Here is a 265,268-nt window from a genome sequence, read left to right as displayed (position 1 = left end):
TCTCTCACCCACCGATGTAGGAGCAGTGCTGAGCAGGATCAATGTCCACAAGGCTGCAGGTCCTGATGGCATCCCCGGGCGTGTTCTCAGAGCGTGTTCTGGGGAGCTTGCAGGAGTGCTCACAGACATATTCAATCTGTCCTTGGCCCACGCTGTGGTACCGGCCTGCTTCAAATCCACCTCCATCGTCTCAATACCCAAAAACTCCAACCCATCTAGCCTCAATGACTACCGCTCAGTAGCACTCACCCCCATCATCACTAAGTGCTTAGAGCAGCTGGTCCTAACACACTTCAAATCCTGCCCCCCCCCCCCCCCCCACCCTTGACCCCCACCAATTCGCATACCGCCAGAACAGGAGCACAGAGGATGCAGTCTCCATCGCACTGCACTCTGTCCTCTCACACCTGGACAACAACAACACATATGCCAGAATGCTGTTTATAGGCTTCAGTTCAGCATTCAATACAATCCACCCTCACAACTCATCAGGAAACTGACAGACCTGGGCATCAGTTCCCTCATCTGCAAATGGTTACTGGACTTCCTGACCAACCGCCCCCAACATGTCCGGCTGGATAACCGCTGCTCATCTACAATCACAATGAACACCGGTGTACCACAAGGCTGTGTGGTACACCGCCTTGTGGTACACCGGCGGTGTAACTCCCTCTTCACCCATGACTGCAGACCTGCCGGTGGTTCTAACACCATCATTAAGTTTGCAGATGACACCACGGTGATTGGCCTCATCAGTGACAACGATGAGGCCGCCTACAGGGAGGAGGTGGATCGTCTGGCTGAGTGGTGCGACAGAAACAACCTGCGGCTTAACACTGAGAAGACCAAGGAGCTCATCGTGGACTACAGGAGGAATGCTGACACACATCCACCCATCCACATTAAGGGGACGGCTGTGGAGCATGTGAGCAGCTTCAAGTTCCTGGGAATTCACATGTCCGAGGATCTCATCTGGACGACCAACTGCTCCAAGCTGGTCAAGAAGGCTCACCAGCGCCTCTTCTTCTTGAGGACTCTGAGGAAGAACCATCTGTCCTCAGACATCCTGGTGAACTTCTATCGCTGCACCATCGAGAGCATCCTGACCAACTGTATAACAGTCTGGTACGGGAACTGCTCTGCCTTGGACCGGAAGGCGTTGCAGAGGGTCGTGAAAACTGCCCAGCGCATCGCCGGAGCACCACTTCCTGCCATAAAGGACATCTACAGGAAGCGGTGTCTGAAAAGGGCTGGGAAAATCATCAAAGACCCCAGTCACCCATCACATAGACTCTTCACCCTCCTGCCCTCAGGGAGGCGCTACAGGAGCCTCCAGACTAAGACCACCAGGTACCGGAACAGCTTCTTCCCCACAACTGTCAGACTCCTGAACTCTGCCTCCTGACATCTGACCCACGTTAAACTCATGGACTGAACATACACACACCCTCAACCACCTACACACTATAAAGACACATCTCCTGGATGCACTGGTACGCATCTTCAGTGATGTATCCTGAGGTCATCAGGTGTTTCGGGTCTCACAACATCATACACGCTCGCCCAGGCGACCCAGCCGGGGGTGATCAGGCCCCGACTTGCGTACCAGTAGTTACCCACGGATCAGCTCTCTTGATCCACAGCCACCTTGTGGCTTTCTCTGCTTCTTCACGATACCGACCATCGGCCAGGGCCCTTGTGCAGCTGCTACGGAGGTGTTCTAGGGTCCCTCTTCCAGAGCACAGGGGACAGGCAAGTGTCTCACTCTTTCCCCACAGATGGAGGTTTGCTGGGCTTGGCAGAGTGTCGTATACTGCCTGCACTAGGAATCGGATCCGGTGGAAGTCTGCCTGCATGATGTTTGCCCAGGTGACCTTGCGCTGCAAGGTGCTCTCCCACTTGTCCATGCTCCCTGCCGCTTAAGGCCTACAGCTCTACTTACTCGCTCCTCCTCCACACCTGCTCGGACCTCTTCCTGGAGTAGCTGGTGTCTCTCCTTTCCCTGTGCACTGCTGACCTGGGCCTTTGGGAAGTACCCCAAGCCTGCTCCCCCTGTTGCTAAGACCCCCACCAGTGTTTTCTGCCTTAGGCCTGACTCCGCCACCTCAACTGACACACAATGGACAACTGTACCCTCAAACACACAATAATAACATGGACTGAACCAACACTCACAATCACTAGCACTTTATATAGCCTCTGTAGAAATTATCCACATATCTCACTTATCTTAACTGCACTACTGTATAGTTCTGTGTAAATAATCATTCTGTACATACGATAATTTTTAATTCTACAACTGTTAATAACTTGCATAGTTCACATTTCTGTATAGCTGTATATCTCAGATTTCTGTATAGTTTTTTATTTCATATTTATATCCTGTTCATAGCCTGTACATAGCTTGTACTCACTACAGCCTGTACATACTTATAGTTATAGAATATTCATAACATACTTCATACCGTGTACATTATAACATACCATAATAGACCCATTTCTGTAATATACTTACATATCTATATTATTGCTAATATATATTGTAATATATCTATATCATGGCTAAAGCACTTCTGGATGGATGCAAACTGCATTTCGTTGCCCTGTACCTGTGCATGTGCAATGACAATAAAGTTGAATTCTATTCTATTCTATTCTATTCTATTCTATGTAGCGGAGATGACAATAACGTTTACTTTGACTTCAGCAGCGAGCAGGCGCACCGAGGGCTCTCGCGCTCTCTTTCCGCGTATAGAATTTCAAAAAAACATCGGTGCAAATTATAAGTCTGTATCATGATGTCTGGTGTTTTTGTGTTTGTTTGTTTGTTTTTATTTTGTTTTATTTTGCGAGTTGGTTATTAGATGCTGCTCCAGCCAGAGAATTCCCCGCCGCCCCGCCCTCTCCTCCGTGTGCCGTAAGCAGCAGGCGCACCTTGCAAACGGAGGGCGCCCTTACTCCCAGCAAATGGGCGATAGAAAACCGATCGGTGCCTATGCCATCACCAGTATGCGCTGGCTGATGTCGAGGCAGCATGAGTACGAGAATTTTTTTTTTAATATTTTTTTGCCGATGCCCGTGATGCCGCCCCCCACCACGATGCCGCCCCGGGCAACCGCCCGTGTCGCCCGTATCAAAAACCGCTACTGGCCGTATTGGTCCACTTGATCGAACTTTGTTGTTATTATTTATTTTATTTTATTTTCAGTTGTTACACATGGGACAAACATGGCTGAGGGATAGGAAAGGGAGGAAAAGAAAAAAAGAGGGGAACAGGGACAGTGAGAAAGGGCACTTAAAAAGAAAAAAATCTCCCGGATCACCTGTCGAGAAAAAAAAAGAAAACAAGATATAACAAGAGAAAACAAGCAAAAAAAAGAAAGCAACATAATAAACACAGCACCATCGCATTAATCTAGCTAAGTGTAAATAACAGTAAATATTAAATATTGAATGTTGTTGTGCAGCACCCAGGACCGACAGCGCACAATGTGCTTTGAGGTGGCAGCCAAGAAAGATGTAGTTTGTGTCTGTGAACAGTGAACACCTGTGTGGATCAGCGCTGGTGTCAGTCTCACAGCCATTTAAAAGATACAGTTGGATTCGGAAAAGGGAGGTTCTCATAGGGCTATGAAATCTTACACTGCACCTACAGGTTGTAGACCCACCTTTAGCAGCAATAACTCAAAATAATGTTTTCCTGTGGACTTTTTCAATCTCTCACATTCCTGTGGAGCAATTTTGGTTCCTTCTCTTTTCAGCATTGCTTCAGTTCATTGAGGTTTGCAGGTATTTGTTCATACAGAGCTCTGCTAAGATCCTGCCGCAGTGTTTTAATTGAGCTGATGTCTGGAGTTTGGACCACTGCAACACCAGACTCTTCTTTTTTGGCCATTCTGGTCCAAGCTTTAACTGTTGGCCAGAAAGATGGTTTCATATCTTACTCTTGAATACGTTGGCATACAGAGGAGTTTGATTGACTCTGACTGCAAGGTGCCCGGGTCCTGTAGCTGGAAAACGAGCCCAAATTGTAACCTCTCCACCACCAGGCTTGACAATTGTCATGAGGTGGTTGTATTGAAGTGCTATGTAAAACTTTTGCAAAATGTGGCGGTGAAGGACAATGGTCATGTCGTCTTGTGGTTTGTTCAGATTCCACTTTGTGAGCCTGAACCATGCTGCCATGTTCATTTTTATGAAAAAGAGAGCCTGAGGAGTAGCTCTTGGATTTCTTTTCTTCTTTAAGGTCATTGCTGATGTTCTTCCTCCTTAGAATTGTGTAAAACACATACCTCACTGCTCCAGACTTGCACATTGAATCTGCATTGTGGATTAGTTTTTGTCAGACATAAAATGATGCAGTATGTGTGTCAGATGTCGTTCATCTGATGTTGCATTTTATTAATTTTAAGATACATTAAGCACTAGATTATTTTTTGCTGCTCTAATATGTAAAACCATACCATTAAAGAGGGTGTCATTTCTTTTCACCATTACTGTAGCTTTCAGAGTTTCTTGGCATTTGGGTTAATAAACCAAAGCTAAAAAAGCTTTATGACTCAGTAATAAATAGCATCATCATGTATTCATCACCTAAACTGTTTGTGTGGATTGTATCCTGTGGATGTTTCAGCATCTCTGGCTGGTACATGAAGTGAGCAAAGTCTGCTTTGCCCTCCTGGTCAGAGGAGGGCAACTTTTTACGGAATCACTGGAAAAATAAAAACATTATTGTCTCGCTGGCAACTCAGTTCCTTTGGTCTCATTTCTTATGAAGTCAGATGATTACAATCCTGGATTTGAGCTTTGCAGCAGCTCTGTCATGAAATTCTTCAGCTGTATCGGTTGTTAAAAAGATGAGACACGGGTATCGTTGTCAATTTCCCCATGTGTAGGTTTATTGATTCCATCCTCCTTGTTTGGCTGACCAACATTGTATGTTCCTCCCACGACCTAAGGAAGGTAAAGTACAAGGCAGAATTGAGCACCTGTCTTCAGTCTGTTGCTTTTGATACCTTTGCTCTTCAGCACGTACCCCGTCTTTGACACGTTTGAACAGCTGATAAGAAAGAGTGTCTTCTTTCATTAGCATAAGTCTCGGGTCCACCGTCTCCCTCAATCCCCCTGAAATGATAAGTGGAAGAAACAATAAGAAAATGATATCACAGTTCCAATGGCAAAATCTTTTCTTTTTTTCTTACCTGTCAAAAGACTGATGATTATTCCAACAATAATAGATGTTAAACCTCCAATGACAGCGAAATAAAGGTAGGATGGAGAGTGCCACTGAACCGCATGTCTGGTGGTGAGAGAGATTAGTTTTTTCTCATATGGCCTTTATTTATATTATAGGAAAGCTCGGTCATCCCATCTCACCAGGCAATATTATATTAATTGATCTAACACACACTGAACCACACTTACATGTCATCAGTATTCTGTCCTGGGGTTGTGGTAAAAAGACTTGGTTCTGTTGGCAGTGGGGTAGTCCAGTTGAGACTGCCACCAGTAGTAAAGTTACAACCCTCAGTGCTCAGCGAGAGAGGTCGGGTCATCTCAGGAGGAGAAGGGGATATCAATGCTCCAATGGTCACAGACACACCTGCAGCCAAACCTGCCACGAGGCCCCATAGGCCTCCCTGTGGACAAATATAAGGAGCTTCATGAAATATATATTACATAGACCAATAGTCAAAAATGTTTGTTAGAGTCAAGTGTTACTCAACGCTCAGGCTCATTTTTCAATATTATTTTCAGTTTGACAGCAGAACTATGTAAGCGAAAACGGATGATTTCTGAGTTCATTTATACAGTTCCAAATCACAACAAAACTTGGTTGGAGGCACTTTCTATTGTAAGGTAAAGACCCTACAATCCAGAGAGATGGATTATAACTAGATGATGAATAATAACTAATGATTTGTTACAAAGTGGTGTGTAACCACAGAGAGTGGAAAAAGGTGAGTGAAGAAGAAATGCTCAACCAGCAAGCCCCCATCAACGCCGCGCAACCAAGAGACGGCTCAGCACCTGATCCAATCCTAACAATAAGCTCAATAAACTCAATCTCAACAAATTATAAAATCCTGCGAGTTGGTTCCACTGAACAGGGTCAGTTGATGGGGTTTTACAGCTATGCAGTAAAAACAAACAAACAAAAAAAATAAATAAAAAAAATATGAAGATTATAGTTGGTTTTTAAAGTTATTTGGTAATTGTTATTTTTTTTCATGCCGTTAACATTTTTTAAACATTGAACATTAATAAGGGTGACTTTTTATACTGTAAATACCGTATTAGAAAAAATACTCCCTGCACTATGTTATACGATGACAGGTTGATGCAATACAGTTGAAACAATGATACAAATGTCGATTCTTTCATGCTACCAAGGGCTGATTTTGGCCAGATTTTGAGATCCCTGGAGGTAGAAATTTTCAAATGAAAATACCAAAATGAGAATGGACTTACTTTGGAGTTGACAAATGGACAGAGGACACCCAAACTGAACAGACCGAGTAAAGGACCTCCACAGACCCCACCAATGATGGACACTGCCTGTTTGAAGAGACCTGCAGCTCAAAAAACACTTTAAAAATGGTCGTATTTACTGAGGTGAAAAATGTACTTATTTATGTAACTAACATGCTTTCTAATAAACAACAACAACGTTCCTGAATGTGTTTGCCTGAAAACATTGACAGCTCTGCATTAACAGATCCCTCTACCTGCATCATATGTCCCATGAGTGATGCCAGTCCAGCCATGGCAACGCATACAATTCCAAAAAACACACCTGCAAAAACATCACATCACAAAATGACATTTTTATCAACTACCAGCCACATCCACAAAACAGAGATTAGTTTAATCTAACATAACATGCAGCTTACACTGGGGCAAAAAAAGCATTTAGTCAGCCACCAATTTTGCAAGTTCTCCCACTTAAAAACATGAGAGGACTGTAATTTTCATCATAGATTTTTAAAGAATTTATTTGCAAATTATGGTGGAAAATAAGTATTTGGTCAACAACAAAAGTTCATCTCAGTACTTTGTTATATACCCTTGTTGGCAATGACAGGGGTCAAACGTTTTCTGTAAATCTTCACAAGGTTTTCTCATTTTGTCTCTCATAGTTGAGATATACCTATGATGAAAATTACAGGCCTCTCTTGCACAATTGGTGGCTGACTAAATACTCTTTTGCCCCACTGTATATTATAAACAAACAACAGATAACTTATTATTTACTCAGCCCTTTGGAGATTAAGAGAAGCTTTTTCTCAGACAGTTCAATGCGTGGTTTGATCAGGTCCTCCATGGTCACTGCAGCCATTGCATTGATTGAAGTAGAAACTGTGCTGAACATGAACAAATGAACCATGTTTACTTTGGAGTAATGGACATTACTGAGACTTTAAATGTGGCACAACTTTAAATGTTACAGGCATCATTCATCAGATGAATAAAAATATAACAAATTATGTTGTATGAACCTCAGAGAGGCACTGTATACTGCAGCAAAAAATAGTCCTGGAAGACCTTGGTGATCTGCCAAGATATCCATCACCAAATAAGGCAACAGCTGTAAAGAAAAAAAAACTTTATTGAAAGATCACAAAAACACTTGAATAAAAACAGTGGCACTGTTGGTACATCCTTCGTTTTCTTTGTTTATGTGTAGGGCTGCCACGATTAGTCGACTAGTCACGATTACGTCGACTATCAAAATTGTCGACGACTGATTTAATAGTCGACGCGTCGTTTGAAGCTTTGTAAGATCACAAAAGACGCAGGAATAAGTAGTAGGATTTAAGAGTGTAATAACGGACTGAAACAGAAGATGGCAGCACTGCATGTACAAGGATGTCAGCTGCCATTAAACTCCGAAGAAGAAGTAGCTCTGTCCCAGAATTCATAGCGCAGCCCAGCTCAGTTTCCAACAATGGCGGCAGCTAGTTAGTTTTAATATTACTCTTATTATTCTTTCTGGGTCACAAAATAAACGTTTAACATATTTTCAGGCGAGAATGTAGCTGTGTAAACCTCAAATATCTGCTCAGTTTATCAAGACACCACATACTTTCTAAAGCACTCTGACGTTTTCGGAGACGTCTGTTACCCACTAGCTCGATAGCTAACCGGGGGCAAGGCTCACTAGAGCCGCTGAGAACACCGGACTCCGGCAAATCGTTTTCAAACCCACCACCGTCTTTCGCTACTCAGGTTAAACATGATATATGAGTCATTTAGATAACTTAAAAATGTTATTGTTGGGCTTTTTTAGTATTTTATTTGTTCCTGAGTAAATCGGTTTGGCTGAAATTAAAGTTATAGTTTTTACACAGCTGAATAAACGTCAAGCAGACAGCTGATTATCAGAAGTGTGAGATGCTCGACAATATACTCGGGTGTCCCGTTATCTTTTAGATAGAAAGGAGTTTATTAAACTTCACCGAAACAATCTGCAAATTTCATTAAAATTGAACAAACTATCATCTTGTCTTTATTTTTAGTTAGCACATACCTTAAACACTTAAAGCTGTAAGCTAATGATAGTTATATTAGAGCAGATGCTGCTGGTGCAATAAGCTGTACGTTTTACGTCCAATGGATGATGATCTGATTAGTCGACTAATCGCAAAAATAATCGGTGACTAGTCGATTATCAAAATAATCGTTTGTGGCAGCCCTATTTATGTGTATGTACCTGATCAGGTGATGAAACTTGTCCAGCTTTCCATGGGTCACAGTTCTTATAGAACGAATAAAGACACAGCCCTGAAATCACTGACGATGTCAGGGTGCAAGCTAGGCCTAACACGTTGATGAACAGAGCTCTGAAAAAACACAACACGAAGAAGTGAAGTATGCATACAAAAATCAGTGCAGCATAGCAAACGAGATTATATTTCCTATCACTGTATGCTGATGATGTCATCATTTATCATAGCTATCTTTTCCGAGTTTATGATAAGAACGTGTCATTTGCCAGCAAACCCCACCAATGTAGTGCCTTTGGCTGAATCAGAATTTACATAGATGTGGAAATAGACGTGTCATATATCGTTGTTTTCTTAATTTATTACTATGAGGAACCTTGTACAATGTATTTGCATTAATTCTCTATTAAAACAGTTTGATGGTTATCACTGTGGCCTCACCGCAACAAGATTCTTGGTTTTAGCTTGCTGGTCATCTGTGCCCTGCCTGATTAGTTTGTGTTTTGCAAGCTAAACAGGAAGGAAGGAATATATTCCTTTGAATCACTCACAATCTGGCATGTTTAATGCTCTTGCAGGAGTTGTATCTCTGAACTTGAGGTTGGTAGGTCCCATAAACTGCACTCCAACCAAATGCCCCTCCGATGACTAGTGTCCAAAATGTGTGTCTTCTCAGAGGGTTTATGTCAAAGCTGGGATTACACAATGAAAGGATGATTTAAGTATAAAAGACACACACACACACACACACACACACACACACACACACATATACTCACTCCACAAAGTTAATTCTTCCTCCTTCTTGGGCATCTGACAAGATAGTGGAGATTCCTCCTTTTAAGATCACACATTTGATTATAACAGACATGTAGCCTGCAAACATTATTCCAATCTAGAAGAAAAATCAGAGATTTGTTTGGTTGGCAGATCTGTATTCTGTAACTATGTTGATAGATTTTGGTCCCAGTTATCAAATTCTTGCTAATTTACATGAATACTGCAAAGAATCAAGACATGACTCAAATGTGGTTGTGGTGTCGATAAAATTAGACCAAAACCTGATTGTAATTTAATTCAGTTTTACTTACATAGCATATGGAATATATTTATATGGTTCCAAATCATAACAAAAGGACATTATACTGTAAGATAAAGACCCTACAATCCAGAGAAAACGCCAGTAATCAAATGGCAGTGTGAACAAAAAAACTCCCTTTTAACAGGAAGAAACAACAACGTCAGGGAGGGGCAGCCATCTACCACAACTATTTGGAGGGCATTTGTGTATTTTTTTCATTTTATTTGATCCAGAACCCTACCTGAACAACATCTGTCCACACCACAGCTTTCAGGCCACCCTGTAACAAACGCCACAAAGCAGGAAAAATCTCTGTCAAAAAGGTTAGGAAGCTGTATTTATGAACAGAATGCATAACTTGGAAATATGTGACCGTATTCTGTAGTAGAACATTTTCAGAAAGCACCAGTGATGGGAATAACGGCGTTACAAGTAACGGTGTCACTAACGACATTACTTTTTTCAGTAACAAGTACACTAATGGGGGGTGGGGGGGGCACCGGGCCCTCTGAAAGGACAAGCTATGGAAAAGTGCCAGAGATTAATAACAACTAATGGTTCCACAGACAGCTGTATACCTCTGTTTAATCTGCAGTGGAGCAAAGTGAAAATTTGTTCTGTCTGAAGAGTCACATTTTTTGTGAAGACTGTTGAAAAGCTGAAGTCCTAGATTACCCATGAAAGAGAAAACATTGTGCTCTGTAAACTACAGCAACTGGTTTCTAAGCTTTCAAATGTTTGCAGACTTTTAGAAAAAAAAAAACCAGGTGACGCAACACATTATGCAATCACGGTTTCAACTTTTGACCCTTAGTGATTGCAGGTGAAAACATCAAATTTTAAAAATGGGCACATATTTTTCATGAAACAAAACAAATGATTTGAATTAAATCATCCAAATGAAAACGTCAAGAAATCAGAGGTGATGTTAAATGAGAGATATTTTGTTTTAAAGGGTCAATGGGAAGGGGACCTCATGAATTTTAGGAAAATGTAAAAATTCTCATTTAATCTCTGCTGAATGTGAAAGTGGGGGTCTCTTAAGGTTCCTGGCTTAGTGATGCTCGATGAGGTTCGACTGACAATGTGATGCACTGCAGTGTGTGTGTCGTATGTAATAAATGTTTTACTAACCAGTGCACAATACAAAGTACAAACAGTGGCTGTCGAAATAATCCCACCCCACAGGTTCATACCAGTCACTGCAAAAAGAAGGGAAATTCATTAACAGGAAAACACTCTTGTTCAAGATCCCTTCATGAACTTAACTGCTGTGAACTGGAGCTGACATACCTTGGTTCAAAGCCAGAGCTGGAGCATAAATTACAAGTCCAGTGTAGAGCAACTGTGGCAAAGAGTTAGAAAGTCACAACAACATGTCTCTGCTGATACCAACATAGTTTTATGTGCAGAAGTCAAAGCACTACAAAGATTGAACCACTGGCTTCTTACTACATTAAAAAAGAAGATCGCCATTCCCAGGAGACGGGTGGCTCTGCTGAAACGCAGCTCCAGATACTTGGCAGAGACCAGACAGAGAAAAGACGCATATTGATACTGATACATGAAACTTCTCGTTCCCCTCACTCCCTCCAATTCAAAGCTTGTACTTTGTACACTTACTGACAGGTGTAGCCCAGCCAACAGTTTAAAATATAGCTAAAATAATGTTGAAAACAAAACCACAGTTACCTCATATGTGCTGTTGATGGCCAGTCTGTAGAAAACTGGGAGAAAGATCTCGGATGTGTACACCACTGCTATTACATAGGAAATACTTAAATAGCCAAATATGGCTCCGTAGCGATACACCTACGGACAGGTTGAAAAGCATTTATGGAAACAAAAAATAGCAAAACAGTATCATATAAAGAACAACACAGGCGACGGTGTTTCTTCACCGGGTGCCAGAGTCAGGCTGGTGAACCTTTGCCGGAGATCATTTGAAACGCTGATGCTGCTGATACTGAACGAGCTTTGGAGCAACATATGAACAGTGCTGAACTCTGGTGAGTAACACGAAAACTTTAAATACGTTATTTGATTTGTTTGAAATTGAAAGCGGTGTACTCAAAGTAATGCTCGGTTAGCTGACTCCAGCCGTCTTCTAATGCACAGAAATTACAGTTTTACGCATTTTGTAAAATTCTAATTTAAGCTCTGAATAAATGTTTGTGCGCTGAGGAAGCTGAGTGCAGATCCAGGACAGTCCCGACACGTTACCTCGGCTGGGTTGGAGAGCACAGTGACGGATGACATGTAGCTGGCAGTGAGGGACATCGACACAGCCAGGGCATTGAGTTTTCGGCCCCCAGTTAAAAAGTCCCTGGAGGTTCCTTGTCTCCTGCTTCTCCAGGCGTAATAAAAACCAACAGCAGCAGACAGGAGCAGAACGACAGCAAACACCACATAGTCTGCTGCCACGAGCAAGTGAGCATCCCCGGACATTTTATCAGTCGGAGCAAAACTGAAATGAAGCTAAAGCGTTTATCAGGCAGTGCTTTGTAGATCACTGGGAAGGCGGTGTCATCACCTCCAGGTACTTTATTGAACTGTAAGATAAATTACTCCAGGCGGTGCGCGCACGCGTCCTTTCAGGTTAAGCTCAAAGTTAATGAATAAAGTCTAGAATTTCGAGTTTGAACCCAAACACATAAAAATTGGGTAACAAATAGTGCTTTGTGCCACCACCAGAAAACTGGATGTATGTTTAACGGACCTCTTTCTTGTGCTGTGGCTGGTGGATGTCAGACAGGGACGTGCTCTTTGTCCTGGGATTTGGATCGTTTCTGCAGATTACGCTGTGTTTGCATTTGGAACACCACGTGTATTTGTTCTGGGCCCTCTGTGATATCTGAAGGTTTGATAATCAGTTATTGTCAGGGCTCTGTGTGCGGGCAGGCGGAGAGAAGGATCCAAACGCAGGACTTAGACACTGAACTGTAACTCAAACCTCAGCTTTATTGCTGGCATAAAACAAATAATAAATTGAAAATCAGAAGTAGCTTAAATAAAAATAGTTGAAGTTTTTCTAGTTTGATGTCTTTAATGTGATGATGTTATTCTGATGTGAATAACTTTTTTATTTATGCTCTTTTATAAATAAATATTTTATGAGTATATACATGTCTTGTTAGTTTCTTACTTCATGATATACAAGAAAACATTGACAACTGTGATTAATAAAGAATTGTCTAGCAGACCAACCACTTATTAGATCAAAACTTTTAAACTTACTGACAACTGGGCTGAATTAACCACCGTGCTTGCATTTCTGTTTTTTTTTTTTAACAGAGGCAGCCCAGTTGCTGTTTTTAAACTGTTCTTGTTTCTTTTTCAAACCCTCCTTTACATTCAGGCTGCACAGGCATCCACTGCATGTCTTCCTGTTGCAGGTGTTTGGAGCCTGACAGGAAGGGCATGGTTTGGTTTTTGGCTTTGTCATTTCTGCAAATGAAAATGGAACATGTAGGGATTATTTCAGGTTTGTTTTGGTGTAATGATTACAAAAATAATTTGTGACCAAAGAAGTAACTTATATTACGAGGCAGTATTACACCATATTTAGAAAAAAAAATCAATTACAAGATTAACGTTGTTAATATATTAATTAATGTGGGCGATCGTGGCTCAAGAGTTGGGAGTTCGCCTTGTAATCGGAAGGTTGCCGGTTCGAGCCCCGGCTCGGACAGTCTCGGTCGTTGTGTCCTTGGGTAAGACACTTCACCTACCGCCTACTGGTGTTGGCCAGAAGGGCCGATGGCGCGATATGGCAGCCTCGCTTCTGTCAGTCTGCCCCAGGGCAGCTGTGGCTACAACTGTAGCTTGCCTCCACCAGTGTGTGAATGTGAGAGTGAATGGGTGGATGACTGGACGTGTAAAAGCGCTTTGGGGTCCCTAGGCGGGACTAGTAAAAGCGCTATACAAATACAGGCCATTTACCATTTACAATTTAATATTGAATTAAGTACGAGAATAGGGTTAAAAAACTGAATTAATTACAGAAAAGATACATTGCTAAAATAGACCAGTACTAACATTAGCTGGGTAGCCAAGCGAGTAGGATCAAGCAAAGCAGAAGCACTGTTGAATCTTATCCACACCCCCAGTAGCGAGATAGTTACTTATCCTGTCAGATCAGGATGCAAAGCTATTGTCGTACCGAGTGGACAAATGTACGGCCTTAGTTGTTCCATCAAAACAGACTTAAAGGTAAAAAGTGAAATGCTTTTTGAGCCAGAGGAAAACCTGTCTTTAGATGAGGGTCTGAAATTGAACTGCCAGTTGCTGTCTGTATCAGGCAATACCCGCAAAGTCAATATCTATGTTACTAATGTTACCAAACATGACATTGTTTTGCCACCTAAAACCCTTCTAGGTAACATAGAGAGGGTAACACATAGTTATCCTGTGAATCTCAAAGAAGCTCAGATAGGTTCGGTTGTAGAAAAGGACAATCAGAACTCACCTAGCTTACCAGAAGAGCCTTGGGAACCACCTGTCAATTTGGGCCACCTTAACACAGAACAACAGGCAGCTGTCATGGAAATGTTAAGGGAGGAGTCAGGCGCATTTGCTAAACACAAAGAGGAAGTTGGTTACATAAAAAATCTAAAAATGGATATCAAACTCACTGACCAGATTCCTGTAGCCAAATGCTATAATGCGGTCCCACGTGCTCTCGATGATGAAGTAAAAAGTCACATTCAGGACTTGTTAAAAAAAGACTTTATTCGCAAATCAACCTCATCATATGTGAGGAGGCGGGATGGAGGCCTGAGACTGTGTGTCGATTATAGGGGCCTCAATAAAAAGACCATTCCAGACAGACACCCTATTCCACGAATACAGGAAATCCTTGATGGACTTGGCGGCAATACGTGGTTTAGTGTGCTTGACCAAGGCAAAGCGTACTATCAAGGTGAAATCAGAGAAGACTTGAAAATATATACCGCCTTCACAACACCCTGGGGGCTGTATGAATGGAATAGAATTCCATTTGGACTCACCAATGCGCCTTCAGCTTTCCAACGTATATGGAGGAACGTTTAGAAGGCTTGAGGGACAAAATATGCACTCCATATTTAGATGATGTTTTAGTGTACAGTCAAACATTTGAGCAGCATATTGAAGATTTGAGATCAGTTCTCTAACGTCAGCAGGCTTGGGGAGTAAAACTAAGACCTGATAAATGTGACTTGTTTAAAAATGAGGTCCTATGTGGGCAAAATCATTTCAGCAGACGGTTACAAAATGGATGAAAAAGAGGTACAAGCAGTACGAGCTTTGAAGGACAACCCACCAACAAACATTAAAGAGCTGAGAAAGCTTTTAGGATTTTTAGGATACTACCAAAGCTATGTATAAGATTTTTCAAGACATGCAATATATATGATTTACTCTCAGTTGACCACACCCAAACACCAGCGCGGTCAGCCAAGGCGGGGCATGCTGCACCCACCCAAAAAATCATATGGAGTGACAGCCACCAAAAAGCACTAGATAAGCCATCCACCCGTGATGGCTTATCCTAAGTTTGAGGAACCCTTCATTCTGCACATCGATGCATCAGAAGAAGGCCTTGGTGCAGTATTGTACCAGAGGCAGGACAGTAAATTAAGAGTAATTGGATATGGATCAAGAACATTAACACAGGCTGAGAAGAACTACCGGTGGCACTCAGGGAAACTTGAGTTTTTGGCACTAAAATGGGCGGTGACTGAGCGCTTTAGAGACTATTTGTTCTATGCTCCCTCAGTGACAGTATACAGTGACAACAACCCTTTAACCTATGTTTTAGGCACAGCTAAACTGAATGCGACAGGACACAGATGGGTTTCCGAGCTGGCTGATTTTAACATAACATTGAAATACCGACCTGGAAAAAGTAACGTGGATGCAGACTTTTTGTCCAGAACACCTTCTAGTATGGACTCATACATGTCAGAATGTACTGAGCTGTGTTCGCCTGAAGTGTTAAGCGCAGTACTGAATGCCACTGAAACACAGGAAGAAAAACAAGTGGATTGGATATCAGCTATAACGTGCAATCCAGAAGTAAATAAAATACTTACAGAAACTCAGCCAGATGTGAGAATCACAACGCAGGAGCTATTACAAGCTCAAAAGCAGGACTCTGCCGTAACTTATGTTCTCAACTTAAAGAGAACAGGTGCAAGCTTTGACAAAACATCAGCGACCAAAAATCCTAAAGTAAAACAGCTACTACATGAGTGGAAAAAGCTGTTTATTTCAGATGATGGGTTGCTGATACGAAAGACTGTGACTTATACTCAGATTGTGATTCCAGAATCGTACAAAGAACTGGTGTACAAACACCTTCACTGCGAAATGGGTCACTTGGGGGTGGACCGTGTGATGAATTTGGCAAGGAGTAGGTTTTATTGGCCGAATATGTACAAAGATATGGAGTTTTTCATCACACAGGTGTGCAAATGTAATATTCAGAAAAAACCTACAGTTCAGCGTAGGGCCCCCATGTGTCACGTGCCGGCTACTGCACCCTTTGAAATGGTTTCAACAGACTATGTCCATCTCGAAAAGAGCAGGGGACGGTATGAGTATATTTTAGTGTTACAGGATAACTTCACCAAGTTTGCTCAAGCCTACCCTACACGCAACAAATCTGGCAAAACAGCAGCAGATAAAATTTCCTTGAAATTTGGTTTTCCTGGTAAATTACATCATGATCAAGGCAGAGAATTTGAAAACCATTTATTCAAACAGCTGCAGAAGTACACAGGAATAGCTAATTCAAAGACTACACCCTACCATCCACAGGGGAACCCAGTGGAAAGGTTTAATCGCACCTTGCTGTCAATGCCGTGGACCCTGGATGAGGAAACGAAAGAAAACTGGAGTGACTATGTAAACAAAGTTGTGCATGCCTATAATAGCACAACTAGTGACTCGACAGGATACTCGCCCTTTTATTTACTCTTTGGTAGACATCCACGTCTCCCTATTGATGTAATTTTTGGACTGAGTGAGACAAACAAATGCAAATCACATGAGGAGTATGCTCACAAATGGCAACAACAGATGAAAGAAGCATATGACATTGCATCCAGAAACATTAAAAAGACTCTGGCAAGAGGGAAATCACATTATGACCAGAAGAGACAAAGTGCTGTACTCTCACCTGGGGACAGGGTACTTGTCAGGAACATGTCAGAGAGGGGAGGCCCGGGCAAGTTACGCTCCTATTGGGAGGATCAAGTTCACATAGTGATCTCTCAAAAGGGGGAAAATAGCCCTGTTTATGAGGTCAAGCCGGAGCGTGGTACTGGACGAGGCTGTATTCTCCACCGCAACATGTTAATGCCCTGTAATGCATTACCGCTTCCCAAAATAACAAGAACTGAACCAGATCAGCCCAGTGAAATGAACCCAGAACTGTCGGAACCACAGCCAAGAAGATCTCAAAGGGAGAGATGTCCACGGAAAATATTGACTTATGATGCATTTGGCCAACCAGTTCAAAGAGTAATTGGTCACAGTGTTAACCCATTGTATGCCAGTGCAACAGCATCTCCATTCTATGAACAGTTTGGAGTACCTTGGGCAGTTCTACAAATGCCTTACTATCCAGCTTATGTACCAGTTAGTTATTATTGAACTGTGAAAGAGTTTTTCTGAATTTAAATGGTGTTATTTTTCAAAAATATATGAGTACTTACAAGGTCTTACCAGTATGGTGACACAAGTATTTGATGCTTTCAGGATGGTAGCGTAAGACATTGGATTGTATTATGTTTGATGAGGCTAATTGTGATTAAATGGTTACTATCTAAGTTGACAAGCTCTGGAGCACGTGATAAAGTGATAATAATGTCTTAGAGGGTAATATTTCTATGTGGACTATTAGAAACAACTCAGCATTGTTATAAGCCTATGCTCATCTGGTAAGCGAGTAACATGTGATTCTGTCACCTGAGGTTCAATAGTGCATCGTGAAAGTGATCTTAAAGCACTGCTAAACCCTATCCCAACTTACGCCATCTCTACATTGTCACAAGAAAAAAAGAAGTATATCTGTTTATTTTTGTTTCTTATTGTCATGTTTTGTCAATGTTGGGACAACATTTATTTAGCAGGGGAGGAATGTAGCACTTGGTAAAGTGTAAAGCTAAAATATGTCTAAAACATTGCATAAATCTGTTGGTATTTGGACTATTCAGCTATATGTTTGGGTTTTTGGCTGTTACATGTTTTCCACCAGTAGAGGGCAGTCACGGCAAAAAGAAAAGAAAAAAAATGTTCTGTAAAAAAAAGAAGAAAAAAGAAGAGAGTATCCTTGGGTTCTGTATGTGAAAGCCACGGTTCTGGAATACCCAAATAAACTCGGTTTGCTGTTTACACCAAGTTGTCCTGGAGTGGTGTAACACATTCAGTTCTGCAGAGGCTACCCTGCTTACTTCTTCCCTTCTTCTGAATGAACGTGGCATTTAGGTCTTAAAAGTGAATTAAATGCGTGTAAGAGCATTAAACCTGCATATTTTTTGTGGTGGCCATTAGTGTGACTGCTTATAAAAAATTATTAAATTCTCACTTATATTGTAATCTTATTAAAAATATTTTTAAAGTGGTTGTAGCCTCAGTTGCTAGATTAAGTTCTGCTTAATATATATGTAAATATGGTAACATTGAGAGTAAGAGTTGATGTCCTGTACAGGGTACTAATCACAGACTTGGGCAACCTTATAGCTGGAAACCTGGCTCTTTAAGGAGCCACGTCTAGACCTGATGCCGCAAAGGATTGAAAAAGTGTCCCAAGTGCCTTTGACTGAAAGTGTTGTTAGACCAGGAGATCCCAGAGGTTATATGAAAAATGCAATTGGCTATATAATTTTGGTCTAAATGGGAGTGACCAAGATGAGGCTCACATCTTACACCTGTAAGAGCAAGTGCAGGAAGATGAAGTAAAAAAAACAAAGCAGTTAATTTATGGTCTTCCCAAAGCAGATGTTGTTTGAATGCAGCCTTACTTTGTACATGCATTTCACTCAGTGACCTGAATCACAAATGCACCCACTTCCACAGGACAGGACACATTCAATCGTCATCAGATTCTAGGCCACCCCAGGTAGTTTCAACGAGTCCAGGTTACCTTGGTGTACATTAGGAAGCTCGGGGCCTCAGAAACCTTCACCTTACAGGACCAGTAGATTGTTTTGTTTTTTTGTTTATTTTGTCAGGCATTTACATTGAATGTCTTGCTGTGTTTATTGGAGTTTATAAGTGTTAATTATTATCATAAAATATAGGAGATAAATGTTTGTTCGGAAGATCAAGAACTTGTAAATGTTTGCCAAAAAATTACTGCAAAACTTGCTGTGTTCAGTTTGAGACACTAGCCTATAGAAATAGCTTACTGTTCAATTCAATTCAATTTAAATTCAATTCAATTTTCTTTAAACAGTGCCAAATCACAACAACAATCACCTCCAGGCGCTTTATATTTTAAGGTAGACCCTACAATAATACATACAGAGAAAAACCCAACAATATATGAGCAAGCACTTTGGTGACAGTGGAAAGGAAAAACTGCCCTTTAACAGGAAGAAACCTTCAGCAGGCTTAGGGAGGGACGGCCATCTGCTGCGACTGCGTGAAAGTATTTGGAAAAACTGGATTATTTATTTAGTAGTTGAACACTTTACTAAACCAGCCAATCACACCCTTTGAAAGAATGTAACAGGGTCTAGGCCCTGTAGGGTTGCCAACCGTCCCTTAAAAAACGGAATCGTCCCGTATTTAGAAACAAAAGTACACGTCCCGTATTGAGCTAATAAGGGACGCACTTTGTCCCGTAATACAGTGAGAATCAAAAGTAGTCTATAAGTTTTAATGTAATTAACGCTTTGTTTGAAAACATAATTCCCAGCCCCGCCCCTGCTTTGTGACCAATGAGCTGACAGCACACTTATGACAATTCGAGTATGACAATTCAGATTACCGCTCATCTCATTGGTTGAGGAAAGGTCGCTTGCGGAGAAAATACCGGAAGACAACAGATGACCACAACAAAAAGCATGGCCAACAGGGAAACAAACGCCGACACTGCGGTGCAAGTCTCAGACGACAGTACACCTGAAGCTGGGCAAACACTGCGATTTTCAAACTGCACGATTGGCTCGCATGGGTTATAAGTTCGTAGGTCACGATGCAGGTCTCACACTATACCGCCCGATGCTCTGATGCGACCTGAGTCACACTGTGCCTCCATAAAATGAAGGTTATAACAGAAAATCTGTCGCTCGCTCTCCCTCTTTGTCTTTCACTCACACAGACACACACCACCATCAACTTTGCTAAATTACTAATGACAAACATGATCAGGCAGCTGTGATTGAGCAGCAATGTAAATCCAACTATTTTCACGGTTGTTGTGGTCGTGATAATTTGGTGATGCCACATCGAAAAGGCTCGGATGAGCTTTCCAAAGTTCTACAAGTTGTGCCTCCATCGCTTGAGTCCAGATCACACGCTGCACAGCCATGCTGCTCCGTCTTTTTCACCGACGTTTACGTGTTTGCGCGTGAGCAGTGTGAGCGGCTGCGGTGACACCCTCACGAGCGATTGATGATCGGGAGCTGGTCGTGAGGTGTTAATCGCTTCTCGTTACCCCACGTATACTACACGATGCACGATGAAGGCCGATCACCAAATTGGTCGCACGACTCAAAAATCGGCTCAAAATGGGCCAAAAATCGCACAGTGTGAGCCAGGCATTAGACCAGCAATGTTTGTTCCTCTCAGAGAAAGAAAAAAAGGCTGCAAAAGTGCAGGGAAGAATGGGAAAAGGAAAACACCTGGCTGGAAAAGTGCATGATAACATCTATAAAGCGCACTGCACTGTGTGCCGGCGCACTTTTTCCATAGGCGTGCTTCTAATGGTGGGCACATGAAGAACATGAGGGGCGTGAAAGCTCGGGGAACCCTTAACCAATTTTTGTCTACCAGGCCACGGCAGAACCAGATATGGTAAACACTGGTTTGTTTGTTTTTAAACCCTCTGGTTAAGGTTAAAATGGGCATGTGCAGTGAATATCAGCGCTATGTGGCCAGAAGTGTGATAATATAATTTATTTTGTGTAATAAACAACTGCAAGGATAGATGATTACAACAAATAGATGAGTAATACATAAAAGTAATACATAGATGAATAATGATGATGAGTTATGACGCGTAATCATGGGAACAAGTGGGTTTACAAACGGGAGCAAAAGCTGAAATAATGCCTCTGCTGAAGCCAATTGCACTAAATGCACTAAATGTGCACTGTTACAAGAATATTTTTCTTTCTATTGTTTTCTATTAATTTATATAATTTTAAGTTAAGCAGGACAGAGTTCTTTTAAAGAAAGATTTACTTTTATTATCAAAAGTTAAGCATGACAGGCTTCTGTTTAAGAAAGAGACCTGTTTTATTGTGTTAATGTTGTCATTTTGAGCTAAAAATAAATGGCTAAATGATTTTTGTTTCCCATGTGTTGATATCACAAAGAATACGCATCTACTTAAATCAAATTCAAGTCAAATGGTTAAAAAAAATAATTTCACACACAAAAAAAGAGCTAAAAAATTCACCACACTGGGAAGGGTGAAGACAACTGGGTCGCCCGGCCCTGGCCACGAGGTGTCCCTTATTTATTTCTCAGGGAGTTGGCAACCCTAAGGCCCTGATATAAAAAATTTAATCACATTCTTGTGATTGGGACGGGGTCAGGGTACGCCCTGGACAGGTTGTCTCATATCATATAACATTTGAGATTATATCATGGTTACATTTGCCGAACGCCATATTAGCCATTAGCCAGCTTCGAAGCTTGTGTCGAGTAATGGAGGGGGCGTTTCCGCGATGCGCGTATCGAGGCTTGCTTCATTTATGGGAGGAGCTGAAAATGATGACGTCCGAAGCCTCGCTGCCCGGCTGTACCACGTGACTGGTTCATGAAGTGGTTCGAACTTTGCCGCGAGCTATAACAGCGATACAAACCCCTCAGACTCCATTCAAAAATGTAGGTGTTTGATGGGGAGTTGCAGTTAGTGAGAGTTTGGAGAGAGTTTGGAGGTTTAGGAGAGTGAGGAGAGAATATCAGGAGAGAATGGAGCCAGCTAAGAAGAGGAGGATGTCCTCCCCTGTGTGGGAACATTTTGATTTTATTCCTCCCAACAAGGTATGTAAATTTCTACAGAAGATGTATTTTCATAATACTGATGGTGCAATATAATTTATGTTAAGCTGTCTTTACTTTTGTACAAGGTGAAGTGTTTGTTTGCTATGTGCCAGGGAGCTGGGATATAACAACAACACCTCATCCATGCTTAGGCACTACAGAGCTTTGCATGAGAATAGGGGAACACCGATTGTGGAGCAAGACCAGGTGAACCATCAAATGCCATGATAATATAGCATGCCGTAATGTTACTAAATGATATAACAATATTATACAGCTGTAATAAGTTACGTGTGTGATATTTATATTTTTCCTTTGTTTTTATTGTCTTTCCTCAGGAGAACAATCTCAAATAGATGAAGACCTGGTTAGCATGGTGATTGAAGACTCCCAGCCATTTAGCATTGTGGAGGACAAAGGATTTAAAAGATTTGTTAAATCATTCAATCCTAGCTATGTTCTCCCCACTAAAAGGTCATAAAAGCAGTGAAAATTTAGTTTTTACAGAATAAAATGTGAACAAGCAGGACTGAGGCCTCAGTGTGTAGCTGTCCATACCTCAACGTTACAAAAGCACAACCACTGTCCACACCCCAACCTCACCTCACAGTAAATGATCATTTCCATTTTAAGCATTTCCAAATGATCATTTTCCATACTACAATATATACACAAAGTATATATACAAAGTATACTGCCATCAATACAATATAGATGTTTTACACACTCCTTTTGTTGTTGACATTTACAGGCTGTGTGCAAAAGGCCACACTCTTCAAATTCATGCCAACTAATATTTTTACGTCCAGTAGGTGTCCTACTAGAGCAAATGAAGCTTCAAGAAGCTTTGCGCTGGGGTGAACCAATTGGATGAAAAGCTTCAGTGCTTCATGAAGCTTCATCTGCCCATCACTAATGTTTGCAACCTGTCTGGGGAAAAAAATGGGAGCAAAAAAAAGAAGAAGAACAAGTGGCTATGTTTGGCACTGAGGGCTTTTCATGTACCCTGAAATGTTAGCGGGCACCCGCCTGTTTCCAATCAGTGCACGGCCGCCAGGTGAGGAGTCTTAATCAGCGTCACCTGTGGAGGTTGTGGCTAACAACGAACAGAACTATAGGTGTTTAGGAATATATAAGCTGAAGAGCTTGGACACATAGCGAGTTTGTGCGTCATGGAGAGCAGGGTTCGCAGTGATTTGTAAAGGCCTATCTGGCGTTATAGTTTTAGTAAATTAGCGTTATTGTTAGTTTTGCTCTGACTTGTAACAAAATGTGTGAGGACTTGGCTGGAGCTGACTCGTTGCACATAGCAGACTATGCAGTTTTTGTGTTGATGCTGCTGGTGTCCGCATCCATCGGCTTATACTGGGCTAGGATCGGAAGAAGGCAGCCAAATACCCGGGAATTCTTAACCGGAGGTCGAAAACTCACCGCTCTGCCCGTCTCCCTGTCACTGACCGCCAGCGTCCTGTCGTCCATCATACTGATATCCATTCCGGTGGAGGTAATGTGGCGGGATTGGCCTCAGATTCAAATTCTCTCATTGCACTTTCATTTTTTCCTGTGATTAACTTTCCCGCGAATATTTATCACTTTAAACTGTACTTCCATTAGTATAAGGACCTTCCTTGTGGAATTAATACAACATTTAAGTAACAGAAAAACCAATTGCATAGAAATTTGACTTTGAGTTTACAGTAAAAACATTCTGTTAGCTAATAAAATATTCCAAGCTGTATTATTGGAAGTATGATTTTTATATTTAAAATATCTCAGATGAAATGTGCATTAAATGTCTTTACACTGACAGTAGTTTTACTGGTCCAGTCCATTTGGCCCACGATGAAAAATGAGTTTGACATCCATGCAGTAGTAAAAACATTTATTCAGGGTTGGACTCCTGTTAGTATTTCAAGTCTACTGCACCAACTCCAATAGCCCGACTGTGTGAATTGTTAAAACTTTATAAACCTGCATGTGTGTCATGGTCTTGCTCCTTTTCCTGTTTGTTAAATTGGAAACGCTGCTTGTCTGTAGGTGTACCGCTATGGAGCCATCATAGGGTATGCTTGCTTCTGGCATTTTCTGGCCCAGGTGTTCACATGTGAGATCTTTCTCCCAGTCTTCTACAGGCTGCCCATTACCAGCACTTTTCAGGTAAGTGTAGTAGCTTTTTGCAGATTGTGTCCAATAACCAGAAGCGCGTCCGTAATTTAAAGGGAAGATATCAGCTTGTTTGGCTTCTGGTTAAACCAGTTATGATCTATTGTGTAATAAAATGTTTGTTTTTTAATTAGACTGCTCTGTGGTACAATAAATGCACCACTACTTGTTTGTTTTTTAAAAAGTCTGTTTGGATGCTGTATGAGTAACTGTCTTCTCTACCAAGTATCTGGAGCTACGTTATAACAAAGTAACCCGTCTGCTGGTAACATTCCTCGCTATTATTCAAACAGTGAGTATGGCAGTAAGCAAGTTTTAAGACTTGTTTGGCTAGGGCCACATATCTGTAACCAGATGGCTATTTGTCCTTTTTTTACCACAGCTCCTCTTGTCTGGACTTGTGGTTTATGCTCCAGCCCTCGCATTAAATCAAAGTATGTTCAGTCAGATTCAGGAAACGTTACTGCACAAGTAAACTTGCGGGTACTTGAGTGACCAGTATCTTAAATGTTCCCACTTCTCTGCAGTGACTGGCTGGAATCTGTGGGTGGTAATTGTGGTAACAGGAATGGTCTGTACTGCATACTGCGCATTGGTATGGAACAACAAAAGCTGCAAAAGTCATCTCTCTCTGCTATACATTTCCCTTAAACTGAACTGTTTCTTGCTTTTGCTGTCTGGATTTAAATGGGCTCATTATTGCAGGGTGGAATGAAGGCAGTGGTTTGGACAGATGTTTTCCAGGTAGGCTTCAACACGCAAGATTACTCTTAATGCTACGTAGCCTACATGGAAGAATATCAAATGAGTCCATTTCGAGTGCCAGGACATTTGGCTTTAATTCTAAATCACAATTAAACTTGAATTCTAGTTGTAGCAGTGGGGTAACTGTCTTGCTATAATGATCCGATTTTATCTTCTAGGTTGGAATAATGTTAGCCGGCCTTCTCTGTGTCATATCCAAGTGTCTCCTCTTAGAAGGAGGAGTCTCTATTCTGTCCAATTCACAACAAGGAGGAAGACTGAACTTTCTGGAGTGAGTATAAGGGAAGAAAGTAAAGTAACGTTAAGAGCCTGCATATTCAAACCCTTGCATCTCAATACTGAGGAATTGTTTTAGCAAATTGATGAGTACAATTTTGCAACATCTTAATTCAAATGATAGAAATGTACAGTAAATTAAAGTGTATTTCAAATTTTAACTTAAGTGTACTTGTGTGTTTGAGCCCCACTGTTGGAACTGAGTGCAACAAAAGCACTGCTTTCTTTACTTGGATTTAAATCACAGTACTTGAACTAGGCATGTTGATAGACTGAACTTCTGGAAACAAATTGCTTCTGTACTATTGTCTGAAAATAAGCCAAAGAACTCTGGCTGAAACCCAATCTAGGGAGTGATTGTCCAGGTAAAGGCTAACTTTATTTAATTTATTTTTTTAAACCGCTCTAAATGAATAAGTCAAAACGACTCAATAGCCCAGGGGTGTCAAACGTAAGGCCAAGGGGCCATAATTGGTCTACCAGAGACTCTGACCAAAGTAGATAAGAACAATCAATTTTTTTATTTTTATTTTTTCAAAGTGGGTCAACAGTAAAGACCTCCTGCAATGAGCTAGCAACAAATTTTAAACTTTACACATTTCTTACATTTTAAGATGGTCCATTGATGGACTTGCAGGTATATTTAAACTGTACAGAAAGGAAGTTCGACTGGTTCGGCCCATGTCTCCTGCAGTGTTAAGGCTTTGACATCCCTGCAGCAATTTCTGACATGTTTGACCATATTAGCGTACTCTAATCTACTCTTACTCGGGTTTATTTGGATAGATTGCAAATATACTGAATATTATGTTACAGTGCTGGGGTTTAAAAATCACATTAACTTTATTTTCTGAGCAAATATTATTCTGCCTTTTCACTACAGTATTGTCTTGTGACAAACACCAGGCCAGCTTTTCCTGGAAACCTCATTGATATATCTGTGTAGGCTCTTAGTCATCCATCATCACAGTCATATAAGGAGTTACGGGTCATATTGATGCATTTGCGTGAAATCATTAGGGGCTGTAATTACATTTTTGTTTTTTAAATATGAATAAAGTTGCACAATTTTCACTTCACTTTAGATGATTCATAGGTATACTGTTTTGACTTGAACCCTCTGAGGCGGCACACTTTTTGGACCATAGCCATCGGTGGGACACTTGGCTGGATCATGACCAGTGGAACTAACCAGACTCAGGTTCAGAGATACAACTCCTGCAAGAGCATCACTGATGCCAGAATGTGAGTCATAATTTGATGGGAGGATTTTGTAACTGAAACAATACTATATCACTTAAAATGTGTGAATCTAGACTCAAATGTGTGAAATTTTCAGGCTTGCATATGGAAGTGTAAAAATGTGCTAGTCAATTTTCTGCTTATCTAATCTATTAAGTGCAGTGTACTTGCAAGCAGGACCCTAGAATAGTTAGTCTGGTCTTGGTATGATTTAAGGACCCTCAGTCTTGTAACTAAGGGGACCCGGATACAGTGCATCCATAAACAAGTGTAGATTTTTCTTAATGCCAGCCTGGCCAGAATGGAAATTTATCCTTTCAACTGTTTCACCTGGTCTCTTTCAGAGCTGTGTTCATCAGCGTGGTAAGTTATTCCTTCTTCCTGGGATCTGCAGTGTTTTCAGGATTGTGCCTCTACTCTTTCTATAAGGACTGTGATCCATGGACAGCTGGAAAAGTTTCTTTTTCTGATCAGGTATTGAGGTTCTGTGTCATAACTTGATACCACTTAAGGTACTAGTGGATCTGCCTGTGGTTTTACAAGCACTAAGTTGATCTTTGTTTCTTCATAGCTGCTGCCATATTTGGTCATGGATATCCTGAAAGGCTACCCTGGCCTCCCAGGACTCTTTCTTGCAGCAGTATACAGTGGCACCTTAAGGTTTTATACTCCTTTATTTGCTAATAAAGTGTTGCCATTCCCAGCATCAAAAGCTGGGCCTCACCCTGTACTGAATGCATCTTGTTTCCTAGCTGGTTCCATCAGTTAAATGATTGTCAAATGTTACGAGAATGATTGCAGAGATTTTATTAACTTTTATTAAACTCAGCACAGTCTCGTCAATCATCAACACACTGGCTGCAGTGACTCTAGAGGACCTGATCAAGCCAAATGTCTCACTGACTGACAGACAATTGCTTCACATCTCCAGAGCACTGAGTACGTACCTGATCTGTTCACAGTACATGGTGTACATGATTAACTCTGTCCTTTGAGCACTGGTATGTGACTGAGGCTAAAGCTGAATTAGTTAATGGTGTGTGTGAAGGCCACAAAAGATGCCAAGCAGATTTACGCAATTGGATCACAATGGCCTTGATTGGTCCATTTGATTGACCTTTGTTATAATTATGTATTTTATTGGATTTTCAGTTGTTACAGACATGACTGGGGGATGGGACAGGGAGAAAGAATGAGAGAGGGAGAGAAATAAAAATAGAGGGGAGACGAGATGGTGGGTAAGGGGGGGGGGGGGGGGGGGGGGGGCGAAACAAACCTTAGGTGTTTTGTTTAACAGGCAAGCTCACGGTTGCGCACGTTTTTTTTTTTTTTTTTTTTTTTTTTTTTTTTCCCTTTAGGTCACAAAAAGACAAAGGGGGGCCGAACGGGGTGAGACCGAGGTAGGAACACAAATCCAGAGTTCTACATCAAATGACATTTACTACCCTTCTTGTTACAGTAGTTCAAAATGATTCTTGGCCTAATGAGATTCTCCCCTACAGGAGACAGATGAAGGCCATTTGAGGATGACTATGCTTAAGAGAAGAGGTGCAGAAGATTAGATGGGATCTAACGAATAGAATACTCAAAGGATTGCTTTTATGTTGTAACATTGTAATTTTTAAGCAAACCTTCAGTCACCATTTTATTCTAATGTGCCTCATGCTTACTGACCCTATGAGAACAAGCCTGCTAGATGAACACTGGCAAGATTATGAATGCATGGATCTGATTACAGCCTCTATGGTTTGCTGCAAGTCATTTCCAAAGTTTACCTGAGATTTAATATACAAACTTCTACATGGGCAACAAAGCATTGCTCTAATCCAGGTAGCTGCAGGAGTTAAAGAAAAATTTACAACTGTTTTAGTGATTGTGGTGATTTGTAGTCTTCTTGGTGTAGTTCTTGGGACATCTTTTTTTTTTTTTTTTTTTTTTTTTTTTTTGTGTGTGTTTTTATTTTTGGAGGGGTGTGGGTGCTTTTAATATACTTGTATACACATTTTAAATGTTAATCAACAAATTGGACATGCATATTCAAATATATACTGATTTGCAACAAACTTCAGCTGTGGTGTCTGTCTTTCTTGAGTAGTCGACACATTGGCAGTTTAGTACCAATGATTCCCTGACCAGGAAAATGATGCATTAACATTTTACATACACATGGATTCAAGGCAGTTTAAACTTCTGCTTAACCCTAGAACATTTTTTTTCTCCACCCAAGCAAATACATTTACATGATTTCTCTCTCCTGCAGCTGTTGGCATGTCGAGGAGACTGTGCCTTAACCAGGGAAGTCTCAAATGTCCCAGGAATGGGTGGATCGAAGACCAGCTTTCCAGTGTGAATAAGAATATTCTTTAATTCCTGCTTGTTTTTCTGTAATTTTAAAACTTACTGATCTGCTTGAAAATTGCAAAGAACAGTAATTGCAAGAATGTAGGCATTAAACCCAGAGATGGTAATCTAGGGTTTTGTTTTTGATTGGCCCTTTTTGGAGTTCAGACATTTAAGTTCAACTTGGTCAGTAACAGGAAAACTTTGAGCAGATAGTTGGGGTGCACATAGTGTTTAATTCGCTTTTCTGAGCAAACATAGTGACCCTTTTCTCCTCCCATCCTATGAGAAATATGGTCAACACTGATATGTTCATATCTCAGTTTACTGGATTTAAATTTAAACTCTTTACACTGCCATGGCAAATCATGTTAGCTTTCTTCTACAGATGTATGCAATTAGAGTGAAGTTAATCAGAGTTGAATGAACAGCAGCTAACTGTATTTTCTCTTTAGCCCATGAAGAGATCAAGGGCTGAGCAGGGTGGGACAGAGTTAAAAACACTCATCCAGAATTCTACATCAAATGACATTTACTACACTTCCTCTTTCAGTAGCCTAAAAATCAATCTTGGCCGAATAAAATTTTACTTTAATAGACAAACACCGTTTGAGGATGAAGATGCTGATCAGCTGTTCTGGAGTGGGGAACTCCCATCAATTAACTTTTTTTTATTCTTTTTGGTCCAACAGTAGTAACTTAAAGAAAGTCAAAATAAATGAACAAAATGGAAAAATGCACAATTATTCCATTTAAGAAAAATAATGCACACTGTCTTGTCTTATTATGGAACTCTACACTCAGTTCTACTGACTTTGTTTTCAGACAAGCTATCTTCTAACAGCAAGTTTATGAGTGAACTCAGACCAGCAAGTAACAGTTTACAGACATGCTACATAAAATACTTGCAATGGAGACTACAATACCCAAGTATACATTAACTGTAACCATAACTGAATTAGAACTTGATGTCTAATTCAGTGGAAAACATTTGCTAAAGGACAATAGCGTCCACCATTGCTCAGGCAGGTTGTATACATATTCAGTGTGGCAGAGCAGAATATTAGAAAAACACAATGGTACATGTACAGAGCCAATATCTGATTTAAAAACATGAGGATTTACGTGTAATCCTTCAATTTGCAGTTTGTCAAATCCAACTGAGCAATCCTTACCTTTAAATTTGACCTCTGTCCTGTCTTTTCTTATCTATAAGATAAGATAACTATATCTATAACTTTTATCTAGCAACACACTGTGCCAAAGACTGCACACAAACAGTCTGTGTTTGTTGAACTGATAGAAATGTTGTATTTGAAATTGTCTGACACTTAAAAAAAAAAAAAGTCACTCCCTTTATGCTTGCTACTCTTCATTATAGCCAGATAGATGTCGAAGTACTGCAACTGTTGTGGCAAAAACCAAACCAGAACAACGAACGCTCACCCATGTTTAACACCTGACTTTGGCATTTGTCATCACTTTTACATCCTCTGGTGATTAAAACAAACAGGACTGCCATTCATGTTTTACTGTTTAGGCTGAAATGGCTTTGATGTTTAGAGGTTCACAGTGAGGAAATATTAACTCAACCCAAATGTGTTAAAGCAAAAGTAACTGTGTTGAAAATTCAATTCAATTCAATTCAATTTTATTTATATAGCGCCAAATCACAACAAAAGTCGCCTCAAGGCGCTTCATAGATACAGAGAAAAGCCCAACAATCATATGACCCCCTATGAGCAAGCACTTTGGCGACAGTGGGAAGGAAAAACTCCCTTTTAACAGGAAGAAACCTCCGGCAGAACCAGGCTCAGGGAGGGGCGGGGCCATCTGCTGCGACCGGTTGGGGTGAGAGAAGGAAGACAGGATAAAAGACATGCTGTGGAAGAGAGACAGAGGTTAATAACAGATATGATTCAACACAGAGAGGTCTGTTCATATATAGTGAGTGAGAAAGGTGACTGGAAAGGAAAAACTCAATGCATCATGGGAATCCCCCAGCAGCCTACATCTATTGCAGCATAACTAAGGGAGGATTCAGGGTCACCTGGTCCAGCCCTAACTATATGCTTTAGCAAAAAGGAAAGTTTTAAGCCTAATCTTAAAAGTAGAGATAGTGTCTGTCTCCCAAATCCAAACTGGAAGCTGGTTCCACAGAAGAGGGGCCTGAAAACTGAAGGCTCTCCCTCCCATTCTACTTTTAAACACTCTAGGAACAACAAGTAGGCCTGCAGAGCGCGAGCGAAGTGCTCTAATAGGGTGATATGGTACTACAAGGTCATTAAGATAAGATGTGGCCTGATTATTTAAGACCTTGTATGTGAGGAGCAGGATTTTGAATTCAATTCTGGATTTAACAGGAAGCCAATGAAGGGAAGCCAAAACAGGAGAAATCTGCTCTCTCTTTCTAGTCCCTGTCAGGACTCTTGCTGCAGCATTTTGGATTAGCTGAAGGCTTTTCAGTGAGTTTTTTGGACATCCTGATAATAATGAATTGCAGTAGTCCAGCCTGGAAGTAATAAATGCATGAACTAGTTTTTCAGCGTCACTCTGAGACAGGATATTTCTAATTTTAGAGATGTTGCGCAAATGGAAGAACGCAGTCTTACATATTTGTTTAATATGTGCGTTGAAGGACATATCCTGGTCAAAAATGACTCCAAGGTTCCTCACAGTGTTACTGGAGGCCAAGGTAATGCCATCCAGAGTAAGAATCTGGTTAGATACCATATTTCTAAGCTTTTCAGCGCCGAGTACAATGACCTCAGTTTTATCTGAGTTAAGAAGCAGAAAGTTAGTGGCCATCCAAGTCTTTATGTGTTTAAGACATTCCTGCAGTTTAACTAATTGGTGTGTGTTATCTGGCTTCATGGACAGATAGAGCTGGGTGTCATCTGCATAGCAGTGAAAATGTATGCTATGTCTTCTAATGATGCTGCCTAGGGGAAGCATGTATAATGTAAACAGAATTGGTCCTAGCACTGAACCCTGTGGAACTCCATAATTAACCTCAGTGTGTGAAGAGGACTCTCCATTTACATGCACAAATTGGAGTCTATTAGATAGATATGATACAAACCACTGCAGTGAAATACCTGTAATACCTACAGCATGTAGGTATTACCTACAGCATGTAGGTATTACATGTTTACAATGTAAAGAGTAGAAAGTACAGATATTTAGTTAAAGATGTAGGGAGTAAGTGCAGACTTATTAATCATCAACACATTGGCTGCAATCTAGATTTACCTGATCAAGTGGTAAATGGCCTGTATTTGTATAGCGCTTTACTTAGTCCATATGGACACCAAAGCAAATTAGACAACATTCAGTCATTCACACACTGGTGATGGCAGCTACATTTTAGCCACAGCTGCCCTGGGGCGCACTGACAGAGGTTAGGCTGCCGGACACTGGCGCCACCGGGCCCTCTGACCACCACCAGTAGGCAACGGGTGAAGTGTCTTGCCCAAGGACACAACGACCGAGACTGTCGGAGCCGGGGCTCGAACTGGCAACCTTCCGATTACAAGACGAACTGCCAACTCTTGAGCCACGATCGCCCCAAATCAATCAAGCCAAATGTCACACTAACTGACAAACAACTGCTTCACATCTCCAGAGTGCTGATTACCTACCTGATCTATTCACTGTACATGGTGTACATGGTTAACTCTGTCCTTTGAGCACTGGTATGTGACTGAGGCTAAAGCTGAATCAGTTAATAAATCTGCATGATTAAAATGTCAGTTGTTACACGATGTTGTTGCAGGTTGCGGTATCAGAGTGTTGTGTGTTTCTATAGCTGACCTGGCATCACTTATGGGACTACTTGTTCAGGTAGTGAGAATCTTTTGATACAAGTCACAACATGAAAATACATAAATCTTAAATGTGGCCTACCAAACACTTGAACTTTTTAAACATGTGCATGTGTATATAAAGCATTTAAGGTTTCACTTTGGATGTTTTGATGAAGAATAATCATCGGTGAGGTCAGTGGAAGTCCTATGTTTGGTCTGTTTCTGTTTTACTTTTACTGGAGAAGCACAATGTTTAACCAAGTGCAATAAAGGAGGCTATAACAGTGTCTCTGCAATAACTGATTATCAAACCTTTAACACGATATCACAGAGAGCCCAGAACAAATACACGTGGTGTTCCAAATGCAAACACAGCATAATGTGCAGAAACGACCCAAATCCCAGGACAAAGAGCACGTCCCTGTCTGACATCCACCAGCCACAGCACAAGAAAGAGGTCCGTTAAACATGCATCCAGTTTTCTAAGTTTTATGTGTTTGGGTTCAAACTCGAAATTCTAAACTTTATTGTCTGTGAAGGTTCTCAGTCATCCAGGTCATCGTAGTCAAAGGAGCTTGCAAAGAAAAGCGCCTGGACTTCTTTCTCCAAGCATGACATCCCGGTGCATTTCAGACCTAGCAACACGCTCAGACAAAAACTGGTTCACCCCTAAGACAAAACGCCAAAACACAGACTTAACAATGTGGTGTATGCCGTACAGTGCAGCGAGGAATGCCCAGACCTCTACATTGGAGAGACCAAACAGCCACTTCACAAGCGCATGGCACAACATAGAAGAGCCACCTCCACAGGACAAGACTCAGCTGTCCATCTGCATCTTAAGGATAAAGGTCACTCTTTCGTGGATGCCAATGTTCACATTTTGGACAGAGAGGACAGATGGTTTGAAAGAGGAGTGAAAGAAGCATCTATGTTCACTGTGAGCGACCATCTTTGAACAGAGGCGGTGGTTTACGACACCAATTCTCTGCCATCTATAATGAAGTTTTGAGATCCCTTCCCAGACGCCTTAACGCCCACTCACATCCTGGGCCATCTGACCTCAGGAATTCGCATGATAAGGTGGGGCCAGGTTTCACAATGAACTCACCCGAAACTCTGGCTGATCGGGACCCACACCCAGTTCCACACCTTGGCTCAGGCGATTAGAGGACAATCAGGGGGTCCTTTTGTCCCTCTGTGGGGGGATACTCCCACTAGGTTTATATCTGGGACTCCCCACCATTTGACCTTAGAACTGAAGAAGCTTCTCGGATGAGAGGTGAAACGTCTTCAAGTAACTTAAAGAAGTCCAGACGCTTTTCTTTGCAAGCTCCTTTGACTCTAAACTTTATTCATTAACTTTGAGTGTCAAGTTAACCTGAAAGGACCCGTGCGCGCACCGCCTGGAGTAACTTATCTTACAGTTCAATAAAGTACCTGGAGGTGATGACACCGCCTTCCCAGTTATCTACAAAGCACTGCCTGATAAACGCTTTAGCTTCATTTCAGTTTTGCTCCGACTGATAAAATGTCCGGGGATGCTCACTTGCTCGTGGCAGCAGACTATGTGGTGTTTGCTGTCGTTCTGCTCCTGTCTGCTGCTGTTGGTTTTTATTACGCCTGGAGAAGCAGGAGACAAGGAACCTCCAGGGACTTTTTAACTGGGGGCCGAAAACTCAATGCCCTGGCTGTCTCCATGTCCCTCACTGCCAGCAACATGTCATCCGTCACTGTGCTCTCCAACCCAGCCGAGGTAACGTGTCGGGACCGTCCTGGATCTGCACTCAGCTTCCTCAGCGCACAAACATTTATTCAGAGCTTAAATTAAATTTTTATAAAATGCGTAAAACTGTGATTTCTGTGCATTAGAAGACGGCTGGAGTCAGCTAACCGAGCATTACTTTGAGTACACTGCTTTCAATTTCAACCAAATCAAATAACGTATTTAAAGTTTTCGTGTTACTCACCAGAGTTCAGCACTGTTCATATGTTGCTCCAAAGCTCGTTCAGTATCAGCAGAATCAGTGTTTCAAATGATCTCCGGCAAAGGTTCACCAGCCTGACTCTGGCACCCGGTGAAGAAACACCGTCGCCTGTGTTGTTCTTTATATGATTCTGTTTTGCTATTTTTTGTTTCCATAAATGCTTTTCAACCTGTCCGTAGGTGTATCGCTACGGAGCCATATTTGGCTATTTAAGTATTTCCTATGTAATAGCAGTGGTGTACACATCCGAGATCTTTCTCCCAGTTTTCTACAGACTGGCCATCAACAGCACATATGAGGTAACTGTGGTTTTGTTTTCAGCATTGTTACTAGCTTTGACTCTGATTTGGAGGGAGTGAGGGGAACTAGAAGTTTCATGTATCAGTATCAATATGCGTCTTTTCTCTGTCTGGTCTCTGCCAAGTATCTGGAGCTGCGTTTCAGCAGAGCCACCCGTCTCCTGGGAATGGCAGTCTTCCTTTTTAATGTAGTAAGAAGCCAGTGGTTCAATCTTTGTAGTGCTTTGACTTCTGCACATAAAACTACGTTGGTATCAGCAGAGACATGTTGTTGTGACTTTCTAACTCTTTGCCATAGTTGCTTCTCACTGGACTTGTAATTTATGCTCCAGCTCTGGCTTTGAACCAAGGTATGTCAGCTCCAGTTCACAGCAGTCAAGTTCGTAAAATGATCTTGAACAAGAGTGTTTTCCTGTTAATGAATTTTCCTTCTTTTTGCAGTGACTGGTATGAACCTGTGGGGTGGGATTATTTCGACAGCCACTGTTTGTACTTTGTATTGTGCACTGGTTAGTAAAACATTTATTACATAATGTCAGGGCTCGCAAAATCGCTAGCCCGGGCTAGCAATTTTTCCAGTCGGGCTACCAAAATCTATCTCTGTCGGGCTATCGTAGAAAGGAAAAATATATGTCAATGCTTTTGCATTCTTTCGGAAATGTAGCTGGGTAATTATGTCATTGGCATCGGTGAGCCACTGTCAATATGTGACATATTGTAATTGCGTTTGAATTTGTGCTTTTTTTTTGCTTTCACTTTGCAATTGCTCGAACTGTGTATAGAGAGCGACAGCACTGATTGGTGAGTGACGATAATTTGCGCACCCATTCCTCTGACATCGTCTTATCAATCGTTAGCTTACTATGCAAACATGACAAGTGAAATCTCCTGCAGCAAGCTTAAACATGTGAGAGGTTGATCGCGCAGAGAATCGCTGAGCGTTATGTGAGTGCCTGTGTAAAAGCAGCAGGATATATATTTTAGTTCTGCTGAGCCAAATAAGACAGGTCAGGGTAAAGAAGTGACAGCCAAAGAAAAGCTTTCCACAAAACGGAAAAGTTATGACAAATCAGACTATAAGGCAAAAAGAAAGTGCAGCTTCATGGTTTCATGGACAAAAGAATTTCAGTGGCTGCAATATGACGAGCTAAATAATAACCAGGGCTGCACATAAGTGGTCCGCAGGTGCGCATTCGCTGTCCAAATAAAAAACGCGCACAAGATAAGAAGTTGCAACGCGTGTTTGCGTACATAAGATTTTCTGGAGGAGGACAGACATTTGTTTAGAACTCTTAAAGATGTCGAAGAAGCTCCTTTAAGCAATTACTGTGATGTTCCTCCACCTCCAAAGAAATGTCAGAAGGAGTCCGAACCACAAAAGAAGCGCATATTCTCGGAAAAGTGGTTGCAGGTATGGGGCGCCGTTTGTAAAGTGAAACATGCTGAAATTAACGGCAACATTTTTCCACATTTAACTCAAAACAAGTCCTTTTTTACAACATTTAGTAAAATATTTGTAACTTTTCAAATTTAAAACAGAATTTTAAATGTTAAATCTAAATGTTAAATATTCAATCTAAATGTTAAATGTTAAATCTAAATATTATATTTAAATCTAAATCTAAATGTTAAATCTATATATTATATTTAAATCTAAATGCTAAATGTTAAATCTAAATGTTTAGGCTAACATGCAAATTTATTGCATAGATCAGCGGAAATACCAAAATAAAAGCTTTCCGAAAACCTCCGGTGCAAAAGTGTGCCGGTTAGTGATGGTAAATTTGATTCTTTTTACTGAATCGAGTTTTAATGAGTCACTCACCAAAGTGAATCGGTTTTTTTGAGTCATTTGATTTACTGAGTCAGTCAACCAGAGAGTGCAAAAAATGTACATTTTTACTCAAACTTAATTTGTTTCTCTTTTCATGTAAATCCTACTGCTAAGATGAATGATTCTAAAAGAAAACAACTATTTTATAGAGCAAAAAAGAGCAAAAACTTTTCTAAAATTAAGCAATTTCCTATCAAAATTGCTTAATTAACATTTATTTATTTTTATTTTATTTTATTTTAATATATCTTTATTTTTTATTTTATTAGTATTTTCCTTAAATGTGTTAAATATATATTTTCTCATTTAAATGTCCACTGAGCTGTGGCCAGGGGGCGGTAATGCGCCTTAACATTGGTTGCCAACCAAGAAGAAGAAGCTGTGAGCCAGGAGGGAGGGGGTGAGTGAGTGACTGTATCCCAATTCAGGCTCTGCAACCTTAAAGTATGCAGCCTCAACGATTCTCAAGGGCCGTGTACTTAAAGACCGCTAAGGCCGGAAGTGCGAGGCTTGTGAAATGGGACGGTCTAGCCTCCGTCGCGCTGCCCAGGTTGCCTAGCAACCATGATACTAACAGCTGGAAACGTTTCATACAGCTTTGTTTGACAGAAATGAAGGAGAAAATCTTTTGTTCATTTGTTTGTTTGTTTCTACATGAGCTTTAATCATTCTCTGTAAGATTAAGGTCAGCTGTTGAACGGCGTATATTTTAAAGTAAAGGCTTTAAAACCAAGTTAGTACAAACGTCACTAATGTCTCATAACTTTGCCGACATGTGGCCAACAGTAATGTTTTAATGTTCTTCATTATTAAACATTTGCACATAAATAAGTGACATAATATTCAGTACTTACTTAAAGTTTACTCTTCGGGCGCCCCTCATCCGCCGTTTTTTTTCGGCAAAATTATCCACACCCACCGCCGCGCTATGCATTCTGGGATATGTTGGGCCACGAAGTCTACACCGCCACGTTCTTAAAATTCAGGGAAATGAAGGACGCATTTGAGGGCCGCATTTCGAGCAGCCTTCGAATTGGGACAGCCTTCGTCGAGTCGCGGTGACGTAATCGGCCTTAAAATGCGGCCTTTAAGGCTGCAGACCCTGAATTGGGATACAGCCAGTGAGTGATTCGTTCGCTCTATGATTCAGCACAGGAGGGAGGGGGTGAGTGAGTCCTGAGTGATTCACTTACGATTCAGCACAGGAGGGAGGGGGTTAGTGAATCCTGAGTGATTCGCTTAGGCTTACGATTCAGCACAGGAAGGAGGGGGTTAGTGAGTGAGTGATTCGTTCGCTCTATGATTCAGCACAAGAGGGAGGGGGTGAGTAGCTCAAATGTGCTGTTAGCATGTTAGCAGAGCAATGCTACTGTGAACCGAGGAGCTATTTTCTTGATGTGAGCTTCTACTCAGGGTTTTTTCTTCCAGTTCAGAGCAGACATATTTTTTGTTACGATACTGGATGTTGTGTTTTTCTCCACAATTTTAATTATATGCTAGATACATTGCTGCTAACAGCAACAGGGATGAGTCAGTGAGTCAGTTGGGCTTGTGAATCATGATTCATGAGTCAGTAAAGTGATTCGCGAGTATTGAACGATTCATTCATGATTCGCGCATCACTAGTGCCGGTAGTGGTCAGACACGTTCTCACTCCCTAACTGTAATAATTTTCGCTAGGTGACAAATTGTCAAGATTTTATGCTTTCGGGTATCCAACACGTTCCTAAATGTTCATTCAAATGTTCGTTCATTTTCTAAAAATCGCTTTGGAAAACACTATTTTACATCATTTAACTGCTAGTTAAGGTTAAGAATAAGGTTATGGTTAGGGATAAGGTTAGGTTTAGGGCTGGAACACATGGCGGGTAGTGATGGGATTTCCGGCTCTTTTTAGAGATCCGGCTCTTTCGGCTCGGCTCACTAAAAAGAGCCAGCTCTTTCGGCTCCGAACCGGCTCTTCAGGTTGTTTTGCTGCTTTAATTAATTTATTATTAACAATGATATAAAATTATGCACAAAAGGAATTACTAACGTAAAAAAAAGTGGTTTTATTTATATATGTTTATATATAAATATATGCCATGGCCCCTAGAGACAAAGCACGTACAAACTCCAAAACACATTTCTAGCATGAACTGAACTTCCAAAGCAGAGCTACTAGATCACTTAAATTACACAATTGAAAGCATGTGTGTATTGTTTGTGTATTTATACACAGGCACTCATATATATTCAAATAATTTTTAAAAAAGTTCATTTACCTGTTACTACCACACACCAAATCGGGTCGTTGGTACTTGCTGGCTTGTGTAGCCACTAGGTAATAAAAGCTCAACACTGTGCCCAGCATCCTGGAGCACTTCTGTTGTATTTTGTACGTGTTTTGAGTTTTTACGTGCTTCGGAGTTTTTACATTTTTACGTGCTTCGGAGTTTGTACGTGCTTCGGAGTTTGTACGTGCTTCGAAGTTTGTACGTGTTTTTACGTGTTTTGGAGTTTGTACGTGATTTGAAGTTTGTATGTGCTTTGTCTCTAGGGGCTGTAAATATACTTTTATTTATTCACTCCACATAAAATGTAATAAATAAATCATATAATACAAAAATCAACTATTCACATTTCAAATTTTAACTATTTAAATTTTCAGCTTTTTCCTTTTACAAATTTAAAGTGAAACAACACAAAACACTACAAACCACAACACAATTAAATATAAATTAAAACATGAAAACAACAAAAAGATGCATATTCTCTGTCATATGGACCTGCATGAATAAACTTTCTGAATCCTTTATCATCTGCAACTGAAAATAGTTGTGGATGATTACTATACCTTTCTAATGTGACGTTGTTGTCCCTGGCTTTCTTTCTCTCTCTCCGGCTCTGTTCCTGTGCTACTGAGTGTAACTACCGCCCCTCCCCCCTCTGCCCAGCGTAAAGCACCAGGCTCGCGTGCAGAGTGAAGCGGAAAAAAAAGTGCGAGAGAGAGGCTGAGAGAAAGAAAAAAAAAAAAAAAACCCACGTGACGGCTCGCGATAAGGAGCCGGCTCGCGTCGTTCACGTCAAAGAGCCGGCTCTAAGAGCCATTTCGTTCGCGAACGACCCATCACTAATGGCGGGACCGTCATTCCACTGGAATTCAGCCATAACCCGGCACGGACCATGAGAAAGCACGTCCGGCGATTTAGCTGAAAACATCGGAAGATCTGTTTTGTCGGCCATCCAAAGGTTCAGCAGTAGTGCACTCTTAGCAGCTGCAGTCTCCACTTCACAATCGCTGCAGCACATGTCCAGCAAAATCGCTGGACATGCTCGTAGGCAAGAAGTGAAGCAGCACATGGCGGGGAGAAGTGAGGGGGAGAGCAGACACAATTTTGCACCGGAGGTTTTCGGGAAGCTTTTATTTTGGTATTTCCGTTGATCCGTACAATAAATTTGCATGTTAGCCTAAATATTTCGTTTTCTGTAACATTTAGATTTAAATATAACATTTAGATTTAAATATAACATTTAGATTTAAATATAACAATTAGATTTAACATTTAACATTTAGATTTAACATTTAGATTTAAATATAATATTTAGATTTAATATTTAACATTTGATGAAAAGTTAGAAATATTTTACTAAATGTTGTAAAAAAAAATTACTCGAAAAAACATGTTTTTGTAAGGTTTTGAGCTAAATGTGGGAAAAATGTTGCCGTTAATTTCAGCATGTTTCACTTTACAAACGGCGCCCCATATGCAGGAGGTGAGCTGACTTCAAACAAATGATGAACGCACAGAGATGTGGTGCAGAATGTGCCGTGAAAATCCCACTCTAGCGGACAAAAACACTGCCTTTTATATGGACGCAAACGCGCGCTGCAACTTCTTATCTGGTGCGCGTCTTTTATTTTGACAGCGAATGCGCACATGCGGACAACTTATGTGCACCCGTGTAAATAACATAATGTTCTACCGGGTGTGTTGTTGGTTTTCCCTCGATTTCTGAGTCGACAAGCGCCTTTGTTACTGGGACCAGTAATTTTAAGAAAGTCCCATTAGAACCCATGAGAAATGCAAGAAATGCATTATTGCTTAGTCTGCAATATCTTTCCCAGAACAAACACCAATTGCAAATAACAAACTAAAAATAAACCTGAAAATCAGTTTAAAACAGCGTACTATGTTGCAAAGAGTGAACTACCACTGGCAAAATTTAGCAGTCTTTGCGAACTTCAAAAAGCAAATGGCCTAGATCTTGGTTCCACTTGTGTCTTACCCGTGACTTCAGCGGAAATTTCAAATTCAGGATCTGACACAGACTGATTCATGTTCTACACGGTTCTTACAAGTTCATAGAAATTTCTGTTCAATTAGAACCAAGTATTTGAGTTGATGATTGTCATTTTTATACAATGTTGTAATTTGTTTTTAACAATTTTTTGATTAATGTTTTGTTTCCTTTACAATATTATACTTTAATGTATAATATTGTAACGGAACAAAACAGGAAACAAAACATCAATCAAAAAATTGCTCTCTTTTTTATTCGGGCTACTTAAATTTATTTTGGGCTATAAAAAACTGAAGAGTCCCTGCCCAAAGGGCTACCAGGGATTTTGAAATTGAATTTCATTCATGGGTAATCTAGGACTTCAGCTTTTCAACAGTCTTCACAAAAAATGTGACTCTTCAGACAGGACAAATTTCCACTTTGCTCCACTGCAGATTAAACAGAGGTATACAGCTGTCTGTGGATGCATTAGTTGTTATTAATCTCTGGCACTTTTCCATAGCTTGTCCTTTGTCCTGTCCCCCCCCCCCCCCCCCCCCCCCCCCCCTTATTAATGTACTTGTTACTGAAAAAAGTAACGTCGTTAGTGACGCCGTTATTCCCATCACTGGTGCTTTCTGAAAATGTTCTACTACAGAATACGGTCACATATTTCCAAGTTATGCATTCTGTTCATAAATACAGCTTCCTAACCTTTTTGACAGAGATTTTTCTTGTTTTGTGGCGTTTGTTACAGGGTGGCCTGAAAGCTGTGGTGTGGACAGATGTTGTTCAGGTAGGGTTCTGCAGAAAATAAAATGAAAAAAATACACAAATGCCCTCCAAATAGTTGTGGTAGATGGCTGCCCCTCCCACCACAACCACATTTGAGTCATGTCTTCATTCTTTGCAGTATTCATGTAAATTAGCAAGAATTTGATAACTGGGACCAAAATCTATCAACATAGTTACAGAATACAGATCTGCCAACCAAACAAATCTCTGATTTTTCTTCTAGATTGGAATAATGTTTGCAGGCTACATGTCTGTTATAATCAAATGTGTGATCTTAAAAGGAGGAATCTCCACTATCTTGTCAGATGCCCAAGAAGGAGGAAGAATTAACTTTGTGGAGTGAGTATATGTGTGTGTGTGTGTGTGTGTGTTATACTTAAATCATCCTTTTATTGTGTAATTCCAGCTTTGACATAAACCCTCTGAGAAGACACACTTTTTGGACACTAGTCATTGGAGGGGCATTTGGTTGGAGTGCAGTTTATGGGACCTACCAACCTCAAGTTCAGAGATACAACTCCTGCAAGAGCATTAAACATGCCAGATTGTGAGTGATTCAAAGGAATGTATTCCTTCCTTCCTGTTTAGCTTGCAAAACACAAACTAATCAGGCAGGGCACAGATGACCAGCAAGCTAAAACCAAGAATCTTGTTGCGGTGAGGCCACAGTGATAACCATTAAACTGTTTTAATAGAGAATTAATGCAAATACATTGTACAAGGTTCCACATAGTAATAAATTAAGAAAACAACGATATATGACACGTCTATTTCCACATCTATGTAAATTCTGATTCAGCCAAAGGCACTACATTGGTGGGGTTTGCTGGCAAATGACACGTTCTTATCGTAAACTCAGAAAAGATAGCTATGATAAATGATGACATCATCAGCATACAGTGATAGGAAATATAATCTCGTTTGCTATGCTACACTGATTTTTGTATGCATACTTCCCTTCTTCGTGTTGTGTTTTTTCAGAGCTCTGTTCATCAACGTGTTAGGCCTAGCTTGCACCCTGACATCGTCAGTGATTTCAGGGCTGTGTCTTTATTCGTTCTATAAGAACTGTGACCCATGGAAAGCTGGACAAATTTCTTCACCTGATCAGGTACATACACATAAACAAAGAAAACGAAGGATGTACCAACAGTGCCACTGTTTTTATTCAAGTGTTTTTGTGATCTTTCAATAAAGTTTTTTTTCCCTTTACAGCTGTTGCCTTATTTGGTGATGGATATCTTGGCAGATCACCAAGGTCTTCCAGGACTATTTTTTGCTGCAGTATATAGTGCCTCTCTGAGGTTCATACAACATAATTTGTTATATTTTTATTCATCTGATGAATGATGCCTGTAACATTTAAAGTTGTGCCACATTTAAAGTCTCAGTAATGTCCATTACTCCAAAGTAAACATGGTTCATTTGTTCATGTTCAGCACAGTTTCTACTGCAATCAACGCAATGGCTGCAGTGACCATGGAGGACCTGATCAAACCACGCATTGAACTGTCTGAGAAAAAGCTGCTCTTAATCTCCAAAGGGCTGAGTAAATAATAAGTTATCTGTTGTTTGTTTATAATATACAGTGGGGCAAAAGAGTATTTAGTCAGCCACCAATTGTGCAAGAGAGGCCTGTAATTTTCATCATAGGTATATCTCAACTATGAGAGACAAAATGAGAAAACCTTGTGAAGATTTACAGAAAACGTTTGACCCCTGTCATTGCCAACAAAGGGTATATAACAAAGTATTGAGATGAACTTTTGTTGTTGACCAAATACTTATTTTCCACCATAATTTGCAAATAAATTCTTTAAAAATCTATGATGAAAATTACAGTCCTCTCATGTTTTTAAGTGGGAGAACTTGTAAAATTGGTGGCTGACTAAATGCTTTTTTGCCCCAGTGTAAACTGCATGTTATGTTAGATTAAACTAATCTCTGTTTTGTGGATGCGGCTGGTAGTCGATAAAAATGTCATTTTGTGATGTGATGTTTTTGCAGGTGTGTTTTTTGGAATTGTATGCGTTGCCATGGCTGGACTGGCATCACTCATGGGACATATGATGCAGGTAGAGAGATCTGTTAATGCAGAGCTGTCAATGTTTTCAGGCAAACAAATCCAGGAACGTTGTTGTTGTTTATTAGAAAGCATGTTAGTTACATAAATAAGTACATTTTTCACCTCAGTAAATACGACCATTTTCAAAGTGTTTTTTGAGCTGCAGGTCTCTTCAAACAGGCAGTGTCCATCATTGGTGGGGTCACTGGGGGTCCTTTACTCGGTCTGTTCAGTTTGGGTGTCCTCTGTCCATTTGTCAACTCCAAAGTAAGTCCATTCTCATTTTGGTATTTTCATTTGAAAATTTCTACCTCCAGGGATCTCAAAATCTGGCCAAAATCAGCCCTTGGTAGCATGAAAGAATCGACATTTGTATCATTGTTTCAACTGTATTGCATCAACCTGTCATCGTATAACATAGTGCAGGGAGCATTTTTTATTTACAGCATTGTATTTACAGTATAAAAAGTCACCCTTATTAATGTTCAATGTTTAAAAAATGTTAATGGCATAAAAAAAAATAACAATTACCAAATAACTTTAAAAACCAACTATAATCTTCATATGTTTTTTTTATTTATTTTTGTTTGTTTGTTTGTTTTTACTGCATAGCTGTAAAACCCCATCAACTGACCCTGTTCAGTGGAACCAACTCGCAGGATTTTATAATTTGTTGAGATTGATTTTATTGAACTTATTGTTAGGATTGGATCAGGTGCTGAGCCGTCTCTTGGTTGCACGGCGTTGATGGGGGCTTGCTGGTTGAGCATTTCTTCTTCACTCACCTTTTTCCACTCTCTGTGGTTACACACCACTTTGTAACAAATCATTAGTTATTATTCATCATTTGGTTATAATCCATCTCTCTGGATTGTAGGGTCTTTACCTTACAATAGAAAGTGCCTCCAACCAAGTTTTGTTGTGATTTGGAACTGTATAAATGAACTCAGAAATCATCTGTTTTCGCTTACATAGTTCTGCTGTCAAACTGAAAATAATATTGAAAAATGAGCCTGAGCGTTGAGTGACACTCGACTCTGACAAACATTTTTGACTATTGGTCTATGTAATATATATTTCATGAAGCTCCTTATATTTGTCCACAGGGAGGCCTATGGGGCTTCGTGGCAGGTTTGGCTGCAGGTGTGTCTGTGACCATTGGAGAATTGATATCCCCTTCTCCTCCTGAGATGACCCGACCTCTCTCGCTGAGCACTGAGGGTTGTAACTTTACTACTGGTGGCAGTCTCAACTGGACTACCCCACTGCCAACAGAACCAAGTCTTTTTACCATAACCCCAGGACAGAATACTGATGACATGTAAGTGTGGTTCAGTGTGTGTTAGATCAATTAATATAATATTGCCTGGTGAGATGGGATGACTGAGCTTTCCTATAATATAAATAAAGGCCATATGAGAAAAAAAGAATCTCTCTCACCACCAGACATGCGGTTCAGTGGCACTCTCCATCCTACCTTTATTTCGTTGTCATTGGAGGTTTAACATCTGTTATTGTTGGAATAATCATCAGTCTCTTGACAGGTAAGAAAAAAAGAAAAGATTTTGCCATTGGAACTGTGATATCATTTTCTTATTGTTTCTTCCACTTATCATTTCAGGGGGATTGAGGGAGACGGTGGACCCGAGACTTATGCTAATGAAAGAAGACACTCTTTCTTATCACCTGTTCAAACGTGTCAAAGACGGGGTACGTGCTGAAGAGCAAAGGTATCAAAAGCAACAGACTGAAGACAGGTGCTCAATTCTGTCTTGTACTTTTCCTTCCTTAGGTCATGGGAGGAACAGACAATGTTGGTCAGCCAAACAAGGAGGATGGAAACAATAATCCTGCACATGGGGAAATTGACAACGATACCTGTGTCTCATCTTTTTAACAACCGATACACCTGAAGAATCTCATGACAGAGCTGCTGCAAAGCTCAAATCCAGGATTGTAATCATCTGACTTCATAAGAAATGAGACCAAAGGAACTGAGTTGCCAGCGAGACAATAATGTTTTTATTTTTCCAGTGATTCTGTAAAAAGTTGCCCTCCTCTGACCAGGAGGGCAAAGCAGACTTTGCTCACTTCATGTACCAGCCAGAGATGCTGAAACATCCACAGGATACAATCCACACAAACAGTTTAGGTGATGAATACATGATGATGTTATTTATTACTGAGTCATAAAGCTTTTTTAGCTTTGGTTTATTAACCCAAATGCCAAGAAACTCTGAAAGCTACAGTAATGGTGAAAAGAAATGACACCCTCTTTAATGGTATGGTTTTACATATTAGAGCAGCAAAAAATAATCTAGTGCTTAATGTATCTTAAAATTAATAAAATGCAACATCAGATGAACGACATCTGAAGCACATACTGCATCATTTTATATCTGACAAAAACTAATCCACAATGCAGATTCAATGTGCGAAAAATTAAATACACCCATACTAAATCTGTAGGAATTAGCAGGGTGTGTAGCAACGGTGTGCTCCTAATTAAAAGCATTTGATTAACTGATTATCAGCAAGTGTGACCACCTCTATAAAAACAGAAGCTTACAGGTCTGGAGCAGTGAGGTATTATGGGCTCAAAAAGTGGTCATAAATATTTTGTATTTGTAAATCAGTTTTGTATTTGTAAATCAGGATTTGTATGTGTAAAAAGAATTTGTGTGTGCGTAAAAAAGATTTGTGTGTGGACTTAGCCAAAAAAACCCAAAAAATCCTGCAAGTTACAAGTACGAATTTTGACCCTATTTTTCTTCCTTTCATCTGATTGGTCAATGTTATGTCAATCACAAATGTAACAATCCAATCAGAGAAAATTGGCCGCTTGGCTCTGTGGGTTTTTGCAGCAGCTCTACCTGTACTAGATGCACCAGCTCCTTGTCGTTTCTATCTCTGACTTTATGTCCTCTACAAGAGTTTCTGTTTTTTTGCTAGTTCTTCAAATGTTCAATAAAAACATGTATGCTAATCAAGGGCGTAGATTTGGTTTTGGCGTTGGTGGGGACAGATGATTCAACCACCGAACCCTGCCCTGTTTCTTTTTTTTCCCTTTTTTGTCTTTGCTTCTTGATAAAAAAATAAAAATAAAAAAAGGAGAAATATACTTGCCTACATATGCTATTCTACATGCTTTTAAACCATTTAAAATTACAATTCATAGTTTTATATGTGAATTATATAATGTTAAATTACTATTAAACAAATGACTGACTAAGTATTTTAGAGTTTACTTTACTTCAGCCATATTTCATATAAATAAGGTATCATACAAAAATAAAAAATAGCTTCAAATACAGTCATGACAATAAAAGAATATGACTTTAAGGACTTAACAACATTACTTCAGTTATAATACACCAACATCTGTTATATTTTGGCACTAAGGGAACACTGAATGACCTGGTGGGTTTTGTCCATAAAACTACTCGTCTAAGATTACCACAAAGTAACAGATCTCTCAGCAAAATTATGCAACATTTTAGGCACTGTTGCCCCGATCAAATCAGTGAGCTGGGATTTTCTATTCTAAACATGAACTACTGTTACAGCAACAGACATGGACTACTGGTGACCCACACAACAACTCAATGTCCACTATGTGAAGCAGCCAAACACATGCCTTCTGCTCTCGTTAACTGAGATAAACTGCTGGCATATTGGTTTTACATCTATACTGTCCAGTCTCTCCTGGTGGACATACAGCAGCATTGTTTAATCTAATTTGAGTCATTGTTGACCTTAGCCATCTTTTTAGTCTTCTGAGAGCACTGAAGCTTCTTTCAGCCTCAGTACTTGCGTTTTATCCTCAGATTACAATTATTATTATTCTGTGCTTGATGTGCCTCACCTTTGGCCCTGGCTCTTCCCCTCTGACTGCACTAGGACATATTGCCACCTGATAAAATAACACATTGATTCGTGCCATATGAAAAGTGAGACGTGTCAATTCAGAGTCTTTGTCAAATATACACTAATGAAACAATTTACATCATCAGTCAGTCACCTGTGACCTCACCTCTTCACCTCTGTCCGAGCTACAACATGGCAGAGCTGCCTCTGTCACCTGATGAATAACAGTGAGACATTCCAAATACATGCAGTCACACATGTGCTTCAAATACAGTCATGAACCAACAAGTCATCATCCAATTTCACCTGTGATCTTGTATCACCATTGTTGGTTGGAATATTTGCAAAATCATGACTACCTCATGATATTTTGTCTCAAAAATTAACCCTATGAGTATGTCAGTACCATTAGGATGAAATTATTGTGTCACCAACATTTTAATGTTAGATGTATAATTTTAACAGCCTCTGTAAACTAATATCCTGGCTCGCTCGAGGCTGCTGTTTTCTCTGACAGTTTCAATCAAAATTAGAAATGCTGCTCTGAGACTGAGAGAACTAATAGTGCTGCCTGTTGTGCAGTTAGTTTCCAAAACACGTTATTCATGGGTACATACAGTTTTAGACTGATGTGGGCCAAAGCCTAGCATAGCCTGTAACGTTATTATGACGGACACATTTTATGAGTTAATTTGGCTTTAAGTGACTTGCAGGTTTCTTTGAAAAATACTTTTTTATATCCAGGTTCTTCCTTTTTGCTGCCGTCCTCCTCTCTAGTGATGGGTCGTTCGCGAACGAAATGGCTCTTAGAGCCGACTCTTTGAAGTGAACGACGCGAGCCGGCTCCTTATTGGGAGCCGTGAGGTTTTTTTTGTTTTTTTTTCTGTTTCTCTCACCGTCTCTCTCGCCCTTTTTTCCGCTAAACTCCGCACGCGCGGCCTGTACCTTGCGCTGGGCAGAGGGGGGAGGGGCGTAAGTTACACTTGCAGTAGCACAGGACCAGAGCCAGAGAGAAAGAGAGCAAGGGACAACAACGTCACATTAGAAAGGTATAGTAATCATCCACTATTTTCAGTTGCAGATGATAAAGGATTCAGAAATCATGCAGGCCCATATGACAGAGAATGTGCATCTTCTTTTTGTTTTAATATTTTAATATATATTTAATTGTGTTGTGGTTTGCAGTGTTTTGTGTTGTTTCACGTTAAATTTATTTAAAAGGAAAAAGCTGAAAATTTAAATAGTTAAAAGTTTAAAATGTAAATAGTTGTTCTTTGTATTATATGATTTATTTATTACATTTTATGTGGAGTGAATAAATAAAGTATATTTATGGTGGCCCTTAGAGACAAAGCACGTACAAACTCCAAAACATGTAAAAACTCCAAAACGCGTAAAAACTCAGACGCACTTACAAACCCCGAAGCATGTACAAACTCCAAAACACGTAAAAACTCAGAAGCACGTACAAACTCCAAAACACGTAAAAACTCAGAAGCACGTACAAACTCCAAAACACGTAAAAACTAAGAAGCACGTACAAACTCAGAATCACGTACAAAAGACAACAGAAGTGCTCCAGGATGCTAGGGTGCAGTGTTGAGCTTTTGTTACCTAGTGGCTACACAAGCCAGGAAGTATCAACAACCGGATTTGGTGTGTGGTAATAACAGGTAAATTAATTTTATTTTTAAATTATTTGAATAAATATGAGTGCTTGGCTATAAATACACAAACAATACGCACATGCTTTCAATTGTGTAATTTAAGTGATCTGGGTAGCTCTGTTTTGGAAGTTCAGTTAACGCTAGAAATGTGTTTTGGAGTTTGTACGTGCTTTTTGGAGTTTGTATATGCTTTAGAGTTTGTACGTGCTTTGTCTCTAGGGGCCATATATAAACATATATAAATAAAACCACTTTTTTTTTACATTAGTAATTCCTTTTCTGCATAATTTTATATTATTGTTAATGATTAAATAATTAAAGCAACAAAACAACCTGAAGAGCCGGTTCGGAGCCGAAAGAGCCGGCTCTTTTTAGTGAGCCGAGCCGAAAGAGCCGGATCTCTAAAAAGAGCCGGAAATCCCATCACTACTCCTCTCCTCCTCGCAGCGCAGGCTTGCCGCTGCTAAAACTAAACAGAGCTCCCTGAAAGGCTCGGCCAATCACATTGGCTATATTTGTCACATGACGTAGCACTCCAGTAGAGAACGTAATTTAACTCTTTCTGCACCGCTGGGTGAATGAGACGCTGACAGATCTTTTTTTTTTCTTTCTATCGGGTTAGTTTTTCTTTACTGGAATAGATCAAATTATTGGTGGGGACAATTCAATAATCGTTGAATATTGGTGGGGACCCTTGATACAGGGACTTCCACAGCCTTCCAACAGCGCTGCGGACCGCGGGGGGGGAAGGAAGGGGGGCAGTGTTTTGGAAATGACAGTCTTGATTACAAAGCTTTCTTCGTTATGAATTAGCATACATGTTTTTATTGAACATTTGAAGAACTAGCAAAAAAACCCAGAAACTCTTGTAGAGGACATAAAGTCAGAGATAGAAACGACAAGGAGCAGGTGCATCTAGTACAGGTAGAGCTGCTGCAAAAACCCACAGAGCCAAGCAGCCAATTTTCTCTGATTGGATTGTTACATTTGTGATTGACATGACATTGACCAATCAGATGAAAGGAAGAAAAATAGGGTCAAAATTCGTACTTGTAACTTGCAGGGTTTTTTTTGTTTTTTTGGCTAAGTCCACACCCAAATCTTTTTTACGCACACACAAATTCTTTTTACAATTTCTTTTTCCAGCCTTAAAACGTGGGTTTCACCTATCGCAGGTTATTTTTAGAACGTAACTCTCGCGATAAACGAGGGATCACGGTATTTCAAAGAAAACGTTTCACCAGATGAGTTACCCCAGTGTTTACACGGAGGTGTCCAGATTGTAACATTCATAATTTGTACAAGAGGTTGTGTGATTTTTTTGTTTTTAAAGCAGCTGTCTTTCTGTCAACTGACTGAAGCTTATTTAATGTAATGTAGTTTTTAAATGTATCTCTTTTTTCTTTTTCGTTTTTTTCTTTTTTTCTTTTTTTTTTTTTGCGGGGGGGTGGGGGGGGCTGTCCCGTTTTGGTTCTTTAGCCGCTAGTGATGGGATTTCCGGCTCTTTTTAGAGATCCGGCTCTTTCGGCTCGGCTCACTAAAAAGAGCCGGCTCTTTCGGCTCCGAACCGGCTCTTCAGGTTGTTTTGTTGCTTTAATTATTTAATCATTAACAATAATATAAAATTATGCAGAAAAGGAATTACTAATGTAAAAAAAGTGGTTTTATTTATATATGTTTATATATGGCCTCTAGAGACAAAGCACGTACAAACTCTAAAACACATTTCTAGCGTTTACTGAACTTCCAAAACAGAGCTACCCAGATCACTTAAATTACACAATTGAAAGCATGTGTGTATGGTTTGTGTATTTATACACAAGCACTCATATATATTCAAATAATAAAAAAAAAAAAAAAAAGTTTATTTACCTGTTACTACCACACACCAAATCCGGTTGTTGATACTTGCTGGCTTGTGTAGCCACTAGGTAACAAAAGCTCAACACTGCGCCCTAGCATCCTGGAGCACTTCTGTTGTCTTTTGTACGTGATTCTGAGTTTGTACATGCTTCTGAGTTTTTACGTGTTTTGGAGTTTGTACGTGCTTCTGAGTTTTTACGTGTTTTGGAGTTTGTACGTGCTTCTGAGTTTTTACGTGTTTTGGAGTTTTTACGTGCTTCTGAGTTTTTACGTGTTTTGGAGTTTGTACGTGCTTCTGAGTTTTTACGTGTTTTGGAGTTTGTACATGCTTAGGAGTTTGTACGTGTTTTGGAGTTTGTACGTGCTTTGTCTCTAAGGGCCACCATAAATATACTTTATTTATTCACTCCACATAAAATGTAATAAATAAATCATATAATACAAAGAACAACTATTTACATTTTAAACTTTTAACTATTTAAATTTTCACCTTTTCCCTTTTGAACAAACTTAACGTGAAACAACACAAAACACTTGCAAACCACAACACAATTAAATATTAATTAAAATATTAAAACAAAAAGAAGATGCACATTCTCTGTCATATGGGCCTGCATGATTTCTGAATCCTTTATCATCTGCAACTGAAAATAGTGGATGATTACTATACCTTTCTAATGTGAAGTTGTCCCTCGCTCTCTTTCTCTCTGGCTCTGTTCCTGTGCTACTGTGAGTGTAACTAACGCCCCTCCCCCCTCTGCCCAGCGCAAAGTACAGGCCGCGCATGCGGAGTTTAGCGGAAAAAAGGACGAGAGAGAGGGTGAGAGAAAGAAAAAAAAAACCTCACGGCTCCCAATAAGGAGCCGGCTCGCGTCGTTCACTTCAAAGAGCCGGCTCTAAGAGCCATTTCGTTCGCGAACGACCCATCACTATTAGCCGCTTAGAACTGATGTCTAATGGCCAACAAAGTACCCAACGGATTTGCTTTACCTTACTTTACATAGTCTTGCAGTATTGGTCCACTTGATCGACCTTTGTTGTTATTATTTATTTTATTTTATTTTCAGTTGTTACACATGGGACAAACATGGCTGAGGGATAGGAAAGGGAGGAAAAGAAAAACAGAGGGGAACAGGGACAGTGAGAAAGGGCACTTAAAAAGAAAAAAAATCTCCCGGATCACCTGTCGAGAAAAAAAAAAGAAAACAAGAGAAAACAAGCAAAAAAAGAGAGCAACATAATAAACACAGCACCATCGCATTAATCTAGCTAAGTGTAAATAACAGTAAATATTAAATATTGAATGCTGTTGTGCAGCACCCAGGACCGACAGCGCACAATGTGCTTTGAGGTGGCAGCCAAGAAAGATGTAGTTTGTGTCTGTGAACAGTGAACACCTGTGTACACAACTGCGTGCACACCTGTGTGGATCAGCGCTGGTGTCAGTCTCACAGCCATTTAAAAGATACAGTTGGATTCGGAAAAGGGAGGTTAGGGTATGAAATCTTACACTGCATCTACAGGTTGTAGACCCACCTTTAGCAGCAATAACTCAAAATAATGTTTTCCTGTGGACTTTTTCAATCTCTCACATTCCTGTGGAGCAATTTTGGCTCCTTCTCTTTTCAGCATTGCTTCAGTTCATTGAGGTTTGCAGGTATTTGTTCATGCAGAGCTCTGCTAAGATCCTGCCGCAGTGTTTTAATTGAGCTGATGTCTGGAGTTTGGACCACTGCAACACCAGACTCTTCTTTTTTGGCCATTCTGTTATAGACTAGCTGGTGTTATTTTATAACAATTTGGTCCAAGCTTTAACTGTTGGACAGAAAGATGGTTTCATATCTTACTCTTGAATACGTTGGCATACAGAGGAGTTTGATTGACTCTGACTGCAAGGTGCCCGGGTCCTGTAGCTGGAAAACAAGCCCAAATTGTAACCTCTCCACCACCGGGCTTGACAATTGTCATGAGGTGGTTGTGTTGAAGTGCTATGTTTAACTTTTGCAAAATGTGGCGCTGTTGTCTTTCTGAACGACAATGGTCACGTCGTCTTGAGGTTTGTTCAGATTCCACTTTGTGAGCCTGACCCATGCTGCCATGTTCATTTTTATGAAAAAGAGAGCCTGAGGAGTAGCTCTTGGATTTCTTTTTCTTCTTTAAGGTCATTGCTGATGTTCTTCCTCCTTAGCATTGTGTAAAACACATACCTCACTGCTCCAGACCTGTAAGCTTCTGCTTTTATAGAGGTGGTCACACTTGCTGATAATCAGTTAATCAAATGCTTTTAATTAGGAGCACACCGTTGCTACACACCCTGCTAATTCCTACGGATTTATTATGGGTGTATTTAATTTTTCGCACGTTGAATCTGCATTGTGGATTAGTTTTTGTCAGATATAAAATGATGCAGTATGTGCGTCATATGTCGTTCATCTGATGTTGCATTTTATTAATTTTAAGAAACATTAAGCACTACATTATTTTTTGCTGCTCTAATATGTAAAACCATACCATTAAAGAGGGTGTCATTTCTTTTCACCATTACTGTAGCTTTCAGAGTTTCTTGACATTTGGGTTAATAAACCAAAGCTAAAAAAGCTTTATGACTCAGTAATAAATAGCATCATCATGTATTCATCACCTAAACTGTTTGTGTGGATTGTATCCTGTGGATGTTTCAGCATCTCTGGCTGGTACATGAAGTGAGCAAAGTCTGCTTTGCCCTCCTGGTCAGAGGAGGGCAACTTTTTACGGAATCACTGGAAAAATAAAAACATTATTGTCTCGCTGGCAACTCAGTTCCTTTGGTCTCATTTCTTATGAAGTCAGATGAGTACAATCCTGGATTTGAGCTTTGCAGCAGCTCTGTCATGAAATTCTTCAGCTGTATCGGTTGTTAAAAAGATGAGACACGGGTATTGTTGTCAAATTTCCGTACTGCAGATTTATTGTTTCCATCCTCCTTGTTTGGCTGACCAACATTGTCTGTTCCTCCCATGACCTAAGGAAGGAAAAGTACAAGGCAGAAATGAGCACCCATCATCAGTCTGTTGCTTTTGATACCTTTGCTCTTCAGCACATACCCCGTCTTTGACACGTTTGAACAGGTGATAAGAAAGAGTGTCTTCTTTCATTAGCATGAGCCTCGGGTCCACCGTCTCCCTCAATCCCCCTGAAATGATGAGTGGAAGAAACAATAAGAAAATAATATCACAGATCCATTCCCAAGTACAGGTAATTAATGGCAAAATCTTTATTTATTTTATTTCATTTGTTTTGTACCTGTCAAGAGACTGATGATTATTCCAACAATAACAGATGTTAAACCTCCAATGACACAGAAGTAAAGGTAGGATGGAGAGTGCCACTGAACCGCATGTCTGGTGGTGAGAGAGATTAGTAGATATCTTGTTAACAAATGTCTTGTTAATGTAATTACACCATATTATGAAAGTATTCTGAAGGCTACAAAGGGATTTGTGAAGACAGTTTGCAAATGAAAAATATATTCAACAAGACTACAGTGCCACTGCGAGCTTGGCTAAAAACTAGCATTAGGATACTTGGCACATTTATGCTTTCCAAAAGGTTTATTATTATTATTATTATTATTATTATTATTATTATTATTATTACTATTATTACTATTATTATTATTAATGACCTCACAACACTGCCTTTTACTATATCACTTTTTAAAAATCATATGGCCTTTTTTTTTACTTTACTATACTTTCATTTATTATAGGAAAGCTCGCTCATCCCATCTCACCAGATAATATTTCATTCATTCATTCAAGACAGACCCGACCACACTTACATGTCATCAGTATTCTGTCCCGGGGTTGTGGTAAAAAGACTTGGTTCTGTTGGCAGTGGGGTAGTCCAGTTGAGACTGCCACCAGAAGTAAAGTTACAACCCTCAGTGCTCAGCGAGAGAGGTCGGGTCATCTCAGGAGGAGAAGGGGATATCATCTCTATAATGCTCACAGAGACAGCTGCAGCCAATCCTGTCACGAGACCACATAGACCTCCCTGTGGACAAATATCAGAACCAGAATCTTTATTGCCATTGTGCTTTTGAACAACAAAAACTGCATGTAAACCCATTCAGTACAAGTGGAAGGGGGCACTTTTAAGTATAGATGCACAATAAATTTTAAACATCCATCCATCCATCCATCCATCTTCATCCGCTTTATCCGAGGCCGGGTCGCGGGGGCAGCAGCCTAAGCAAAGAGGCCCAGACCTCCCTCTCCCCAGCCACCTCCTCCAGCTTATCCGGGGGAACACCAAGGCGTTCCGAGGCCAGCCGAGAGATATAATCTCTCCAGCGTGTCCTGGGTCTGCCCCGGGGCCTCCTCCCGGTGGGACATGCCTGGAACACCTCACCCAGGAGGCGCCCAGGGGGCATCCTTGTCAGATGCCCGAACCACCTCAGCTGGCTCCTTTCGATGTGGAGCAGCAGCAGCTCTACTCTGAGCCCCTCCCGGATGGCCGAACTTCTCACCCTATCTCTAAGGGAGAGGCCAGCCACCCTTCGGAGGAAGATCATTTCCGCCGCTTGTATCCGCGATCTTGTTCTTTCGGTCACTACCCACAGCTCGTGGCCATAGGTGAGGGTAGGGACGTAGATTGACCGGTAAATTGAGAGCTTCGCTTTTACACTCAGCTCCCTCTTCACCACGACGGACCGGTGCAGCGTCTGCATTACTGCAGCTGCAGCCCCAATCCGTCTGTCGATCTCCGGCTCCCTTCTCCCATCACTCGCGAACAAGACCCCGAGATACTTGAACTCCTCCACTTGGGGCAGGAACTCATCCCCGACCCGGAGTGGGCACTCCGCCCTTTTCCGGCTGAGAACCATGGCCTCAGATTTGGAGGTGCTGATCCTCATTCCCGCTGCTTCACACTCGGCTGCGAACCGCTCCAGTGCGAGCTGGAGGCCCTCACCCGATGAAGCCAACAGAACCACATCATCCGCAAAAATCAGAGATGAGATTCTGAGGCCACCAAAGCGAAAGCCCTCCGCCACTTGGCTGCGCCTAGAAATCCTGTCCATAAAAATTATGAACAGAACCGGTGACAAAGGGCAGCCCTGGCGGAGCCCATCACCCACCGGGAACGAGTCCGACTTATTGCCGGCAATGCGAACCAAGCTCTTGCAACGGTTGTATAGGGATCGAATGGGCCGTAGCAATGGGTCAGACACCCCATACTCCCGCAACACCTCCCACAGGACACCCCGAGGGACACGGTCGAATGCCTTCCCCAAGTCCACAAAACACATGTAGACTGGTTGGGCAAACTCCCATGCACCCTCAAGTATCCTCGAGAGGATGAAGAGCTGGTCCAGTGTTCCGCGACCAGGACGAAAACCGCATTGTTCCTCCTGTATCCGAGGTTCGACTAGCGGACGAACTCTCCTTTCCAGCACCCTGGCATAGACTTTCCCGGGGAGGCTGAGGAGTGTGATCCCCCTGTAGTTGGAACACACCCTCCGGTCCCCCTTCTTAAAGATGGGGACCACCACCCCGGTCTGCCAGTCCACGGGTACTGCCGCTGATCTCCACGCAACATTGCAGAGGCGTGTCAACCAGGACAGCCCTACAACGTCCAGAGCCTTCAGGAACTCGGGGCGGACCTCATCAACACCAGGGGCTCTGCCACCAAGGAGTTGTTTAACTGCCTCAGTGACCTCGCCCCCGGAAATTGGCGGGTCAGTCCGAAAGTCTTTTTCCATAGCCTGTCCGAACTCCTCCCACACCCGAGTTTTTGCTTCAGCCACTGCCCGAGCCGCATTCCGCTTGGCCTGTTGATACCTGTCGGCTGCCTCCGGAGTCCCACAGGCTAACCAAGCCCGATAGGACTCCTTCTTCAGCCTGGTGGCTCCCTTCACCTCTGGTGTCCACCATTTGGCCAAACTGTGATTAGCACAGAAGTCCAATAACAAAGCACCGCCCGGGTTCAGATCAGGTGGAGCACCTTCCAGCACCCCCCCCCTCCCCCCCCCGGGACTCTAAGAAGGCTGGGTACTCCGAACTGCCACTCGGCGCATAAGCGCAGATGACAGTCAGGACCCGTTCCCCGACCCTAAGGCGCAGGGAACAAACCCTCTCGTCCACCGGGAAAAACCCCAACGTAACGGCAGCAAGCCGAGGGGATATTAGAATACCCACCCCAGCCCGCCGCCTCTCACCAGGGGCAACTCCAGACTGAGACAGAGTCCAGCCCCTCTCCAGGAGACTAGTTCCAGAGCCCAAGCCATGCGTAGAGGTGAGCCCGACTATATCTAGCCGGTACCTCTCAACCTCACGCACTAACTCAGGCTCCTTCCCCACCAGAGAGGTGACATTCCATGTCCCTATTGCCAGTCTTGGCAGCCGGGGGTCAGTCCGCCAGGGCCTCCGCTCCTGGCCGCCACCCGGCACACAATGCACCTGACCCCTATGGCGCCTCCTGCGGGTGGTGGGCCTGCAGGAGGATGGGCCCATGTCTCCTCTTCGGGCTGTTCCCGGCTGGGCCCCATGGACTAAGGCCCGGCCACCAGACGCTCGCCCTCAGGAACCGTCCCCGGGCCTGGCTCCAGGGCGGGGCCCCGGTAACCCTATCCCGGGCAGGGTAAACTGTTCCCTCGATGTTCTTTTCATAAGGGTCTTCTGAATTGCTCTTTGTCTGGTCCCTCACCCAGGACCAATTTGCCATGGGAGACCCTACCAGGGGGCAAAAGCTCCCAGACAACATAGCCCCTGGGATCCCTGGGACACACAAACCCCTCCACCATGATTAAGTTGCGATTCACGGAGGAGTAAGTAGATTTTAAACAAAGAAAAAAAAAATAGTATGTACAAGTCTGTATACAAAAATGTCCTGCATTTGTATAGCGCTTTTCTAGTCCCTAAGGACCCCAAAGCGCTTCACACTACATTCAGTCATTCACCCATTCACACACACATTCACACACTGGCGATGGCAAGCTACATTGTAGCCACAGCTGCCCTGGGGCGCACTGACAGAGAATGTACAAGTGAGAATACGGTTGCCACACAGTGCTTCAGTCCTCAGAATATTGCACAGTTCCTTCAAAATATTGCACAATTAGAAGACGAACAAGAATATTACACAGTTAAAAAGAAAAAAAATATTGCACAGTTGAAGGTTGTGTTTTTGCAGTGACTTATCTCCCGAGTGTATTTATAAATGCAACAGCCCTGGCGTATGTGCTGTTTCTGTCTGTTTGTTTTGGCCTTAATTGTCCAGTACCGCCTTCCTGAGGGTAACAGCTGGAACAGGTGATGTGCGGGGTGGGATGTGTCCTTCTGGATGCTGTAGGCTTTCCTGTGGCAGCAGGACCTGTACACCTCCTCCAGGGAAGAGTACAGCTCTTGATCACAGCTGATGATCCTCTGTGCTGTGTTGATGACCCTCTGGAGTGATGCTTACTCCTAAGCAGTACTGCTGGCAAACCACACTGGGATGCAGTATGTCAGTGTACTTTCAATGGAGCACCTGTAGAAGGACACTAGCAGCTCCTTGGCTAAGGTGTTGTTCTTCAGGACACTCAGGAAGTGGAGTCGCTGCTGTGCCTTCTTGATCATAGCTGTGGTGTTTGTTTTCCAGGATAGGTCACCACCCAGGTGCAGGCCCAGGAGTCAGAGACCCTCTCCAAACAGTCCCCATTAATGTGTATGGGCTGGGGTTCAGATTTGTTCCTTCTGAAGTCAACTACTATTTCTTTGGGGTTTTTTTTGGTATTGACGACCAGATTGTTTCAGCTGCACCTTGATGACATATATTCGACTTCGTCCCTGTATGCAGACTCATCTCCCGTCGTGATGAGCCCAATCACAGTTGTGACATCAGCAAACTTGTTAAAATTAATATTAACAGCATACGAATGTTGGATGGGTGGGTGGGGGGTTGCAGTTGTGAGTGTATAGAGCGTACAGCAGGGGACTCAGCACACATCCCTGAGTTTGGTCATTATTATTTTTATCCTGCTGTTAACATTTTTTTTTAAACATTAAGCATTTAATAAAGTGTTTTTTTAATACTGTTAATAAGAAAAATGCTCCCGTACTATGTTATACGATGATAAATTGATGTTACGTTGATTTAGGAAAATACCAAAATGAGAATGGACTTACTTTGGAGTTGACAAATGGACAGAGGACACCCAAACTGAACAGACCGAGTAAAGGACCCCCAGTGACCCCCCAAATGATGGACACTGCCTGTTTGAAGAGACCTGCAGCTCAAAAAACACTTCGTTCACTACGTTCCTGGATTTGTTTGCCTGAAAACATTGACAGCTCTGCATTAACAGATCCCTCTACCTGCATCATATGTCCCATGAGTGATGCCAGTCCAGCCATGGCAACGCATACAATTCCAAAAAACACACCTGCAAAAACATCACATCACAAAATGACATTTTTATCGACTATCAGCCGCATCCACGTAGCAGTGCTCAGTTTAATCTAATATAACATGCAGTCTGTGTTATAAACAAACAACAGGAAACTCGTTATTTACTCAGCCCTTTGGAGATTAAGAGAAGCTTTTTCTCAGACAGTTCAATGCGTGGTTTGATCAGGTCCTCCATGGTCACTGCAGCCATTGCGTTGATTGAAGTAGAAACTGTGCTGAACATGAACAAATGAACCATGTTTACTTTGGACTACTGGACATAACTGACACTTTAAATGTGGCACAGCTTTAAATGTTACATGCAACATGAATAAAAATATAACAAATTATGTTGTATGAACCTCAGAGAGGCACTATATACTGCAGCAAAAAATAGTCCTGGAAGCCCTTGGTGATCTGCCAAGATATCCATCACCAAATAAGGCAAGAGCTGTAAAGGGGAAAAAAAGATTTTTATTTTAAGATCATAAAATAACTTGAATAAAAACAAACATCCTTCGTTTTCTTTGCTTATGTGTATGTACCTGATCAGGTGATGAAACGTGTCCAGCTTTCCATGGGTCACAGTTCTTATAGAACGAATAAAGGCACAGCCCTGAAATCACTGACGATGTCAGGGTGCAAGCTAGGCCTAACACGTTGATGAACAGAGCTCTGAAAAAACACAACACGAAAAAGGTATATTCTGATTGTAAATTTGTTGTTTTGTTTGAGTTAGGACTGGAATTAAGTGTTAATGTTAGTTTATTCCTTGACTTTTGGTGCCCACTTGCGATATAAGTTGGAGATAGGGGGCAGGGTTTAATAAGAATATATTCTTCTGCCTGCTCCTTTTCACACGTGGTTGCAGTGCTTTACTGACAGAGGGTTTAGTTGGTTTGTTTGAAAGAACTAACTGTGGAAACTGTCATTTGCCAGCAAACACCACCAATGTGGTGCCTTTGGCTGAATCAGAATTTACATAGATGTGGAAATAGATGTGTCATGTATCATTGCTTTTTTGGGGTCTTTTATTATTATTATTATTTTAATTATTAGTTTTGCAAGCTAAACAGGAAGGAAGGAATACATTCCTTTGAATCACTCACAATCTGGCATGTTTAATGCTCTTGCAGGAGTTGTATCTCTGAACTTGAGGTTGGTAGGTCCCATAAATTGAGCTCCAAGCAAATGCCCCTCCGATGACTAGTGTCCAAAAAGTGTGTCTTCTCAGAGGGTTTATGTCAAAGCTGGGATTACACAATGAAAGGATGATTTAAGTATAAAAGACACACACACACACACACACACACAATCACATATACTCACTCCACAAAGTTAATTCTTCCTCCTTCTTGGGCATCTGACAAGATAGTGGAGATTCCTCCTTTTAAGATCACACATTTGATTATAACAGACATGTAGCCTGCAAACATTATTCCAATCTAGAAGAAAAATCAGAGATTTGTTTGGTTGGCAGATCTGTATTCTGTAACTATGTTGATAGATTTTGGTCCCAGTTATCAAATTCTTGCTAATTTACATGAATACTGCAAAGAATGAAGACATGACTCAAATGTGGTTGTGGTGTCGATAAAATTAGACTGAAACCTGATTGCAGTTTAATTCAGTTTTACTTACATAGCATATGGAATATATTTATATGGTTCCAAATCATAACAAAAGGACATTATACTGTAAGATAAAGACCCTACAATCCAGAGAAAACGGCAGCAATCAAATGGCAGTTTGAACCAAAAAACTCCCTTTTAACAGGAAGAAACGTCAACGTCAGGGAGGGGCAGCCATCTACCACAACTATTTGGAGGGCATTTGTGTATTTTTTTCATTTTATTTTCTGCAGAACCCTACCTGAACAACATCTGTCCACACCACAGCTTTCAGACCACCCTGTAACAAACGCCACAAAACAGGAAAAATCTCTGTCAAAAAGGTTAGGAAGCTGTATTTATGAACAGAATGCATAACGTGGAAATATGTGACCGTATTCTGTAGTAGAACATTTTCAGAAAGCACAAGTGATGGGAATAACGGCGTTACAAGTAATGGCGTCACTAACGACGTTACTTTTTTCAGTAACAATTAATCTAACAAATTACTATTCCTATCGTTACAACGCCGTTACCGTTACTAACAAGAAAATGCAGTCCGTTACTATTTTTCAACAAACAGACGGTTGAAGCTGTCTTCAGCTTACCGCATCTTATAGAAGTTGCACGGAAGTAGCTGTAATTTGGCACAACACCTGTAGCTAGGCAAAACAATCACATGAGTGCTGCTGTTTGAGGAAGAATAAAGTAGTCGTGGTAAGCCAATCACATGACCACTTTAAGATGCCAAAGCAAGAAGTTGATATATACCAGTTTTTAAATTATGTTGATAGGCCACGTAAAACCAGAGTTATGATAAACAAGATATACATGGCGTTTTTTCCTCAATAGCTTTGTCACATTAACTGTCTAAGGACAGCATTAGCAAGCACTCTCTGCTTATGACCAACCCCCCCCCCCCCTCCAAAAAAACCCCTCCCTTTCATGTTGGTGGAAAAATGCACCATGTCGACCAATCAAAAATCATATGGAAACATGACATTTGGTTGTTTAGGAAGAGGGGGAAGTTTTAGGAGTGACTGTGAGAGAGAGAGAGAGAGAGAGAGAGAGAGAGAGAGAGAGAGAGAGAGAGAGAGAGAGAGAGAGAGAGAGAGAGAGCAGAAAAAGAGAGAGAGTGAATTTTGAGATATGAGAGATTTGTGACATTTAGCGTGTTTGGAGTGTGTAGTTAACGTGTTCTCTTGTGTAGTTAGTGTGTAGTGTTGTGGATGGTTTTGTGTTGTGTGTCAGAACAATGAGGCGACTGCTGTCTCCAGATTGAAACCAGGAGTGATGCACCTGCTGCTGTTAGACTTGCAGGAATCAGGCTGTGATGTTCTCCTTTATAGTGGATAGAAATTTTTGGAGTTGCACAAATAATTTGTGTGTCATCTTGTTGAATGCAGAACAGCTGATTGTTGTGTAAATAGTTTGCAATGGTTGTTAAAAAAAAGGGGTAAAAGGTAAAGGGCTACAAAAACCTTTGTTGTTTGCAAAACTTGTGCTTAGGATTTTAAAGTTGACAATTTATACTTGCACTTAAAGTTATGAAATATGATTCAATAAACATGTTTGTGGTTGTTACAGTAAAAATATAACTTTTTCTACTCGGATTTGTTAGGGTCCCTGGGTCGTCGACCCAGTGTTTTGTGTTTTTGGTTCTTTGATTTTGTTATTTCATTATATTCTAGCTTTGCTTTATGGGTTTTAGGATTATTCTTAGTTTAGGTTCTCTGGGTGGGGTTTAGTTAGAGTTTTAGTGTTCTGGTTTTCTGTCTGTGTTCCATAGTTGCTGTCTCCCCTGTCTACAGTATCCCCACGTCCAGTCAGTGTCTGTGTCTGCCCTGGTCCCTTACTTTTGCCACGTTTTGCCATCCAGCAATAAAAGCTGAGTTTTGAGTTACTTTCCGCCTCCGAGTGTCTGCACATTGGGTCCTTCTACTTCCACTCCTGCCTGCACACAGTCCTAACCTGACAGAAGATCACGACCAGAACATGGACCCCGCAGACTCTTCAGCTTTTGAGTTCAATGCTGAGATGGAGCGGATGATTAAGCTCCTTGACTGCATTGCTCAGGCCAACGATTTGAGGACCATGGCAGTTGGGCTAAGCGCTGTAGATGCCATCATTCGGAGCAACCCTCGGCTTACTCAGCTTTCTACGGACACTGTGCTGGGCAGCTCCATAGCTGCCTGGAGGGAGCAAGTCAGGGCTGGCGAGCTTGCTCTCTCCACCTCCACCTCCACTTCTTTACCACCGCCCCAGGACAACACACACTCACCACCAGCCTCAATGCTACCACAGACTTCCTCTCCTTCCACACACCAGCCGGGACCTCTTTCACCTGTCTGTTCACCTGCCTTTTTCCTGGCAGCTATGTGGTCGGACGATGAAGAGGTCTCCGTTTCTCCGCCAGTTTCAGTTCCCTCATCCAGAAGGAAATGACGCCACCGTCGCTCCTCTCCTCAATCATCTGTTCTGCCACCTGTTGTTCCCGCTGGGGGTTCTGGAGAACTGCTCCAGCCATCTTCCGTCTCTGCTGAAGGGTCCGAGGAACCGCTTCAGCCGTCTGTTCCCACTGGAGGGTCCGAGGAGCCCGTCCAGCCTCCTGCCTCGTCAGCTGGAGGGCCCGAGGAGCCCGTCCAGCCTCCTGCCTCGTCAGCTGGAAGGCCCGAGGAGCCCGTCCTGCCTCCTGCCTCGTCAGCTGGAGGGCCCGAGGAGCCCGACCGGCCTTCTGCCTTGTCAGCTGGGGTCTTGGAGGACCCAGCCAACACATCCTCATCTCTACTGATGGTTCCGGGGAGACCGTTCAGCTACCACCTACATCGCCGCCTGCAGCGCCACCACCTGCGGCTCCCACGCCGTCGCCTGCAGCGCCACCACCTGCGGCTTCCACGCCGTCGCCTGCAGCGTCCCCAACTGCGGCGTCACCACCTGCGGCTCCCATGCCGTCGCCTGCGGCGCCGTCGCCTGCGGCGCCGTCGCCTGCGGCGCCACCACCTGCGGCACCACCACCTGCGGCGCCACCACCTGCGGCTCCCATGCCGTCGCCTGCAGCCTCCAAATCTTCAGCTTCGCCTGGTCCAGCTTCAGCCTCTGCGTCGCCTGGTCCGGCCTCCATATCTTCGCTTTCGGCGTTGCCTGGTCCCGCCTCGCTCCGTCTAGCTTCGTCTGCGCCCAAGGTCCCCATGCCGTCTGGTCCTGGACGTCCTGTCCGGCCTGCTCATCCTGTCCGGCCTGCACATCCTGTCCTAAATTGGCTAAAATGGCCAATTGTACCCTGGACCCCATGGTTAAACTTTTTTTTGAGGAACGCAATAGTTACTTTTCATGTAATTAATTACTTTTAGAATCTTGTAACTCAGTTACTAACTCAGTTACTACTTTGAAGAAGTAACAAATAACTATAATTAATTACGTTCTTAAAGTAACTTGCCCAACACTGGAAAGCACTGTCAATGAATACAGTTTATTAGTGCATTCAAATCAATTCAGTTTCATCTATATGGGGCCAAATAACAACAGTCACTTCAAGGCACTTCATATTGTAAGGTTAAAGACACTACAATGATAAAGAAAACAATCAGTTCTGCAAATCAGTATGAGCAAGCACTTTGGTGACAGTGGAGAGGAAAAACTCCCTTTTAACAGGAAGAAAGGAAGAAACCTCCAGCAGAACTGGGCTCAGGGAGGGGCGGGGCCATCTGCCATGTCCAGTTGGGCGTGGGGTGGGGGAGGCCGGGGATTGTGTGCTCTGTAAACTACAGCCAATTGTTTCTCAGCTTTCAAATATTTGCAGACTTTTAGAAAAACAATAGGTGATGCAAGAAATTATGCAATGACGGTTCCAACTTTTGACCCTTAATGATTACATGTGAAAACTTTAAAAAATCAGAGGTGATGTTAAATGAGAGATATTTTGTTTTAAAGGGTAAATGGGAAGGGGACAGCATGAATTTTAGGAAAATGTAAAAATTCTCATTTAATCTCTGCTGGATGTGAAAGTGGGGGTCTCTTAAGGTTCCTGGCTTAGTGATGCTCGATGAGCTTCGACTGACAATGTGATGCACTGCAGTGTGTGTGTCGTATGTAATAAATGTTTTACTAACCAGTGCACAATACAAAGTACAAACAGTGGCGGTCGAAATAATCCCACCCCACAGGTTCATACCAGTCACTGCAAAAAGAAGGGAAATTCATTAACAGGAAAACACTCTTGTTCAAGATCCCTTCATGAACTTGACTGCTGTGAACTGGAGCTGACATACCTTGGTTCAAAGCCAGAGCTGGAGCATAAATTACAAGTCCAGTGTAGAGCAACTGTGCCAAAGAGTTAGAAAGTCACAACAACATGTCTCTGCTGATACCAACATAGTTTTATGTGCAGAAGTCAAAGCACTACAAAGATTGAACCACTGGCTTCTTACTGCGTTAAAAAAGAAGACTGCCATTCCCAGGAGACGGGTGGCTCTGCTGAAACGCAGCTCCAGATACTTGGCAGAGACCAGACAGAGAAAAGACGCATATTGATACTGATACATGAAACTTCTAGTTCCCCTCACTCCCTCCAATTCAAAGCTAGTACTTTGTACACTTACTGACAGGTGTAGCCCAGCCAACAGTTTAAAATATAGCTAAAATAATGTTGAAAACAAAACCACAGTTACCTCATATGTGCTGTTGATGGCCAGTCTGTAGAAAACTGGGAGAAAGATCTCGGATGTGTACACCACTGCTATTACATAGGAAATACTTAAATAGCCAAATATGGCTCCGTAGCGATACACCTACGGACAGGTTGAAAAGCATTTATGGAAACAAAAAATAGCAAAACAGTATCATATAAAGAACAACACAGGCGACGGTGTTTCTTCACCGGGTGCCAGAGTCAGGCTGGTGAAACTTTGCCGGAGATCATTTGAAACGCTGATGCTGCTGATACTGAACGAGCTTTGGAGCAACATATGAACAGTGCTGAACTCTGGTGAGTAACATGAAAACTTTAAATACGTTATTTGATTTGTTTGAAATTGAAAGCAGTGTACTCAAAGTAATGCTCGGTTAGCTGACTCCAGCCGTCTTCTAATGCACAGAAACCACAGTTTTACGCATTTTGTAAAATTCTAATTTAAGCTCTGAATAAATGTTTGTGCGCTGAGGAAGCTGAGTGCAGATCCAGGACAGTCCCGACACGTTACCTCGGCTGGGTTGGAGAGCACAGTGACGGATGACATGTAGCTGGCAGTGAGGGACATCGACACAGCCAGGGCATTGAGTTTTCGGCCCCCAGTTAAAAAGTCCCTGGAGGTTCCTTGTCTCCTGCTTCTCCAGGCGTAATAAAAACCAACAGCAGCAGACAGGAGCAGAACGACAGCAAACACCACATAGTCTGCTGCCACGAGCAAGTGAGCATCCCCGGACATTTTATCAGTCGGAGCAAAACTGAAATGAAGCTAAAGCGTTTATCAGGCAGTGCTTTGTAGATCACTGGGAAGGTGGTGTCATCACCTCCAGGTACTCTATTGAACTGTAAGATAAATTACTCCAGGCGGTGCGCGCACGCGTCCTTTCAGGTTAAGCTCAAAGTTAATGAATAAAGTTTAGAATTTAGAGTTTGAACCCAACCCTAAAACTTGGGTAATAATAGTGCTTTGTGCCACCACCAGAAAACTATCAGAAAACTGGATGCATGTGGCTGGTGGATGTCAGACAGGGATGTGCTCTTTGTCCTGGGATTTGGGTCATTTCTGCAAATTACACTGCTTGCATTTGGAACACCACGTGTATTTGTTCTGGGTTCTCTTAATAATCGGTTATTGCATTTAAGACACTGTTATTGCATCCTAAGCACTTGTCTAACCATTGTGCTCCTCCAGTAAAAGTAATCCTATAGACTAAAGGTGCCAAACATAGGGCCCGTGGGCCAAAAGACTCTGCCCCACTGGAAATCTTTAGAAGAAGTGAGGAGCATAAACTTTGTATTTTTGACTGTATTTTCATAAGTTTCACAGTTTTTCCTGATAAAGATGTTCACCATGACCATTCATATTATACACCAAAGTGAGGGATAAACAATTCAATGACAGAAACCTTCCTCTTTTTGTTTGTTTCTCATTCTCAATGGAAATTTTTCATTAGTATTTTTCATTTGTTATATTGTCATATTGGGTCCACAGTAATAACAATAAATTGTAAGTGGCTGATAAGAGTTTCATAAACTGCCTCTTCTGTTTAGTGATTAGTCGTCTCCCTCGTGTTGTACCTTTTCACATGTGAAGCGATTGTTTTAGTTTCTCACTGTGCAGGGTTTAATGCTGGATGCTCGTACGAATAACAATAAAGTTCACTCTAAGATTTCATTTGATGGTTTTTATGAGTCCCACCTTTCCCTTCCCATCTTTGTTCTGATTGTTTAGGGTTTAATAACCCCAGCAGGTGCTAAGAATAATTTAGTCACTTTTTATTTTTACGGTGATCCTGTGACAGCAGGAATGGGCTCCAGCCCAACTGTGAGCCGGAGTGTATATGTGGAAGAAATGGATGACTATGAGTCAAATTCATTTTAAATGAGCAAGTCACTTGTTAACTTAGGGAGATGTTTCCCAAATCACTCAACATTTAAGTTGGCTCAATGTTTTTGAATGCATCTTCAATCTGTGTGCAGCTGTCCTGTCATGATTATCTGATCATACATAAAGTCAGAAAGCTGTTATGAGTATTGGCACCAAAAATGTTTGCAGGTACAGTAGAACTGAGTGTAGAGTTCCATAATAAGACAAGACAGTGTGCATTATTTGTTTTTAAATGGAATAATTGTGCATTTTTCCATTTTGTTCATTTATTTCAGTGTTGGGGAGTAACGGAATACATGTACCGCCGTTACGTATTTAAAATACAAAATATGAGTAACTGTATTCCGTTACAGTTACCGTTTAAAAAGGTGGTATTTAGAATACAGTTACTTTGTTGAAATAAATGGATTACACGGTGGTACTTCCCTGTTTCATATTGTGGCGGGTCAGGACTGTTTGGGTTTTGTTTGACAGCTACGTTCTGTTGTTCCAGGCGGCAGCATTACGGTTGCCATGGTTACAGGGTGACGCTCTCTCTCTGCGTGTTTCCTGGGTGAGAGAGCGCCTGTTGTTGTTGTGCTAAGCTAATAGGCAGAATGCTACAGGTATAGCTCTGAAGAATGTAGCATCATAGGTAGGGATGGGTATCGTTTAGGTTTTATCTGATACCGGTGCCAAACCGGTACTTTTGAAACGGTGCCGGTGCTTAAACAGTGCTCGAACCGGTGCTTAAAGAATGGAGAACACAAAATTGGTCCAAAAACCTCTCATGTTCAGCTGTTTTTTTAGTAAAAAGATAACAATGTTAGCCTTTTCTGCAGCTATAGGGCATATATGGTATCACTCTTGGCTGGAAGCAGTGCTTTAACAATGGAAAAAACAAAAACTTTATCCAAAAACCTCTCATGTTTAACTGTTTCCCACTTTTTATTTGGTCATTTTTGCCTTTTTGGCCAGGGTGAAGGGAGTATCTGCCATCAAACAAGAAGACAGCTGCATGTAGCTATGATGGTGTTTGCTAGTTCACCTTACATACATTAATGTAATAACGTGGTTAGCCTACTCAACGTAAATTATACACGAACAACATTAAGCTACTCACGCAGAGAAGAACGGCTGCTGCTGCCATCATCATCCTCATCATTTCTGCTACACTGGCAGGGCTAGGGGCCAGGACTCTACTCTTCAGCTTTTTGGGGGATGTTGCTAACTCTTCGTCCGATAACAGGCACCACACCTGCAGTAGATGCGCTCGGTGTGAGGTCTCGCAGCAAGCTATCAAATACGGCGCATTTTTCAGCTTTTAAAAAAAACGCTATGCGTCGCCAGGTGTTTCATCGGATTTCAGGTGTTACCTCCTTTCCACAGTATCACCTTAAAGCACTTGTTGCAGGCTGCTGAGTTTGCATCTTTTGCTGTGAAGTACAGCAAGACTTTTGACCGCTTCGCCTTGGGCATTTTTAATCTGTAGCTCTGCTCTAGAAGAACGTACGTACCTGGACCCGCCTACTATCCCCGGAAACGTAACATGATTGGCTAGAATTCAAAGTGTATCACATCTCAGGAAAAAAAAGCACCGAAATAAAGCACCGAAATGTGCGCTGCTTTTCGGTCTGGTTACTACCGTTTATGTCAGAACCGGTGCCATCATGGCACCGGATACCGGTACCCATCCCTAATCATAGGCAGTGTAGTCCGTGCTGCAGGGAGAATGGACTGCCATACCCGTTGTGTGTCTGTGAGCGAGGGAGGGAGAAAAAGGAAAAGTACGAGCTGTCATCGAGCAAAAACGGGAGCTGGAAGCATGTAAATATAATAATAACCACTGCAGCCAAGAAGAGAGCCAGACGAGCCCAGTTGTAAGTAAGCTATTAAGACTCGACTGTACACCGTGTTCGTGTTTTCCTCCAAAAACAATAAGTTCCATTGGAGCAGCTTTTCAACGCCTCTCTCTGTCTCTCGCAAGCAAAGTTGACCCAGACAACAAAGTAAAGCTATTTTTCGGCTACGAGCCCGACACAGAACCCACCGTATTAGCCAGAGGTCCCTTTACTACGGTTCGGGCCGCGGACCTTCAGTAACAGTAATAAATCACAGCAATAGTACATTCATGTACAATGTACTATAAATGTCACTTGATGTAATTCAATTCAATTCAATTTTATTTATATAGCGCCAAATCACAACAAATGTCGCCTCAAGGCGCTTCATAGATACAGAGAAAAGCCCAACAATCATATGACCCCCTATGAGCAAGCACTTTGGCGACAGTGGGAAGGAAAAACTCCCTTTTAACAGGAAGAAACCTCCGGCAGAACCAGGCTCAGGGAGGGGCGGCCATCTGCTGCGACCGGTTGGGGTGAGAGAAGGAAGACGGGATAAAGACATGCTGTGGAAGAGAGACAGAGATTAATAACAGATACGATTCAATACAGAGAGGTCTGTTAACACATAGTGAGTGAGAAAGGTGACTGGAAAGGAAAAACTCAATGCATCATGGGAATCCCCCGGCAGCCTACATCTATTGCAGCATAACTAAGGGAGGATTCAGGGTCACCTGGTCCAGCCCTAACTATATGCTTTAGCAAAAAGGAAAGTTTTAAGCCTAATCTTAAAAGTAGAGATAGTGTCTGTCTCCCGAATCCAAACTGGAAGCTGGTTCCACAGAAGAGGGGCCTGAAAACTGAAGGCTCTCCCTCCCATTCTACTTTTAAATACTCTAGGAACAACAAGTAGGCCTGCAGAGCGGGAGCGAAGTGCTCTAATAGGGTGATATGGTACTACAAGGTCATTAAGATAAGATGGGGCCTGATTATTTAAGACCTTGTATGTGAGGAGCAAGATTTTGAATTCAATTCTGGATTTAACAGGAAGCCAATGAAGGGAAGCCAAAACAGGAGAAATATGCTCTCTTTCTAGTCCCTGTCAGTACTCTTGCTGCAGCATTTTGGATTAACTGAAGGCTTTTCAGTGAGTTTTTTGGACATCCTGATAATAATGAATTGCAGTAGTCCAGCCTGGAAGTAATAAATGCATGAACTAGTTTTTCAGCGTCACTCTGAGACAGGATATTTCTAATTTTAGAGATGTTGCGCAAATGGAAGAACGCAGTCTTACATATTTGTTTAATATGTGCGTTGAAGGACATATCCTGGTCAAAAATGACTCCAAGGTTCCTCACAGTGTTACTGGAGGCCAAGGTAATGCCATCCAGAGTAAGAATCTGGTTAGATACCATATTTCTAAGCTTTTCAGCGTCGAGTACAATGACCTCAGTTTTATCTGAGTTAAGAAGCAGAAAGTTAGTGGCCATCCAAGTCTTTATGTCTTTAAGACATTCCTGCAGTTTAACTAATTGGTGTGTGTTATCTGGCTTCATGGACAGATAGAGCTGGGTGTCATCTGCATAGCAGTGAAAATGTATGCTATGTCTTCTAATGATGCTGCCTAGGGGAAGCATGTATAATGTAAACAGAATTGGTCCTAGCACTGAACCCTGTGGAACTCCATAATTAACCTCAGTGGGTGAAGAGGACTCTCCATTTACATGCACAAATTGGAGTCTATTAGATAGATATACAAACCACTGCAGTGCAATACCTGTAATACCTACAGCATGTTCTAATCGCTCTAATAGGATATTATGGTCAACAGTATCGAATGCTGCACTAAGGTCAAGAAGGACAAGCACAGAGATGAGTCCACTGTCAGAGGCCATAAGAAGATCATTTGTAACCTTCACTAAAGCTGTTTCTGTGCTGTGATGAGCTCTGAAGCCTGACTGAAACTCTTCAAATAAACCATTCCTCTGCAGATGATCTGTTAGCTGTTTGACAACTACTCTTTCAAGGATTTTTGATATGAAAGGAAGGTTGGAGATTGGCCTATAATTAGCTAAGACTGCTGGGTCTAGAGATGGCTTTTTGAGTAAAGGTTTAACTGCAGCCACCTTGAAGGCCTGTGGTACATAGCCGATTATTAGAGATAGGTTGATCATATATAAGATCGAAGAATTAATCAATGGCAGGACTTCTTTGAGCAGTTTTGTAGGAATGAGGTCTAAAAGACACATTGATGGTTTGGAGGAAGTATGTCTGTGAAGGTTCTCAGTCATCCAGGTCATCGTAGTCAAAGGAGCTTGCAAAGAAAAGCGTCTGGACTTCTTTAAGTTACTTGAAGACGTTTCACCTCTCATCCGAGAGGCTTCTTCAGTTCTAAGGTCAAATGGTGGAGAGTCCCAGATATAACCCTGGTGGGAGTGTCCCCCCACAGAGGGTCAGAGGCCCATAGTCAGAGATGCTACTGACTATGGGTCTGAGTGGGACAGCTTCCTTGTGGATTTTTGGAAGTCCGTAAATGCAGGGTATGGCATCCCCTGGGTAAAGGCGGTGATAAGTAAGGCGGTCAATGATTTTGTCCTTTTCCAAGTCTTGAAGGCAAGCTATAACTTTCTTTTTGTAGCTGCTTGTGGGGTCTCGCTTTAAGACCCTACTTCAGACCCAGCAACACACTCAGACAAAAACTGGTTCACCCGAAAGACAAAACGCCAAAACACAGACTTAACAATGTGGTGTATGCCGTACAGTGCAGCGAGGAATGCCCAGACCTCTACATTGGAGAGACCAAACAGCCACTTCACAAGCGCATGGCACAACACAGAAGAGCGACCTCCACAGGACAAGATTCAGCTGTCCATCTGCATCTTAAGGATAAAGGACACTCTTTCGAGGATGCCAATGTTCACATTTTGGACAGAGAGGACAGATGGTTTGAAAGAGGAGTGAAAGAAGCCATCTATGTCCACTGTGAGCGACCATCTTTGAACAGAGGTGGTGGTTTACGACACCAACTCTCTGCCATTTATAATCCAGTTTTGAGATCCCTTCCCAGACGCCTTAAGGCCCACTCACACCCTGGGCCATCTGACCTCAGGAATTCGCATGATAAGGTGGGGCCAGGTTTCACAATGAACTCACCCGAAACTCTGGCTGATTGGGACCCACACCCAGTTCCACACCTTGGCTCAGGCGATTAGAGGATCATCAGGGGGTCCTTTTGTCCCTCTGTGGGGGGACACTCCCACCAGGGTTATATCTGGGACTCTCCACCATTTGACCTTAGAACTGAAGAAGCCTCTCGGATGAGAGGTGAAACGTCTTCAAGTAACTTAAAGAAGTCCATACGCTTTTCTTTGCAAGCTCCTTTGACTTTGGAGGAAGTAATTATTGAAGTTAACTCAGAAAGATCGATTGGAAAAAAAGAGTCTAACTTAACATCAATGGAACTAAGAGTAGCTGTAGATAATATTACATCTGTGGGATGATTATTGGTATTTTTTTCTCTAATGATAAAAATTTTATTTGTGAAGAAGTTCATGAAGTCATCACTAGTTAACGTTAAAGGGATGGTTGGCTCAAAAGAGCTCTGACTTTTTGTCAGCCTGGCTACAGTGCTGAAGAGAAACCTGGGGTTGTTCTTATTTTCTTCAATCAGTGATGAGTAGTAAGCTGTTCTGGCTTTGCGGAGGGCTTTCTTATAAAGCAACAAACTATTTCTCCAGGCTAAATGATGATCCTCTAAATTTGTGACACGCCATTTCCTCTCCAGATTACGAGTCATCTGCTTTAGGGTACGTGTTTGAGAATTATACCACGGGGTCAGGTACTTCTGATTAGAGACCTTAGTTTTCATTGGAGCTACAGTATCCAGAGTCGTACGTAGTGAGGAGGTGAAATTATTAACAAGATAATCGACCTCTGTTGGGGTAGCGTTCAGATAGCTGCTCTGCTCTGTGTTGGTACAGGGCATTGACGATGATAACAGTGGCTGGATTATATTCTTAAACTTAGTTACAGCGCTTTCAGAAAGACATCTACTTTGATAAAGTCCACTCTCCACTGCTGCGTAATCAATTATTGTAAATGTTATCAAGAAATGATCAGACAGGAGAGGGTTTTCAGGAAACACTGTTAAATGTTCAGTTTCTATGCCATATGTTAAAACAAGATCTAGAGTGTGATTAAAGTGGTGGGTGGGTTCTTTTACATTTTGAGAGAAACCAATTGAGTCTAACAACAGATTAAATGCCATGTTGAGGCTGTCATTTTTAGCATCAACATGGATGTTAAAATCACCCACAATAATTATTTTATCTGAGCTCAGAACTAAATTAGATATAAAGTCTGAGAAATCAGACAGAAACTCTGTGTAAGGCCCAGGTGGACGATAGATGATAACAAGTAAGACTGGTTTCTGAGTTTCACAGCTGGGGTGGACAATGTTAAGCATCAGGCTTTCAAATGAATTAAAAGTCTGTCTTGGTCTTTCATTAATTAATAGACTGGTGTGAAAAATTGCTGCCACACCGCCCCCTCAACCTGTACTTCGAGATTTCTGGTAGTTAGAATGACTCGGGGGTGTTAATTCATTTAAACTAACATAATCATCCTGCTGCAACCAGGTTTCTGTAAGGCAGAGTAAATCAATTTGTTGATCAATTATTAAGTCATGTACTAACAGAGACTTGGAGGAGAGAGACCTAATATTTAATAATCCACATTTCACTGTTTTACTCTTTGGTTCAGATGTGGATACTGTATTGTTCTTTCTTTGTAAATGTTTAAGTTGTTTGTTGCTGGTTTTTAGTTTGTTTTTTGTCTTTTTGGAAGCAGACACAGTCTCTATGGAGATGGGTTTTTGGGGGGTAGCAGGAGGAGAGAAGCTGCAGAGAGGCGTGTAAGACTGCAACTCTGCTTCCTGGTCCCAACTCTGGATAGTCATGTTTTGAGGGGTTTAATAAATTTGTCCATATTTCTAGAAATGAGAGCTGCTCCATCCAAAGTGGGATGGATGCCATCTCTCCTAACAAGACCAGGTTTCCTCCAGAAGGTTTGCCAATTATCTATGAAGCCCACATCGTTTCTGGGACACCACTCAGACAGCCAGCAATTTAAGGAGAACATGCGGCTAAACATGTCACTCCTGGTCTGATTGGGGAGGGGACCAGAGAAAACTACAGAGTCCGACATTGTTTTGGCAAAGTTGCACACCGATTCAATATTGATTTTAGTGACCTCCGATTGGCGTAACCGGGTGTCATTACTGCCGACGTGAATTATGATTTTATTGAATTTACGTTTACCCTTAGCCAGCAGTTTTAAATTTCCTTCAATGTCGCCTGCTCTGGCCCCTGGAAGACAATTGACTATGGTTGCCGGTGTCTCTAGCTTCACTTGTCTGAGAACAGAATCACCAATTACCAGAGTTTGACCCCCAGCGGGTGTGTCACAGAGTGGGGAAAAACGGTTAGACACATGAACGGGTTGGTGGTGTACCTGGGGCTTCTGTTTAGGACTACGCTTCCTCCTCACCGTTACCCAGCCGTCTTTCCCCAGCTGCTTGGGATCTGCCGGGGAACAGCTAGCGGGGCCTACGCTATCTTCGGCTGCACCAGCTACAGGGGCCTGGCTAGCTAAGGGTGAGAGCAGGGTGCAAAGCCGAGTCTCCAGTTCAGTAATTCTGGCCTCCAGAGCTGCAAATATGCTACATTTGTTGCAGATATCATTACTGCTAAAGGAGGCCGAGGAGTAACTAAACATCTGACACAATGAGCAAGAAAGTGCAGAAGGGACAGGTGAAGTAGCCATGGTGCTAACGGGTCGGCTACGAGCTAAGCTAGCGAAACAGTACAGAGACAGTGAGTGAATACTTTGGCTATAAATTAGGTAGTGAGTACACAGAAAGTGTGCTTCGGATAAAGCACGTGAAGATTATACTGTGAAAAAAGGATGTATTTAAAAGTTGTTAATTAAACTGCTAAGCAAATAAGCTACTCAGAAACACCACTGTGTTTGAGCAGGAACAGGAAGCGATACTATACCACAGAGCGAGCGAACACCAAGTGGATGAGCCAAGACATCTTGGCTCATCCAGATGACCAAGAATTCTGGATGAGTGTTTTTAACTCTGTCGCACCCTGCTCAGCCCTCGATCTCTTCATGGGCTAAAGAGAAAATACAGTTAGCTGCTGTTCATTCAACTCTGATTAACTTCACTCTAATTGCATACATCTGTAGAAGAAAGCTAACATGATTTGCCATGGCAGTGTAAAGAGTTTAAATTTAAATCCAGTAAACTGAGGTATGAACGTATCAGTGTTGACCATATTTCTCATAGGATGGGAGGAGAAAGGGGTCATTATGTTTGCTCAGAAAAGCTAATTAAACACTATGTGCACCCCAACTATCTGCTCAAAGTTTTCCTGTTACTGACCAAGTTGAACTTAAATGTCTGAACTCCAAAAAGGGCTAATCAAAAACAAAACCCTAGATTACCATCTCTGGGTTTAATGCCTACATTCTTGCAATTTTCATGCAGATCAATAGGTCTTAAAATTACAGAACAACAAGCAGGAATTAAAGAATATTCTTATTCACACTGGAAAGCTGGTCTTCAATCCACCCATTCCTGGGACATTTGAGACTTCCCTGGTTAAGGCACAGTCTCCTCGACATGCCAACAGCTGCAGGAGAGAGAAATCATGTAAATGTATTTGCTTGGGTGGAGAAAAAGAAAATGTTCTTGTCAGTCAGACAACTACAGCTCATTCAGAACTCTGCTGCTCGAGTCCTCACTAAGACCAAAAAAGTGGACCACATCAGTCCAGCTCTGAGGTCTTTACACTGGCTGCCTGTCCGTCAGAGGATAGACTTTAAAGTTCTGATGCTGGTCTATAAAACTCTGAATGGTTTAGGACCAAAATACATCAGTGACCTCCTGACCCAGTATGAACCTTCCAGATCCCTCAGGTCATCTGGATCCGGTCTTTTATCAGTTCCCAGAGTCAGAACCAGACACGGAGAAGCTGCATTCAGCTTTTATGCTCCATATATCTGGAACAAACTCCAAGAAAGCCTCAGATCAGCTGAAACACTCAGTTTATTTAAATCCAGGTTGAAGACTCACCGATTCTCAGCTGCATTTGAATAAAGCACCAAATCCACACTTTCAAGCTTAAATTTCAAAACTTACATTTTAACTACTGATTTTATCTACTGTTTTGATTTTATATACTGTTTTGTTTGTTTGTGTTTGCTAATTAGTTAGCTAGTTTGTTTTAATCAATTTTAAATCATGCTTTTTATTTGTTTTTGTTTCTAATGTCTCTGTGAAGCACTTTGAATCACCTTGTTGTTGAATTGTGCTATACAAATAAACTTGCCTTGCCTAGGGTTAAGCAGAAGTTTAAACTGCCTTGAATCCATGTGTATGTAAAATGTTAATGCATCATTTTCCTGGTCAGGGAATCATTGGTACTAAACTGCCAATGTTTAGACTACTCAAGAAAGACAGACACCAGAGCTGAAGTTTGTTGCAAATCAGTATATATTTGAATATGCATGTCCAATTTGTTGATTAACATTTAAAATGTGTATACAAGTATATTAAAAGCACCCACACCCCTCCAAAAATAAAAACAAAAAACAATTAAAAAAAAAAGATTATTTGTCCCAAGAACTACAAATCACCACAATCACTAAAACAGTTGTCAATATTTTATAACTCCTGCAGCTACCTGGATTAGAGCAATGCTTTGTTGCCCATGTTGAAGTTTGAATAGTAAATCTCAGGTAAACTTTGGAAATGACTTGCAGCAAACCATAGAGGCTGCAATCAGATCCATGCATTCATAATCTTGCCAGTGTTCATCTAGCAGGCTTGTTCTCGTAGGGTCAGTAAGCATGAGGCACATTAGAATAAAATGGTGACTGAAGGTTTGCTTAAAAATTACAATGTTACAACATAAAAGCAATCCTTTTAGTATTCTATTCGTTAGATCCCATCTAATCTTCTGCACCTCTTCTCTTAAGCATAGTCATCCTCAAATGGCCTTCATCTGTCTCCTGTAGGGGAGAATCTCATTAGGCCAAGAATCATTTTGAACTACTGTAACAAGAAGGGTAGTAAATGTCATTTGATGTAGAACTCTGGATTTGTGTTCCTACCTCGGTCTCACCCCGTTCGGCCCCCTTTTGTCTTTTTGTGACCTAAAGGGGGAGAAAAAAAACGTGAGCAACCGTGAGCTTGCCTGTTAAACAAAACACCTTGATCACCTGTATGGAGATAAGGGAGAAGAAAAAAAAAAAAAAAAAAAAGAAACTACTGAGGTTTGTTTCTTCCCCCCCCTCCCTCCCTCCCCCCTTACCCACCATCTCTTCTCCCCTCTATTTTTATTTCTCTCCCTCTCTCATTCTTTCTCCCTGTCCCATCCCCCAGTCATGTCTGTAACAACTGAAAATTAAATACATAATTATAACAAAGGTCAATCAAATGGACCAATCAAGGCCATTGTGATCCAGTTGGTAAAGTAAATCTGCTTGGCATCTTTCGTGGCCTTCAGACAACAATTCTGATGGCTAAAGAGCCAAACGGGACAGAAAAAAAAACAACAAAAAAAAAAAAAACAACCCACCCGTTTCACGCTACAGCACTTACTTTACATTTGATGAGCTTGAACAGATGATAGGTCAGCATGTCCTCTTTCATCAGCATAAGACTGGGTGCCACTTTCTGTTTCAGTCCACCTGAAGACAAAGGGGCCAAATGCAACAGTGATACAAGGTTCGGTTTCCCCGTCTAATGTTTGTAATCAGTTGTGAGATTTTTACCAGTGTACAGACTGACTATCGCTCCAACAATCACAGTTGTGATGAATCCAATGACAGAGAAGTAGAGGTAAGAAGGAGAGTGCCAGTTACGTGTCCGCAGATGTCTGGTGAGAGAAAAATGGCACTTAAGCTTTCACACAATAACGAACTACAAAGTTTCTGATCACACGATATATACACCGCCGCACTTACGTGGCACCATCTTGCACTTGAGCCATGGTAAATGAATTCATCTGTGTTGGAAGATCAGTGGTCCAGTTGAGACTGCCAGGAATGGTGAAGTTACAACCCTCGGTGCTTAGTGACAGAGGTCGAGTCATCTCAGGGTCAGCGTAAGACAGCATGGATCCGAGGCTTACAAACAGGGAAGCAGCGAACCCGAAAGCAAGACCAAACAAACCTCCCTGCAGACAGACCAGTAGCTACACAGTGAAGCTTCCATGTGGTTCACATGTTGTGAATGTGGTTCACATTCACAACTGAATTCAAATATTGTCTTCCTGTGAGTTAACGGGACTGTCCATCTCCTGCTTAAGCCTAAATACAGTTTCTTTTGTGGATTTTTGCTGTGAAAGTTAGTTAATTTCTTCTTTAATTCATGTGTCACTTGTAAATAGAGTGCCCAGTTGTTTAAAAGATACATACACCATGCCCTGAATTTTTAATAGACAAATCATCAATGTGATTTGTTATCTGCAGTTCATGGGGATACCATTTAGCCAATTTGTAATCCAGATTAATTTCTCATGTTAAGGCAATATAATGAAATCAAAGCAAGAGTAAAAAGTCGAAGACGTACTGTGGAGTTGGCAAATGGGCACAGGATACCCAACACAAACAGACCAAACATAGGACCTCCACTGACCCCACTGATGATGATTCTTGCCTGTGAAAGACATCTGAAGTGAAACCTTAAATGCCACACAAACATTAATGTTCCAAGTGTTTGGTAGGCCACATTTAAAATTCATGCATTATCATGTTGTAACTTGTATCAGATTCTCACTACCTGAGTAAGTAGTCCCATAAGTGATGCCAGGCCAGCCATAGAAACACACAACCCTCCGATACCGCAACCTGCAACAACATCGTGTAACAACTGACATTTTAATCATGAAGATTTATTGACTGATTCAGCTTTAGCCTCAGTCACATACCAGTGCTCAAAGGACAGAGTTAACCATGTACACCATGTACTGTGAACAGATCAGGTACATACTCAGTGCTCTGGAGATGTGAAGCAATTGTCTGTCAGTCAGTGAGACATTTGGCTTGATCAGGTCCTCTAGAGTCACTGCAGCCAGTGTGTTGATGATTGACGAGACTGTGCTGAGTTTAATAAAAGTTAATAAAATCTCTGCAATCATTCACGTAACATTTGACAATCATTTAACTGATGGAACCAGCTAGGAAACAAGATGCATTCAGTACAGGATGAGGCCCAGCTTTTGATGCTGGGAACTGCAACACTTTATTAGCAAATAAAGGAGTATAAAACCTTAAGGTGCCACTGTATACTGCTGCAAGAAAGAGTCCTGGCAGGCCAGGGTAGCCTTTCAGGATATTCATGACCAAATATGGCAGCAGCTATGAAGAAACAAAGATCAACTTAGTGCTTGTAAAACCACAGGCAGATCCACTAGTACTTTAAGGGGTATTAAGTTATGACACAGAACCTCAATACCTGATCAGAAAAAGAAACTTTTCCAGCTGTCCATGGATCACAGTCCTTATAGAAAGAGTAGAGGCACAATCCTGAAAACACTGCAGATCCCAGGAACAAGGAATAACTTACCACGCTGATGAACACAGCTCTGAAAGAGACCAGGTGAAACAGTTGAAAGGATAAATTTCCATTCTGGCCAGGCTGGCATTAAGAAGAATCTACACTTGTTTATGGATGCACTGTATCCGGGTCCCCTTCGTTACAAGACTCAGGGTCCTTAAATCATACCAAGACCAGACTAACTATTCTAGGGTCCTGCTTGCAAGTACACTGCACTTAATAGATTAGATAAGCAGAAAATTGACTAGCACATTTTTACACGTCCATATGCAAGCCTGAAAATTTCACACATTTGAGTCTAGATTCACACATTTTAAGTGATATAGTATTGTTTCAGTTACAAAATCCTCCCATCAAATTATGACTCACATTCTGGCATCAGTGATGCTCTTGCAGGAGTTGTATCTCTGAACCTGAGTCTGGTTAGTTCCACTGGTCATGATCCAGCCAAGTGTCCCACCGATGGCTATGGTCCAAAAAGTGTGCCGCCTCAGAGGGTTCAAGTCAAAACTGGGAAAACAGTATACCTATGAATCATCTAAAGTGAAGTGAAAATTGTGCAACTTTATTCATATTTAAAAAACAAATTACAGCCCCTAATGATTTCACGCAAATGCATCAATATGACCCGTAACTCCTTATATGACTGATGATGGATGACTAAGAGCCTACACAGATATATCAATGAGGTTTCCAGGAAAAGCTGGCCTGATGTTTGTCACAAGACAATACTGTAGTGAAAAGGCAGAATAATATTTGCTCAGAAAATAAAGTTAAAGTGATTTTTAAACCCCAGCACTGTAACATAATATTCAGCATATTTGCAATCTATCCAAATAAGCCCGAGTAAGAGTAGATTAGAGTACGCTAATATGGTCAAACATGTCAGAAGTTGCTGCAGGGATGTCAAAGCCTTAACACTGCAGGAGACATGGGCCGAACCAGTCGAACTTCCTTTCTGTACAGTTTAAATATACCTGCAAGTCCATCAATGGACCATCTTAAAATGTAAGAAATGTGTAAAGTTTAAAAATTGTTGCTAGCTCATTGCAGGAGGTCTTTACTGTTGACCCACTTTGAAAAAATAAAAATAAAAAAAAATTGATTGTTCTCATCTACTTTGGTCAGAGTCTCTGGTAGACCAATTATGGCCCCTTGGCCTTACGTTTGACACCCCTGGGCTATTGAGTCGTTTTGACTTATTCATTTAGAGCGGTTTAAAAAAAATAAATAAAGTTTGCCTTTACCCGGACAATCACTCCCTAGATTGGGTTTCAGCCAGAGTTCTTTGGCTTATTTTCAGACAATAGTACAGAAGCAATTTGTTTCCAGAAGTTCAGTCTATCAACGTGCCTAGTTCAAGTACTGTGATTTAAATCCAAGTAAAGAAAGCAGTGCTTTTGTTGCACTCAGTTCCAACAGTGGGGCTCAAACACACAAGTACACTTAAGTTAAAATTTGAAATACACTTTAATTTACTGTACATTTCTATCATTTGAATTAAGATGTTGCAAAATTGTACTCATCAATTTGCTAAAACAATTCCTCAGTATTGAGATGCAAGGGCTTGAATATGCAGGCTCTTAACGTTACTTTACTTTCTTCCCTTATACTCACTCCAGAAAGTTCAGTCTTCCTCCTTGTTGTGAATTGGACAGAATAGAGACTCCTCCTTCTAAGAGGAGACACTTGGATATGACACAGAGAAGGCCTGCTAACATTATTCCAACCTAGAAGATAAAATCGGATCATTATAGCAAGACAGTTACCCCACTGCTACAACTAGAATTCAAGTTTAATTGTGATTTAGAATTAAAGCCAAATGTCCTGGCACTCGAAATGGACTCATTTGATATTCTTCCATGTAGGCTATGTAGCATTAAGAGTAATCTTGCGTGTTGAAGCCTACCTGGAAAACATCTGTCCAAACCACTGCCTTCATTCCACCCTGCAATAATGAGCCCATTTAAATCCAGACAGCAAAAGCAAGAAACAGTTCAGTTTAAGGGAAATGTATAGCAGAGAGAGATGACTTTTGCAGCTTTTGTTGTTCCATACCAATGCGCAGTATGCAGTACAGACCATTCCTGTTACCACAATTACCACCCACAGATTCCAGCCAGTCACTGCAGAGAAGTGGGAACATTTAAGATACTGGTCACTCAAGTACCCGCAAGTTTACTTGTGCAGTAATGTTTCCTGAATCTGACTGAACATACTTTGATTTAATGCGAGGGCTGGAGCATAAACCACAAGTCCAGACAAGAGGAGCTGTGGTAAAAAAAAAGGACAAATAGCCATCTGGTTACAGATATGTGGCCCTAGCCAAACAAGTCTTAAAACTTGCTTACTGCCATACTCACTGTTTGAATAATAGCGAGGAATGTTACCAGCAGACGGGTTACTTTGTTATAACGCAGCTCCAGATACTTGGTAGAGAAGACAGTTACTCATACAGCATCCAAACAGACTTTTTAAAAAACAAACAAGTAGTGGTGCATTTATTGTACCACAGAGCAGTCTAATTAAAAAACAAACATTTTATTACACAATAGATCATAACTGGTTTAACCAGAAGCCAAACAAGCTGATATCTTCCCTTTAAATTACGGACGCGCTTCTGGTTATTGGACACAATCTGCAAAGAGCTACTACACTTACCTGAAAAGTGCTGGTAATGGGCAGCCTGTAGAAGACTGGGAGAAAGATCTCACATGTGAACACCTGGGCCAGAAAATGCCAGAAGCAAGCATACCCTATGATGGCTCCATAGCGGTACACCTACAGACAAGCAGCATTTCCAATTTAACAAACAGGAAAATGAGCAAGACCATGACACACATGCAGGTTTATAAAGTTTTAACAATTCACACAGTCGGGCTATTGGAGTTGGTGCAGTAGACTTGAAATACTAACAGGAGTCCAACCCTGAATAAATGTTTTTACTACTGCATGGATGTCAAACTCATTTTTCATCGTGGGCCAAATGGACTGGACCAGTAAAACTACTGTCAGTGTAAAGACATTTAATGCACATTTCATCTGAGATATTTTAAATATAAAAATCATACTTCCAATAATACAGCTTGGAATATTTTATTAGCTAACAGAATGTTTTTACTGTAAACATATACTGTATACTGTAAGTCAAATTTCTATGCAATTAGTTTTTCTGTTACTTAAATGTTGTATTAATTGCACGAGGAAGGTCCTTATACTTATGAAAGTACAGTTTAAAGTCATAAACATTCGCGGGGAAAGTTAATCACAGGAAAAAAATGAAAGTGCAATGAGAGAATTTGAATCTGAGGCCAATCCCGCCACATTACCTCCACCGGAATGGATATCAGTATGATGGACGACAGGACGCTGGCGGTCAGTGACAGGGAGACGGGCAGAGCGGTGAGTTTTCGACCTCCGGTTAAGAATTCCCGGGTATTTGGCTGCCTTCTTCCGATCCTAGCCCAGTATAAGCCGATGGATGCGGACACCAGCAGCATCAACACAAAAACTGCATAGTCTGCTATGTGCAACGAGTCAGCTCCAGCCAAGTCCTCACACATTTTGTTACAAGTCAGAGCAAAACTAACAATAATGCTAATTTACTAAAACTATAACGCCAGATAGGCCTTTACAAATCACTGCGAACCCTGCTCTCCATGACGCACAAACTCGCTATGTGTCCAAGCTCTTCAGCTTATATATTCCTAAACACCTATAGTTCTGTTCGTTGTTAGCCACAACCTCCACAGGTGACGCTGATTAAGACTCCTCACCTGGCGGCCGTGCACTGATTGGAAACAGGCGGGTGCCCGCTAACATTTCAGGGTACATGAAAAGCCCTCAGTGCCAAACATAGCCACTTGTTCTTCTTCTTTTTTTCGCTCCCATTTTTTTCCCCAGACAGGTTGCAAACATTAGTGATGGGCAGATGAAGCTTCATGAAGCACTGAAGCTTTTCATCCAATTGGTTCACCCCAGCGCAAAGCTTCTTGAAGCTTCATTTGCTCTAGTAGGACACCTACTGGACGTAAAAATATTAGTTGGCATGAATTTGAAGAGTGTGGCCTTTAGCACACAGCCTGTAAATGTCAACAACAAAAGGAGTGTGTAAAACATCTATATTGTATTGATGGCAGTGTACTTTGTATTTATACACAGTAAAATTCGGAGTGTTAAAATAACACTTAAAGAGTTAAATTTAACACTGGTCCCGAGTCTATTTGGTCCCATTCGGAATTGGTGTTAAATCGACTCTTTCTATAGTGTTAAAATTTTAGAGTAAAATTAACTCTAAATAGAGTAAAAATTTAACACTGAGTAACACCGCAGAGTGTTAAATGAACCTAACACTACTAGTAGTGTCATATTATTTACTCTATCATAGTGATAAATTAACTCTATTTGTGTAAAATTCCACTGATTTTTAACACTGAATTGAGTTATTTGAAATTAACACTGGGGGTTCAAATAACTCTGATGAGAGTTGATGTTACTCTATACTGTGTTATTCATACACTAATCTCTAGTGAAAAATTAGCTCTCATAGAGTAAAATTTTAAATTAATTTTACACCAAGTAGTGTTACTAAAACTCTTCCTGTAGTGTTACCTTTACACTTAATTTAGTGTTTTGCAGCATAAAAACCTGGTTTCTAATAATGCTTTAAAATATAAAACAAGTAAGCAAAAACCACAACTAGATAATACGTTTAATGGCTTTATTTTGATGTCAGGCTCAAAATATTAAAACATCTCATGTAGTGTACATAAAACACTACACACACAAAAACAGTCATAAAACACTTTAAAACAATGAATTTAGTTCGGCATAAAATGACAATATGGAACCACATACAGGGAGGAATCAGAAGTGCCATACTTCATTTGAAGATCAAATGGTTTGAAGTAACACAGCTCTTTTATGTTCAACACCTTCAGCACCATATTGGGGTGCATTCTGACCTTAAATGCATGAAAATGGTCATCAAAACACAAGGTTTCCATCAGTTTTCCACAGAGCAATACAATGTCATCTTTCACAACAATACTTTTGATCTTATAAAACACTGGAATCTCAGACACTACCTCTGTACAGATGATAAAGTCAGGGCGGTACTCTGTACCATGATGCTTTATCCACTTAGCTGAAAAAACACTGGTAGACAACGCAGCTTCAAATTTTAAGGCAATTTCTGGACCTTCTTTCAGCTCTCCAAGTGTCACCATCTTTCCTGGTCCTAAAGCTAATCTTTCAAGGCTAAAAGACTCCCAATACATGGCCATACAACTTTGGTGTTTCTTGGCCAATGTCATTGTAATGTTTTTAAAGCTTTTTAATTGCTTCTTAAAGAAGTTATGTTTGGCTTCGTAACGCATGCACCACATGTGCAGAATTGGGCCAATATTTCGTATACTGCGAGGGTAATGTATCATGAAGTGATGCTTTGGTAGGAGACTGAGTGTGGGAAATAACTGCTTAAAGAGCTGATGATGATCAATAATCAAATGTTTGAGGTAGATGGTCATACCTTCTGACAGCACTGGTGAAAACACAATATTGACAATTTGTAGAAGCAGAAGTAGAAGATGCCAGTAGCTATCACCCACCTGTACTAAATCGCCAAACATCAAAGGTACATTACGCAATAAGCACCAAGATTGAATCGCATTTAGTCCTAAATCATTACTGCCATCAAACAACTTTACCCTTGGTGGGCGATTTCGCTGCTGATTGAAGCCATAGTCAAAGGCATGTATTCTACCAGCAAGTTGTTCAGCACTTAGGAAGTTCTCCTGAATGTACTGCAGCACAAGTTTCACCTCTAACTGAGCAACTCCCTCCAAAATGTCATGCATGATATCTACAGAAAAATTGTTGGCTGTGTTGAAATATTTAAGTGAATTCAAGAGACAAGTGCGTTTCACACCACATACATGAGGTAGCGTAGGATCTCTTTGTACACTTTCACAGTGCTGCTTATGCATATCAAGAGTTCTTAGTGCAACACCAGAATCATCTTCACAGAACACACTTTGAAAACAATCCTTCTCAAGCAGACAAAAGCGACAACAATATCGAGCTGCAAATGACTCCACGAACCCAAACAGACTATGCAAACCAAGATTGTCCCCAGTGACCTGGATTACAGTGCCATGAACCAAGTGTTTAAACATGGGAAGTTTCAGTCCCTCTGTCTCAAGAACTTTCAGATCATTGACAAGTGGCTCAAGGATTGAATTAAAGCCATAACGCTTTGAGTCTTGTGCATGAAAAAGAGCACACAAATGAATATTGACCAACAACGAATTAAAGATTGGAGGAAAATTCCTTAGTGTAAAGTATATTGCACCCAATTTATGTACACCCTTTTTAGAGCCCAGGGGATTTGCAGTTTCAAAGTCATCATAAAACAGTTGAATTTGTAAGGCATCTTTTTCTGCAGAAAATAGGGGACATCTTTTAACATAGGCAGCATCGATTAAGTCTGCATACACACCTTCTCTGGACATATTCCTTGACTTGAACATGTCGACAACATGGTGGTTTTGAAAGATAGTTTTCAGTGTTTCCAAAATAGGAACATATGCAAACCTATCAGTTACAATGACTTGATCAAAAGTCCCTGTGATCTTGTTTCTTCTACTGTCAAATCTTGTGCCAAGCACCATTTCAACAGGTTCAACAGTTGCCCATTTTTGTTTAAAGTGCCTATTTCGTTTAGCTTCTGAATTTAACAGTGTGAATGGGTTTTCAAAGTTTTTGAATGACTGCTCTAATTTCTTTTTACTTGTTGTGTCCTGTGAAGGTAAGCTCTGTAAAGCTGCATCTTTAGCCTGAGTATGAATCTCAAAAAACACTTCCTCCATTGAGGAGACAAAACTATTCACAGTAGATTGGCTTAATCCAGCTGCCCTGAGCTGTGCAACAGTAGAGGCACACATATCCAAAGTGCTCTTATTTGAACTTTTCAACATTTCAGATGTTGTGGGTGTTTCTTCTACATTAGTTGACACCACCTCCCCTGTAGTGCTAACTTCTTTAACTGCCACATCAGGCTGTAAATTAACATCAGTGTCAGCCTGTTGGTCGAAATAGTTAAGGTGTTTGGTATTTAAATGTTTTCTAAAACCTGAAAAAGTGCCAAACACACAGCCACAGTCACGCTGGGCACATTTAAGGCGAAGATTTCTTCCAGGTAAGTAACCATGGACTAACCGTAAATGCCTAACAAGCATGTTTGAACCAGTGAACTCAGCCTGACAGACAAAACACTTCATGATGGAGAATTAACCTTCAAGCCCTAATGAAGCAACCTTGCCCTTATTTCAGCAACTCTGGGACTTTCTTTGACTTTGCCAACATCTATATTGTACACAGTGGTTTGGATGAACGTGTACATGTTGTGAAGCATGGTGTTGTAAGATGTGCCAAACACAAAATGTGCTTTAAACAGTTCATCAAAAGCACCAAGTGAAGAGGTAGACTTGCATGGTATGGCATTCTTGTCAAGAATAATGAAGAACTGGTGGATGTCATTCTTTTTCACCCCAACAGCCAGGAGATAGGGTTGAGTGCTGGTAGTGATGGCATCAAGGTGCTCTTGGATATTTGTTCCAGTCTGAAAAGACAAATACAGACAGGGAATAAGAATCAAGTGTTTCTTAAACTGGTAATTCATACCATAAAAATAGAAAAGAAACAAACCTTCTTGAAGACCACGAGATGCCTTTCTGCTTGAGAAGCTGACACCTTTCCTGGTCTCTTCTGACCCTGACCAGATGGTGGAATCAGATGTAATAGCAATAGAATCGCTGAGAGGTCACTGTCCCAGCCTGAAAAAAATATTTGTTTTTAATAAAGTTGAATCATCATCATCAATAACAAATTTCAATGCATCTGCATTGACAAAATGTTTGAGTAGACCCAAAATACAAAAGGACAGCTGTTCTATGACAAACATTATATATGCTGTGAATGTGCTAATCAAAGAAATAACAGCTCACCAATGTCAGCATTAACTTCAGTGGCATCCTCAGGAGAGTCAGCTGCCAGCAAGAGTTCTTCCAGGTCACTGGTAGAAGGAAGCTTTCTGCCTTGTTGGATAATCTTTCTTTTGAATGTTGTTGGCCACCTCTCCAGCAACCTGCCTGATACATCCTCACCAAACATCAGTACAAAATCCTGTTCGATCTGTAACAGGGATAGAGAATAGAGAATTATATCTGCTATCTGCAAAAAATAAAATGTGTTTACATTGTCAACGTAATGAAAAATACTCACCAAGCCTTTGATATCTTTGAAACGTGGAAAAACAGATAGTATGTTGCTTGACAGCAGGGGGTCAAGGACCATGTTGTGTCGATAAACAAATGTCAACTTCATCTTCTTCTTGACTGTGTCTTCATCAGCTGAATGTTTCATCAGAGAGATTGCTTCCTTACACTCATCCTCACTCAGCACGTTCTCTGTAACAAACTGCAACTCTCGTCTGACAGTTGGTCCACCACACTGGTCTTCACCCGATGATCCATCTCCTGGTGCTAGACAATATGAAATACAACTTTATCAAAACTAATAATAACATTTAATAACCATTATCAATACAGAACCGCAATTTGGAACTGTATTATATGTTTCCACTTAATTATAAATGTTACCTCCAGATGATAATCGCCTCTCTTTAGCAGTGCATCTCTGTATGGTTTTAATCCTCCAGGCCAAATACCCAGTGCCACTCTCGCTATCATAATAATGTTCCTTGGAGAGTGACATATACAGACATTTTGTTTAATTTATCAGTAAGTTATGTAACCATGAACAGTTGATAAGGACATACATTTTGGCAGGATTTAAAATTTTGATTTTAGTTGTATCAGTTATTACTGTTAGCTACTTACATAGCCATTTTTTGAGTATGGGTCACTGAGGTAAGGGAAAAAGGTTACAATTCCTCTGGCATACATTTCTTTTACCTGCCGTGGTGGTGATGTACTGCAAGATCAAAAGGAAAAGAACTAGTCAGCTTCCCTGGAATTAATAGAGATTTAAAATAATTTGAAAATGATAGTAAAAATCACAGGGCCAGAAATAAATTACCCATTTTTTTCTGTCATGTCAGCTACCAATATGTTGACCATTTTTCTTCTGGTTTCATCCACCAGGGACTTGGTCCGATTGTACTCATTTATTATACGTTCTCCACCAGGTTCGCTGGTGAGAATGGATTCCACCAACTGGAAAAAACAATAAAAACATTCTACATGTTGATATAACCACTACAGTTCAGAACACTTAAACTACAAACAAAAAAGACACTATTAGAAGAATGTGGAAATCTGTTAACTCTTACTTGCTTAGCTTCTGCATCCAGCTTCTGACGTTTCCTCAAAGGGCTGTCTGAAAGGATGACAGTATCCTGTGAATCTGATGAATGTGGCGATGATAACTGGAACCGCTCAGGAGACACTTCTGCAACAGATGTTTCCAGACCTCAAAAATAGGAGCAAAACAAATCAGTTTAGACTCATTTTATACACTCTTTGAATAAACAATGTAATAATGACACACACAAAAATGACATTCAATGAAACACACATCATTCAAACAAACCTGTTTCATATTTGATGGTTAGTACTCCGGTTGAGGGATCTGTTACTATATCCTTAAATACATCCTCATCCAACTCAGTCCCTGAACTATCAAAAACTTTCACTCCTTCTGTTACGCCTGGCACACCAAACTTTGCAAATGCTGGAAACAAGCACACAACTTTGTGTAAACAAAAAGATTACATGGCATCTAATGTTTTGTAGCTTAAAATGAAGATAATTTCAAGATACTTCTTCAAAAGTGAGTCAGATAAATAAAAGCTAAATTATTAAGCGCCACTAACATGCTTGATAAGTGGTAGATTAAAATGGGTGACACTCACATTATGCAGTTTTTTCCCCACTAAATATACATTCATAACTAAGATGCTTCCAAAACACAGATCATTTTCAATTAATCATAAAATGCAGTTTGAAAAGACTAAATAACAAAAAGAACTTAAAGCCCCTTGTACACCTTTTTTATACAATGTTGGTTTCTTACCTGCAATCAAAAACTCCTTAAGGCTTGGCTCAGATACTCTAACAAATTTCTGCACACCTCCGAGTTTTGCTTTAAGCAGCATGCTTCCTGTAGACAGTAATTTCTTATAGTCAGTGCTCTTCATTGAACTACAGTAAACAGAAAATGTGAATATTAAATCAGTCCAATAAATACCAGCAAAATAGCCTTGCAATGTTATTTCTTACTGTATGTTACTTTTATGTCAGTGTAACAAGGTGTTTCAGCTCTTTGGCGGTAGTTTTTAGCCCTTTACTAAATGAGTATTTCATCTACAAGCGATATAATCCTCAATACAAAACTAAAGTAATTACTACTACTTTTTACCATTTGTCTGATCTAACTTAGTACTAGGGAGTCAGTATTTTGTCATCATTAGGTAACATACTGAACAGTCTGGTAACCAAAATGGAAAAAGGAGCGGGGTAACTTTTGTCAATACCATCAACTCACAATAAATACAAATGCTGTCATCTTAAATTCAACCTACTAAAAAAAAGCATTAAAAACTGAATCCTGGACATTTTGGATACTTTATCAAGCTTATAACACCTGCTGGTTGTACTCCTGTAACTGTAAAATCGCTGAAGACAGCCAAATTAAAATAAGACAATAACCTTACTGAAAACGACCTCTATATCTGGTACATAGGTATCAAAAAAAGAAAAATGTAACATTTAGTGTAAACCTTTAATTAGTTAATGCTTGGGTTATGTAATTTAAAATTTGACGATAGCGAATTGCCCGCGCACTGAGGTTAGCCAAAATGCTAGTTAGCTAGCTAATGTTAAGATGTAAATCCCAACACATGGAGGGTTTAATTTAATGGAATTTCGAACATACTAGAACACAACACAATCACCACTACACACTGAAATAAATTTTGATAACAAGCCTTACAGTCCAACACTGATATCAGTCAACTTTTTTTTTAGCTAATTAACAACCTTACATTAGCATACAGACAGTGTCACATTTGCTTCTGGTACAAAATGAAATATATAATAAACATGGACAAAAGGAATGTAACCTTATTTTAACGTGCTATCTGTGCTTAAAATGTCGAATTGTTGGTTTAATAAGTAAATATGAACAACTTACCCTGCAACTGATGTGAAGAAAATGGCGTCCTGAAAAATCCTCTTGGTTTGAAAACGAGTCTGTGGTGGGAGGAGCTTTCTAGAGTAACGTTGACACTGCCTCTTTTAACTCCACGAATCATCACCCACACTGGGGGGCGTTTTGCTCCAGCTGTTGTTATAATGACTCTATTAGAGTAAATACACTTTAACACTGCTGATTTAACACTGGGAAATTTACTGTGTACTTTGTGTATATATTGTAGTATGGAAAATGATCATTTGGAAATGCTTAAAATGGAAATGATCATTTACTGTGAGGTGAGGTTGGGGTGTGGACAGTGGTTGTGCTTTTGTAACGTTGAGGTATGGACAGCTACACACTGAGGCCTCAGTCCTGCTTGTTCACATTTTATTCTGTAAAAACTAAATTTTCACTGCTTTTATGACCTTTTAGTGGGGAGAACATAGCTAGGATTGAATGATTTAACAAATCTTTTAAATCCTTTGTCCTCCACAATGCTAAATGGCTGGGAGTCCTCAATCACCATGCTAACCAGGTCTTCATCTATTTGAGATTGTTCTCCTGAGGAAAGACAATAAAAACAAAGGAAAAATATAAATATCACACACGTAACTTATTACAGCTGTATAATATTGTTATATCATTACTGCATGCTATATTATCATGGCATTTGATGGTTCACCTGGTCTTGCTCCACAATCGGTGTTCCCCTATTCTCATGCAAAGCTCTGTAGTGCCTAAGCATGGATGAGGTGTTGTTGTTATATCCCAGCTCCCTGGCACATAGCAAACACTTCACCTTGTACAAAAGTAAAGACAGCTTAACATAAATTATATTGCACCATCAGTATTATGAAAATACATCTTCTGTAGAAATTTACATACCTTGTTGGGAGGAATAAAATCAAAATGTTCCCACACAGGGGAGGACATCCTCCTCTTCTTAGCTGGCTCCATTCTCTCCTGATATTCTCTCCTCACTCTCCTAAACCTCCAAACTCTCTCCAAACTCTCACTAACCGCAACTCCCCATCAAACACCTACATTTTTGAATGGAGTCTGAGGGGTTTGTATCGCTGTTATAGCTCGCGGCAAAGTTCGAACCACTTCATGAACCAGTCACGTGGTACAGCCGGGCAGCGAGGCTTCGGACGTCATCATTTTCAGCTCCTCCCATAAATGAAGCAAGCCTCGATACGCGCATCGCGGAAACGCCCCCTCCATTACTCGACACAAGCTTCGAAGCCTCGATACAGAACGTCACATCACTAGCAAACATGGCTAATATGGCTTTCGGCAAATGTAACCATGATATAATCTCAAATGTCATATGATATGAGACAACCTGTCCAGGGCGTACCCTGACCCCGTCCCAATCACAAGAATGTGATTAAATTTTTTATATCAGGGCCTAGACCCTGTTACATTCTTTCAAAGGGTGTGATTGGCTGGTTTAGTAAAGTGTTCAACTACTAAATAAATAATCCAGTTTTTCCAAATACTTTCACGCAGTCGCAGCAGATGGCCGTCCCTCCCTAAGCCTGCTGAAGGTTTCTTCCTGTTAAAGGGCAGTTTTTCCTTTCCACTGTCACCAAAGTGCTTGCTCATATATTGTTGGGTTTTTCTCTGTATGTATTATTGTAGGGTCTACCTTAAAATATAAAGCGCCTGGAGGTGATTGTTGTTGTGATTTGGCACTGTTTAAAGAAAATTGAATTGAATTTAAATTGAATTGAATTGAACAGTAAGCTATTTCTATAGGCTAGTGTCTCAAACTGAACACAGCAAGTTTTGCAGTAATGTTTTGGCAAACATTTACAAGTTCTTGATCTTCCGAACAAACATTTATCTCCTATATTTTATGATAATAATTAACACTTATAAACACCAATAAACACAGCAAGACATTCAATGTAAATGCCTGACAAAATAAACAAAAAAACAAAACAATCTACTGGTCCTGTAAGGTGAAGGTTTCTGAGGCCCCGAGCTTCTTAATGTACACCAAGGTAACCTGGACTCGTTGAAACTACCTGGGGTGGCCTAGAATCTGATGATGATTGAATGTGTCCTGTCCTGTGGAAGTGGGTGCATTCGTGATTCAGGTCACTGAGTGAAATGCATGTACAAATTAAGGCTGCATTCAAACAACATCTGCTTTGGGAAGACCATAAATTAACTGCTTTGGTTTTTTACTTCATCTTCCTGCACTTGCTCTTACAGGTGTAAGATGTGAGCCTCATCTTGGTCACTCCCATTTAGACCAAAATTATATAGCCAATTGCATTTTTCATATAACCTCTGGGATCTCCTGGTCTAACAACACTTTCAGTCAAAGGCACTTGGGACACTTTTTCAATCCTTTGCGGCATCAGGTCTAGACGTGGCTCCTTAAAGAGCCAGGTTTCCAGCTATAAGGTTGCTCAAGTCTGTGATTAGTACCCTGTACAGGACATCAACTCTTACTCTCAATGTTACCATATTTACATATATATTAAGCGGAACTTAATCTAGCAACTGAGGCTACAACCACTTTAAAAATATTTTTAATAAGATTACAATATAAGTGAGAATTTAATAATTTTTTATAAGCAGTCACACTAATGGCCACCACAAAAAATATGCAGGTTTAATGCACTTACACAGATTTAATTCACTTTTAAGACCTAAATGCCACGTTCATTCAGAAGAAGGGAAGAAGTAAGCAGGGTAGCCTCTGCAGAACTGCATGTGTTACACCACTCCAGGACAACTTGTAGTAAACAGCAAACCGAGTTTATTTGGGTACTCGAGAACCGTGGCTTTCACATACAGAACCCAAGAATAACTCTCTTCTTTTTTTCCTTTTCTTTTTGCCGTTTGCTGTTTGAATAAATGGTTTTCAAATTCTCTGCCTTGATCATGATGTAATTTACCAGGAAAACCAAATTTCAAGGAAAAGTCATAAAAATTTTTATCTGCTGCTGTTTTGCCAGATTTGTTGCGTGTAGGGTAGGCTTGAGCAAACTTGGTGAAGTTATCCTGTAACACTAAAATATACTCATACCCTCCCCTGCTCTTTTCGAGATGGACATAGTCTATTGAAACCATTTCAAAGGGTGCAGTAGCCGGCACGTGACACATGGGGGCCCTACGCTGAACTGTAGGTTTTTTCTGAATATTACATTTGCACACCTGTGTGATGAAAAACTCCATATCTTTGTACATATTCGGCCAATAAAACCTACTCCTTGCCAAATTCATCACACGGTCCACCCCCAAGTGACCCATTTGGCAGTGAAGGTGTTTGTACACCAGTTCTTTGTACGATTCTGGAATCACAATCTGAGTATAAGTCACAGTCTTTCGTATCAGCAACCCATCATCTGAAATAAACAGCTTTTTCCACTCATGTAGTAGCTGTTTTACTTTAGGATTTTTGGTCGCTGATGTTTTGTCAAAGCTTGCACCTGTACACTTTAAGTTGAGAACATAAGTTACGGCAGAGTCCTGCTTTTGAGCTTGTAATAGCTTCTGCGTTGTGATTCTCACATCTGGCTGAGTTTCTGTAAGTATTTTATTTACTTCTGGATTGCACGTTATAGCTGATATCCAATCAAGTTGTTTTTCTTCCTGTGTTTCAATGGCATTCAGTACTGCGCTTAACACTTCAGGCGAACACAGCTCAGTACATTCTGACATGCATGAGTCCATACTAGAAGGTGTTCTGGACAAGTCTGCATCCACGTTACTTTTTCCAGGTCGGTATTTCAGTGTTATGTTAAAATCAGCCAGCTCGGAAACCCATCTGTGTCCTGTCGCATTCAGTTTAGCTGTGCCTAAAACATAGGTTAAAGGGTTGTTGTCACTGTATACTGTCACTGAGGGAGCATAGAACAAATAGTCTCTAAAGCGCTCAGTCACCGCCCATTTTAGTGCCAAAAACTCAAGTTTCCCTGAGTGCCACCAGTAGTTCTTCTCAGCCTGTGTTAATGTTCTTGATCCATATCCAATTACTCTTAATTTACTGTCCTGCCTCTGGTACAATACTGCACCAAGGCCTTCTTCTGATGCATCGATGTGCAGAATGAAGGGTTCCTCAAACTTAGGATAAGCCATCACGGGTGGATTAGTCAAAACATCCACCAAATAGTCTAGTGCTTTTTGATGGATGTCACTCCATATAATTTTTTGGGTGGGTGCAGCATGCCCCGCCTTGGCTGACCGCGCTGGTGTTTGGGTGTGGTCAACTGAGAGTAAATCATATATATTGCATGTCTTGAAAAATCTTGTACATAGCTTCGGTAGTATCCTAAAAATCCTAAAAGCTTTCTCAGCTCTTTAATGTTTGTTGGTGGGTTGTCCTTCAAAGCTCGTACTGCTTGTACCTCTTTTTCATCCATTTTGTAACCGTCTGCTGAAATGATTTTGCCCACATAGCGGACCTCATTTTTAAACAAGTCACATTTATCAGGTCTTAGTTTTACTCCCCAAGCCTGCTGACGTTTGAGAACTGATCTCAAATCTTCAATATGCTGCTCAAATGTTTGACTGTACACTAAAACATCATCTAAATATGGAGTGCATATTTTGTCCGTCAAGCCTTCTAAACGTTCCTCCATATACGTTGGAAAGCTGAAGGCGCATTGGTGAGTCCAAATGGAATTCTATTCCATTCATACAGCCCCCAGGGTGTTGTGAAGGCGGTATATATTTTCGAGTCTTCGCTGATTTCACCTTGATAGTACGCTTTGCCTTGGTCAAGCACACTAAACCACGTATTGCCGCCAAGTCCATCAAGGATTTCCTGTATTCGTGGAATAGGGTGTCTGTCTGGAATGGTCTTTTTATTGAGGCCCCTATAATCGACACACAGTCTCAGGCCTCCATCCCGCCTCCTCACATATGGTGAGGTTGATTTGCGAATAAAGTCTTTTTTTAACAAGTCCTGAATGTGACTTTTTACTTCATCATCGAGAGCACGTGGGACCGCATTATAGGATTTGGCTACAGGAATCTGGTCAGTGAGTTTGATATCCATTTTTAGATTTTTTATGTAACCAACTTCCTCTTTGTGTTTAGCAAATGCGCCTGACTCCTCCCTTAACATTTCCATGACAGCTGCCTGTTGTTCTGTGTTAAGGTGGCCCAAATTGACAGGTGGTTCCCAAGGCTCTTCTGGTAAGCTAGGTGAGTTCTGATTGTCCTTTTCTACAACCGAACCTATCTGAGCTTCTTTGAGATTCACAGGATAACTATGTGTTACCCTCTCTATGTTACCTAGAAGGGTTTTAGGTGGCAAAACAATGTCATGTTTGGTAACATTAGTAACATAGATATTGACTTTGCGGGTATTGCCTGATACAGACAACAACTGGCAGTTCGATTTCAGACCCTCATCTAAAGACAGGTTTTCCTCTGGCTCAAAAAGCATTTCACTTTTTACCTTTAAGTCTGTTTTGATGGAACAACTAAGGCCGTACATTTGTCCACTCGGTACAACAATAGCTTTGCGTCCTGATCTGACAGGATAAGTAACTATCTCGCTACTGGTGGTGTGGATAAGGTTCAACAGTGCTTCTGCTTTGCTTGATCCTACTCGCTTGGCTACCCAGCTAATGTTAGTACTGCTCTATTTTAGCAATGTATCTTTTCTGTAATTAGTTTTCAGTTTTTTAACCCTATTCTCGTACTTAATTCAATATTAACGACTTTAATCTTGTAATTGATTTTTTTTTCTAAATATGGTGTAATACTGCCTCGTAATATAAGTTATTTCTTTGGTCACAAATTATTTTTGTAATCATTACACCAAAACAAACCTGAAATAATCCCTATATGTTCCATTTTCATTTGCAGAAATGACAAAGCCAAAAACCAAACCATGCCCTTCCTTTCAGGCTCCAAACACCTGCAACAGGAAGACATGCAGTGGATGCCTGTGCAGCCTGAATGTAAAGGAGGGTTTGAAAAAGAAACAAGAACAGTTTAAGAACAGCAACTGGGCTGCCTCTGTTAAAAAAAAAAAACAGAAATGCGATCAGGGTGGTTAATTCAGCCCAGTTGTCAGTAAGTTTAAAAGTTCTGATCTAATAAGTGGTTGGTCTGCTAGACAATTCTTTATTAATCACAGTTGTCAATGTTTTCTTGTATATCATGAAGTAAGAAACTAACAAGACATGTATATACTCATAAAATATTTATTTATAAAAGAGCATAAATAAAAAAGTTATTCACATCAGAATAACATCATCACATTAAAGACATCAAACTAGAATCCACCAGCCACAGCACAAGAAAGAGGACCGTTAAACATACATCCAGTTTTCTGGTGGTGGCACAAAGCACTATTATTACCCAAGTTTTAGGGTTGGGTTCAAACTCGAAATTCTAAACTTTATTCATTAACTTTGACCTTAACCTGAAAGGACGCGTGCGCGCACCGCCTGGAGTAATTTATCTTACAGTTCAATAGAGTACCTGGAGGTGATGACACCGCCTTCCCAGTTATCTACAAAGCACTGCCTGATAAACGCTTTAGCTTCATTTCAGTTTTGCTCCGACTGATAAAATGTCCGGGGATGCTCACTTGCTCGTGGCAGCAGACTATGTGGTGTTTGCTGTCGTTCTGCTCCTGTCTGCTGCTGTTGGTTTTTATTACGCCTGGAGAAGCAGGAGACAAGGAACCTCCAGGGACTTTTTAACTGGGGGCCGAAAACTCAATGCCCTGGCTGTCTCCATGTCCCTCACTGCCAGCTACATGTCATCCGTCACTGTGCTCTCCAACCCAGCCGAGGTAACGTGTCAGGACTGTCCTGGATCTGCACTCAGCTTCCTCAGCGCACAAACATTTATTCAGAGCTTAAATTAGAATTTTACAAAATGCGTAAAACTGTGATTTCTGTGCATTAGAAGACGGCTGGAGTCAGCTAACCGAGCATTACTTTGAGTACATTGCTTTCAATTTCAAACAAATCAAATAACGTATTTAAAGTTTTCATGTTACTCACCAGAGTTCAGCACTGTTCATATGTTGCTCCAAAGCTCGTTCAGTATCAGCAGCATCAGTGTTTCAAATGATCTCCAGCAAAGGTTCACCAGCCTGACTCTGGCACCCGGTGAAGAAACACCGTCGCCTGTGTTGTTCTTTATATGATACTGTTTTGCTATTTTTTGTTTCCTTAAATGCTTTTCAACCTGTCCGTAGGTGTATCGCTACGGAGCCATATTTGGCTATTTAAGTATTTCCTATGTAATAGCAGTGGTGTACACATCCGAGATCTTTCTCCCAGTTTTCTACAGACTGGCCATCAACAGCACATATGAGGTAACTGTGGTTTTGTTTTCAACATTATTTTAGCTATATTTTAAACTGTTGGCTGGGCTACACCTGTCAGTAAGTGTACAAAGTACAAGCTTTGAATTGGAGGGAGTGAGGGGAACTAGAAGTTTCATGTATCAGTATCAATATGTGTCTTTTCTCTGTCTGGTCTCTGCCAAGTATCTGGAGCTGCGTTTCAGCAGAGCCACTCGTCTCCTGGGAATGACGATCTTCTTTTTTAACGCAGTAAGAAGCCAGTGGTTCAATCTTTGTAGTGCTTTGACTTCTGCACATAAAACTATGTTGGTATCAGCAGAGACATGTTGTTGTGACTTTCTAACTCTTTGCCACAGTTGCTCTACACTGGACTTGTAATTTATGCTCCAGCTCTGGCTTTGAACCAAGGTATGTCAGCTCCAGTTCACAGCAGTCAAGTTCATGAAGGGATCTTGAACAAGAGTGTTTTCCTGTTAATGAATTTCCCTTCTTTTTGCAGTGACTGGTATGAACCTGTGGGGTGGGATTATTTCGACAGCCACTGTTTGTACTTTGTATTGTGCACTGGTTAGTAAAACATTTATTACATACGACACACACACTGCAGTGCATCACATTGTCAGTCGAACCTCATCGAGCATCACTAAGCCAGGAACCTTAAGAGACCCCCACTTTCACATTCAGCAGAGATTAAGTGAGAATTTTTACATTTTCCTAAAATTCAGGAGGTCCCCTTCCCATTGACCCTTTAAAACAAAATATCTCTCATTTAACATCACCTCTGATTTCTTGACGTTTTCATTTGGATGATTTAATTCAAATCATTTGTTTTGTTTCATGAAAAATATGTGCCCATTTTTAAAATTTGATGTTTTCACCTGCAATCACTAAGGGTCAAAAGTTGAAACCGTGATTGCATAATGTGTTGCGTCACCTGTATGTTCTTTCTAAAAGTCTGCAAACATTTGAAAGCTTAGAAACCAGTTGCTTTATTTTACAGAGCACAATGTTTTCTCATTCATGGGTAATCTAGGACTTCAGCTTTTCAACAGTCTTCACAAAAAATGTGACTCTTCAGACAGGACAAATTTTCACTTTGCTCCACTGCAGATTAAACAGAGGTATACAGCTGTCTGTGGATGCATTAGTTGTTATTAATCTCTGGCACTTTTCCATAGCTTGTCCTTTCAGAGGGCCTGGTGGCGCCAGTGTCCGGCAGCCTCGCCTCTGTCAGTGCGCCCCAGGGCAGCTGTGGCTACAATGTAGCTTGCCATTGCCAGTGTGTGAATGTGTGTGTGAATGACTGAATGTAGTGTAAAGTGCTTTGGGGTCCTTAGGGACTGAGTAAAGCGCTAAACAAATGCTGACCATTTACCATTTACTTTGTTGTGTCTCTCTCCCCCCCCCCCCCATTAGTGTACTTGTTACTGAAAAAAGTAACGTTGTTATTCCCATCACTGGTGCCTTCTGAAAATGTTCTACTACAGAATACGGTCACATATTTCCAAGTTATGCATTCTGTTCATAAATACAGCTTCCTAACCTTTTTGACAGAGATTTTTCCTGTTTCGTGGCGTTTGTTACAGGGTGGCCTGAAAGCTGTGGTGTGGACAGATGTTGTTCAGGTAGGGTTCTGCAGAAAATAAAATGAAAAAAATACACAATACAACATGCCCTCCAAATAGTTGTGGTAGATGGCTGCCCCTCCCTGACGTTGACGTTTCTTCCTGTTAAAAGGGAGATTTTTTGGTTCACACTGCCATTTGATTGCTGGCCTTTTCTCTGGATTGTAGGGTCTTTATCTTACAGTATAATGTCCTTTTGTTATGATTTGGAACCATATAAATATATTCCATATGCTATGTAAGTAAAACTGAATTAAACTGCAATCAGGTTTCGGTCTAATTTTATCGACACCACAACCACATTTGAGTCATGTCTTCATTCTTTGCAGTATTCATGTAAATTAGCAAGAATTTGATAACTGGGACCAAAATCTGTCAACATAGTTACAGAATACAGATCTGCCAACCAAACAAATCTCTGATTTTTCTTCTAGATTGGAATAATGTTTGCAGGCTACATGTCTGTTATAATCAAATGTGTGATCTTAAAAGGAGGAATCTCCACTATCTTGTCAGATGCCCAAGAAGGAGGAAGAATTAACTTTGTGGAGTGAGTATGTGTGTGTGTGTGTGTGTGTGTGTGTGTGTGTGTGTGTGTGTGTGTGTGTGTTATACATAAATCATCCTTTCATTGTGTAATCCCAGCTTTGACATAAACCCTCTGAGAAGACACACTTTTTGGACACTAGTCATCGGAGGGGCATTTGGTTGGAGTGCAGTTTATGGGACCTACCAACCTCAAGTTCAGAGATACAACTCCTGCAAGAGCATTAAACATGCCAGATTGTGAGTGATTCAAAGGAATGTATTCCTTCCTTCCTGTTTAGCTTGCAAAGCACAAACTAATCAGGCAGGGCACAGATGACCAGCAAGCTAAAACCAAGAATCTTGTTGCGGTGAGGCCACAGTGATAACCATTAAACTGTTTTAATAGAGAATTAATGCAAATACATTGTACAAGGTTCCACATAGTAATAAATTAAGAAAACAACGATATATGACACGTCTATTTCCACATCTATGTAAATTCTGATTCAGCCAAAGGCACTACATTGGTGGGGTTTGCTGGCAAATGACACATTTTTATCGTAAACTCAGAAAAGATAGCTATGATAAATGATGACATCATCAGCATACAGTGATAGGAAATATAATCTCGTTTGCTATGCTACACTGATTTTTGTATGCATACTTCCCTTCTTCGTGTTGTGTTTTTTCAGAGCTCTGTTCATCAACGTGTTAGGCCTAGCTTGCACCCTGACATCGTCAGTGATTTCAGGGCTGTGTCTTTATTCGTTCTATAAGAACTGTGACCCATGGAAAGCTGGACACGTTTCATCACCTGATCAGGTACATACACATAAACAAAGAAAACGAAGGATGTACCAAGTGCCACTGTTTTTATTCAAGTGTTTTTGTGATCTTTCAATAAAGTTTTTTTTCTTTACAGCTGTTGCCTTATTTGGTGATGGATATCTTGGCAGATCACCAAGGTCTTCCAGGACTATTTTTTGCTGCAGTATATAGTGCCTCTCTGAGGTTCATACAACATAATTTGTTATATTTTTATTCATCTGATGAATGATGCCTGTAACATTTAAAGTTGTGCCACATTTAAAGTCTCAGTAATGTCCATTACTCCAAAGTAAACATGGTTCATTTGTTCATGTTCAGCACAGTTTCTACTTCAATCAACGCAATGGCTGCAGTGACCATGGAGGACCTGATCAAACCACGCATAAAACTGTCTGAGAAAAAGCTGCTCTTAATCTCCAAAGGGCTGAGTAAATAATAAGTTATCTGTTGTTTGTTTATAATATACAGTGGGGCAAAAGAGTATTTAGTCAGCCACCAATTGTGCAAGAGAGGCCTGTAATTTTCATCATAGGTATATCTCAACTATGAGAGACAAAATGAGAAAACCTTGTGAAGATTTACAGAAAACGTTTGACCCCTGTCATTGCCAACAAAGGGTATATAACAAAGTATTGAGATGAACTTTTGTTGTTGACCAAATACTTATTTTCCACCATAATTTGCAAATAAATTCTTTAAAAATCTATGATGAAAATTACAGTCCTCTCATGTTTTTAAGTGGGAGAACTTGCAAAATTGGTGGCTGACTAAATGCTTTTTTGCCCCAGTGTAAACTGCATGTTATGTTAGATTAAACTAATCTCTGTTTTGTGGATGTGGCTGGTAGTTGATAAAAATGTCATTTTGTGATGTGATGTTTTTGCAGGTGTGTTTTTTGGAATTGTATGTGTTGCCATGGCTGGACTGGCATCACTCATGGGACATATGATGCAGGTAGAGGGATCTGTTAATGCAGAGCTGTCAATGTTTTCAGGCAAACAAATCCAGGAACGTTGTTGTTGTTTATTAGAAAGCATGTTAGTTACATAAATAAGTACATTTTTCACCTCAGTAAATACGACCATTTTTAAAGTGTTTTTTGAGCTGCAGGTCTCTTCAAACAGGCAGTGTCCATCATTGGTGGGGTCACTGGGGGTCCTTTACTCGGTCTGTTCAGTTTGGGTGTCCTCTGTCCATTTGTCAACTCCAAAGTAAGTCCATTCTCATTTTGGTATTTTCATTTGAAAATTTCTACCTCCAGGGATCTCAAAATCTGGCCAAAATCAGCCCTTGGTAGCATGAAAGAATCGACATTTGTATCATTGTTTCAACTGTATTGCATCAACCTGTCATAGTATACAATTACCGTCTTATACGGTAATTGCAGTATAAAAAGTCACCCTTATTAATGTTCAATGTTTAAAAAATGTTAACGGTATAGTGTTTTCAACGAGGATGTTAGTGACACCGAGTTAAACCACAAATGAAGACCCTGGAGTTTAGTTGCAGCTTGTTTAATTGTCTCCATGAACATGTGGTGAAAACTGAAATGACAGAAAATAAACTCCATCTCAACAGGCAGAAGCATGTTTACATCATTAAAGTGCATTACTCTCACTAAAACATTCATGTTAGCAAAATATACATTAATATCCAAAGCTATCTGTATAAACTGTCATATAAAGTAACTTACGGCGTTCCAGCCTGATAATTCGGAGTAGATGGCATTTGATTACATCTCCATACTGCCTTTAGCATTTGGAGCCTGTTTCTCAGCAAAACTGAGTGCTTGACCAAAACCGGAAGTGCTTGACCAAAACCGGAAATGCTTGACCGGAACCGGAAGTGCCCCGCCAGAACAGGAAATACATTTTAGCGATATTTTCCTTTTAACTAAAACTTAAGTAAATCATGAATTATTCATTTTAACAACACATATTAATTTTTTAATGGCAAATCCTTTTAGAATTATTTATTTCAAACTTATGAACCTATTTATTCAGAGAAATGCCTTAAGGGCAACACAAATGGCATGAAAAAAAATAACAATTACCAAATAACTTTAAAAACCAACTATAATCTTTATATTTTTTTATTTTTTGTTTGTTTGTTTGTTTTTACTGCATAGCTGTAAAACCCCATCAATTTACCCTGTTCAGTGGAACCAACTCGCAGGATTTTATAATTTGTTGAGATTGAGTTTATTGAGTTTATTGTTAGGATTGGATCAGGTGCTGAGCCGTCTCTTGGTTGCACGGCGTTGATGGGGGCTTGCTGGTTGAGCATTTCTTCTTCACTCACCTTTTTCCACTCTCTGTGGTTACACACCACTTTGTAACAAATCGTTAGTTATTATTCCTCATCTAGTTATAATCCATCTCTCTGGATTGTAGGGTCTTTACCTTACAATATAAAGTGCCTCCAACCAAGTTTTGTTGTGATTTGGAACTGTATAAATGAACTCAGAAATCATCCGTTTTCGCTTACATAGTTCTGCTGTCTAACTGAAAATAATATTGAAAAATGAGCCTGAGCGTTGAGTGACACTCGACTCTGACAAACATTTTTGACTATTGGTCTATGTAATATATATTTCATGAAGCTCCTTATATTTGTCCACAGGGAGGCCTATGGGGCCTCGTGGCAGGTTTGGCTGCTGCTGTGTCTGTGACCATTGGAGAATTGATATCCCCTTCTCCTCCTGAGATGACCCGACCGCTCTCGCTGAGCACTAAGGGTTGTAACTTTACTTCTGGTGGCAGTCTCAACTGGACTACCCCACTGCCAACAGAACCAAGTCTTTTTACCACAACCCCAGGACAGAATACTGATGACATGTAAGTGTGGTTCAGTCTGTGTTAGATCAATTAATATAATATTGCCTGGTGAGATGGGATGACTGAGCTTTCCTATAATATAAATAAAGGGCATATGAGAAAAAACGAATCTCTATCACCACCAGACATGCGGTTCAGTGGCACTCTCCATCCTACCTTTATTTCGTTGTCATTGGAGGTTTAACATCTATTATTGCTGGAATAATCATCAGTCTCTTGACAGGTAAGAAAAAAAGAAAAGATTTTGCCATTGGAACTGTGATATCATTTTCTTATTGTTTCTTCCACTTATCATTTCAGGGGGATTGAGGGAGACGGTGGACCCGAGACTTATGCTAATGAAAGAAGACACTCTTTCTTATCACCTGTTCAAACGTGTCAAAGACGGGGTACGTGCTGAAGAGCAAAGGTATCAAAAGCAACAGACTGAAGACAGGTGCTCAATTCTGCCTTGTACTTTTCCTTCCTTAGGTCATGGGAGGAACAGACAATGTTGGTCAGCCAAACAAGGAGGATGGAATCAATAAACCTGCACATGAGGAAATTGACAACAATACCCGTGTCTCATCTTTTTAACGACCGATACAGCTGAAGACAGAGCATCTGCAAAGCTCAAATCCAGGATTGTACTCATCTGACTTCATAAGAAATGAGACCAAAGGAACTGAGTTGCTGGCGAGACAATAATGTTTTTATTTTTCCAGTGATTCCGTAAAACGTTGCTCTGCTCTGACCAGGAGGGCAAAGCAGACTTTGCTCACTTCATGTACCAGCCAGAGATGCTGAAACATCCACAGGATACAATCCACACAAACAGTTTAGGTGATGAATACATGATGATGCTATTTATTACTGAGTCATAAAGCTTTTTTAGCTTTGGTTTATTAACCCAAATGCCAAGAAACTCTGAAAGCTACAGTAATGGTGAAAAGAAATGACACCCTCTTTAATGGTATGGTTTTACATATTAGAGCAGCAAAAAATAATCTAGTGCTTAATGTATCTTAAAATTAATAAAATGCAACATCAGATGAACAACATCTGACGCACATACTGCATCATTTTATATCTGACAAAAACTAATCCACAATGCAGATTCAATGTGCGAAAAATTAAATACACCCATACTAAATCCGTAGGAATTAGCAGGGTGTGTAGCAACTGTGTGCTCCTAATTAAAAGCATTTGATTAACTGATTATCAGCAAGTGTGACCACCTCTATACAAGCAGAAGCTTACAGGTCTGGAGCAGTGAGGTATGTGTTTTACACAATTCTAAGGAGGAAGAACATCAGCAATGACCTTAAAGAAGAAAAGAAATCCAAGAGCTACTCCTCAGGCTCTCTTTTTCATAAAAATGAACATGGCAGCACGGTTCAGGCTCACAAAGTGGAATCTGAACAAACCACAAGACGACGTGACCATTGTTCTTCAGAAAGACAACAGCGCCACATTTTGCAAAAGTTAAACATAGCACTTCAACACAACCACCTCATGACAATTGTCAAGCCCGGTGGTGGAGAGGTTACAATTTGGGCTCGTTTTCCAGCTACAGGACCCGGGCACCTTGCAGTCAGAGTCAATCAAACTCCTCTGTATGCCAAAGTATTCAAGAGTAAGATATGAAATCATCTTTCTGGCCAACAGTTAAAGCTTGGACCAAATTGTTTCATGAAATAACACCAGCTAGTCTATAACAGAATGGCCAAAAAAGAAGAGTCTGGTGTTGCAGTGGTCCAAACTCCAGACATCAGCTCAATTAAAACATTGCGGCAGGATCTTAGCAGAGCTCTGTATGAACAAATACCTGCAAACCTCAATGAACTGAAGCAATGCTGAAAAGAGAAGGAACCAAAATTGCTCCACAGGAATGTGAGAGATTGAAAAAGTCCACAGGAAAACATTATTTTGAGTTATTGCTGCTAAAGGTGGGTCTACAACCTACTGAAAGATGCAGTGTAAGATTTCATAGCCCTATGAGAACCTCCCTTTTCAGAATCCAACTGTATCTTTTAAATGGCTGTGAGACTGACACCAGCGCTGATCCACACAGGTGTTCACTGTTCACAGACACAAACTACATCTTTCTTGGCTGCCACCTCAAAGCACATTGTGCGCTGTCGGTCCTGGGTGCTGCACAACAACATTCAATATTTAATATTTACTGTTATTTACACTTAGCTAGATTAATGCGATGGTGCTGTGTTTATTATGTTGCTCTCTTTTTTTGCTTGTTTTCTCTTATTTTCTCTTGTTTTCTTTTTTTTTTTCTCGACAGGTGATCCGGGAGATTTTTTTTCTTTTTAAGTGCCCTTTCTCACTGTCCCTGTTCCCCTCTGTTTTTCTTTTCCTCCCTTTCCTATCCCTCAGCCATGTTTGTCCCATGTGTAACAACTGAAAATAAAATAAAATAAATAATAACAACAAAGGTCGATCAAGTGGACCAATACGGCCAGTAGCGGTTTTTGATACGGGTGACACGGGCGGTTGCCCGGGGCGGCATCGTGGTGGGAGGCGGCATCACGGGCATCGGCAAAAAAAATTAAAAAAAAAATTCTCGTACTCATGCTGCCTCGACATCAGCCAGCGCATACTGGTGATGGCATAGGCACCGATCGGTTTTCTATCGCCCATTTGCTGGGAGTAAGGGCGCCCTCCGTTTGCGAGGTGTGCCTGCTGCTTACGGCACAGGGAGGAGAGGGCGGGGCGGCGGGGAATTCTCTGGCTGGAGCAGCATCTAATAACCAACTCGCAAAATAAAACAAAATAAAAACAAACAAACAAACACGAAAACACCAGACATCATGATACAGACTTATAATTTGCACCAATGTTTTTTTGAAATTCTATACGCGGAAAGAGAGCACGAGAGCCCTCGGTGCGCCTGCTCGCTGCTGAAGTCAAAGTAAACGTTATTGTCATCTCCGCTACATAGAATAGAATAGAATAGAATTCAACTTTTTTGTCATTGCACATGCACAGGTACAGGGCAACGAAATGCAGTTTGCATCCATCCAGAAGTGCTTTAGCCATGATATAGATATATTACAATATATATTAGCAATAATATAGATATGTAAGTATATTACAGAAATGGGTCTATTATGGTATGTTATAATGTACACGGTATGAAGTATGTTATGAATATTCTATAACTATAAGTATGTACAGGCTGTAGAGAGTACAAGCTATGTACAGGCTATGAACAGGATATAAATATGAAATAAAAAACTATACAGAAATCTGAGATATACAGCTATACAGAAATGTGAACTATGCAAGTTATAAACAGTTGTAGGATTAAAAATTATCGTATGTACAGAATGATTATTTACACAGAACTATACAGTAGTGCAGTTAAGATCAGTGAGATATGTGGATAATTTCTACAGAGGTTATATAAAGTGCTGGTGATTGTGAGTGTTGGTTCAGTCCATGTTATTATTGTGTGTTTGAGGGTACAGTTGTCCATTGTGTGTGTGTGTGTGTAGGTGGTTGTGGGTGTGTGTATGTTCAGTCCATGAGTTTAACGTGGGTCAGATGTCAGGAGGCAGAGTTCAGGAGTCTGACAGTTGTGGGGAAGAAGCTGTTCTGGTACCTGGTGGTCTTAGTCCGGAGGCTCCTGTAGCGCCTCCCTGAGGGCAGGAGGGTGAAGAGTCTATGTGATGGGTGACTGGGGTCTTTGATGATTTTCCCAGCCCTTTTCAGACACCGCTTCCTGTAGATGTCCTTTATGGCAGGAAGTGGTGCTCCGGCGATGCGCTGGGCAGTTTTCACGACCCTCTGCAACGCCTTCCGGTCCAAGGCAGAGCAGTTCCCGTACCAGACTGTTATACAGTTGGTCAGGATGCTCTCGATGGTGCAGCGATAGACGTTCACCAGGATGTCTGAGGACAGGTGGTTCTTCCTCAGAGTCCTCAAGAAGAAGAGGCGCTGGTGAGCCTTCTTGACCAGCTTGGAGCAGTTGGTCGTCCAGATGAGATCCTCGGAGATGTGGACTCCCAGGAACTTGAAGCTGCTCACACGCTCCACAGCCGTCCCCTTAATGTGGATGGGTGGATGTGTGTCAGCATTCCTCCTGTAGTCCACGATGAGCTCCTTGGTCTTCTCTGTGTTAAGCAGCAGGTTGTTTCTGTCGCACCACTTAGCCAGACGATCCTCCTCCTCCCTGTAGGCGGCCTCATCGTTGTCACTGATGAGGCCAATCACCGTGGTGTCATCTGCAAACTTAATGATGGTGTTAGAACCACTGGCAGGTCTGCAGTCATGGGTGAAGAGGGAGTAGAGGAAAGGGCTCATCACACAGCCTTGTGGTACACCGATGTTCATTGTGATTGTAGATGAGCAGCGGTTATCCAGCCGGACATGTTGGGGGCGGTTGGTCAGGAAGTCCAGTAACCATTTGCAGACGAGGGAACTGATGCCCAGGTCTGTCAGTTTCTTGATGAGTTGTGAGGGTGGATTGTATTGAATGCTGAACTGAAGCCTATAAACAGCATTCTGGCGTATGTGTTGTTGTTGTCCAGGTGTGAGAGGACAGAGTGCAGTGCGATGGAGACTGCATCCTCTGTGCTCCTGTTCTGGCGGTATGCGAATTGGTGGGGGTCCAGGGTGGGGGGGGGAGACAAGATTTGAAGTGTGCTAGGACCAGCTGCTCTAAGCACTTAGTGATGATGGGGGTGAGTGCTACTGGGCGGTAGTCATTGAGGCTAGATGGGTTGGAGTTTTTGGGTATCGGGACGATGGAGGTAGATTTGAAGCAGGCCGGTACCACAGCGTGGGCCAAGGACAGATTGAATATGTCTGTGAGCACTCCTGCAAGCTCCCCAGAACACGCTCTGAGAACACGCCCGGGGATGCCATCAGGACCTGCAGCCTTGTGGACATTGATCCTGCTCAGCACTGCTCCTACATCGGTGGGTGAGAGAGTCAGAGGTTGGTGGTCTGGCGTCATGTCTGTTTTGGTTGTGGTTGTGGGGTTCCCTCGCTCAAAACGAGCATAAAAGTTGTTGAGCTCTTTGAGGAAGGAGACATCAGAGGATGCGGGGGAGGGTTTGGTGGTCCCGTAGTCTGTAATGGTCTGGAGTGCTTGCCACATGCGTCGGGGGTTGGAGTTGGAGAAGTGTTCTTCTACCTTCTTTTTTTAATGGTGTTTGGTTTTTTTGATGCCCTTCTTTAGATTAGCCCTGGCTGTACTGTAGGCGTGTGCATCTCCTGACCTAAAGGCAGTGTTGCGGGCCTTCAGGAGGAGACGAACATCCCGGTTCATCCAAGGCTTCTGGTTGGGGTACATGGTGATCCGTTTCTGGGTGGTGACACTGTCTGTGGTTTCGGAGATGTAATCCAGTACAGATGAGGCGTACTGGTCCAGGTCTGTGTGGGTGGACATATTTCAGTCTGTGTTTTTAAATCTGTCCTGGAGCACTGCGTCTGTCCCCTCTGGCCACACTTTACTTGTCCTCACAGCAGGTTTCACACGTTGGATGAGTGGTGAATACCTAGGTGAGAGGAACAGGGAGAGATGGTCCGAGATGGTCCGATACATACAGTCCAGTATATAGAGAGTTGAGACGACGAGGCTCCAGTTACAGCAGTGCAAGTAAACAAACAATAAATATAAGAAGAGTAAGAAAACAAATATACACTTTAGGACCAGAGGCAAAGGGATCAATAACAATTTAAAATTTATAATTTACAGTTTGATGATTTAAAGTCTCACACACAACCCATTGAAAGGGGAGGGAGACCTGCTGTTTCCAAATAGAGCACATTTCATTCATAATGTTGTAAATCCAAGCCCATTATGTATTCTTGATTTGAATCCTGGCTTGTGTGAAATCCCAGAAATAAACCTTAGACAAAGTGAATCTGTGAACTAAGGTGTAGGTCTATTAGGGTCTATTAGGTTATGTTGTGGCGATCCTCGAGTTGGGGGATTTGTGTTCGCCCGGGGCGCCAAACAGGCTAGGACCGCCACTGAATATGGCAAGACTATGTAAAGTAAGGTAAAGTAAATCCGTTTGGTATCTTTGTTGGCCTTTAGACATCAGTTCTAAGCGGCTAAAGAACCAAAACGGGACAGTCCTCCCCCCCCCCAAAAAAAAGAAAAAGAAAAAAGAGATACACTTAAAAACTAAAATATTACATTAAATAAGACACAGGAGCTTGTTTAGAGATCAGAGACACACTTTTAAAGCTCTGCAACATTGCACACCACCCAGTCTTGTCTGTTTTAACACCAGTTTACTTACATTTTTGTACAGCCTGATAACGACAGTTTTTAAAGGGTTGGTCATGGCCTTTCACACTTTTGAAAGGAGAAAAGGAGATAGGGAGGGCCAGGAGAGAGAGCACACAGAAACCTTTACACAAAATTAAGTTTAGCTTAGTAGAAAGTAAAAATTAAAAAGTAGTCATAAAAAACACTCAAGTAAACTACAGATACCTGAAAGTTGTACTTAAGTACAGTAACAAAGTATTTGTACTTTGTTACTGAAGTAACAAAGTATTTGTACTTTGTTACTTCCCACCTCTGGGCCACATAGTTTACTTAACGCAGCTTGTTTCACAGCTGTTTCCATCACTTAAATGATAACTGATAAATAAACGATGATGATAATTGTCAAATGTCAAGTACATGATTTGCAGACATTTTAATAACTTTTATTAAACTCAGCACAGTCTCATCCATCATCAACACAACTGATCGAGCCAAATGTCACACTGACTGACAGACAATTGCTTCACATCTCCAGAGTACTGAGTACGTACCTGATCTATTCACAGTACATGGTGTACATGGTTAACTCTGTCCTTTGAGCACTGGTATGTGACTGAGGCTAAAGCTGAATCAGTTAATAAATCTTCATGATTAAAATGTCAGTTGTTACACGATGTTGTTGCAGGTTGCGGTATCAGAGTGTTGTGTGTTTCTATAGCTGACCTGGCATCACTTATGGGACTACTTGTTCAGGTAGTGAGAATCTGATACAAGTTACAACATGATAATGCATGAATCTTAAATGTGGCCTACCAAACACTTCTGCAGATTATGCTGTGTTTGCATTTGGAACACCACGTGTATTTGTTCTGGGCCCTCTGTGATATCTGAAGGTTTGATAATCAGTTATTGCATTTAAGACACACTGCTATGGCCTGTGTGGACTTTTACTGTTATTTAAGGGCTACCCTTGTGTTATTTTCGAATGTTTATGCACTTTATTTTGTTGTTATGGTAGGCCATTAAGGTTTGGATCGGGAAATGCCGAGCTAGAATCGGAGTTTGATCCGCTGAGCGAGAAACAAGATGGCGAGCCACCCACGGACCCATTGAACTGTCCCGAGCAGGAAAAGGGAAAACGCCCCCTGCTGGATGTTGAGCTCTTTCGCTGAAAAAACTGGTAGGATTAATCCATACACCTCTGCAAAAGAACAGCGGACTTTCAAAGCACTGGATAACCATTCAGAGCAATTCCAGGATTAATAGTTAAATGACACAGAGACAACTTTCTTTTGTTTGTTTGTTTAAGGGAATTATTCAACCTTTTGCTGAATTGTTTTCAGTTTTACATTTATTTATTTATTTTTGTAAATTATTTTGGTCAACCTTACATTTTAATGCTGTAATGGTGTTAATGGAAAAGTAAATAATTTTGTTGGGTTAAAACAAAATAAGAACTGGTTGAAATTGAAAGGTGAACCTAGACCAAGATTAAATTAAATCTTGGGCCTAAAGAACTGAACTTGATTTAAAATAACACAGTGTTAACTCAGATAGATCAAAGGATAAACTTGAACTTAGAACTTGAAATAAATAAGACAATAACCTAGGTTGAAAATAACATCCTTCTAAAGCCAAATAAAAGGTTTTGAGATAAATAGGATAAACTAACAGAATATACTGAACAAAAGGGGGAAAGAAAATATCTTGTTTTCCTTAAATGTGTGATGTTGAATGTTTTATGTAATGTGTGTTAACTGTCTATTCTCTGTCTTCACAAAATAACAAGCCGGCAATTTAAATTTATTTTCTGGTCTGTGGTCTTTATTACATGCTACACTCATTACTACTCTAGTAGTCGAACCTAACTGGTCCTAGTATACTGTAACGACTCCAGAAGTGTTACACTATATATATATATATGTACAGTGAGTTGGGAGGGGGGTCCACGGCTCCAGGGAGAGAAGGGGGGGGCGGAATCCACACACACGCTTCCTCCCACACACAGTCATCGCCACAGCTCCTTCGCACACACGCACTCCTCTTCAGCTGCACTCGCTCCAAAACTCCACACACGCTGCCACACCCGGGCAGGTCCCGTGATTTGGTCCAGAAGAGGGATATCTACACACAAAAGTTAACGTTAGTTCCACAGCAAAATACATACAGGGGATTCTTTTGATAATGCCAAGAGCACGAACTCAGGAGGTTCAACGTTCCAGCGGTGAGCTGCTCTGTGCCACTGCCCTAAATAGCAGCTGGGGAAATCAGCCAGATCAACAGCAGGTGGACACAATCACACAGGTGCGTGGGCCAAGAGCGAGAGCCCGTAACGAGCTCCACCCAGGCAGAGAGGAGGAGGAGAGACAAAGAAAACAAAAACGAACAACAACAAAACCTGTAGCCAGCGTGAGCCAACCAGAGAGACACGGGCACCGTGACATTATTGTTACCTAAGTTTTATGTGTTTGGGTTCAAACTCGAAATTCTAAACTTTATTCATTAACTTTGAGTGTCAAGTTCACCTGAAAGGACGCGTGCGCGCACCGCCTGGAGTAATTTATCTTACAGTTCAATAGAGTACCTGGAGGTGATGACACCGCCTTCCCAGTGATCTACAAAGCACTGCCTGATAAACGCTTTAGCTTCATTTCAGTTTTGCTCCGACTGATAAAATGTCCGGGGATGCTCACTTGCTCGTGGCAGCAGACTATGTGGTGTTTGCTGTCGTTCTGCTCCTGTCTGCTGCTGTTGGTTTTTATTACGCCTGGAGAAGCAGGAGACAAGGAACCTCCAGGGACTTTTTAACTGGGGGCCGAAAACTCAATGCCCTGGCTGTCTCCATGTCCCTCACTGCCAGCTACATGTCATCCGTCACTGTGCTCTCCAACCCAGCCGAGGTAACGTGTCGGGACTGTCCTGGATCTGCACTCAGCTTCCTCAGTGCACAAACATTTATTCAGAGCTTAAATTAGAATTTTACAAAAATGCGTAAAACTGTGATTTCTGTGCATTAGAAGACGGCTGGAGTCAGCTAACCGAGCATTACTTTGAGTACACTGCTTTCAATTTCAAACAAATCAAATAACGTATTTAAAGTTTTTGTGTTACTCACCAGAGTTCAGCACTGTTCATATGTTGCTCCAAAGCTCGTTCAGTATCAGCGGCATCAGTGTTTCAAATGATCTCCGGCAAAGGTTCACCAGCCTGACTCTGGCACCCGGTGAAGAAACACCGTCGCCTGTGTTGTTCTTTATATGATACTGTTTTGCTATTTTTTGTTTCCTTAAATGCTTTTCAACCTGTCCGTAGGTGTATCGCTACGGAGCCATATTTGGCTATTTAAGTATTTCCTATGTAATAGCAGTGGTGTACACATCCGAGATCTTTCTCCCAGTTTTCTACAGACTGGCCATCAACAGCACATATGAGGTAACTGTGGTTTTGTTTTCAACATTATTTTAGCTATATTTTAAACTGTTGGCTGGGCTACACCTGTCAGTAAGTGTACAAAGTACTAGCTTTGAATTGGAGGGAGTGAGGGGAACTAGAAGTTTCATGTATCAGTATCAATATGCGTCTTTTCTCTGTCTGGTCTCTGCCAAGTATCTGGAGCTGCGTTTCAGCAGAGCCACTCGTCTCCTGGGAATGACGATCTTCTTTTTTAACGCAGTAAGAAGCCAGTGGTTCAATCTTTGTTGTGCTTTGACTTCTGCACATAAAACTATGTTGGTATCAGCAGAGACATGTTGTTGTGACTTTCTAACTCTTTGCCACAGTTGCTCTACACTGGACTTGTAATTTATGCTCCAGCTCTGGCTTTGAACCAAGGTATGTCAGCTCCAGTTCACAGCAGTCAAGTTCATGAAGGGATCTTGAACAAGAGTGTTTTCCTGTTAATGAATTTCCCTTCTTTTTGCAGTGACTGGTATGAACCTGTGGGGTGGGATTATTTCGACAGCCACTGTTTGTACTTTGTATTGTGCACTGGTTAGTAAAACATTTATTACATACGACACACACACTGCAGTGCATCACATTGTCAGTCGAACCTCATCGAGCATCACTAAGCCGGGAACCTTAAGAGACCCCCACTTTCACATTCAGCAGAGATTAAGTGAGAATTTTTACATTTTCCTAAAATTCATGAGGTCCCCTTCCCATTGACCCTTTAAAACAAAATATCTCTCATTTAACATCACCTCTGATTTCTTGACGTTTTCATTTGGATGATTTAATTCAAATCATTTGTTTTGTTTCATGAAAAATATGTGCCCATTTTTAAAATTTGATGTTTTCACCTGCAATCACTAAGGGTCAAAAGTTGAAACCGTGATTGCATAATGTGTTACGTCACCTGTATGTTCTTTCTAAAAGTCTGCAAACATTTGAAAGCTTAGAAACCAGTTGCTGTATTTTACAGAGCACAATGTTTTCTCATTCATGGGTAATCTAGGACTTCAGCTTTTCAACAGTCTTCACAAAAAATGTGACTCTTCAGACAGGACAAATTTTCACTTTGCTCCACTGCAGATTAAACAGAGGTATACAGCTGTCTGTGGATGCATTAGTTGTTATTAATCTCTGGCACTTTTCCATAGCTTGTCCTTTCAGAGGGCCTGGTGGCGCCAGTGTCCGGCAGCCTCGCCTCTGTCAGTGCGCCCCAGGGCAGCTGTGGCTACAATGTAGCTTGCCATTGCCAGTGTGTGAATGTGTGTGTGAATGACTGAATGTAGTGTAAAGCGCTTTGGGGTCCTTAGGGACTGAGTAAAGCGCTAAACAAATGCTGACCATTTACCATTTACTTTGTCCTGTCTCTTCCCCCCAGCCCCCTTATTAGTGTACTTGTTACTGAAAAAAGTAACGTCGTTAGTGACGCCGTTATTCCCATCACTTGTGCTTTCTGAAAATGTTCTACTACAGAATACGGTCACATATTTCCAAGTTATGCATTCTGTTCATAAATACAGCTTCCTAACCTTTTTGACAGAGATTTTTCCTGTTTTGTGGCGTTTGTTACAGGGTGGCCTGAAAGCTGTGGTGTGGACAGATGTTGTTCAGGTAGGGTTCTGGATCAAATAAAATGAAAAAAATACACAAATGCCCTCCAAATAGTTGTGGTAGATGGCTGCCCCTCCCTGACGTTGACGTTTCTTCCTGTTAAAAGGGAGTTTTTTGGTTTACACTGCCATTTGATTGCTGGCGTTTTCTCTGGATTGTAGGGTCTTTATCTTACAGTATAATGTCCTTTTGTTATGATTTGGAACCATATAAATATATTCCATATGCTATGTAAGTAAAACTGAATTAAATTGCAATCAGGTTTCAGTCTAATTTTATCGACACCACAACCGCATTTGAGTCATGTCTTCATTCTTTGCAGTATTCATGTAAATTAGCAAGAATTTGATAACTGGGACCAAAATCTGTCAACATAGTTACAGAATACAGATCTGCCAACCAAACAAATCTCTGATTTTTCTTCTAGATTGGAATAATGTTTGCAGGCTACATGTCTGTTATAATCAAATGTGTGATCTTAAAAGGAGGAATCTCCACTATCTTGTCAGATGCCCAAGAAGGAGGAAGAATTAACTTTGTGGAGTGAGTATATGTGTGTGTGTGTGTGTGTGTGTGTGTGTGTGTGTGTGTGTGTGTGTGTGTGTGTGTGTGTGTGTCTGTGTCTTTTATACTTAAATCATCCTTTCATTGTATAATCCCAGCTTTGACATAAACCCTCTGAGAAGACACACTTTTTGGACACTAGTCATCGGAGGGGCATTTGGTTGGAGTTCAGCTTATGGGACCTACCAACCTCAAGTTCAGAGATACAACTCCTGCAAGAGCATTAAACATGCCAGATTGTGAGTGATTCAAAGGAATGTATTCCTTCCTTCCTCTTTAGCTTGCAAAACACAAACTAATCAGGCAGGGCACAGATGACCAGCAAGCTAAAACCAAGAATCTTGTTGCGGTGAGGCCACAGTGATAACCATCAAACTGTTTTAATAGAGAATTAATGCAAATACATTGTACAAGGTTCCTCATAGTAATAAATTAAGAAAACAACGATATATGACACGTCTATTTCCACATCTATGTAAATTCTGATTCAGCCAAAGGCACTACATTGGTGGGGTTTGCTGGCAAATGACACGTTCTTATCATAAACTCGGAAAAGATATGATAAATGATGACATCATCAGCATACAGTGATAGGAAATATAATCTCGTTTGCTATGCTACACTGATTTTTGTATGCATACTTCACTTCTTCGTGTTGTGTTTTTTCAGAGCTCTGTTCATCAACGTGTTAGGCCTAGCTTGCACCCTGACATCGTCAGTGATTTCAGGGCTGTGTCTTTATTCGTTCTATAAGAACTGTGACCCATGGAAAGCTGGACAAGTTTCATCACCTGATCAGGTACATACACATAAATAGGGCTGCCACAAACGATTATTTTGATAGTCGACTAGTCACCGATTATTTTTGTGATTAGTCGACTAATCAGATCATCATCCATTGGACGTAAAACGTACAGCTTATTGCACCAGCAGCATCTGCTCTTATATAACTATCATTAGCTTACAGCTTTTAGTGTTTAAGGTATGTGCTAACTAAAAATAAAGACAAGATGATAGTTTGTTCAATTTTAATGAAATTTGCAGATTGTTTCGATGAAGTTTAATAAACTCCTTTCTATCTAAAAGATAACGGGACACCGGAGTATATTGTCGAGCATCTCACACTTCTGATAATCAGCTGTCTGCTTGACGTTTATTCAGCTGTGTAAAAACTATAACTTTAATCTCAGCCAAACCGATTTACTCAGGAACAAATAAAATACTAAAAAAGCCAAACAATAACATCTTTAAGTTATCTAAATGACTCATACATCATGTTTAACCTGAGTAGCGAAAGACGGTGGTGGGTTTGAAAACGATTTGCCGGAGTCCGGTATTCTCAGCGGCTCTAGTTAGCCTAGCCCCCGGCTAGCTATCGAGCTAGTGGGTAACAGACGTCTCCAAAAACGTCAGAGCGCTTTAGAAAGTATGTGGTGTCTTGATAAACTGAGCACATATTTGAGGTTTACACAGCTACATTCTCGCCTGAAAATATGTTAAACGTGTATTTTGTGACCCAGAAAGAATAATAAGAGTAATATTAAAACTAACTAGCTGTTTGTTGGAAAATGAGCTGGGCTGCGCTATGAATTCTGGGACAGAGCTACTTCTTCTTCGGAGTTTAACGGCAGCTGGCATCCTTGTACATGCAGTGCTGCCATCTTCTGTTTCAGTCCGTTATTACACTCTTAAATCCTACTACTTATTCCTGAGTCTTTTGTGATCTTACAAAGCTTCAAACGACGCGTCGACTATTAAATCAGTCAGTCGACGATTTTGATAGTCGACGTAATCGTGACTAGTCGACTAATCGTGGCAGCCCTACACATAAACAAACAAAACGAAGGATGTACCAACAGTGCCACTGTTTTTATTCAAGTTTTTTTGTGATCTTTCAATAAGGTTTTTTTTCTTTACAGCTGTTGCCTTATTTGGTGATGGATATCTTGGCAGATCACCAAGGTCTTCCAGGACTATTTTTTGCTGCAGTATACAGTGCCTCTCTGAGGTTCATACAACATAATTTGTTATATTTTTATTCATCTGATGAATGATGCCTGTAACATTTAAAGTTGTGCCACATTTAAAGTCTTAGTAATGTCCATTACTCCGAAGTAAACATGGTTCATTTGTTCATGTTCAGCACAGTTTCTACTTCAATCAACGCAATGGCTGCAGTGACCATGGAGGACCTGATCAAACCACGCATAAAACTGTCTGAGAAAAAGCTTCTCTTAATCTCCAAAGGGCTGAGTAAATAATAAGTTATCTGTTGTTTGTTTATAATATACAGTGGGGCAAAAGAGTATTTAGTCAGCCACCAATTGTGCAAGAGAGGCCTGTAATTTTCATCATAGGTATATCTCAACTATGAGAGACAAAATGAGAAAACCTTGTGAAGATTTACAGAAAACGTTTGACCCCTGTCATTGCCAACAAAGGGTATATAACAAAGTATTGAGATGAACTTTTGTTGTTGACCAAATCCTTATTTTCCACCATAATTTGCAAATAAATTCTTTAAAAATCTATGATGAAAATTACAGTCCTCTCATGTTTTTAAGTGGGAGAACTTGCAAAATTGGTGGCTGACTAAATGCTTTTTTTGCCCCAGTGTAAACTGCATGTTATGTTAGATTAAACTAATCTCTGTTTTGTGGATGTGGCTGGTAGTTGATAAAAATGTCATTTTGTGATGTGATGTTTTTGCAGGTGTGTTTTTTGGAATTGTATGCGTTGCCATGGCTGGACTGGCATCACTCATGGGACATATGATGCAGGTAGAGGGATCTGTTAATGCAGAGCTGTCAATGTTTTCAGGCAAACAAATCCAGGAACGTTGTTGTTGTTTATTAGAAAGCATGTTAGTTACATAAATAAGTACATTTTTCACCTCAGTAAATACGACCATTTTTAAAGTGTTTTTTGAGCTGCAGGTCTCTTCAAACAGGCAGTGTCCATCATTGGTGGGGTCTGTGGAGGTCCTTTACTCGGTCTGTTCAGTTTGGGTGTCCTCTGTCCATTTGTCAACTCCAAAGTAAGTCCATTCTCATTTTGGTATTTTCATTTGAAAATTTCTACCTCCAGGGATCTCAAAATCTGGCCAAAATCAGCCCTTGGTAGCATGAAAGAATCGACATTTGTATCATTGTTTCAACTGTATTGCATCAACCTGTCATCGTATAACATAGTGCAGGGAGCATTTTTTCTTATACGGTATTTACAGTATAAAAAGTCACCCTTATTAATGTTCAATGTTTAAAAAATCTTAACGGCATGAAAAAAATAACAATTACCAAATAACTTTAAAAACCAACTATAATCATCATATTTTTTTTATTTATTTTTTTTGTTTGTTTGTTTTTACTGCATAGCTGTAAAACCCCATCAATTGACCCTGTTCAGTGGAACCAACTCGCAGGATTTTATAATTTGTTGAGATCGAGCTTATTGAGCTTATTGTTAGGATTGGATCAGGTGCTGAGCTGTCTCTTGGTTGATGGGGGCTTGCTGGTTGAGCATTTCTTCTTCACTCACCTTTTTCCACTCTCTGTGGTTACACACCACTTTGTAACAAATCATTAGTTATTATTCATCATTTGGTTATAATCCATCTCTCTGGGTTGTAGGGTCTTTACCTTACAATATAAAGTGCCTCCAACCAAGTTTTGTTGTGATTTGGAACTGTATAAATGAACTCAGAAATCATCCGTTTTCGCTTACATAGTTCTGCTGTCAAACTGAAAATAATATTGAAAAATGAGCCTGAGCGTTGAGTAACACTTGACTCTAACAAACATTTTTGACTATTGGTCTATGTAATATATATTTCATGAAGCTCCTTATATTTGTCCACAGGGAGGCCTATGGGGCCTCGTGGCAGGTTTGGCTGCAGCTGTGTCTGTGACCATTGGAGCATTGATATCCCCTTCTCCTCCTGAGATGACCCGACCTCTCTCGCTGAGCACTGAGGGTTGTAACTTTACTTCTGGTGGCAGTCTCAACTGGACTACCCCACTGCCAACAGAACCAAGTCTTTTTACCACAACCCCAGGACAGAATACTGATGACATGTAAGTGTGGTTCAGTCTGTGTTAGATCAATTAATATAATATTGCCTGGTGAGATGGGATGACCGAGCTTTCCTATAATATAAATAAAGGGCATATGAGAAAAAACGAATTTCTCTCACCACCAGACATGCGGTTCAGTGGCACTCTCCATCCTACCTTTATTTCGTTGTCATTGGAGGTTTAACATCTATTATTGTTGGAATAATCATCAGTCTCTTGACAGGTAAGAAAAAAACAAAAGATTTTGCCATTGGAACTGTGATATCATTTTCTTATTGTTTCTTCCACTTATCATTTCAGGGGGATTGAGGGAGACGGTGGACCCGAGACTCATGCTAATGAAAGAAGACACTCTTTCTTATCACCTGTTCAAACGTGTCAAAGATGGGGTATGTGCTGAAGAGCAAAGGTATCAAAAGCAACAGACTGAAGACAGGTGCTCAATTCTGCCTTGTACTTTTCCTTCCTTAGGTCATGGGAGGAACAGACAATGTTGGTCAGCCAAACAAGGAGGATGGAATCAATAATCCTGCACATGGGGAAATTGACAACGATACCTGTGTCTCATCTTTTTAACGACCGATACAGCTGAAGGCAGAGCTGCTGCAAAGCTCAAATCCAGGATTGTAATCACCTGTGAAAAACCTGAAGTTAAAACTGAGATTTTATTTTCAAAATAAGTTGTGTTTCTCTTTTAATACAAAGAAGCAGCTTGTTGATGGAACATTCTTGCCTGTGATGGATTATGGTGATATTCTATATATGAAGGCTTCTGCTCAATGTCTTTGAATGGTTGATATTGTGTATCGTGCTTCTCTGAGGTTCATCGCTAACCGTAAATTTCAGACTCACCACTGTGAGTTATACTCTCAGGTAGGATGGCCTGCTTTGGTAAGTCGGAGAAACTCTCATTTATACAGTTTTATATATAAGGCGATACTTGGGTTGCTGCCTTCTTATATATTTTCCCTGTTTGTAATGAAACATGCTGGTCGGTATTCTCTTCGCCCGCATGGTTACTTGTTGCTTTCTGTTCCATTTGCCCGAACTGACCTTGGTAAAAGAGCTTTTGTCCATTTAGCACCCTCAGCTTGGAACAAACTGCAGAAGGAATGGAAAATGACTGAATTAATTTCATTAAGTGCTTTTAAATCTAAACTACGAATCCCTGAGGCCAAGTCCATAACATGCAACTGTTTCAATTAGATTGATTGTCATTTTAACAGATTTTTTTTTTTTTTTTTTGAATTTTATTTTATTTGTATTCTTTCACTTATTGTTGCATGTGTGTTGTTGCTGCCTGTGTTTGACTAATTTCTGTAACTGTGAGACACCTGCTGCTGCCTATCTTGGCCAGGTCTCCCTTGAAAAAGAGGTTTTTAATCTCAATGGGATTTTCCTGGTTAAATAAAGGTTAATAAAAAATAATAAATAATAATACCTTACTTCATAAGAAATGAGACCAAAGGAACTGAGTTGTCAGCGAGACAATCGTGCTTTTATTTTTCCAGTGATTCAGTAAAAAGTAGAAAGCACTTCTTTCAAATATCTACACAGCAACAGTCACCTCAAGGCGCTTTATATTGTAAGATGGACCCTACAATAATACATACAGAGAAAACCCCAACAATCATATGACCCCCTATGAGCAAGCACTTTGGCAACAGTGGGAAGGAAAAACTCCCTTTTAACAGGAAGAAACCTCCAGCAGAACCAGGCTCAGGGAGGGGCGGGGCCATCTGCTGCGACCGGTTGGGGTGAGAGAAGGAAGACAGGATAAAGACATGCTGTGGAAGGAATAGTCGAAATAGTTCAAACATAAGTGTTCCTCTCTTTCTGGAATGTTTGAATTTCTCTGACCAGGAGGGCAACGCAGACTTTGCTGAAACATCCACAGAATACAATCCACACAAACAGACAATGAATACATTCAAGGTAGTTTTGATGCTATTTATTACTGAGTCATAAAGTTTTTTTAGCTTCGGTTCATTAACTCAAATGTCACAAGACGACGTGACCATTGTCCTTCAGAAACACTGACCTTGCAGTCAGAGTCACAATGAACTCCTCTGTTTACCAAAGCATTTTAGAGTAAGATATGAAGCTTGGACCAAATTGGGTCATGAAATAACACCAGCTAATCTATAACAGAATGGCCTAAAAGGAAGAGACAGGTGTTGCAATGGTCCAGCCAAGGTCTAGACATCAGCTCAATTAAAACACTGCAGCAGGATCTTAGCAGAGCTCTGCATGAACAAATAACTGCAAACCTCAATAAACCGAAGCAATACTGAAAAGAGAAGGAGCCAAGATTCTTCCACAGGAATGTGAGAGACTGAATAAGTCCTCAAGAAAACAATATTTCAAGTTATTGCTGCTAAAGGTGGGTCTACAACCTATTGAATCATGCCAAGTACTGCGTCATAGGATTTCATAGTCTCATGAAAACTTCCTTTTTCAGAATCCATGCAGACTGACACTAGATCTGCAGGGTTTAGGTTGATTGTAATAGCAGGAATAAGCAACACTAAGCTGTGTTTGTGATTTATTATGACACGAGACACCACTCTAAGAAATCTGTACATCTATATAACATTTATGTTTGCCTTTTGTGTAACAGCACATGATTCTATTCCCATGTACACTTATATCTCAAAAAACGTGAGCATGTATTTACAAATATATACACTGAAATACATTCTAAAACTCACATATTACATTAAAGAAGCTTCAGTCGGTAGACAGAAAGACAGCTGCTTTAAAAAAGAAAAAAGAAAAAGTACATAACCTCTTGTACAAATTATCAATGTTACAATTTGGACACCTTGGTGTAAACACTGGGTAACTCATCTGGTGAAGCATTTGTTTTAAATACACTAAAATGTGACAATGGGACAAAGAATGCATAAAACATATTCTGGGCTTACAAACAGTATATGAAATTGAAACTGTGGCCTTAGGTACAAAATATCAATGACAGTGATGATCGCTTTGCAACACCCAGAGATGAGCATTTTATTTCCCTTTCAGAGGCAACCTTAGTTGAGTGTAATAAAGGAGCAGCTGTTGGAAATTCTGTTCTTTGTTTTGGACCCGGTAGGTGTTAAAAGGTGTGTTTGTGAATCCGAAAGGCTGATAAATAACCGATTACCACATGTACACTGCTTGCACTGTAATCCAGAAAAACCACTTGGAGCTATCAGCGTGTGGCATTATTTTTCGGGTTCATAGTATCTTTTTTTCATGGCCCGATATTTTCGGAGGAAATACAGAGCTTCTAGCTCCTTAATGACATGATCCCCCCGGGCCACCAGCTGTTTGATCTTCTCCGGGTCGGTAACGTCTTTATTCTTCATGAAGGCTGACTTCAGGCGCTGTTTGAAGTACGCTGCTCCCTGAGGGTATTCACGGCCGAGATACAGGAGCTTGTTTGGAGAGGAGAGACACATTTTTAAAGCTCTGCAGCATTGCACACCACCCAGCGTTGTTTCTCTTAACACCAGTTTACTTACATTTTTGTACAGCCTGATAACTTCAGTTTTTAAAGGGTTGGCCATGGCCTTTCACACTTTTGAAAGGAGAAGAGGAGAAAGGGAAGGTCAGGAGAGAGAGCACACAGAAACCATTACACAACATTAGGTTTAGCTTAGCAGCTAGCTTACGAAATAGCATGTAGAGCACTGCATTTATGCCAAGCGCAACAAATTCACATTTACACGTGTTATGTTATGTACGCCAATGAAGAGAAAAATGTCTTTTCCTTGCGTCCTTACCTATGAATGCAAGGGACAACTCCGTAGTTCACGTTGTCGCATGTCGTTTCGTTCTGTCGCAAATAAAAACATAGCAAGTACGCATGCGTATAGGTTGCCACGGTTACCCAGACGCGCGGACGAACATGGTGAGGGTTTTTCCCCTCTATTATTTCCTTATAATAGACCAGCTTAAATATTATATTTTTAAAGGTCTATATGATTACAGGCCATCAGTTAGCGCAATTACGTAGTATCTTATTAGTTTACTGTACGAAACACAGTTTCGTAATTCTTAACTTCGACACTCTCTCTCTGTCTCTCTCTTTATATATACACACAGAGGTGGCAAAAGTACAGACTTTCTTTACTTAAGTAGAACAACTTAGTACAGATACCTGGGTTAAAAAAGGCTCCAGCAAAAGTTGAAGCACTGAAGCAACTGTTTTACTTAAAAGTGGAAAAGTACAGGCTCTGAAATGTACTCCAAGAAAGAAAGTAGCTGTTTGTAGAACAATTCTAACAAGGAAACGGAACCTTTTGCTATATTAATATAATATTATTATACTATTAGTACATGATAACATAAATAAATACTATTTACTATATAATCTAAATTAATACAATAACATAAATTATAATGCCAGTGAATATGCCCAGTTTGAATGTGTTATATAGGACCCAATGCAGTGGAAAGTAATATTTTAAAAAAAGAAGCGGTTTTCTGTTGCCTCCACATTTAAACATTAACTCTTGATTGTTCTCATTTTAAAGTGAGATTCAGCAGGTGGGGGACACTACAATCTGTGGAGTGGCTCAGCAAAGGGAAAAGAATTACACCTCATAATAATTTCTAATGTGAGATTCAGTAGATTTTATTTGTGTACATGCTGTGATCAGCTGACCTGCTGCTCTTTGTGAATTTACACAACTGAATTTAGCAAGATGTCAGCAGTTTGCACAAGATGTCCTGGGTGATGTCCATCCTCTACACTGACACGGACACCACTCCTCTACTCATTATATTGTCTTTACAGTAGATAGTATAAAGTTCAGTGAATTCAGTGAATTAATCTAAACATCATCAGCTTAAGTGTGAAGTTATTTCACACTCTTTTCTCTCCCTGTGAAATAAAAGTGTAAATAAACAGTTTGTGTGTAAGCTGATAGAAATGTTGAATTTGAAATTACCTGTCCCTTAGCGCTAGCTAGATTATGAAGTTCCGCTAACACAAAAGGTCACCTGCACTACTTCTGGAAATGTAGGCAGTAAAAGTAAAAGTGTGTCAGAAAAATAAATAATTAAGTAAAGTACCTGGATTTTCTACATAAGTACTGTAACAAAATATTTGTATTTAGTTACTCCCCACCTCTCTATATCTATCTATAGTATATATATATATATATATATATATATATATATAGTATATCTATATCTATATATATATAGTATATCTATATCTCTATATCTATATCTATATCTCTATATATCTATATCTCTATATATCTATCTATATCTCTATATATCTATCTCTATATCTCTATATCTATCGCTATATCTATCTATCTATATCTCTATATATCTATCTATCTCTATATCTCTATATATATATCTATATCTCTATATATCTATCTATATCTCTATATATCTATCTATCTCTATATCTCTATATCTCTATATATATCTATATATATCTATATCTATATAGATATAGATATATAGTTTCTTGAATTTCTGTTTTGAAACATGACATTCTGTAACTTTCTCTCTGTCTTTTTTTCCTGTGAAATAAAGCCTCCCAAGAAACAACAGGTATGAGCAACAGGCAGTCAGGACATCGTCTCTCTTTGACAATTAGACAGAGAACTCAGCTCAAGATACACACAGGAAGCTTCCTTACTCTCTTTCTCACTGCTTCGTTCTCTTCAGCAATATATCCATTTGCTAGTAGGTACACACTGAACTGTCACTGTTAAACTACACTTGCAATGCTCTGATGCCACAGAAGAAGGCCGGTAAGGTGTCGAAGGCTCAGAGGACAAAGCGGCAGCAGGAGGAGGAGGAGAGGAGACTTCGAGAGGAAGGTGAGCGGTCTCTCTTCATTTAAACCTCCAGTGTAGGTGGCGTTTCTGGCACTGAGACTTTAAAGGGAAATTGACTTTTAAAAAATGAATCTGTTATACTTTTTGAGCTTCTCTCAAGATTTATTCATTGTCATTATGTTGCTAGAACGTAACAAAAATTGCAATGGTGCTCTCGGTAATAAAGAAAATACAGAAAAGATAAATAAGATTTACTTAAAAAAAGATAAATGCAGAAGTCTTTAGCAGTCTTTAGAGTAAAGTGACTGGATGTGAGTGTTCGTGTAGGTGGTCCATGGGGAAGGGCAGGTGGACGGATGGCTTTCACAGCTCTTGGAAAAATAGCTGTCCCTCAGCCAGGTGGTGGTGGTCTTTATGTATCTATACCATTTCCTAGATGGCAAAGGTATGAACAGTTCGTGTCCCGGGTGAGTGGGGTCAACAGCAATATGGCTGGCCTTCCTTTGCAGTCTGCCAGCTTATACTGAATTGAGGTCTGTTAGCTGCTTAATGTGTCTTTGGAGGATCCTCTCAAAGAACTTCATGATGACTGGGGTCAGTGTGACTAGGCAGTAATTATTTAGGCAGGCCACAGCTGATTTTTTTTGGCACAGGCACAATGATGGAGGACCTAAGGCAGACAGGGATAGTGTAAAGTTGCTATCAGATTGCAGACAGATTGAAAATGTCCAAAAAGACCCCAGCTAGCTGGTCAGCACATGTCCTTCCTGACACCTTTTCTGGTTTTGCAGCTTTGTTAGTGTTAGTTCTCTTCAGAGAACAAGTCACTTAGTGGAGCTGCACGCTGATGCTGCTCCTCTAGTTGAAGGGGAGCAACGGTTGCACCGCCGTTAGTGTTGTCAGTCTGGAGAAGAAACTGTTCAGGGTATCAGGAAGTGAGGGATTCCAACTGATCTATGTTGCTTATGAGTAGGAGAGATAGGTGCTTGTTGGTGGATGTGTTCTCTGTTAGGACTGTATCTGTAATATGTACATTATAGAGGAAGCCTTGATCAGGGCAGAAAGAGAAGAACAGGAGAGAGTGGAAAGAGAGAGAAAGCAGGAGGAAGTGGAAAGGCTTGAGCTAAAGGTAAGAGCCCAGTTTAATATTAACCCTAAATGAAGCATAAAAGAAGAAATGTACATACACAGAAGAGTACTTGGGAATGCTTTGTGTGCTTGGATCGCTTTCCCTGACAGGACCTAGAGCGCAGAGAGGCCGAATTGAAGGAACTGCACCATCTACTGGAGGAGAATCATACTGCAGTAACCAAATGGAAAACTGAAGCTGTGGAGATAGCCAAGGTGTGGGTCCACAAGCATTCTGTCCAGTAGATATGGACATTTTCTTCTTCCCTGATGGATTTCTGGCAGCTGATAACGCACAGTGTATGCTTTGTGTCCAGTGGGAGCGATACATGCGTTGCGACGGTGCACCAGACCCAGCAGTGCAGAAAGAGATGAATACATACATGTGTTTATGGAGAGATGACCCTGAGGTCAACATCACGCTTGTGCTCCAGCAGTGTAATCTTGCTCTGCAGGTCTGTATGTGTTTGTTGATCAATGACAGTAAGGTTATTTTATTTCCCTATTAACAGATAATAACCAGCAACAATTTTCTTTATGTTATCTGGCAATAATTAAGTGATAATAATCAGGATGAAAAATTAAGCACAGGACAAAAGTAGCTCTTCGAGCTATTAAAAATAGAGGTAACTAAAGCCTTGTCTTCAAGTGAGTTATTCAATTCAATTCAATTTTATTTATATAGCGCCAAATCACAACAAAAGTCGCCTCAAGGCGCTTCATAGATACAGAGAAAAACCCAACAATCATATGACCCCCTATGAGAAAGCACTTTGGCGACAGTGGGAAGGAAAAACTCCCTTTTAACAGGAAGAAACCTCCGGCAGAACCAGGCTCAGGGAGGGGCGGGGCCATCTGCTGCGACCGGTTGGGGTGAGAGAAGGAAGACAGGATGAAAGACATGCTGTGGAAGAGAGACAGAGATTAATAACAGATATGATTCAATGCAGAGAGGTCTGTTAATACATAGTGAGCGAGAAAGGTGACTGGAAAGGAAAAACTCAATGCATCATGGGAATCCCCCGGCAGCCTACATCTATTGCAGCATAACTAAGGGAGGATTCAGGGTCACCTGGTCCAGCCCTAACTATATGCTTTAGCAAAAAGGAAAGTTTTAAGCCTAATCTTAAAAGTAGAGATAGTGTCTGTCTCTGCTGTGTGTTCTAACATAACAAATCTGAGCTGTTCTTACAGCTGGTAGATGAGTTGGAAGATCTCCTCAAAGATGTTACAGATCCCCAGGAGGGCCAGAAGTACCAGAAGGTTCTCATAAGTTTGCAGGAGCTAATTCACTCAAAACACCACCTTGCTACTGAAGAGATCCTTAAGGTACAAGATACCTGATTATTCCTATGATAACACATCAGGATGCAGTTTGATTTATAGCAACGATATAGCAATAAGTCCAAAACCCTGCGTGTCCATGGTTTCAGAGTGCCAGTGAAAACGTCAGCACTGAGACAGGCAACATGCAGACTGTGATCAAAGATGACAACATTACACTGTGTCTCTGGGCCAACCTCAATAAGAGTACAAGGTTTGTTCATAAAGCTGTCATGTTAGAATTTCATTCTGTTATATATCCACTGTTACAGGGGTGGATGCTCATGTTAAAGTTTCACATGGTGAAATCAGTGTATGTGTAAGGAATCTCTTTGAGTCAACGCTCACATTTCAGACTCTTCAGTTCTAGGAGTGAGCACAGAAGCTCAGCCTTCTCTTTAGCAACCATTCAGAAGAAAGTTGGTTTAAGTGAGCGGGAAGGAAGCCAGACAGCGGTTAGACAGACAGACCAACTGTCCGTCTGTCCACCCATCTTCTGCTGCTTATCTAGGTTTGGGTTGCAGTCTAAACAGAGACAGCCAGACCCTTGCCAACTCCTCCAGTTCATCTGTCGGGACACTGAGGCATTTCCAAGCCAGCAGAGAGACACTAGAGACATCTTTTGAGCATGTTCTAGGTCAGCCCAGGGTATCCTTCTAGTAGGAGATGCCAGAAACACCTCATCATCATCTCATCCAGCAGCAATGGGCTAATTGTCCACGAACTCCTGAAACCCTTTTTGAACAAGGGGACCACCACCGTGATCTGCCAAATGTCGCTGGGACCCACATTTTCCTTCTGATGCTGCCAATCCAAAAATAGAAATATAGTGCTAGAAATGAACATCTATTCCAACGTTAAAGAAAGTCAATCATTTGTAGCTGTGCCTTATGATGAAGATGAAATTTGTGGACAGTACCTAAACACAGACTTGTACAAATGTTGCCTGTAGGTACACATGCTGATGTTTTATTCCTCTTTGTGTTTCTACCTGGTCCGTCCAGGTTTAAGAGTGTCAGCTTCAGTGAGGCAGGCCTCAGCTTTGAGCTTCCCAAGCAGCTGGCTGTGAGTGACATCGCTGTGCGCATCCTCCACACCCGGTATGACCACCTATCTTCATTAGCCAGGATGACTCATCTGAGAACACACACACCCAGCGACAGGGTCTACCCGGCGATGCAGTCCACCCAAAGGTTAGGCGAGAGGGAGGTAAGATGAAAGACTCAGCTTCTGTTGCGGGTTCCTTCATTTACTGGGTTCTTTTCCTTCCTATAGAATGCACATCTCACAGAGTGCAGCCAGTCTTGATGGTAAGATGGTCTTTAAATAAAAAGTAAGCACATAAACTAAACTAAACTATGTCACAACTAACTATGTCAGTGATTGTTGTAAACTTAGCTTAGTTTAGACAGAATGTGTTTATTTCCACTGACAAATTAACCAGCAATTCTTCTAAAAGCTTAAATGACAGTTCTGTCTGTCTGTTCACCAGTCAGGGATCCGATTGGTCCCCCGGAGGAGCACACAGTGATCAACCCTGTTGCCCAGGTGGTAGACTTGATGGAGTACACACCTCTGGGTGGAGTATTCTACTATGATGCGTTTCACCTCCCACCTCAAATTCAATATGCCCATGGCTGGAAATTTGTGCAGGTGAAGAGATAAGGGTCTTCCAGCTAGCATGAGATCAAGCCTCACCTGTACTCAAAGTGCATGCCTGTTTTTGCTTGTAGGTATTGAGGACAGGTATGCAGGTGTTCTCTTATCAGGCTGAGAAGTCCGGTTTGGATGGCCACGAGGCGCTCCCCTGCCCTCTTGTTGGGGTGTCTGTGACACTGCCCGACTCTGTTGTCTTTTTGGAAGCTCCACAAGTGGCTCGCTGGGATGCTGCAGGTATATCACGCTCTGAAATACATCTGAAAGACCCCACAAAGTCAAAGATATTGAAACTGTCTACTCCCAAAGATAAGCAGTGGAGGATGGATGGCATCACCGACATCTCCCATGATGAGTCTGAGGCCAAAATCTCTTTCAAGGCGGACTCCTTCCAAGCGTTTGCGCTGATGCAGAAAACCTACGCCAACCTTCCTTTTCAGAGCTGGGAGCTCCGGCCACTGGGCCAGGACTCTGCTCTCTACACTGTCAACGGGGCGTTCATGAACATCAGCATCACTATTCAGGTAAGCCACATCTCCTGTTTTGTGTCTTGCGTCCACAGTGCTCTTGCCGTCTTAACTGTTCCAATTTGTGCATCTGTGTCACTGATAGGATAATAAATATATGCTGCAATCAGAGCAAGAGGGGAGGCTCTCTCACCTCATAGGAAAGTGGATGAGTGGCTCGGACCTGCAGAAGGCCATGGTCGACGCTGGGGTCAACATCTTTGTGAATGAATACGCGCACAAATACGTCAGCAGCACTGCCAAGGTCTGCAACACAAAACCAAGATGCTAAATTTGAGACGCTAATATCAGAAGCTTAATAAGAATCCTTCAAAGATTGAAATGCATTTTATGAAGTCAAATGGGTTTCAGAATGGAAAAATGGACTTGAACGCCCCTTTAAATGAGGAGATTGAAAAACAAGGTTCGGCTGATATTTCACATGGTACCCACTATTTAAGCAGCTCAGACTACCCTCAGTTGTTGCGCATCTTTTCATTCATCTGACTGAAGAAGTGAATAAGTGCTTTTCATGTCACCAATTAGGGCTGTCAACGTTAACGCGTTAATGTGGCATCACGATTAACGCGATTAAAATTTTTAGCGCAATCAACCCATATGGAGTGCAGAACGGACAAACTGCCCAAAATGCATTGACAGAGACATTTCAGGGCTTTTGAGTCATTCTGCGCTCCAGATGGGTTGATTGCGCTAAAAAAATTTAAATCGCGTTATTTGCGATGACTGCGTTAGCATTGACAGCTCTACACCAAATATAAATGACTACAGACGGAAATGTCAGTTAGCATGTGACTTGGTTGGTGAGATTTTCACCTGATACTAGCATTAACTTAAAAGGTTTGAACCAAAGTTTGTATTACACAGTGCATGTAAGTGTCCCATGAAATCATAAGATAAATATGTTTTTCTGCATTTACACAGGGCTGCCTGAAGCGGTCCTGATGTGTAGTTTTAAACAGCGATTTAATTATTGTGTTTTTGCAGTATTATAAAAAAAATGATCTGTGGGGTTTCTGTCCTCTTCAGGACCCACTCACAGAGCACGCTGCCTACGAACAGATGGCCCTCTTTTCCTCTGCCTGTGCATTCTCGTGGAGCAAGTGGAATGCTAAATGTGGAGCTGAGCATCTGGTCATGCAGGTACTCTCTCACAAATAGATACACTTTATGCAATGTAGTATTTTACTCCATTATCTTCTTAAGGCCTCAGTCACGCTAGAGTAAAAATAGAACGGCTACCTCTGTGCGAGCAGGAGAAAAAACTGTGGCTGGTGAGTGATTGTGCTGAAAATATTTTTGCTACCTGGGACTGACTGCAAGAAGTTGTGGGGACCACTTTTGGTTGCAAGGAGATCCAGCATGTTGCCAGGTGGGAGGCAACCTGTCTCTGTCTGATTCGGACCGACTGCAATCCCTCTCAAAGAGATTGGCGAAGTAATCTTCATGCAAACATGCTGTAATCAACTGGAGTCACAATGAACCAATGAGCACAACTCTGCTACCTGATCAAATAATGAACCAAGAAAACGTGAATTACTAAAGTTTGTGCCAGAAAATTTTGCATAAACTGTGCTGAATTTTAAAACTAAAAAACGTGTTTAGTTATTTAGAATGGGAGGTGGACATGTTTTCAGAACGATTGCATAATTAATACACCTGATTGGCTCAAAGTGGAGAGCGAGACATAACTTTGGCTCCGTCCTGTCACTCTTTACTCAGTCCTCTGAGTGTTTAGAGCAGAGCCTCGTGTATTCCTGCTGTGCAGTAACACTGGGATTTAATTAAACAGGAGAACTCAAAGAAGCATCGGAGGGAGGCAGGAGATGGAGGACAAATGATGCATACAAGGATATGTCTTGTTTTGGCAACCTATCATTTTTATTATAATGGGCAGAGCAGGTTTCAGTATTCAGGGTTTTAGAGATTTGAAACATCTCTTTAGAAATGTTTTCTCAGCAGTGTGCAAAGACAGGAAATTTTAAGGGTTCTTTCTTTTACTTCCTTAATAGAAGCATTTACATAACATCTCTGTCAAAATGCAGCTGTTTGGGGACTGTGTTAGTGTAATATGCAGTATGAACAGTGTTATCCTCTCTACTCGAGAAACTGGCAAACGCAATTCAAATATTTTAAATTACCAGAATTAAATCCTGTGTCTACTTAGTGCTATTTGGCCAGCTGTGCCACTTTATGGTACGTAGAGTAAAGTGAGGTGAATGTTATCTGTATCTCATTACCATTTTTTTCTTTTTTTAACCCTAAAACTCCATGTAGAGGAGCAGGCATCTTCTTCCATTTACTAACACCAGCAGCAGACTTTCAGTTTGAGAGTTGATAAATACGTGAACACATTTTACAGAATCATGAAGCGAATGAAGGTCAGGTTAGAGTTTACCTTTTAATAGAGAAGTCTAGCTGGTCTTACCAGCACGCCATAGCAGCTGCACCACAAATTGTGTGCGTAACATAAATTTGTTGTTGAGTGATGCCTTCAGTTTCTAACTGCAGGATGTGTGACAGCAGCTCTGTTGCATAACACCAATTCAGTTTCACACACTGCAGAGAAGCTCAGACAGATGCATGCATTTACACATGCAGCACAGTAACAACACATTAACACAGACAGCAAAGATAAACATATTGAGTCTCCTTCAGCCTGGTCTCGTTTATCTGAATTGCCTTCTGTTTTCAGAGAGAAACTTTAAAAACTTGTGTAAAAGCTGCGCTTACACTCTGTTACTTTGTTTGTACATTACTCGCTGATTTTTGTGCTTCAACTTTGCACTGTTCTATGTAGTTCACCGGTAATAAGTCTGCCCCAGGCTCTGGTATAGCATCACATGTCTGATGCAGACAGCAGTAGATTTGAGAGCTATCAAGGTAATTGTGGTATTATTGAAAACCCAATTTTATGCAATTGTCAAGTCACCCTCCCCCCACATGTGGTCTCAAACCTGGGCTCGGTCTCTGAAGCAGCCATTTCAAAGTCAAGGACACTGCACACAGTTGCAACAATTGTGGTTTGGCTGCAGTCTCCAATTACCATTCTCTCTAGTGCAGCTCTAGATTAAAGCAGACTACCACCTGGGTTCTCTTAACATCAACCTTTACGCAGCCAGAGCGATGAAAAAGGTAAAACAGTAGGCTTTTTATAGAACACGAAACCAAGAAGCAAAAGGGATATTAACTTGTGACTACCTGATTCTCACCAAAAGGTTACTGACCATAGTTGAGCAGATAGAACAGATGAAATTGGATAACATTTAATATGCTTTAATGTTACATCAACTTGCAAAACTCTCTTTGCCAGGTGTGTGAGCACCACAATCCCTCCCCCGTGCCCGAGGACTCATGGAGTCTGTACCTTCTGGGAGCTCAGAGGAGTCGAAAGCTGGCGATCACAGAAACAAGTGAAGCTTTTTCTCCAGATCATTATCCTGGCAGCGAGTTTCACTCCACCTTCATCCACTTGCTTCAGGACACCATGAGTCCTGATGGCGTCGCTCGGACCAGAAACTCCCATCATTTGTTTGTCGACACAGTGCAGAGCCTGCTTTGTGCCACAAGGCCCCTGATGTATTCATAATCCCAGTGAAATAAACTTAAAAATGCACGACTAAATACAACAACGAGAGAGCTGAATTTGAAATGTACACTTGGATGCACATAACACACATCTTCTATTGTAGAATCGGCTACTTTATTTGTGAAAAGATCCACGCATCTCCTTTGGAACATACAAAAGTGTATGAAGTTGTGGCAACCACAGCAAAAACTTGAAGATGGAAAATACAAAAAAAACAAAAACAAAAAACGTTGGTGTTGAAACTGTAATAATGCAGAAATACAAGTTAAAACTCATAATCACATTTTCCACTCAAAACTAGCAAACTCATAAATATAGATTTCATAAACACTTAAGAGTTTTATTACCAGTGTTTAAAGAGTTACGTTAGAAACTGTCCTCAGCAACCAATGAGGTAAAATTCCATTAAAAATGCTGGTATTCTCCTGCATCCTCAAGTACATAAAATGTGTTTAAAAAGCCACAGGTGGAGCAGCTCACTGAACAGCTGAGCAGCACTATCACACATGCATACACACAGATAATCTTATTTAGCAAACATAATGTGATGCATAAACTCCTCTATGGGGCTAACTATTCCTGAGGCCAGGCCTGTGCTGTCGATGCAAGTCTTATAGGAATTTGCAGGCACAGTAAACATCCCAACAGCCTCTGCTCTCCCAGTGCAATAAATATCTCTGGAGGGCTGATGGGCACTAGCACCATCGACCCTCGGGACTTCGACTAGACAGGGGGCTGGCCATTGTACCGGAGCCCTGTGTAGGGCCACAGCAGCTGCTGGATGGTCATCCAGGAGTCCCCGGTCCCTACAGGGGCTGCGTCTACGGCTGGCTGCATCACCAGGCTGGCCAGCAGTGCCAGGAGACCTATGCAAATAAACAATGATAACAATAAGAATCCTTTGTTTAATTAAGAAAACACCCCCACTTCTGCATGGATAACAATCTCTGAATTATTGATGTTTTACTTAATTGTTACAGCTGTGCTATTGCTGGGTACCTTGATGCAATTTATCTGAAAAATACTAGGTAAAGATTTAAAACATGGTATCAAGAACAAAGTACAATATTGGTGTCAAATACATATATGGCAGTTTTGAGTTTGATGGCACATTTTCAGAAAAACTGAACAGGGGGTGATATTAAAAACACAGCTGGAGGAAGATTTTGCAATTAGACCAACTATCGGTCAGTAATGTAAAGTTTCATGAATTTCCAAGCATGCTTAGGCCCTCAATAAAGGAGTTTATTTGCCAAAATAACTTTACCATTATTACATAACTTGGGGGTTGCCAAAGCATCAACGTTGAGACTTCAAGGTGGGGGCATGACAAACGAGTGGAAGATGTCACGGTCTGTCCTTTATATACAGTCAATGGAGTGGTTCTCCTAGGTTCAAACCAGTAATGGTAACAAAAGGAGCCTACCCGCTAGGAGCACCATCATGGCTAGCCAAAGCCAAAGACCCCTGCCACCTCTGGCTACTGCTGCTGCCGTCCGGGAACTGGTTAAACTATGGGACAGAGACTGGGCCGCTCCTGGTTCTGTAGATGTAGGGCTGGATGAAGGGCTAGGCCTAAAGAAAACGAAATAACGTTATGACACGAACTAGGTAAGACATGGTTACTACGGAAAAAAAAAAAAGATAAAATGTTAAAAAGATAAAGCAAAAGACTTAAGTTACCAAAAATACTTGTGACGTAGTTAGCTTATTTCAGGACACTGTCATGAACACAGTAAAATCTGTTGGTCATTTGTGGTAACTTAATTACAGCAGGCAGTAAATTAGCTGTGACTTGGCTAAAATTACAATTTAAATGCATTTAACCACCCATCTTATAACTGCATCAAAGCACAACCATACACATCACTGTTAGCATAGAAAGTTGTCAGCAGTTGTTAATAGCAGTTGGCACTGAGCTGGATTTCAGCATTAGCTTATCAGGCGAAGGCAACAGATAATTTTGGCCTGAGATCTGTCAACAGCAGGAATGCTGCTTCAATTTACTTTGGCATCATTGACCGTGCAAGGTTATAAGTGGCCTTTGATTGGCACTCCTTCCAGATAAACACAGGCCTTCTGCATGCATTAATAGTGTTTTCCCCCCTTAGACAAAGTCAGAATCCACAATCACTTCCCACTTTGTATTTTCTCCCAACACACTTACAGCATTACAAAGAGCTCATCCTGATTCCTGAGAGATGTAAAGGGAGGAAAAGAGGAAAGGATAGTTCAGAACAACACCTGATCTGCATAGTTTGCATGATCTGTCACCTCACGAAAACAAAGGAACAGGCCAAGGTTTGCACATAAAACTGAAAAAGGTGGCCGAGCATGTTAGTAGATGACAAAAGCAAGCCTGGAGAACTGGTTATCACGTTGAATCAAAAATGCAGAAACAAGTCATAACACAACACATAAAAAAAGCATGCATTAAAAAGAACACATCCAAAAACAAACAAAAACACACAAAGTCTCCAGCTGAAGGAAATGATGAATTTCAAACAAGCCTCTGAGCCCCTTGAGCATAGAAGCTAGTCCAGCACAGATCTACATCATGAAAGAGTTTCATCACTTAGGAGGTCCCACAACGTCCTCAAAGTTTCGAAACAAAAGGATGTGAACATCAGATGTTAAAGACACATTACATTTCTGGTATTAATGACACTTTGACCCAGGCCTCTGTTATCATTATACACAGCAGCAGGGCAGTGTTGACCAAATAGTATAAATGGGGATGGTGTCTAAAAATTGATATCATCATTAATGCCAAAATGTTACATGACTATTGGTTGATTGTATAGAGATACTGAAATTTTGTTATGATATGCAATAACTGGTGAAAGTTCATAAGTGGCAATGAAGCGGTTATTCCCTTCTAAAATAAAAACATTAATATGCCACTTATGAACTCTGATATCACAAGACGTTCAGGTTACAACTACAGCTAAATGATCAACTCTTTCACCATGTGTCAGTCTCTTGGTTTGTTGGCAGACAGTAGTGCTACCGTACGGTAGTGGTGGGCATTTAGTTGGACTAACGTCTTAAGGGGCAGAATGAGTGAGGTGAGTTTGCTGCCCAGCTCACTGAGACTGGACCTCCTCTCCACCACTGTCTCCTCCTTCTGCTCTTCCTCGGACTGGCAGTCTGTGTTGTTGCAGGCTGTCCTGTGGGCATGCACGGGTCAGGCATTCAAACAAACTTTTCAGCTGCACAATGACATATGACCATTGCTACAAAACCACAATTTTGTGTGCACGTGCACACATGCCAAAGTCATGCATATGAAGCTAACAAAAGCAAGCAGAGAGACACCCCTGCAGCAGTCATTGAATTATATTCACCTCCTGCAGACCAGTAATTTCTCAGACATGAAGTCATGTTTGCAATTATAATTTGTTTTGCATGAATCAGTTCATTCCCAGCAATGCAGAGTATATGCTTAAATATAGCACAAAGCCATAAAGCAATTTCACGACCTTTCAGTTATTTGGAGATTATTCAGCGCTTGACTTCCATCATCTTTAGCATTAGCTTTGGCTTTTACATTAGTTTTCCAAACATGTGAAAGTATACGGTGCCCCATAAGAAAAACAAACATGTCACAAATGTCCACAGCAAAGATGTGTCACTTCAATATTTTGTCTTCTTTTTTGTCTTCATTTATTTATTAGTACTATTTGTATTTTATCTGTTCTATTTATATATTAATTGGCATCTGTGTGTGGACAGCAAAGAAAGAACTTCATTGCACAAAGAAATGCCCTTTTTTCTTTGGACACATGACAATAAACACTTTGAATCTTGAATCATATAGAAAAGAGGCTTCAGACAAATACTTTGCCAAGCAAATGTGGATGGACCAGATGCATGAAAGATGGCTGCTGTGTGGTTTGCTGTCATCTCTGCGGTTTGTGCTTTCGACTTTGTTTCTGCTAACTAACTTCACTATTTTCTTTTTAATACCCACAAAGTCAAAACAATTCTCTTGTTTTGTTCTCAATAACATCTGCTGTTGACTATCAAAATTATTTCTGCATAAAATTATACTGTAACCAATATTGCACCTAAGAGCCGCCATTTTTATGCATCAGGGTCTGCGCTAAAAGAACTTTGGTGATGCAGCCAGTGCAGTATCCTCCTCCTCACACGTCTTACCCCTTCATCACAAGCGAGGGCTCTTCAGTGTCGACCCAGGGCACAGAGCTACTAAAACGTTTGAGTGGGGGACGCGCTGTGCTCTTCCCTGCCACATTCCTGTAAACCAACGTTATCACATAGGGGCATAACAACAACAACAACCCTCAAGTCATGATGCAACAAGCCTTGGTGGCATTAATAACCAACCAGAACCCACAAATCTTGCTTTAAAAGAAGAGTCATTTTAACAATAACCACCCCCCCCCCAAAAAAAAAAAAAAAAAAGAGTATACATTTTGTTGTAACTTAACTTGAAGATAATTTAACACACACAAATACCCACCATGGGGACCGTCTGGTCAGTCGTTCCGATTCAACCTCTGAGCCATCTTGTGTTTTGGACTGTGTTGGGGGTGGGGGGCAAATTAAGCCATCATTAAAACCATACTCTCAAATAAAACTTAACCACAATCATATTTTGTCTGAATACATTTTCTGTATTAATGCTCTGCTTGTTGCTCTTAGTTCATTTAACTTTCCTTACGTTTTACATGTCAAGGACAACTGCAGTTTGTCTAACTACAAATACAGTCCAACTACACTGTGAAAATGTAATTTCAGTTTTCACTTTACACTATTATACCTCATGTCATTTTATAGAAAAAGCACATCTAAGAGAAGACTGCTTCACATACACCTTTGAAATTTATATTTTAAATAACTTGTGGACTACAGAAAAACTACAATTACGAACTACAAAAATGCCAGCCTTTGTAGGATACCGTCATCCAATGAGCTAGCTAGCTCAGTTTCAAGAATTACTTAAGAACGAATGATTTTCAAGCTGAAATATTGAGTTCAGACTTTAAAATATAAGGAAAGCTGCATCTTTGTAAACTATACATACAGTGGAGAAACAAAAACAAAATGTAACATATTTCCATTGTGATGATGTAGAGTCTTGCAACTGATACTCACTGTGTCAAAATGCATGTTGCCTGGGCCAGCACGAGAAATTGTTATCATGCTGCTCCGCCGGGCTGATGTCTATGAGAGCACGCACAGTGGTGGTAAATAAATATTGTAATTTACAGGATTAAAAAACAGTCAACAGAAATTTGAATAAATGGTCATGATGAAATCGTGTGTAATCCACCTTGCTGTACTGTGATGACTGTTTCTTTCTTTCACGGAAGTCATCTGGAAAGAGGAACATGTAGGTTACCCTTTGTGTACAAGATGTGTAGTTTGCATGCAAAATATCACATTTTACACAGACCTGATTCCTGAGTCTACTCTAGTGAGTATAGTGGTTCATGTGAGCACAGCTACAAACGCATTCATTACAAGGCCCAGTGCATATTTGGCATTTAACTTGGTATATAAAAAGTAATTATGAGTTTGCAGGAGTTTAAAACCTATTGTATGCTACGGTCAGACTTTGTATGTCTAACAGAAAAAGGGTACAACCTTTTTCTGTTTGTGATCCAAACGACCTCTCATTCTGCATGAGCGTCTCCCGCAGTTCCAGCAGCTCAGCATGCTCTTTGGTGTACAATCTCCTGAGGTTCTCCACGTGCTGAATCATTACCTCCACAGCCTTTCCAATACGACTCTCCTGCAAATCCCAAACAAAGGAAACCATTGAATAATGACAATCAAAGTTTGTTCCCTTGTCACGCAGAAAACATGTTTAAATTCTCCACTTACCTGATGAATCGCTCCTAGCATCTCAGAGCGACTGGACACCCTAGTCATGGACTGGATGAGAATATCCAGGTTTTTCTGGAGCCTCTGGATGATCTCCATTGATTGGTTGTCATTGTCACAAAGAGGAATAAGAGCCTAAGCAGAAAAAAAAAGGAAAAGTGAAAAGAGAGAGCTGAAGAACCAGCGAGAAAATATCATATAATTTCCTCAGTTTATTTTTTTATTTCAACATATACATTTTCTTATTTATATTATTATTATTTTACATATATTAAATAAATCGTACAAAATACATTAAAACCGTTGTCCACAATCACTCCACTACACTTCGAAGCTCTCGTGACCTTTGTACCTGTCAGCCCTTTTACTCAGCGAAACCAATAATTACACAATATATTGCAACTTCAATCACACTATGTTTGTGCAACAACCCTCTACTTCATTTACTTACAGAGTTATCACAGCTACCTATGTTGTGGTACTTTAATAACAAAGAAAAAAGAGAGAGAGTGTGCGCTCAACAGCTGCACACACACACCTGCAGTAAGCCCTGACAGCTTGACACTTCTTTGCGGACGTTCTCCTCGGCTAGGTCACGTGACCTCTCCTCTAGCCTGAGCCTCTTCTCCAAAGTGAACATGTCACACTTAAACCCCAGTGCCAGACGCTGGAACTCTGCCTGAAAACAGAAGAGATGCACTTTAGTCTGAAAAGTAGTATCCAAACAGCACCTCAAAATAGTATAAAGTACATTTCCATTCATTCTTCCTTAACATGGACAGCAGCAGAAAAGTTACACCATTGAAGTTGTGAAACTTCCACATGCACACACTTCATATTTCAAGAGAATTTAATAGACTTGATGAAAAAAATAGTTATAAAGTAAGCAATAAAGTACTATAAAGTAAAACTTACTAGCATTCTATATGGACACACCACATTTTTACAAGGTTAAAAGGCAAACACGTGCAGGATCCAGTGGTATACATACCTCGATCTCCTTATCACTAGGTGACAGGCTGCAGACAGAAAGACAAGATCAGAAAACTTCATGTGCACACGAATGATTTACAGATTATGTTGGAATGATAATAAGTTGTCTTACTTGTTCTTATCTTTGAAAGTGTCAGGAATGACTAACATCTCAGCTATAAGGAAACAAAAGCGTGCATGCAGTCATTCAAGTCCATGAATATTAAAAATGCATTTTAAACAATAAATATCTTAAACATACTTTCCGTGTCCATGCTGGCTACATTTTGGTCCTCCTGAACCTTGTGCTCCTTAACGGCCTCCACGGTGCGAGTCAGCTCCTGCAAGATCGGTACAAACATTCCAGGCTCTGTTTCTTTCTCGTCCCGCTTTGCTTCAGAGTCCGATTCTTCCATACTCAAATTCTCTTCAACACCAGTATTTCTCATGGATTTCACTACTTTTTACATAATGAATTGGAGCTGAAGAGTCAACACAGCTGGTTGTGCACTTGACTCTAGATTCTGAATGATCCGATCCTGAGTAGAAGTAAAACTCAAACTCTCTTCCTCCCTCTCTCGTGGTCATAGACAAGTGTTCACATGATTACACGCACTCACTCAGCAAGAAAGGCAGCATTTCTCTTCACGGTCCAGTCAAATATCACCTTAATGGTGCCATCTTACAGCTTTGTATTTCAAAATGCTGTAAGATTTTTATTTTATACATTTTAATTTGTTTTTTTTTATTTCTTTTTTTAAAGAGAATCTGACTACATGTGGCAGGAAAGCTAAAAATTTAAGATATCCACTACCTTTCTCCAAGGCCTTAAGAAGAAAACTAAAGTTCAAATTACTTTAAAAGTAATATTTATAAGTGGAGTTAAGCAGTTAAGAGCAAAGTCAGTGTGCAGATCTTACTAGTTCTCGCCTATTTTTGTCCTTTTTTCTTCACTAACCTCCGAATGGCTTGGACCAGAGACCGTACTGGCCATGCCGCTCCCTGATTGGCTGGTGTGTGTGACAGATGATGCCGACTGAGGAGAACTGCTGTCAGAGAGGGTGGTTGGCTTGCTGCTGATGAGCCGGCCTGTCCCTGGAAAGAAGAATTGCTGTGTGGGTGGATAAAGTTACACACAGACGCGGGAACAAAAAGCATTGCCATTTCTGGTTGTGGTTCATTTCTTGTTCCAGCACGCATATCTGTAAATTGTTCTTTACCTGCCGTGCTGGGCTCTGCTTTTGGAACCCCAGCTGCACAGTCCTGCACAGTCTCCTCTTCTTCCACCAGCACAGGTAGCAGGCTTGTGCTTGAAAATATATACTTTTACTTACACAATATTCTAGCAACCTACACTTTTACGTCTCTATTTATGGTATTTTTTGAAGCGAAGTTTTCTCCAAGCTGACGTTGAACCACTCACCTGTCCTCAGCTGGTGATCTGTTGGCCGAGTGGTCCTGGCTTAGGCTCTAAGATGGACCAAATTAAAAGCGACAAAGAAAAGGATGAGAAAAAACACAAGGTGGCCTTGAAGCACATTTTCGGTCCCAAGAAATTGTTAAAAGCTGCATGCACATAAATGTTCGTGTACATGTAGCGTACCTGTCCCATGGCAGTGAAACGCTATCTAAGCTGTACAGAGTGTGGAACAGAAAGACTGGATTGACTCCTTATATAATGTGGAGCTACATGGAGAGCTCTGCTGTTTTATGAGTGTGTGTTGCCGAGAAGAGTGCACAGTTAACACTGGCACAGTGCTAAGTAGTGGAGGCGGACTGTGTGCACACAGTTGTATGAATACACTCGTACAACGTAGCAAGGTGAGAGCTCAGACCAAAGCAGTAGGATATTGTGTAATAAGTGTAGATAATATGACTTCTGACACAACTGCTTCTTTATTTTGCTGCTGCTTTAGGGGTCGCCAGAGCGAATAATCCCAGCGCAGCATCCTCCTCGGTGACAACAGCCAAATTTGAGCCCTACTCTCACCACCATGTTCCTGTCTTTTCTACTCCCGCTTCCTCCAAAGAGGCCTTACTCGTCTCCTCTTCCTTTGTCTTCAGCTCATCACACCTCCCCTGCATGAAAGGAGAATGAACTGAGTCCTGATGTTGTTGTTGATGTGCGCGGCTAGCTGCTAGCTTAGAGTGTAAAGTTACGACAACCGGAGAATAAAAGTGCAGAAAGGCGTTGAAATGTGGTCGGGTCTGTCGCGCATCATTTACACTGCCACTGAGTGACAGGAAGTGTGCACTCTGGACACTCTGGTCTATCACAGGGCTTCTCCAATTACTCTCATGCTGTGAGGTGAAAAACCACTACAGCACCACACATTGTGAATACATTAATCTGATTACACGTTCTTCTTGTGGTGCTAGATTTCCAATTTGTAATGCTGCATTTAAGAACAACTGGGCTTTCCAGGATCTGCAGTGCTTATCATCTTGCAGCCGTCTACAAATATCTCTAAAAACAATGTCTGAAAATGTAGAGTACCGAACAGTTTCTGATGCACAAGCTGCAGCACACCATTCTTATCATTGAGAAAACCTTTCGGTTGCGAGACAGGAGCCCCTGCTCAGTGCAGCGACACGGGCTTAGGGGTGAAACCTGGACAATCCGCAAGCAAAATCTGCACCCTTGATGATGCTGGCAACTTTTGCTTCGTTGGCCTGGGACGGTGACGGTGTCGACATTGGGATCGATGAACAATTTCTTGTTAACTTAGTACGAAACAAGTTTTTAAATTCAGTTAAATTTTATCATTTCTAAACATGCTTTGAGTGAGTGAGTGAGTATCTTTTTGCAGTTATTAAACCCGATAATCAAAGAATGAACAGTTTGACGTTGTCGAGTCAAAAAGTCCTAAAAAATAAACAATGATTGATCAACAAAATAAATGTGTTTTTTCATTTGTTTTTTTCATATTAATCTGGGAATTTTTAGACTACTCAGGTTTTCGCATGCTGTGTCACATCCAATTGAAACTAAATAAAAAGTGCCACTATCAGGATAAATAATATGGTTGACTTTCTTTATATTCTTGTTGTCAATATGAACGAAGACCTATGAAAATGGATTCATTTACAAGTAAAATTACAGTTTGAATATATTTGAATAATTGGGTTCAAATAGAATACTCAACTTCAAAAAGATAAAAGGCCTCAATTCTTAGTTATAAACACTGACCTGGCTATAAAAATAAAAACAATCACTATCTCTCAGTAGGGTGGCAGGCCATAAAGTTAACATCAAGTAGGAGACTAAACAAAACAAACCGACAGATCTGGCAGAGAGCAGGACGTACACTAGCCGTGGTGAAACAACTCGGACATCTGGGGATGGTTCCCAATCTCCAAACAAAGGAATGTAATATGCAAAAATGTACTTTTAAAACCACAGAAGTCATTCAAGACCAACCAATAAATTAAGAGGTAAAAATAATAATAAATAGTAGTCAAGTAACTGTGTAACCAACTTGTTGAGCAAAAATGCTAAAGAACACACACAAACTTTGTTTTTGTTTTGATTAAGCTACTATGTATAACTTCTTTGCCTGTAAACTTGACCGATTTCAACATGCGCTGAGAGATATTAGATTTTTCATCGTTTTTTTATGAACTACCCAAACCTGAGACATCTTGAAGTAAACAGTCTCTGTTAAAGTTCTTTAACAGTTATCAAAGAACTTTAACGGAGACTTTCATGAGCAGTATGAGGTATAACACACTTGCCTTGTATGTTAACTGAGCTGAGGGAAGCTGACAGTCAAGCCCATAACTCCTGATGTAACTAGCTTGATCAGTCTGATCACATACCTTTTTGCTTTTCTAAGGAAAACCCAGCCCCTGCCCAGCCTGTTGAACTCCACCTCCCTTTATAATACACCTTCACTGACTGAACACATACAAAGTTGCAAACAGAACAAGTCAAAAAGAGGAAGGGGAAGTATTCATGAGTGGGCGCTGAAAAGATGAGAGGAAATTGTTTTCATTTATGCATTAAAGCACTTCTCTTCTGCTACTAACCTTAATATAGCTCATGTCTCCGGCAGTTGAGCCCACCTTGCCTCCCTTCTCTTGTCCTTCGTGGTCCACACTGGTTGGCTGGCTGCCGACAACAGTTGAAAGATCAGAGATCAGCTTTTAGGTATTGTCCATTTTTGGATTCTTTATTGATATGCCTGATAGACTTTCTAGCTAGCTAATAAGCCAACTGACACAGTGAAAGGCAGCAAGAGAGATGAGGAACAGACTTCATCTCTGTGGAGGTAGACTGTGCCTATGCAAAGCATGGGGCACAGAGATACCAATTAGCCTTTGCACTCCTCCCACAGCAATGAAAACGCCCATTTGACTAGCAAATGTTGCCCAAGTCGCAGGGAAATGTTCAAACTTCATGAAAGACTGCTTCAGTTATGACTACTGTGACTATTGATAATTCCTTTCAAGTTCCAATTCAAAGAATAACCATGTGAGACTGAGTGACAAAATTATATTGTGTACTAAAGAGGCGCGTTTTCTGTGCCCCAGGTGAGGTTTACCAGTTCAGACCTCACACAATGATCCTTTTCAGTGGCACTGAAGGAAAAGGCTGACCAGGAAATGTCCATCTCTATTTATTTTCTATACCAACTTTCACACTAGATGTCGTTGCAATTTACAATATATTCAAATTACCACATCACTAGTTGATCATCAGTGATCCTCTGGTTCTCTTCATCCCTTTCATTATCATATTCTGTCTTTTGGAAATTCCCATTTGCACATTGATGACTCTCACTCTCTCAGCACAAATAAACACAAAGTATCTTTGTTTTGCAGCTCTATCAAGTCTTGTGAACTGATTGCAACAAAGTAGCCTCACAATTTAATGTAAGCTATTACAACTGTCTTTCTTGCAAACAACTTCAAAATTCTATTATTTGGCGCCCCCTAGTGGCAATGACAAAAAAGTCAATGACAGCAATCCAAGAGTCTTTTTTTTTCTGGTAGCAAAGTCAAATGTTTGTCAGTCACCTCTCAGTCTGGGTAATGGTCTCGTCTGATCCAGGCGAGGTGCTGTTGGGAGAAACCATATCAGCTGCCGGGGGAGGGGTGCTAACAGGAGTTATAGTTTGGTTCTGATCAGGTGGGTTTCTCAAAGTTTCAGCTGGACCACAGGAGTCAGACTGTCCATTTTCACAAGCCTCTGCACCTGCTGATACAAGAGCCAAAGTTAGTTTATTTATAGACTATCAGTATGAAATAATATGAATATAATAGGCTTTTTCACAATTACGAGTTTCTCTTTTGTAATATTTTGCACTTAATTCAGTGCAAACTGGGTTTAGTTTACAGTACATGAGCATTAGTTATAATTACACATATACATTAGTACCACATTTCCCCTCTCTAGGTCATATTTAACCACAATAATCATCATAAAAAGTTAATTTTGCAACTTCCTTATCCAGTAAATAAAATAGGATAAAGATAACAAGAAACAGTAATACAGGGTTTGCTTACCAAATACAAGTTCAACCAAAATAAACACAGCATAAGGTCATTAAAACATAAGTGATGTGACTCCTTAGTAGCATGTGATCATCTTGCACGATTTAGTAAAGCCTTGTCTCGTCTAAACAAACAGCATACCAAGCCATTCAGGAAATGACTCACTCTGGTTAAGGTGTAAATGCAAACAGTTGAACTGGAGTCTAGCTGACAGCAGGGGGAGAGGAAAGTGAAACAGAAAGATAGCAAGTAATCAGCACTTCAAGTGTAATACGGAGACAGAGGAGGAGGTCTTACTGTTATTTTCTGAGTGGGGCAGATCGGGGAGAGCATCCGCCTCTGGCTGTGTAACGCTGACAGCTTGTGAGTGGGAGCTCAGTGGTACCACTGCGTCTTCCTGGAAGGAAGAAAAAAAGTGCACGCACACACAGAAATATTGACAAATATTCAAAAAAAGAGAAAAGGAGTGAAAAGATCAAATAAGCAGCACACTAAACAGCACACACCATATACTAAAACAGCAGGCACACAGTCAATAGAAACAAATCTCTGTCAAATGAGGAGACATTACATAAGAAGTCAAAATCTTACAGATGACAGAAAGCACAAAGAGTCTGCCCCATCGTTGATGGGCTGCTGGAAAGACCCCCAATTACTGTCATCATCATAGGAATTCAAAAGCAAACATCACTTTCATAATGCTAGCATTGATGAGTGATTAAATTGGTTTTATCAACCTCACAGGCATGAAATTAATTAAACAGTGAGCAAGTGGGTAGAATTCATAACATGCAAGATAAGCGAGTGCAAGACGCCAAGATTATAGCTACTTCTTTTCCCTTTCACATCAGTGTGATCGTAGCGTTTCATCAGTGACAACCTATATTTATTAAAAAAATAAAATTAAAAAAGCAGTTTCTGTACAAGCATGCAGACTGCTGACTGTATGTAGAGGCTGTGAATAATATGTGACGAGCAATTTGGTAGGCAAATGACAGAAGAGGACAGGGAAAGGAAGGCAGAGACACTGTTTAATATCTTACATCATAAATTCTTATTTAGTGGAGTAAAAAACTTGAGACAGCCGTCAATGACAGGCAGAAGAAACTGAGATTTCAGCACATTCAAAGCAGTTATTGGCAGCTAAAGACCTTGAAATTTAATAAGTCAAAAGGATCCCTGAATAGGTAGACTTCAATGAAAGAGTCACTGCTCTTAATATTAACTGTACGGAAGTAACTTTCTGTTGAGTTAAAATGACAGAAATATGCTGACAATGACCTCTGCAAAACTTCAAACACCACAGATTGTCACAAATGCTAGTTGCGTAATTATTATTGCAGTTGACCACAGCCAACTGATGCTGAGTCATCTTAATAATATGAAGCATTATATTACTTCATTGCAGTCGCATGTGACAGATATGGTTATATTTTCAACTACAGCCAAATTAAATATTAACAACTTAAATGAACCGTGGAAGGTGCAATAAGCATCAAATCAGCTTAATGAAACGGTGCTGCTGAAGTCTCATCTACTGTTGGCAGACTTGCTGATGATTCAGTGTCTTGCTCAAGAGATCAACATCAGTAATAGTTGAGAGTGGAGTGGGGAGTCATAGAGGAAAGACAGCCAAAGGAGTAAATTGATTTCACAATCCACATTCTTCAGATAGATGGTTTAGAAAAAAAAATCTTTTTAGTTTACCCTCTTTAAAGAAAGCCATGTATGGAGTGGCGGACATGTATTCTTAACAGCAAAATCTGAGCAGACATTTCACATTACTCTAGGTCAGCGGTCCCCAACCCCCGGGCCTCGGACCGGTACCGGTCCGTGAGTCGTTTGGTACCGGGCCGCGAGAGTTGAGGCTCAGGTGTGAAATGTATAGTTTTCAGGGTTTTATCGGTTTTCAGCGTTATTTTGTTATCGTTTTTATCGTTAACTCTGTTTTCCTGGGTCTTTTCACGTGTGTTATGAATAAATCTTCTTTTTTTTCGGTACTGGTACTAGTTTTATTTTGTTGTATTTATCCGCGACACCTTAAAGGCTGGTCCATGAAAATATTGGCATAAACCGGTCCGTGGCGCAAAAAAGGTTGGAGACCGCTGCTCTAGGTAATCAAAGGTTTCAGATGCTAAAGTGTTAGCAACAGTCACCGTTTTAGCTAGTCAGCTAAGGCGATCCCAAATTCCATGGCAATGCTTTTAGATCACTTTTAACAGCTACATCTAATGATATAGGACATACTTATGTACCCATGTATCACATGTGCCATCAAATATGAATGTGGCCATGTTGATTTTAATTAAAAATACATTTGAGAAACTTGATTAAAAATATGTTTCAAGGAAAGAAAACCTGTTATTTTTTATGGGGTTTCATTCTGCAACATCCCACCAAGATGTATTCTTATTAGGCTTCAGCATAACTTAACATTAGAGCCTTTTAACCAAGTTGTGTCATTTCAAGTGAGTCTTTTGATCAAGCATAATAAGAAATAACTTAAAAAATGACCTTCAAATTCAAATGTAGTGAGCACCTAATTTTAATGTACCTGCAAAGGTTGACAGGTCACCTCTGGCTCTGACTCACTACAGGCTGCAGAACCTGGGACAGAGGGAAGATGAGAAAACAAATGAAACAAAGAAATTAGAGAAGTCTGAGAAAAAGGACCAAACAAAGAGGCTGATCGCTGAGAACCCAGAGCCCTGTCAAATCCATCCTGGGGTTAATTCACAAACCAACTGCACTGTCGCCATAAAAGGTCAGACAGTCTATTATGTAAAGAACTGAGCTGAGGGAGGGGCAAAGGGGTTAAAATACCATCCATGGCTAAGGTGGCATTAATGACCACACTTGCACACTTGTTTTCTGTTTCTCGGCCTGCCAACCGCTCATGCAGACAGAGGAATGGGGATTACTGTGCTCACTTCATGGCCTCAGACCAGTCACACACCTGGCCATAGAAGGATCTTGAGGAAGAGAGGATTTCTCGTGCTGTGTTGACATACGCACACACACACATTCCCTCGCTGAACCTTTAGAAGCCCAGGGCCACAACAACCATAGAAGGCAGGGGTCTGCTTAGATTGGCCTCAGAGATTGAGCATCCTTACAGTCAGACTGTGAGCGAGTACTGTTCTGGTTCTAAAGGTAGCCGACTCCCATGAATTACTGGGGAATAATCCAGTTTATCTCACACACGCACAAATAAATCAACACTCAAAGACAATGGTAATCGGTTAAGAGTTTATCATATACAACGTAGACTGATTCGTCACTGGAGGTATATGTGAATTCAAGGTCACTGAAAAAATTGGCATTGTCTGTAAATGTTCTCAAATCAATAATCTGGTTAAACAACCTCCATGTAGATAACATTTGCTGTCTATAACAACTTCTGCTTGGAAGAACACTTCAGTTAGAGTTTTGCAAATTAACAAATCATTAGCTATAATTTTAGTAATTCAAACAATTACTTCAATACTTTCTTGCTAAACATTTACAGGATGTATCAGATCACAGTCGTGCTGCATGGCGCTAGCTCATATTTCATTTTTAAAGAGTCGATTCTCCTGCATTTAATCCAGAGCTAGTAAGAGGGAGAACACATGGGTCACAGCAAGGCTAGAAAAATACTGAACTATATTTAGCTCTATTTGGCTTGGCCAAGAGGTTCCAGTTAGCTCTGGGCCAGTTATGCTGAACACTGGATATTAAAGGCTCAAGGAAAACTCCTCAAAGGTCTCAACTTTCCTTGAGATAACGAGGAATATTTGTTCTTGTTTAAAGCCAACTCAAAATCAACACCCTGTGAGTCTTTAAAGTGTGAGCAGTTGTCATTATGCCTAACTCACCTCGACCTTCTCCCACTGTGCCCTGCCCAGATTGGGCTTCCACTGTGACAACAGACAGCGGAGTTGATGTGTCCCTCACGTCTCCCTCCCCGCCGCTATCCACCACTGTCCACCTCTCCTCTGCGTCCTCCTCTTCACCTCTGTCTGTTATTTTATCTCCCGTTTCCTCAAGCCTCTCTTCTCTTTGCCCGTCATGGCAATTTCTCTCTGCTAGCTCATTCTTAAGGAAATCTTGAATAGCAAATTCCTCGTCCCAGTCCAAGTCATCTCCAACCTAAAAATAAAAAATGCAAAATGCAAAGGTGAAATTTGCAGAAGCATTTCAAAACCCACTCTAGTAAAAGAACATCTGGAGGACTGAAGGTGGCATAGTTACAGTTACAAAAAAATCTTTTTGATGCAAAGTTTCTGTACAGCTATTGCTGCTTCTGGTCTAACAAACTACACACTTAGTTCTCATAATACCTATCACCATAAAACAAAATACAGTATTTACAGTAAGAAAAGCTCTCAAACATGCCAGCTTGATGTAGAAGACGTCCACAGCAGCCTGGTTTAATTCAGGGCTATCCTGTAAAATATCTAAAACTTAAAGCTTAGTTGTTATGGACAGCCTGGTTACTGTATGCATGTATATGGTTGCTGTATAAACATATACATTTGTGTGAGGTACATCAGCACCTCACATATTCCTTTTTAGAGTAAAACAATGGTGTTGGAATGGAAATGTTCAAGTATGCGTCAGCGTGTTATTAGCAGTGCGTAGGTGTGTGCTTGCATCCGATTCTGCATGCATGTGTATTTATGTGCGGGGGTGCACATGTCCACTTCAGTCGCCAGCTCGCAGTGAGCTCTCCTCTACTATCTCTACTCCATCTGTCTGAATACAGTGCGAGCTGTCTCTCCAGTGATGCACACATTGTGGTTACTGATAACAATGTAAAAAGAGCATACATGTATATTATTACATCTGATTATTTTCTAACCCCAGCTGAGAGAGGATTTAAAAAGTGCAGATGGTGTACATCACACTTGAGTCTTACTCATTGAATATGCAAAAAATTATGCACACAGACTATAGATGAAGATTTCTTTAGGAATGGTGAAAGCAAGGGTCTGCAATTGTTTATGGCATAAAACTTAATAAAGCATAATGAGCCCCATCCCCTGTTTTCTGACCTCCTCTTCTAGTGCAGGTGTCTGGCATGAGGCCTCTCTGCTATCCTGAGGGGTCTTTAGCTGCTCGAGCTCCTCACACAGCTGCCGCTTCTGGTTCTCCTGCTCCTGCACCCTGTATGCAATTACACGGCGCCACGTTAATAACAGCTCAAGCATTATTAGTTTAAGGAAAGATGGGGTAGCTACATCTAAACTGTCTGAAGACGCATCCAAGCCCATGCAAGCAGATCCTAGTAGAAAGTACAGCGGACATACTGTACCCAATCCGCAGGCCCATGCAGTGTCCCATTCTGTTGCCCAGGGTGACCAGCGCCAGTTCTCCGACTGGCCCAGTAATGCTTCCTTCAGTCTAGATTTTCAAATGATCCAGAACTAAACCTACAGTGAGCCCTCTGCAGTTTCTTCCCCCCCACCCCCAAACAAGATCACCCTGACAGCTGAGCTTCTAAATCCCAGGTCTGACCAGCTCTCTCCCTCTGGTCTTGTGGTGCACCAGACCAAACCCTGTTATATATCCAAAGGGGACGGCCGTTTCTATGAACACACATCAACAGACACGCGTAGAATGCAAGACAAATCCATCCAGAGTCAGAATACAATCCAGGAATGGCCCAGACCCAACTTAGTGAGGCAGGCCCTCTATGGTCACTGAGGTCGGGATGATTAACGGGTCTTTCCTCCATTCACTACAACAACTGACTGCCCAACTGAAACAGAGCCTGGACAAGCAGAGCCCCCCCTCAGTGACACCTGTAGCGGTCTGAGTACTCTGTGTGTGTGTGTGGTTATTTATTAGGGGTCGGGGAAAAAAATCGATACTGTGTAGCATCGTGATATTTTGTTTGCTAATAATGTATCAATACAGAGACAGCAGAAATCGATATTTTGTTACAAAAAAAAGTTTTTGTGCTCTGACTTCAGAGCATGTTGATCCTTTTTCTGAGCAAGAATCCTGACATTCCTTCACTGTCCAAATGTGTTTAACTTTTTTTTGGCAGCAATAAACATGACAGTTTACTTATTTTAATTTAAGACATGTTTTATTTTAATTAAGTTTAAAACTTTTTTATTTAATGTAAAATTATATTTTGTTTTAATTTACTTTCAAATTCTTCAGTTGCTGAAGGGGCTGCATAGTTTTCATAAACTGCATAGTTCAGAATAGCTATAATTGTACCAGATGGTTGATTCAGTTAAGTTGGACTAGACTGTAATACAAACCGTTCAGTTTGTCAACAATAAAACTGAAATGAGAGAAAGACTGAGTGTGAGACTTTGATATTAGAGAAAATGAATATTGATAAAATTTACCTTTATGTACAGAATCTGAATATCACAAAATATTTAAAAAATTGCAATAATATCGTATCGTGCGTTAAGTATTGTGATTAGGGCTGGGCGATATGACCCAAAATTCATATCTCGATATTTTTTAGCTGGGTGGCGATATAAGATATATATCTCGATATTTTTTTAAAGCCATAAGTCACACTGTGTCCCAGATGTCACACAGGCATTTTTATTTACATACAGCATAGATTTACATAAAGAAATTACTCAAAAAGAAATTATGAGCATTTATTAAATAATCATGCTCCATAAATAAAAGAAAACAATGTTGTTTTTGTGCATAACAAAAAGCTCAGAATTGTGCAGTCAAAATGTAAACTAACAGACGCTGAGCATAATAACAAAGACAGATTTCACAGCTGCTCTGTTCCCAACTTCTACTGCGTGACTGACAGCCTTGAGTTTGAAATCCTCTTTGTAACCATGTCTCTTAACAGGTGCCATTTATTGCCCTTATACACACACAATACGGTAATATTACGTTGAAGCACAGTACGTATCACTCCGCGAGACTCCAGACTACGGTAGCCGTAATGCTCCGACAATCTATCAAGCGCTGCATCTCCTTAGCTTACCAAAGTCGTACTAAAACATTTTTTGACAGATTGCTGAGCGCCGTGTACCACCTAAAATCGGTTCGCGGTCAGTAAGCACAACCAGAATTCATACATAAGCCGCGCTGTCAACTTTTGAGAAAATGAAGGGATTCTAGGCCGTGCAGCCCCTGTGGGCTGACGTTAGCATGGTTAGCTCGTTAGCGCGGTTAGCTCGCTAACACGTTGACGCCGTCCAGCCCCACAACTCGCTAACGGAGATTTGCCGTGTCCATCGTGTCGCTGCCTGCAGGTGAAGCTATGGGGGAGGAGGGGGAGTTGTGTTCAGTGAAGGAGGGGCGAGGCCGAGTAATGTTGCGTAGAGACAAAAGTGGACGAAAGAGAGGCAAACGTGTGGCTCCACAAGTATAATTATAACGTAACATAGACTATATCGATATAAAGGATATTGTCACATCTTATATCTCGTATGAAAATATATCGATATTTTTTAAAAGATCGATATATCGCCCAGCCCTAATTGTGATAATATCGTATCGTGGGATGTATGGTGATTCCCACCTCTATTATTTATCTAGACTAATCAAGGTTTTAGAAACACTGCTCAGCTGACCCAAAAGTAGAACTTAGCTAAAATTGACATGTTACCAGGAAAGCACCATGAAGCAAACAAAACCTCAAGTCTTGTAAGCCTCCTAACAAGCCTACTTGAAAGGTCAGCTAGTCTAATCAGCTAACCTTGGGAACTCATTATGTCTAGACTGCATTTAAATCAGTGATTACGCTGCTGTGCTTAACCAGCTTGTAGTCTTCATTATCTTCAGTGGTGCCAGTATTACTAGCAGGATTTTTTTCTTTTAGCTCTGCCTATAAGTGTTTAATCCAACCAATGAGATCACGGCTATTCAAAACAACTCCGCCTCAAAAAGAAAAAATGTTTCCCTACCTTAAAAGCAAGTCGTCTTGGATTATCCGCCACAAGATCCACTGGAATTCTGCTCTCTTACATCGATTTTTCCTGGCACTAATCTTTCATCCACCTCCTCTCTCACACCAGACTCAAAACGAGAACTGCTGTTAGTGTTGAACGGATCGCTCGGTTCTGACTGCCCACCTTTTTTCGCATGCACAGCTACACATGAACAAGCAGCGCATACAGCAAAGATGTACTCACCTGACAGAAAGGTGGAGGATCTCAGTGCGGGACCTCCTCATGTTTCCAGCCATTTTGATCAGCTCTTTCTCCAGTGAGTCAGTGTACTGGGCCAGCTGGTCCAGGCTGAGGACCCAGTCTGCCCTACGTGCGTCCAGCTCGGCCTGCACTGTCTGTAGGAAGATGAGGCTGAGGGGTGAGCCTCTCGCTCGAGTAAAAGGCCGCAGATTTAATAGCTGGGTGTCTTTTACGCCCCCAAAAGTTGTGACACCTAACTGACACAAACTCTTTCCGTGACAGCTAGCACGCTGAAGAACCAGCAAAACACACACTGGCACAGCTCAGGTACACTAATGATTTCTGTCTCATTTGGCATGTTTACTGCTTTATGGCAGAACGTGGCTAATGAACGCAGAGTGGCAACAATGCAGGAGGAGGGGGGACGAGAAACACAGAGAGAGAGTGAGCGAGAGAGATACAGAAAGAGTGGAAGAGGAGGGGGAAGTGGGTTGTGCTCACAGTAAAACACAGTGACTAAACACTGCTTGGATGGGGCCTGTTGGAGAGTTATATAAGTGAGAGCTCTCGAGACCAGAAATGGTGGGTGGGAAGGATAGAAAGAGCAGATAGGCTGTGATAAATGGAAAAAAGGAGAGCAACAGGTGGAGGAAGAATAATTTCTATAATTTTATGACTCATATTTTAAAAAGTATAGCCATCTGCAGACTTGAATTACTCAGACCCAGAAACGTACACAGACACTTATTCTGTGGTCAACACTGACAGCGTTATAGCTAGGCTGATGCTGACTGTAAAGTTCAAAATGTGAATGTGTCTCACCTGAAGACTGCTGTCGCCTTCCGTCTGTGCGTGGTCATCTAACAAAACTCTAACTGAAGTTAAGACAGAGTCGGTTTCTTTTCTGAAGTCCCTTTTCTGAGAGACAAAAGTGAAAGACAGGATCACACAACCCTCAGCAACTCAACTTCATCTCTACACCTCAAATTCTAAATAGGTGCAGTTAGAAATGAAAACGCTGAATGTTACACAACATAAGAGAGACTGGTTCACCAGTTTATTTATGAGGTTTTTGAACTCCAGTGCCATGTGTTCAGGGCTGGGTCCCTGCAGCATCAGCAGCACCTCCCTGTCCAGAGTCTCATCCAGTGGGGAGGCAAAGCTTGTAGTGGACAAATAGTCAACTCCATGAGGAGCCTGTAGACAGGAGCAGTAGATTTATATGAATAAGTCAAAGGCTTTCTTAAAAATTATTATTGCAGAGAAGGTGGTCTTTTAAGTATGCGGCCTGTGAATGGCTGCATCAGATGTTAGGACAGCGGTTTGTGTTGCTTTGCAATGTGTACCGATTATGTGAGACACTCTGGAAAAGACTAATCATCAAAGAACAGTTCATTCACTATCAGAAGCAAAAGACCAGATACTGAGAACATTGTGCAAAGAAATAAGAGTAAACATCAAACTTCAAGCTAAAACAACACTAGATGGATACATTAATGAAGCAGCAGCAGAAAGCAGGTAGCAGTGGCAGTAATACAAGGCATACAAGAAAGATGAATAAATGAGACAGAGTATGGGAGTGCTGACCTCCAGTGGTGACTGTGCCAGAGCCAGTTCTGTTTGCAAGGATCCCGAGCTGCTCTGGTTCATCCGATAAGCCACTGACAAAGAAAGACTAGCCCTGCAAGAGACAGGAGAAAGGGAATTGATGTTCAAGTTAAGAAAAAGACACTTAATAGAAAAAGTGACGATGAATCTATGTGCACACAAAATAAAACTTTTCAGTCCATTTTGTCTTAGTTGTCCCTCAATCCTCAGTCTAAACATTTAAACTCAAATTTCTATTTTCAGGTGATTTGTGGTTCACTCACCCAGCCACGTCTGGGAGAATCATCTGCATCTGCCTCTCCAGCTTGTTCTTGTCCACCCTCAGCAGCTGGAGTCAACAACAGATAACGCAATCATGAGTCATCACAACCCATTAGATAGTTAAAGGCCGTCCGTGCAGTCTACCCTTTCTACACTACAATAAACATGCCGGCCATGGGGCGCGTGTTTGGATAGAGGGCAGGTGATTTCATTCCCACATCTGAACCCAACACACCAAACTGCTAGCGTGTCACTGATGACTAATACAGAGGACAGGAATATGACGCTAAAGGCTTTTTGTCTTCAGTGACATATTTCTGTCTATAAATAACAAAAAAAAATAAAGATCAAGCACGGTAGAAACTCAAGAGCTGATAGGATGTTGAGCACACCAACCTCTGTAATGGAAGAGTATTCCTCCACTGCTGCCTTCAGCTCATCTATCTGTCTGCTTTTCTGTATAAGAATGCAAATGACACAAAATGTGGGAGTTTTTTGAAGAAAACAACAAAAAACACTCATTTTATATCATTATGCAAGATTCTAAAGATCCTCAGCAACAGAAAAATAAAAATTCAACAAGATTAGGTACTGACCTCTACTATCACTGCATCCTTTTCACTAATGACTGCGTCAAAAGAGTGAATCTGCATCTGAGGACAAGAAAAGAGCAGTTACATAATATAAAGAAAGCACAGCAAGTTAAACATGGCAGAGACAGAAATTCAATGAGCGCTGCAGATATCATCAAATACAGAACTGAGGGCATATTTGAGTGAAGCACAAAGAGAGAGATAAAATAACAGTTCAAAATATAAAAGTATATTTTACAGTAAAGGTACCTGAAGGTCAGCGTTAATATCACACAGCTCCGTTATTCTCCTCTGAAGCTCATCTGTCTCCATAGTGACCTTAAAGTTCTGAGGAACCATCAGAGGGGAGTTAGAGCAGCTGGACACATCCTTTCATGAACAAACTTGTGACATTATACTACGCGAGAGGGCTAGGAATTGCTGAGTGCTACTGGTGTGCGTGCGGTAAGGTCATTCATTTCACTGTGAACTGTGCTATAATGGTCACCTCTTCCTGAAGAGAAGCAATCTTAGCGATGAGACTCTGGTTTTCTCTCTCCTGAATAAAAAATAAATAAAAAATCAATATAAAAAAAACATTAAAAAGACATAGGCCATTATTGCGTTTGGCTCTGTTATATATTCTGAGTGTTTGCCCTAAACTACAGATTACTATTATAAATGTGTCCTCACAAGTTATGGTACATACTGTATACAAACCTGCACATAGCAAATAAATCTTATCATCCAATCAGAAAAGATCTCATTCTGAATATTAACACCAGCTGTCCATATTTCAACCACCTGTTTGCTAAAGAGAAACTGATTTCAAATAAGACATTTAAAAAGGTCTCAAACAAGAAAGTGCTCAGTTTAAAACGAAAGAAAAAACTCACAAGTTTCATAAAAGTACCATAACTGACTGAAATCTGCTGCAAGGCAACGGAAAAGAAAAAAATAAGACTGTTCTATTTCAACACTTTTGACTCACCACATGTTTGCTGTGTGCGGAGGCACGGGCTCTGCCTTCCTCCGTACAGCTCAGAGTGGCCTTCATCTCTTCCACCTCCTCCTTCAACATCTTCTCCTTCTGTGCCAGCTGCTGGTTGCTGTCAAAGACGACAAGTACAAATGGACATTGCTACTGTGACTGCTCTAATACTGTGTCTGTGTTCTGTATGTTTACATGCGCATAAAAGCATCTTACATTTTTGCTTGATTGTGTAGCTCCTCGTTTTCCTCCGCAAGCTTCTGGTTACTCTCCTCCATGCTCTCCACCACCTGCTTGAGCTTTTTTACCTCCTCCTGCAGCTTTTGGTTGCTCATCTGGAGGTCAGCAACACAGTACACCAGCTCTGATGTTTCACTGAGGAAGAAAACACACAAATACACACATGCAGGCATAACGTATCTTAGCTTTATAGATCAAGGGCATGTGTGGGTGGTCACAGACAAATATAGGCAGTAACAGGTCACATTATAAACAAACACTCGGTATTGCACAAAAAATCTCTTACAATTCAACTCTGGATGCCTCCCCTCCAAATGCCTCCAAGCTTCCTGAGGTCATATTAAACAACATTGACCTCCTGGCTGGAGGAAAAAAAATAAAATAAAATAAAATAAAAATCACAATCCAACATATATTACATCAATTAAGCTCCTGGAGTCACCAACACTGGACCCATACACACAACATAAAGGGTATAAAAAACAATCATGTATGTGATCATATGGAAATTCACCACACAGGCTGTCTCTGAGTTTTACTGATTCCTGGGTGATGTCATCCTCTGTTGGTCGTTCCCTGAGATAAACCAGAGAAGACAACACATTAAAAAAAAAAAAAAAAAAAAACACACATTAAGATAAGGTAGTTTTATGATCTTCGCCAGAATTTGGAAGCCACTAACTATTCTTTACTTTATCCACAAACATACTGACAGCATGTTAAAGAGAGCTCTCCGACTGGCACACAGTCAATATTAATATTATAAACAGGCAACTAGATATAGAGAGAGATAGAGAGAGATAGAGAGAGATAGATAGAGATAGATAGAGAGATATAGAGATAGATATGGATAGATAGAGAGAGATAGAGATAGATAGAGATGGATAGATAGAGAGATAGAGATAGAGATGGATAGATAGAGAGATAGAGATAGAGATGGATAGATAGAGAGATAGAGATAGAGATAGAGAGATAGATATAGAGATAGAGAGAGAGAGATAGAGAGAGATAGAGAGAGAGATATAGAATCTAAGCAACCTTCGCTGTCAGATGATGATGATGAAGACACCCTTCTTTTCTACTCAGTAACAAGACGCACCAGTAAAGATACGTCATACAGCAGTTACTCTCACTTTATGCAATGTCACTTCAACCAGCCCACACATGAGACTAAGATGTAAAACGTTAATTTTCCATGGCTTCACCTAAAACAAACTAAATAATTTTTTCTGAAATCCATTTGTGAGTGAATATTTAGTTGTAAGATTCAGCTCATCTTATTCGATACCTAACTTTCTACAAGAATGCCTTAAAGGTGATTTCTTTTTCCTATATGGAAATATTAAGCATCAAGTAGATGTGAAGCCTACTGCCATTAGGACACCTTATCAGATGCTCCAGGATGTTCACATTCATACTGCAAATCTTACAATGTCTGATTGGTTTCACCATAAAATTGCAGACCTAACAAATCCTTAGCTTTTTTTTCTTTTTAAACTGAAAAGCTTTCTACATACATATTTCTGCAATATAACTGTAACACTTTCTAGTACCCATTGTTGCGGCAGTCATCGATCCACTCTCTCATGACAGCATGGTATGTGTCCAGATCAATTGACACATCTTTGTGTTCTGGATCCAGCATGTTGCAAAGTTCCTCCAATCCGCAATCTTCAGAGCTGCGACTGGTGGTGTGACGCAGATAGTCCACAATATGGGACACATACACTTTCCCTAGAAAAATAATAGGGGAAAAAAGACACTTTGATGTTCAAGACATACAAGAACCTTATCTGATCATAAAGCTGAAGACACTCTTTTTATATTCGTGTTCATTTCAAGTTCAGATTTTCTTTCTTTGCACAGTTAAACACCCCCAGATACATTGTGACAGATTGTGGTTATAGGTGTAGGCAGCAAAAGCAGTAACCATAGTGACTGAGCCACAGTTAACTTTTTGGTGGTTGGTTTCACACATTTCTCAGTGCCGACTTTACTCAACAAGCTTCAGACAGTAATCAGAAAAAAGGTCTGCGCACCATTTTTCTGAAAATCACCTGAGCAGCCCAAACACAAGAAGAGACTGCAACCTTGGATTTAATCAGATTTGGTGGTTATAAAAAACGATATTTTTTTAGGTTTGTCTAACTGTTTAAAAATGGTTCGATAAACATAAGAGGCAAAAAACAAAACCCCCTCTCTCTTTCTATTAATATGCCATCCATGCAGCACCATGAGTCACAGCAGAAAAGCACTAACATGTCAGAAAACACAGAAGCTTCTGTAAAAAAGCAGAAGAAACATTTTCACATTCTGAGATGTGAGAGCGGCTGTGAGCAAAAGCACAAGAGGAAAGCGCAGAGAGGACTGATACTATGCAAATGTTTTAAGCTGACTTCTGCAGTTTCTATGAAAGAGGCACCGGTGCACTACGCTAAGTAGCGACTTAAAATTCATTGTTAGGCTTCTGTATTGAGCTAATGGATGGTGCCTGACTGACCGATTACTGCGCGAGCGCATACGGCCGTACCTCTGCGCTGGGTATCACAAGCATGGAAGATGGTGTCGAGCAGATTCTCCTCACAGATGAGACTGATTTCAGCCATATTCTCCTTCCCTTTTTCGGAGGCAACTGAAGGCCCTGAAGAAAACACACCAAACACAGAGTATATTCAGTTGTGTCGCAAAGAAAGCACATGATACATTTTCCTGCAGGCACAGCACGGAGTGTGTGACAGTATAACGAGGAAACATTATCCATTACAGTCACAAAAGGAAAGTCACTTCAGAACTACAGCTAGTAATTATTGCTTTTAATTATTAATCTACAGTCTTGAATTTAAATTAAACCGTCTGGAAGCGAAAATCTGAAAATGTTACATAGTTTGTGTCTGAAAACTAGTTCTGAACCAGCACCAGTGACTAAAAATAAGCTCTTAGGCCAAATTTCTGCCACTCTTTCCTCTCACTCTTACAGCCGCTTCCATCCAGGAATTCTAACTGGCCCGATGTTTGATATGTGGCAAGATTTACTGATTGATTTAGTTCCAGTGCGGAGGAAGAAAGTCCAAACAAAAACAGTGACACCCTCTTCAAGACAAGGACTTAAAGAAATAGTTGATGATTTTCTTGTAGTCACTCCTGCTGTTCATCCTGACTGCAGAGCGCCAATGCTGGGCAGGAAAATCCAGAGTACTCATTCTCTGACAAAAAGCACTGTGCCAGCAGCGGGACAAGGTAGAGATGCTCCAGTACAGAACATTACACACTTCCAAAGTGCTAGCTGTTCAAACCCTGTCTGTGATGGCATAAAGAGGGCATTGTGAAGTAAAACACATTAACCTCTAGAGGTACCGCTTTGAGTAACGACATATTTTTGCACTGAAGCTTTCATGTTGATGCCTGCCACTTAAAAATCATTTTTTACGCTTACTTTGAAACTAAGGATTAGGTAATGTTAATGTACTGTAAACACTGTGCTGCATATTTGAACCTATTTTTAAAGATGGATTAATAAACCAGAATCCAGTTTAACATTTGCCCCATTGTGTATCCTGCACAATAGCAGTCCACAACTATTATATTATACCTGAAGCAGGCAAGGCTTCTGAAGCCCTGGGGCAGTCTGCTTTGCTCGATTGGTAAGCATGCCTTGCTGAGGTCGTTTGTTCACAAGCGGTTTTCATTCAGACTTTTAATTCAGAAGTAAATCTGCAGTTTGACATCGCCATGCTTTTCTAATCCACATGACTACAATCATTTTCGAGGATCTATTGCTGATGTAACAGTTTTTGTGCAAAGATAATTTTTGTCAACTGACAGTTTTAATGATCGGTGAAGCTACTTCTGCACCCTACCTCCGTCTCCCATAGACAGTCTTTTCACAACCAGAGCTGGGTAGGGTAGCTCACACTCAGCAGGGTTTGTATTGTCTGCAGAACTGAAGTTGAGGTTGTAGGAGAGGGTGCTGCGACTTTGGGTGAAGTTACGAGACAAAGGTGGGCTCCTGCTCGGCCTCTCGCTGTCAGGCTGTGCTGACTGAGGTCCTCGTGTGAATGTAAAGTAAGGGGAGTCCTTGGACTGGCCCATGGGGGTCGAACAATACCCCTGCCACGTTTTAACTTGTGTTAAATCACTTCCATCAGCACATCGCCGCTCCCCCAAAGTACTAGTGATAGTGTATGTGACATTAGCTGGTGTGGAGCGGTTGCATGCAGGAGTGGAAGGTGTGGTCAGAAGGACAGAGGAATGCTGGGAAGCTGCTCTGCTCGGCATCCCCATCTCTCTTGCGTTCTCCTTCTCCCTGTCGTCTCTATGGAGGGTCCCTTTCTTCAGGATGGCTTCCAAGTTGTGCCTGAGGCCACACTGAGGGCTGTCGTAACTGTTGGAGGACAGTTTGGGAATCTGGAAGGGCGAATTGGGCTCTCGGTCACCGCGCCACTGAATCGTCTGGAGTTTGCGGCAGATGCTGTCCACGGGATTGTGCCGGCGCGACGGCTGAGGTGTGCAATAGTCCATGCTGCTGACGGCGAGGGTGTGACGTTGGTTTCCTGGCTAGAGGAGAGGCAGAAGTCTGAAAAAAGAACAAGAAAGTACAGTTTTGATAAAAAATGAATTAAAATATAACCTTGCAATATCAAACAGGTTTTTCAGCAGGGAAACCACAAAGACTGAGCAGCATAACACCATGAAGCACTGGATAAATAGCACATTCACCGTGTATATGACAGCTTATCTTTGGTTGGACTAACTCCAAGGTTAGAAGCAGATAATGAGCAAATAGAACTACCGTGTGAATAGTGTTATATAAGAACGACTGGGGATTTTTTTTCTTGTTTTTTGGAGGAACCAAATAACAAAAATGAGCTATGTGATCATTCAAGTTATCCAAATATTTAGAGGTTCAGTGTTAGGAAGGGTAAATAAGCAGGAAGATATCTTTTAAAGGGAATGAGTAGTATATTAAAATCTAACTAAAAGCCCAAATAGTTTAATAAGGCATGAATGTAACAGGAGAATATACAGTGTTATATACCAACCAGTCTACAAGGCTGTAAAACGGTAGCATCTCATGATGCGAACAGATTCAAACAAATGTGATTCGATGATTCACCTACTTTGGCGCACAGGTGTAAGAACGAGCCAATTAATTCCAGAGTTAGCTTAAGATTAAAAAAAAAAAAAAAATACACAAAAGCGGGTTTTTGTCTCTATGTGCGTTTTTTAGCAAAGCTTTCAGGTTTGTTTGTTTTGTTTTGTTCTTTTAATACAGCGTTTCATTTAAGTTTAAAAGTGGGCGTCATTTAATTATACTAAATCTATAGAATAAGCTACTAATTGTTCGCATATCTACGTAAAAAAAAAACTGTGCTATAGGAACATTTAAAGTCAGTCATGCACATGCAAACCTCTTTAAATAGCCTTGTTCAATATTCATACATATGCAGATATTTGTTACCTTTTTAGTCTCGTATGATCGAATCCGCCACAAAATGTTTGGCCAACTGTCCAGATGCTCAAGCTGAGCACGCGCACAGGTAGTTGGAAGCGCGAGGCAGAAGGAGTGAAAACGTCGGTGGGTGTTTCTGACTCTAAAAAGTGAGTCAGCACCCCCTCCCTGTGGTTTCAAGGGGACACAGCACTCAGTGTAGCAGGCTAACAGTACGTTAGTCTCGCTTAATAGCCGTTCCTTTAATTGTGTCCCACATGCCTACTCCCCTCCACACTCAGACACAGTCCTGTAACCTTATTCCCATTACCAATACAATAAAATAGAACAGGTCAAATAAAGAGAATAGAAAGAGACTTAACACAAGGTGGGTTCATTTGATTTTTGTTGCCAGTACAACTCAGTTATGGGACTGGTTTCAATTCGAGAGATTAAGTGTAAGCGGTTTAGCAAGTACAACTTGGAGGTCCAGTGCCAGCTTCACTGCCATCACAGCGACCTCAGGTCTGACGTCTCCTCTCTGAAGGTAACGTATCACTATTAAAGCTGTTAAATGTCAGTGACCATGTTTGTTCTTTAATCTGGTAGTAAGCACACTTATCTCATCTCTATTTCCTGTAATCCCACCTCTTAACCAGAATAAGTGTGACAAACACAAAGAGTTGCAGTGACAATTTCACACTGAGCTGAAACTTAATTCTTTTAAAGAGACATGTCGTAATATACAGTATAACACAAACTCACACAGTCAGCAGCTCTGTAGATGTTTATCAGTAGAAATAAGAGTGCAGTACATTATATATCAAAACAAGCCATTTTAATTAGTAATGTGAAAGGGGGTTTATTGCTCCCCCTGACTAAAGCAGCTTTCCCAGGTTATATGAATAAAAACTTGTACAATCCAGACACATTTGTATGCTGTTGATTTTTATTACCATCTTGATATTGTTTAGATTGTTGTCACTGTTTTCAGGGACGCATCTGCGACCGAGCCACCACCCGAATGGCTGACGACAGTACTCAGAGCTTCAAGGTGAGGAATCAAATTCACGTGTCTGAATTCTATCAATGTCTTAAAGACACCTACCCTCAGTAGCAGCTCCAGGTGTAGCATCTTGGTGATTCCTCGGCTTCTCAGCACCTAAAAGTCTTCCCCGTTCCCCTACAGAGTAGATACTCCGGTTCCGCTGCTCTTCTTCATGTTGCCAAGGGCAGCACCGAAAGGCCTTGAGAGTCAGTCATGAACCGGCGTTCATATTGTGACGACAAACACTTGAAAAACTAATCCCAACAAATCCCAGCACTTAAAGAAGTCCATTTGTTGTCAACCCGAGTAAGCCTTTTCTTTTGTCCATGATGCTGCCATTTTTAGAGAAGGGAGAAAGAGGAGGGAGGGGGGGGGGGATATGTAGTGCATTCTGGTTCTTGTCACAAGTGCAGCCTGCTCAGCAGAATCCACTTTCCCAGCTCACGCTAAGTAGCTGGGGCTTTGCTTGTTTTCTGACCCTGACCACCTGAGCAGTAGATAGCAGGCTCAGGTAGAGATTAGGGTGGAGATGTGCAGACGCACACTGGCCCGGGCTTGGAGATATCTGCCAACTTTCACTTCCATTGAAAGAAATGTAAAGTTGGAGTTATGTGTTGCAGTTTGACCTGTATGTTTGGCACCTGAGCGTCTCCATCGGTTCTATCCTGAAACCTCTTATTTTCTGACAGGTCAGATATTTGAAAGGCACCTCACATGAAGGGACTCGATTTGCCTTGTAGTGGGAGTACCCAGGTCAGACGCCCTGTGCTGCCTTCTTTCTTCTTCTTGCACATTGTAGACACTCAGCTACATTCATATTTATAGCCATTTAATCCCAGCCGAACACTGGCTGGATGCAGATAGCAGCGAAGAAGGATTATGGCTCATTCTGAGGACGGCGCAAAACTACCACTGCGCTCCGGTGCTGTTATATGAAGGTGTGCGATATAGGAGTTAATACTTTAGCTTGTCTGCAGAGAAGACGTGCATCACATTTGTGTATTTATGTTCAGAACGATTGAAAAACAGTGACAGAATAACTGCACTCCTCTAATCAATTTCACGCAGTGCTCGTACCGTGGTCACTCACCACTAGCCGCCCGAACTGTAATCTGGGATTATGGCGCAAGTAACCGTCTGCACCAGAAGGGAGTGGATAAAGTGCCGATCTAATCCTGGCCAATTCTAACACACAACTGACTGCTGGCCAGCAGGAAGTGTCTTTTCAAAAGAAGGATCACATTATTCCGTCTTGCTGAACAGCAGGAAAGGACAGCACTCCCAACTGTTCCTTTTTTTCCACATAGTTCTTGATAAATCTTTCACATCTCTCTCAACCTGCTGTCACTGCAGCAACACAGAGGTAGCTCGGTGACATCACGGACTCAGAGACTGGATGACTCATATTCAAGGCGTCAGAGTTAATTTGCTGTTCTGTTTCATACTTAACCCGCTGATCTTTGACCTCTGGGTGGTCTAGTTGAGACAGAGAGCTTCTAGGGGGATAAATATTGCTTTGCTTTTGAATGCAGTTCTCATTTGTGTGTTCCAGTCCCACTGATTTAATTATAAAGCCATATCACTGGAGGTTAACTGTCCAGTTCTTGAATTACCTTGTATCAATGTTGGTGTTACAACAACCCCTGGTGGCCAAACATGGATGGGGTAATATGGTCTAGCATGGCAGCATAGCATAGCCACGGCCTGTTTATGAACACAGTGGGTCTCAGAGATAATCAATGTCTGTTACCAAAATCGGGCTATTCCAGATGTGGTGCACCGATGACGACACCTGCATTCCAGCGTCGTGACATAAATGCTTCAAAGCCACTGAAAATACTTTAATAGCCAAATGAGAGCCAGCATTTAGGTAGGAGCACCAGTTGTTGTGGGCAGGGTCACAAAGGTCAACTTCAAAATGAACAGTGCAAAAATGGTGCAGCCGTGTGCTGCATACTGCATCGTCCTGTTGTTTTGTATCACTAATGAAGCATGACACAAGGAGTACTTTATTTTCTATATAACATGATTTAATGTGCTGCATTTGTCTCTGAGGAGAGGTGAGGATTGCAAAGAAAGCCACAGCATGCAGATTAGATGCTTATGATCAGAAAGTGCGCTCATGAGACTTTGCAGGGAGTGCTTTTGTTAGGATGCCTGGGTCGTTGACCCAGGGTTTTTGAGTTTATTATATTATTTATCATTTCTAGTCTTTGGTTTCTTTGAGTTCTGTCTTATGGTTTATGTCTCTGTCTTCTCTAGTTGCTCTGTCTCCCCTGTCAGCTGTATCCCCTTGTCAAGGTCTCTGTGTATCCTTAGTTGCTATATCCCCGTGTCCAGTCAATGTCTGTCTGCCCTGGTCCCATGTCTCTGTTCCCTCTGTTGCAGTGCCTGCATGCATGTTTTACTTTGAAAGTCCGTGTCTCATGTATATGCGTCTGGTTTTGCTTCCTTTGTCTCGTTAGGCCTGATTTGCCCCAGCTGTGTTTCCCTCCTGTTACCCATTCCCTGATTGCTCCCCCTGTGTATTTAAGCCCTGTGTTTCTCTGTGTCTGTGTCGTGGTCTACCCTCATTTATGCTGTGTGTGCCGTCTGCCTGCTCATGTAAGTTTAATTGGATTTTTGTTACGTTTTCCCAGCAATAAAAGCGGAGTTTTAAAATACACCTTTGCCTCCGAGCGTCTGCACTTTGGGTCCTCCTTACCACCACTCCTGCCCGCACACAGCCCTAACCTGACAGCTTTTCCCTGATTAGTGGATCAGTTGGTGAAATGTGATCGCAAACGTAAATGTTAACACAGCTTGGATTCAGATTCATGCATCCCTTTATTTTAAAAAAGAAATAATAATTCTGCTCTGTTTTTAACCAGGCAGTTGACCTGGTTGTTCAGCTGTCCCCTGCTCTAAAAACCAAGCCACATGTGGTTGACTTCGGGACTGTCTTCACCGACCACATGCTGACTGTCGAGTGGAGCGTGACTGAGGGCTGGCAAGCCCCGTTCATCAAGCCGTTCACAAATCTTTCCCTCCACCCAGCCTGTTCCTCACTACATTATGGCATTCAGGTACACCAAACCCCTTCGTATTTTAATTTACGAGCTCGACTAGAGTAGCTTTGCATGATTCACATTTCAAATTCTTATTTATGTTATACCAGGCTGTTTTTGAACACCTATTTTAATTTGGTACTGAGTAAAGACAAAATTAGTAAAATTCTGACTAATGGACAATAGCACACAATTAATCTGTACTGCAGTAAAATAAATGCATATACTAACAGAATAAAGCTGTTGGCATTATTTCAGTTTAGTTTGAATGTGTGGTTAAAAAGCCATCAGGGTTAAAGAGAATCCAGTATTTTCAATGTTCTCTGTATTCTCAATAGCTGTTCGAAGGCTTCAAGGTATACCGCGGAGATGACAGCCGACTGCGTCTCTTCCGACCGATGCTCAACATGAGCCGCATGGCTGACTCTGCCAAGAGAGCTTGTCTGCCTGTAAGATGGATGTAGAGAAAAACAAAGGGGCTTAATGTGGGAATGAATGAACGAATGAGCTGGGGAGAAAACAATGATGAATAGGTTTTTGCTATCGCCCTCTGTCTTTTGTTGTCTCACTCCTCCAGGCCTTTGATCAGACAGAGTTGCTGGAGTGTATCAGGAGATTGGTAGAGATTGACCAGGACTGGGTTCCTCAATCAGACTCAGCGAGTCTGTACATAAGGCCAACATTTATTAGCACTGAGGTGAGGAGGATGGTGACGTTCTTGTGGGGGCGAATGTTTTCTAAAACTGAAACAATTTAATTTCCTTAATGTGTTTATGGCAGCCTTCTCTGGGCGTAAAGCGGCCTGGCCGTGCCTTGCTGTATGTGATCTTGTGTCAAGCTGGCTCTTATTTCAACTCTGAGGCAGATGCCATCTCCCTGTGGGCTGACCCAAAATACACACGGGCCTGGAAAGGAGGAACTGGAGACTGCAAGATGGGAGGGTGGGTAGCTTGCTTAAATTTCCTAATATATCAGCCATTGCACTCTGATATAAGACTTAGTTTGATTTGGTAATTAAGATTTTACAGTGTGGGTATGTATAAACACGCAGAACAATCAAGTCTTTTTTTTTATAGGTGTATCCTAATGATCTTACTTTGGATTTCCACAGGAACTATGGATGCTCCCTGTTTGCCCAGTACGAAGCAGATGACTATGGGTGTCAGCAGGTGCTCTGGCTGTATGGACAGGACCACCAGATAACTGAGGCAGGAACTATGAATATTTTCCTGCACTGGATCAATCAGGATGGAGGTTGGTCAGTTGCAGAGACTGTATCTTAATAACGATGACGCTACTTTCAGGGGCTCAGTATGTTTGGTATGGCAGAATTACACACGTCACCCCCTGCTGGTCATTAGAAAGAATGTAGGTTTAAGGCACTGTATAGGAATGATGGACATAAACCTACGTCTGTCTAATAAGCAGGAAGTGGTGACCTTTCTAGCCAAAAAAAGAACTTAAAGGTCTTTGGATGGCTGTTAGGAAACTACACTGCTATTCACTTGATTTATTGCCTCAGTAAACACTTTTCTGATGTGTTTATGGTTTTTGTTGCTAGTTTTAAACCTTCTTTACTAATGTGTCCATTTTGTAAATTGCTCAGTTTCAACCATTTTTGTACAGTGGGTCTAACAGGAAGTGGAACTGCTCTTAGGTTGAGGCTTCATAACAGTCAACAAAACCAGGTTTTACATCAAAGTGTACAAGGTTATCTTTTAATATACAGTCTCTGTCATGATCAGGCTGTGTGCAGGCAGGATGAGGACCCAAACGCAAACTCACGGGAAAACAGGACTGAACTCAAAATACAGCTTTAATGCTGACAAAAGATAACGGCGATAATATGGAACTGAACTGGGAAGTACTAAGGAACTGACTTACGAGGAAACACACAGAGGGGCACACAGTCATGAGGGAGAACGCGACACTGAACTGAGGGAGATGTGGACATAAATGCACAGAGGGTAAACGAGGGAAGTGGGAGCACATGGGGAACGCAGCTGACACAGATAATCGTAACGAGACAGGGCAGGGGTGAACACAACATGACGCATACTGACGAGAGACTGTCAAAGTAAAACAGGAAGTACACAGAGGTTCAGACAGGAGGACAGAGCACGGACATAACGGAAAACATGGAATAAAACACGAGGGGAAACAAGGGTTCACAGATACATAAAGGGGCACACAGGAGGTAACCAAATAAGGAACATCTTAACTAAACAACCTAGGAACCAAGGCATAAATAGAGAACAAAATACAAAACACACAAAAACTAAGAATACTGGGCCAACATGGCCCAGGACCATGACATCATCCATAACAACAATGCGAAAATATTGCCAAAAAAACTCATATTTTTATTTTTTATTATATCAAATAATGTTTTTCTTTTTCTAATAGAGGAGGAGCTTGCAACTCCACCTCTGGATGGCATCATTCTCCCAGGCATTACTCGACGGAGCATCCTCGAACTAACCAGGAAATGGGTAACGGACACACAGAGTCCAGATGTGCATGTTTTTAAAAGAAAAAGAGATCTCCTGTGTGAAATTTCATGTAATCTGTGAAGTTGGTTTGATATCAGTAGCTGCATGCCTGACTCTCTATTGTTTGATGGACAGATGAACACACTTTTAACAACAGATGCTAAAGGTTACAGTGCATGAACACATTTTCAAAAGATTGCTGTTCTGTTTTTTTCAGGGTGAGTTTAAAGTGACAGAGCGCTACCTCACCATGAGCCAGCTATGCTCTGCTCTCAAACAGCAGCGGGTCAAAGAGATGTTTGGCAGCGGGACTGCCTGCATGATCTGCCCTATTGGACACATTGTCTACCTGGGAGAGGTACTGTAGGCATGAGGGACAAACAACATGTTTCCTGTCTGAAACAAATTTATATACATTAAATCCAATCATACATTAAGTGTATATACACTTAATGTACTGTAGTGTGGGTCGCTAAAGATACTGAAGTACGTGGTTTTGTTAAAGATATTTCACTTTATTCAAATGTTGCAGCAAATGCTATAGTTTTAAAAATGTTAGTTGAATATACTAACAGTGTTTAATGATAACCACCAGTGAAGTGTGATCATAAAATCCTGGGAATCTTGGGCTAAATAGCAAGTTTAGCTAACTTGGTATTCTTACACTCACTAGCCACTTTATTAGGTACATCTTACTAGTTCTTCCTTCAGGTTTACTTTGAGAACTGCGTTAATTCTTTTTGGCACAGCTTCAACAAGGTGCTGGAGACATTCCTCAGATTTTGCTTGATATTGACATGGTAGCATAACATAGCTGTTGCAGATTTGTCGGCTGCACATCTGTGATGGGAATCTCCTGTATCACCACAGCGAAAAGGCACTGAGATCTGTGAATGTGGAGGCTTGGTTGAACAGTGAACTCATCGTCATGTTCAAGAAACCAATTTGACATGATTTGAGTTTTGTGACAGGATTTGTTATCCTGGTGGAAGCAGCCATTAGTTGGTGGATACACTGTGGACATAAAGGCAAAGGGACAGTCAGCAACAGTGCTCAGGTAGGCAGTGGTACTTAAATGATGCTTAGTTGGTACTAAGGAGTTCAGTATGTTCTAAAACATATCCTCCACACCACAGACAGGATGGATCCACGGTTTCATTTTGTTCTGACTCTACCACCTAACGACATTTTTCCAGTCTTCTGTTTTAGCCCATGCAAATTGTAGCCTCAGTTTCCCTTTTACTGCTCAGCTGTAAAATCTGATGGGGTATTTTTGTTACCCCATCGGGCAAGTGGGCGACATGGAACCCAAGTTTGTGATTATAATAACAACTATAATAACTTAGATTTGTATGGCGGTTTTCAAGAAACCAAGGACGCTTTACACAAGATAATTCGAGACCGGAATAACGGTGCAGCCACTAAAAATCTTGAACGAGTTCGAAGGTCAAGGTCAGAGGTCAAGTTTTCAAAAGTTTACTGAAATCTTTTGAATCCGATAATTCAAGAATGAGGGAACGTAGGATTTCTAAAATGATGCCATAGGTGAATCTACCAGTAATGCGTTAAAAGTAACACGTTACTGTAATCCGATTACTTTTTTCAAGTAATGAGTAAAGTAAGGTATTACCATTGCAAAAAAGTAATTAGATTACTGTTAGTTTCCCATAAGCACGCTGCGTTACTGCATCAGTAAACCGTGATTTTGTGTGTGAGAGTGTCTCATGACAATGACGTCACATCCGTGGCAGCAACAGACGTGTGCAGATCAACAGTGGATAATATGGAGTGCAGGAGAGAGTACGACCATGCAGCATTTAAAGCTTGGACGTATTTGCATTAATTTGAGTTTGATTATGTAAAAAGTGACTAAAAACATTGACGTCTGCTGTACGCTCTGCGTAGGAAGAAAACTTCTTTCTACAGTGAAAAACTAAACTTTAAATCTGAACAAGCACCGAGCATGCTGCCACGGGAATGTGACATTCACAGAGAAACCCCCGGATTCCCCCCCCACTGTCATGACCGCTGCGGCACAGCACAAACCTCCACCCGTCCCACTCCTGCTAAACAGCTGACAATAGATTTAAGAGCGACAGGACTCAGTGCCATTGAGTCTTTGATTTTATTTATTGTTTGCTGTGTTTTACTTGCGTCTATTTGAAAGAGTGAGTGTAAACACAAAACATTATTTTATTTTATATGCTGGAATATGCAGAAAATAGGTTTAAATTTTAATTTGATTTCATTTGAACAAAGTAACTGGATTACTTTCTTGGAAAAGAAATCACTAATTAGTCACTATGTAATTACTATGTTCAAGTAACTTGACCAGCACTGTGGGCGGTCACCAGTAATTTCTTAACTAATAAGACTGACACCTGCTGTGGTCTTCTGCTGCTGTAGCATCTGGTTCAAGGCTCGACATGCTCTTTTGCATATCATGGCTGGAACAAGCAGTTTTTTGAGTCACTGTTGCCTTCCTACCAGCTCAAAGCAATCTGACCATTCTCCTGCGACCCCTGACATCAACAAGGCATTTCCCCCCCCCCCCAGAGAACTATGGCTCAGTGGATATTTTCATTTTTTTTCAGATTTCCTGTAAACCCCAGAGTTGGTTGTGTGGAAAAATCCCAGTAGATCAGCATTCTCTGAAACGCACCAATAATGATGGCAAATTTCCTTAAATGGCCTTTTTTTCCTCCATCCTGATGCTCACTTTGAGCTTTAGCATGTCAACGTGGGGATGAGCTGTTGAATAATTATATCTAATAAAGTGGCCAGTGAGTATACAGCGCATCACTTTGCAAAAAGTTTTGCCATGTCACATTCTGCTTAATCACAGCTTAAAGAAATATACATTTTGTGATTACATTTCCCTTTAAGAAATTATGATGTAAAGAAAAAAGCCTGCTCCACCATCTGTATTTGATTAATGGTTTAATATGAAAATGGCATACTTTAATACTTATAGGGATTGCTTTGAATAATGAGGCTCATGGTGTCCTGTGACCAGAACCCTGTGGCCTCTTGCGTTAACTCCATCTGCTCACTTAATGTTCACCCTTTTCTCTAAGCTTATTTTACAACAAGTTGATTTGCAGAGACAATAAAATGATTAAAACTGTGTGTTTTAGAACTTGCATATCCCCTGTCGAGATAAGCTGACATCACGGCTCACAAAAGAACTCACGGATGTACAGGTAGGTGGATGCCCACACATATGCCGACACTGTTTTCCCACACATGCTTGCTCGAGCTTAGTAACAGCTGATTGAATATTTATGTTCTTTACACTCCTTTTACCCCAAGGATTCTTCTCTCACGTATTATTAAATTACTTTGCATAAAGCCTTCAGTGATGCGAAACACTCTAACATGAACAGTATCCTACAAAATAAAAGGTGGGAGCTGGATTTACTGCTAAATGACAGCAGTGTTATAATTTGTCACAGGCCTGGCTTGTTAGTTCCTCACTTTTGGTAGACAACAACTAAGAGGTTTCGCTGGAAAAAAGGCAGATAAATGGAAATGTTACTAAATTAAATGATTAATGTGGCTGATGAAAGGCAAGACCTATTAAAAACAAATATTCCCTCCAAATATTCACTTATCTTGCATCTCCATAATTGCATTACAGAACGGTTATCTGAGTGGTTATTATGTAAGTCATTGAGATAAAACTATTAAACTGTTATTTTTTTGAACAAACCCCCGTCGGTCGTTATTTATCATACACCCACCGATTCCATTATTTTGCTGTAAGTACATAATAAGTGAAATATCTCATTAAGTAATGAGTAATGACTTGGTAATATTGTACATGGCCTATAATCAGGTCACATTTAAAGTCTACTCAGCACTGCAGGTTTAAAGAGATTCATAATATGCTTTGCTGAAGGCTAGATTTGTGTTAATGAGGCTGTTGTGCATTGCCTTCTTTCTGTTATTGTGCTGTGCAATGAGCCTATTAGCAGCGATATGAGCTTGAGTGTGATCCTTGAGTTCCTTGTCAGTTCTCAGCACAGTGCATTTTGTCCTCAAACTGTGTTTTCAACTGAAATGTACCTGTGCATGCTTAACAGATGACCTCAACATCCTACATGTTATAGAAACAAACTGACGTACAGTATATAGCCAAAAGTATGAACTTAAGTAACATCCTATTCTTAGTTTTCACATGATGTTGGCCCACCCTTTGCCGCCACAACTGCTTCAGTTGTTCGGTTGAGTGTGTTTATGGGAACTTTTGACCATTTTTACAGAAGCACATTTTTGATGTCAGCCCCTAAAGTTAGGCGAGAAAGCCTGGCTTGCAGTCTTCAGTCTAATTCATCCCAGAAGTGTTCTGTCAGACTGAGGTCAGGACTCTGTGCAAGCCAGTCAAGTTCTTTCAGCCCAAACTGGCTCATCCATGTCTTTATGGAGCTTGCTTTGTGCATTGTCCAGTCATGTTGGACCATCTCCAAACTGTTCCCACAAAGCTTGGAAAAAATTGTCCAACATTTCTTGGAATGCTGAAGCATTAAGAGTTCATTTCAACTAAGGAGTCAACTCCCGAAAAACAGCCCCACACCATAGTCCCCCTTCACTTTGCACAATGCAGTCAGGTGAGTACCATTCTCCTGGCAGCCGCCAAACTCAGATTGCCTGAAGGAGAAGTAAATGGCCTGCATTTGTATAGCGCTTTTCTAGTCCCTAAGGACCCCAAAGCGCTTCACACTACATTCAGTCATTCACCCATTCACACACAGGTGATGGCAAGCTACATTGTAGCCACAGCTGCCCTGGGGCGCACTGACAGAGGCGAGGCTGCTGGACACTGGCGCCACCGGCCCCTCTGACCACCACCAGTAGGCAAACATGGGGTTAGTATCTTGCCCAAGGATATTTGGCATGCAGCCAGGAGGCAGCCTGGGATCGAACCACCGACCTTCTGATTAGTGGCTGACCTGCACCTGAGCTACAGCCACCCAGAAGTGTGATTCATCGCTCCAGGGAGCACGTCTCCACTGGTCTATAGTCCTCTGCTTTACACCATTGCATCCATCACTTTCCAATGCACTTAGTGAGGTAAGGCTTGGATGCGGCTGCTCAGCCATGGGAGCCCATTCCATGAAGCTAGTCTGAAGGCCACAGGAAGTTTGGAGGTCTGTAGCGTCTGACTGCAGAAAGTCAGCGACCTCTGCACACTATGTGCTTCTGTGATTTTACTTGTCCTACCACTTCTGGCTGAGATGCTGTCATTCCCAATCACTTCCACTGTGGAACATTTTGTAGCGAGGACAGTTCATGACTGGAAGGTTTATACGCCTGTGGGAATGATTGGAACACCTGAATTCAAGCATGGCTCAGGGGGTTGGGAAGCGTATCTGTAACCGGAAGGTCACCGGTTCGATCCCCGGTCTCTCTGTCCTGGTCGTTGTGTCCTTGGGCAAGACACTTTACCCTACCGCCTACTGGTGATATGGCAGCCTTGCTTCTGTCAGTCTGCCCCAGGGCAGCTGTGGCTACAACCGTAGCTGCCTACACCAGTGTGTGAATGTGAGAGTGAATGAGTAGTGGCATTGTAAAGCGCTTTGGGTGCCTTGAAAAGCGCTATATAAATCCAATCCATTATTATTAATTCAATGATTTGGTAATATAGTGTATGTTTAGTATCAAAGCTATTCTCCATACGCAATGTGATGCAGCTTGAGATCTAAATAGGCCTAAAGCTCTTTTGGCTCGCTCACAGGGTATCATCTTGCTCCATCTCACCCTATGAATCTTCCTCTTCGTCTTTTCCTCTTGCTTGGCAGCTCCATTTTCAACATCTTTTGTCCAGTATTCCATTATCCCTCCTCTGCACATGTCCAAACTATCTCAGTCTTGGTTTTTTTTTGTCTCCAAACCAATCAATCTGAGCTGTCTCTTTAATGCACTCATTTCTTGTCCTGTCTTGTCTGTCCCAGTGAAAATCAACTCTTCCACGTCTAGCTTGGCCCCCTGGCTTTTTGTTAGTGCCACCATCTCCAAACTATACATCATAGCGGGTCTCACTACCATCATCTCTTCTGCACTGTCCATTACTTTAGATAACTAGGCTTTAAAAAAGGCATTTAAAATTATAAGGCTTAGTCTAGGATATTTGAATTAATCTATGAATAGGCTTCAGAACCAGTTGTATGTGTTAGTTTACACTCGTAAAGAAAAAAGACATAGGGAGGCAGGTAGCAAATGAAACTATAATGAGCTTGAATGGAGAGAAAAAACAATTAATGCCCCTGCAGGGAAGTAGCAGGATGAGTCTAATAAAAGTCCAGGCAAAGTATTTATAACAGAGAAAAATCAATGATCCGAATGGGTGATAATTAATGAGAGCAAACCAAAAGGGAACCAACTGGGAACAACTCCAAGACACAAGCAGGCAGGCAGGTGGAGGGTAAACTGACACATTAGTAGCTAATAGGAAACAGTCTGGGAATCAGAAAAACAGGAAGCTCTCCAATAAAAACAACACTACCAAGTTAAACAGAAAGTGACATCAAGCAGTAACAAAAGAGAAAAGGTTATCTCACTTCTCTAATTTGCTTCCTCATCTCCTCTGTTCTCCATCCTCTCACCAATCCCAGCAGTAATGTGTTTTGTTTGAGCTCCAACCAAAAAATCTATGATGCAGTTGTGACACATATAATATTTGACTGGCATTGCTTTAAAAAGAGGCTCCAAAGGACGGATGTCTCATATTAAGTGCCAGTTGACTTGACTCCCGTCTCTTCCTCAACTCCTTCACTCACATCTCTGGTGAGAGTCACTATAACAAAGTGAAAGTAGTCGAAGATGGAGTATAAGAAACAGAAGGCAGGGACAGACATGGACAGACAAAACATTTCTGCATGTTTTCTGTGTGCTGGATGTGAAACTACAGGAGGCGGTATTATAAAATTCAGTGGCTTCTACCAATAAATTAAAAACCTTAAATGGACTGGGTCTTATTTGGCACTTTACTACTCTACCTGAGCACCCAAAGTGCTTTATACAACATGTTTCATTCACACAAGTCTAAGTACTTTGTCCTTTCTCCCAGTCATGGCTAACAGATGGCAGATGGATTCCCCTAGATAAGCCTGGTTTTTCTGGAGGTTTCTTTCTGTTTTTCCTTCCCACTGTTGCCCGGTGCTTGCTCATTTGGGGTTGTCTGATAGTTGGGGTTTTCTCTGTATTATTGTAGGGTTTTTACCTTATAATATAGAGCTCATTAAGTGGACTGTTTCTGACCCCAAATAAATAAAACTGAACTTTCTTACTCCTATGAATGCATCAGGAGCAACACAGATCCATAGCATCTTGCCTACGGATACTTTGGCATTCAGATTGGAGCAACCAGGCTTCCATTTAGCAGATGACCTGCTTTACCTCCAGAACCATAGCCACCCAGCATCTGACTTGAACTTCTCCTTCAAGATCGTCGTCTACTACTTGTGGCTGCTACTTTTAGATCAAGTCCTCTGTTATGCTCTTGCACTTTTACTTCTGCACTGAGGGTCACATAGGGCCCACTTTGTTTTCAATGAGCTGTGTGCTGGTGTACACTCGCACTGATCCTCCTGTGCCTTTGGTGGTGCCTCTCAACTGCTCCAGTGCTGGCCTATGCAACTGCAAACCTCTGGGTTGTAGCTACAGACCCATATGCGTTATCACCACTGATGAAATCACATAGTGCACAGTATAGTGATCAGAATGAAACTTCCTGCAAACAAACTAAAAGATGGCAGCTGTCTGGACTTGTGTGGGAGATATTAAGTCATCTAAGGGTTTATGATTCTTGAAGGTCAGTTACCTTAACTGTTGATCACATCTCCTACATCCGTCGGTGTTCTGACATTCTGGACTTGGAGAGAAACTGAAGGACTTTCTAAGCAGGATCAGTTATTTTGACTACATTTGCATTGGAGGCCTCACTACTGCATTACAGTGTTATAAAGATATGTCTTCTTGGTCTCCTAAATGTCCTCTAAGCACTTTGATTAGTTTACGCTACTTATCACTTGCCTTCTGTCTGTCTTCTTCTCTTTACTTTCTCTGCTCTCTGTTTGTTTTTTTGTTTGTATTTGCAAGTCTGCGGTGGTCAATTAGCATATCTCCTCTCTCCATCATCCAGGCCTTGTAAGTGATATGTGCGACAAATGCACTGCCGCCATCTTTGTGTGCGATAACATCCTCCTTCGTCGACAGAGCAGAGACAGTCGCTGGCCTAATGGAGAGTTGCAGATAGGGGCAAAGACAAACTCCCGAATTCTCTCATTAAGCTTGTCGTAATTGCACAAACCCAATTATTGCCTCAGCCTTTTGTGATCTTCAAAGCCAAGATGCTGCAAATGAAGCCTCGAACAAGTGCGAGAGGAGGAGGAAGAAGAGGATTTGGGGGAAGAGGGGCGAGGGGACGGGGTTGGAGGGTGGGGGGGTGCGTAGCTTAATGAACAATAAAATTGACAAAACGCTGGAAAATGCTGCGCTCCTTCCGCAGCGCTGTTAAATCTGTTGACATTTCATTTGGAGGGAAGCAGCGCAGTGTTAGCCCCCCACACACGCTCTTCCTCCCGCCCCTCTTGAAGACAACATTGTGCAACAAACAAACGAGTGGTCTGAGGCAGCAGATGAAAGATGGGTTTACTAAGTCGCCCTGCTGTTTCTCTTTCAAGTTAATTAGAAATCACATTCTTTTGTTTCCCCTTCGCAGGCGTTTATTTACTTTCTCACTTCGACCATTAGAACAAATTTGCAACATGAGACACAAATAATTGGATTTGTCTCCGCGGCTGTCACGGATTGGGGAACATTTTGTTTTGATTTTTTATTATAGTTCCTTTCTCTGTGTTGTGTTGTGTTCCGTTTGGCGGCTGAGTTTGCAGATTCGCTTACGGATATTTGAGTTCATTTTTTGATTCGTGTTGCGCTCGCAATTAAGCAGATTGAGGCGAGAGAAGTTTAGTACTTAGTGGCATGAAATTTTCTTCTGTGCAGGCCCCAAAGGACCAGATTTTTACGTAACCTTTTCGTGACCTTTATTCTCTCGCAGTACGGACGCACACCTAGTGACTGGACTTTCATGGTGTAGCAGTGTCGAAGGAGCCTGGACAGAGTGAAGCAATGTAAAGTATGTGCAATATTTGGAATCTAACTGCAATATAAGTGACTCCTTTACTTAGGTTTACACTTAAATTTAACACAAACACAGAACTGTCCAAAGTAGTTAATAAAGTAGGATAGCGTCTCATGCAATGCTGCACAATAACTTACATTATCCCCGCCATGAGGACTTGCTCTGTAACTTCTTCCCAGCATCCCAGCGTTGATAAGTTTCACATGACTGCGTAAGAATTTCAAAGTTGCTACAAAATGGCTTGAACTCGTGAGGTCTAAAATAAAAACATGAACTTAAAAGTCAGTGTCTGTCAAGGATGCTTATGTTTTAAACATATTAAAGTTGTGTTGGAAGTAAAATTTTCATTTTCTGTACGAGGAACCAGGAAGCTAAACAGAACAGAAACAAAGGTGTCTTCCCTGACTGGTTGGTTAGTGTTGCTTATTGAAACTGGTTGTAAGAAGGTATACGGTGTGGTATGAAAAACTTACTTTGGTCACTAGCAGATAGCTTTGACCTTACAGGGTGCAGAAACATCTTTTTCCATTCAGGTGATGAACTGCATCAAGGCCTCTTTAAGAAAATGAAGAAATACTACCAAAAAGCACCTACAGGCCTTTCATTGGTCATTAGCAGGCGTATTTTTATGATCATGTATAAAAACACAGACATGTATGTTAATTGTGATATTTTTCTTTTTATCTTCATTATATTATTGAATAAAACAAACAGTGATGAATAACACAGCCTCTCTGTAAGAATAATAAATAATAAGAACATATAGTTATTGTTATTGTCCTTCTTCTTTGCAACATACATCAGTTACAGGCGCTATTAGTGTCACCTCTTGATTAACACCTGTTTGCAAATAACCATGACAACACATTCCACTAAAAAAATAGTTTAACAACATGTATTACGAAACACCAATGTGCAGGTATACGTAACATATACGTCAACAGCATACACCTACGCATGCTCATAACATGCATGTGATCTAAAGAACGCACACACGACGTTCACATAATCCCGCCATTTGTTTGAGATCATCTTCTACACATTTTATATATATATATATATATATATATATATATATATATATATATATATATATATATATATAAAATTCCCCACTCGCCACTGTGGGCGGTCAATCCTTCAAGCTCGGGTCCTCTACCAGAGGCCTGGGAGCCTGAGGGTCCTGTGCAGTATCTTAGCTGTTCCTAGGACTGCGCTCTTCTGCACAGAGATCTCCGCTGTTCTTCCCGGGATCTGCTGGAGCCACTCGCCTAGCTTGGGAGTCACCGCACCTAGTGCTCCGATTACCACTGGGACCACCTTCACCTTCACCCTCCACATCTTCTCGAGCTCTTCTCTGAGCCCTTGGTATTTATATATATATAAATTTGAGTGTTATAAAAAAAAAAAAGATTCCCAAAAGCTATATAGATATTGATAATCCTGGAACATTCAGCAGTTTTTATAGCAAGTTTCATCCAGTTTGATTAACACCTCCAATAGGAGTTAGGAAACAGATCTAAGTACGCTGACATCACTCGAGTAATATTTTGAATGGTGAAAAAATAGAAAATAAAAAATATGGAGCTGGAAATGATAACGGTTCCACTTAAATATAGACTACTCTGATGAAACGGACTAGAAACTGTTAATACTGTGTAATTAGCCATGTTTTAAACTTAGCTTATAAATTGAGCTCCTGTCCACAACTAGCTTACTAGCAGATTGACTCTTATAATCAATAAGCAGTGATTAGGAGGTTATTAAGGGCAAACTCAGCTAATGTCTCAGAGGACACAGAGTTTGGTTTTGGAAGAATAAGTCAATAATAATAATAAATGTTTTCTAAGGGTTAATAAAGAGCAAATAAGCTACAAATGTACATGCCTATAGGTTAATGGTGAATATGTGTACTTTAAGATAAAGCTTTATCAAAATGAGATATAATATGTTAATTGCTGAGTTTTGCTGGCTGCTGGCTGTAGCCTCACAGTTCTTAATGTAACACGAGAAATGCATCAGTCTCTCACCGTCACAGCACCTAACACGTAGTTGTATTCAAAGATTCTCTTTGGGGTCTTACCACACATCATGGAAGGAAAACTTATTTCCTTCTTTTATTTGCACATCTAATAAATGTACTGAACTCTTTCTAGCTCTCTTGATATGTAGGAAAACGTATGAGGTGTAAGAAGAAGGATGCAGTCCCACATGCATCTCACCTCTGTATTTTCAATGTGGGGAAGATGTTCCATTCAAAAGACCCTGTCCTTGACAAAGAAAGACCCTTTGAATGGAACACATGATACTCTGTGTGTGTGCTGGAAATCACTACTTCTTTTTCACTGAGACGTTTGCGGCGCCGATGCAAGTCAACATCTAAAGCATTTATAGCAGCGTGCAATGGTTTTAAACAAAGTGCTAATGCATGAGTAGTTCTATAATGCTCCAGGCTGTATGTTGTGGGTCATTACACAAAGCTAAAGAGGTGTATTTACCATTTAAATTGTATATTTACAAATAGTTTAAAAATCAATCTTAGGATCAATAACAGCATGGAATGCCAATTTGAAAGAGTTAACAGGTGGGTTCAGAAGTAAGCAAGCACATCAGCTGGTTAACTTCCTCTTTGGAGAGTGTGCAGGCATGTGAGTAATAATAAGAGGGTGATTGTGCATCCAGAGAAACTCCAAGGGAAAACAGAGCTGAATCGACTGACTGGAAAACGAGCTGAGAGATCGAGGACCTGAAGCTGAGATGGCTGTGACGACCTGGTGACGAGTGGATGTTGAACCAGCTCTTTTATATGCACACTGATGAGGAAATGGGAAGCAGGTGCATCCACTGGAATTCTGCCAGTTGCTAGAGCAGACCTCTGGGAGGGCCGCGTAGTGCAGGTAGGTGCCGCCCACACTCTCAGAGGAGAGAGGGAAAGCTAAGAGAAACGAGAATAAGGAAAAGAGAAAGAGAGAGGAAAAGTAGAAGTAACCAGAGCCAGCAGTGTAGTCCAGGCAGTCCTGTTTGATACAGGGAACGTGAAAGTCAAGTGGAATTCTGGACAGGCGGTGCAGAATCCTCTCAGGATGTCAGAGCCTGGCTTTACAGAGATGCCTCGACAATTCTTAATGATGCAAATGTTTTTCTGTCATCCTCTGTGCGCGCGCACACACACAGACACACAGCCTCCCTGAAAGAAGCTGGAACATAACCAAAGTAATTAGCATTATGGAGTCATAACAGAAAGCCATCAAAATGGAGAGTGCTTATCTGTTTGTGTGTGCCCATACACACACACACACACACACGCATACACACACTCGTGAATTCAGCTAGCTTAAAGATGGGGGTAAGTTGTCTCCACTAGTAAATTCATGTGCTATTAAAACTGTCGTTAAACTAAGCCGTCATAATCTGTCTGTGCATCCCATAGTTTGTGTGTGTGTGCGGGTGTGTGTGTGTGTGCGGGGTTGCCCAGTGGTTGGACAATTTTTGGATCTTTCTGAAGATGGCTCATTTTGGCAACAGCTCCTTTCACAGCTGCTGTTGAGTGCACATGTACACGCACAGACACAAAACACAGACTTAAAAACGCCAAACGCTGTCTAGCCCGCCTAATCGATGGCACCGGTGGAGTAGCCACAGAGCATCTCTTAGCATCTAATAACAATCCTCCCTTTCCTTTCTATTGCTGTTAAATGCAGGCAGTTTGTTGAGTAAGTATCAGTTGTAAATTAGCTTCTAAAAGCTCATCAACATCATTAACATTAAAACTAAGACAGGTGGTTGCTTTAAGAAGGGACAAAGGTAAACCTGAGCTGTTACGTCACTTATATTTCATTTGATCTGATCACATGATTCTTTTTTTTTCTTTTTTTTTCTTTTTTTGTTTTTTTTGTTTTTTCTTTGTTTTTTCTTTTTTTCTTTTTTTTCTTTTTTTTCTTTTTTCTTTCTTTTTTCTTTTTTTTCTTTTTTTTCCTTTTTTTCCCTTTTTTTCCTTTTTTTCTTTTTCTCTTTTTTTCTTTTTTTTCCTTTTTTTTCCTTTTTTTTCTTTTTTTTTTCTCTTTTTTTTCCCTTTTTCTTTCTTTTTTCTTTTTTCCTTTTTTTTCCCTTTTTTTCCCTTTTTTTCCTTTTTTTCCTTTTTTTTTTACATGATCACATGATCACATGATTCTTATAATAGTATGTGTCTAACAGCGGCAAGCTGGTAATTTATGGCGTTCTTTTTTCGCGGTTATATCAGTAAATCATCGTCATCATTATCACACATGTAATAGAAGCTTCTTAAAACCAGAGCTTCCAAAGTGCTGTGAAAAACAAGCAAAAAATACAAAATTCAAACAAAAATAAACCAGACATGACAAGATAAGAGGGACCGCAAAGAAACCAAGATCAATAATCAGTATGGTTGCTTCCTTATTCAGAAGGCTTCCACAGTGGGTAGCTCCACATGGTTGGTTTGGCAGATTGTTACACCAGATGCCCCGTCTGACACAACCCCAAAGAGTTTTGTCTCCTCCTGGAGCTCAACTGGTGAACTTTTACTTTTAGTAGGTAAATATTTGAACCACTGCACTATCACTATAAGTAAATGGGAAATGATTTTAAAAAGAAAGGATGATAAAAAGTGAAACCACGTCAAATCAAATCTGTCAAGATGTGTTTTTAAAAACTGATTTTAAGGAGGTCACTAGTTATAGGTCTCCTCGGGCAGGTCCGAGCCCAGGGGCGCTGCTCACGCTTTCAGAGTTCAGTACGTTGCCAAAGTATCTCTGCACTTTTCTCTTCTTAAAGTATTTCCCCCCCTGTAGCTCCTTCATTTCTTTTATTTTATTTCTCTCTCTCTCTGTCTCTCTGTTTCCCAGGCAGGCCGCTCCCATTCAGCCTGAAGACGGTGATGATGTTTTAATTGTCACTCCTCATTAAGGCAGCCGTGACATTCACGCGAGGACAGAGGGGAGGCAGTCGGCATAATCAGAGGAAATGGAGAGAAGGGGGAGACGGAGCAATGGCACCCATTCAGTTACTAAGAGTGGTATTTGGCTCTAAGCAGTATGCCTCCTTCTCTCTCTGCCTTCCCTCTCTCTCATCCCGCCAGGGCATGATCTGATTTGACAAGCGCAACGCTGTCATCTTGAGTTTGTCCAATTTGAAATTCTAATTAATGAACTCGGCGCCACTTTGTGTTTTTGTCGTTGTTGTTGTGTTCTCCCTCTTCTTCTTCCTTCTTCGTCTCAGGCCTGTTTGTCTTCTATTCGTCTTTTCTTTAACCTTCCTCCTTCCCTCACTCCTCCGGTCTTCCTCCGACGGGGCGGTGTATCTGCACCGCCGCTCGCTCTGGGTGCGATTGCGGTCTCACACCATGGCAGATGATATCAGTGGCTTTGGGTCACCCAATTAGAATCAAACTCTGTCTGTGCATGTGTGTGTGTGTGTGAGTGTAGTGCCATTGTGGTTGTCTGTTTGTGTCTCTTCAGTGTTTTTCTTTCAGAATTGCTGTAAAGAAGCAGAAAGAGGCGCAATTGCCGCTGATCACGGGTGTTAAGGGGCAGAAGGGTGTTTAAGAACATCATGCATTTACTGCACAGTTAATATGGAGGAAACAATGCAAACTAATGCTGATTAATTCCTTGCAATTTGCATTTTTGGGGCGTGATGTTCACAGTATCAGCAGGGCCGATATCACATCTACTCTTAGTGAAGGTTTTGATGGTGCAAAGAACTTTTAAGATGATCAGCTTCTTTGCAGAGAGTCATAACTCATAGAAAGTACATAGAGATTAATGTTACCCAAACACAGACTCCATATAGAGGCACAGATGCTGGTCTACTGTCAGTACTACTGGGTGGAACACAATAGCATCACCATCCAGCATACCTCGGTCTGTTAGTCTTACTGTAAAATCAGATTTTCTTACATAAAAGCTTTTGTATAGATCCAGTAATGCTGCCTAATTTCTCTTTTTTTAATCAACGTAATAAAAAAACGATTTAAAAACTGTGACTGCCAAGTTGCAAAACTGTTAATGGGGAGCACAACCAATCCTTTGGTTATGGTTTGGGGCGGATTACACTGTTTATTTAGTACAGAAAAGTTTAACAGCGACCTGAGTCATGAAACAGGATGTACGGTGTGGAACCAAAACCACAACCTTGTGAACTCTCAACCACTTAAACCTCTGACGGGTAGAAGAACAGAGCGCTTTCTTCACTCAGAGAAAAGAGCAAGTGAGCACAGAGCAAATGTCTTTGCTGCAAATAAATGGTCAAAAAGCCCAATTTTAAAACACACGAGGTGCAATCACTCATGCAGACACTCTGAGCAGAATTAGGCCGAGGTATTTTTACACCCCTGTCCTGTGCTTGGTGCCTCTTCTGTTCAGTTGCATCCTCTCAGGCTTTGCAACTCTCCTCTTTGCAGAGATTTCCCCGCTGCTCAACCCAGCTCTGAATTCAACTTAAGAAAAAGGAGGAAGTGTGCCACGTCTTTCTCCACCAGCTGGTGGTGCTCTCTGTCTACAAAACCTGCACCTTAACGCGGCTCTGCCTCACACAGGGAGACGCAGAAAGAGAGAGGGTGAGAGATGGAGAAAAAAAAGGGAGAGGGAGTGAGTTTTTGGAGGCCTGCCAATCATGATGAAAAACCACTGCAGAACTAATCTATTTCCATGCCCATCTTAATCCACGAACACAACGATAGCATCATTTAATCACGAAATCATCATCACCATCACCGCTATCACCATCACCCTCCTCTCCCTCATTCCAACCCTCCCTCTCTGCTGCATTAATAAAAATGTATTTAAAAATGTTTCTTTTCGGTAAATAAGAGCTCGTGATTAAGAGGAGATTAGCACGTCTTCAGACGGACGGACAGACAGACTGTGATGGGTTTTGTTAACACGAGGGTAACACTGGGTGTCAGTTGTGTGCGCCTGACATTACATCAGCGTTATCCTCCTGCCGCTCATGTTATCGGTCTTGGCTTAGAGTTTTAGGGGACTTTTTTAACAGCAGCACTGCTTAAGAGCTTAGAGTAAATGGATGGATGGGTGGATGGATGGATAAAGATCAGGCGCACACACACACACACACATGCACGCACGCAAAGAGAGAGATCAGTGTCACTCACACAGCTTCAGCGCCAAAGCCTGATTTGCTTTGTGGTAAAAGCTGTTTTATTTCTCACCAGCGTTGTAATGGAGATGCTCCACTGTCACACTACACTTGAAGTCTCATTTTGGACTGAACAAGAGTCTCTCTCACTCTCTTTTTTTTTTTTTTACCACTAATGCATTCACCTCCTTCTGCACTATAAGGGCATCTAACGCTGTTATACTCTACATTATTTGTAATGGCCAGGTAATTGGAGTTTGAATGAAGGAAAACACAGGGGTCGAATATGTACACTAGATGTTTAACATCCTATCCAGCATGCAGTCCCATCTGGGAGGTTTCTTTCTACATCGTAACAATCAGGCAGAAGGGAAGAACCTAAAACTCATGGAGAGACTGCGGTGCGTTCTCCGAGATGCCTGAAACAACCTCACTGCCAAGTTTACCTAGAAGGGTTGGTCCTATTTTAAAGAACAGTAGCACTAAATATGGATTTGTTCTAATTTTTCTCCGTCTGATGACTTGGTAACACTTAGGAAACACCCACCAAGGCAGAGAAAACACATTACAAAACCGTGGAAACATGCTGTTCAACCCAGGAAACCAAAACAAAACACAGAGCGCCGTTTTCAGGTTTGAAAGTGTCCCACTTCAGTTTAGTTTTACTTTATATACATAAACGTATCTTTCATTTGTCATATCTTAGTTAAACTGTTTCCCCGACACTCTGAAGTGGTTTGCATTTTATCTGCACGATGAATAAAAAGATCTCATATTTAAAGCTGCTTTAATTCACTGTCAGCGTGTGGAAATTTTGCACTGTGATGCACTTAAAAACCCGGGGGACTGCATCATTTTTACCCTACAATCCTTTCTATTTTTTTATTCTCCTTTGCACATTGATGCTGCTTTCTTAAATTGATGGTTTAGCCCTTGTGGTTGAAGGGTAATGATCATAAAACACATTATACTTTACCTTTTCACCCCTTGTGACCACTTAAATTGCAGCAACTAGGGAAAACATGAGAGGTTTTAACAAGGGGATAACTGCGGATTTGAGGAACCTTTTATTGTTAATTCCACTTCTTACATGTAATCTGAGGGCTATGTTAAAATTTATGTCCCCCTGCACATTAATCACACTTTTTGTCATAAAGAAAGCAAATAGATTTTTTCTTATGCTGGTGGTCATTGAAACCATCTCCTAAAATGATGATTTATTGGTAAAATACCAAACATAAAAAAGCAACAACAACAAAAGCTTAATATCGAAGCATCTCTATGCGACTGCTTTCCCTCAGCCAGCCACTGTGGGTGTAGTATGTACTTCATTTCGCAGGTGGGCACATTTTGCCTTGGAATGCAGGACACCTACTTATTATTCAGCAGCGCGCTGAATATTTTTGTATGTATGTGCGCGTGTGTCAAATGGAGACGTCGGTCCTGACGGTGAGTAATGTTCTCCAGGCCTGGCGGCTGGCACTGCTCTGTATCCCTGCAGGTGGGAGTGAGTCACACACACACACCGAAACGTACACACATGCACACACAAACACTCCAACTCACACAGACACACATATGCAGCGCCACCCATTTCATGCTGACCACCTTGGCGTGCGAGCACAGCGACCGCGGCAGCCAACTGGCCAATGAACAACTGTCTGTCTGTCTGTCTGCGGAGCAACAGCACATACCACCACAGCAGATAGAGTGAGTGTCTGTCTGTCTTCGAATTATGTCCTCTCTCCCTCACACACACACGCACACACACACACAGAGTCATTCTCTCTCATTACTCACACAAGTCTGACACATCCCTGTCAAATGCCAGCTCACATTAAGGTGGAAAGAAGCTACCTTTCTCTCCTCTCTGTTTATTCCGCATTCCTCTTATGCTGTCAAAATTCATATCTGAGCTGCTTTACTGTAGGAAGGAGAAATGTAAACAGCATTAAATTAAGGTAAGACATAAAACAAACACACTCGTGCATTTACGTCTGATCCAGAGAAAGCTCTTTATTGATTAAACAGCCCGGTGACTTAAAGCAATTTTGTTGTATTGTTTGTCAGTGTACTGAATAAAGGTTTTTCAAAGAAATATCAAGACCTGGCTGAAGAGTGCATACTGTAAATGCTTTTTACCAAAAGGTTTAAAATGCAGAAGAAGAAACTGCTTTACATCCTCTCTGACACCGTTTATCTCGACACTGTTCTCTATAATATATAATTGTTGTTGTAGATTATAGATGTGCTTTAATATATGAGTGTAAACAACATTTTCTGCATGTAATATTATAAGCCGTTCCATGCCGACTTCCTCTCTAACTGTATAGTAAACGACCGCATTATAATACTTAACTGGTGAGTCTATCCATCAGCTTAAAATCACGGCTTTACAATGAACTCTGGATGTGTGTGTGTGTGTGTTTGTGCCGCGTGTGCCTACTGCTGTGTGTGCGTGAGACGCCCTTTTCCATCATTTGCTAATCAGATATCATAATTTGCTCCAGCAGAATATTGAAATATGTCTGCCGGTATTTGTATCACTCCATCATGGTTGAGTAAATGACGATGTGACAGGCATGAATAAGCCACCAGACGTGATGTGACAGTGTGTGTGTGCGTACGAGCACAGTGCTCGCGTGCGTGTATCTAAGTGTGTTTTAATGATGTTCTGTGGAATCTGCAATGTATGGTTGCCTCTGAGCGCGGATAAAACAGTTAAACACAGTAATTGCCATTTACTCTCAGCTGTGCTTGTGTTCCCAGGGGAGCACACGGCACTCAACGGGTACCCCCTCACCACACACACACACACACACACACACACACATGCACACTTATCTTACTTTAGAGAATTTCTTTATTCATGTACCACCTCTTCTGCCTTATTTTTGCATATTGCCTCAAACAGACTGTGTTGTATAAACAGTACTGTGCAAAAGTATTGAGCCACCTCTCATTTTTTCATATTTTGCTTCCAAGGAGCCAGACTTTCTTGTAATTTCTTTAAGTGCTCTTGAGCAGCAGTCCTCCAGGCTTGCTAAAAGTCTTGACATTGACTTTTTCCCCCACTCATTTTCAGTCCAGTCCTTTTACCTGACCATGATTAAAGAATTTTTTTTAGATTTTGTAATACAAAGCCTCTTAACACTGACCAGTGGATCATTCAGTCATAAAAATGGTAGCTTACTCAGGAATAACCACAGTTGAACCAATTTTAAATTGCACTTTGTAACTAGAACCACCATTTGCACATCATTTTGAACCATCAAGAAAGAAAAATCCCAAATGCAACACAGTTTGACACTCACGAATTAGTATTTTTGCATCAACAACATAATTCCCAAAGAGCTATTTGCGGAAAACTTGGCTGGTGTGCAGTGTGCCCTTAAAATAATTGAGAAAACAAGGACAAAAGACGAAGTGGCAAACCTTGGGTAACAGATTCATTTTTCAGCATGACAATGATCCCAAACACACCGCCAATGCAGGAAAAGCATATCTTAATAGAGAAAACCCCATTATGATGGATCACTATCAGTCATGGATTGACCTCCCAAGAGCCCCACACTCTGTTTCCTTTTATATTTGGACATGGTTCGATAAATCACTGCACCTATTTTCCATTTTCTTAGGAAGAAATTATTAAGAAATGAGGTTCACGACTTTTTTCACACTGCTGTAATGTTGCCAGATTGTTTGTCTAAGAACCATCATCGTTTACTCTGTTTCTCTCCGTGTATATTTTCCCCGAACCGTCTTTAAATAGTCACTTTATTGACTTTTCTTGCGTATGCCACAGTTCATACTCGAACAATGAGCGTATATGTGTGTGTGGGTGTGAGAGAAAGAGGTGTGTTTCCTGGTGTTTAAATTAAGAGCACATAACTTTTCCTCCAGGTCGCTGAAACAACAGAGCCCTCACACGCCTGCCAAGTCTGAATGTGGGGTGCAGAGAGGGACATAAATGACCCATTGTTCGTGTGTGTTTGCCTCAGTCTGTGCATGAATGTATGATCATTTACATGTGCCTACAAATGTGTGTGCAGTGTTTCTGAAAGTGGAAGAACGCACGTATTTTTGTGTGTGCGTGTGCTGGGGCTCACTGGGTTTCTCAGTGTGTGTGTGATTAGGTGATCACTGCTTTATATTCCCTCCAGAGGAATAAAGAGGGTATTTCTCCTGAAAAAACAACAGTGCACAAAGGGTCCTTTGACAAGGCAGTGTGTGTGTGTGTGTGTGTGTGTCTGTGTGTGTGTGTCTGTTTGGGGAAAGGGGGGTTGGCAGTGCAGGTCTTGGACCCTCTGAACTCCCCGCAGCTGTGACCCAATGCAAGCGAGGCTTGACAATACCTTGTATGTGTCTGCAAAGACAACATTACTCAGCCTGCCCTGGCCAGAATCAAAGGCTAAAGGCAGAGCTCTATTTTAACACCGGCATGCGTTTAGTGACATATCGGGCACGCCATTTGCGATTACTGATCAACTTTTTTTTTTTTGTGCATTCCAGGGGTTATTTAATATTTTGTGATTAAGTGTTCAGTTGACCTTTCTCTCCTACCGTCAGTGTTGTTTCCAGACACAGCACGCAGCTGTTCTCAGTGAAAAACCCCACTGTGTGCCACCTGCCCAGCAAGTTAGCAGTAACATAGTGGAGCATTGAGCAGATAATAAGACTGAATTTCTTTCTTAAATCTCATCTTTGTGGAGACCAGAATAGAGCTAAAAGCGAAGTAAAAGTTGCAGCTAATTCGTCAGGTGGCCACAGACACGACTCCATCTGAGCTCTGATGTATAAATGGGGAACTGTTTTTCTAAGTTGATAATGCCACTTCGTTGCTGAGAAAGTTTGGATGCATGCTACGTGCCAAAGTTTGGCCCAAGCTGGGTCATGAAACAAGACAATGATCCCAAGCACAGCAGCAAATCTACAAAAGAATGGCTGGAAATGAAAAAAATCAAGGTGTTGCACAGTCGAAGTCCAGACCTCAATATCACTGAAGTGTTGTGGAGGTAACTTCAAAGAGTTGTGCGTGTGCCATCTTCAGTGGTTGTGCCTCAGGAGATAGGTAGTTCAGGTCATCTCCAGTGTGTGTGCAGAAGTATACTTAAGATACTGAACTCAGAGTTGTTCCTCGTATGTTTGTTGGAGTGGGAATGTTAGCTAGAAAAGCACTTGAAAAAAAAAAAAAAAAAAAAACTTCCTTCCATCAGGAAGTCTGTCCTGCCTGACTGTGAAACTTTGCACAATTATATTGCACTTTAATGTTACAAATATGACGAAGGATCCCCTGAAATATTAAGCAGCTGAAATCCATCCATTCACCCTTCCATTAATACTGTTCTGCTCATCCAATTCTCAGCCTGATATCAGGAAGGAAAGAGAAAACATTTGACTTTCAAAACGTCTTCCTTTGTTCGAAAACTCTTATACGGTGATAATAAAATAGATGTTTAAAAGACTTTACAGAGAAACCCGTTTAACTTTAACATTTTCTTTAAATCTTAGTCTGTTAAACTAAAGTGGCCAGTCCAGAACCATGACAACAAAAAATGACCAGGAGCGAGATACACAGGTTTAAAGATCTACAAATGATTAACAAAAACTGCTACCACAGAGTTTTTACTAGAAAGTTGAAATGTTCACTCCCAATGTAAGAAACAAGGTCATGTATGACAGAAGACATGTTTAGCATGCAGATGTTTGTATGAAGCCAATTAACCCCAGTGATGCAGGCTCTGCAGGCCTACTTGTTGTTCCTAGAGTATTTAAAAGTAGAATGGGAGGGAGAGCCTTCAGTTTTCAGGCCCCTCTTCTGTGGAACCAGCTTCCAGTTTGGATTCAGGAGACAGACACTATCTCTACTTTTAAGATTAGGCTTAAAACTTTCCTTTTTGCTAAAGCATATAGTTAGGGCTGGACCAGGTGACCCTGAATCCTCCCTTAGTTATGCTGCAATAGATGTAGGCTGCCGGGGGATTCCCATGATGCATTGAGTTTTTCCTTTCCAGTCACCTTTCTCGCTCTCTATGTATTAACAGACCTCTCTGTGTTGAATCGTATCTGTTATTAACCTCTGTCTCTCTTCCACAGCATGTCTTTTATCCTGTCTTCCTTCTCTCACCCCAACCGGTCGCAGCAGATGGCCCCGCCCCTCCCTGAGCCTGGTTCTGCCGGAGGTTTCTTCCTGTTAAAAGGGAGTTTTTCCTTCCCACTGTCGCCAAAGTGGGTTTTTCTCTGTATCTATGAAGCGCCTTGAGGCGACTTTTGTTGTGATTTGGCGCTATATAAATAAAATTGAATTGAATTGAATTGAATTGATGCTTTTTTGAGAAAGGCAGGATAACAGGATATCATGGTGTCAGTGGAAAAAGCCTCAACTTTATACAAAGAGACCAACATTGGCATTATAGTTAGCTCAAATTCAAACCCACTGTAGCTTTTTTTGAATTACACTATTTACTGATTACAGTACAACAATCAAACATTCTAATATAACACCATTGCTGAAGAATAATGCCAAATTATCACAAGTTATTGATTCATTTAGCTAAATGAAAAAAATGTATTAAGAGTAAACACTAACATTAACCCAAATTAGCATTTCTTAGAGGGGTTCATTGCTATTCACCAAAACTATTCTAGTTGCACTGGGAGTCCCTGTTTTGCAGACGAGTGCACGTGTAATTTCATTTGTTGGAGATGGTAAGTGCACGCTGAAACACAGCCTTGGCAATTACAGTAACAGGGAGCTATTTACACCTTGACTAATGCGGGTATAAATGTATGGATGATGTCTACTTCTCTATATTTTTTTTCCTTCTCTTTTTCATTTCCTCTTTTCTCCCGTTTCACTCTCTCTCCTTCCTCTGTGTTTGCTGTCAGGGCATAATACCATGTTGCACCAGTGTCACCGAGTGTTAATACCTTAGCTGTCATCGCAAAATCCCAAGTCTCCTGCCCCTTTTCCTCTCTCCACCCTTATTCACATCAAAGGTTACTGCACGTCTATCCCTCCACCCCCGCCCCCTTTGAAAAAGACAACTATTCGTAAAAGGCAGTCCAGACAGACTGACAAACAGACAGTTATATAGATAGATGCTTTCCATTTTCCCGGAGATCAGCGCTGTACCACACACAGACAGGCACACAGGGGGATTATTTGGGAAAATTCCAGGGCATTTGTTCCAGAGTGGCACCGCGGGCCTCTGAACACCGGCGATTCAGCTAATGTCACTGTGTGAAAGCATCAATCTGTCAACAAAACCCTACTTTGTGGGTCAAAAGGCTTTCAGCATTGCAGAAAAAAACAGGGGAAAAAAAACAACAACAGCTTCACATTTCTCCAATGAGTAAGAGAAAGAGGCCTCGAGTGAGACTGAAAGGAGAAAATTGTTACCATTACCTTGGAAAGGCAAAGAAAGTACACAGCTGGAAAAAAAATAATCAAGATGGTTATTTTTATTTTACTTTTTTCTTCTTCTTTTTTTTTTTCAATGAATGCCGCTGCTCCCTTGCATTATCAAAATTGATCGTGGCTATAATTTCAGAGGGGGAGAGAGTGAGAAAGAAAGAGGTTCGGAAGGCCCTATTGTTGGGCCGGCACATATCAAACGCTGTGATATTGTAGCAGTTAAGTGGTAATTTTGTTGGGTGCACGCAGTTTTTTTTTCTAGCAGAGTGATGCCATTCTCTGTTATTATTTTTTTTTTGCGATTTTAACCGGTGAAAGGGACTCATAGAGCCGATCACAATCACATAAACCTTCTTTTCTGTTTGTATGCTGCACCTGCATTTTTCTTTTTCGATTCTGAAGTCTACGCGCATCCACATCAACTTCCTGCCTTTTTATTCTCAACACCACTGGAAACTAATATCTGTCATCAGGACAGCCGATATCATGCATTCCTTTTCCCTTCAGATGACATGTAGATGCTTCGGTTTGGCACGAAATGTTTTGTGTGTGTGCAAAGCATGGGGATGTTACGCAAGTTTGGAGGTTGAAATAAGAATGAAAGCGGCATTGCGTGGCAATTTAGCCAGAATCAGCAAAGACGAAAAATAACCGAAGGAACCCAATTTTGCATGTCAGGAGAGATGACATCAGCTACTGAAACAAAGGCATAATCATCATCAGAGTGACACGCACATGAACCCATGTGCAAACACACACCTCGCTGCCCTCCAGAGGTATGCTATCTGCAGCAGGAAGTCCCATGCAGACACTTCCCGTTGGTCCCAGGAACAATGGCTATTGTCGTAAACTGCGCCACTCTGATATGCCGTGACCTCACCTCCGTGTCTCAGCTGACAATAAATCCTCCACCTTTAAATGGACCCAGTGATGACAGATTAACAAGGTAATGGCGCCAAAAGCACAAAAAAGCAGCAAATGAGGTTAAAAGTGGTAAAATACGTAAGACTGGGGTCAAAAAAGAAGCTTGGATGCTTTCAAACTGTATTTTCCTAAAATTGTTCACCATTGTTTAAATTTGTCACCAAATTCTTACGGGGAAATCTCAAGTTTAAAATACACTTGCTTGCACTTCTACCAAAGGCTTTCAAAGCACCATCTTCCACACATGCTCTTGTTTCCAGGAGTTAAGAGCCTTTACGTGATATAATACTAATAGACCCTAGGTTAAACAGAGGCCCAAGATTAAACTCCACTGATTGCAGTGGAGTCAGGACTCCTCATTTCCCAGCATATCTCAACAGCCCAGCATCCCTGTGTGTGTGTTTACACAACCAGTTGAGCGCCACTGCAGGAAGCACTGTGGCCTTTATTTAATTAAATGCCAAAAGAAGATCTACAGTTTTGGTGTTAATTAAGTATTTAGTAGGGAATTATATGTAATTATAAGTAAGTCAGTAAGCATTTAAGTATTAGCGGTATGTTTGGTATCCACCAGATACCAAGAAAATATGGGGCGGTATTACCTCATCATCATCATCATTTATTTATTTATATAGCACTTTAAAAACACACCTGGTAGACCAAAGTGCTGTACAATACTAATATGCACATAGTAATAAAACCAGACATAGCAATACAATTTAAAAAATAAATATCAGTTACCCACAGAGTTAAAAGCCAGGGAATAAAAATAGGTTTTTAATAAAGACTTAAAAACTGGCACTGATGTAGCCTGTCTAATATGGAGAGGAAGGTTATTCCAAAGCATCGGTGCAGCAACAGAAAACGTTTCAGCCGTGACTTTGGGACCGAAAGCAGCAACTGCTCAGCTGACCGAAGGGAACGAGTGGGGACGTGGGGCTTCAACAAGTCAGACAAATAAACAGGTGCCAGACCATTTAGAGATTTAAAAAACAATAAAAGGACTTTAAAACGGATCCGGAATTCAATTGGAAGCCAGTGTAAAGAGGCCAAAATCGGAGTGATGTGATCAAATTTTCTTCTGCCAGTTAAATATACCAATATTTTTATCTTCAAACGACAGGTTATGTGGGTGAAAGCAGTACGTCATGACTTATGAGATAAACCATCAATTTATAGAAACAAACTAAAGCATGAGTATCAGTCTGATACCAATCAATTATTTGGATTGATCTGCCCACCTCTGGTAAATATATGCAATCAGAATCCATCTTTAATAATCCCAAAAGACATTATGCTGTATATTATTAAATGTAAGTGGGTAAGCATTGAGTAAAAGTGAGTATATTATAGTATAAATATTAAAAACTAAGGCTGTTGTGCATGTAATACAGAACAAAATAAGAATTGAGAGTGAATTTTGAATTTAATTTTTAAAAAACAGAAAATGATGATGGTGAAGTCATTCCGCACGGCGCTTTCATATATGTACATTTGCCACACAGGATGGATGAACCATATATAGCACATTTGCTTCCCCAGACAATCTCGCCATTCCAACTTCTGTGCTGCAGCGCGAGATAGATAGAACGTTTCTGGAGAACATATTTAGAGAGAGAGGGAGAGAAACAAAGAGCTTTGTATTCATTAATCACCCGATGCCACAGCTCCAGTGGTCTTTGTAGTGTGGGAAATTATGAAACACAACCAGGCTCCCTTACCTTATGCTTAGCATGATCCTCGAGGGTGTTAGAAAAAAGCTTCCAACATTCAACAGTGCTTTTTTTCCCTTTTTGACACAATGCATGTGTGTAGTGCAACATCCCTTCATCCCCATCTGTACGGAGCAGATGCCGTCAGGATGCTTCTGGGGATTAAACGCCTCTCGCAAACACAATCTGTCTTCGCCCCCCCACTACCCATTCACATCTTCTTCACCTTTCCACCTTTCTTTCATTTTCCTCTCTTATTCTCCCTTGTTTATTATTTTATTATTATGACGCCTCCATTTGTCTCCACCCTCATATTTCAGCGGCTTAATGCTCAATTGTTCATCACCTTTCCTACCCAGGTGTCAAAAGCCGCTCAGCCTCCAGTGCTCACCACACGGGATGCATTTGATATTAACTTGAGATTTAAACTTAAAAAGCTGCACTGAGAAAGCCGGCCTTGTGTTTTGGTTTTGAGAACAACTTTGCCATTTTGATTTAGTGCAATTGCCCAAAACCATGTTTCCAGACATCGCAATCAGTTGTCCAACTGTGCACAAATGAGCAAATCCACATCCCCTTGTGACTTGAAAGAGTTACAAATAATTAACTGAAAGTGAGCTGCTGGACACCCACCTTTACCTGACATATTTTACCTTAGCAAATAAAAGATAGCGTAACAGATTTACAGAACAAAACAAATGTCATATACTTCTATCATTTTCCAGTATGTTACAAAATCAGGGCTTCAACCGTGTTATTATTTTTCACTCATAATTTTTCTCACAACCGCTTTGATCCTTCGCTCACACCGAGGCTCCTGCTGAGTCTACTGGCTTATCACCGGCTCTGAGCTCTGTTCGTGTTCAGCTGGGTGAAAGTGATTAAAGCGTCTGATTAGGTTTATTGTCACAAACATTTTGTGCTGATCTTCCCATGATTGACTGTGGCAAACTCTGTGTCTTCACTCGCACAAAGAAGAGTTTCCACGCAAACCACTGCTAGCATGCTGTGCATGAAAGCAACGGGCATGCGGGAGGCTAACCAGCCAGTCACCAGTTCCAGTCCGTGGCCAGTCAGTCAGGGGCATCTCTAGTGTCATCCAGAAGAGGTCAATCTAACTGCTAATAGACATCCCTCCAGGCACAGCGCTTATTAACACAACTTGTTTATCAGTCTAGCTTGAGAAGACAAGAAGTGATACGATTCCCTTATTCGGTTTGAACATTTTCACTTTAATTTGTCTCCTCTCTTTGCTTCTCCTACATTTATTCCTAGAGCTGTTTTCCTGCAATCCAACCTTATAGGAAAAACAAAATCATGGTTAGTACGTTGGATTCAACATGAGCCAGGCCAGACTGCCCTCCCTGTCACACGCCCGTTAAAGTCGCAGTGGCACAAGTTCATATCTACCTCTGTATATTCACTGAGAACGATATCTAAAATAAAAATCACGCTCACCGTTAATGCTTTAAAGGCTGAGCATATACACGGGACTCTTTGAATGAAACATTATGTGCATGTTTGTGACAAAAACTCTGCGTGATAGAAAAAGAAGTAAATTGTGCATGTGTGTAGTGTGTGCAAGCATGGCTCGAGGGGCGAATGACTTTTATCCTTCTGTCAGAGGGAATGTGTCAGATTTCGACTCTTTTGTTCCTTGTCGCCGAGCCTTGTCGTTACGTCTATCCGCGCGCGCGCGTGTGTTTGCCTGCCATCCCTGTCGGCTTTAGTTATTAGTCACTGGCTCTGTCGAGAGGTGCCTTTTTTTTCCCAAATAGTTTGGAAGTCATAAATCCATAAGCAGACAGATGTAAGCTGGCGACCAAATACAGACATATATTAGGCATTCCCCTGGATCCAGCAAGCTGCTTGATGGGACATAAATGTAATCATATCCTTTCTCCTAAATCCCTCAGAGCTTTCACATTCTCCCTTCACCATTGCTGATAGACTATTAAGATACAGATGCTCCTGTGTATACACTACACTAAGTCTGTTGAGATCATTCTCATGTATACCATATGTCTCCCCTTAAATTTTGATGCACTGCGTCTTCTCTGAAGTGTTGATAAGACATTTGAGTGGAATACAGCGAGCATTATGGTCCACGGCATACTGTGGGCTGCAGCGCTGGAACGATCACAAAGAAAAAGCAGAATGAAACGGAGAAACTGAGCGAGCACATTTTGCAAAAAGGTTATTCAGCGTAGCATGTAATAACCAAAATGGAAACCGAGGTGATTTTCCTGTGTTTTTGAGGTAATCTGTCTGTGTGTGAGAATGAGAACGAGATAGGTCGCATCCTGTCTGCCACCCAAAATGTAAACCCTTTGAAATCATTATGCTACTATTACTGTAATTGAGTTTGAGAATAATACCAAATGCTTCAATAATACCAGATTACGAATTCATTATGATATGCTATAATAATGCTGGCCAGATGCTGCTGTTTTGTCTGGCCGGCAAATGAATCTAATCCAGACTGGACATCTGACAATGGAGGTTTTCATAACCCCCAGATGACTTTGAACAGGTTTCTGGTTGTATTCATTTGCAAAAAAGGGAAAAAAAGGGGAAAAAGTACTAATTAAACACAGGAAAAAAAGCACAGGAAATCAAAGCTGGCAGCAGCACAATGATTGTAGGTGAACAAACCCCACCACCACACCACAAAAAAAAATCTGATACCTGAATCTGTTGTCTAGTATTGTTACATTAAATTAAAAACATACTTTTCCCAATGTTAGTCCTAACATTACAGTTGAAACTGAGGCTACGTAAGGTTAAATGTTAGGTTGTTTACTGGCAATTTATGTAACAATGCAATGATGTGGAGTGAAGCAGGAGCTATGCAATGAATGTCTAACCACAACTTAAACCTTCACGATTAATTAACTGTAAGGTTGTTGTTGTTTTTTACATCAGATACTTTGAAACTGTGTCATCAGTTTCTTAGTCAGAATAAAACTATTTGCACTGCTCAGAATTCCAGAAAAGCTGGGATAATGTTCCGGTTAGCGTGCCATAAAAATAATAATCCAAGCATTATACAAGGTACTGGTAACTGAGGGACTGTTTATTTTTATATTATGGATAAGAGCACTTATAGAGCTGGTGACCACAAGTAAGACATCAAAAATGAAAGAAAAAAGTAGCAAAGTAATGACAAAAACAAATGCCGAAAACCCCCGAAACACACAAGTGTAACATTTTTAGTTTTGCAGAAATCTGTATACTGTAGCCTACTAGTTGTTGGTCCAACCACATGGTGGAAATGACTATACACTTCCCTAAATCGTACTATGTGTTTTTCAGATGAGTTGAATATGCAGAGCGAGCAGTTTTAGGGGGATATCTGATCATAACACTAATAAGAGAAGTTTTGTGTCACAGCTGCCTGGCGTCTGCTTGCAGGCACACAGTGGTGGTTTCGGAACAGGAAGCGCCGCCTTGACCCTTGCTTCCTCCATTGCGCCTTGTTTATGTTCCAACGACTTCCTGCATTTCTCTGTCATTTCTCAGGCTTGGAATAGACTTGGCCAGTGGATAGATACATCATGATATATTTGTCTAGCGAAAGCGTATACATGTAGAAACGTAAGCTAAAGGCGGTGGGATACTTCCTAAGAAGAGCAGATTGTTGTGGTGTGATTGTAATGTCGGCTTCCAGTCACTAGAGGGTGGTTGAGCCTGAGCTATGTGAGCGGGACTCAGCTGTGGGGATACTTTGCCTGACAGGAGGTAAGATTATTGACATGTTTCACAAAATGATCTCTGCTCTGTGTGAAACATTCTTGGCACTCAGGCTAAATAGGAAAAGAAGAGTTCAGACACATACATGTAAAAATAAAGGAGCTGAATGTTTGATTTGATTTAATTGTTTTACTTACCAGTGTTATAATTTTTGCTTTTTAAGTTTGCCCAAAACAGACTTCAATAATTGCAGAGAGTCTTAGTAAAGTAACTAGAATGTGACCGTTTTTATATGTATTTGCACTTTGTGTGTTTAAGTGCTGCTTTTTTTATAGTCTGCCTTATTGTGGTACATGTAGAGAGAAGAATACAAAACAGAGAGACGACATTATCTCTGCAGCCACTTCGCATACTGTAATTCCACTTGATCCACAAACGGCTCGAGTTGTATTCTCTGCTCAGAAGTTTTTCAAGGTTTAACGTGTGTGTGTGTGATAGAGAGAGACAGACCGCTCTTCCTTTGTTTTATTAAACCCTCTTGAACACAAGTTTGATTTTCACCAGTAGATTTGTGATAATAAACGCCAGCAAATGTCACCGGTTTGGTTTGGGCTTCAAAGGCTGGTTATAGGACTGCTCTGTAGTGCAGGAGCGTGGGGCACGGACCCATCCTTACTGACCCAGCGGGGTGTCTCTTGGCCAGACACTTGAGCTTCAGGCCCCAGGGGTCTGATACAAGCTGCCAAATCCTGAGAAGGTAGCTGTACTACAACCTACTCAAAGCAAAGAACGATACATGATTAATATGTGTCTGCGCGCCCTTTGTACTTGCTGATAAAATCAAAGATCTTTTTCAAAGCTTTCTTTCTGAGGCCAAGAATTTGCCAGGGAAAACTCATGAATTGCCCCCTAACGTTTTACAGTATTTATTCTGTCTAATACAATTAGTAGTTATATGCAATGCATTTTTTTTTTCCAATTTATTTTTTGTGCGTAAGGAAAGAAATACATCAAAATTAATAGTCGAGATTTATTTGATGGGATGATAGAAGTTATATGGCATCACAGAAATCTTGACAGTCTTCAAAGGAACCAGTGGGAATGGCTGAGAGGTCAAAGACAGCTTTGTGCTCTTAAAAGAGAGGAAATTGATTATAAGATGTTAAGCATTAAATGTAATGTTCATAATGGGCTGACACAAAAAAACAAATGACAACATTCATGAAACGACTGTACGTGCAAGAAAGTGAGAGAGAGAGAGGCAGGGAGAGGGCTGCACATGATCTTGATTGGGAACGGCTTTAAACAAATTAGGCTAATTCTGGTGCCCAGTTTGAAGGCAAGGCAAGTTTATTTGTATAGCACAATTCAACAACAAGGTGATTCAAAGTGCTTTACAGAGACGAAACAAAAACAAATAAAAAAGCATGATTTAAAATTGATTAAAACAAGCAAACTAACTAACTAACTAATTAACAAACAAACAAACAAACAAAACAGTATATAAAATCAAAACAGATAAAATCAGAACAGTAGATAAAATCAGTAGTTAAATGTAAGTTTTGAAATTTAAGCTTAAAAGTGTGGATTTGGTGCTTTATTCAAATGCAGCTGAGAACAGGTGAGTCTTCAACCTGGATTTAAATAAACTGAGTGTTTCAGCTGATCTGAGGCTTTCTGGGAGTTTGTTCCAGATATAAGGAGCATAAAAGCTGAATGCAGCTTCTCCATGTCTGGTTCTGACTCTGGGAACTGATAAAAGACTGGATCCAGATGACCTGAGGGATCTGGAAGGTTCATACTGGGTCAGGAGGTCACTGATGTATTTTGGTCCTAAACCATTCAGAGCTTTATAGACCAGCATCAGAACTTTAAAGTAAAAAAAAATACCAATACAGATTGTGGCAACGTTTCCTTTTAAACCTAAACAAGGAGGCTCTTACAGTGTTGTATTAGCAACATATTAATGCAGGTCTAGACAAAGACAAAGGTTTTAAGTTTGTATCCTTTAAGAACAGCTATCCCGTCAGCCTTACCACAAAAAGTCATTAAAAAGCGAAAGTTTGCATAAACAGTTCATTCAGTTAAATATGTTAAATATGTACATTTCAGCTGGGGGAAGCTATCAAAACTCCAACTAATATTACTCCTTCGACATGTTGTAAACTGCAGACCTCTGATATACCGCTCACATGCTTTAAATTCTGATTTGGTCTAGGTTCCTGACTACGCCTTCATTTGTGTTTTCATCATACAACTATGCTGAAGAGTATTATTATTATTATTATTGTTATTATTATTTTGCAGCTTGGAAAAGATCGTTGTTCGATTTAATAATTTCTCCAATTTTCCCAAAAGGTCAAATGCAATTACAAAAATGATTTTCACGTTACTTAAAGCCTTAATTCTAATGAAAAGTATAAAATAAATTATTTGCTCATTTTGAATTTTATGCCAGCAGCATACTTTTGAAAAAGGGGCCGTGTCATCACAGCTTCTTTTAACCGCGCTCTCTATGTGTTTGTAAGTATTTGCATCAGCAACCAGGTTTTAAAGCAAAATATTTTCCCATTCCTATTATATATGGTAGTTCAGCTGGAAGAGTTTTATTACGTTATATGTTAAAGTGTCAGGCAGGTCTGGACAGCTGCTAGTCTTCCCAACTCTGAGCCGCGCTGTTGGAATACCTCCAAAGATTGTTTTAGCATTGTCTTGCTGAAATAAGTAATGACTTCTTGAAAGCATTGGATGATAGCATGCATTGCTCAGAAACCTGTATATAAGGCATTTGTACCTTCACAAATGTAAAAGTTCCCCATGCAATGCATGCCATCGCATTTGTGCTATTTTTAGACATTTTTCCACTTTATGCCAGGTCATGCTACAGAGAAGGTGACAGTGTCTGTGAATGCTAGGGGTGGGGGGGGGGGGGGGGGGAATCGATACTGTGTAGTATCGTGATATTTTGTTTGCTAATAATGTATCGATACAGCAGAAATTGATATTTTGTTACAAAAAAGGTTTTTGTGCTCTGACTTCAGAGCATGTTGATCCTTTTTCTGAGCAAGAATCCTGACATTCCTTCACTGTCCAAATGTGTTTAACTTTTTTTGGCAGCAATAAACATGACAGTTTACTTATTTTAATTTAAGACATGTTTTATTTTAATTAAGTTTAAAACTTTTTTATTTAATGTAAAATTATATTTTGTTTTAATTTACTTTCAAATTCTTCAGTTGCTGAAGGGGCTGCATAGTTTTCATAAACTGCATAGTTCAGAATAGCTATAATTGTACCAGATGGTTGCGTTCAGTTAAGTTGGACTAGACTGTAATACAAACCGTTCAGTTTGTCAACAATAAAACTGAAATGAGAGAAAGACTGAGTGTGAGACTTTGATATTAGATAAAATGAATATTGATAAAGTTTACCTTTATGTACAGAATCTGAATATTGCAAAATATTTTTAAAAATTGCAATAATATCGTGTCGTGCGTTAAGTATTGTGATAATATCGTATCGTGGGATGTATGGTGATTCCCGCCTCTAGTGAATGCAACTGTTGCTTTCAGAACTATTTCTTAGCTTATGCAGCGATTTCCATCCTTTAAGTTTCTAAAACACTTAATCCAGTATGGGGCTGCAGGAAGGTGGGTACTGGGACTATCCCAGCTAATACAGGTAGCAAGAGGCCTGCACTATGAAGTAAGTTTAGCATGCTAGGGGTATATTTCTGTTAAGTGAATTCACTAACCCTATATCAGCAATGACGATAAGCAGTCACATGAAGCTGGTTACCAACTTGTCAAATTAACGTAGGGTTTCCTAATTTAATTATGAGTGTGTTCGCACGAAAAGGTTGCTGCTGGCACCATCTGACCAATCACAAACGTGGATAAGTCCTGGCAGAAGACTGACTGATCAAACAAAGGAAGAGAACTATAATTTTAGAAAGATATGAAGAGGTTAAACATACAGGATATAACATACATAGAGTGAAAGCAACACAGCCAGTGCAGACAGCATTGCCATATGAGTGAATGTAAGAGGAAAAGCACTGTACAGGAGTTTAGTGTAAAGAACGTATGAATGCATGTGAGCTTTAGTCAGTAAGACTGGAAAAGAGCAACTATATTGAAGACAAGAAGGAAAGCTGTGTAAGTCAACAGACAGTGTAATATCAGATCGCATTAGGACACAGGAGAATCTGATAGTATGTCATGAGATTAAAACAAAGAGTAAAGAACAAATATAAAAGCTAAATTCATCAGAGTACATGGAAATTTGACCCACAAATACTAAGAGGTGTTTAAGGATCACATCAATGCTTACAGAACAAATAAACTGTTTTAAAATAAAGTGTTAGACCTTCCTGCTCTACACGCGCGAGTTCCCAGGAATCTTCCAGGAATGGAGGCGCTATTTTCTTAGTAAATATATCTCAGTTTTCACCTTGTAGTAAATTAAGAAGACAAAGAGTTACAGGATGATGGTGGTTAAAGTTTCCAGGTGTGATATTAAAGATACGAGGGACCTTTAAAATAGAGAAATGATTATATGTTTATACTGTAATAATATTGATAATTTAGCAGTCATCCTCAAGCACCTGAAGGTAAATTGAACTGAAATGAATAAACAAAAGCATCATAGACCTTGAGACGTTAGAGCACACGCAGGCACACTCACACATATGCAGAAACACACTCGCACCATGGGAGAGAGAGACGGAGAGAAAGACAGATCCCTGAGTTACCTAGCTGCTAAACACTGAAGAGAGGAGAGTGAATTTGGAGTGACATCCCAGTTATTGCTCTTGACATTTGTGCATCGTCCAGGCGCATATGTGCAGTAAAAGCCGCACCTAGGGGAAACTGTGTGCGTGTGTGTGTGTGTGTGTGTGTGCGCACTGATGAGCTAAGCACAGCTGAGGACAGACAGTGAATGAATAATAAAGTGTGTCAAACCTGACCTATGCGGTCACTCTGCTGAGACTTTCCCTTGTTTGACCGCCTCCCCGACCTCCTCTCTAACACACACAGACAAAGCCTCTTGTGCGCTAACTTTAGAACGATGAGACACCAATGATTGTCTTTGTTTTTCAGCTTTAACATACAGCAGCTATTGAACTGTGAAAGTGAATTGGACAGGGATCAACCATATAATATAGTTTTGACAGCCTTTGAAGCGCATCCGCTCTGCCCCCACGCTTCTGCTGATTGCCCCTGAGCCCTCTTTCTCCTCTGCAAAGGCATACTGTGGCATTTACAAGGTACAGTGGGCAGCGGGACGCACATTAGAAACAACTAAGCATACATGGATGGAGAGCGAGGTAACAGTGATTTAGGGTGAATCATTTTGGTTGAGTGAAACAGCGATGCGACAGCAAATAAGAAGCTTGGCAAAAAGACAATTCGCAGCTGGTGACCATCACAAAGGAAAAAGTAGTGCCCGCTAATCAATGTGAAATGCTTTAACGCTAACATATTTTATAAAATATGCTGTTACTAAGTGCAAGACAAGGAAAGCTTATCTGGGAGCTACAGATGGCTGGCAAATAAAGGAGAAAACAACAGAAAGTGTCTATTGATCGGTTCTCTCCACCATGATATCGCCAAGCTTTTCCAAGTCTCTGCATCCCAAAAATATGTTTAAGAAAAAAAGTATATATTTTTGGATCCTTTTAATGATTAAATCAATAACAACAACTTACATCACAATTGTTTGTCCGGATGAAGAATATTCCAGCGTGGCAGTAGACTGTTGCTATCGATTTAACAAATATGAGAGAAGAAAATTTATGAATGGATTTTTGCTGCAGGCTGGTAGCACCCTTAAAGACTTCAAGAGACTTAATGAGTACTGTACAGCCTGTCCTTCCTGTGCTGTGCATTTGCAGAGAAAGGCATTCTTTCACAGGATACCCGCTCACTCATGTTTTAATGGTGTAAAATAGCCTGAAACCTCTTATATATGTACAGTGGCTGAGGTCTGACAATGGCAAAGAATACGGGATTTAAACCACTGAGTGTGAGTAAATTTTCTTCACAACCTGAAAATGATGTTTCCCATTTCCCCCCCTATTTTGATCTGTATTTGTGAATGACAAGTGAGCACCTTGCTCACTCAGACTCCAGGGCAAGACTGACTATTTATCGCTGGCTCCATCTTCTTGCTCTGAGCTACAGCTCGGTCATTGCTTACCTTCCTGGTTAAGAGGTCCTGTGTCTGATGTCTGTTTGGTTGTGGTGCCCAGTCTTGAGCAGCTCCCAGCTCAGTCAGTATCAGCAGGGGGATGCCATTGCCTACATATTGTTCTTTGATTGGGCGACTTAGTAAAACATCATTGAGAAAAGACCCTACATCAATCAGAAGCACTCCTGGAGAAAAAAAACCAAAGAGATAAATTGGCCAAATTACTCAAAGGAAGTTTTTTGTTTTTTATTCAGTACAATTAAATTTTATTTATATAGAGCCAAATCCCAGGAACAGTTGCCTTAAGGCGCTATTTTAAAAGAACAGCAGGGGTTTTCCTGGCTCAGAATGGGTCTTTAGGAAGTTATTATGTGCTTAAGCCCCCAACAGGTCATTGCAGATCGGCGCCCTTCCCTGAAACTGCTTCTGCCAGAGTTTTCTTCCTGTTAAAAGTACGTTTTTCTTTCCCACTGTCATTGAGTGCTTGCTCATAGGAGGTTATTTGATTGTTGGGATTTTCTCTTTATTATTGTAGGGCCTTTACCTTAGAATATAAAGTGCCTTAAAGTGATTTTTGTTGTGATTTGCTGGCGTATCAGTAAAAATGTATTAAGCACAACTGGCTATGCATATTGTTTAAACAAGTCTGTGTTCATTTACTTGATGTAAGTCAGCACATTTGCCTGTTGTTTATGGCTATACAAAATCGTTTTCAACATCTAAAAAATGGCAATATTTGTATCACAGTACTGGTGATTCTCCTTTGATGAATGGTCATTATCTCTCTGGTGGGTGCCAACATTTTTCACATCCAGGAAAATTGTACTTAACGGCTTATGCAGTTGTTAATGTAGCATCACAAATGTGGTCTAACACTGTTAGAAAGCTGCAGAATAATTTTGACTTGTGCCCAGCATGCATTTATTGTTATAGTTATTGGCATTTTTTTTTTTTTTTTTACAATTTTGGCTGAGTGTTGAACAATAGCACAAAATGTTGTGGCTCAAACATTAAATCAGACTTGTCCATTTGTGCATTTGTCACGAGTCTCTTCTTATTTGAATGTTTTCTGATGATTTTCAGGAAAGGGAGCAGTGTGAACCCATCTTCATGGGGTGTTTTCATGCTGTCATTTTGTGAAAAAAAATCACAGTATGTGATCAATATCAATTGATTGATTGAAACATGTGCAAACTTAGAAAAAATACAGTTTTTAAGCCCTAACCATAGTTTGTACAATTATAATGAGTTTGAAATTCAGTATTTGGTATCATCACCTTCGCAGGCTTTCTTGTCATTTCTTTAAGCAGTTTTTAGAATTAGTTCTCCAGGCTGAGGAACATTTAAAGCTCTTCTTTGGATGGTGAACGCATGTAGTTTCCTCAATTGCGTTAAAGGACAACCTGCCAATATATGCCAAATTTTCCCTCAATGCATTTGGGAATCACAATGTTGGTGCACAAACACATGCCTGTCTAATTGTCTTATCTTTGGTATTTTTCATAGATTCAGCTAAAGAAATTGGTACAAATTATGTGTTTTTGCAACAAACTACTAGCAACAAAGTGTCTACAGATGCTATTTAAAATTGGCTATTTGCTAAATTGTCTAAAATGAGTCCAAAGGAAAACTTTGAAAACCCCTCAAAATTCCTTGAGAAATATTGCTCAAGAGCATTAAAAAAAATCTTAAAAGAAGGTACTTTGAAAAACAAAATATGAAGAAATAAAGGTTGCCTTGAGACTTTTACACTGTACTGTATGACAAATAATTAGCTTTATTTCACAAGTTATCAAAGTCAGGGTTCTACTAATAAATGCACAAGTTGTCCCAGTTTCATTGACATGAACTAATGGTTCCAACCAAATACCATTGTCTTATCAAACAGGTTATCTAGGCAAAAACATGGCCTATTTTCATTTGATATATTTTTCTGTCTGGCTTCTACTTCACAAACCATGTGCCAAACGTTTCTCCACTTTTTGAGTCCTTTTTCTGGCCTACGTGTGAATTTTCGCAGTCTGGATGAGGACCAGTTTTTAATTAATTTCGGCACCACATAAAAAAGGCTATGTAACATATAAGAAAACCCCCAATATTTACCGCCTGCCAAATTTACTTAGTTGCCAATGTTCAAGTTCAAGTTAAATTAAGTATGCGATGTCATTTTTAAAAATGAAAAATTTGAATTAAATCAGCCAATGAGTGAACTAGGAAAGAGCGATTTGGACCAATGGGGAAGAAGGAGGGTGGCACTGCTATGTATGCAAATTAGACAGTTTAGTCAAGTGCTGTGTCCCAATTCGGGGTATGCACGCTTGAAGTACGCGCACTACGCGTACTACGGACGGTGCGTACTATAAGTACGGGAAGTGCGGAAGTGAGAGGCTTGTGAAATGGGACGGTATATGCTTCGTCGCGCTGTTCAGGTTGCCTAGCAACCATGATACTAACCGCGAGACACGTTACATACAGCTTTGTTTGACAGAAATGAAGGAGAAAATTGTTTTGTTGGTCATTCATTTTTGTCATGACATCACTTTGATTAGTTGAGTATCTGAGGCTGAGACCACAGGACTGTAAAACATGATTGTTGGGCTTCATTTCTGTACTGAACAGTCATTTAAGAGTAGCTAGTAAATAATAATTAGTTAATGTTGTTCATGAGACTAAAGTCATCTCACTATGGTAATGTAAATATAATATGGCCAATATTATAGTATTGTCAGATTATATATATATATATATATATATATATATATATATATATATATATATATATATATATATATATATATATATATATGACAAGCTGAAAGTCAGTGATATATATATATATATATATATATATATATATATATCACTGACTTTCAGCTTGTTGTGTTTGTGGATATATGACTGACTTTAATTATCCATAAAATCATCAGATTCTCTGTAAGATTAAGGTCGACTATATGTATATTTACAAGTAGAGGCTTTAAAACCAAGTTAATGCTGAAAGTACAAACATCACTAATGTCACACAACTTTGCCGACATGTGGCCAATAGAGATTGAAAATGTGACGTCATTCAAGGGTAAAACCGCAAAGAATTCTGGGAACTCGTGGCAAGAGGTACTAGCGCACGCAGGCTTTCAATTGAAATCAGTTACACAGCGATAAAAAGAAACACAAAAAACTGTCAAGAAGCGGTTGTATTATTAACTGCAATAGCCGGTCGCATGACAGCCATGAAGCCGACGGGTAAAGAGATCGTTTTTTTTATCGATTACGTCGTTGAAGAGAAATTATTCGAGCCATGTTTCTGAAGTAAAAAGAGGCGACGGATGGCCTGGATTGCAGCCATTCAAAGACCAAATATAACGTCCCAGAACATCCAGCTCACAGGTTAGTCTGCTCCAAGCATTTCCACAAAGGTCAGTGTTTTGTAGTAGTTAATACGTCATTTTTCTTAACATAATTGGTGATATAGGTTACAAACAAGTCTGGCGCTGAACAGAAATTGTGTGCTATGCTATCACTAATTGCCCAGTACGATTACAGCGTACAATATTATTGTCACTGCTATATTTCTGTAATGCGAACCAGAAATTATTTCCACTACTAATTAATTACCGTTGAGCTCAAAGGTCCTATTAGTAAACGTTAATGAATGTGTATTTATGAAGACGATTTGTGAGACTCGTAAACTTATGATACGTACGATGGTCTTTCGTTCTACACGGTGCATTTCAAGGTCCTGTACCCATCCGTCGGTAAACTGTACCTGGGCTTGATGCAGTGACCTGAAGTTACTGAACTTCATGAGTGTATGCACTCACTCCAAGAACCGTATCATTATAAATATGAGCGTGGTGAAAGTTGGGCAGCACGCTAACGTATTTTGTCCACTCTGTGTGCTCGTAAGGGTCTAACCCTTTCACTCCTTTGATTTTTTCCTCGTATCTTTTCTTTGCCTTTTCATCAAGTCTGTCTTTGTACGGTCCGGCATTGTTCTCCTTCGTTTTGTACATAACTTTTTTGGGGGGCAAAGAAAAAGCAAGAAGGTATTGGAACCGGAGAATGAACGTTTTGCGGTGCTGCAAATGCTTGCATTTGATGCGGTACTTGGATTGTTTTGCCACGAGTTACCGGCATGCAATGCGCGAAAGTCACGTGGTCTGTCAATCTCTATAGCAATGTTTTAATGTTCTTCGTTATTAAACATTCGCACATGAATAAGTGACGTCATATTCAGTACTTACTTTTGACAGTTCACTTTTCGGCCGCTCCCTTCTGCCGTATTTTGCGGCAAAATTATCCACACCCACCGCCGCGCTATGAATTGTGGGATATATGGGACCACGAAGCGTGCACCGGACCACGCTTGATATTTGGGGAAATCGACAGCGCATTTGGAGTATGCATTGAAAGTACACTTCGAATTGGGACAGCCGTCGTCGCGTGGCGGTGACGTAACCGCACTTAAAATGCGTACTTCAAGCGTGCATACCCCGAATTGGGACACAGCAAAGGTCCTCGCGAGCTTAACGGGTGTGTGAAAAAAATTTTTTTTCTTGTTTTTCTGCGGTCGAAGGGTGAGTATTTTATTCTGAAAGTTAACCATTATATTTCGATAGCAGTAGACGTACTAAAAAAAGAAATAGTAGCCACAGCTGCCTTTAAGCGAAAATATCACAGTTTTGGACTAGCTTGCTTTCATTGTAGGCCAAAGTTTAGCCTCGGGCTAAATGTAAACGTCACCAAATCATTTAAATGACTGACTGCAACTATTCCGGCTCAAGGTGTGGTTTCTCCCTCGCAGTTTAGTGCAGGGCAGGTGACACTGAGTATTTTACATTACACGTCTGGGTTTTTTTTGAGTAAACCCACCTACTACAAGGCAACATTTAAAATTGGTATTACTTGCTAGCCTGGTAGTCATTCAAAGGAGCCGTACTTACTGTAGCTGGCAGAAACCCGGCTCTAAGGCAGATGGAATATAAAGCTTGTGGTTTTGAAGTGTTTTACAACTTATGATAGTGGCACATTCAAAGTTATTCCTCTTGACAGTCTACAGCTTCAGGTCAGATTTTACCTCCTGTGTTTTAGATTTTACCTTCTGGTTACACATCATTTGTAGACTTTTAATAGTTTGTTCTTGGTAAGAGAAATGTCTTGACTTGATGAGTAGCTATTGTGAAGAGGAAACAAATTGACTTCTCCTGCCCTTAGTGTCTCAGCTTTGTGTAATTTGCCCAAATCTTGTCCTGTATGTGTGCATGCATGTGTGTGTAATGTGAAGTGAAGTGAAGAGAGAGAGTGGAAAAGAGGTGGTGTGGCAAGAGGGAGAGAGAGACAGAGAAGTGACACAAATCAATGTGAGCACCCAAACCACCATCACCAGCAGCAGCGGCGGCGGCAGTCTTCCCCCTCTACCGACCTCCATCACCTCCCTGTCTTTCAGTGAGAGAGACCAGTGGAGAACGGGAGTCACAGGAAAGAAGGGCTCCTCAGCAGCGCAGCATCCGGTAAGTCGTTAAAGAGCTAGGGATACCTCCCACCATGCAGTCAAAGTTGCAGAAGCGAAGGCAACAAGAGCAGCCTGGCAGTGCGACTTTGCTCTCCAAGGCTCAGAGCGTGCAGAACAGGGTACACGGTCGTGGATGAGCACCTTTTTAAAATTTTAAACCCCCACCGCACAGCTTCTCTTTGCTTCTTCTGTGACGGCTGCTTCTGTTGCAGCTACAGCACAGAGAAAATATCGCTTGGAAGAGGACAGCGTGAGAGAGCCGCCGCTGGTCCTCCTCCAGTCATATGTTTTAAAAGCCTGCTGGGGATTAGGGATTGGATTGAGGGAGGCTTTTTTCCGCCAATCACCGCCCTGCCTCTCAAAAAGCAGGAGAGGGATGGTGGACGAGCTGAGGAGAGAGAGCGGTAGTTCTCTAATGCTGTAATATTTCTATAGATACTTACATTTTGCCTGTGGCTTTTGTTTTTGTTGACACTGTGGGTCTGTGTGGGATTAACTGGATCTCTTAAGTATCTATTAGCAAGCATGTGGAAAACTTTTTTTAAAGGGCTTATACTGCTTATACTGGATTTAGAAAATTACACGTGCATGAGGTGCACATTTGTGTTTTTCTTTGGTGAACAAAGAAAACTGTTCTGCATTTGCAGGGAATCAGCTTCAGTTGCATCTGTAATTCTTCAAGGTTTTCATCAGAATATTTTGGGTTTATTTTACTTTTTTTATGGCTGCTTCTCATTTCCTAGAAATGAGATGAGAGATGAGATAGCCTTTATTTGTCAGTTGCAGGTCTTTTGCCCACAACCGAGATGACAGACCTTGCCGACCGTACATACAATACACAAACATCACATAGGGGAGACAGGTCAGGCTAGGTAGCGAAGAAAAAGAAACATCGAAATGTGTAACACAAAAGGATAATACAGGAATGCACAGATATCAACACACCATAGCACAATAAACACAGACAAGCAACATGGGAAAGTGTTTCAGTGTGTACATCTGATCTGGGACCGCTGCAATCTTCGGCTGTGCCTCCAGCTGACCCGATGTCCACATCAGAGAAGATGCTATCAGTAATTTTGCTATAACAGAATTAGCTGAGTTTGTCATTTGGTTTGGTTGCCATGTTCGTCTAAATTATGCATCCACTTTAATGGCTTTAATCAAACTCCATAGGCTTGCAGAATGAAGGGCAGCAGGGAAAATAGTTTAGAACAGGACTTGAGCTAATGTCGAAGCTTTCAAATTAGGACAACACGATTATCTACAAGACAGTGATTGAAGGGCATCTTTATTCAGTATTAAAATTGTCTTAATCACAGTGAGATAGCTTGGCTTTCTAGTTTTGGCTGGTTTTGGTTTTTAGTGTTGTTTCACAGCAAGAAGGTCCTGGGCTCAAATCCTGCTCGGGGCCTCTCTGTGGGGAATTTGCATGCTCTCCATGGGTCTGCGTAAGTTCTCACCGGATACTCCCACAGTCCAAACGCATGGATGAGGTGATTCTAAATTTGTCACATGAATGGTTGTCTGTCTCTGTGCATTAGCCTTACAATCGATTGGTGACTTGTCCAGGCTGTATGCCTCTTTTCACCCTATGACAGTTTGGATAGGCTCCAGGCCTCCACAACGCTGAATGGGATAAGCAGATGAAGATCGGTGGAAATTTTATGTTCAGAATAAAACCCTGACCATCAGTAGCGACCTTTTACCACTCTCACTTAAGCCAATAACAAGCAAAATAGTTTTTTGGATAAATAATAAATCCCTGTGAAAATAAGTTGTGGTACACCTAACTTTCATGTGTCTGTGTCTGCATTGTTTTGTAATTTCACCTCCAAAGAGTTACATCACTCCTACAATACTTCACTAACACCATTAGAGGAGTTTGATTCACTGACTGCAAGGTGCCTAAGTCCAAATCATCACCCCACTACCACCATGCTTGATGTTGGTACGAAGTGTTTGTGCTGATTTGCTGTGTTTGGTTTCACCAAATGCATTGCTTTGCTTAATGGGTAAACATCTCCACCTTGGTCCAGAGCGATTTTTCCAGAGCTCTTGTGGTTTGGTCAGATGCAACTTTCCAAACCTAAGTGGTGCTGCCGTGTTATTTTTAGAGGGACAAGGCTTTTCCCTGGCAACCCTTCCAAACAAGCTGTACTTGTTCAGTCTTTTTCTAAATATGTTGTCATGAACTTTAACATATAACATATTAAATGAGGCCTGAGATGTAGCTTTTGGGTTTTTTTTTGCACTTTATCTGTGCCTTAATTGCCTCGGCATCCTGCAGGGTAAAGCCTCCCTTTATTGCATGTGTGCTGTGTCAGTGACTGTGTAATTTTAGGGTCAGCATCTTCCCCTGTCTGTCGTTCTTTAAGAGACTTAAAGAATGAGAGGCGGTAAAAGTCAAAGCTGCTCAGGTGTAAAGAGCTTCTGCCATAAAACAGTGTTCTGTTGGTTCAGGGATTATGCTTCTGTGTGATCTACGTTTTTTTAGCAGACTGCAAAGCTCATTCTTTTACCATCCAGTCTTGTCTGACACTATTAGTATAACTGAGCTACTAAAGATTACTGAGGTAAAACCATTTTTCTCCATTAGCAAGATCTGACTTCATCATCTATAGTACATGACAAATGACGGATAAAGTAGCTGTATTTTTATTTCTGACATATTGCCATCAGAGCTGTGGATTTTATTATTAGGCTATTCTTTTCTGTGCTATTCTGTATTCAGAGTTATCTGCACCCTCTGTGCTTGTTTTATTTGAACAACCAATTGCAGTCATTGCTGAGTGATACTGTATCTGCACCGAATGTGAAGTGTGTCTGCTATTTACAGTCCTACAGTATCAGTTGCTGCTGCGCTCCCAGTTGTTATTGTGGGAGCTTGGCAGCGGTGGATATTGTTATCTGTCCGTAGCATCAGGGATTGGTTTCCGCTCTGTTTTAGACAGTGATGAAAACACAAACATGTACTGTACACAGAAATACACACACGCGCACAGACAGGCACACTGAGTTTGTTTGTTACATTGTTGTGCATGTGTGGCAAAGTGGGTGCATGCATGTCCCCAGGCCCACGGAGCGAGACACATTGTTAGATGCAGGTAAGAGTCAGACGGAGAGAGACATCTGTCAGTCTCTGAATGGTATTTTCCCAATGCGACTGATGAGGTGCTCTTTCTCCCTCGGTCATGGTCCCGCTCTTTCTCTCTCGCACACACACACACGCACACGCACACGGATGTTTGTGCACGAGCATATGAGGTTAGGGCTCAGGTGAAGAAGCTGCACGTTTGAGTGTCACTGATTTAACGGGGTGTTGATCTCGTACAAGACAGGAAGCTGTAAACAAATCCCCCAACATGTGGTGACTTGCTGGAGCATATCCCTCTCTTCTTTCCCTATCAGAGTGTGTTTGTGTGACTTGTAGACTAATGAAATATAACAGCTGAGTGTAAATTGGAACAGACAGCAGACATTTGAAGTGGAGCTTTGTTTGGTTACAGAAATTATTCATTAAACATCTTCCAAGTAACTTCCAGTAAGTGTGTCATCTTTGAATGACTGTCCATATTTTTAGCTCACTGAGAGATATGGCTGTGCAGTAATTGAACTTTGTAGTTCTTAAATGCTTGTGCTATTATCAGTTTGGAGAATACAATAAAAAATTTGGTTAGTTTAAGTTTATAATCTACAAATGTGGTTAATGGGGTTTGTGCAATGCATCTTATTTCCCTAAACATCACTTTAGCCAATTTATAAATTTGGCCAAAATGAAAATAATAAACACATGCAATGAAAGTTTAATGATCTTCAATTTGATAGTGCATAAAAATCTGAGCATCACCACCTCCCAGCCCTGCCCAGTACTGGGTGGATTTTATGATGAATTGTACAAATAGGGACAGTCACTGTCTGATCCATGTCAGGTTGAAGGTTGTTTGAAGGTAGGGCTGTTCGATATAACGATATATATCGGATGACGATATGAAAACGTCTATCGTTTCATTTTACGCTATCGTTTGTTTTGTGGTGTCGCAAAATAAACTGTTTACGGCAATATTTTTTTTTTTGATGGTCACTGTAGTGGGTATATTAATTTCTTGAAGTTCTCTTTTTCTCTTATATTTTTAATAACCACACTACAGACGAATAAGCAACTGTTTTTACTCTTTGTCGTTAGCAACAACGATGGTAAACACAGCATGTTGCTCCGCCGTCCGCTTGTTTATTTTTCACATAAGCCTTTCACAATAAAGCTGAAGATCCTGTTGAGATTTTTCAAAATAAACTGAAATAATGACAAACAGGCCAGTCAAAACAAATTGAGGACCTTGCTCCTAAACATGGGGCTACCTCTGTAGCATGGACATGGTTTGGTTATGAAAAGTCTGACACCAATCAGAAAACTGTACTATGCAAATTAGGCAGGAAACTGGTCCCTACCTCAGAATCAAACACGGGAAACCTTTTCTACCACCTACGTAAGAATCACGCGAAAGAGTATGGAGAGAGTTTATGGATGAGATACAAAAAAAGACCCGTCAGGTGCTCCAAATAAAGCTTAGACTCAAACGTTACAACAGGCTTTTCCCCGCAGCACGCCGTGTAATAAATCCTCACAAAGAAAACGGCGGCCGTTAAGTTTAATGTTTAATGCATCGGTCAAAACACTCGACTCCAGGTACACGACGCCCAGCTGAAAACACTTCACGCAAGTCCAGTTGCTCGAGATTCACAGAATTTATAGAAACGTAAAATGTTTGTGATATATATTGTTGTCAGGACGATAAATGTTTATATTGGGATATGAGGTTTTGGTCATATTGCACAGCCCTATTTGAAGGCTTCATAAATTTGTAAGAAAAAGTGAGCCTATGAATTCAAACAGTAAGAACATGTTGAGCAGCTGAACAATTTGTTTAAATAAATGTAATTTTTTCAGTTGCCAACAGTAGTTGTGTTGCCGTTAAGGTATTTTTCTGGTGACTAAATTACTAGAAGATTAAAGGTGAAATGGCAAAAATATCCCAAATGTAAAATGAATCCCAATTTAAAGAAAAGAAAAGTTGATTGTTTTAAAAGTCAGAAAACAGTGGCTTCATAGTCTGGTGATCAGCGCATTTGGCTAATATGCCAATGAACCTAGGATAAATTCCTTGGAGGGTTACATCAGGAAGGGCTACTGGTGTAAAAGTCTCCCACATCAAACAAAGCAACCAAAATAGGTTTAGTTTTTTAAAAATCAGAAAACCGTGAAAATTTAGAACAGTTTAATGAGAATAAGAATGAAATGAGAATTCTCTTGGGAGAATAAGACACATCAGCAGAACATTGAGAACTACCAAAATGATGACGTAGTCAGGCTGGGGGAACGGTAATGCGAAAAGCAGAGATAGCAGCAGTGAAGGAGTCGTCCACAAATGATGAGGAAAATAATATATATACTGTGGGCAGCATGACCAAGTAAGGTAACAGTGATGTTGACAGTGCAGAGTTAGATATGTTCTGTTTTACTTGTGTTCTACCACAGAAGGGAGGTAGGGTTGCCCCAAAGGCAATAAAAATATCATCTGATATATGGAAATATTGGATTTTTAGATCGCCAGATATCTGCATTGATATGAGATATCAGTCAAGCTCTTATTTGTTAGAATTTTTTTTAAATGCCCAGCAATTTGTGATTTTTACTGTGAGTTTGCCAGCTAACTTTCTTTTTTTCCCCCTCTGACATTGATTTGATTGTGTCTTCATTGCTTTATTTATTATTATTATCACTATTTTTTATATTGAGAGTTAAGTTTTATCATTGGCCTTCTCAGTGAACCTCAAACAAGTCCACCTTTGCAGACTGAATCTCTGTGTTTTTCGCTTTAGCTGATGTTTCTGTTTTCTCTCTCAAACAGATGTCTTTTTTATGTATATGTAGGCTTTGAATACGGTTGAGGAGTGTGCTGCCAAGACATATAAATTATTAGAGTAATGGGCTTAAGTGACTTGTCCTACCAGCATCTCAGTCCAGCATGTAGACATACAAAGGCTTAGAGAGATACATAAGCCAAGAATAAAAAATTAGGATGGCAGCGAAATATGCCCCTCCTTACTCCCCACCGGTCTTTCTTTTTTCCAAGGTCAAGATTAAAATTCAAACTTCCGTCTTATCTGCTCCTCTCAGCTACCTCCTATGTTTTTATTTTTTATTAAAAGCATAAAATGATCCATTGTTATTATTAAAGTGAGAAATGTGTTGTGTACTTTTGTTCCCAGTGGAGCAATTATAATATTTGACTTTAAAAGATGAAACGGAAAGGGACAGTCGAACACATGATCTGTGGAGGTGTGTGGAATGAAATGGAAGACATGTTTGAAGCAGAAAAGGAGAGGAAGGGAGGAGAGTCAGACTGTTAGCTCATTCCATGAGCTTAGAAATATCTTTGGGGGGTTTTCGGTGGCACTTACGGTGTCTGTGTGTGTTTGTGAAGGTTGGTCATTGTTCACGAAGTAGACCAGAAAACCACTTAGATTTCATTTATCTGTCATTTATGGCCTTGGGAGCTTCAGTTATGATTGAATTTCAACTTTTAACATTTGTTTGGCATAATTATATCAAAGTTTTGTACTTTACATCACTGACATAGCAAATATATTTTGATTGTTTTTTGCTGTCTTTTGCTGTTTGCTTGTCTTGTTTCTATGGACCAGGAGACCAGACTAGATAGATTGTACTAATCAATCAATCTTGCTCAATGTGGAGCAGAGACAGATTATGGGGTTGTTCTGTTTTGGGAATCAACACCATCAATAAAATTTTTTTAACCCTTTTTTAAAGTCATTGAGCAGATCTCTGAAGACCCCTTAAGGGCATTAGGATGATATCCACCCTTCTTCCAATAAATGATAATCTAGTTGGCAAATGTTAAAATCTTATAGTAGAAACTGTAAGGCACATATTAAAGAGTTTTTAGGCATTTTACACTTTACTATAATTTGTTTTAAAATAAAAACTGGGCAAATGTTAACGTTTTATATTGTTTTATTTCTTTAGCTGATGCACTTGAAGGATTAAGAATTACTATACACTAGGTCAGTTTTTGCTGTTTGTAAGTGACCTTAGATTTGACTTACTGTAGTGCTGTTTCACTGGCAACAACTGTGAAGTGGTGCATAAACTCGGTCTCGTCATCCATCTTTTCCTTACAGCTACCTTTTATATTTAAGTGCACCATTACATGCAGAATCAACTTTATATGCACAACTCATCCATCCTGAGCAAAGTTAGCTTAAAGAAAGAGGAGCTAAAGCCAAGTGCAAGAAAAACAGGAGTTATTTTGAAATGTCACTCATGCAAAGTAAGCTAGTTGCGCCGAAGAATAAAAATATGGAACTGAAACCGGGTAGAAGATCCCCTGCAACTAGTTTCTGCAGACACTTATTCAGAAGGTCAAGCAACTCTCACCCCTTCAAAAAAAAAAACAAAAAAAAAAAACCGAAATCCAGAAATATACTAAACAAAAACCAACAAAAAGAAGTACACCTCTTGAGGCCTTCCTAACGAACCGAAGTCCAATTCGGACAGAGGGCGCCTATTTCCAAAGTTTTTTTTTCCACTCTCCTGTTCCTTTGTGCATCAAACTCTTCAAAAAAAAAAAGGGGGGGAAGAAAAACATAACAAGCTTCTTTCATGGATCAAACGAGAGCGGCAGTACACATTGTGCCAAAGCTGGATAAAAAAAAAAAAGGGAGAGAGTGAGGGAGAACTACCTTATTATTGTTATCAAAGTAAAGCCAGCTCCTCTCCTGCTGCTCTTGTGGGACCTCTCTTACTCTCTCTGCTTGTAGACCCAGGGGGAATCCAAACATGACCCGCATACACACACCCCTCCTCCTGGAACACACACACACGCACACACACGGGCCTGTCTTGCTGTACGTCGTTTCATTTGTGAAATTAGTCCATTCTCTCTGACCCCGTCTTTTCATCAGGAGCGTTGGTGCATATTTTAGTCCCTTTCCTGCGCTTGTTTTACTAATTGGTGGCTATACTTTGCCCAACACTGATATCCTTTGATCATCTCAGATCATTACGTTTACCTCATTAATTTGCTCAATGTGATTTTTCTCCCCCCCAAAAATTTAAGAGTCCGTGCAAAATTGGATTAATAATAGATCATATGAGCCAAGAGAAAGTGTAATTCCTTTGTGATTTCTCTTGCTCTTTTCTTCCCCTCTTTCTTTCCTTCTGATTATTCGTTGTCCTGTCGCACGCAGGCTAGCGTGAGAGGAAAAGGTCAGTATTTTGGAGAAAGTGCTGAGATGAGCAGATCAATGCAATCTCTGTTAAGTAGAGAGCAGGAATTGGAACATCAGGGCTTTTTTAGCCTAGCTTAGCATGACAGGAAAAATATCTGCCCAGATTTGCATATACCAGAAACAGGCGGAATCCAAAAGGACCTTGACTTTATTATAAGTATTTGTGAAAGTTTTGTGACTCAGTTTACAAAAATAAGTTTTTATTGGTTTTCTTGGTGGCTGAAAGCATGGTCTTTTGCTCCACTGTAATTCAGAGCCTGTTTTATTCTATCATGTTATCTCATTATCTAGCTAGGCCCCCCACTACCACTACCACTAAACATGGCAAAACATCAGAAGATGAAAAATGATGAAAGGGGTAAGAAAGCTCTTTTGCCATGCGCCATGGGTGGTAATTGTCGTGGGGGTATAGTAAGGGTCATTCCATCCGGGACATGAAGAAGGGCACCCGTGCTGGATCGCTTTTTATTATTTGTTGATCTCCTGATTATTTTACTGATCATTTTTATTAGGAAATAAAATTAACCCTGTATTTCAGACTAAGACTGAGCTGACCATGATGGAGTTGGAGCTAATACACTTTGAACAACAGTTACCACAGCAGAAATCACTGCAGGGTAAAAAGATGGAAGACTTTGGAAGCAACTGAGTTAATTTGAATTAGCCAGAACTACTGGCTCTTAGGCTAGCATTACCACTAGGAAGAGGCTAGGTACAGTCACAGCCTGTTACATATTGCATGTTATTTGAAAGAAACATCTTTGCACAAGTCAGTATTTCATGTTTATATTGAGTTCCATTTTTACATGATATATTTCTACCAGATATAGCTATTTACACTTGGTTGCACTTCCTAAGAGGTTGCATCACATGCAAATGAGACTATCACAGAAGTGTGTATGCATGAATGTAAACTGATAATCACCAGTCTTGATTGATCCACTTAAAATAGATAAATTAATTCCCCTCAGTTAGTCAATTTTCCATTATTTATCTAGTCAGTTTCTCAAGAAATTATTATGTCTGTAGACTATAAGTACCTCAGTGCAGTTTTCAGAATGTTTCAGGTAGATTTGTGCCTCATCATCCGTGACAATACCAGTATAAATATTTATACCGTTTAAACAAGTGTCATATCTTGAAGCAATGATGTAGGGAAGTCATGCATTGACGTTCCCCTGCGTTTACAGCAGTGGTACAATCTCAGAAATATGAGAGCAAAAATAGCATCTCAGCCTCTGATAAAGATTTCATGCATAAAAAGGGGAGCAACCTCCAACAAAGAACAGTATTTTGCAAAATACGCGACTAAACATTACCTGCTAAAGGCAGGAACAACAAACATGTTTCACCACTTGAGGCAAAAACACACTGTCAACGAGGAGGAGATGCTGGAAGCTGGTGATGTGTGACCCAAGAGTAGATAACCAAGCACTGCCAACCAAGCAACTGATAGGTACACTTAATATGGCAGGAAGATTGATTGATTGATTGATCATACTTCATTCATCCCGAGGGAAATTGGGTTAAGGCTGCCAGCCGTGCCGGCGCCATGAGATTACACAGAGGACAGAAATTGTGCATGAAGCTACACGGTGGAAAAAACGTTTTAAGCAACTGGTTTAAAAACTTGACTAAATATGCATCATCCAGGTAGAAAATATTTGTCAATTTCAGCTGAAGAGTTACAAGGTGAAGTTACTTTACTTAATTGTTAGTGTTCAGCAGCTTTTTCATTTTAAGGGAAAAACTACCATGGGTACTTTTGTACTTATATTTGACTTGTACTGTGTTACTATTATTGCACTCTAATATTGGTGCTGGTGCTGGCACCTTGCTCCAGTAGATTCAGATTAACTTCAAATTAGTTAGTCTGTCATCAATGACAGTGTGTGTATGTATGTATATCTATTAGGGCTGCACGATTTTGCATAAAATGAGAATCACGACTTTTTGGTTAGAATTGAGATCACGATTCTCTCATGATTTTCTTTTCCAATATAAATATTTATTGCACTTATTAACTGCACATCAACTTTGTAACAGTTGAGACTGAACATAAAAACAATAAATGAACATAAAAACAACAAATGTCTCACATTTTGTCGTTGCCGCAAAATGTTGTACTGCTTGTAGTTCCGTCTCCACCGTTGCTCGACACTGCGTGTATAGAGCAGGTAGTGCAACACTTGAAAAATAGTTGCGGGGCGGCACTGTGTAGCGTTTGTCTAGGGTGTTGATCATTCTTCTAAATCAGTGTTGATGGGAGCCATATATTTAGCCAGGTGATAAGTAATAGCCTCCGTAATTTCTTTGTGCCTGCGGGAGTTTGACGGGTATGGGGAAGCGCTGTATAAGGTTCCCGTTATTGATGTTTGGGTGGTTGACCGGGACGGATTTTCTCCAGTCACTTTCTTGGCCTTTACAGCTTCATCATGTCTCACGTGCTCTCTGTTGTTTTTTCCCTGCCAGCTGGCTTCTGTATCACGTGGTATAAGGCTCCGCCCTTGTCATTTGTTTTCATGCATATTATGTCCGGATCAAAATGCGGTACAATCGTCATCTTTTTTCTTCTTCTTTTTTTTTAAATCGTTGTCATTTGGAAATGAGATCGCACATAAGTATGAACTGAGATCGTGATTTTCTAACGATTAATTGTGCAACCCTAATATCTATCTATTAGGGGTGCAACGATACACAAAATTCACGGTTCGGTTCGGTTCGATACTTTGGTGTCACGGTTCGATATTTTTTCGATACAAAAAAAATGTTCATGCCTTTTAATTTGTCATTTATTAAAATTCTAAATATATATTTTAACTCAAAAGTATAGTTTTTAAATTTAATGTTGCTGAAACAACAAAGTAATAAAAAAATTAATATCTGATTGAGGAATCACTCATCTTTGGAAAAGAGAGTTTATTACAGAGAAATGGCTCTTTCCAAAATAAAAGCTATACTATACGCTTCTTCTGGGCTATATTCTCAGCAGCATATTAAACATATCAGGTCCCCATAAGGAGAATCATGTGCTAACGGCTGTCTAAATGACTCGGGTAAAGTTTGTAGCATGCATGCTTGTTGTTTTTGTCTGCTTCCACTTGTCTTTGCACTAGGATGATGTCGGCGTAAATGTGCAGTCATATTCGTTGTGTTCCCACTAGTGCTGTCAGCGTTAATCTGAAATGACGTTAATGCCACAACACGCCAAATCTCCGTTAACAAGCTACCGCGGATCGCCCCGTGCGTGGGGCTGGACGGCGTCAACACGTTAACGAGCTAACTGCGCTAACGCAGTAGTTCCCACCAATGTAATTGAGCATTGCTGGCACATCCAACATACTGTTTTACTTTTGTCCATGACATGCTTACCTTCAGGGTCACATGTCACATGAAAACCAAAATAGTTCCAAACGCCAGATCTGAATTAGGGTGGGGGAGGTTCAAGTTGCCATGTTGCAACGAGCTTAACTTCTGTCTGCTAGCTTGCCCTGTGCTCAGTGAATCTGTGTTCGACTACTCCGCCTAGGCTGCACTGTCGAGCGCAGATCCACTGAGCGCTCAATAAATAAAATAAATTAAAAATTTTGTATTGTTCGATACATATGCATACCGAACCGAAAGCACTGTATCGAACGGTTCAATTTCGATACAAGTATCGTTGCACCCCTACTATCTATCTATCTCTATCTATAGAGATAGATAGATATATTATATAGAAAAAAAGACTAAAAAAATACCCTTGATTTTATTTATATTACTACATGATGACTGCTTACAAGCTGTAATCACTAATAAAACCATCATTTTTTTTCTTTATTCTCAAAAATGTAATTATCACAAATTACCTTGAAACATTGTGGCACAATTCTGAGGCCACCCCTAGTTTCATGTACTCTTAAGTACATTCTTAGGGTTTGGATATTAGCCTAACTAAATGTTTCCCCGTCTGTGCTCTTTAAATTGTAATCTGCTAAGCATGTCGTTACTCCTCACTTATTAATGGATCTTATCTAATTTTTCGACAAAGATAACGAATAAGCACTTCTCCAGAATTATGAGCTGTTCATTTTAAGTTCAACAAGCATGGTTTTCATTTAAGCTTGCACATTCATACATAAAAACGCCACACAGGTAAGATAGGAACATCCTCCTTCGCATTATTTTTTTCCACTTTATGCTTCACTTAGAGCAGTTCAAACGTACATTAGATGTAAGAGAGACATTGTACGTGTGTCAGGTGTAGAATCATACTTTATTTACACTCACCAGTTGCAATTCTAAAAGCTGTCAGAACTTCCTGTATCACAGTTCTTCCTGTATTTCATCCCCTTTCCAGCATCAATTTCTCATCTAAAGATACTCCTCCCCAAACAACAGCCTGTTGTCTACACTTTTTTTTCCTTGACAGCTTCATTGTCAACAGATCCTACTCCAAATTGTATTGCATATAAAGACGTGTATCTCCCTCTTTTCTCTTCACTCTTACTCTTGTTCTCTTTGGAGAAGATTACATCTCACATCCTTCTGTCTACAGGCGTTGCTTGGCATTGTGCTGCGTTTCTCTCTTGTTGTCACATTGAGCTCTGCGCCCTCCTATTATCATATAGATAAGTGAATGTTTGTGTTGCGGTAAGACTGGGAAGCGCTACTCTAATGTAGTGTATTGTGTGCGTTGTTAAAATTGGCCTCTATTGCTTCTGCCTTTCAAGCGGCCGATTTCTCTGTTGTTATAGTTGTAAACATAAACGTGTGAGATTGTGAAACTTTTGTGAGTCGTGTGTGAGGAAGATGATGTTTGCTGTGTGTTTTTCTGTAACTTGTTTTTGTGATGTCAGAGAGGCAGTTTTTCCTTGTGTACAATTTATGCCTAGAGAAAGTGTGCGATGGTAGAAAACTGATCAAAAGTCTCAAACCACCCCTAATTTCTTTATATTTCACTGCTAAAAAGGGGGAATATGTGCAAGGATTTATTAAAATGTGCAAACATAAACAGAACAGCATATATAGCTTTTGCCTCCTGACAGTAAGTCTGTGGATGTTTGTTTCCAGTGAGTGTTGGTTTTCCCGAGGTCTGCAGTTTGTCACGATTCTGTTCATAATTTTTATGGGTGGAATATCTGTGCCAGGTGGTAGAGAGTCTCCACTTTGGTGGCCTAAGATTTCATCTTTGCTTTTTTGCAGATGACGCAAATAGCTGGAAGCAGTCAGTTATGTCTGATGGAGATTTGAACCAGAAACCATTACTTCAAAAGACCAGTTGCCACTGATTTTTAGCCCAGTTCTTATGTAATTTGACCTCAAATTACCTCAAACATTTCTCCTTGTTTCACTTCCTTAAGAATGGCGCTTCATTCAACAGTGGATGGGTCGACTGAAGCCTCTGCATTGTGTGTGATATTTAAAGATGCAGACAAAGCGGAAGTGTGTGATGACATTCCATGTTGCATTTCATTTTACAGACAAATCTGTAAAGACACATTATGAAAAAAATGTAAAATCTCCTACATCGCTCAGGATGCAAACAGTCTTTGGGTGTCACTTGTTTGTGTGCGTGTGACATGTATTGTGGTTATGTGTATAAAATGAAAGCAGGAATACTTAAGTCTCACAACTTTATTCTGCCAAGCCCTGAACACTTAGGCACATGTCTGTGGCATTCCTGAAATAAAAAGCTCCTTTAGCATGATTGCAGCAGTTAAATAAGACTGTCTCTATGTTGGGTTAGTTAGACCCAGTCAGTAGTCAGGTCCAGCATCATTCAGACTGTAGTCTAGCTCAGCTCAGTTAAGTTCAGTCACACTTAGGAGAACAACATGAAATCGACCACAGGAGCTGCAGGCCATGATTTGATGACTCCGAGATGGAGGGAGACAATATGTTCCATTTTCAGACCCAGGTGTGCGTGTATGTACCCTCATATGTTCAGTGTATCCATACTGCGCTCCTCAGGGATTTTGAATCTGCTGTGATGTTGACAAGCAACGTAACAGAAACTATTTACTTCTAGTCCAATTTAACGATTGACAGTTTGGAAAGGAACAGCTTTGTGTGTTAGATTTCAGTGTTACCATTTATAATGTGGTGGAGTTAAAATATACATACACCTGTTCATTTTTTTTGACTTTCTAAAAAGCCATTTGTCTGACTTTTGACCTTGCTGTTACACAACATCTTCATATCATGGACTAATTTAAGGTGCATCCTTTTTGTCATCAGCAATTTTTATTTATTTCATTTTAAACTTCAATAACAGAACTTAAGGATAACTACATAAATAAGTAGTTTAAAAAACAAACAAACAACAACAAAAAAACCCCCCCAAAAAAACAAAACAAAGGAAAGTTATCCTATTCTTCGCACACCAATCCCCACACCACCACTCTGTCATTACTCTTCTGTTCTTCAAGTTACAGAAAGCCAGCTTGTAAAGGGCGACCAAATACAATCATATTGATGCAATTTGTCTAATAAACCATAAGTCACTTTTTCGTAAGACGGCAACTTAGCCATTGTCTTTAGCCACTCTTCATAGGGAGGGGGGTTCTTTTTCCGCCAATGTCTTAGCAGGACCCGTTTGGCCGTAGTAAGAGCCAGAATAATCCATCTTTTTGTATAACTGGAAAAATCTCCATCAGAAAGTTCTGTGGTTAAACCAAGTATGGACAGTTTTGGTGAGATACCAAATCTCCTTTTTAGAACACTGAAAATTACCTCCATTATATTTTCCCACCAATCCCGAAGTGCCGAACAGCTCCATAAGATATGTAAAATCGAAGCATTTTGACCATCACATCTCCAACATTCGTCCGTAGGGGCCAGGTTCCATTTATACAATTGTTGCGGTGTTCGATGCCACTTAAGGTGCATCCTACTGAAAATATTCAAATTTTAGCACATGCAAATTTTTACCTGACACAGTGTTCAATCCATGAGCATTTTCACTGTTGTCTTGAGTGAATGTCCTGTTCTCACCGTTATTATAAAAGTAGTGAAAAATTATTATAATCCAGTTTCTGTGATTTTGAAGAAAAACAGTCAAATGAATGAAAGCTGACAAGATGTTATGTGCTGTAGAAACAGTAATGGCACTAATAGCTGATGTTTAATAGACTGTGTGGTGGAGTTAGATGTGCAGTTTTCTTTGAAATGTTTTGCCTGTTTGGATTTGTGTCTGTGTGCGTTTTAACTGTCCGCATCTCCACCTGTTATCCCCTTACAGACTTGCATTGCTGTCTTACTTTATGTTTAGGGAATACTTAGTAGTGGGTCACAGTAAAAAAAAGAAAAGAAAAAAAAAAGTGTGCTTCCTTGTTTACGTATGTTTGTGTGTCTGAAGCAGTGAATGTGCCAGCCGAGCACAGCTTCCCTCTGATCCAGTTCTACCTCACGCACAGAAAAACACACACATCCTCCCTCCTTCATGCGTTCTTCCACTTTCAGCATCCTTCCCTTTCTTATGGAAAAGAGCCAATTAGACTTGTGTCTGTTTGTTTTAAACAAAATGGCTTTTAATTAGCGCGATCAAAAAGGCTTCTTTCTGCAGGCCCCAGGATCCACTTTGTAGTTCCCCCTCCAGATCGCGCATGGGTTTGATGCCACCTGATAGGACGCCAAGACAATTTGAACACTTTTATAATGAATACACACATGCGCACACACACTCTTTATCACTTTGTCTCCATCTATCGCTTGTTGTCTCTTAAAGTCTTTTGGTCTTTTGTTTTATTGCCTACATCCTCTTAATTCTTCCTGTGTTGCTCCTTTCTTCTCGTTTGTCCTTTCTGTCTCTGATGTGTGTGGTTTTATTGGTGTGGGCCAGTGTTCCTGCTTCACATGAACCGTTGCTATCTCCCTCTTTCCTCTTTTTACTTCGTTCATGTTGCAGATCAGTTTGTTAGTTTTAATAATATTCCATATCTGTACTAAAATAGTCATTATCTAGCGTTGGATTGATTTTCAGTTGATGTTGATAGACATGGATTCAGAGTTTCTGACTTTTTTGTTTGGGCCTTGAACTTGATGACTTCAATCATAACTTGTTTTGTTATTCTCTCCTGGCTCAGCACCTGCAGTTTCACTCAGTTGATAATAATGGTGTAAAATAATTCACTATTTCTGTCAGTTAATCTTCTGAACATTTTGGTTCACACAGAAATATGTAAACAGTTATTACATTGATAGCACAGATAGTTGGTGCATATATGTCCAGACCCGAGGGTATAGAAGCCCTGACTTTGCTGATCCACTGACCTTTAATTTAGGCAAGTGACAACATCAAATCAAAATGTTACTTCTTGGTTTGCCGTCCAAACTTTATGCTTTGTTTAAAATTGTAAACAACAGGGCTCTCTCCAAGTCAGAGTTTTGCTAATCCGGTTTAATTTGTTAGTCTTTGATAAAAGAGGGTTGATATATTTTAATATTTGAAATTTGCTTTAAAGTTCTAGATGCTCCTGTGTCTTACTGTCTGCTTAGCTACTAGCCTGTAGTATTCAGAGCAACTCTTCAGCAGTCATAGAGAAGAAAGGAATTGCAGTAATATTGCATGAGCCAGTATACCGTATCAGTAACCGTTTTTTGAGGCAATAATAACGATGTATAACAATTGTTGGAGTTAAGCTTATCTGTATGCAAATACTTTCAGTCACAGACATGTGCATCAACAAATTTCTGACTGTAGCAGCTACTGCTAACAAGAGCGTCACTACTCAGATTTCAAACTTCTTTCATCAGCACACCATGGGTGCAGCACATTGTTATGCAAATTCCTCCAATAAGGAGCGAAATCCAGAATCTTGAACTGATACCTCAAAGTTTCATCTCTCAGGGGGCAACAAAAGTAAACGATCTACATTGTTAGCATCAGCATGTTAGCGTTAACCATGAATATTTATCATGAAGCATTGTTGTGTAAGTAGAGCATCCATGTGCTGCTGCCATGGATGCTTGAAAGTCACAGCGTTGTACCCATGTCCTTTAGTATTGTCACGATATGATGAATCTAGTAGTCTATACCAGTACGAGCTGAATTATGTGATTCTTGATACCAGATACCAAAACAAAATACCTGTCCAGTTTAGTTAAACATGGATGGAGGTCCTTTTAGGTACTTGGCACATTGGAAGAATTTCCTCCCTTGCCCTGAAAAGCATGATACCACCATCTTTTGCAAACACCCCCCCCCCCCCCCCCCCCCACACACACACACAAACAATTTGTTGTCCAACAAACGGAAAGCTCCTCCATAGCTGACCTTTACTGTCTGTCTTGTAAATGAGGTGGAGCAGCGCTATCATGGCAACTGCACGTAGGTCACTCTCTTCCACTGTCTTGTTTTCTTATTTTGTTCCTGTGCATGTGGACTATGACTGGGCAATTAATTGAAAATTAACCGATCAGCGTAGTCTTTCCCATTTGAGTTTAGTTTTTTTCTTTTTAAATTCTGTTGGTACGCCCCTGCGGTATGTACAGAGTGTGCTATCACGTTATTATGGCCCATCAAGTATGGAACATAGAAGCATCACGGAGGTGGTACTTAATTTGAATTCTGATATTTAATGGTATCTTAACTATCAGTTCTGGTGACACCTCTAATGTCACCCTACAGCTCCAACATTGGAATTCCTTATTAAGTGAGATTAAATAGGTGTCTATGTAAATGTGTCTATGTATGCATGTGGTACAGTCTTTGCATCTGTGGTTATATATACTCTTTACGATTTGTTGGTAGCTTTGGTAGTGTAGTGGTACTATCCTGCCATCCTGACCACACTGCACATTACTGTATGTTTGTGCATTTGTCCGATTCTTAGTGTGCCAGGTGATGTCCACTGTATAGTTGGTCTGTTGCTGACAGTGGCTGCAGGGAGTAAACATATTACCCAATCAGCTCACCACTGCTCAGTTCACCATAATTGACGTGTGTGTGTATGCTTGTCTGTGTTTGTGTGTATTTGAGCTGAAATGGGTTCAACTGACAGCTGTCAGATCACTTGACTCAATCGTGAGCTTCACTGTATTGCTGTTATTCACATATTCTGACATGCACACACCAAAGTAGCACCAACTCTATCCAGTAATGTGGAAACATTATCGCCTTATGCACACTGTATAGTGGATTGAGAATTAGCGTTGTTTTATTATTCACTGTTGCAGGAGGTCTATTCATTTATCAGTTACAGTTAAACTAAAATGAACTTAGAAAGTCTGTAGATTACAGTGCCCACAGTTGGAATTGAACTGTGAGGGTCTTGCATGGTCATATAACAGCAACTTGTCAATCACAAGGTGAGGCCACCTTCTGCTTTATTATTAAACTCGACACTTTAAAGAAAGGATGTTATAAACAGTAAGACCAAAAGGATTGCTCTGCTTACTCATAAGAAGTAAATTAAGTTTAAGGCACATCTGCAATGGGTTGATTTTCCAGACTTAAAATCTACACTTCCTTGTTTTATATAATCTTTAGTACAAAAAGAACATCTGAAAAATATCATACATATCATTTTTCTCCATAAAGGAGTGAGCCAACACAATGAAATACATAACTACTTGTATAGTTAGTTATACATGCTTCAAGGTGGGCATCTTAAAAATCTATATACATGTACATAACAAACAAATGGTAATAAAAAATAATTAACGTACAAGAAATGAATATGCACGAGCAAGCTCTGCTGTGAAAAACATTGAACATTATATACTACTAATGTATAACACTTGATAAAGCATTTATAATTTCTTTATGACTGCTCTGTGTTACTGATACATGCTGGAATTCTGCATCGCTGCAGCCAAGGAAGAAATTACACAATTAGAGGTCAGCAATTACATCTTTTCCCTTTTATGATTCAAAGTTGATTAGACAAGGATATCAGGGCTTTCATATAAAACGCCTGATTTGATAAACATGATCATAACATCAATCTGTCCTAAGGACTAACTTGTTCTTCTGACTAAATTGATAGCTCTTGGCTTGATGGATAAAGCCTTCTTGCTAGTGAAACTTGTTGTGATGACGTGGTATGTCCAGATATGTTGTCTTTTAAAAGTCCAATAGCACCAGTGTGATTTCACAAAAGTGCCCACATTGGGGTTACGCTTCTTTATTTTAATTAATGACTGTCACATCCATCCATCATCTTATTCATTTCAGGGTTGCTTCAACTTTAAAGTACTTTAATATTATGATTGTTCATAACCGTTTAAATAAATGCTAGTATCCTCAATTTTAGGATTTGATTTGATTTTGTAAGAAGTAGTAGTAGTAGCAGCATAGCATTAAAAGAGGCTGTGACAGGCAATAGTGCAGTACAGTTAGTGCTAAAAACAAACCTTAAACTTTTCCAACATCCAAAATGTCCTGTTAGGAAATAAAGGTTTAGATAAAATGCACATGTTCATGAATAAATAGGCTTGTATGCTGATTTAAAACTCAAACAGTGAAAAAGACAGCTAGGACAGTAGCCATGTTAAACTGAGCAATCACACTTTATTGATGACTCCATAGACAAATGTCTGGGCAGTAGCTTCACTTTAATGGCTGCACATGCAGGATTTATTATGAGTTAACCCTGACCCCACTCTACATCATCACCTTCACCACCAAACACACACACTCACATGCACGCTCGTTCTGGGACAAGATTACAGCTCCATGCATGTGTCAGATCCTGATGAATGGTAAGAAATAGAGCACAATAGGGACCAATAACAATACAGTTCAGATCATATGTAGGCTTATTCTTGAGTTATAGCTCAGAATGTGTATTTTGTGCATGCCCTGTTCAGAATCAGAATCAGAAAGGGTTTTTTTGCCATATGTTGAGCAGATTTACAACATTAGGAAATTGCTGCGGTACTTTGTGCGAGACATACGATAAGACAAACTTAAATAAATATAAAACGTGCGATGGAGATTGATATATATACATGAATGCAGGAGATGATCAGTGCAAAAATGGAACACAATACAGGGTCATGTGTTTGAATCAGAGCAAGTGCTGGGAACAGTCTTATGGTTATTGTTCATGAGTCCAACAGCAGAGCGAGAGAAACTGTTCTTATGGCGAGAGGTCATAAGAACCTGTTGTTACCTACAACAGCTACAGCTTTATTGTTATGTGTATGTGGATCCCATTTGCTTTCCTGCGCTTTTCTTACCTCTGTCACTGTGAGCAGTCACCTTAGTGCAAGTATATCCGTGCGGGCATACATGCTCACACACTTAGCATAGGCCCCCTGGTTTTCCTTCATTTCCATATAATTAGATTGTGTGTGAAAGGCTACTTCCAGTGCATTGATTAAGTGTCAGAGGAGAGGACAGGAGACGAGCATCTTTGAGCAGTGGAGGGACAAGAGGGGCATGCCACTACAACTACTCGACACACATGCAGAATTCAGTTAGAGTTCAGTTATCAAGAATGACATAGCTACTGAAAAAGGCACCAACAAATGAGTCTTGCTTGTAACAATGACCCATATTGTGTACAATATTACGTTTGCACAATTTGCTCTCTTTCCCTTTTTGTTCCGTGTGACAGAATTGGAGCAGACAGTCTTTGCCTTTTGTTTTCTCAAACTAGCCTTGGTTGTCTCAGTCTTAATTTATGTTGTGCTGTGGCTTACTATGACTCGGGTGTTATATGACCCTCTACCACCTGCCCTATATAAGGACAAAGCTAGTGGACTGGGTTGAGCTGTGCTGCGTTTTGCTAATAGATTGCAGTCTTTTCACAAACAACTGTCTAATGTACCTCAAGCCTACATTCCAGAGGACTAGTGAGAATATCCTTCATGTGTTTCTGACTTGATCTCACTCACGCGCTCAACCTCTTTTCTTCTCTTCATGTTTTATGTGATCATTTTGGGTTGCACTGTGCTATCATGGCTTTGAATTGATGGAGAAATTTAAGGGTATTCATTAATGACCTTGTGGAGCTGTTGTATTGGAGAATGATACAAGTCATGAAGAAAATGTCAAAGGTGTACAGTACCGCCTTTAAAAAGTGAAACTTTTTGTTGGTTGAGTAAATAGAAATTTGTTTATGACATTGATAAATATGTTACTAGGAATGTTGTCCTTCAAGCTTTTCTTTTGTCAGTCCTGAACTTTATTAGACTGTAATTACCCTACGGAGATGCATTTGAGAGTGCAAATGTTTAACGCGGTCAGAGTGGACATTACCGAACTTTCAGACCTGTAACTCCTGACAAAAGAGTTGGTACATGAAAATGACTCCTAAGATGCTTCACTCTGCAATTTTTGATGTTACTGAGCTGCTCAGTAGAGCTGAGGACTGTTAAAGAGAGAATGCTAGCTGACTGCTTTTTATATCTCTTGAATAGTTTGGAACTTTACTTATTGAGAGTTTGCTTGAAAGAGTAAATCAATTAGGCATCTAAAAAATGGGTATTTTTCCACGTCCTTCCCGTACAAATCTCTCATTTTACATCCAATACAATTATACTTTTCCAAGCTCCTTAGACTACAATTGCGGGGGCGATCGTGGCTCAAGAGTTGGGAGTTCGTCTTGTAATCGGAAGGTTGCCGGTTCGAGCCCCGGCTTGGACAGTCTCGGTCGTTGTGTCCTTGGGCAAGACACTTTCCATTGCCTACTGGTGGTGGTCAGAGGGCCCGGTGGCGCCAGTGTCCAGCAGCCTCGCCTCTGTCAGTGCGCCCCAGGGTGGCTGTGGCTACAATGTGGCTTGCCATCACCAGTGTGTGAATGTGGATGACTGGATATGTAAAGCGCTTTGGGGTCCTTAGGGACTAGTAAAGCGCTATACAAATACAGGCCATTTACCATTTTACAATGAACTGGATGACAGAGAACCTTCACAGACATCCAATGCAATACAGGGCTCGCAAAATTTCAAAATCCCTGGTAGCCCTTTGGGCAGAGACTCTTCAGTTTTTGGTAGCCCAAAATAAATTTAAGTAGCCCAAATAAAAAAAGAGCAATTTTTTGATTGATGTTTTGTTTCCTGTTTTGTTTCTGTTACAGTATTATACATTAAAGTATAATATTGTAACGGGAACAAAACATTAATCAAAAAATTGTTGAAACACAAATTACAACATTGTATAAAAATTACAATCATCAACTCAAATACTTGGTTCTAATTGAACAGAAATTTCTATGGACTTGCAAGAACTGTGTAGAACATGAATCAGTCTGTGTCAGATCCTGAATTTGAAATTTCCACTGAAGTCACGGGTAAGAGGCAAGTGGAACCAAGATCCACTTGCCTCTTACAACATAGTACGCTGTTCTAAACAGATTTTTCAGGTTTATCTTTAGTATGTTATTTGCAATTGGTGTTTGTTCTGGGAAAGATATTGCAGACTGAGCAATAATGCATTTCTCATGGGTTCTAATGGGGGCCTTTCTTAAAATGACTGGTCCCAGTAACAAAGGCGCTTGTCGACTCAGAAATCGAGGGAAAACCAACAACACACCCGACAAAACATTATGTTATTTACACGGGTGCACATAAGTGGTCCGCATGTGCGCATTCGCTGTCAAAATAAAAGACGTGCACCAGATAAGAAGTTGCAACGCGCGTTTGCGTCCATATAAAAGGCTGTTTTTGGCCGCTAGAGTGGGATTTTCACGGCACATTCTGCACCACATCTCCGTGCGTTCATTTGTTTGAAGCCAGCTCACCTCCTGCAACCACTTTTCCGTGAATACGAGCTTCTTTTGTGGTTCGGACTCCTTCTGACATTTCTTTGGAGGTGGAGGAACATCACAGTAATTGCTTAAAGGAGCTTCTTCGACATCTTTAAGAGTTCTAAACAAATGTCTGTCCTCCTCCTGAAAATCTTATGTATGCAAACAGGCGTTGAAACTTCTTATCTTGTGCGCGTCTTTTATTTTGACAGCGAATGCGCACCTGCGGACCACTTATGTGCAGCCCCGGTTATTTAGCTCGTCATATTGCAGCCGCAGAAATTCTTTTGTCCATGAAACCATAAAGCTGCACTTTCTTTTTGCCTTATAGTCTGATTTGTCATAACTTTTCCGTTTTGTGGTAAGCTTTTCTTTGGCTGTCACTTCTTCACCCTGACCTGTCTTATTTGGCTCAGCATTACTAAAATATATATCCTGCTGCTTTTACACACGCACTCACATAACGCTCAGCGATTCTCTGTGCGATCAACCTCTCACATGTTTAAGCTGCGGGAGATTTCACTTGTCATGTTTGCATAGTAAGCTAACGATTGATAAGACGATGTCAGAGGAATTGGTGCAAATTATCATCACTCACCAATCAGTGCTGTCGCTCTCTATACACAGTTCGCGCGATTGCAAAGTGAAAGCAAAAAACAAGCGCAAATTCTGGCTCACCGATGCCAATGACATAATTACCCAACTACATTTCCGAAAGAATGCAAAAGCATTGACGTATATTTTTCCCTTCCTATGATAGCCCGACGGGCAGGGCAGAGACAGGTTTTGGTAGCCCGACTGGAAAAACGTCGGGCTAGCGATTTTGCGAGCCCTGCAATAAAACCAAAACTATTCCTTTACTGTTCTAGAAGGTTGGAGTTGATATGTTCAAGGTGTTAATAAGAGAATAAGAACATAAATTAACTATACATGTTCCGCAGGTCTGGTTTTTTGCTCATTACTGGTAGTTAAAATATAGCTGACGCTGACTTATGTTTGGAGTTGTTTGCTTCTTGCTAAGTGCTGGCTGGAGGTCTTTCTCTACCTTCTTGTACCACTGCCCACCCCACTTGTGGCACCAGGTTCGATGGAGAGGGAGCAGAATTGGACATGGCATGTCAAGTGGGCTGCTTAAAGCCCCAGCTGAGTTTGAATAACAGTCCCATCCATACACACAACTGTACTGTAACTGCTCTCTATGCTAAGTGCTAATTAGCAGAACAAAGCATCTGTTGTTCTTTTAAAGACACGACAGTTAAATATTTCATGTGTCTGCCTGTCTCCTTGAGGCTGTTCTGATGAGGAAGCAAGAGAAATAAAGCTGCCACCACACACACGTACACACATGCTACATACACGTTTGCTCTAAATGTACTCAAATGTATGTAGAAGCCAGAAGAAGACCTGCTGAGACAGACAACACGCGTGCGCACGCACACACCGCCTGCACTCTCATGTGAGCTGACAGCAGCATCAGCGTAATGTACCATATTAAAGTGAGCAGGAGCTTTACTATAAACCCCATTCCCCCCTTAGAGAGAGCCAGAGGCAGAGAGCAGGAGGTTTGGTCTGAGAGAGACTGGGCCAGTGGCTAAGTGCTTATTACCCTGCCTCCCCTGACACTTACAAATATACACTTTGTTCTTCTACTGTCTGAGGTAGGAAAGAGGGGGCGATGAAGAGAAGGAGCAAAAGATCACAACCTGGAGAGAAAGTAAAAGGTTAAGTGAGTTGAATGATTTCAGATAGGAAAAAGACATATCAGATGCTCTGTCTGTCTCTCCCATCCTTCTCTTTTCCTCCCGTCTCCCCTCCTCTTCCTCACTCCATCTCTGTCTCTTGTGGTTTGAAGGAGGAGTGTGGGGGCAGAGCGCTCTCGTCTTGTTAAACGGCTGGCAGATGACAGAAAAATTAGAGGCATTTCGCTCTTGACAGGTTGTTGTGTGTGCACGTTTTTCCCCCTTTTTTCTGCTTCAAATGTTTTTTGTCAGTTTGTTTTCAGTCAAGCTGTCTCGGCGGCACAATAAGTGCAACCGCTGCATGCACATACGCACACACAGACACATCCCGAGAATCACACAAATGTGCAGGTTTTGTTGTGTTCTCATAGGATCTGATTTTTGTGTTCTCAGATTGGTGGCAATGGGAGGAGGGAGAGGAGCAGCTTGCTCACAAAGATGTCTTCCCCTTCGCTAATTATCGAGACAGGCTTTGATTGCCTGTTTGGAAACAGTTTTTCAAACAGCTGTAATGACGATGATTAGGCGGCGCTGCGAATTCTGAGCAGGCAGGGGGAGGGATGCGCAGTCAGACCGGCCAAACATCTCGCCACCTTGTGCTTACACGAAGGTGTTTTTTGTTTTTTTAAGTAGCCACATGTTATTGTGTAAAATGACTCTCAAGATACAGCGTTGGCTTCCCCACTGGCCCTTTCTCCTGATCTGTTTGGAAGATGTTGCTACATGACTTCTAAACATGACTTCTAACTACCAACTTATCTGGTGATATTCTTTGTACTGTGCCAAACAAACAAGAGCAAAGAAAGCAATAAGAACTTTTCTTTTTTTTTGCAGTGGACTGAGTAAGAAAAAACAAAGGCTAGGTCAGAGATGATGTGAGTGAACAAGCAGCACAAACACAGGAATAACAGGAAGCAACAGGCACATGTAACATAATGAATCTTAAAATACCACTTGGCTCCATTGTGTTACAGTTTTTGTACTGTAATTATAGATGTTTTAGATTAAATGTTATGCATGCAATCATTTTCATTTGGGGGCGTTAAAAATAATGAAGCTTTATTTGTCTCGTGTACATATTCAGTATGGATGGAAGCACAAATGGAAGTTTTTGTATGTAAGAAAAAAACGGTGTTTACAATTCTGTACTAAGGTGTGATCGCTTTTATTGTTCAACAGCCTAAACTCTCTCGGGCAAATGTTCTTGTATTTTAAGTAGTCTTCAGGAGTAGTTCTCCAGGTTTCTTGAAGGTCAAGAGCTTCTTGAGGCTCTTCTTTGCCTTTTTTCTGCCTTTTGTTGCATTGTCATGCTAGAAGTTCCCACACTGCTTTAGTAAATCTAAAGTCTGGGCTCTGGGGAAGCTGATGGAAAAGGTAGCCAGTGTAAAAAGAAAAACTTTGATAGACCTCCAGAAAGCCTGGAGAACTATTGTTCAAGATCACTTTGCGAAATTACAAGTCTGGGTCTTTGGAAGCAAATAGTAAGAAATGAGGGCTGGGTCAAGACTTTTGCACAGTACTGTAATTTACTTGGAAGAACCTAAGCTGTCTTGATTTTTAAAAGCGTAGGCCAGCAATTGAACTGAGCACCAAAACAATCCTAAAGTGCAGCCACCAACTTCTTGGAGAGAGAAGGAGCCTTGATTTGATTTTTGTTGTTGTTTCTTCTGACAAAGAAAAGAAAGTTAAAATTTTGGCAAGTCTTAGTTTTTTGTGTGTTGTTGTGGATGGATTTTGCATTTATGTTTTAGTCTCAGGGAGCATCTGACGAAGACGGAGGACACTCGTGTTAAGTGGGCTCCAGAGAGTTGGTGTGTAAGAGAGAGCACAAGACTTGGAGAGAGGGCGTGAGAGAATATTTACCAATGCAAAAGCGTTTTGTGCGTCAGTATGTATCTAATGTGTCATGAGTCTTGAGTCAGCATCTATTTGTGTCTGTATCTTAAAGCCTGAAGGATCTTGTTGTTTAGATGATGTCACTGATATGACCAATTGATTCATCAAAGTCTGTTTGTGAACAACTAAATATTCTTTATAAAGTCCACCAATGCCATTATTACCAAACAGGAGAGATAAAAATCAACCAAAGAAGTCTCGTCGGTGCCTTTCTGTGTGGAGTTTGGATGTTCTCCCTGTATTTGCATTGGTTCTCTCCGGGTACACCGGCTTCCTGCCACAGTCTAAAGACATGCAGTTAGTGGGGTTAGGTTAACCGATAATGCTAAATTGTGTTAGTCCTGCAACAGAATGGTGACCTGTCCTGTCTCGCCCTATGGTATCACCCCCATGACCCTGACATGGATAAGGATAAGGAATGGATGGACAATTTAAGATCATTATTCATAAGTCATTAGTTAGTCCATAGAAGATGGGTACAGCATAAAAAGGAATCCAATTTGAAAGTGCCTTAAACTTGAATGCTTTCTAATGGGCAGTAGGGAGCGACTTCTTTGTATAGAAAACTCTATGCATGTCTGTGACCATGTTTCTCACATTTATAACCCCAATAAACACTTTACTGAGGGGGTTTATGGTCTCAATAATTAGTTTTTAGTACAGCATAGTGAACATTTAATAAATTATAGTCTCATTTAGAGTGAAATGGACAAAAAAAAGAAAGGTATGCTTTAAGGTGAGGCTACAGTCTGATAAGCTGCTACTATGTAAGTGTTCAGTGTGGTCAGTTCATCAGTCTAATCCACCCTTTAACATTTTGGTTTCTGTGCATGTAAACATACCAAATCTGAAGATTTTAAAAACCACTAGGTTATACCTTTGTAGTGTCACCTTTTATTTTATCGATATACTGTACATACTTTATGTACAGTCTTTCTTTAGACTGAAAACTAGGGCTGGGTATCGTCACTGATTTCTAGAATCGATTCAATTCCGATTCACAAGGTCCCGAATCGATTCGATCCACGATTCGATTCAATTCTGTTATAATTCAGATCAGTACATTTACATATTTTTGTATCTATAAAAAGGAAGCTGACACACGCAAGACTTTATTAAAGGTGTGAGCATCACAGCAGAGGCCTTTGTGTCAAAGTAGCTGAAGATAAAACACAGAAAAACATGAAGGTGATTTTCCTGGCCTGGGATTTTATAAAAATATTCTGCAGTACATCAAAAACGAAAGAAAACCAATAATCAACATATGAACGTTACCTCTGAAGTTACAGCGGCTTTATTAGAGACACAGCGTTTTGCATTTTGCATAATTTTAAAAAGTTTAAATTTGTTCAGTATTGAACGGCAGAAATTAGGTTTTCTTTTCGGAGGTATGTAAAACGAAAAAAAAAACCAGCGGCCGACAGCGCTGTAAATAAAGTTAAGTAAGTAAAAAACGGTAGACTTGTGCGTAACAAGCAAGCGAATAATGAAGAAAACAGATTTTTAGACGGGAAACTGATCTTCAAGTACAGATAGAGAGAGAAAGAGAGAGAGCTGTGCATGAAGTGTGATTTTATCCTGGTGGAAGCAAAACAGTAAAAGTCAGAGTGAATTCATGACTAGGGATGGGTACCGGTATCCGGTGCCTTGATGGCATAAACGGTAGTAACCAGACTGAAAAGCAGCGCACATTTCGGTGCTTTATTTCGGTGCTTTTTTTTTCCTGAGCTGTGATACACTTTAGATTCAAGCCAATCATTTTACGTTTCGAGGATAGTAGGCGGGTCCAGGTACGTACGTTCTTTTAGAGCAGAGCTACAGATTAAAATGCCCAAGGCGAAGCGGTCAAAGTCTGGCTGTACTTTACAGCAAAATATGCAAACTCAGCAGTGATGCCATATATGCCCCATAGCTGCAGAAAAGGCTAACATTGTTATCTTTTTACAAAAAAACAGCTGAACATGAGAGGTTTTTGGACCAATTTTGTGTTCTCCATTCTTTAAGCACCGGTTTGAGCACTGTTTAAGCACCGGCACCGTTTCAAAAGTACCGGTTTGGCACCGGTATCGGATAAAACCTAAACGATACCCATCCCTATTCATGACGATGTTTTTGTGAAGCGTAGTTTGGATCTTCTTTTGCTGCTGGTTCGGTCAATATTGTTTGGAGAGAGATAAAACTAACAGCCCGACCGTGTCCGTGCTGTCAGGTGAGAAAGGCGACATCTCACTGATTCTGATCCGTCGGCGGGTCCGTGCTGTGTGTTTACGTCTTTGTGCAGAATCCGTGTTCCTGCTCTCATTTACTGTCTTAGCTGTTTGGTGGTTGTTGAAATTTTGTGAGGTTTCACCTGAGATTCTGGCATTTCAGGCAAAATAAATTTATATTAAAAAATCGATTCAGGATTTTAATGAATCGATTTCACGTTATCCAAGCCAGAATCGATTTTAATCAATAAATCGATTATAAAAACCCACCCCTACTGAAAACCTACTTCAAAGTTAAGGTCCTTTATTCGTTTTAGACCAAGACAGTTATTTTAAAAAGCCACGATAACTGATATGTGCAATTAGTGTGTTTCTGTGATTTAAAAATGCAAAAAGCACTCGTGTGGGGAAGAAATGTTTACATCACAAACAGGATTGGTGTACAGTTGTGCATGCTTTTTGTGCCTTTGTCCATTTTTATTAAGTTAATGTGTCCGTTGCTCCTTTTCTCCCTGCTCTGTGTACTGTTGTGGCGAGTATTGCTGTTTTTGCTAAGCACCTAGCTTTTGTTCAGTTCAAAATAAGTTGTTTTGGTTAATACCAGAAATGTAAATCACATCACTTAATGCATGACAGACGACTTTCCTGTGTGACGCTGCATGTTTTGAAGAACGAATGAAAGCTTTTTCATGAACTGGATATGTCACTCAAAGATAAATGGTAATACAACTGACATCAATGCTACCACTGTAAGGAAGAAGCCAGCGGGCACAGCTTATGTTTTGGCCTACAGGAATCAGCAAACGCACTCTCAGAGTAGAGCTGGCAGACAAACGTACACAACTCATGCAGAATACAACACAAACACACACAAATAAAAATTAAGAGATTGAGCATGCACAGATATGCAGTTGTCTTTTGAACCCCAGTGTGTTTTACACCTGGGATCAGCTAGATGTTTGTGAGATCAAATGTTGTCCACCCCCCTGCTTCCCAAGCCTACTTCCTGTTATCGCCAGTGTGAAGACTAATCCTCTTGTGGAATTAATCTCCTTTAAATAGCATTTGTTATCATGCTGAGATAGAATTAACACTCTTGTTCCACTTCTGAATGTGAAATAGTCTGTTTGTTTGTGTTTGAGGTATTTATACCCTTTAAGCACAATATTTCAGAGATTTGCCTGTAAAATGATGAAAACAGAAGGCAAGTCAGTCTTCACTTTGGTGATCACTGTCTTGTTAAACTCTAGGTGTCTGTTTATGTTTGAATCTATTTGTTCCATTTCATTTGAAGTAGATTTAGCTGTGCATTTGTCCCAGAGTTTCAATTCTCAGCCTGAGTCTTATGGGACACAGGTCCATTTATCCCAGACTTTTTTCCCTCCTCTTACTTACCTTTGGCTTTAATCAGATTTGGTTTGACTTCTTTCATTTTTGTTTGTTTTTAAACAAGGCCTAAAGTCTAAGACGACCCAGTGGGTCAGAATTACACATGCAGCGTAAATTGTTTAGCATTCTCACTTGCGAGGAATATCTGCAGTGTTGGATAAGAGTTGATGATGATAATTATATGACTTGTGGTAATCTAAGTAAAGTGTACATCCCTTTTCAGAGAGTGCTCCTTGGCTTTCCCCAAAATTATCTATACATTTCAGTACAGTCACAGGTTTACGTAAGGCTTAGGTGCTGAGATTGGAGAGGTCATTGTGCCTGCTATGGCTACAGTGTAAAAGGAGGTGCATTTAAACTGTAGTATGGATACTCTTTATCCTTTTCTGAAGGTATTTTACGTTAATGTCTTTTTAAATGTTTTACAACTTATTATTATTCTGAACAATTGAAAAGAAATGAAACAGGTCTATAAATCAGCACAGGCGTCAGCCGGTTCTTGGTTTGGACTGGTGAATCAAATTCAAATAAATTCAAATTTTATTCATCACATACACAGTCTTACAAAGTACAACATGCAGTGAAATGCGTGTGTCCAAGGCGGTGGGGACACAAGCCAATCTTAGCCAGTCCATTTGATGCATGCACAGCAGAAGCACGGCCAACATGTTTTTGTGTTCTCACTATGAGTGAAGCCACAAAGTTCACCAGTGTAAATAGTTGGAAGACCACCACTAAGACATCTTTAGCAACAAAGCTAATCAGACCCATCTGAGGATGGGCATTTTAAAGAAGCAAAGGAAAAGTGGGCAACGCTAAAGCTAGCCACAAGCACGCCACAAGCCAGCAGCCTCGGTATGAGCAATGGAAGGATCAAAACGGTGTGAGAGGAAATCCTGTAATTTGTTGTAAAATTTAATCTATTCTTTCATAATGAATCTAAAGTTTTCAAAACTTTGAATCAGTTCATTTCTACTGCATTTATTTGTTTGAGCAGCTGCAGCAATGAACTCATGAGAAAATTCACAATATAAAGTCAAAATCTCACTTGGTTAAATGTAAACTTTAAAAAAAATTACACCTCCTGACATGAAGACACCGAGTGAAATTTAGAGAGAATTAGGAACACAAACATCAGTCACTGTCAGTCATGTCTTCTGTCATCCTCTCTCAGCTGCTGATGCGGATTCACTGCCTGAAGGTAACGCTGCTAGACAGCCAAGACAGTTCTCTCAGCCTGCAGCTTATATCTTAAGAAAGTGCCAGATTTTAAAATATGTGGCAGTCTAATCTAGCATTTGTGCGAGATATGAACAGCTTTTTTTGTAAAGTCGTTCATGCTGATTACTATTAGTTTAACAAGCCCGCTTTGGTCGTTTAAAACGTGATGTGGGTAGTAGCTAAGATCGCTTTGCGACATGTTTTAGCTGGATGAACAGGTGGTTTAATAAAGGGCTCTTAGAGGTTTTGAGTGCTTTAATCAAGTGTCGTTTTTAACTCTAGTAAAACGTTATATTTCACTTCATCTGGTTTCGGTGTCCCAGCTTTTGGCTGTGTGTGTTTGTGTGTGTCAGAAAGCGGAGAGGCTGAAGACTGAGACACCAAAACAAAACAGAAAACATCCAGCAGAGCTCATTCATTAGGCTTTCTTCACTGCACCTAAGCCTAATAATTGTAGGGAAACTCCAACACTTGATCTAACATATGTAGTGATCCATCTATGTTTGCACACAAAGTGTAAAAGCATGGAATGGGTAACAAAATATCAAGTAAACAAACAATGTTTGTTAGCCTTTTAGCAAGTCCTTTGTGAGGGGCTCATTGTGCATGCTCATATTGTGATGATAAAAATGTAATATATTGCTCAGCACTAGTTAATAGGCTAATAGGATGACTCCTGTGGAGTTTTGTGATTCCCTGATCTTTCGTGCAACTGCAAGGTTGTCATTTGTAATTGTGAATGAATTGTTTTGAATTATATTTTGCAGCTTGATGAATACCTTTACAGGTGAATTCCAGTAACTTTGCTTATTTCCACATGTTCTTTCCCTAATGCTTAAATGCTTTCATTATACTTAGAATATGAAACTGTTGTTGCTGTTTTCCTAATTTTCCTGCCTGACAGTCAGGTGGGTTTGAGTCTTATTGTCCACAATGATAAATTCAGCCAAGCCACAAACAACCCTTGACTGTCTTCAGAAGGCAGATGAGGACACTGACCCACACAACCTCTGACAACCCCTCAAAAATATTTCTCTCCCTAATGCGGCTGGTTGACTCAGAACATTTAATCACATTAAAACATTAAGCAGCACATCTGGTACGTCTGCCTGCTCAGATTTGAGCAGAGACTGGTTTTGTGTTAGAGCGGGATAGAAAGCGAAAGAATGAGAAGACGGTGTCTTTGTCCTGTTCTGTCTCCCAAACAAAGGTGGCAGGGATGGAGAGAAAAGAAAAGAGAAGAAGAAGAGCTGTAATTTAGCTGGTTGACAGAGGAAGTGATACCTCTTGGGTGTGTGTGACGCCTTAAATGAATAGACACATCAGTGAGCGGGCATGTTTTTTGTGGATATGAGGAGTAAACTGTGCTTGGTGTGTTTTACTCACCCTGTCAAATCTAAGACAGCTCTAAGTGTTTTTATCAGCCTTCCTCCTCCTCCTCTCCTTCTCCCTGTCAAAGCTCAGTATGGAAAAGTGCATGTGTCCATGTGTGTGCTGTTACCGCTAAAGGAGATATGTGCAGCAGGTAGGAGGCTGGAGCTGGCTGGGCAACACGCACATCCTTCCTTTTTGTTTGGTTTACCTCCTAATCTCTCCAGTACCGACAGCCACTCAAATCATTGAACACTCCACAACTTTTTCCCCTTTTTTTTTATTGTTTAAATGATGATGCTATGATGAGATAAGTGTAAAATCTACACAAGCAGATCAGATAAGGCCAGTCTCTTAGCAGCCACTTATTTTCAAAGAGTCGTCATCTTCTGTTTGTTTCTGTGGCTTGTGTGATGTTTTGGTAAACTTGTAAGTGAGGAAGTAATGCACTGTGTATCACAGCTAAGCAACAACAGAACTTTCAGTCACAAAGCACCGTATCGACTGCTCTTGCATGTATTTGTTAATCTGGAAGTTCACCTGTCCCTGAAAATTTTGACTTGTTTGCATAGATTGGACCTCACCTTTTCCATGATACCCAAAGCAGAGTTCATGAAAGTTGCTCAGTATCTTATTATGTTTAATAACTCTTACTGATTGGGTCATGAGTAGGGATGGGTACCGGTATCCGGTGCCATGATGGCTACAGATTAAAAACGCCCAAGGCAAAACGGTCAAAAGTCTGGCTGTACTTCACAGCAAAATATGCAAACTCAGCAGCTGCAACAAGTGCTTTAAGCTGATACTGTGATACTGTGCAAAGGAGGTAACACCTCAAATCTGATGAAACACCTGGCGACGCATAGCGTTTTTTTTAAAAGCCGAAAAATGCGCCGTATTTGATAGCTTGCTGCGAGACCCCACACCGTGTACATCTACTGCGGGTGTGGTGCCTGTTATCGGACCCGGAGTTAGCAACATCCCCCAAAAACCCGAAGAGGAGAGTCCTGGCCCCTAGCCCTGCCAGTGTAGCAGAAATGATGAGGATGATGATGCAGCAGCAGCCGTCCTTCTCTGCATGAGTAGCTTAATGTTGTTCGTGTGTAATTTACGTTGAGTAGGCTAACCACGTTATTACATTAATGCATGTAAGGTGAACTAGCAAACACCATCATAGTTACATGCGGCTGTCTTCTTGTTTGATGGCAGATACTCCCTTCACCCTGGCCAAAAAGGCTAAAATGACCAAAGAACAAGTGGAAAACCGTTAAACATGAGAGGTTTTTGGACAAAGTTTGTGTTTTTTCCATTGTTTAAGCACTGCTTCCAGCCAGGAGTGATACCATATATGCCCCATAGCTGCAGAAAAGGCTAACATTGTTATCTTTTTACAAAAAAACAGCTGAACATGAGAGGTTTTTGGACCAATTTTGTGTTCTCCATTCTTTAAGCACCGGTTTGAGCACCGGCACCATTTCAAAAGTACCGGTTTGGCACCGGTATCGGATAAAACCTAAACGATACTCATCCCTAGTCATGAGTGTAAATCTGCAATGGAGCCCAGCCTCCACAGAGCCACAGTTCACTCTTGGTAGTACGTAGTCCCCATAGTGCACGCCACAGTGTGTGTGTTTGTTTGTGTGAACCCACACTTGTCAAAGGCAAACTCAGACACAGACTGTAATGTCTTAACAAGTACAAACAAGTGCTTCCCACTACTCACCACCTCCACAGTGACCATGTAGTTCATATCAAAGAATGGACTGCAGCTGGAGTGCTGACTCTAGTGGCCATTTGATTTTGCCACACATCAGCCATTGAAGGATCAAAACATTGACATGTCCTCTCATTACCACAGCAGTTCCTTTGAAAATATCTCTAAGCATGTGTTTCGACTTTAAAGAGAAAGAAATATAGGATTTACTATAGCTCTTAGTCTCGCAAAGAAATAAAATCATAAAATTGATGCGTGTGTGTCTAATTTGAAGAAGCTGTCACCAGACTTGTGTAAAACGACTTTGTGTTTCTTTTAGTGATATTATGTGTAACTTCTCAGAAGCACACGTTTAGCAAAATCACATTTTCATGTCTTGTCTTTAATTCCTTCCTCTTCTTTTAAAGGCTTTTCTTTGTGACATGTCCCTTTTTGCTTCCCTTTTCTTCTTAAAGAAGTTTCTCCTTCTTAACGTCTGTTATTTTAAGACTGCAGAGTGTGTCGATAGGGTGGTGGGTAGTGTGATTTCTTTTTTTAACAGTACTCTATTACATTGTTCTCATAAGTGACCACTTTGTTTTTCACTAATTCAAACCACTCAATCCACTCTGTAACGTTTACCAAAAATGGCAAACATCCAAGAGACTTGAGAACTTTCTGCAGCCTTAGGACTGCAAATTAACAAAACCGTCCTTAATATATCTGCTTATTTCATCTGTTGTTTAGTAAATACAAGTAATATTCATACAAGTGAACTGTATCATTTTCTTTATTATATTATAAGCCATGCTTGCTGGATATGCAATAACAATACCAAAAGTTTAATTGTTACCAGATGAATTAAACCATTCTTGGAAAATAATTACATAAAAAAATTATAACTCCACAAATAAAATACAAATAAACCTGTTTTATTTTGCCCTTATAATGACTTAATAATATTTTTTTCAACTGTCAAAAAGCACAAAACATGTTGCAAACATCAGTTTATGGGAAATTTTTATCATGTTCCTATTTGCCATATCACTAACTGTTTGCAAGAAAAAAAACAAGTAAAAGAAAATGTGAAGCAGCTCTGTAGCTGACCAAAAATTCCACTCTAGTCGCTGTGGTGGTGCTGTGATTCACCTAAACTCCTCAAACATTTCTGTTCAGAAAATCTTTTATTATTATTTTTTATAAGTAAAAGCAACAATAGTACAAACCAAGAACTGTTAAAATTATATTTAACAAGACTGAAAGATTAGGATTGTTGGCTGAGTAGTGTACAAACACTATGCGCTAGCTTATTCATTAAACTTAGTCGTTGCTAACACTTTAATCTATGGAACATGACTGATTTTACAATGTAGCTGTCTCAAACAAAATAGTAACATTTATTGCAGGATAAGATAAGAAAGATTACACTTTGGATATTATTATGAACTGAAACTTAACTCAGCTTGAATTCTTTGAAAACAGGTGGGTGCTGCTGTTTGGAGTTGACTGGCTTTTGCAAATCCATTATCGCAAACGCAAAATACTTCCATGTCATACTCTACATACAGAGCTACATACTGATCCCTTCTTCCACTGATTGTTTCTGGGTCCTGTGTATTTGGAAGTGGAATAGTTTGCCACCAAGAATCTTTTTAAGACTGTACAGACTTTGTGGAAATGTTTCGGTAAAGCTCCTTGGTTACCACTGACTTTGCACTGTGATCAGTTAAAATTGGCAGAATTTTTAAATGGAATTTACCAGCATGGTAGAATATTTTTGAATAATTGTCTAACTCTGTTAGCAAATTATTTTTTTTTTAAAACCCACACTCTGCCCAGTGTTTGTGAAATCCCACTTTCTGTTTTGTTTGTGCTTAACTGTTATTCAGCTGCTTTATGTGTGGGTTTGCTTTAGGTCTGCTTTTCTGAGTAGCGCACAGCAGAGCAACTCAACATTATGTTGGATCATCAAGCAGCGTCTTAAAGGAATGCCTTCCTTCTGCACTGCATCCAAATTTGTGGGCTGTGTTGGACAATTTTTATGACTTTCTAAAGTTGGTAATCCAGCTTTCATGGCCACTTTATGCAGCAGTTGGTCAGGTGTGTGGAGGTGATGTGTTTGCTTAAATAGTGTTTATGCAGCTGTCAACATAAACAGTTGTGCAAAGAATTAATATAAAAGTCTCGTAGAAAAGGTTTCTCATAATACGTCTCATGTGTATCCCCTCTATATCTGATTAACTGCCACATCTTCTTCCTCTTTTTTTAAGATTATAATCCAGGCCTTGAAAGAGTGTTCAATTTTAGATTTCACTGTAGGTGGACAAAGCAGTTCTTTTTAAACGCTGCTTACAGGGCCACACCACTTCCTGTGGTAGCACTGGAGGTTGACTCTTGATGGAAATCGAGAGGAGCAAAATCCGCCAATATGACCGTAGATCACAAGCCCACTGTGCTAGATTTAACTAGCTGCATGTATTTAAAATAGAAAAAGAGATTAAGAGATTACAACTTTTAGCACCAATAATCTTCTTTTTAAGGCTCATGTAAACCGTTTGCTCTTATAGATTGTGCAATCATTGACTTTGTTAAAATACTGAAGGGTTTTGTGGATGTCAAAAAAAGTTAACACAATGTTGCCATTTCCTAATATATTTTAGTTGACTACACAATGTATTATCACAGATTCCGAATATTCAGTTCACTTCCCTTATTACTATCAAATAACTGCTGTAAGGATATACCAAAAGTGAAGTTGACTGACAAAATGCTTCGTATTGCATTTAAAATTTTTCATCTTCATTTTCCCTTTTTACGTTTGATATCTTCACATTAACATCTCACACACTTACAAACTAATCAATCTTTCTGAGGGTGTTTACACTCTTCAGTGAAAGGTTGATCACACTGTATTTTGTGTATGCAGCTATATTTAACATCCGTTTGATGGCTGTGGTCACCCCCCCTCCTCCCCCACCAAGGCTGCATTAAGCCTAAGCCCTAATCACACATGCGCAACCAAAAAAAAAAAGTAGCACTTGCTTCTGTGAAAAGCCTCCTCCCTTTTTAAAGAAAAAAACTGCTTCAAATGATGTAAACAGCTTCCTGTAACACACCAGTTCATTCATCCAGTGCGCTCCCATTAACCAGATGACGCAGACAGTTGGGATGAATCAGCTATCTAGCTATCAACCCTCCTACATGTGGCTCACATGAACTTGTCTGACGAATGCTGATCCCAGATCTGAGCAAGGAGAGGTCAGGGTGCTTTTAAACAGGAAGTGGATGAGATCAAACGCACCAATCAGATTGCGGTGTGGGGAGACTAAACATCATCACCCCATAGGAAGGAAGTAACTATGTCTGAATTACACAGACTACCATGAGTGTGTGTGTGTGTGTGTGTGTTTGTGCATGCATGTCTGATTTACACAGACCAGCGTTTACATCCCACAGCCAAATATTTACCTCTGTGCAACTGCCACCCTCCAACAAAATGCTATGATTAGTCAGAGAGGAGTGTGTATAATGTGTGCTTGTCTGACGGTCCTACAAGCTGTGTGTGAATAAATGTGTGTGTGCTGTAAATGCATGTATATGTCTCTGTGTTCATGTTTGCGTTTGTCTGTGTGTGTGTGTGTGGGTAAGGCTAGAATTGGAGTTCCTGCTGGGACCACCTTGGTGAACAATGGCTCTTTTATTCTGCCAGAACATTTGACTGGACTGTGCGTCGCAACAGCTACACACACACACAGAGCCTGAGAGGAAACACACATACAGAAGGCTTCACACATTCATTCGCAAAATCCTTGGGGTATTCACTGGGGGTCAGTTTTCACTTACACTAGACACGTGTGTGTATGTGTGTCTGCGCTTTTCTTTTTTTGTGTTTTGGTGTGTGTGTGTTGTCAGTAAGGTAATTTGGCCCACAGCTTCAGACAGTGTGGAATGTGATTGTGGTGGTTGGTTACACTTCTGGTTTGAGGGGGCAGGGCAAAGGAAACAAAATCTGCGGAAACCTTTGTAGCAACCAAATTCTTTTTAAACCAGAAGAGGTTGTGTTGGGTTGTTAATATTTTATGGCATTTATTAAACATTGCTCTTCATATAGGACTGCAATGCCCTCTCATTACTTTACACACATTAAAATATGACTAAATCTAACACATTGCTCTGTATTAAACAACACTAAACTAAAATGTTGAGCTTTTTTTAAACACGTAATAAAAAAACTGCCTTTACAATTTTTCTGTAAAAATAAAGTTGATTTTTGATTGTTTGTTTGCTTTTACATGAGCGTAGAAACCACAGGATGATGCTTTTACTGTAGTTACTGTACATGAGTTACAGATGTGTGGTGTAGAAACATGACTAGAAATTTTGAATACTGTTGCAAGCTTTTAGATGAATTTTCAGGCATTATTGATGTTATAGTCCACGGTCACTATTAAAATGAATTTGACAACTACAAGTGCTTGGATTAATGGTTGTTTTTCAATATAAATCTATTAGTAATTTGTTTGATTACCTATTATAAAGAGCTTATGTGATTGGCTCTGTGTCTGTTAGCATGATTGCTTTGAAAGTTCCAGATGTGTTTGCATTAAACTTTAGCAGAGATGCACCGCGGCCTATCTTAGAAATTATGGACTGTTTTTGGGGGAAGGAATCAGAAATGTTATGATTATTATCTTCACAAATATCAAATTGAAAAAAGAAAAATTGAGGGGCACTATGTTGATTACGCAAACAAATCCAGATTCAGATACCGATCTGCATCTGGGGACTCGTTTCATGGGAGTTGTGGAGGGAATTTTCAGCCTTGGCGGAGGCATGAAGTCGCTTACAGTTGTCGTTAATCAAGTAATCCTTTAGTTATCGCTTTGCATAAAGCAATGATTCTTCTGAACCCTACAGAACAAAGTCTGAAAAGGCGCTTTAAATGATGGAAATCAAGTTCATTCTCCCTTCTGGATGACGAGATCTCACAGTGTGAGCTCATAGTTACTGAAGCAGTGTGACCTATAACCTTTGTGTTGTGCATATCCCCCTGTCTGTGTGTCAGTTGCCTGAAAAAGATAATGAGTATAGGTTTGCCATCTGCAACTGTCCCAATCCCTCTTCTTGATTGCATTGAGCCCTAAATGACCAGATGTTTCATCACTATTATGGCATTAGAGCTGAGCTCAATAGGCAGATGTGTGTCTCTCTTGACTGATTGTTGTGATGACAGAGAAGGTCTGATTACCTTCTCTGATTAGGCCAATGGGTCGCTAATCCTCCCACAGCCGCTACAGATCCTGCATGTCAGCCGTGCCCTGCACCTCTGAGAGCACTAGTGGGTTATGCAACTCACACGCACACACATAGGGGTAAGCACGACAAAGGGGCAAACACACAGGTAGATGAAAGAGAAGTAATATTGTAAATTACATATACAGGATACATAGAGGTCAATTTGCACTGCTTTCCCGCTTGACAGGATGGTATATACACACACACACACACACACAGTGGTAGACAGGATTCTTATGTCAGGGTTTATAACATGAGCTTGGCGGCTCATCCCAAATGTCATGTTTATCTGATCCGTATTAAAGACCCTGTGACAATGGAACAGATGGGGCTGCCTTTTGTACTGCGAGTGCTCATAGGGGACTCACACTCTCACACACACACATATACATATATATCTATGTAGGCTCCCTCTGCTTTCTCTGTTTCTCAGTGGGCCGTGTGAGTAGGGTAGAGGTTGTGTGATTGTGTTTAGCCAAGCAGAGTGATTTTGCTCTACAGGGGAGCCAGCCTGCTCTCTCCACGCCAGACGGACAACATAGCACACACACATATACAGACGGACATGCATACACACACACACACAGCCACTGCAACTCCTGCACAGTATTTTTTTTTTTAAATGTCCTTTTCTGGTTTTACTGTCCTAAAAGATCAGCTGAGAACCTTTGCACCATATTTAAATGCTTTCTGTTTTCTGACTAAATTCTTTCAATGTCCAATTGGGGTTGATTTGTATTGACTTATGTGTTTACGGGTGATTGATCAGTAGCAAATGTATTCATTGTATCATGCTAGAAGACCCTCCTCTGTAATTTGCTCTGGTTAAAGATGATGAATATCAAAAATGTGGAACTTGGGCACATTCTTCTGTACTTCTCTGTCGATATCTATCATGCAGCACTAATACAGAACATTTTTCACTATGCTGGCACGTACTTGTCATACTGTAGCTCAGTGAACATGAATCAGTCTTTTTTTCTCTCACACGTCCATGTTTTCTCCTGACTTTTGAAACTCACCCAGATCATTGTGTTTATTAAATGCAAGTTTACATATTTTTATTTGGTGCAGTGCAACTGTTCTACTGTTCAAAACCTGAAGAGTTATACTCTGTATGAATATACTCAATATAGCTGGCCAAAAACATTAAGCAAACTAAATCTGTGATCTCTGCTTGAACCACTTTAGATTTCTGGGTATAACTGAAAATATTAACTTCCCGAAATGTCTCAAACTTGTATTTGGGCTTCATTTTCTCTTAGTAGTGTGAAATGTGCAGTAACAGATGCATTGTTTTCTAAGTGAGTGAGGTTGAGGACACATTCAACCCACTGGACCAGCACTCGCTAAATCCCGCCTCTGTGTACAGTTCCTGCACGTCTTGCCGTGTATGTGCATGAGTTCATATGCAAATCTGTTTCTTAGCATCTTAACTGTATGCAGCTCTAATAGTTTCTGCTTCTGCATTACATACTGTGTGTGTGTGTGTGTGTGTGTGTGTGTGTCTTATTTTGCTGAGAGTGCCTAAGTGGCCATTGTGCAGTCACAGTGGAGGAGTGGGAGACCAGCTAGCTGCATAAAGCCACCAGTCCAGCTCAGAGGCTCCACCAGTAGCCAGCCAGCCCCACTCGGCATGCACCTGGCGTCCCCTCACACACACCACCATTATTAATTGCTAATACATATTTATGTGGCACAAATTTGCCATTTGTTTATGCATAAAATTATCAATAGCGCAGGGCGCTTAGCCAGAGAAAACGGTGACCTTTTTAAAGAGTAATAAATGGAACTATATGTGTGTGTGTTTGCTGTGTGTGTGCCTGTGTGAGTGTTTATCTAATGGCTGATGTTTAAGAGGGAGGTGTTGGGTTGGAACAAGGGGAGGAGGGTGGCGTTTTTGCGACTGGATGTGGCAGAAAGGCAGCTGAGGCTTGCCAAGAGGAGATCCAATGATCTGGATGTTTACCCACAGTTTGTTTTTCACACAGGCAATGAGCTTTGTCCTCAGCTTCATTAGCTGTGTCCCCGTTCTCAGCGGCTGCACTGAGTGTGCCTTTGACTGTGTGTGATGTTCGGTTTGGCCATCTATAAGTGTATTTGTGAGCATATTTATTACCCATTTGCAAATGTGCAGGAGTTGCAAGAACGTGCGGCAACACCATCTACACCTGTGGTAATGTAATACTACTTTACCTACTTTTTAGATAGTTGCATAGTTTTGAGCAGAACTCAGTAAGATAAAACAATTAGCCCACATTGCTGCTGTTCAACATATTTTTTTATACTTCCCTTTGCTGACTATACACAGCTGTAACATATAAATATAGATCTGCAGATATCTGTGTAGCAACTATAGACTAATAAACTTCCTGGTTTGTTGGGAGTTTATGTAGAAGAAAAAACCTCAATGCTAATCTTTTTTCCTCCCTGTGAACTGTGTGTTCCTGCGTGCAACCAAAGCATGCTCACATGATTGTTTTGTAGAACCTGGACTACAAATGGGAATCAGAAGCTTCTGGTACAAAAACTTAGCCCCTTCCCATATTTATATGAAGTTATCATTTTATAGATTTTAGGTAGAAACCTACTGTACCAGGTTGTAAAGCTATGCTTCGATCTGAAAGGTTGGAAAGATGGCTACCAGCTAATTAGCCTAACTTGGCACAAAGACCAGATATAGGTGAGCACTCTGTGAGAGAAACAAAGGCTAAACTGCTAAAATTTTGTTGCTCCGTAGAGTAGTGGTGCATATATATTCACCAAACACATGAAAGATTCTTGGTTCGTTTTCGGGAGGCGATGATTACTGGTGGTTATTTTTTCTACATAGCCAGGCTAGTTTTTTCCGCTCTGCTTTCAATTTTAAAACTGTGCATGACTAGCAAATGTAGTGCCACATGTGATTGATTTTAAGTGCTTTGAATCAGAGCAGCACTAGACATCTTCATTCTCATATCTGATAAATTTCTGAGCATGAGATATGAGTAAGCTAGCAATGTGTTGCAGACCTACGCACCTCCACCTCAACGGACAGTCAGTCCAGTGGCTGGACTGAGACTAACTGCTTGGAAAGTTTTAACATATTGCATTGAAGTTCCCAAAATTTCACCCAATTCCTTTATCTTAGTAAAACACAACTTGAGACAAGGTGCCACCAACAAAAACAAAAACACCAGGAAGGAGAAAAGAAAGCGCAGCGCTTTCTCCGCAAAGTCGTTTTTTAATGAGTAATTACAGCTTTATTTTTCTAAAGAGCAAATACAGTTGCTCCTTTTGTTTTCCGAAATTGTAGGACAAGGACAAGTGCTGTAAACAACCTCCAAAAAAAGAGTTCTGGTGTCATTTCCTGGAGGAAAGAGTCGTTCTTTTCTTCAGATTTTGCACAAAAGATGTTCTGAAAAAAACAAACAAACAACCCCGCCATTATATTCGGTTATTCAAAGTTCTGAGTTGTTGTTTTATGCTGGCAGTTCTGTGTTACTCTACCTTGGTAGACCAACTGTAGTTCTTCCTTTTTCAGTCATTGCTGCTTTTCTTTTTATCCCATCTTGTTTTTCTTGCCTCTTTTCTTTCTGCTCTGTTGTATATTTATCGATTTTCTGTTTTCTTTGCAGCACATTGTCCTTTTATCTCTCTGATGTCTGCAACACACTTCTATTTTATCTTACTTTGCTGTAATGTCTCCTTAGTGGTGTTTCATCTGGGTGAGTATATGTGTGGCTGTAGTATTGTCAACCTGGCTGTTATTTCTCTGAACGTGGAGTGCAGCTGAAGCTCTTTTTAACAGGGTTGGCTGCAGAGCCACCTCTCTGGAGACGCTTGTAGGTCAGCTTTTATTTTCATAACCCCCCCCCAAAAACACACACACACACACACACACACACACCGTATTAAGTAAGTGAACAAGCGACTACTTTTAAAGTAAGCCGAATAATCATACATCAAGTGGGTTGAATGACACTGTCACTGATGCTCTCTTTCCCTCACACACACTCTCGCTCTCTCACTGTCCAACACATGCATGGACACCCCTCTCTGTCTCTTCTCTCTCTCTGTAACCCAGCTTTTATGTGGCCTTCATGAGGTCACACACAGGGCTCAAGTCAGTTTCCATGACTACACAGTCAGCATCCAGCCAATCGGCATTTTCAGTTGGCCTCTGTGGGGCCAGTGGGCAGCCAGTAAGCATCATATCTGTACATCTGACAGAGTATAGAGGAAGAGGGGTGCACGTCTGTTTAGATACAAAGGAGGGAGATTAGTGCACAGCCATGAGTCCACATACACAATAGTTTTGTTGGGTTTTTATTTATTTAATTTTTTTGTTAAAACAGTTTTCTCTTCAGTGTTGAGTTATAATGTGCAGCTGCCCCCCCCCCCCCCTCACCACCATCACCACCACCACCCATGCTAAAATTATTAATCGATGTGGAAATCAGAAGAACGGCCATGAGGTAACTGTAACACCCAAATCCCCAACTATTATTTTCTTTTTGTATTTACAGAAATAGAAAAATAAATGTTACAGAAAATCTTCCTCTCATTTGTGGTATTTTGGGAAGTAAAAATGTCTGTTACGTTGGTTAAATGTGTAATTTTATTACAACACTGGTGATTTTTATTTATTTTTATTTTTTTTTGCGGGGGGGGGCACTGAAAATTTCGTTGTGCAGGAAAACCCCTGCCTTAACTGGTGGCATTGGTTAAAAATTGCTCTTAAACTTTTGTATTTTATTTGTAACCAAGATAATGAAAGCTGAGAGAGGAGTATGAGGAAGGGGAAGTTCTGTCTCTTTCCATAGACACTATACAAAGCATGCCAGTAAATTCTCTTCTTGACAAGACAGTGTCACAGAAAAGCATCTGAAACTCCAGTTGACATGAAACGAACATCCCGGATTTAGACAAATGTTTACATATGCCACAAAACCTCCTTAGGTTTGTCTCAGTAAACTGTACATCCAGAGGCATTCAGGGTCAAGGTCACTGTGTTTCATGGTTAAATAAACAGTGTTGTGTCCATAAGACAATGATAATTTTTTTGTATTCTTGCCTCTGTACACCAGCATGGTGACTTTTGAATGAAATCATCAAGATATGATTGTGATGCAGACTTTCAGCCTTCAACAAATCCTGTTTTCTTCCTTAAGATGCTTTCAGTATTGTTTTCAGGAATTGAAACGCATGCTGTGATCAGTTGATGTTATTAATGTTAGATTGTTGATTGGGGTACTCCTAAAGGTTTTTTTAATCTCTCTCATGGGTTTGTTTGGGTTTTCAGTCTAATGACTGCTTCCGCTACTTGCCTCAACATGTTTTTGGACCTCGTATTGAGAATTATAGTAAACAACTACCAAATGCAAGTTCAGAAGTTACTCCATTTGTTATGGAACAAGAACAAGAACAACAACAATGGCCTTACTTGGACATGAAACTTTCAGTCAAGTGTGTAGTTGTTATTAAACCCCTAAAATAAAGCTGAAAGTTTTCATATCCTGATTGACTGATTAAAAATCCACCGTTGTGACGTTTAAAGGCAAAACTGCTCAATTTTGCCTCTATGCATCGTCATTGTGGACGTAACTATGCTTACATGAATTATATTCTATTTTTCTGTTATTTTATTTTATACTCCAATATACAGTTACAGTTAAAATGTAAAAGAAAAAAATATTTTTAAACCCTTAAACAGCCCATCCAGAGAGAGTCTTTATTTCTGATTCAAGATAGACCTTTTTGTAGTTGCTTTTTATCACTATAACTGGCAGCTCACTGAATCTGGGAAGCAGATATCCCAGGTTTCTGAGCTGAGATGCTTTGTCTTGACGCATGCTCAATCATCCAGGCAAGGAAATCCCAAAAGGTTGATTCTGTTCATCTGGACGCAGCGTTGTCAGTGGGAGAAACGTTTCATCACTCATCCAAGTGACTGCTGGTTTCCCCAATCTTTGAAACAGTACCTTTGCACAGTGACTGAAACTAGCCCACTGAATGAACAATGGGCTGTGAGGTCAGTTCCTTGATCATTAATATACAAATTGTCATGACCGTTGATCAACCACCTTGGGGAAACCTGCAGTCAGCTGAGACTGAAGAAGTCACTCGGATGAGTGACGAAACATTTCTCCCACTGAAAACTCTACGTCCAGATCAACAGAATCAAATTTTCGGGACTGAGAAGTTTTGTTTATAGTGGAGAATTTGTTTGGCAAAATGGCCTTGCTGAATTTTCCTTGTTTCCAAAGGTGGGGTTAAACTAGGGTAAATTAGGGCACAGGGATCTGGAGACGTGAGACCATTTAAAAGGTAAACGGTGAGATTGAGAAATGGCACATGGCGGGCAGGGAGAGTGGGATCTTTATTTAATTGTTTAATTATTTTTATGTGTGGTTAGTGAAAGCTAAGGGAGAAGCAGGCAGATAAGTACAGCTGAGACAAAAGAGACATATGGAGCTTGACTCTTGAAATGTATTTTGTGTGGTAGCACTGAAAATACCCCTGAGGTCAGTTTGTCCTTCTATGGCTTGTTTCAGAGTATCATTAAAAAAAAAAGTGAGCTAATGTTGTATTTATGGCTTTGAATTTGCGGTAGCAGAGCAAAGAGAGCTGATGGGAAGGCAGGAAGAAAAACAGCCAGGCAGACAGATAGGTAAGTTGACAGCCTGTCGGGCAAATGGAAAGTGAGGTGTGAGCTGGGTCAGCTTAGTTTAGGCATATGGCTCTTGCCAGCCCAGAGACTCAGTACTGAGGGACCATGAGGACAGAATAGGATAGAAAAGACCAACATGCCATCTGGACAAGGGACAAAGAGAAGGAGATGGCTTGAGTAGTGTGTGTGGGTGTGTGTGTGTGCGTGCGCGCATGACAGATTGAGTGATGGCTAGCACGCCCCAGTAACAGTACGGCCACTTTAGAACCCCGACTGCACTCCCAGGCCTGTTGAGACTGACAGGCATATATGCACACATACAGCGGATGATGTATATAGACATGCACAAACAACATTAACATGCATACACAAACTTGTGTAAACTTATGTATATGCGTGTGGGCAAGTGCACGTGAACACACAAACATGCACACACTTTTGTGGGCCCTTTGACTGAAATTGACTGTATGTCACTGCTGTCTCTTCATCTGCCAGAGCGGCCATCCAGAAAGCCGTGTCCTCAAATCGGACCCTGTGTGTATGTGTGCACGCTCAGTTTTTCCTTTCTATCAGATACCGCTAGAGTGGCATGCTTCACAGGGCATTATATTGTCTGACATATGGGTTTTGCTCCTCTGCTCTGTCCAAGAAGCAAGGCCAAGTGGGCAGGCTAGGAATGGAGCTTTGGGTTTGATCCAGTTTCCATCAAGTCCAGTTGTCTTTAATGTTAGCTGAAATTGGGGTAGTAGCGAGGCTCCACTAATGGGGTCACCGGCCCAAACGCTTGGATCACTTTGTTGTGTGTTGGTTTCCTGTATAGCTTCTGGGTCAGCAGCAGAGGTTAGGAGAGCAGGTTGTTACCACGAGTCAATGTGACAGACACACTTTCTGCGAATAGCTTACCTACATGCTGTTCCTAAGATCAGCCTTTCATTTGGTTTCCAGTCAAAAATCAATGAAAACTTTGGGCTAAACATCTGTTTAGCCCATTTACTTATGTTATTTTTCTGTTCAAAGTTATATTGTTGTTGAGTAAAAATCCAGAGGGAAGCAGGTCTGGTTTCCTCAACACTTTAGTGGTCCATTCACTCCAGTATACAGGACTCGTAAATCTTAAACATAGTCAGTGTGATGTGAACTGGCAGTGGTTGGGTGGATGGCATTTTCTGGCCTCATGCTTGGTTTTGAAAAGTTCTACATAAATAGAAATACAGTTAAGTAAAAGTTACTTTAGTTACATATAGTGATAATGCAAACTAGACTAAAAGTAAATGGATTAAAAATAAACTAGAACGAGCAGAAACTTAAGATACATGGTATAACTGTTAAAAAGTAACTTTGTAGAAGTTTGTAAAAGGCCATCCTGTAATCTTGCAGAAGTGCTAGCAAGGTGTCAGAGTCCTCACAGCTTTCATATAGATGTGCACAGACAGATACAGGCGTGGCAGTCGTTCTTAATATTACACTCTGTAAGTTTGTTGACTCTGTCTCTTGTTCTCTGCAGTGTTACGTCACCACTCTCATAGGCTGCTATCTCCTGCCATCAGACACTAATAGCAACACGCTTCTCCAGCCTCCAGTCGGCTGAGATGGAAAAAGAGTCTTTCTGATACTTTCCACACATGCACACACACATTACGAGTTATAAATCTCAGAAGAAATCATTTCAGGCCAGGTGTGTATACCTGAGATGGTGGAGGTAAACCATCTAACTGGGCGATCGTGGCTCAAGAGTTGGGAGTTCGCCGGGGCTTGGACAGTCTTGGTCGTTGTGTCCTTGGGCAAGACACTTCACCCGTTGCCTACTGGTGGTGGTCAGAGGGCCCGGTGGCGCCAGTGTTCGGCAGCCTCGCCTCTGTCAGTGCACCTCAGGGTGGCTGTGGCTACAATGTAGCTGCCATCACCAGTGTGTGAATGTGTGTGTGAATGGGTGGATGACTGAATGTGTAAAGCGCTTTGGGGTCCTTAGGGACTAGTAAAGCGCTATACAAATACAGGCCATTTACCATTTATCTAACTGAAAAATGCAACATCCACTATTATAAAAATGATTAACAATGATTCATTTGAATTAGTCACAGATGTCATATCTTTATACAGTGGGCGTTTGGGTGTCTGCGTGTGTGGTTTTTGTTTTTTTTATAGGATATCTTAAATCCTTTGACCTGTGCTTTGGCTATGAATGTTAACCAGGACTTATTAGGTGAATGTGAACATGTGATGTGACCCCTTTTTTAGGTGTGTGTGTCTGTGTGTGTGTTTGAGAGAGACAGAGTGGGTGGGTTGGTGTGTTTACAAGCTTGCGGGTGCTGAGCAGCTGATGGCATAAACAGATAAAGCTGTGATGGAGGATGTATGCTCTTTTGTTTGTGTTTAAGAGACAAACGACTGTCCGAAATGCACTGACAACCATGGACACACACACAGGCGCGCCATCCTTACTCTGCTGCATGTATACACCAAACGTCAGAACTTAAGTGCTCTGTAACAAAGGGTTAGTTTATCCCTGCGTTTCACTGTAAATACGGGGGTGAGTAATACTAAAAAGGCTGGCCTTTGGTCACTGAAGCCATGCACATCTGAGAGATAGTGAAAGAAAGTGTGTGGCTGGATGGGTAGGAGTATGCAGTATTTCTAAGGGCCTTGTGGTCCCTCTATGTTCATTTTTGAAGGTGCTGTGTGTTTAAAGCAGGGCGATATGATCAAAAATATTTATCACAATATACATTTGAAAATTTGCGATAACGATATAACTGACGCTATAATTGACACTAGACAAAATACTTTACAACTCTAAACAACTTTAAACAAGCAGCTTTTTTAAGTGCATTAATATTATATAAAAAATAAACTGTGCAAATGCAAATCCTTGCTTACAGTTTAACCAAAAGGCATTTCCAGTGGAAATTAGCCGACATATCCTCAGCATAACCATGTATAATATCCACTAGGGCTGGGCGATATGACCTAAAATCCATATCGCAGTATAATTTGAAGCATGTGCGGTAACGATATATATCGCGATATATTATTTTTCTTTTTTTTCCCTGTATAACGTATTTTCCACCCTAAAAATCCATTAATTTTCTCAAAAATCTAGATTGCGCCTTATGTATGAATTCTGGTTGTGTTTACTGACCTCGAACCGATTTTATGTAATACACGACGTGCAAAAATCTGTCAAAAAATGTTTTAGTACAACTTTGGTAAGCTACGAAGCCGCACTGCTTGATGGACTGTCGGAGCATTACGTCTGCCGTAGTAAGGAGCCTCGCAGAGTATCTGGGTCCAAAACTCCGTCCTCCTCAGGTCCCAAAGTCCAACGAACACTGAGAGTTAAAAACTGTCTAAATTCATTCATCTTCAATAAAATAATCAGCGTTGCTGCTTTACCAGGTGTAACAATTAAGTTTAACATCCAGGCATCCATGAAAACAGAATTTATTTAAATTTAATTTATTTAAATTTAACGGAGTTAGAACATGTTTAGGTGGAAACTAGGGAGCTAACTTCCTGCTAACCTCTGACTGAGAGATTTTTGAAACAAATTAAAACGTACAGCTCTGCTACCACTTTCAACATAAATGAAGACAGAAAACTAAACAGCATTGGCGTTTGCAGGGTTACTGAAGTTGGACTAGCTGGTATATAATGTTGTGCTACGTAACCGCTAGCGACACAGCTATGTTAGCATAACATTAGCACAGTGAAGCTGGAGGATGAACGCAAACTTTTTTCCACTCGATAAAAGTTAACGTGGGGGTTTGTGGTAGTTGGGGACAAATGCAATCGCAAAGCAGGATGCTGTAAACGGACCAAACTTCAGTCAGGAGAACTCAGATAATTCATCCAATGAAATCCTTGAAAAACTACATTTTCCTTTGTTCTAAGGGTGTTTTCACGCCTATAGTTTGTTTGCTCTGGTCTGAATCAGTTCATGAGTTTGTAAACTTGTAGCTTTTTGTGTGGTTTGGTTTCTTTTCACACACAGGAAAAGCCAAGTGAACCATAAATGTTGCTACAAACCACATGAGAATGTTCAGTCCACTCATTGGGCAGGTGTGTCTGGGGCGGGAGCAACAAAAGTAAGGAAGACAGGAAGAAGGTGCTCCATGAAAAAACTGAGAATTTACATTCATTTGACTTAAATGGAATATGCCGAGATAGGAAGATGTACTCAGCATGTGCCAAAAACTAGTTTCTGGAGAGACTGTCTCCCATTTGCTCACTCAGTCTTTGGAAGCAGCTTGTCACTTTTAACTGTGAAACATTAACACTGTGTGAAAGTTCAGCTACCATACCATGACACACAAAGGCAATGCTGCAACGGGAGACTGGAGGTTTGTATCGGGAGTGCCAGCATCTGCACCAAACCAGGCTAGGATCCACATCATCTTGGAGGAACTGGAGAAATGGCAAGATGAAAGCTAGTCTCTGTAAATGCTGAATGTTTTGCAGCCTTAAGGGTTTTTTTTGCTTTTTATAGTGCATACATGCAGATAAGCAACAAGGTGCAAATGACATTGTTCACATGCTGGCCGTGTAGCTCGAGGAAAATATTGGAAGAGGATATCTTAAAGGGGTCAGATGGTGCATTTTGCACATTGTAAAAATATGTCTTGTTGTATATTACTGTAACGTGTGTGCATCCTAATTTGTATATATGACACGGGCAGCGCACATTGCTATTAGTTGTTTTTGCTTGTGGTTGTTAAACTCCACAAGGTACATTTAAATGTAGAAGGCCAGTAGAGACTGCCAAACTTGTCAGTACAGTTGCTGCTTCTTTATAGCACTTATAAGGACTTCAGTGCACCATGATGAGCATCTTCATCATGGTGCACTGAAGAGAGGAGATCCTGTAGTCCACATGGTAGAAAGGCATGCGCTGTATTATAAAAGCTCGTTGAGACATGAAAGTGAAAATCTTTGTGTTAATATTGGTGAAACCTCTCACAACATGGCTGGGATTAAGCTATTGTTATCATGGCAAGCCTGATGCCATACAACAGACACGCACACACAAACACACATGTATGCATACATACACAAAGCTCAGCAGTGGGAGCACATCATCTGTCACCCAGGGCCCAGGCGCAGGGGCGACAGATTGTCCTGACGGTGTTCCTTCAGGTCCCATTGCTCCAAATGCGCACACACACACACACACACACACACACACACACACACACACACACACACACACACACACACACGCGCAATCTGTCCACTAACATACTGTTCTCATAGTATTACCTCAGAGTGAAGGCAGGGCAGTTTGACTGCCTTTATCTCAGAGGAGTATTAGCAACACAGTATCATTCACGTATACATGTGGGCACAGAGGTGCTTCGATTTTTATAAAGTCAGAACACTGACATTTAAAGAAATGCTGATGCTTTTGGCTTTATTCCTAGACAGTAGAAAAGTACAATTACACTTGACACACTCTCTCGCTCTCACACACACACAGACATACAGTGAGCAATGTTACAGTTAAAGATTAACCTTGTACAGATCAAACGGGGGGAGCAGGGCTTTCGACGCAGAATAAATGAATCTCACATCAATGGCTTTCTGTAGCTATATGATATGGCATATTGTGGCAAGATCAAAACGCCTGCTTGACGTATTAAACCGTCACAAAACAGCTACGTTAATTAAACATCAAGAGCAGACATTCTATATCCTGACCCAGAGATAATCAAGGGTCTTTTCAGTATCAAAGTGCTGCTCAGTAAACGCCAGGCCTTTAAAGATCATCATCCATAAACATTACCTGGCTTTGTTCTTTTACTCTCTCGGAGCCCGCACAAAGCTTTCTCTTTTTCCTGCTCCTCATTCTTATGTTCTGTTAGCTCGTGCTCACTTCTCCTCCACCTTTTTCCCAGACTTGCATCTATGTGCAAAGAGCTGTGGGCCACATGGATTGTCTGGGCTAACGGCCTTTCCAAATGTGCCTTCTGTTCCTCTGTGGAATTCTCTCTCCTTGAAGAGAAAGGGAGAACAGCGGCGAAGGAGAGAGAGATAAAGAGCAGGTAGTTTCATTAACCACTCCCCCCGCCTTTCTGGGTGCCTGGGTTATGGCCAATTAGGCCTATTAGCAGCAACAAAACACAAGAAAAACACAACAAAACCCAGCCGGCAAGCAGGCAGGTAGTTAATGGTGGGAGGAATTGTTATCTCTCCCACCAACAGGAACAAAGAAAACGCTCTCCAGAGTGCCAGATAAAGAATTTATACCTCCCAGTGTTCTCAATTCAACAATTAAACTCTTTACTGCAATTTCCCATCAGTTGGAGTCTCCAGAGGGACTTTCAATGGACTGCAGTGATTTTTACACCTGCAAAGTGGTGTGTTATGTAATTAACCAAGTTTGAGAGGATTGCACAGGCGTGCGGAGAAGCCACAACTTTGCAGCTTTTAAACAAGAC

The 265,268-nt window shown here is 40.7% G+C and overlaps 12 protein-coding genes and 2 long non-coding RNA genes across 34 annotated transcripts; 7 read left to right on the top strand and 7 right to left on the bottom strand.

Annotated features, from left to right (window-relative positions):
• Positions 1-4,375: 4,375 nt before the first annotated feature.
• Positions 4,376-12,673, bottom strand: LOC146499772 (sodium-coupled monocarboxylate transporter 1-like). Of its 2 annotated transcripts, XR_014870038.1 has the most exons (18): positions 12,031-12,673; positions 11,500-11,619; positions 11,260-11,325; positions 11,101-11,152; positions 10,942-11,009; positions 10,049-10,087; positions 9,506-9,621; positions 9,278-9,418; positions 8,714-8,843; positions 7,500-7,588; positions 7,255-7,364; positions 6,729-6,796; positions 6,472-6,558; positions 5,425-5,639; positions 5,202-5,299; positions 5,036-5,124; positions 4,713-4,953; positions 4,376-4,678 (listed from the first exon to the last, which is right to left on the bottom strand). XR_014870038.1 is itself a non-coding variant. In XM_085136812.1 (17 exons), exons 1-17 carry the CDS (start codon positions 12,253-12,255, stop codon positions 4,849-4,851), a joined length of 1,818 nt encoding a protein of 605 aa, XP_084992938.1. In that variant the 5' UTR covers positions 12,256-12,673; the 3' UTR covers positions 4,376-4,848. The 2 variants fall into 2 exon arrangements, 1 of the variants encoding a protein (XP_084992938.1); XM_085136812.1 differs by having other exon boundaries at positions 4,376-4,953.
• Positions 12,674-22,990: 10,317 nt separating this feature from the next.
• On the top strand, positions 22,991-111,366 carry LOC146499765 (sodium-coupled monocarboxylate transporter 1-like). Of its 6 annotated transcripts, none has more exons than XR_014870039.1 (13): positions 22,995-23,515; positions 24,049-24,168; positions 24,401-24,466; positions 24,557-24,608; positions 24,702-24,769; positions 24,880-24,918; positions 25,098-25,210; positions 26,341-26,460; positions 26,802-26,931; positions 27,029-27,117; positions 27,292-27,396; positions 27,816-27,857; positions 27,960-28,519. XR_014870039.1 is itself a non-coding variant. In XM_085136821.1 (13 exons), exons 1-12 carry the CDS (start codon positions 23,282-23,284, stop codon positions 27,848-27,850), a joined length of 1,176 nt encoding a protein of 391 aa, XP_084992947.1. In that variant the 5' UTR covers positions 23,000-23,281; the 3' UTR covers positions 27,851-27,857; positions 27,960-28,519. The 6 variants fall into 6 exon arrangements, 5 of the variants coding, with proteins under 5 accessions (XP_084992951.1, XP_084992949.1, XP_084992950.1 ...); XM_085136821.1 differs by having other exon boundaries at positions 23,000-23,515; positions 27,287-27,396; XM_085136823.1 differs by lacking the exon at positions 27,292-27,396 and having other exon boundaries at positions 22,994-23,515.
• Positions 31,975-46,217, top strand: LOC146499771 (sodium-coupled monocarboxylate transporter 1-like). The gene is made up of 18 exons (XM_085136813.1): positions 31,975-32,492; positions 32,573-34,359; positions 34,771-34,890; positions 35,016-35,081; positions 35,189-35,240; positions 35,332-35,399; positions 41,745-41,783; positions 42,006-42,121; positions 42,189-42,329; positions 42,764-42,893; positions 42,998-43,086; positions 43,222-43,331; positions 43,790-43,857; positions 44,028-44,114; positions 44,954-45,168; positions 45,294-45,391; positions 45,469-45,557; positions 45,640-46,217. The coding sequence occupies exons 2-18, from the start codon at positions 34,135-34,137 to the stop codon at positions 45,742-45,744; spliced, it is 1,818 nt and encodes a 605-aa protein (XP_084992939.1). The 5' UTR covers positions 31,975-32,492; positions 32,573-34,134; the 3' UTR covers positions 45,745-46,217.
• On the bottom strand, positions 53,652-66,905 carry LOC146499770 (sodium-coupled monocarboxylate transporter 1-like). Its single transcript, XM_085136814.1, has 17 exons — positions 66,462-66,905; positions 65,931-66,050; positions 65,691-65,756; positions 65,532-65,583; positions 65,373-65,440; positions 61,526-61,564; positions 60,983-61,098; positions 60,763-60,903; positions 60,199-60,328; positions 60,016-60,104; positions 59,780-59,889; positions 59,581-59,648; positions 59,392-59,478; positions 55,065-55,279; positions 54,527-54,624; positions 54,328-54,416; positions 53,652-54,245 (listed from the first exon to the last, which is right to left on the bottom strand). The coding sequence occupies exons 1-17, from the start codon at positions 66,684-66,686 to the stop codon at positions 54,141-54,143; spliced, it is 1,818 nt and encodes a 605-aa protein (XP_084992940.1). The 5' UTR covers positions 66,687-66,905; the 3' UTR covers positions 53,652-54,140.
• On the bottom strand, positions 77,203-84,310 carry LOC146499769 (sodium-coupled monocarboxylate transporter 1-like). Of its 2 annotated transcripts, XM_085136808.1 has the most exons (18): positions 83,618-84,310; positions 82,950-83,069; positions 82,652-82,717; positions 82,508-82,559; positions 82,347-82,414; positions 82,198-82,236; positions 81,906-82,018; positions 80,658-80,798; positions 80,187-80,316; positions 80,001-80,089; positions 79,722-79,831; positions 79,512-79,579; positions 79,302-79,388; positions 78,695-78,906; positions 78,503-78,606; positions 78,330-78,418; positions 77,840-77,881; positions 77,203-77,737 (listed from the first exon to the last, which is right to left on the bottom strand). In XM_085136808.1, the coding sequence occupies exons 1-18, from the start codon at positions 83,849-83,851 to the stop codon at positions 77,678-77,680; spliced, it is 1,824 nt and encodes a 607-aa protein (XP_084992934.1). In that variant the 5' UTR covers positions 83,852-84,310; the 3' UTR covers positions 77,203-77,677. The 2 variants fall into 2 exon arrangements, with proteins under 2 accessions (XP_084992934.1, XP_084992935.1); XM_085136809.1 differs by lacking the exon at positions 77,840-77,881 and having other exon boundaries at positions 83,618-84,309.
• On the bottom strand, positions 87,592-91,691 carry LOC146499768 (uncharacterized). The gene is made up of 11 exons (XM_085136820.1): positions 91,503-91,691; positions 90,384-90,470; positions 89,901-90,041; positions 89,641-89,780; positions 89,388-89,524; positions 89,189-89,282; positions 88,949-89,048; positions 88,572-88,831; positions 88,295-88,481; positions 87,996-88,123; positions 87,592-87,909 (listed from the first exon to the last, which is right to left on the bottom strand). The coding sequence occupies exons 1-11, from the start codon at positions 91,621-91,623 to the stop codon at positions 87,592-87,594; spliced, it is 1,713 nt and encodes a 570-aa protein (XP_084992946.1). The 5' UTR covers positions 91,624-91,691.
• LOC146499766 (sodium-coupled monocarboxylate transporter 1-like) lies at positions 97,770-107,054 on the top strand. The gene is made up of 17 exons (XM_085136811.1): positions 97,770-98,280; positions 98,692-98,811; positions 98,986-99,051; positions 99,159-99,210; positions 99,302-99,369; positions 100,389-100,427; positions 100,862-100,977; positions 101,073-101,213; positions 101,648-101,777; positions 101,878-101,966; positions 102,102-102,211; positions 102,670-102,737; positions 102,908-102,994; positions 104,406-104,620; positions 104,746-104,843; positions 104,921-105,009; positions 105,092-107,054. The coding sequence occupies exons 1-17, from the start codon at positions 98,056-98,058 to the stop codon at positions 105,194-105,196; spliced, it is 1,818 nt and encodes a 605-aa protein (XP_084992937.1). The 5' UTR covers positions 97,770-98,055; the 3' UTR covers positions 105,197-107,054.
• On the bottom strand, positions 102,853-103,541 carry LOC146499767 (uncharacterized). The gene is made up of 2 exons (XR_014870040.1): positions 103,477-103,541; positions 102,853-103,327 (listed from the first exon to the last, which is right to left on the bottom strand). It is a non-coding gene; the product is annotated as an uncharacterized LOC146499767 (long non-coding RNA).
• Positions 111,367-112,848: 1,482 nt separating the features above from the next.
• LOC146499764 (sodium-coupled monocarboxylate transporter 1-like) lies at positions 112,849-122,564 on the top strand. Its single transcript, XM_085136810.1, has 17 exons — positions 112,849-113,740; positions 114,153-114,272; positions 114,447-114,512; positions 114,620-114,671; positions 114,763-114,830; positions 115,863-115,901; positions 116,329-116,444; positions 116,564-116,704; positions 117,135-117,264; positions 118,385-118,473; positions 118,609-118,718; positions 119,178-119,245; positions 119,416-119,502; positions 120,324-120,538; positions 120,664-120,761; positions 120,839-120,927; positions 121,010-122,564. The coding sequence occupies exons 1-17, from the start codon at positions 113,516-113,518 to the stop codon at positions 121,112-121,114; spliced, it is 1,818 nt and encodes a 605-aa protein (XP_084992936.1). The 5' UTR covers positions 112,849-113,515; the 3' UTR covers positions 121,115-122,564.
• A 507-nt stretch (positions 122,565-123,071) lies between these two features.
• On the bottom strand, positions 123,072-124,379 carry LOC146499763 (LYR motif-containing protein 5A-like). Of its 3 annotated transcripts, none has more exons than XM_085136828.1 (3): positions 124,312-124,379; positions 124,051-124,106; positions 123,072-123,963 (listed from the first exon to the last, which is right to left on the bottom strand). In XM_085136828.1, exons 2-3 carry the CDS (start codon positions 124,093-124,095, stop codon positions 123,751-123,753), a joined length of 258 nt encoding a protein of 85 aa, XP_084992954.1. In that variant the 5' UTR covers positions 124,096-124,106; positions 124,312-124,379; the 3' UTR covers positions 123,072-123,750. The 3 variants fall into 3 exon arrangements, with proteins under 3 accessions (XP_084992954.1, XP_084992955.1, XP_084992956.1); XM_085136829.1 differs by having other exon boundaries at positions 124,255-124,352; XM_085136830.1 differs by lacking the exon at positions 124,312-124,379 and adding an exon at positions 124,201-124,264.
• dnai7 (dynein axonemal intermediate chain 7) lies at positions 124,326-138,960 on the top strand. Of its 2 annotated transcripts, XM_085136807.1 has the most exons (16): positions 124,326-124,439; positions 126,086-126,103; positions 126,297-126,375; positions 127,374-127,462; positions 127,573-127,677; positions 127,779-127,916; positions 128,656-128,790; positions 128,895-128,998; positions 129,789-129,977; positions 130,060-130,094; positions 130,277-130,437; positions 130,518-130,677; positions 130,750-130,964; positions 131,053-131,211; positions 131,994-132,107; positions 134,278-138,960. In XM_085136807.1, exons 1-16 carry the CDS (start codon positions 124,395-124,397, stop codon positions 134,551-134,553), a joined length of 2,022 nt encoding a protein of 673 aa, XP_084992933.1. In that variant the 5' UTR covers positions 124,326-124,394; the 3' UTR covers positions 134,554-138,960. The 2 variants fall into 2 exon arrangements, with proteins under 2 accessions (XP_084992933.1, XP_084992932.1); XM_085136806.1 differs by lacking the exon at positions 124,326-124,439 and having other exon boundaries at positions 126,023-126,103.
• On the bottom strand, positions 134,646-164,236 carry irag2 (inositol 1,4,5-triphosphate receptor associated 2). 8 transcript variants are annotated; one of them, XM_085136797.1, is made up of 39 exons: positions 164,116-164,236; positions 162,515-163,230; positions 161,188-161,298; positions 160,211-160,391; positions 159,172-159,233; positions 158,944-159,019; positions 158,634-158,792; positions 158,418-158,535; positions 157,935-157,985; positions 157,697-157,774; positions 157,451-157,507; positions 157,251-157,310; positions 156,857-156,921; positions 156,573-156,666; positions 156,039-156,182; positions 155,808-155,903; positions 154,989-155,140; positions 151,911-152,022; positions 150,732-151,005; positions 149,429-149,481; positions 147,172-147,271; positions 146,398-146,578; positions 145,408-145,489; positions 142,802-142,848; positions 142,599-142,687; positions 142,337-142,473; positions 141,641-141,719; positions 141,512-141,554; positions 141,398-141,425; positions 140,945-141,085; positions 140,407-140,541; positions 140,167-140,314; positions 139,853-139,896; positions 139,675-139,743; positions 139,040-139,098; positions 138,715-138,813; positions 137,598-137,723; positions 135,980-136,128; positions 134,646-135,419 (listed from the first exon to the last, which is right to left on the bottom strand). In XM_085136797.1, exons 2-39 carry the CDS (start codon positions 163,173-163,175, stop codon positions 135,277-135,279), a joined length of 4,503 nt encoding a protein of 1,500 aa, XP_084992923.1. In that variant the 5' UTR covers positions 163,176-163,230; positions 164,116-164,236; the 3' UTR covers positions 134,646-135,276. The 8 variants fall into 8 exon arrangements, with proteins under 8 accessions (XP_084992923.1, XP_084992924.1, XP_084992926.1 ...); XM_085136798.1 differs by lacking the exon at positions 164,116-164,236 and adding an exon at positions 163,697-163,818; XM_085136800.1 differs by lacking the exons at positions 137,598-137,723; positions 164,116-164,236 and adding an exon at positions 136,721-136,747 and having other exon boundaries at positions 162,515-163,175.
• Positions 164,237-164,415: 179 nt separating this feature from the next.
• On the top strand, positions 164,416-180,198 carry bcat1 (branched chain amino-acid transaminase 1, cytosolic). 4 transcript variants are annotated; one of them, XM_085136818.1, is made up of 11 exons: positions 164,416-164,632; positions 165,080-165,139; positions 168,004-168,198; positions 168,519-168,629; positions 168,758-168,877; positions 168,961-169,121; positions 169,292-169,434; positions 170,587-170,672; positions 170,890-171,030; positions 173,810-173,875; positions 179,734-180,198. In XM_085136818.1, exons 1-11 carry the CDS (start codon positions 164,513-164,515, stop codon positions 179,770-179,772), a joined length of 1,242 nt encoding a protein of 413 aa, XP_084992944.1. In that variant the 5' UTR covers positions 164,416-164,512; the 3' UTR covers positions 179,773-180,198. The 4 variants fall into 4 exon arrangements, with proteins under 4 accessions (XP_084992944.1, XP_084992945.1, XP_084992942.1 ...); XM_085136816.1 differs by lacking the exons at positions 164,416-164,632; positions 165,080-165,139 and adding an exon at positions 165,999-167,737; XM_085136819.1 differs by lacking the exons at positions 164,416-164,632; positions 165,080-165,139; positions 179,734-180,198 and adding an exon at positions 165,733-165,822 and having other exon boundaries at positions 173,810-175,623.
• A 30,843-nt stretch (positions 180,199-211,041) lies between these two features.
• On the top strand, positions 211,042-229,275 carry LOC146499759 (uncharacterized). Its single transcript, XR_014870202.1, has 2 exons — positions 211,042-211,445; positions 212,153-229,275. It is a non-coding gene; the product is annotated as an uncharacterized LOC146499759 (long non-coding RNA).
• The last annotated feature ends 35,993 nt before the right edge of the window (positions 229,276-265,268 follow it).

This window comes from Neolamprologus multifasciatus, chromosome 17 (genome assembly GCF_963576455.1).
Source record: "Neolamprologus multifasciatus chromosome 17, fNeoMul1.2, whole genome shotgun sequence".
NCBI classification, from domain to species: Eukaryota; Metazoa; Chordata; class Actinopteri; order Cichliformes; family Cichlidae; genus Neolamprologus; species Neolamprologus multifasciatus.
This window is presented reverse-complemented; position numbering and strand designations above follow the sequence as displayed.

What these genes read in the sequence shown, in the direction of transcription:
- LOC146499772 (XM_085136812.1), bottom strand. Translation starts at nt 12,255, where the DNA reads ATGTCCGGGGATGCTCACTTGCTCGTGGCAGCAGACTATGTGGTGTTT. An exon ending in CGATCTTCTTTTTTAATGTA is followed by an intron (nt 11,153 to 11,259) that starts GTAAGAAGCCAG and finishes TCTTTGCCACAG; the next exon opens with TTGCTCTACACTGGACTTGT. An exon ending in TGTGGACAGATGTTGTTCAG is followed by an intron (nt 9,622 to 10,048) that starts GTAGGGTTCTGG and finishes TTTTTCTTCTAG; the next exon opens with ATTGGAATAATGTTTGCAGG.
- LOC146499765 (XM_085136821.1), top strand. Translation starts at nt 23,282, where the DNA reads ATGTGTGAGGACTTGGCTGGAGCTGACTCGTTGCACATAGCAGACTAT. An exon ending in GTACTGCATACTGCGCATTG is followed by an intron (nt 24,770 to 24,879) that starts GTATGGAACAAC and finishes TCATTATTGCAG; the next exon opens with GGTGGAATGAAGGCAGTGGT. An exon ending in TCACATCTCCAGAGCACTGA is followed by an intron (nt 27,397 to 27,815) that starts GTACGTACCTGA and finishes TTTTCCCTTTAG; the next exon opens with GTCACAAAAAGACAAAGGGG.
- LOC146499771 (XM_085136813.1), top strand. Translation starts at nt 34,135, where the DNA reads ATGTCCGGGGATGCTCACTTGCTCGTGGCAGCAGACTATGTGGTGTTT. An exon ending in AGCATTAAACATGCCAGATT is followed by an intron (nt 42,330 to 42,763) that starts GTGAGTGATTCA and finishes GTGTTTTTTCAG; the next exon opens with AGCTCTGTTCATCAACGTGT. An exon ending in GTATATAGTGCCTCTCTGAG is followed by an intron (nt 43,087 to 43,221) that starts GTTCATACAACA and finishes GTTCATGTTCAG; the next exon opens with CACAGTTTCTACTGCAATCA.
- LOC146499770 (XM_085136814.1), bottom strand. Translation starts at nt 66,686, where the DNA reads ATGTCCGGGGATGCTCACTTGCTCGTGGCAGCAGACTATGTGGTGTTT. An exon ending in GGAAGAATTAACTTTGTGGA is followed by an intron (nt 60,904 to 60,982) that starts GTGAGTATATGT and finishes GTGTAATCCCAG; the next exon opens with CTTTGACATAAACCCTCTGA. An exon ending in AATCATCAGTCTCTTGACAG is followed by an intron (nt 54,417 to 54,526) that starts GTACAAAACAAA and finishes TCATCATTTCAG; the next exon opens with GGGGATTGAGGGAGACGGTG.
- LOC146499769 (XM_085136808.1), bottom strand. Translation starts at nt 83,851, where the DNA reads ATGTGTGAGGACTTGGCTGGAGCTGACTCGTTGCACATAGCAGACTAT. An exon ending in TCAAGCTCATCAAATGTAAA is followed by an intron (nt 77,882 to 78,329) that starts GTAAGTGCTGTA and finishes CTCCCCCTTTAG; the next exon opens with GTCACAAAAAGACAAAAGGG. An exon ending in CCGAACGGGGTGAGACCGAG is followed by an intron (nt 77,738 to 77,839) that starts GTAGGAACACAA and finishes TCTCCCCTACAG; the next exon opens with GAGACAGATGAAGGCCATTT.
- LOC146499768 (XM_085136820.1), bottom strand. Translation starts at nt 91,623, where the DNA reads ATGATTCGTGGAGTTAAAAGAGGCAGTGTCAACGTTACTCTAGAAAGC. An exon ending in GACATGACAGAAAAAAATGG is followed by an intron (nt 89,283 to 89,387) that starts GTAATTTATTTC and finishes TTGATCTTGCAG; the next exon opens with TACATCACCACCACGGCAGG. An exon ending in TGAAGTTAATGCTGACATTG is followed by an intron (nt 88,124 to 88,294) that starts GTGAGCTGTTAT and finishes TATTTTTTTCAG; the next exon opens with GCTGGGACAGTGACCTCTCA.
- LOC146499766 (XM_085136811.1), top strand. Translation starts at nt 98,056, where the DNA reads ATGTCCGGGGATGCTCACTTGCTCGTGGCAGCAGACTATGTGGTGTTT. An exon ending in CCATCAACAGCACATATGAG is followed by an intron (nt 98,812 to 98,985) that starts GTAACTGTGGTT and finishes GTCTCTGCCAAG; the next exon opens with TATCTGGAGCTGCGTTTCAG. An exon ending in GGAAGAATTAACTTTGTGGA is followed by an intron (nt 100,978 to 101,072) that starts GTGAGTATGTGT and finishes GTGTAATCCCAG; the next exon opens with CTTTGACATAAACCCTCTGA.
- LOC146499764 (XM_085136810.1), top strand. Translation starts at nt 113,516, where the DNA reads ATGTCCGGGGATGCTCACTTGCTCGTGGCAGCAGACTATGTGGTGTTT. An exon ending in GGAAGAATTAACTTTGTGGA is followed by an intron (nt 116,445 to 116,563) that starts GTGAGTATATGT and finishes GTATAATCCCAG; the next exon opens with CTTTGACATAAACCCTCTGA. An exon ending in AGCATTAAACATGCCAGATT is followed by an intron (nt 116,705 to 117,134) that starts GTGAGTGATTCA and finishes GTGTTTTTTCAG; the next exon opens with AGCTCTGTTCATCAACGTGT.
- LOC146499763 (XM_085136828.1), bottom strand. Translation starts at nt 124,095, where the DNA reads ATGGCCAACCCTTTAAAAACTGAAGTTATCAGGCTGTACAAAAAT. An exon ending in TTATCAGGCTGTACAAAAAT is followed by an intron (nt 123,964 to 124,050) that starts GTAAGTAAACTG and finishes TCTCCAAACAAG; the next exon opens with CTCCTGTATCTCGGCCGTGA.
- dnai7 (XM_085136806.1), top strand. Translation starts at nt 126,038, where the DNA reads ATGACATTCTGTAACTTTCTCTCTGTCTTTTTTTCCTGTGAAATAAAG. An exon ending in AGTGTAATCTTGCTCTGCAG is followed by an intron (nt 127,917 to 128,655) that starts GTCTGTATGTGT and finishes CTGTTCTTACAG; the next exon opens with CTGGTAGATGAGTTGGAAGA. An exon ending in ATGGCTGGAAATTTGTGCAG is followed by an intron (nt 130,438 to 130,517) that starts GTGAAGAGATAA and finishes TTTTGCTTGTAG; the next exon opens with GTATTGAGGACAGGTATGCA.
- irag2 (XM_085136797.1), bottom strand. Translation starts at nt 163,175, where the DNA reads ATGGACTATTGCACACCTCAGCCGTCGCGCCGGCACAATCCCGTGGAC. An exon ending in GATGACTGCCGCAACAATGG is followed by an intron (nt 159,234 to 160,210) that starts GTACTAGAAAGT and finishes GGTTTATCTCAG; the next exon opens with GGAACGACCAACAGAGGATG. An exon ending in CTGACCAGACGGTCCCCATG is followed by an intron (nt 138,814 to 139,039) that starts GTGGGTATTTGT and finishes GTTGGTTTACAG; the next exon opens with GAATGTGGCAGGGAAGAGCA.
- bcat1 (XM_085136815.1), top strand. Translation starts at nt 167,477, where the DNA reads ATGTCTGTCTGCCCTGGTCCCATGTCTCTGTTCCCTCTGTTGCAGTGC. An exon ending in TGTGCCGTCTGCCTGCTCAT is followed by an intron (nt 167,738 to 168,003) that starts GTAAGTTTAATT and finishes GTTTTTAACCAG; the next exon opens with GCAGTTGACCTGGTTGTTCA. An exon ending in TCGAACTAACCAGGAAATGG is followed by an intron (nt 170,673 to 170,889) that starts GTAACGGACACA and finishes TGTTTTTTTCAG; the next exon opens with GGTGAGTTTAAAGTGACAGA.